Source organism: Diadema antillarum, unplaced genomic scaffold, assembly GCF_040938485.1.
Source record: "Diadema antillarum isolate AM-2024a unplaced genomic scaffold, OU_Dant_1.0 scf00000197, whole genome shotgun sequence".
NCBI lineage: Eukaryota > Metazoa > Echinodermata > Echinoidea > Diadematoida > Diadematidae > Diadema > Diadema antillarum.
The window spans coordinates 1,463,027-1,751,384 of NW_027271086.1; the positions used below are offsets into that span (position 1 = coordinate 1,463,027).

Consider the following 288,358-nt stretch of genomic DNA (forward strand, 5'->3'; position numbering starts at 1 on the left):
GAAACAATCACATATTTAAGGACTTCACACAACAAGAACAATCAGGGACAGGAAAAGGGACACAGAACAAAGAAAGCAAAAGAAGAGTGTAGGAGGTCATGGGCAAGGAGCCCAACAGGTAAAGGGAGGGGGATTAAAGCGGGAGGGTTGACAGACAAAAGGCAGAGGAGGGTCAGTAATGATCCTGAGGACCAAGGGGGCAACCAATGGAGGAAAGGGATGAATAGGGGGCAACATCAAACAAGATAAGGAATTACAACAGAGAGATAAAGAAAGGAAAAGAGTGAAATAGCAACAGCAAGGGGAAGGGGGGGGGGGCTGCGATGAGGAAACAGCAATTAAGCCCTGAAAAGGTGCACCAAGAGGCGGCAACATAATGAAAGTGGTCGAGAGTCAATCAAAAAAATAATCAAACATATACATCAAAGTATATATACACAAAAAGGGTGATAATAACAGCAACAATAGTGATAATGATATTGATAAAAGAAATTAGAATAAAAAGGGGCTGTACAGTACTGGTTGGGGTGGGCATTCATGTTTTTTACATTCCTAAGTGAGATAATGAGAAACCTCTTATGAAATATGAAAAAGCATGTAATTCTAAGAAGGATTCAACGCTTATTAGATGAAAATTGTTTTTTTTTTGAGATATCCAAAAAAGTGATAATAATAAAAGACTACAAGCCACGCTTTTTGTTAGGATCTCTTTGTTTCACCTTGTTTTTGGATATCTCAGCCATTTCAAAACCAATTTTCATCAAATAAACTTTTGATACCCCTTAGAATTGCATGCTCTTTGACATCTCATAGAGTGGTTTCTGAATATCTCGCAAAACGTTAAAAGCTAAATCCTCACCTCGACCAGAACTGTACACACCCTTTAAAGCACATAAGAAAAAAAAAAGGGGTATAAAATCCAAGGGAGAGAAAATGTATGTGTTGAAAAGCAGACATAAATGGGCATAGTAAACACAATGATCATTAGGGCACAATAGTGATTAAAATTGTGATAATTATATACTCTCAAATTGTGCAAGGACAATCGTAATCATAATGATTAAAACAGCACCAGAAATGACAGTAGCTTTAAAAAAAAACCCAGCTAAAACAATAACACACTTTTTGCTCCATCTACCGGGTACTCAGGCCCTATCTCTTATCTAGCCCAAGAATGACTATGAATGGGTACGCGTGATGTGCCAAAATATTATGCAGAATTTTCCAAAATAAAACCCTAGTTCAAGAACATCATGTAAGGAAAGAAGTGTAAAAAATCAACATATTCTCAATTTTCTAGCATAATGAAAGAGCTATTTCAAGAGTTACCTCTTTCAGAAAACAGGGGGAATAATCCATTACCCATCATAGAGTAACATTCTGTCTTTATAGGGACATTATGTTACATTCCCGTCATAGGGATATGGTACATAATGTTACATTCGTCCGTCGAGGGAATGTGTAGGCCTACTTTGCAATATAAGAAAATTAATGAAATCTTGTTTCAAATCTGTCAAACAAAACACTTATAAACATATATCATTCATTTTCTTTTAAATATCATCGTTTTTCATACGTGGCGTCAGAAATTGTAATAGTCTTCTAATCCAACGATGGCTTAGTGCACCGAAACTTAATAATAGGCCTAATAATGATGATGATGATGATGATGATGATAATGATAGCAATAATAATAATAATAATAATAATAATAATAATAATAATAACAATAATAATAAGTATTATTATCATCATTATTATCATCATCATCATCATCATAATCATTACATGTATTTTTTTGTTATTACTATTATAACTTTTGAACAGCTTGTCCGATTTCCTCAACCCGACATTTTTTCTATTAATTGCTGCATTCACTCAATCCACATGTATTATTTAACCATAATCGTAAACCAACTTATACTCTATAAAACAAAGTATTCATCACATATTGTTATGATAAGCCCTACAGGCCTATATGGCTCATATAGCGTCGCCTGACTCTAAAACCAAATTCGAAGTTACCTGATGCCAAACCAATGTCAAATCATTACAAGATTTGAACTCATTCTCTACGGTATAGCAATTAAAGCTTCTTCTTTTTTTTTAGCTTTACTTCATTGCATTACAGGAAGGAAATGAGGGAAATTTAGACGTCGAAACCAAACGTCCGTACCAGACATCAAACGACTTCCGCCTCCGTTTTAACAAAGAGAATTTAAGCTCTGGAATTTATTTTTGTAAAATGCCTCGGCATATAACAGAGAATTTGTTTATTTTGACAAGTAGGACTACGACTTGCCAGGTAAAGGAAATTTTGACAGTATACACAGTTGTCCTTTAACTGATATTTTGAAACTTACTATATTTGTTGATATACAGATACATGTACTATATATATAAATTATATTCATACATTATCATGAAGAGTGTGCTTCCAAAAGGCGCTAAATCCATCATTTTTTTTCAGTGGATTTAGCTCCTTTTGGAAACAAGCTCTTCATAAATACACGAATACTGAGTACATGTATAATATAATATTTATGTCAATATAATATACATAAAGTTGTTTGTCGTCTATCTTACTAACACACATATCTTCATCACTCATATACAAGGTGATAGGATCCAAGGAAATAACCACATATTGACGTCTGAATGGCTTTTCTCATTTTATAAAGTGATTTGTTTAATTTCCTGTCTGTTTCGTCCCTGCTTTCGTTCTTTTCCTTGACATAGTCTTTTTTAAAATTATTTTTCTAATTATTTTGTCTGACGCCAGGATATCAAAATTTTCATACATTGACTCCTTAACGGATCTTGAGATGCCCTCACTTTCTAGAGTAATTCACAAATTTTACAAGCTATGCTTTCCTTTTAGAGTCTTTTCCATGTAGAGTTACAAATTAAGATTGTATCGCTTATCCTTCTTGTTTATTTATCCAAACCAAAGTTGATATCATGATTATATTGTGTTCATGTTTTGTTGAAACTTACGTGATTCAAAGTTCCTTAAAATATTATGTACTCATGACATGTAAGCGTTGTATACTTTGTATTACTTATTATGGAAATAAAATCATTTTGAATTGAATTGAATTGAATAGTCCTTAAATAGCAGTGAAAGAACATTAGGGATACAGTTACCCATACTCATTCATAATGTTTCAGCGGAAATGGCAGAATGTACAGAAAGAACATTCAATGTTCTTTATTTATCATTCCGAATTGCGTTTATACAAATTATTTGTATAAACGCAATTCAGAATGATAAATAAAAACAGTTTTTGAGCAAACTTCAGTCTATCATTTTGGTCATAATACACTGAAAACTAACATTTTTGTTAGTCCGTCCTGCTGGACTAGCATAAAAGCTAGTCCGTCCTGCTGGACTAACATGCTGGACTAGCGAGAGGTTTGATTGAGGAGGATGACTTTTTTCAGTTACAGTTTGTTCATCCGAAGGTTCGTTAATCCGAAATGAAATAAGGTTCGTAATTCCGTGGTCATAGTATACGGGCCACAACCTCCACATTTTCAAAACAGGTATGAGTCATGCTGCCCACGAGTCATACAACCCATGAGTGATGTAATAAGTGTCGGACTCGTGGGTCTTTTTTTTTTTTTTTTTTTTTTTTTTTTTTTTTTGCTTAGAGTCGGACTCATGGACCTTTGCCTGGTTGCCTGATGTCGCACCAGTTTTTTCCAACGTTTGCTAATCCGGAAAAGAAATAAGGTTCATAATTCCGAAGATGTTTGTATTTTTGTATTTATTTCAGCATAAGATCAACGTAACAAGAAATCACAAAAGATAATCAAACAGTTTAAACTGGACTAAGTATCGTAATATAGTATATGGATTGCCTTGCTCAGCTGTGCCTCGGAAATTAGTACACACCTTGTTTTCATATTCAGATTGACGAACCTGACAAACCTTCGGAATAATCATAATGGCCACTAAATGTTGGAACAATTAACGAACGCGATTTCATTTTCGGATTAATTCATTTATTTGACATTTATTAACAAACATCCAGGTAAAGGGAATTTTGCCTTTGTGCGGAATAACGTACCTTATTTCATTTTTGTAGTAACGACAAGTCGGAACGGTATTTTATTATTAATTTCATTCCTTTTCCAAATTTCGAACACAGGACGGGATGCCAAGCATGTTATTCTGCAGGCGCTGTAACGAAGTGTTATAGACGAATTACAGAAGAAATGCACTACAAAAGTTTATCAATTTCATAAGAAAGTGAAAAAAAAAGCCCGGCAGAACAGTGAAAAAATGATCAAAATCGGATGAGAAATAAGAAAGTTATAAACTCGACCAGTCGTTGCGAATAATCTAATCAGCAAGTCGATGATGTCATGCTCTCACTATCTCTTCATTTCATACACAAAAACGACAAAAATCTCATTTTCAGCTGTATATAGATAAACAATGTCTCAAAACCATTAAAAATTATAATATGAAAAAAAAAAGAATATTACCTCTGATGTATCTTGTATGGGTATATGCTTTAACCTGTACTAGCTGAATACATATAGGCCTTTATATATATATATATATACATATATAAAATGACATATATATATATATATATATATATATGAAGAGTTTGTTCGCAAAAACCGATAAGTCCATATTTGCCAAGTGGAGATATTTGCGATTAAAGGTCAAGAAAAATAAAGAGAATAATAAGAAAATTTTTGCTTCTTTTGACCATAACTTCAAAAATGTACCTTTATATGTAATGACCAATATATCATTTAAAAGGTATTATTTTGTACTTTATGACAGAGACCGCACTTCAAAATCTTCAAAAATGGACTTATCGGTTTTTGCGAACAAACTCTTCACACACACACGCACACACACACATATATATATGTATATATATATATATATATATATGATATATATAAATTCCTGAATTCATTATAGAAAACATGAAAAATATCGTCAGGGCATGACATCATCAGCTCATTCATTTCAATATGTATAGAAGGATTGGTCAAGAGATATTTTCCGAAAAGAAAAAACGTGAAATTTCAAAATGTTCTATCTTTCGTATTCAATTCCTATCTGATTTTTGTTATTTTTGAAAAGTTCTGAAGGGCACTTTTCTCTCTTTTATGGAGTTTGTATATTTCTGGGGTGGATTTCCTCTTCAATGATACTCTGGAATCAAGAGTCCACTTATTATATATATATATATATATATATATATGAAGAGTTTGTTTGCAAAAACCGATAAGTCCATATTTGCCAAATGGAGATATTTGCGATTAAAGGTCAAGAAAAATAAAGAGAATAATAAGAAAATTTTTGCTTCTTTTGACCATAACTTCAAAAATGTACCTTTATATGTAATGACCAATATATCATTTAAAAGGTATTATATTTTGTACTTTATGACAGAGACCGCACTTCAAAATCTTCAAAAATGGACTTATCGGTTTTTGCGAACAAACTCTTCACACACACACACACACACACACACACACACACATATATATATATATATATATATATATATATGATATATATAAATTCCTGAATTCATTATAGAAAACATGAAAAATATCGTCAGGGCATGACATCATCAGCTCATTCATTTCAATATGTATAGAAGGATTGGTCAAGAAATATTTTCCGAAAAGAAAAAACGTGAAATTTCAAAATGTTCTATCTTTCGTATTCAATTCCTATCTGATTTTTGTTAAATCTTTAAAAGTTCTGAAGGGCACTTTTTTTCTCTTTTATGGAGTTTGTATATTTCTGGGGTGGATTTCCTCTTCAATGATACTCTGGAATCAAGAGTCCACTTATTATATATATATATATATATATATATGAAGAGTTTGTTTGCAAACACCGATAAGTCCATATTTGCCAAATGGAGATATTTGCGATTAAATGTCAAGAAAAATATAGAGAATAATAAGAAAATTTTTGCTTCTTTTGACCATAACTTCAAAAATGTACCTTTATATGTAGTGACCAATATATCATTTAAAAGGTATTATTTTGTACTTTATGACAGAGACCGTACTTCAAAATCTTCAAAAATGGACTTATTGGTTTTTGCAAACAAACTCTTCATATATATATATATATATATATATATACTATATATATATATATATATATATATATATATATATATATATATTTATGATTTAACACATTGGTCCAGTCTTGAGAGGATGAGTGATCTCACAGCATTACAAGTGGTTTGATCAAAACAAACGGAGCCTAGATAATTCATATTCCTCAAGAAAACACTCCGCCAGTCTTTATCAATAATGTGTTGAAAGAATACAGAACCCAAGTTCATGATTGATTCTGATGGACAACTGAACAGAATGTGTACCATACTCAAGTGTTAAATCTCCCAGTTTTTCTACACTACAGTGATTAAATTCTCTCACACAAAGATCTCAGTATCAATCTCTACCCCTCTTCACAGGCACACACACACACTTATTGTTTTTGTCAATCTTTGAATTATTTTTCTTTTGTTTATGCATATAAACAATAATTTACAAATCAGTTAATTGCAAGATAATATAAATCTCATTATGACACACATACATACTCACACAAAGCAAAGCAAAGGACAAAAACACGCAAAAACAGAACAAAACAAGACAAAACAAAACAGCAAACGCTACTTACCAGCTAGACCACAGTTACACGGATAGCCTACCCAATCACCACCACCTGTTGCTGCTAGCTCGAGAGGACGCTCTTTGTGTATCACCGTTCTCCTATCCGATTCAACGGAGTGGGACGGTGCGATTGCAGCCCTGTTTTCACCCGTACTGTGTGGGTGGACAATTTTCTTTGTTTTGAGGCATCTGGCAGACCAAGTGATTGACATGTTGACGTTCCCACTATTGTCACTCAGCTGTCCAGTCATACAACTGAACGATCCGCTGCTGCAACCAAGCCCGTAAGTAGAATATGCCTTGATTTGCTATTTATTCTTTCACTGACAATCAAGTTGAAAATGTAGTGATTCTATGAAAGTTGCTTCATCTCTTTTCACTACTTGAAAACTGTTCCAGCGGACACAAACACTCTTTTTGTAAGTCAATTCTGTTGGGTGCACTCGCGAAGCTACCCTTCTCCAGATCGTAGCCGCCGCTTCTCTCGCTGTGAGCAGTGGAGGAGGACGTACAGCCCTGCTCCCTTCGGAGCAGTAACTGCCGTTTCGCACAACCACAAAGCAAGCGCGACTAGCCGAGCAGAACTTGCTCGCTTATCCTTCGTTGTCCCGATACTTTCAGAGTCGATGTGATTCGGTATAAATTCCCACATCATGCTGTGTACAAACCTGGAAATTAGAGCTTAACGTCTTCAAATGTTGGTAAAAGCTCTTGCTTCACATGAACGGACGGCCAGTCATACGTAAAATCCAGCTACAAATTTGGAGCTGTTGTGCTTATTATGACATAATGACATGAGATCGACTGTGCAGTTCACTGTGTTTTTATTTTCATCTACTGTCACAGTTAACTGTTGTGTTTTTACAGTAGTTTCCACAATGAGATTTTGGTCATTATTTATGGGGAGAATGTCTAGTTTTAAAGTGGAGATACGTGATAATCATGGGATTTGACATCACGCTATTAGAGATCAGCTAATTCTGAGCAGTAGGTTCAAAGTAGTGTGTGTTCTGTTGGAGCTATGATTCTTAAATGAAAATTGATTGTTAACATGAAGTGATTGTCACTAATATTGTCTTGAGAATTCAACACACAATGTTTTTATAGATGCCGTGGTTTCAGTCTTCATTGAGAGAATGTATTAAGTATAGCAGTCATATAGAGAATGGCTTAAGAGAATATTGATTAGATGGTATATCAAATGACAAACAGTTGTGATTATAGCAGTGATAATCATGATAATTTGATTCTTACAAATGCATATTACCGTAAATAGTCTATGTGTGTATATATACAAACAAAAAAAAATGTTTACAACATTCATATAACAGTGAAATAATCAACACTCATCAAAAAGATGAGTTCACAGCATAGATTACTAATACCATTACTAAGAGACTGAATTAGATTAATATCTGTAATACAAGTATCTGTAGGACTTGTGTTCAGAAAGAATGTTCCATAAAAAGTTTTTTTTTTCTGAAATCTCTACCACCAAATATTTTGGATTTCATGCATATTTCATAGATGGTGGTTTTTTTTTTACTTTGAACACACCACCACAGTTTGACCAGGCCAATATTGTGCTACTACGTGTAGTATTATCCATCCATGGGCCAATTATATTAAGTTATCGAGAAAAAAAAGAGGAAAAAGCATTGAATGTTTTGAGATTATTTAATTGTGAAAAGATGATCAAAGTTATATCAAAAGCAAGGAAAGAGTCGATACGATTATTGATATGCAAATAGTGAATTGATGATTATCCCCTCACAACTTGCTATAGGCCTACAATGTAAGTTCATATACAATTTTGAAATTTTCAGTTTTACAGTCAATTGCAGTTCTACCGCAGTCTCAAAGCCTGAAATATCATTAGAACTGACCATTTTTGTGAAGTTATTCAGCCAGGAATAACATCAAGTTTTACACTTCAATAATAGTAGTATTGAATTTCCATCATCATTATCCATGATTATTATTTTTTTAAACGATCAATGGAAAATTGTCTTGTGATGACATCATCAGCTCACTTATTTGCATTGAGGATTTACATTCATATCAACTGTTAGTACAAGAATGGTTCTGCAGAAAGTAGCAAAACTTTACAGATTTTTAACTTTTCAATTTTTATCTGATATTGATGAAAATTTCACTTTTGCACTGATACTAACCTAAAGGGATGTTATACATGTAGTATTGGTTGAGGTGAGAATTCAGCTTAATTAACACAACTTTTTGCGACATATTTAGAAACCACTTTACAAAATGTTAAAAAGCCTACAATTCTAGAAGAGGCATTAAAAGTTTGTTTGATGAAAATCGGTTTTAAAATGGCTGAGATATCCAGAAACAAGGTAAAACAAAGCAATCCTAATGAAAGGCCATCCCACCTTTTATTTGGAATGCTTTGCTTAAATGGATATCTCAGCCATTTCAAAACCGATTTTCATCAGATAAACTCTGAATTCCTCTTAGAATTAAAAATATGTTTTTTTCGTATTTCATAAGAGGTTTCTCACTATCTAAAAAATCAGCCTATAAAAAAAAAGTTAGAAACCTGAAACTCCATCTCAATTGGAGCTGTACTATTTCTTTAAAATTGGACTGGAATTCCTCTTTAAATATAAAATACAAATGGTACAAGAACAGTACCTGTTGCTTTACTGTCATGTGCCTTTTAATACAATTAAAAAGAAAAGTTGCTGTTACCTTGAGTCTTTGTCAAGTTGCACTTGACCAGTTCAATACCTGTTGGACAGATGACTGATTTTCCATTGTTCACATTTACCTTGCATTATTTGCTGTACATGTCTATAAAATTTTGATACACAGTTCAACCATTGCTGGGGGGGGGGGGGGAGCTTGTTAAACTTGAGTACCATATGAATAAAGTTTTGATCTGTGCTTGGAAATGTTCTGTGTTGGGTTTTTCATTTTATGTTGAAGATTTTGATCTGTGCTTGGAAGTGTTATACAGTGTAACAGTGTTGGGGTTTTCATTGTATGTTGAAGATTTTATACTGCATTTATACATTTTGCTAGTAAATCATTGACAATCCATGTTCAACTTTTTAGAGCCTGTACAATATGTTGTAATTGAACATCATTGGATTTTGGACAGGTTATGATCCTTTTACACTGTACATTGTGAAGTAACATATTACTGAGTTTAAGCTGAATATCAAATTTAGGTACATGTATACACCACCCCCTCCCCCCCCCCCCCCCCCATGTTGATTTACATACATGTATGAAATATTAATATGTCAACAGCGGTAATTTCTACAATTAATCCAATAAAAAAGAGCTATAACGAGAGACTTTGATAGTAACATACAGTACATAAATCTTCTCATAACCATATACTATCTGTCCTAGCTTGAACTGGAACAATTATACAAATTGATAGACCTTATACAGTATGTACATGCAAATTCATAGAAGAATTTTTCTATACTGTATTGATGAACATGTTTTGCACATCATTCGTACATTGTTTTGTCATTCAGGTTTGAAGTAAAATTGGTGTTTTTCCCACATACATTGTAATATACGGTGGAACCTAGTGAGTGTCAAGATTGATATCACTAGAGTCTCATCTGTTCTGATGTATAATGAACCTTGTTCTGAAAGGAGAATCCTCATACAACAGTTGAAAATGACATACAGGACAGTTGTACAATAGTCTCCTGGAGTCCCTGACATTGTACACTGCATTGTTGTATTTCCTGGTAATGGAAACCCAGTACATTGTATGTGTTCTCAGAAAGAAAGAACTCTTTTTTTTTTTGTAATTGCTGTGACTAAGTGGGTGTATTGGGAAAGTATTAAGTGTGTACAGTCAACTGTCGTTTCCTCACCACTAAAGCAATGCTGCCCGACAATGAATGTGATTTGATGTGAAAACCAGAATGCCACAAAACTTTTATCAATCTTGCAAAAACAGCAGAATGAACAACATGATCAAAGAAATATTATTCAGCTACAAACAAACTCTTCAGCCATGGGCTTTTTTTTTCTTTCACCTTTTTCTTTGTGACTGTGGCTTAGATGACTGAGATTATCTGATGCAATCATATCATGGACCCTGATCCTAGAAAAACAAAAAACAAAACAGAAAAGGGTTGAAAAGTTAAGGTACTGTCAAGAATGAAGGGAACTGGCGGAGATCAAGTGTTTATTATAACAACGTAGTTTGGGGAAGTAAACTGCATTTCTGTTATGAAAGAATGGATTCAACATCAAAGACGTCATTTGGGGGCCAAACTGTGGCAAAAGTTTAACTGTGTCATAGACAAAGGGGAGGGCGATAGAAGAGTATTGAACTTTATAGAGAATTTTACTCTGGAGAATTCATCACAGCACTGGTATTTCCACTTAACTTCCCGTTAACTTCCTTTTGTTGATTGCTCCTTTGAAAGTTTGGTGGAAAATGCCATTTTAATGTGTCATTTCAAAGTCTAAAATATTTTCTTATGTATATTGGGGTACATGTGTACATGTGAAGCTGCATCATCATTGATCAGTGTTAGATTATATTTTTTAGTACCTACCAGTATTGGCAGCAGTATAAATTGTAGCTGTAGCTATTATAGTTCCTCACACTTTAGACAGTGTCATCATTATGATCATCATTTTTATCATCACTGATGTCATTATCAGTGGATGAAATAGCAATGAATAATGAAAATTAAAAATTCACACTTTTTTTATTTTGAAAAGTAGACCTGTAATCACGCAGTCATCATGAAGCAGATAATAATTTAGTTATTCTAGTGATCTCCCAACTTGAATAAATTTTGATACTTTTTGGTGAGATGCCAAATAATTTCTAAAGTCAAAATTTTGCAGATACAATTTTATTGTATGGCAAGATTTGATATTATGTTAAAAAGCACCAAAAATAAAAGCAAGCAAGTCTCCATTGTGCAAAAGCAAAACAAAGCAAAACAAAACCAAGCAAACATGTGTTTCTGGATATAGACATAAATTGATTGGCAAACTGGAGGCTTGCTCACTTTTATTTTTGTTGTTTCTTATTTTCAAAATCTATCAGTAAATTCATCAATCTTTTTATGTTTTGTGCATTTTAATTGAAACAGCAAGACTGGGGCTAAAACTCAGTGAAGATTTAAGTGCATTTAAGATAATGTAGAGTATTGCAAAGTGAAAAGAAAGTAATGCACTTTGATGTTGTATTTCTGTGTTTTTCATTTGATCTCAATTCATGTCACACTTTCACACTGTCATTCACTTTGTACACTGAGTTATTCTGAAACATACTGTCCATGGCTTTGTTGTCCAATGAGTCATGGATGTGCAATTTCTGCTCCACTTAAAGGACAAGTCCACCTTCATATACAATGTACATAAGGATTGAGAGAATGCAGCAATATTAGTAGAACACATCAGTGAAAGTTTGAGGAAAATTGGACAATCCGTTCAAAAGTTACGAATATTTTAAGTATCTGCGCAGTCACTGCTGGAAGAGAAGACTACTACAGTGTATGATGTCACATGCGTACAACTATATAAGGAAAATAAAAAGAGAATTTCACAAAACTTTACTTTTTGAATAAAGTGTACAGTTCTTCGACTTGCTACTGACGTATGTTAAGGGTAATATTATTCCCCCTGACTTCTGAAAGAGAGAAGTCGAGTGTTCTTTTGTTATGGGAGAAAAATGGAAATTTGTTGAATTTTCTTTATTCTTTCTTTATATGGTTGTACTCATGTGACATCACAAGCCTTAGTCTTTTCATCCAGCCATGACTGAGCAGAAACTTCAAAAATTCATAACTTTTTTACAACGGATTGTCCGATTTTGCTCAAACTCTCACTGATGTGCTCTACAATATTGCTGCATTCACTCAACCCACATGTCTATGAAGGTGAACTTGTCCTTTAAAAAAAAAAGAGAGAAAAAAGTGGAACAAATATATGAAGGTGTCTGTTTCCTGTGTACATTTAACACTCACAGATTTTTCTAGTAATCCTCCCTTTAAAACTCTTTAAAGTGTTGTTGTAAAATAAGGAAATTCATTGAGGGTTGTTTTTTTTTTTCAATATATTAACAACTTTCCCACGTTGGTACAGGAAATGCAATTCGGGTACAAACAGTGAAAGTGATATTGTAAATTGACAAGGCTTTTACATTAAAAAATCCACAAAAATGTGTTTTATTGTACTTCAGGAGGTTTACTACTGTATGTTACAAGCTGTATTTCTGCTAAATATCAAAATAGTTGTTTATTTGTCATGTGTTATAACATTAGTTTTAACAATCAATTATTCCTTTGTATAATACTTTGGTATGATGATAGTGCTCTATCACAAGAAAAGCACAGAGTCTGAATCACTGAGACTAGAATTAAAAGGGGCTTCTCTTTTAGTAAGTTTGCAGATTTTACACTTCTGGCTCTTTTGACTGACTGCAATTGCATGACCTTAACTTGACATTTCTGTTCAGGATACGATGGTTTTCCTTTTGTTCTGATGTCTCTTGTATTCCAACATTTGTTTTATCGTGACACTGTGGTGGAAACCGGAAATGGCACAAGGCTTCTTTTCAAGCCACCTAAATGGGTTTAGAGCTTGTAGTGTGTGCCCTGACATTTTGAAACTGGGGTAAGGAATCCACCTTACTCATCTATTAATTGGTCAGACATGGAAAGGGTTTGTTTGCGGTAGTTTGTGTGGTCACAATATAATGTGGAGTCAGTTGCAGTTCACATTTGTGCATTTATGGTGATCTATAATGAAGAGTGACAAAACTTCTTAGTACATCTGTAAGTTGCAGTAGGCCTACAGGTGTACATATGAGATTTGAGATCATACTTTGTACCACACACCACACACCACAACACTATACCACACACATGCACACACACAAAATGAGGTGATATTCACACTCACAGCATGTGGCCTAAAAAAATCTAGAAGTACTTCTCCCAGCTAGAAATGTATGGTTGCATTAATTTCTAATATTACAGTACCGTTCGACCTCGATTATCTGGCCTCCTTTTATCTGGAAATCTCTATTATCTGGACGCGTTCACGCAGAGAAAGACTTTTTTTCATCAAAAACTTGAAGAAAAAAAAACAGTGACTTTAAACTCATTAAAATTTCTACAAAGCTCACACAATTTACCTGCAACATTCCTGCCAGAACTAACATAAATTCACACCACATTATCATCGTAAAAGTACATAAGCAGTCATGATCTATAAATTCACCATAAGAACATGGATGGAAAACTTGTCAGTACAGTAAATCATGGCGCAGTTGAGGCCATATCGCGATCGGTCATTGAGAATGCTAACAGAATGTATAATAACATTGTGTCTCCCATATCCGGCCAATTCGCTTAAATCCAGATGAGCGCCGGTCCCGACATGGCCGGATAATCGAGGTCGAACTGTACCAAAGTGTGATACAGGCTGTATCATAGCCATTCATCACTGTGGAGGCTTGTTCTAAACAACCTCACCTTCAGACCCAAATATGAACACATATTTTTACTTTTAAACCATGCTTGCACCAGGTTCCAAGCTATAACAAAATACTGTGACATCATCACTCCAGCGTTACACTGTTATATCTTTCTGTTTGCAGTTCTAAGTTAATATGCAAAATAAATGGAAAATATACCCTGAATGGTTACAGCACAATGTATTTATGAATTTGTGAGTACAAATGTATATGTGCATAACTGCCTAAGAGAACGATTTATATCAATTTTAAAAAGAGTGTCCTTCTATCCAATCTTCAAGTAGTTTCTAGGGCCTACTTTGTAAGAAATGGAGGAACTGGAAGATATGCAACCCCCCCCCCCCCCCACATAACTGTTTATATTTTAACCAATCAAGGCATGATAATGCCAAATAGCAAGTGACAGGTTTATAACTATAAATGTAAAAAGTGGTTGATATCATTATTTATCCAGTGATCAGAACGTAGTCATATTTCTCATTCACAAGAGTTCACCATAACTTCACACTTCTGTCCTCAGCAGAGAAGAAGACGAAAAGTACATTTGCAAACACAGTATTTTTGTCTAACATTAATGTCATACATGTAAGTTGTAATGTAATTTTTTTTTTTGGTGGTGTGTCATCATTTTTGTGTGGAACAAAGAAAATGTACATTATTTGTTTAGATGTTGACACTGCTCTTTCCTGGGCTAGATCTGTTACAGCTGTTTCATATCTTTTACTCCTGAGACATAAAACAGGGGCCCCTTTCTTCATCCATTTTAATCCAGAACACCACAGGTGCAAATCATAGGGCAGTGAACTCTTGTTAATTGTACAAAACTCTTTGGGACCAGTGAATCATTATGTTAAATATAAAAAGTTTTTTGAAGTTTCTATCATATCATGGTTTTGAAAACCAGAAAATTGCAATGTAGATATTCACTTTGGGCCTAAAAAAAAAGTTTTGTGTTTAGATACTACATACATGTGTAAAACATGTTGTCTGTGTCCTTTAAATAGAATTGTCTACCTCAAATTACAAGAACGAAACTGACTCACAGGTAAATTCATGATTCAGGCAAATTTTCTCCAGAAACTACACGTATACTCTTACAGTAGAGGGCCCTACATGAAGGTCTACAATGTACTGAGAATCAATTGAAAATTGTTGGAATAGAGTATAAAGATGGTTTGGGCCATTGTAACCCCTTTGAAAACACACTGCCCTTTGTCAAGTTTGGTTCTTCTTTATGAATTTGCCCGTTAGTTTGTGTGTGGTATTTTGTATACATACGACTGTATTCATTACCTTGTTATGCCCAGAGTACGAGTGTACAGTGTCCCCCTCTCAATATCTCACATGCTTTCAAGAACTGCAATGATTGTACTTCCTCTTTATACATCATGTAACTCTGACTGAATTGTTTCATGTTTTAAGGAAAAGAAGGAGAAGGAAAAAAATGAGAGACGTTTAATTTTGACTGTTAAAATCAATTAAATTCCTTGTCTTCACTGTTGGCTGCTGAAATATAAAATTGCTAAATCCCAACTACAATATGTTTCTAGAGTATGAAATTTTGATTTTGTCAAGCAAGTTTGTTATACAATGTGAAATATTCATTTCTAATACTCAGTTTGGATCTATGGTCCCATGTAGTATTGTACCTTTTAGATCGCTCTCAAAAGATACTGGGTATTTTCACAGTGCCCTCTTGTTGAATTCATTTTGGGATATTTTTGTTTCTATGCTGTATTCAATGAATTTCCAGTATCATCAATGTTACTCCCAAATACAAATATTAGAGCATCTCTTAAAGATTACCTGCATTGTAAATATTGATGCTTTAAGTCTTTAACTCATCTCTGATATAATACTTGCAAGTGTTTTGCTAACTGTTGAAACTATTGTAGAACTAACCAAGTCACTCTTTGTATGCATTAATGTCTCTAAGTTGTTAACCTTCCTATTGTAAATCTTTCAATTTACAGAAGTCCTGATGACATTACATTAATGTGAGATTAACTGGAACATCAACTTGAGTGGAACCCTTTCTCCAGGTCAGAGAGACTTGCCATCATGGCCAGGATAACAGACAGAGAACTGATCACCAGTCTGCTGCTCCTTGGCCACGTGGCTGCAGTGATTGGTCAGCTGGTGACCGTCAACCAGGGGCTGGAGGTTGCCATTGGTCGGCACGTCTACCTGAACCGCAGCGTGCTGGCCTTCGAGCCGGTGACAGAGGGCCAACAGTGCAAAGTCGAGGTGGCACTGAATGAGGCATATTTCCAGAGAGTTGGCATCCTTCAACCAGAGGTAAATCACTACCTCTTGTTTTTGAGCTGTGGACATTATTATTGACAGCAAATTAATGAGAGTTCAAGGTTGGGTGCAAGGTGATGTAAGTAAAGCCCATGATCCATTTAAATAGTCAATATATTTCACTTTCTTGGTCTAAATATTAACAATTTAAATTTCAGTTTGTGACAGGGAGAATAAGGCAACACTTGCAATGGGCGTTAATTGGGACTGACAGTTTTCGTCATTATATCAAAAAAATTTTATGTAACAGCAGGGAATTTTGCTCTTTTGACTTTGGTGATATTAAACAATTTTTAACCTAAATTATTGCTTCCTAAAGTGCTTAACCGTGTTTGTAGTGCTGGGAGCACCATGTATTTTACTTTATTAGGTGCATACTCAACTTTCAGGTTTTCCTTGACTTGGCTTTTTAGTTTTGCTTCACAACAGTTATATGAATATATTCAAATAGTATATATTAAAGTCATAATATTGCAACCCATCAGCCCTATGCCTTTCTTAGTAAGATAATATTCAGCAGTGTGATAATACATCTTATCTTTTCTTACAGGTGTTTGATTGTGATTACCCCCCTGAGACTGTTACCTACACACATTCGGGAATACCTCTGCTGGATCAGGATACCATCAAGTTAAGGGTGTACAAGTTCACAGAGACGGACACAGTTCACGAGACAGTGTATGTAACCGTAAACATTACCCAGGACCCCTACCATGTTGTGAGGCCAGTACAGGCTCTGCCCGTGGAACGCTTCTTTGGTACGTCTGATCTCATTGACCGGACGGTGGTTGACTTTGATTACGAGCGCTGGAGGAATGTCTCCTGCACTGTGCAGATCAACACGGTGACAAGTGGTTTCCCGAAGTATGGCGAGCTTACCAGGGGTTACGGGTCAGAGAAGGAGCAGGTGCAGGCACTGACCGCCGACTGCCACGAGTTCATGATGGGAATGGTGCGCTATGAGCATCTGGTTCCGCCGACGCCCAACATTGACTTCATCCCCATGACACTGATTATCAATGACCCCATGATGATTGATGGGATGTTCGAAGAGCGGTACTACCTCCCTGTTGACCTCCAAGAAGCCTTTCCAAATCAGAATCCTGTTGGGTCCATGATGAGCATGTATGTGATGGAGGCGGACCAGTTCATCCTAACCACCATCACCCCGTCGGTGATCTCTGGTAGTGATGATGAAACGGAGAACGAGGATCTCATCTTCTACATCAGCCAGCCCTTTGGCCCGGACGAGGGCTACATAGTCAACCTGGACGACCACACTCACCCGATAGAATCCTTTACCCAGTACGATCTGTCCAGACTCAACATCGCCTACAAACCTCCTACCGTCAGTTCACCAGAGAGGCGGGTGTTCACAGTGGAATTTACCGTCTATGATGCCTATTTTGCACCTAGCAACCCCATCAACTTGCTGGTGTCAGTGAGATCCACTGAGACAAATGCTCCCAGGGTGTCAGTGAACACAGGCCTCACCATGCTGGAAGGGCAGTCAAGGACAATCAGGCCAACCAATTTTCAGTTGGTTGACAATGACAACCTTATATTCGTCAGGGCAAAAGTGGTTGGCGGTCTTCGACATGGAAGGCTGTATGTCAATGGACGCCCAGCCATTATGTTTTCTGCTGCGAACATCAATGCAAATTCTGTTGTATATGAGCACGACGACAGTGACACACTCAGAGACAGCATTGAATTGAGAATCACAGATGGTAGGCACAGTATCAGGACGACTATTCCAATCAACATACTTCCCAAGGATGATAGTCCACCTTACCTGATCAACAACATTCAATTTGAACTCAAAGAAGGCAGGTCTGTCCGCATCCATCGAATGATGCTGATGGCCTCCGACTTGGATTCCAGCGATGATTACATTGTCTTCAGAATCACCCAACCGCCGCATGCCGGTGAGCTGCTGAAAAAATTCTCGGAGGATACGTACGGCTACCCGGTATCAGAATTCACACAACGAGACCTCTTCCGTGGACTTATCTACTACCACCACCTTGGCCAGGAGATCTTTGACGATTCCTTTGAGTTCATCCTGCTCGATAACCAAATCCCTCCCAATGAATCACCAACACAGGTGGTCATGATCAAGGTTGCTCCAGTTCATGACTTGCCACCCACCAGAGTTCCTGGCTCGTCGCAGTCTTTGGTTGTCAGGGAAACGGATATAGGGTACATCACCCGAGACCACCTCCACTTCACTGATGCAGAATCATCTGAGGAGCGACTGCGCTTCACCATCACCACTCCTCCGTACTCAGTGGAGAGCTTCAGCCTGACAAATGCCGGGAGAGTGTTCTCCACAGCGGGCATGGTCTCTCCATCCAAACACCCAAGTAACCAGGCCCTTAGATCCTTCACACAAGGCGAGATCAACCAACGTACCATCGCGTACATGCCCCCAATGAAAGAGATTGGGCCCAACTCCAGACGGATAGGGTTCGTCTTTTCCGTCACCGATCCCTATGGCAACATCGTCCTTGGGGAATTCTTCAACATCACCATCCTCCCTGTCAACAACCAAGAACCAGTCATCTACTTCAGTGACCTCCTCGTCAAGGAAGGTCGATCCTTGACCTTTGACACCATTCAGTTCTCTGTGTCGGACATGGACACCAACGCCGAGGAACTGGTGGTGAGCATCGTCCAGCTGCCTCTGCGTGGTCAAGTTTTCCTCGGGGGAGTGAACATGACTGTTGGAAACCACTTCACCATGGCTGACGTTGCAGCAGGTAGGGTCAGGTAAGGCCTGCAGTGTAAGGTCTAGCTTCTCCTCAAGTGCACTAAATACTTGACAAAATACTATGAACCAGCACTTCATATTGCAAACTTCATGATAGCACTATCAAACATTAAAAAAAAAAAAATTCTTATCTTAACTTTCATGAGTGTCTGTGTCAGGACCATTATAAGAGGAGATTGATACAAGAATGATATAGGAAAGAACCTCTTTTCATTTCTTACCTAAGAATTCACCAGGATAAATGTGTTTTGTCATACTTTGTGGCCACTCCAGCTGTAAAAATTTAGGGTGATGTACATGTAAGATGCATTGCTTGGCTGAATGCAATTGATTTACGCTGTACATGAGTTTTAGTGGAGAAAAAAGGAAATACACATGTATGCTATATCTTTGACATGATAGGTAGATGAAAAGGAAATACATATGTATGCTATATCTTTGACATGATAGGTAGATATATGATGTCTATTTAAAGTGAAAGCAGATCACAATAAGGAACTGTGTCTCTTCTTGGCCTCTTGCTTGGCAGTATTACAATTGATGTTAAATGAAGTAAAAATAAGGAAAATGTCTTCTCATTTAATCCTTCAATCTTGACCTGCTCATGTAAATGAATATCATATTTATATCTCTTTGATCACATTCAGTTATGTCAGTGATGGATCGGAAGCTACAGCTGACGAGTTTGTTATCAGTGTGTCTGATGGTGTTCACACAGTTACAGAGACAGTTCACCTGACAATTGTGCCTGTCAACGATGAAATACCGGCCCTGCTCACGGGCCTCGAATCCGAACTGACAATCCCAGAGGGAGGGAGTGTCACCATCGGAGCAGACATCCTCTCTGCCACAGACCCTGACACCAATGACATGCTGCTCCACTACATCGTGGTGATGCACCCCCTGAGGGGAGTCTTGCTGCGAGATGGCGTCATTGTGAATCGATTCTCACAGGGGGATGTGATCAGGGGGAAGATCCAGTACCAGCACACGGGTGGGGAGACTGGAATCAGAAACATCCAGGACGTGATCACACTGCTGGTGTCGGACAAAAGTGTGCCATCCAACCCCAATCTGCCGGTCAAAGATGTCATTATAAATATTACCCCAACTGATAACAAACCTCCGAGAATCGTTTTTGGCAACCCCTTTTTTGTAGATGAAGGAGGGAAGACAACTTTCACGCTTGATGTCCTTAGTGCAGTTGATCGTGATTCCACATCGGACCGGATCCGCTTTGTCATCACCCGCCAACCAGAATGGGGTTTTGTTGAGAATATTCTCCCTTCTCCAGGCTTTGAGAAAAGTAATGCTGGTAAACCCATCTCTTTCTTCACCTTCCAAGACATTGCTGATGGCAATGTTAACTATGTGCAGTCAAGGTTTGAAGGGCTGGAACCCAGCGGGGATTCCCTCATGTTGTATGTAACCGATGGGGAACACTCCTCACCCAATGTGACGTTCATGATCAACATCAATCCACAGAATGACGAGGCCCCAACCCTGTTTGTTCGTAACTTCACAGTTTATGAAGGCTCATTCTTCAAGATCAGGACAGACACCATTACCGCAAACGATCTGGACATCCCCATGGACATGTTGATGTTTTCGATCATTCGAGCTCCAGAGCATGGCATCATTATAAACAGGGTCCCCCCTCTTCCACAGTCTCCCAGGCCAGTCTTTGATTTCAATCTAAATCAGCTCTTAAACACCCTGTCCCTGGCCTACGTTCACGATGGTTCTGAGTCAACGAGCGATAAGTTTGTTGTGCGTGTTACAGACGGGAAACACTCCATTCGCAAAATGATTAATATTACTATCATCCCAGTCAACGATGAAGCTCCTGTAATCATAAAAAATGCTGGAATTAAGATAAGCATCAGGGAGAGTCGCCTCATCTCCCCTGTTATTCTGCGCAGTGAGGATGAGGACACGCCCGATGATCACCTCATCTACACTCTGAATTCCTTGCCTCGGAGAGGTACCCTTCAACGGAAAGTTAACGATGACACTTGGGAAGACATCACTGCTGTCCTCACAAACTTCACCCAGGAGGATCTCAATCAGAACCTGATCCGATACCTTCATTCCGCTGCCCTGGGCTCAAAGGGCATTGACCGTTTCCACTTCTCTGTTAGCGATGGCGTGCGTTCCACTGGCAAGCAGAATTTCAGGATTAGGATTGAAAACACAAAGCGAGAACCTCTCGTGATCACCAACAATGGACTTCAGCTAGAGGAAGGACAAGTTGTTGTCATTCCGCCCACGCTCCTCTCTGCCAATGACAACAGCGGAGAGCTTGCGGATATCGTTTTCCGTGTACTGTCATCTCCGACACAGGGCCACTTGGAAGACATAGCCCGTCCAAACATCCCCCTGACGTCCTTCACACAGATGGACGTTTTGGGTCGCAGGATCATTTACAGACATCTCAGGACAGATCGGGTGCAGAATGACCAGTTCACGTTCAGCATCACGAATGGTTACGAACTGCGCAATGACACCTTCCACATTGTGGTCATTCCAGTTGATGATCAACTGCCCATACTGATGGTCAACGAACCGCTGACCGTGGCCCAGAATGGCTTTCAGATCGTGTCACTCTCCCAGCTGCAGGCAATGGATCCAGACACTGACTCCTCCAGTATCTCATTCGTCATCACCCAGGCCCCTCAATTTGGCACCCTGCTCATCGGAGGTCTTCCAGTCGAGAGAAGTTTCACTCAGAGGGACATCGAAAACTATGATGTTTCCTACAGACATGATTTTGGGCAGGCAGAGAGAGATGAGTTCTTCTTCGTCGTCGACGATGGCACCAACACTGGATTTGTGGTCAATGGGGTGTCTCGCTACGAGCCAGTGTCCTTCCGAATCCAAGTCAACGTCGTTGACAGGGATCCTCCGGAAGTACTCATGAATGTTGGCCCGACCAAGATGCAGACAATTCTAGACCAGATGGGGTTCATCTTCTCAAACATGAACCTCCATGCAGTTGATGAATGCCCACCGGATGGTATCAGCTACTCCTTGACTAAAGACCCGATGTTTGGTCATCTAGAATATGTGGGCAGCAGGGAGCGGATAATGGGCCAGTTTTCGCAGAGCGACGTTGACAACAAGAGGGTCATGTATGTGATGAGGGAGAACGTGAAGGCAGCCAATGACAGCTTCATCTTTGACGTGTGGGATTGCCATGGAAACAGCTTGAGGAATCAAAGGTAAGATAGGAATAATGTGTGTATTATTAAACAAGTAGCTGAGACATTAGGCCTCTTATCAAATTGTGCGTATAGGAGTAGTGATTTGGGGCAAGATTTGTACTAGATTTTACTACTCTTTTTATCTTTTTATCAAACCAATGTTCAAGCTTCTGGACAACCCCCCCCCCCCTGAACTTTTTGGATTTTATGCTGATTACTTTATTCAGTTAATATTTTTTGAATGGTGGATAAGCAAAAGACCTTGTTCAGGCTCCTTCTCTTCATTGTGCATATAATGCTGCCACATGGTCTATTGCACCTGAAATGTGGTTAGATAGGTTACGATAATTTCATTGAAAGACAGTTGAAATGAATGTGACTGAGTAAATTTTGTCCAAAAATCATAAAGGCATATAAGGTCTTCTTTGGAATGAGTGCAAATCCTCTGATTGTCTTACCAGGAAGGCAAGAGCTTGTTTAGCACTGATAGATTAAACTAGTCCTATGTAATTACAAACCCCTTTTCTGTCTTGTTGAATTGCATATTATTATGTGTATGTCTGTCTCTCAGGTTTTCTATGCACTGGGCGGTGGTCATGTTTTCTCGTCCCCAGTACATGGTGTGTGAGACGGACGGCACTCTCCCCATCCATGTCATCCGCGTCGGGAATCAGCTCCTCTCCTCCTTCGTCACCGTGGAGGTGGAGGACATGACGGCCCGTGCCGGCCAGGACTACATCCCCAGCCGCGCCCGCCTGCTCCAGATGGATCCGACCATCTCCACGGCGACGTGGAACGTGCAGCTGCTGCCCGACGAGCTTGAGGAGACGCGGGAGCGGTTCAGAGTGACGCTGGTGGATCCGGTCAACGCCGTTCTCGGACAGTACAGCCGAGTGACTGTGGTTATCAAGGATGCCAAAAATGGTAAGGCTGGTAATTGGCATATCTGTTTCGTGCCATCAACTTAGTTGGTTTTTATATACAGTATAATATGTTGAACACTATGAAAATGAATATTAGAATCAGGACATGGATGGAAACCTTGACTTTTTAACTTTATACCACTCTTTCAAACAAACAACGAAGCATGCATGCGTGAGTGAAACGATACAGTAAAATGTAATTCGATGATAACTATTGCTAAAGTGGTGAAACCTATAAGCAGGCACTACATGCATGGTGACCTTATATGAGTAACCTTGTGCAGTTATAGACCCAAAGTACCTCTGATTATTGTCTGTACTGAACAGTGCAGAAAAAGATCATAACCAAAGTTCATATCTTAATAGACCATGTGAACATTACACACCGAGAAATGCACACACGTACACAGTTATTCAGTGACATCCAAGTGTATTTTTGTGCTATGATTCATGGAGCTTGTAGGAATTTAGCTCACAACATTCAAGCGCAGACGGCTTGAGGAGAATTCCTTCATGATTTAGGAGAATTCCTTCCTGATGTTTGCCAAATCTCTCTTTTCCTTTGTGACTTTCCTGTCTTACTCTGAGATCCAGCTGCTCAGCGTGGCTCTCCTTTCTTTCTTGCCCTCTGTATTCCTTTGATTTAAAGGGATGGTACAGTATTGGTGGAGATGAGATTGGGCTTTTAACTTTTTGCGAGATACCAAGAAAACACTTATGATATAGTACAGAGCATACCATTTTAAGAGGAATTCAAAGTTTATTTGATGAAAATTGGGTTTGGAATGACGGAAACATCCAATAACAAAGTAAAACAAAGCGATTGTAATAAAGTGTGGGTCCCACACTTTATTAGAATCGCTCTTTTTTTGGATATCTCAGCCATTTCAAAACCAATTTTCATAAAATAAACGTTGAATTCCTCATAGAATTACATGCTCTTTCATTTTTCATAAGAGGTTTCTCATTACTTCACCAAAAATGTTAGAAACCTGAAATTAGGTCTCAACCAAAACTGTATGATCCCTTTAACCCTCCCTATGCCAATGAGTCAAATGTGTACAAATTTCTCCCACAAACCTATGGACAGGATGTAATGTGGGACAAAGAGGGTTAATTGCATTTCCATTGTAAAGCTTCTGAGCAATGCTGAGTGCATTTGTCTACAGTTCATATTTTCTCTTCCATTAGTAGAACACACGATGACCATTAGACTGAAGAATTCTTGAAAGATTTGTTATAAAGCCTTTAGATACTCAGCTGAGAATTGTGCATATGTATTTTGATTTGAGCAGTCAGTCGTTGTTGTCAAACAGGTGCAGACAGTGCTTGTATGAAAACTACGACATGTACTGATTGTTGGATAGAACCTTGAAGTCACTTCCCCCTCCCCCAACTTGGTTCAATTCTTCATGCTCTTTGTTGCAAGAAAGATCTTCAAGATAGAAAAAAGTGTGTTTTTGAATTCCTCTTATTTTCCACTTGACCAGGTGTATGCAAGGGCACGTCCATACCAAACACCCGAGAAGAAACACCTGGCTGTTGTGTTGATCAACCAGACATGGCTGGAGGTCACCATGTTCCTATGCCAGACTTCCCCCCATCTCAACCTGGTGGCTCAGCTCCTGGTGCTGGAACATCCATCAACCCAGGGCCACTCGACCCCCTGAATCCCGGACCAGGACCGGTAGACCCCCAAAATCCAGGTCCGGGCAATCCATTCGTTCCGGGCGTGTTCGACCCCAACTTTGACGCGGACGGCTTGATCGGGGGTGATCCTGCGGTCAACGATGGCCCGCCCATCCACATTGAGGGTCTTCCAGTGGTTGAGCACCAGTCCTTTGACCCCTACGCTGCAGAAACCTGGTATCAGTATCCCTATGGTGTGGGCTACGATGGCACTGATGGCACCCAGCAGGGTGGGCGTGGTCCGTATCCCGGCAACCCAGGGGATCCCTATGTCTCGCAGGGTGTCATGGTAGACCCTCTCCCGGGACAGACCTGCTGCGAAGATACAGTTTTGGCATCTATACCAGGCCAAACGTGCTGTGAGCAGCTTCTCATACCCCTGGATGAAGACGGACTGCCAGTTCTTGATGCGAACCCAAATCAGCCGTTGCAAAATCCCGACCCGGCCCAGTACGACAGCTCCAATCCCTTCGGCTTCCAGCAAGGGAATCCATATCCCCCTGGAAGGCCAGCCTCGGCAAGCAATCCTCAACAACCAGTGCCAGACACTCCCTTCGGCCAGGTCTACGTCCCCAGGAACCCGGGGAGCTCTCCGTCTCAGGCAGGGGAAGACTCCAACCCCGATGGGCATGTTGGCACCGAGGATGTAAGGCTTTACCACGCTACGGTGGGGGGTGTTGTACCTGTCGTCGTCAGTCGGCCAGGAGAAGTGGATGAGAATCGACCACCCCAGGTTTATTTGAAATCTTGAGTTATTGAAGTTCAGCATTTTCTTTCCCTTGATCATGTTGTATGAAAGTATATAAAATGAAAAAAGTATGAACAATATTCACCAAACTTCAGGACAAATTTTATGCATGCAGGAGAGATGTCTTCCTTGTTTCCATAAACCTCAACTTTGATGGTTTAAGTGATATCCTACAAAAAGGACAGTAAAGATTTACGTTAAGTAGGGCAAGAAAAAAATATGAAATTCATGAAATCTTTTCAATTTTAAATGTTTTCATGAATAGCAAGTTCTCCAGATCCCACCACACAAAGTTTTCACTCCACATTTCCTTTTGTATTGAATGAATTCCAAAAAGTGATCACTTGGTCACATCCTCTACAGCAACTTGTTTGCTATGAATGAGCAATGATTGTTTGTAGTCCTTGAAAAGGGGAGTTATAGTTGCTGAATTAATGCTCCTCTATGATATATTGTATTCTCTGTGATGCAATGTAATTTGAGAGTTGTGAGGCAAGACATATCATGCAGTAATATGCATATTGCAATGTAATCAAACACTTTACATATGATGCTATTGGATGTCATAACTTTAACAAAAAAGTTGTATTTTCGTGAATGTTTTACTATTCTGCTTGTTGAAGTTTTTATCTACTCTTCAAAGTCTGGAACATGCAGTGATATTTCATTTTAAGCAGATTTCTGCAGCAAATATTCCAAAGTGAGCATTGACAGCTGAAAACTATTTGATTGTTTTTACTGATGGTAACAGACAGAGAATTATTCTGTGTTCTGTAGACAGATGTGGCCAACGTCTTCGTGCCCAGTGTGGTGAGAGGTGTCCAGCGACAGAATGGGCCGCCCTCAGGAGGTGGTTCATCAGGACGAGACCCTCTGAGGCAGATTCCTCTGGGTCAGGGAAACACTCAAGGTGGTCCTAGACAACAGGTACGCTGCTCTGTTGTTTGTTTGTTTGATGTTGTTGGGTTTTTTTTTGAGAGAAGTTGTGCAACTGTTTGTGTTTTCATTTTGTGAATTAGAATAATTCTCACTGTTGTCAAGTCTATGCATACAATTGTATGTGCAGTCATCATTTCAATTTGTGACAGGATAAGATTTTTCAGCTCCACATTGATTGTTACTCCTTTCCTAGATGATCACAGTCATTTAATTAAATTGCTCCCTTTTGAAATGAGTCAGAAAGCTGCCTCTGCACGTGGCAAAAGAAAGGCCATGGAGGCTTGTGAAGCAACCAAAATTCACATTTTGATTATAGCGGTGACAGAGATGAGATAGAACAAAGCAGTTATGAAAACAATGAATGCCTGAGATGGTCATTTCTTTTCATACCCTCAAAACATTTAACAATCCTCATAATGAAGGATGGATGACAGCAATGTTTGTATTGTCACTGCTTCATGTACATATATACCTGGGATCACTCTTCATTGCTATCACTCTTCCCAACCATCTCAACCCACCGCCAGGCCCCGCCCATAGCCTCCTCCCTGGTACCCTTCCCCTGCACCCCATCCAACGTGGGGGAGATTCGGCAGGACACCCACAACGGCCTCATCATCAAGTGCGACGGCAGCAACTGGGTGCCCTTTGACCTGGCAGAGCTCATTCGCGGGGCCTCGGTGTACGACGACGGACAATGTGAACGAGGTGGGCACAAGAAGTTGGTCATTTGATTTGGAGATCCACATCTACCAAAGTCTGAAATAACAATTCCAAACTTCCAAGTTCCATTCATTCAAATATATGAAAGTACATAAATCTTTGAAATTGAAATTGATTAGACAGCAAAATCGTATCGTAAGGCTCTCATAAAAGCAATAACATGTCCATGGGGACTATTTGTAACAGATTTGCTTAATTTGCTTGATCATTAGATGCATGTCAAAGCATTGAAGTTTAATGAGTATTTAAAAAATGGTGACAATAAATGTTTATTATTATTATAACCAGTATGAAATGTTTGTTTGGGAGCATACATGCATCTACCATACATTTGTACATCCACTTGTCCACCAACCTGAAGCAAATAAAACTCACTGTCCAGCAAGTAATATGAATAGATACTTGCTCGTTCAAAGTTTGGGTGCATTATCCAAATATGTTTTTGGGCAGTCATGAGAAATGTGTTGTATAATGCGCTGCTGGCAGGCAAAATTACAAGTGCACACATGCACGTTTATGTAAACACAAATATGTACATATTAAAGAGGTATATCAATGGGAGAGTTAAATATATACAGCATGTAAGTATACCCAGTAAACAGACAAATTGACAGTTCAGTTGATAACAAGATACAAAGACAGTTGTATCAGTAGAAAGGTGTATAAAGATATATGAATGGAGAGATATGGAGATATATGGATAGATAAGTAGATTGATGAATAGATAGAATGATAGATGGATGGAAAGACAGATAGACAAAGAGATAAGAGAGAGATATGTAGCAGTATGTTGTATTTACTGTGACCAAGTGTCATGCAGTGAGTATTGGCAGACTTATTGTACACTGTAATGTGTCCATTCATGTTCAACCTGCTCGCTTCGTCTGTGTACGTGACCTTCCACCGTGTCGTGCCGGCTTCAGGATGGAGCTACCACAACAGCCGCTGCTTCCTGATCTCCAGACAGCCGCAGACGTGGAACGAAGCCCAGAGAATCTGCAGAGAGAGGTTCGCAGGAAAAAAAAAAATGATTTGCCGGCATATCCTCCCATTCCTACGTTTACAGGAAAAAAACGCATGCAAATGGTTGAAGGGCGAAGTGTGTCATCGGAAGGCATTCAATATATGAACCTAGCTGGCACTCATTTAGTACCAGAAGTGTGCAAATTCTGTAGTGCTCTGATGTATGCACGTGATATGTTTATATATGTTTTATGTGTGTGTTTGTATATACAGCACAACACAATACAAATTTGTTTCGGTAATTGATGACCTGTTAGGGGTACATTGTCAGTAACATCGCAAAGCATTTGAAAGAAAATTCCACAACAACAAAAAAGGTGAATAACGCCAGAACAATGTCATGAAAAAAAAAGATAGGAAAAGAAAAAAAAAAGACCACTTTCCTTTGAAAAGGAAAGCCTGTCATATGGTCAGTTCATTTGATAAGTGTTCATCCCCCCCCCCCCAAAAAAAAAAAAAATAGATGGGCCGTAGACATGATTTCATACATTTGCATGAAAGGGTATAGGCTCCCTAGTAATTGGTCTTTGATGCAATTCTGTAAAAGCAAGAAATGTTCGTGGGATATTTTTGTGAATTTCCACTGGCATTCAATACGTATAGTGTGGGCAAGAGCTTTTGCGTGCATAATAGTTTTGCGAATCTTGGCTCTTGGGCGACTTGGGGAATTTAAATTTCACCCAAAATATCATGATTTACAGTACTGTCTTGATGTGAGTTGATATGATTCACACACATTCCACAAAGGAATGATCAAGATAGTAGACAGCTGTTTGAGATCGTAGACAGCTGTGTGAGATGAGCTTTAACGGGGTGACACATCAAGTATCCGGAAGATGGGTCTCGTGGAATCTGTCAGTACTTACCTTTGGCCTTTCACCCGTGACCCTTTGACAGGTACAATAGCAACCTTGCCAGCATCCTATCCAAGAGAGAACTGAAGTGGCTGGGTGATTTGCTGAATGGGGAAGTGGCGTGGATCGGTGAGTCATCGATTTGATAGTGAAAGTCTGCTTCAAAGGCAAAGCCATACATTTTTTTTTTGTATTCAACCATTCATGCTACAGAAATGACACCAAATTAGAACGTTCTCCCCCTTGCGTCACCCAAGCGAAATAAAATGGGTTTATGCTGCCCAATTTAGCACTCTGTCAAAGATGGAAAAAGTCATTTTAGTGTCTTGTGACCTGAAAGTATTGAAGTTCATCCCATATCAGTGATATATTCTTGTTTGTATGTTTAGATGAAAGGTGATGTTATTTCCTTTTTATACTTCTTTTCATCTCTTTTGTATGATGATTTTTTTTATTTCTTTTTTTTTGTCTTCCTCATAATGTGTGTATGTATTTCAATTCTTTGCCAGTTTAAAGGAACTGTACAGTTCTGGTTGAGGTGAGGATTTAGCTTTTAACGTTTTGCGAGATATTCAGAAAGCACTCTATGAGATATCAAAGAGCATGCAATATTAAGGGGTATCAAAAGTTTATTTAATGAAAATTGGTTTCGAAATGGCTGAGATATCCAAAAACAAGGTGAAACAAAGAGATCCTAATAAAAGGCGTGGCCTGTCACCTTTTATCATTATCACTTTTTTGATATCTCAGCCATTTGAAAACCAATTTTCATCAAATAAACGTTGAATCCTTCTTAAAATTACATGCTCTTTCATATTTCACAAGAGGATTCTCATTATCTCACTTAGGAATGTTATAAACCTGAATCCCCACCTCAACCAGTACTGTTCAGTCCCTTTAAGTTTATACAGTCAATCATGTAGGCTTTTATAGCATAGGAAGAGAGATTAACTTTCAGTGTAAGTGGACTGGAGTCATTCAAACAGAACAAAAATTCCTTGTTGATGGCCTAGAGGTCTTAAAACTCAGTTACTGTTTGTTTGTTGTTAGTTTTTGGGCAGCACCCTAGCAGTAGAATCTATGTGTTTGGTTGTAAACAAGACTTGAAAGTTCATAGTTACAATGAATTCTTGCATCAAGTTGTTTTTATTGCAACTGACTGACAAATTGCCCTTTGTCGATGCCCTTCATTGCTACATGTGATAAGGATTATAACCAGCACTGGCTATCTGGCTTAAGCTGGGTGGTCTAGTGGATACAACACCTGTCCAGTAATCAGGAGATTATTGGTTCAAATTAAACCCAAGTATGTATGCCCCATGATTTTTATCATGGCTACTACTAAGACACTGAAAAGTTGGTGCTTATTTACATCAATGAATGGCAATTTGCCTGTCAGTTGCAAAAAAGACTCAGCGGATCTCTTGTGAATACGTAAGCATGAAATCCAATTTTACTCCGCGTTTCAGGTCTGAACGACAAGCAGACGGAAGAGACGTGGGAGTGGGTGTCTGGAGACCCCATCACCTTCACCCGCTGGTCCCAGTCCTCCCGCATCTCCAACCACGCCAGCCGCTACGACTGCACCTACATGACGGCCCGGCTGCGCTGGATGGACCGAGACTGCGATGCGACCACCAGGAGCTTTGTCTGCATGAAGAACGCCATGTAGGACGGCCGATCAGTACCTCATGAATACCAGCATTTTTCCACCCTTCTATTCGCTTAAAGGGATCGTATAGTTTTGGTTGAGACCTAATTTCAGGTTTCTAACATTTTTTGGGTGAGATAATGAGAAACCTCCTATGAAATATGAAAGAGCATGTAATTCCGTGAGGAATTCAACGTTTATTTGATGAAAATTGGTTTTGAAATGGCTGAGATATCCAAAACAGAACGATTCTTATAAAGTGTGGGGCCCACCTTTTATTACAATCGCTTTGTTTTACCTTGTTTTTGGATGTCTCAGTCATTCCAAACCCAATTTTCATCAAATAAACTTTGAATTCCTCTTAAAATGGTATGCTCTGTACTATTTCATAAGTGTTTTCTTGGTATCTCGCAAAAAGTTAAAAGCCCAATTCTCATCTCCACCAATACTGTACCTTCCCTTTAACTCTGTCGCTACCATGGACAGCCTCTGTATACATAAAGTCAGTGGGGTCTTTGAGATGGTGGCGGGGAGAGGGTTAGACTGATGGTGGGGGAAGATTGTCCTACCTTTCCAGTAACCATTTTTGGGCCTCACAAGAGTGCCTACTTTGGGGCTTCTTTGAAATCTAAACTGACTATATAATAGCTGGTGGGAGAGGTGTACATGCATGTACATAGCGGTTGATACATTATCACTGTGTCTACTGTATGTCTGTCTGTGTTATGTTAGCAGCGTTTGAGTTCATGTGGGCAGCTCAAGGGCTGGGAATAATTTATAAAATGTCCCATTCAGGAAAGCCACATTTCAAAACAGGATGTGTTTCTGCTCTCCCACGGTCTTTGTGGTAATATGGATTGAAGGCTAATGGGAACTAATTGAATGTATATCATGAAGAATAATATAAACATTCACGATAGTTTTTTTAATGGATTTATTTTTTTTCCAATTCATTTTGGGCCATATGTCTGTTTTCTAATTTGAACATGTCAACTTATTAGACATGTATGTACCTTCATGTTTTCCTCTTCCTTACGGGGGCCTTTGTGCCAGTGAAATATTTGAGATGTACTGTATCGTCTGTTTGGTACAAATTATGAAGTGATGATGGAATGATGAGACCATGTGATGTGAACAGTGCATTATTGTCATTGTTTTTCCTTATTTTTTTCTCATTCTACATAAAAACAGTGAGTTCGAAGGCATTCTTACAATAATGTAAGTGAAGTGGAGTCAAAAGAAGCCTGAGCTTTCAATCCTAACAGAATCTTCATCAGAGGTAAAATGACAAAACATACCGGTACAGGGTAAGCAGACACACATAACCTAACAGACTATACACATCATGCGCTGTCTGGGAGGGGCTAGGGACACAGAACAAAGAAAACAAAAGGGTAGGTTAGATGTCAAAGGCAAGGAGCCCAGCAGGTGGGGGAAGGGAAGAGATTACAGCAAAGGGGTGAACAAACAAAAAGGAGAGGTAGGGCCAATAATGACCCTGAGGATCATGGATGGGCGATCTGTGAAGGATAAAAGATGAATAGGGAGGCAACATCAAACAAGATCAGGATCAACACAAAGTTGAAGGATAGGGAAAGAAGAAATAACACCAACAAGAGTGAGGAGGGGGGGGGGGCATTCAAGTGTAAAGCCCTAAAACTGATGTACAAAGGTGTGGCAAAAACAATAAATAAAAATGAAAGCAAACACAGATGTAATGTAATATAACCTTTCTGCTGTTAATACTGCATTGGCAAAGAAAAATGATGGATAAAATGTAATGGTAGTAAATGAACACTTCATTGCCTCATGTTCACATAGAAACTTGTTGCTGGAGTGTATGCATGCTTTTTTGCATTCAGACAAGCTGTCATGGGAGCAGTGTTAACTCAGTGCAGACTAGACCCCGAGTATACTAAAGGCAAGTGTCTATGGGAAGTGTATATCATAGCAAAAGCAGCTCATCCTCAGTGGGTCAAGGTTCAAATGTTGCTTACATACACATTTAGAGCTATTTTTGTGCTATTGTCTGTGATGTGAACCTCTCCACATAATACAAGGAGTTTAACCCTTCTGCTAAAAGCTGTCACATATTTTCTGCACTCTTTCTCACTGTAATGTCACATGCATTGTTACTTTCTTGTCAGAAATGGAATCTGCACGGGAAGCAGCTAAGAAAATTTGCACATGTGACACATGCATTTGGAGTGAATTATGTTGGAGAGAGGGACACAATTTCAGGTCAAATATGTCAAGCTGTTTGTGTTGTGAAATATGGAACCATCGAGTGTGAAATGGTTAACGACAAAAATGTGTGATATCCCTATGGGAGAGTGATTTGTAAGCCATTACATATTGGCATGAGGTTTCATGGGACATTATTGTGAGTTTTTTGTAATACTAAAAGACATATGCATACATCTGTACTTCAAAGCAGGTTTCAATTTCTTATCCATTTCATCTCAACTGATGAGTTAAAAGTGTGTGTTCTCTTTTTTATTCATGTAAATTTCTTTTCAGTTTGGAACAGAATATCAATACAGCGCACTCCCGTTACAACGAACACGGTTATAACGAAATTTCATTATAAAGAAGTAAGTTTTCTGGTCCCAAAATTATCACCATTAAAGTCTGTGGTACAATATTCGCTTATAACGAACACGGTTATAGCGAAATTTCCATTATAACGAAGTCTTTTCCGAGCGCCACAGACAAAGAAAAACAAAAGAAATGTGCTCCGTTATAACGAAATGCGAATTGCTTTCGAAACTACGTAGCGGAACAAGCATTTATAGCGTCTCTGCATAGGTCAACGCTTCACACCACTGTGTGTTCGCTCCTTGTGTCACACAGTTTCTGAGGGGAACTTGCGTTTATTATTGTAATACAGTTATCCCATCACATTTCACATACAGTCTGTAGCTTTCCAGAGTATGATGAGTATTCAGCAAACATAATATGATATATATACGTGGTTCCTTGTTTTTGTTATATATTGTATTTGTTCGGTTATAACGAAATTTCGTTATAACGAAAGAAAACTGCTGGTCCCGAGCATTTCGTTATAATGGGAGTGCACTGTATGATAGCAACATGTAAATTCATTTAGCCACTCCTCTTATTGGTGCAAGAGCTATGCTATCTCTTTGTGGTTACATTTGAGGTAAAAGGATCCCGCAACGGTACAAACCTAGCCCTTCTTTCAGTGATGATCTGTGCTTTTAATTTTCTTTCCAAGTTACTTGATAATCAAATTTGATATGATCTGTCTTCAACATTGTGGTACATTTTAAGTCACAGTGTTCATGATACAGTGTTCAACATTTTCAGTTTCATTTTATGATCAGGGTATGGGAGAGGGACAAAATGTAAATATTTTACCATTACAACCAGCCCCCCCCCCCCCCAAAAAAAAGGAACTGAAATTCAGAAAAAAAAGAAGAAAAGAATTGGAAGTTAGAATTACAAAAGAAAGGTAATTGCAGAGCAGAGAATTGAGAAGAGGCAGTTGCTACTGTTGGGTGGCACAGGAATAGTGCGAAACGCAAACTATGGTGCTATACTACCAAAAGGGCTGATTTTGTTCACGTATCCATGTAGACAATCATTTTTTTATCTTTTCTTCTCAGCATATCTGTGGACAGAACTATTTGAGCGAATAGTGTTATTTAAGAGCTATTAAAGTTTGTATCATAACCCATATTTATGCCATGTATAAGTAAGTCACATGCATGTATGATGTTTACTCTATCAGTGGCTGAAAAACTTTTTTGTATTTCATACAGCAAATTGATATTGGTGCTATGTATGTATGTATTTTTGCAAAATTACACTTGATAGTATTGACGAAATCTTACCCAAAGGGCAAAAAGCAGAAAGAAAGAAATTCTGTAGCAGAGTTCTTAATGGAATACCATTCCTTCTACCTGTGATGCCTTTATATACCAAACTACTGTTTTGGAGACATTGACTATATGTCATAGAACATATGCAAATATATAAACATTCTAGATAACAATGCTTGATGTCATTATTGTATTAATCAAGCAAAGATGTACATTTCTATTGTATACGTGTGAAGTTACACAATAGCAGGTGCTGATTGGAACTCAGTATTAACTCTTTTTTATATTTTAACCTCTGAAATCTTAACATTTGTAAGGGTGTATATATACGGTATATGATTACTGTGTATGCCATATATTTCGCGAGTCTAAATTTTTGCGAATCGGGAATTCCTGACAATTTCGCGAGTGGTTAAATTCGCGATTGCGGAGTCCTGTACTGAACGGAGAAATGTACATGCGTACGTCACATCCACATCGGGATCAGAGTCAATATTTTCGCGCGTCTTTAGTTTCGCGAATAGCACCTGACTCGCGAAATTCGCAAAAATAAACACCTTGCGAAATATTCGGCGTATACAGTATTCTTCTACTTTATTTTTGATACACAAAGTGATTGTACTGACTTAGATGTGACATGTCTTTTATAGCCAGTGTGTCTGTGTACGACCATGCATAGTAATTCTGTGGTCCAACCATCATCCTACGATTTTTCATGCCTCCTGCACATGGTTGGCATAACATACTTTACTTGCTGACATTTTCACCATGGCTTTATGTCAGGAATTTTGCAAGTACAAAAGTAGGCTCTTAGTATTGAACAAAAATAAAATTCTGAAATTGATTATTGAGAAAAATGAAAACAAAAATTTGCCCTACACATCAGAACACTAGCCATGGCATATCTACATGTAGTTTGGTGCCACAATATACCGAAGAAAAGGAAATTTTCGCGTAACCAGACAGAAACTAGTGCAAAAATAAAAGCATGCGAATAGTTTTGCGTGCCATATGTTCCAATAGTTGATGTCTTGATTCCACAGAATTAAAAACACGCAAAACTCTTCTTACCCAGCCGAGCGCGAAAAAATTAGTCGCGCAAAAAATACCCACTTTTACCCACTTTTACAGTATGTGCTGAAGGTGAATGCTTCTTGCTATCAGGCCCCCTTCTCAAATCTTTGGACTACACGTACTGGTACTTTTTTTTTTTTTTCGTAGAGATTTGATCTCATGTCAAGCGATGTTTTAACAAAATGGTTTCTTTTAGAAGTCAAAACTCTCTTTTGAAGGTCGATGTCATGTTGTGTTTAGCAATCATCATGATGATAATGAGAAGACTGCAAAGCGCAAAATTAAAAACTCGCAAACAATGTCCAATCGACTGCCATTCGAGAAAATATCAGTTTATACAGCACTTGCTTTCTCATGCTGACAAACAAATTACAGATGTCCTAGTGTTCAATGAAGCAAACCTCACATTGTGTGTTAAATACATACATATATGCCAGCAGTGAGTAATATGCTCTATTTTGCAGGTGTTTTCTGCGAGAAAAAAATATGAGACAATCTTTTTCTTCTTCAATTTTTTTTTTTTCACATTCGAGGGCTGCTGTCGTAACCATTGCTGGCTGAAGTAGACATACAACCCAAACTCTTAATAAACAAGAGCCAAGTCTTGACTTATAGTAAAAAAAAGAAAAATATATATGTATGTATGTACGTATGTATATTTAATACACGCACATACAACGCATACATTTTCAGTTGTATCGTGAGATAGCTTGAGACACTGACTGCAGAACCTTACACCATAAAAGTATGACAGGACAGTAGTGTGTGAATTTGTTACGGCTTGAATTTTATTACTCCATGAAACACTACAGTGTACAGTGTATAATTTTTTTTTTGTCCCTTTTGTATGTATGTTTGTTTGTTTGAAGGTGTGTATGACGCAAAGCAAATTTATTTCAGATAAACATCAGTTTTCTTTTTTTCCTCAATAATTCACATATATACGTACATGATATACATCACAAAGTAATATTGTCATCGAGACATCATAATTCATTAGCACATTTTGAGTCGACGAGAACATGAGTGATCTTGTGAGTGTGAGCTTGAATTTTTTTTTTTTTTTTTTTGCCTAACCTTCCACACTGACCGACTCCAAGAACTTTCTGCTGTGCCAAAAACAAAGTCTGTACACAGTACACAAGCATCATTTTCTTTCATTCCTTCTCCTGAAACAAAAACAACAACAAACAAACGTATGTCTGTTTCTGCGAGTGTTACAAATTACTCATAAAAGTCCTGCCTCCGTAAAACATAGAAAGCACCTGCTGAAAAGGTGGGGCAAGTCACAAATTAAAGAGTACATGCCAACATTTAAAAAACAAGAGACATTATGAATATAAATGTAAACATACATGTATGTGCATATATAAATATATATATATGCACACAAATGTATAAATAGATGCATGTAAAATAAAAGAAATATGTGTGTTATCCTCGCATACTTAAAGAGTTCTGCTGATTTTGATATTATTATTATTATTATTATTTATCTGGCTTTCAGTCACAAATATCAGTATTACATTATTCAAAATCAAAACATACAATGGAGAGTTATGGGTGCACCAGGTTGGGCAGCCCGGGTCTGGAAAGAGCCAACTAAACGACTTGGGCCTTATGTGATAATCATACCACGGTGAATCACAGATAATCATTGCTGAAAGCCGACTGGCAGTCGGTTACGTTTCTGGATTTTAAACTCGGTTTGACTGGTGGTACAGTACGTATGACGATGGACTGTGAAGTGTGTAGGAAGTGGGAGCAAGAAAGCATATACTCTAGTACCAAGGAACAAATTGTAAACTGTATAAGCTGTTATTTTTGCGAGGGTTAAATTTTTGTGAATTTCTCAAATCACAGTTGGACCGTGAATTTAACGACACACGAAAATGTCTACACGTGCTTGGGTGATAGTGCATTCAAGTTAGCGTCGCCATCAATCCACGAAAACAACATCTCGCGAAAATGTCAATGACCTCCTCATGCGTGAAAATATCTGTACGCGCAAATAACAGCGTATACAGTGTACTGTAAATCCGTGCGCATAATATTTTGCGAATTGGGAATTGTAAGAAATTCTGCGAGTGCCTTAACTTCATGGTAAAAGACAGTCGGTGATGGAATGGGAAAATAAGTTTTATCCCTTTTGAAGTAGAGAAATAAGCACTTTCCAACTTGGTGATGATTACAGTATATTGCATTTGTATTATGGGGGGGGGGGGGGGAACAATTTTTTTTTGTAGTTGACTCACAGAATATAGAACCATCACAAAATATATGGGGTATACAGTAGATGAGGTTGAACATGCCTTGCCCTATATCATTATACATGTATGCCTACATGAGAAACAGTGCACAGGTACAAACACTACATTTCTCCCTGAGAAAGTTTTAGTCAAGGGGAACTGCTACATTAGATAGATAGATAGATAGATAGATAGATAGATAGATAGATAGATAGATAGATAGATAGATAGATAGATAGATAGACAGACAGATAGATAGATAGATAGATAGATAGATAGATAGACAGACAGATAGACAGACAGACAGATAGAGAGATAGAGAGATAGATAGATAGATAGATAAATAGATAGATAGATAGATAGACAGACAAATAGAGATTGGTCGTTGGATAGAGAGATAGATTGATAAAGAGAAACAGAGACAGAGAAAGAAGGGTAAATTACTGTAGAAAGAGAAAACTCTGAACTACCGGGAACAGTCAAAGTGCATATATGGTGGCATACATTTTCCTTTGAAATTAAGGACATTGATTTGGAACAATTTGGACATCTGCACATCTTTGATATCTAAAGCACAACACTGACCCATCCTTTTGCACTTCTTATACAGAATTTTATTTTTTCCTTATCTTTTTTAACGTTCTGACGTGAGATTTTCATGGCTAGAAATTCATGATGGAACTACCCTTTTCAAAAGACTACGGCCATCCATATTATAAACTTCCCCGATAATACAATCTACAGACCATCTACCACGCAATTTAAGATGACATATTCTTGTGCATGAAAATTTTGTGTACCAGAACGAACGAGAGTAGTTAACGTGTACAATCTCATTTGAAGAAGCCACTACAGTGTATTAAAAGGGATATCTGTAGCATAGTAGTCATTTAATATTTGCAAAAGCAATACCAAATATGTAACTTCACTTCTTCACAAGTTGATCAGGAGTAGTGCTTATACCACTCGCATTTCCAAGGAACGTTTGCTGTGATGCTCGATACTCAGGGGTGACAATTTTGGCAAGTCTTGCATACATCATTCATTGCAGACATATGCAATCCTAACATTTTCTGTGTACCATTATCGTATACGAGTCTGTAGCAAGAATTGAAATTTCTTGTATGGTAAGAATGACTGCTGAAATCACATCTTTGACTTCCACATTGTGAAAAAAAGAAAGAAAATACTACGCACTGAACTGCAAATACAGACATTTCTTTTTGTTGTACCACAGTTGCCGAGAATAAATTACATGCGATTAGTGATTGCATTTAAAAATGTAATACACAATCTCAGTTGTCGTCTTGGATTTGTTTCAATGGAATGCTAATCTATGTTTGGTACTTGTGGAGCTGAATGTGTCTTTCGAACGTGCCGAAAGGCTCTACTGGATGAAAGTGTGGGGGACATGTTACATCTCTGTAAGGTTCTGTTGAAAAGCGACGTGAATTAGGAAATAGATTGATGACACGAAAGGCAGGAGTTGATTTATTAATTTTTTCACATTGAACGAGGAATTCACCATTCTGCCATCCACCAGAATGCATACAGATGGTGTACAAATGAAGAGATTAGACATCACATGCAGCTACTGATGAAGACACAGACACTCTCGAGGGACCACACACTCCACTGGTGTGTCGACCTCAAAAATTACCAACAACCATTTCAAATTGATTGGCATTAGCACATACATGCACAATGTCTCGACTCTGGAGCGTGAATGGTTTCGACGTTACACAAGCTGCAGTGATGCACTGCAACCAAATTAGAACATTACACACTTTAGATATTCGGCACTCCTCAAAATGATCTCCACTCTCTTAAACGATGCGCTCCTCGAGTTAAATAAAATATACAATTCTGAGCAAGTAAAATCTTGAGGTATGCTATATCAACAATTCTTTTTTTCTCTTTCATTCTTTTTTTAAACTTAACTAAATCTTGGCATGAAAATGGTAATGGTGGGCAACATGGTTTTAAAACATCTCTCTTTCTCACACACACAATCACACACACAACTGATATTTCCACCTGTACAGTGAAATAATACTGTACATCCACGAAAAATATCATTAGCCTGGTTAACGAATAGCAACCAAGGCGTGCGAGATGGGCAACCGCGAGATCAATAAAAAGGTAAAAATGCCATGATTTGATACCAAAATTCTGGGATATCTTGTACAGATCTAAGACTAAAAAAGTACGCAAAGACAAAAGTTGAAGTTGAACTTCTCAACTCTGATCTACTAGACTGTACTGCCTTCGTCCGAGGCGGACAAGGGTGAAAAAGTTAGGTGTAACCGTGAAAGTTTGACAAAAAGTATTGCAAACAACAAAAGTCTGTACATAAAACTTTACAAAATGAAACAAAAAAATATAGATATATATATATTTGTATTAAGTATATATTTTATCTGTGCAGTCCGAGAGAGTAAATTAACATAATGCGCTACATGATGATATTGCTGTCGAGGACACACAAATTATCTACAGTAACTGAAAAGTCCATTAAGTTGTGTTAAAAGAAAACATCCTACACATATAAAGTTCTGTAACAGACAAGAAAATAAGCATACTGTCTTCCACGTGTAAGAGTGTGGAAATGGTTTACTCCCCAGAAAAATTAGCAGCTGCGTGCACCCTTTTCTGCAAACAAGTACAACGTTGTACATCAATGCATAATATCATCATATCATGAAATTCCAGCAAGCCTGGAAAAAAAAAGAGAGAAAACAACGACCAACAAATGACAAACAAACATAAGAAACATAATGTTAACTAATCCATTTACCATCTCTTTGCATCTTTGCACATAGACTAACACATAATACACATGACACCCACACACAAGCACAAACACAAACACACAGATAAACATACATCTTTCTCCATGTTCATTCACAACATACTGTATAACCAAACAGAACGGCAGTAGTTTCATGAGGGGGAAAAAAAAAAGGATACTATAAGAACATTACAGAATTCTAAAGCTTGACAAGTTTTCAAACAGCATTCATATTCCCCAAAAGGTCAAACAACCACAAATATGCAAATTATGAGGTGGTGATGTCATCTCTTCCAAAGTCTCCCACTAGCCTTCACCCAAGTCTTCACTGAATTTTTCCATGTTTGAATGGATATTAAAAAGAAAAATGAATTGTATTACGGCATCACACCACTCTACAGATGTCCTTTAACTTTGCATCAATAACTTTGCAGGGGAGAAGTGATCAATGCTAAAGCTATTTACCAACCTATGATTCCTTTTTTAAATCATTTCTTTTTTCCCCAAACAAACCAGTTGGTGGGATAGTGGTGGTAGCATCACCTCATGAAATTTGCATATACGTTCGATTTGAAAAAAAAAAAAAAGCATTGCTGTGTGAAAACATTCCTTTTACGATTCCTGTAGTTTTCTTACTTCATACCTGATTTTGACCAAAAAAAAAAAAATCCTGTTATTTTCACAAAGCTTTATCTATGACACCCAACATCTTAACTTCAAAATGCACTGTAAAAAAAAAAAAAAAATGAAAAAAAAAATTGTGTACTGGTGGCTAAAGAACATACTGGTAACCTACTGAATCTATAAAAGTATTGAAAGTTCTTGTTATGAAAGTCCTTTTAATGCATGACAACCGACAGTTGTTATGAAAACAACCAGTAGTTTAACAATCAGCAGTTGTTACGACAACCATCAATTGTTATGGCAGAATATTACAGCCAAATATTGGCCAGCCTGTACATGTGTGATACTTCAAAACTGACTTGAACAGAATTCAAAATTTGACTTGGCAGTCATGTTTACTTACACTAATGCCATTTCTTTTTCTTATAAAATGATAAGAATAGCATGGGGGGCTAAACAAAAAAACAAAACCTGCCAGTGTTATTGTTGTGAACTGACACGTGACCAATATTTGTTTTTCTGCCTTTTAGAAGGCAAAAATGGAAACTAGAGGCCGGGCTCCTTTAATAAAACTAGCAACTCTGATGATTGAAGGTCATCTGTGAACAAATTGTTGCGAACGGTACAGAATTTGATGAACGAAGAATGATAGAAATTCATGTCAAAGAACAATTCTCGAATGCAATTGATACTGTTGATTTGTAACATCTGACTAACCTTCTCCAAAACACAGAAAAAAAAAGGGAAACAAAAATGGCATCAAATTTGCAAAACTAGGACCTTAGTTGCTCCTGCAATATTGCATGAAATTTGACACACACACATGCACACACACACACAAGCAAACAAACAAACAAACAAACACAAACTACTCTTTCACCAGACATAAACTTAATATGGACAAAAATTTGTGAGCTACAAGGGCATGGCTCTATAGCTTGCAGGAGAACACACATGCACATGTCCAATCAAAGCGAAATGAACACATGTGTACACGAGTCATTTTTGCATATACGGTTAAGTAAACACGTCCTACACCTTCACCGGCCGCCTGGGCACCAGAAACAAGACTTACGTACTCACGGACACACTTTGTTCGTGGCTAAGCTGAATGTATATAGTACAATATCCTCATTTGTACAGGTCTGAAGCAATGCGAGGCAAAATCTAACTCTCTTCTTCTCAAATTACAGTACGCAGTACGTGTAGATCTCACAAAGAAGAGAAATTGACACAGACAAAAATATTTTCATTCAAATAACAATGAAAATGTTTTCATTGTTACATTTACATTACATTTTTTTTTTTGAACCTCCAACTCTTCATGAAGAGCCTGGCTCAAACATCTTGACACTACACACTGTCTCACAGACAATCAATAAAAATTTGTCTTGACACCATTCGAAGGAGTCGGTTTCAAAAAAACAGAAAGAGTTGCTTATTGCACATTAACGATTCAATGTTTGTTGGCACATTTTCTTCTCGTGGAGGAAAAAACAAACAGACCAACAAACCAGCAGAATCAGACACATTCAACACGACAAACATTTTCCCCCGCAGTGTCTCTGTACACGACATTGGTGATTAGCACATCGAGGAATTTTTCTGTTTCGTTTTCCCGCTTCAAAAACTTGGCTCTCTTGGCGAATGTCACATGATTGGCTGAGGTCATCAAGGGATCAAAGGTCAGGGAATTGGGGGGGGGGGGGGAATCAAGGGTCACAGGTCAGAGGTAAAGGGGGAGGGGTCGGGGCTGGACTTATATCAGGAACCTGAGGAGCTGGATGGACTATCACTACTCTCTTCCAGACCCAGGATCCTCTCTGCCTCGTGGTGGAGCTGGGGTGGGGGAAGACAGAGACAAGAAAAAGAAGGAGAAATCATAACTTAAAGGACAAATTCAACCAAACAGCTGAGGTGTTGTATAAAACAAACTGTGTATGGTCATGAGATTTAGCACTCAGTGAAAGGTGAGAGACTCTACAACGCTGACTAACTGACTAGAGCGCCTCATCTTTCATCTCATGCAAAATCTGTTCCATTACACCTGTGACCATTCACTCTTTGTTTTCTAGTGGGCATTGACATTCACATATCTTAACACCAAGTACCCTGTGGCGTTGATAAGGAGATCAGGTAGATACCGTAAAAGCAAACAAGAAAATTGTCAAAAATGCAAAGTCAATGTTCCAACCTGCCCTGACCAATTACAACTTAAGTGTTGGGCAAGTAAATATGAATGGCCACTGGCCCGTTTAACCCATTGTGGATTAGTCCCAAGTATACTTTGGCAGGTGTCAGCAAAATCAGCTCGTCCTCAACAGGTTTATGTATGGGGCTGTTGCAAAAATGCCAAGTCACAAAAGTGGGACAAACATTTCTTTTTATACATTTATTTACTCTCTGATTGTTGTTCGACCCACCAAACAAAGAAGCCAATGTTTAGTTTACTGTCAATTGGTCAAGCCCATCGAAATCAAGAAAGCGCCAGACCAGCTACATGTATTTACTAGGAGTCTGTTTGGTTGACGCAGCAAATGTCTCACCTCGTGAAAGTGGACGTCCTGGAACAGCTCCTGGATGAATCGCCTCGCAGACAGCCGGTAGCTGCTGGTGGCTAGCAGGTTGGCCACGTCGGAGAACAGGCACGTCCTCTCAAAAGCTCGTGGGAACTTTTCCCGTAACCTGTAACAGATGTAAGAAAAGACAATGGACATTAAAAAAAAGTGAGATATGAATACCAGATAACATGGGATGGAAAACAAATTCTATGTGGCAATCACTAGAATATGTAAACTTGTAAGTTAAAATTTTCATGAAACCAATCTACTACACAATTCATCACTTTAATACACGTACATGTATTTTGAAGAATCAGATGCATGAGAATATGATGCTATAAAGTACACATGTACATTGTATATGATATACTAACTATGTGATGCTTTATAATACAAATGAATACCGAACACACTGTATATACATAGTCAGCATTAAAGAGAGGCTTGAAGGAATGGATTACATTTTTTTTTAGTCTTTTGACAAATAAGGGACACCAGAAAGTTGAAGTGACTAAGTGTATTGTACATATTTGTCTAGGATCTATCCATGCAAAATATTATCAAAAATCTGTCTAATTCAATCCATGTAAATATCACCATTTACGTTGGTGTTTGCGTGCAGTATCCTTCAGACATCCATTGCTTATTTTCATCCCTTCCAAGTGATGACCTTCATAAGGTTTGCACTTTCAAATGTTCCGTGCTCCCAATATCAGGGCCATCAACATACTCACGCAGAAGCAAAAAATAATCAGGGAGTTATTCGCGGGTGATTTGCATCTCAGTGGGCAAAAGAGGACCAAAATCAGGGGCTCATTGATATATTCTTTTTGTGACATGAAGAGAAATTAAAGTTTTCAGGGAGCCACCTGAAGGATCGGGGTAGACTTGGCAGCTCCTCCTCTGGCAACAACACTTACCCTAGCAACCCCTCCTCCTGAGCCTTGATGCCCACGGAGCTGCTCATCTTGATGACGAGGCGGATGACCTCCCGCCGGATCAGCTCCCGCCCCCGCAGGGTGTCGTCCCGCATCCGCACCACCTCCTGGCTGCCCTGCGAGAGGCTGGTCTCTGTGCTGCCCACGCTGGTCGGCGTGTTGTTCTCCATGCTGCTCCCAAACGGGTTGTTGGCGCTGGCCGAGCTGTTGCCGCGGGAACGCATCAGCAGGGGTTGGATGGGCTCCACCGGCTGGAAGATGACCAGGGAGGATGGGTCATCCAGGTGCGGTCCAGAGCCAGTATCGCCTACGCGGACAAAATGCATGGGGACATCGGCGCATAAAACAGAGGTTATCAAAACAAGTTGATAACTGTAAATAAAATAAAAGAAGAGGCCATTTAATTTACAGATGTAGGTCTATGCACTACTTACCGCCATGAAAACTTGTCTTAGAGTAATATCTTATGCTTGACATTTCTGTAAGAAGTACACCCATCCTAAGGTTGTCTCATACAGTATACCTGTTATATTGTCCGATGTGTTTATCTTCGTGGGCCAACTCACATTCATGAAATTAACATGTGAAACTACTCTGACCGCGCCTGGGAGATTATGTTTCTGCCAGCATGGGTGGCTTTTTTTTTGGGGGGGGGGGGCGTGGGTTGCCTGCCTGTCTGTTGTCCATGTTACTCTAAAACTGATGGCCAGATTTTGGTGACATTTCCAGGATAGATCTGTGGTGGTAAAAGGAACAAGTGACTACCAGGTAGTTTTAGGTGGTGGTCCAGATCATAATCTATATCCAGAACATTTTTCTTAAAGGATGCTTGCAAAGTTTAATGGCATCAGTGACCCTACTGCTTTGGCGGAGGTTTGTGATCTGCAAGTGTGTAGTATTTTTGTATTATTGGATCATCTAGCTGAAGCTTGTCAAGGGTCCCTCACCTTCGGTACTGCCCATGGACCTGGTCCTGACTTTGGTGCAGGCCAGGCAGTGTTCTGGGCAGTGCATGTTGTTGTCAGGGTTCTCCTGGGTTGCTGCCGCAGCCGCCACCACCACCTCCTTCAGCTGCCCCTCCCCCAGGGGGGCTATCTCCTCCTCCTCCTCGCCGTCCTCCCCCTTGGACATCGTGGAATAGCCCTCCTCCCTCCTCTGGTGGGCCTGGGTCCCTGTGTGCTGGTGGGCCACTCCACTCTGCTCCGGGGGGTGCGGGCCTGTGGTGCTGCCTGGGAGGGACGCCGAGACGAGTTGGCTGGTGGGGGCAGCCCCGGCGGCGCTGCTGGTCGAGGTTGAGCCGGAATCCGGGCTGTAGACCTGGACTTGAGGTATGTGAATGTCGGACAAGACTCCCGGGGACACCGCCTGACTCGTGTGGTCGCTGTGTCCACCTTTGTATTGGTTCTCGTCGGACTGAAAAATCAACACAGGAGGCATGTATGTTGAATAGGTACTGCTCCTATGAAGGCATGCAAACAGAATACTTACTGTAAAACAAGGAATGTTTGTGTGCATTTTAATTTTGCGGATTTCGCGAGAGCCAAGATTCCTAAAATTAAAATGCAAGCGAAAGTTCTTGTCTACACTTTATGCATTGTAAGCCAGTGGCAATTTGCGAAAATTTCATGCCGTGAAAAAGGCCATCAGCTCCAATACGCGAAAATTTGATGCCACGAATACATCATGTTTTCAAGTACACTCTGACATGAGTGTATGTAACACTTTGAAAGCAATCAGAAAGGACTTTACACAAAAGTAAAACACTGCAAGATGCCAGCAAAGTGATATCCTGGTTTTTATATTTATTGAAAAAGAAAAAAGAAAAACATCACCAAAGATACTTTCAGTACAGTTGAACCTCTGTTATCTGGCCTCCCTTTATCCGGATCTCTCTATTATACGGACGCAATCTCGCCGTGATTTTTTTTTAAATAATTACGGGAGGAAAGGGGGATTCCCAACTCCTTGAGAACTCCTATACAAACACACATGAATTACATATTACTTCCAACATGATTAACATACATTACATCAAATTTCCTTCCAAATTGCTTACCTTCAGACATTTTAACATCCCCAAACATCCCCAAATGTAACAATGAACAGGTTGCAGTATACACATTACTACAATGTGGTACTACAATGGGCTACATCAGTACATGTGTATGTATGTACAAGTATAAAGCATTGAGTCTCCCGTATCCGGCCAAATCCCTTATCCGGATGAGCCCCGGTCCCGACTTGTCCGGATACGAGAGGTTCAACTGTATATAGGTTTGATAGAGAATACTGATTGAATCACCATGTTTCCTTTTGGCATATTTTGCAATCATATGTCATATCAGAACCATTGTCACTATTATCACCATCATCGTCATCATTATCATTGTTATTCTTATCATAATCATCATCAATCCCATCAGTATCTCACACTAGGGCAGATGAGAGCGGAAGCTGAACGCTTGCAAAATCATTCAAGCAATGCAAAATATTGCCAGCTACAATGTACCTGATTTTGCAGCGTTAAAGACTTACATGGAATATGAGGGTGACGTCCACGGGCAGACAGAGGCCGATGAACTCCATCTTGGAGCTGGTTGAGGTGCTTGGATGGAGCGACTTCATCGAGGGGGCCTTAGATAAGACACTCGCCCTCTCCAGGCAGCTCATGCTCACACTCCTACAAATGTGCCGAGGGGAATAATAGTTAAAGGGATCGTACAGCTTTGGTTGAGACCTAACCTCAGGTTTCTAACATTTTTGGGTGAGATAATGAGAAACCTCTTATGAAATATGAAAGAGCATGTAAATCCACGAGGAATTCAATGTTTATTTGATGAAAATTGGTTTTGAAATGGCAGAGATATCCAAATCAGAGCAATCCTAATAAAAGAAGGGACCCACCTTTTATTACGATCGCTTTGTTTTACTTTGTTTTTGGATGTCTCAGCCATTCCAAAACCAATTTTCATCAAATAAATGTTGAATTCCTCTTAGAATGGTATGCTCTGTACTTTTTTACGAGTGGTTTCTCGGTATCTCGCAAAAAGTTAAAAGCCAAATCCTCATCTCCACCAATACTATACTATCCCTGTAACCAATGTCAATGACCTTTCTTTTTTTTCTTAAAAGTCCGACCTTGGATTATCTGACCATCATTTATCCGGATTTCTCTATCATTCACACATCTTCACGTAGTGAAGATGCAAAACAAGTGATTTCAAACCAATTCAAAGTCCTACAAAACTCTCAAAATCTACCTTTGATATTAAAAACAAAAATATGTTATGAATTTAATACACGAAATGTTTCAATCTCCTTAAAATCCGAACTACAATTTTACAATTTTAACCCTAAAGGGGCCGGGCTTTTTTGGCTATGCTCAGACCGGGGGGGGGGGAAATTAATTAAGTAACTAATTAAGTAATTATGCAAATTAAGCTCAAGATCATATATTAGCCTAATTAAAAGCATTGAGAGTCTAATTTTTGATCTGTAAATCTGTTTTAGCATATTCAACAATTGTACATCACAAAAACTTCCACAATTCATTTCAATTCTTATGTATTTTATTGTTTTCAGAATTTCTTATGTATTTCTTTGTTTTTCAACTTTTGTTTTTCCTTTGTTTTTTCCTTGGAAATTGTAACTGACCACTTTTCTACCATAATTAGCACAAAACTAATCAATGAAAGTGATTAATTGTAAAAAAAAATCAGGTTTTTATGACTTTCATGACAGAGCACTGTTTTCCATAGGAAATGTACACAAAATCACAAATTTTTGCCTGTCTTGGGGTGACATTCCGTTACAAAAATGAGCGTGGCTTCGCAAAAGTATGCGCCCTTGGGTTGGACACGAACCAACAATCTTCTGATTAGCAGACAGGTGTCTTATCCACTAGACTACTGAACTCCCACTGACAGCCAGTGCTGGTTCGAATCCTTAATATCAATGCCAGTTGTGTGGCGCTTGAACCACACCCTCACATGAGCCCCTTTAGTAGACAATGTTTGCCACCCCCCCCCCCCCTTTTCCAAACTTTCCTCCACTGCCTAAGAATATCTGCTGCTTTTGTGTTCATCTTCCAAGACTTTTCACTCTTGATGTTTCCGGCACATTTTAACAACATATTTGAAGAAATCAGTAGGAGTAAAATTACTATAACAAATTGCACATACATCAAAATAGGCACACGGGCCTTTTTCTCTGTGTACAGCAATACTTAAAGGGGATGGCTAGTAACCGATCAGTGGGAATCAGTGGGAATGCTGAGGGATGATTGTTCCAATCTTTGTGGGATTCATTTAAGAGTACATTATATATACTGTTGTGTGAAAATTATTTGCTTCAGAACGGTCTCATATTCAAGTAATGTGCAGATTAATGCCCCGTCACTGACCAGGGACGCTTACCTGAAAGCATTAAACTGCACATTACTTGAATATGAGACCATTCTAAAGCAAATAATTTTCACACAAGAATAGATACATGATGTACTCTTAAATGAATCCCACAAGGATTGGAACAATCATCCCTCAGCATTCCCATTGATTCCCACTGATCAGTTACTAGCCATCCCCTTTAAACTTCAAACTTGATATGAAGTCTAATAATCATTTGTGTGTTCATTATTCTATTTGTGGTGATATTTTCAGTCAATAAAATAGCTACACTGTAGTATAATATATTAGGAAATAAAAAGAACACTGTAAGTGCATGGGAAAAGATAAACAGATGGTAAAAAGAAAGAACAAAGCTTTAAAATATATGACAATATGTTTGCTACTAATCCAGTCACGACCAACTACAAAGCTATTGTGGATATTCAAATGATGAACATGAACAGATATGAAATGTAGTAATATATTGCATAAAATGCACAAAAGAATGCATACTACACAAAACAACATTCATAAGAAATAGATAAAATGTAATATTGCAAAATCATTTCATGCACTTAAACTATAACCCATTGAGGACGAGTCCCAAGTATACTCGCACAAATGTCTATGGGAAATGCTTGTTGTAGCAAAATCAGCCCGTCCTCAACGGGTTAAGTGGCAATAAATGAGGGTGCAAATTTTCAGGCTCAGAAACCCATCATGCACATTTTGACGTACATATGACCTACTATTGTAATTTTACTCTTGTACCACACAGATCCAACTGATAACCAGTTGAGAACCAACTTAGAACCAATCCCACAAGTCTGAAACACCTCTTACAATGATACAACACAACAAGAAGAAGTACAATAAACAAAATATGACAAAAGATATCTTTCCACTTACTCCACCATTCCTGACGTCTTCCTGAACCTTGGGTCTCCTTGGTTCCCAAAAGAAGACGCCCTCCGCATCAAACTGTCTGCCTCTCCCTGACTCAACTGTCTGTGCTGGAGCTTCAGGGCTTTCAGGGTGGCATAGCCGTGGGCATCTCTCGCGGACGTGAAAGCCGCATTGGTCTCAAAGAGATTGGAATACGAGCTGAGGTTGGGGGAGAGTGTCTTGGATATCCTGCGCACGAAGCTGGGAGTCCTTTTCAGGTTGTGCCGCTTTCGCAGCGTGTCCGAGGAGTGGATGCTCTTGACAGTGTGCGAGCTCGTGACGGTGTTGACACTAGACATGGACGACTCCACCGGCGGGCTGGAGGGATTGGAATGCATCGACCCCACGCCGCTGGTCTGCGAGGTGTCCGTGGCGAAGCTCTCGCTGCGGCTCTTGGACCCCATGCTGCTGTTGCCGCTCTCGTTGCTGTCGCAGCGCCGCTTGAGGCTGTGGCTGCGGTCGCGGGACTGCGCCCGCGAGCGCTCGTGCACCTCCTGGTTGAAGCGCACCCCCTCGCCGCCCCCTTTGTCTTTGCACGTCCGTGAGCTCGCGTCGCTATTGCTGCGCAGTTTCGTGATGACCGAATCAAACGGAGGGGGCTCGTCGTCGTCCTGCCCCTCGATCATTGGCATGGTTTGGGCCCGCCTCAGAAGCGGCGTCCGCGACACGCGGTCCAAAACCGTCCTCATGCCATCGGTCACCTCCGTGATGCCGGGCAGCTGCTCTGTGGCGGAGTTCACCCTATCCCGCTTGCTGAGTCGCGCCAGCGGACTCGGCGAGGGGGCCCTCTCCTCGTTACTCATTGGGATCTTCCCGTCAACACCGGTATTCACATCCCCCGTGACCTCCAGGAAAAAATTTGGCGCCGCTCCCATGGTCATCGGGCTCTGCACGGGACTGGGCTCTCCCGCAAAGAACTTGACGTTGGGGTCGATCTTTGGGCCGGCGTCTCCCGGCGTCTTGGGACTGTCCATGCTGTAGGAGCTAAAGTTGTGGAGACTGACTGGGGAGGACAGCTCACGGTGATTGTGGTTGTACTCCTCCGTCACCGGCAGTGTCACCGTGCTGATGTCACGGTCCTCCTGGACGGGGAAGTAGTCTCCGCGGCAGTGACGGATGCTCTCCCAACCTAGGGAGCTAAGGATGTCTGCACCTTGTCTTGTCTTACTGATCAGTCCCAGCACATAGAAACATGTCCTGTTAACATGACAGAGGAACAACAACAGATCTTACAGCTCATAATCTCACTGGCAAAGCAAATCACAAAATGTCATTCAAGGTGATAGTGCATGATATTTCTCAAATCATGACTTTCGCAACACTGTTGTAAAGAGACTAAATTTGATGGAATGGAGAAAAAGGTTACATCCCTTTCCAAGAAGCAAATTTCAGTGGTTTCCTTCCTTGGCGATGATTCATGCATTGCATTAATGATACCACAGGAAACATTTTAGTGTGTTGATGCATCTGATAACATCACTTGACTTGAGGAATTTGCGAAGTATGCATTGCACACAGCAGTCAGCACAAACTTGTATACAGCATGTCATACAGTCCTTGCAACCAACCACTGCCAAAAAACCTACATGACCTGTTAAAGTACAGTCTGACTAATACAATGTACATTGTATTTCGTCACCCGCCTTGCAGAAGGGCCCTAGCATGATTTTTCGACCACATAATTGAATTTTGGTTTGTGACATGATTCAACAGAGCTTGAAAGCTCTTTTCTATCATGTAATCATCAATGATTTGTAATTTTTCGAGTGCGCAGGCCTTAGGGCTCTTCTGGCAGTCAGGCAACAATCATTTTTGTCTTTTACCAACGTACCCTCTGATTGAGAAGACCTCGCACTCCTCAGCGAGTCTCAACATGTCCGGAATGATCCCTTCCTGCTGCAGCAGCCTCAGGCCCCACGTTGTGCTTCCTGTGTGACCCTGGGACATGGGATGGACAGACAAATGGACACAGAAAACAGTAGCAAATTGAGAGACATACTCATACTGTAAAACACGTTATAAAATGGGTTCAAGAATGTAGCCAATTGGAAGCGCTGAAATGAGTCACGTGTGCTTGTATTAATTTCTCACTAACATACACGGCCGACGTCACAATGTTTGCACTAGCGGTGCGCACTCAATCAGTTGTTACAAGTGCGTCGCACGCTACTATACGCGCTGTCAATCCTGTAAACAACTTCTAGTTCGGGCTGCCGGCCGGCCTTTCTTGTGTGCATTACATGTGTGGCGTACGTATACTCTTATACGTACAGTACTTATGTGCAGGATTTCCGAGTGCGACGTGCGTAAATGTTTGGGACGAACATCTTCGGACATCTTGATCCACAAAGGTACGTGAAAAATGCTGTTAGTTTTCGACCCATTTTATATAACAAATGATGCACAGGATTATTTTGTGGCGTTAGTGGAGATGCAGCTCACTCTCGGGTATTTACAATGTAGTGCATGTTTCACAATTGTAAATACCCTCGACTGCGCTACATCTCCACTAACGCACTCTATCCTGTGCATCATTTGTATAATATTTTCGCAGCATGAAATTTTTGCGAATGGGGGCCGACAGCCTTATTCACAGCATGAATTTTTTGTGACAACAACAATACACACAAAGCATACACAATATGAACATACACAAACACATACAGCCACAGATGTACACACATGGAAAAGTAGATATTTTCATTCGAAGGAAAATTCCACACATACAGCATGCTAGATCAAATTTCAGAGAAAAATATTCTGCATCAAAAAACATGTCTACCCAGTACTTCTTTTGCATGACGACAAAATCAAACTTAATATAAGGAGAACATACAAGTTGGCAATTCTGTTGTATCTGCCTAATTTCTCTGCCTACAGCGCTAAAAGCTTCATAATCTCATGCTCAACATGAAGTCTGTATTAAGCAAGACTGCCTTTTCGTTTTGACTCACCACTGCCCACAGCGCCGCCTTCAAGTTGAGGATGTTGTCCATGCTGTCCACATCACTGAACCGAATCACTTCGCACATCTCGGGTATGTGATTCTGAGAGAAATATATAAAACAAACATATAATAAACACACATCGAGCAGAATTACCTCGCTAACAATGTGTGTACATCAAAGATAATGTGACATCCAAATTAGCACATCTGTGTTCATGTTGGAAGGCTCTTTCAAAAGTTTGCATGAGATGATAGTTAACACTCGGATAAATGAAGCAGTATTCATCCTCAGGAGTTGTAGATAGACATACTTTACAATTTATCATGCTGCAGAAGAAACACTGACCTTCCACTTATGCATGCACGATGTACATTGTATGTGCATAAAAGGGCATTACACAAAATAGCAATTGGTACCTATGCTTCTTCTTCTTTATCTTCTTCATAGGGCACAATGTGCCTCATTGATACTGTATGCGCTATAATTTTCGCATACATAAATTTTCGCGAATTGCCGCTGTCACACATTTTCGCGAGTGGTTAAATTCGCGATTGGGGGACCAGAGAAAATATGAAGTGGCAAAGAAAGTGTGAATTTTCAACTTACTAGCAAATAAGAATGATACTAGTTATACACTGCATGAAAAAAACTTACCAAAGTCTGCGAACTAGTAAGATAGAATTCAACATTTTTGAAGTGGTTAAGTCCATCGCGCTAGATTTCTGACGAGTGGTCCCCTTGCGATAATGGATTGGCTCTCTACAGTATTCGTAAGTAGACGTGGACGTGCGTGAACAAGCTTAGCCAGTATGGTCTGTTCGGTAAGCCGTGACATGGTATTCTAGTACTGAAATGTTCGTATCATCAAGGTAAGGGATTCATTTTGGAAGGTAATATTTTCGCGTGTTGTTAATTTCGCGACTAGCTCCCGACTCGCGAAATTCGCGAAAATAAAACCCCCGCGAAATATATGGCGTATACAGTATTTTTCGCCGACTATTGCTCGTCACCTGGGGGCGTATCATGAGGGGTCAACATTATTCGCTTGTTTCTGGCGTGGGTACACGATGTATGTGGGGCAGACCACTCCATCGGGTTAGCACCCTGCTCTTTGCAAGGAGGTGAAGTGGGATCTTTTATGTGCGTCAGTTATGACTCCACCACACACATCCTTTATCTAATGTCCTATCTGAGGGAAAGAGTGTTTTGCCTTTTGCTAGTGGGGAGGGCATGATAACACACAACACTGCTCAACTAGACTCATTGGGCCTGGATTCCGAGACATTTGACTGCAAGGCAGACACACTATGGTAGACTGAACCATATCATTGCCCTTTTCAGTATCTATGTCATAATACATATCTTAAAGGCTTCTACTTGTAATCGACAAGGTTATTAAGGAAACAGAAGGGAAAAATCTCTATGTTTTTCGACTCAGAATGGGTAATTTTTTATTTTTTATTTTTTCATTTTTTCATTTTTCATTTTTTTTTCAACATAGGCCAAACATTGGACACTACTATACACTTTACATATGATGATCACTGCACTCTTTCAAAGTACAAGTGTAAGTGCAATGAACTTACTAGCCATCTCAACTTTCCACACATAATGATTCAGGTCTTCACCTCTGTAAGATACACATAAATACGCAATGGATTTAACTCCAGGGGGCAGTCTCACCTGCTTCTCTATAAGCTCGCAGCCGCCACGGTGCCTGACCAGCTGGCCGTACAGGTGGACGGGAACGTACACGTCCTTCTTGTGCCGCCTCTCGTCCTTCGACCGGCGCGTGAAGCCGCCCGAGGGACTGGGACGGTGGTAGCACGTGAACGCCTCGTTGATTTCGGTCTCTACCAGCGTCACGTACTTGCGGTTGAAGTACGTGAACCAGCGCTCGAGCTCGTGGGCGACGTAGTTGACGTCGTGAAGGTACTTGAAGCCCTTGGTGGTGGACATGAACCTGCAAGAAAGCAATCTCTGAGTAAGTCTTGTCATCTTCCGGAAAAGAATGAAAAAAAAAATGAAAATAACTACAAGCATGATGCAGAGAGTGCAACACTCAATGAGGTCATAATATGCCTAAAATAACTGAAGCAAGCAGTTACTAGACAACCTACACATATCTTAATTTTGTTCCACACTCCAGTGACAGTACTTTTCACACTCTGGTGACCACTAATGACTTTATTCATAATCTTTCCTCAATGAATCCGTTAGCCTCCTCTAAGACCTCTTTGTTTTCAATTTCCTGGTAGGTCCATCCTTGGAATCAGTCTTCACGCTTACTCATCATGAGCTGGATCATGACAAAGTGCTATGTTTAGAGATAATTCTTATAAGACTCATTTTTGTCAGTCCTCGTGTCTCATTATATGAATTGTATCACTGTAAACATGAATAATTTTGCAGTTGGGAAAATATTTTTGAGAATTTTGCACAATATACAGTAATACCAACACGAAAAATGAATATGTGCAGGCTTTTGTAAAATGTCAATAAACCCTATCACTGGTGCTTGATCAACAAAAAGCAAATTCAAAAATATGCTAAAATCATCTTCCTCCATCAAGCATGAAAAATACTTGTGTAAACATTTTTACCTTTCACAGCATGTGCTAGAGCTTGAAAAAAAAAAAGAGGGAAAATCAACTGTTGTCACGACTACTGTACCTTGTGAGGAGGAGGGCGCCCTTGTCCCCCATGTGCAGCAGCGGGGGCCTCATGTGCACCAGGCTGTGGAGGTTGGCGTCGTCCTCGCACGCCTCGTCCAGCACGTCAATGGCCAGCGAGCTGATGGCCCGCGACTTGTCGTTCAGCTGCGTGATGAGCAGCTCCATGCCCCACGTGTGGAAGAACGGGGCCTGGGCCCGCAGCAGCACCCGCAGGTGGTTGGTGGCGTACAGCCGCATCGACTGGAAGGCAAAGGGTTGTGGGTGGGGAAAGAATCATTGATAAGATGCATGCGGATCCAATCAAACACTAGAGCAAAATCAGATGCACCATGTTAACCCGTTGAGGACGAGTCCCGAGTATACTCGGGCAAGCGACTATGGGAAATACGTGTTGTAGCAAAATCAAACCGTCCTCAACAAGTTAAGGTACAATACACATTGGTGTACCCATTGTTCTTGCATGCCCCTTGAAGCTCTGCATGACAAAATTAAAAAATATGGCTCCCAAAGTCATTTACGTATAGCTCTAATTGATTGCAAAATTGTGAGCACACTTAGCAACAAATGGGCATTCAAGAAAAGTTTTTATCTTTGCGACTAGTTAAAAATAAAAAACACTGGTAATGCTACATGGGCATTTCTTCTGTCATGACACCAACTCCTGCATTCCTTGACAATTTTGTATTCAGAAAACAAGATGGAAATTTTGGTTTTGCATGATACTGTTATCCCATCAAATGTACTTGAATAGCAATATACAGCTTATTGCAATTCTCTGTACCGCCAATGCGCAGAAACCTTCTACGCACGCTCAAGAGCCCTGTCACAGGTATGCACGTGGGATTCCTCGGTGCCATTGTCGCTTTCGGTTGTCTTGTGTGTGTCGCAGTTCCCATACGATTAAATGGAGTTATTTGCCTGCGTTTCCATTGTCACTCCTTATTTTTCTCGGCTATTATTCAGCTTTGAAGGAGCTGAAAACTTCTAAATTTTACTGACTTGCGGTAACCTAGAGTCATGGTTCACTATTGCAAGGCTTCAATGTGTTGGTCACATGATGGAAAGCGAAGAAATCTTCAACAGAAAATCCCCCTGGATAAAGACAGAACATGACCTGAGTGCATATGCAGCCAAAACTGGGGCAAGTTTGTCCCCTGAGCTATCCGATAATGCATCTGAAATGCTGCTTTGCGCACGGCACCTAGGTATTGGTGATACCAAGAATTCCCCCGCCATGCAAAATTGAACTGTACGGCACGTAGACAAAGATGACAAATAAATCAATCTCCTAAGTAGTTTCTTCATACAATGTTCTGTCTGATGCTCATTTTTTGTTTCATTACTATCTACTGCCACTACACTGGAGTCCTCCAAATAGCACTACTGGTCACTCTCTGAACACTACACTACACTCTCTGAAGGACTTCTTTCCTCAGTCCTATTCATAGCCCTATATGTTGGGCATATTTTGTGATTGCTCTCCTCTGTGAGGGGCCTGCAACACAACATCTCGATATCTCTATGACGACGATGGCACCCACCTCTGCTGCTCCGGCCAGCATCTTGCTGAGCACCGTCCTGGCCAAGCCATCCCGTTTGTAGTCCAGACAGGTTAGGACCAGCTTCTGTAGGGTCTCATGGTGTGGCATGGAACATACATCCAGGAGGCTGGAAAATACAGGGCAAGAGAGGGAGGGTGACGTGTTATTACTTTTAACCCTTTCCGTACCAGGGACCATTGACAGTGCGTACAAGGCTATGGGCCTTTCTGTGGTAAATGGCACTCAGAATACATTATAAAGGATTAATGCGGTCGCAAAGTTTGACTAACATAACAAATTGTGGTTTGCTGCAAAATCTATCGAAACAAAAACAGATAGTCAGAAGCATCATACAGTACTGTATACAGAGATTTATGACAACCCATGTGCTATGCACTGTAACACAGTGGTATGAAAAAGCATAGTGACTCCTCATCACTAGTCACGACTCAAAAAGCTGACCACACCTCTGGCAACCCTGAATCTAGGTAAGGGGGAGAGGGGGGACTTACTACTGGAAGACCCCGGCCTTCTCCAGAATCTTCTCCCCCTCGTGTGTCTGGGAGAGTTTGCCCACCAGGAGGAAATAGTCCTGGCTTAGTGTTGTCTGGATGCTGGCGGGACTGAAAACGGCCTGGGGCGGGAGCTCGTTGCGCGGCGCCATGCTGATCTCCAGCAGACAGTCACCGATGTCCACCGCCAGCTCCATCAGCAGCTTCTCCGCATCAGCCTGATGAGGTTCAGAGAGGTTTACCGTCAGTATGTGGGTTGTCATTGTTGCCATCATTTTAATTATCATCCTCATCCTCCTCTTCATCATCATCATCATCATCATCACAATCTCATCATCATTACCAGCATCACCAGCATCACCATCATCACCATCATCATCACCATCATCAGTGTCATCATTATCAACATCACAATTATCATCATCACAATTGTCATCAACACCATCATCACCGTTGTCGTCTTCATCATCATCATCATCTCTGTCACTATCATCACTACCATAATCATTAAGAACACCACCACCACCACCGCAATTTCTATCATTCATGCTATCTCTTAACACTGAAAGTGTAACTGCCACTTCAGTCTCCATCAAATGTGATACTATTTCATTGCCAACCGCCATTAGCATAATGCAGTAACATTTGTCAACATTACATCTTAACCTTTGCCATCATGAGTGGAGGTGACTCAACAAATTTCATCAACCTCAATATCTTTACCATCATCATCATCATTACCACTACTACATATAACAGTTTCACTTTCATCTGTAATCGTTGTTATTTGGCCATCATCACTAATATCATATTTACATGTACGTACCATTATCACCTTCGTCATCACCATCACCTTTACCACCACCAACATCACCGCCATCACCACCCTCATACTAACCATAATTACCACTATCATATCGCACACTCTGATTTTATGCAAGGACTCAAAATACATGTAGGTGAAACGGGTCAAACTAGTCAATCTTAAGTTTTTATATATTTTCTGAAAGAGCAATTCTTATTCTAAAATTTGGGATCATAAAACGATCAGAAAATTGTGTCTTTAGCAGTTTTTCTAGAACATTTTTTTTTTTTTGCAAAATAATGTGATTAGGTGTGTCTTAGAGGCCCCTTTTCATTTTAATATAAACCTTTTAATACACACTCTTCGCTTTCAACTCTAATACCTTTTGAAAGGAAAATGCTACTGCTTTGAAGCTTGGTATTGGTCAGTGATAGAATGTGTTAATAAGGCATGCTCAATTTCAGCCTAATCTGATAATCCCTTCATTGTTGTTCCTACCGAGTTTTACATCCTGTTTTTTGTCCCATTCACTGAACAGAGCACGGCTTTAGAAATAAAGGGCTTTAATAGACCCTAAACATCAGAGACTCTTTTCTCAGTACACACTTTCCCAGAGTGTGTGCTTTCTTTCCAATAATGAGATAGGTAATAGGAGAGTCCACTTGAACTGAGCTATACATCATTTTAAAGCTTTAAGTCTGCACTTTCAGAATATGCCCTTTAACACTAAAAATTCCATGTCTGGCGACTCTTTGTCGGTTTTGTGGTGCAGGGTGACATATTAATCCTCGCTACCAACCCCACTATCACCATCACAATCACCACCACTTCCATAATGCTCACCACCGTCACCATCACCACCACTAAATACTACTCTTACTAGCATTACAATCTTACTACATGTACCACCATTATCATCACCACCATCCTACTCACCATCAACATGGCAACTGTACAACACCAAAGCATTGTTGACGTGACCACCGCCAAATTAAAATTTGCAAATACTCAGACATTTCTCTCTGATATTTTGGCATTATGCACAGAAGAAATCCAAAGGATAGCTCAAGATTGATGAGCTAGACTAGTCTCACTCATTATCTCTTGGATTAATTGTCTCTAACCCCTATAGGAAACATACCCAACCATGATAGCACGCTTCAACTGTCGACATGGTAACCATTTGACATGAAAATCGACAGGGCAAATTCTGTGTCCCGTCTGATACCGAAATCAAATTGTGTCATACCTCGTCGCAGTTGAGAAGGAAGTTGAGTAGTTGGCAGCCGATGATGGTGTAGGTCTGGAGTTCGCTGGTCCGCCCCACTTCACGGCCAAGACTGATCACAGAGTACTGCTTGCTCATCGGCTTGTAGAACTCCACCAGGCGACGGAAAAATCTGGGGGGTGCAAATGTTTAGAAAATATGTATAAGATGATATTCTCATGTCAACATGATATCAGTGCTACTTTAATTTGCAAATACAAAGACCAAAATATTTGTATAAATGAGTTTGGAGGATGTATACTATTTGGTCACTTCATGTACATTTTCATATTTACTTCATTGTATTACATGTATCTTATTCTTCTTTTTTCACTTGCTTCTGCAAATGATGATTGCTACTTTGTAATAAACTTACACTGTATATTATTTGGATGTTGAAATAAATGAAATCACATAAAATAATGATCAAGGCAACCACAACAGAAACAGGAGCAAAGATGAAGAAAACATAAAATCTATCGGAAAACAAGTGTCATTATATTCTGCCATAATCAATGCAATGTTTTGGCTACAATAGCACTCTATATAAGTAAATGTGATAAGTTCGGATCCATAATTCCTAATTCCTGCCTGATTATTATTACTGTCAGATTATTACTGTCAGAATGTTTCTTTGGTAGCACAGCCCATGGTTTAGAGAGGGTAAGTCATGAATAACTGAATATGGAGTGTTCACACTAACAAATTTGTCCAATAACTCAACCAAATGGGAGCAGTGCTTCAATAAATCATGGGAAAGCTCCTCCAGTTGGCAGTATCTTTCTACAGTTTCAGTTTGATGTGCATTTGGCAGCATATCTATAACCATCATTATTTCCACTCAGCAACGGCGAAAACGAAACAAATTTGCGGTAATTCCACAAGAGGGAGGTGTCGGCAACTTGAAACCAATCCCAGAGTATAATTCTTCTGGCAGAGAGACTTGGTTTCTTCATAAGGAGAGTAAAGTGGGATGTGCCAAAGTAGAAAATAGCCCTATATGACTCATGGTGAACATATGGCATTAGAATTGTGGGTTTGTAATGTTCATGTAGGAAATTACTCAGACCCTTAAAAGCAACTGAAAGACTTCTGATAATGAATGTAGAATCCAAGAGAATCTAAACTTTGAGATGACGCACCACCATTGCAAATCTTGGAGGTAATTCCATCTGATTTTGACTCAGACTATCTTATCCGACGGCCAAATGGCACCAGAAGCATAAGAAGCAATAAAAAACGATTGCATCCTTGAGAGTGTTTACAATGACGAGCTGCCAGCTTCCTGGGCAACAGATGGAGACGACAGGACTAGATATGCTGGCAGAATAGATTCAAAACAAGATTAGAATGAATGTGCATAGGTCAGATTACTATCGCCGTTGTGAAGAAAAAAAAACTAGAAACAAAAATCTGCACAAGGAAGAACACACCTCAATGTCGACAGAAATGCCAGTAAACAGGGTGGTGAGAGAGAAGAATAGGAAGATGAGAAAACGGATACTGATTGGTAAGACACTGATAGAGTCACATAATGTCCAACACACCTGTTGATGTTGGCATCCTCAAACTTCTTCAGGTTGGCCCCGCCCTTCTGCAGAGGGATGAGTGTGGGAAGAGAGGGTTGGTTGGAAATGAAGAAAACAAATAAACCATCACTAGTTTGCATAGTACAAACATGCTGCTTTGGGATTCAATCAAAGAGCAAACACTATTCATTGGGTGATTTCAAGTTCGGTGCTAGTGCTAGTGCTAGTGCTATCTCAGCACTAGCACCGGCGATAAAACCGAACTTGAAATCACGTCGGTGTTGGGAGTTGACCTCAAAAATTATGACGTATTTCCGGTTGCTGGTGCTGGGCTCGGTGTTGAATGTCGTCTGCTGAACCGAGCTCCGCCGTCTGTGTTAGCGATTTACGTGCTTTTTCCCTATTGACTAACACTAGCCCCTGGGGATTATCATTTTCTTCATTTCAAGTTCGGTGCTGGTGTTAGCGTTGCCATGCGAGACCCGTATTCGCTTCCATAAGAGATGCACGTTTTACGTGCAAAGTCTATGCCAATGCAATGATCGCATACGTAAAGAACACAAACACTCCAGACATGGCCATAGAAATCTGAGCCTGGGAGCAAAATAAAGATAATTGTGTTTTAAAGAAGGGATGAAATTTGTGGCATTTTAATCGGTCTTCTTCGTTACGTGTCTAAAACTAAGCAGTTTTGGCTACATCTTTTTATATTTGACTTTAACTATGCGCCATCACTTTTTTCGTCGCGCAATTCCCGCGGAGCTCGCGGTGCTGTGATTCCAACACCTAGTGCTGGTGATCGATAATTTTGATCGGTATCGCCTCGTTAATCTGACCGTCGGTACGGGAGGTCGATTTAAGGCTGTTATTTGGGGGCTAGCACTAGCACCAAACTTGAAATCACCCATTATATTCTTATGTACACATTTATATTTCTTGGTCTTACACCAAAACATGTTGAAGACATAGATCAAGAGAAAAGTATGTTCACAAGCTTATCACAGTGTTTGTGTAACCTGGAAAAACTTGTCACTAGGGGAACACTATTCCACGGAGCTTCTCCTTAGCTTAGTGGGTATACATCCATGGTCATCTAATGTTCTGGTTTGCATCATGGTCTACCATCGTCTATTAAAAGAGATTAATGCTTGAGACTTTCATGTTCATCACATCACAACATGTGTTTATAGAGGCCACTTATTGTATGATCCCGAAAGTGTTTAAGGGAAATATCTTTCATTCAAGAGAGAGGGCACAATGATGTAACAGACATTTGAGTACACCACATCATATCTTATATGGCTGATCTCACAAACTAGCAAAATCAGGACTTACATGTAAGTCATACAAATTTTTGACCCCAAAAGATTCCTAACAACAAAAATGACACAAATGCTTGTGGGACACAAATTACATCAGCAAGAAATGTTATTCTAAAACACAAGCTTTGTCGTCATAGCCTCATTGCACAAATAAAACATGTATCTACTGTTCAGTATCTTATTTCATACAGTTGAAAAAGATGCACAAAGTTTTATAAAGATATTTCTGGTGGTTTGACGCAACTACGAAGGGGGCTGTTCCATTAAAATGTCCTTCTTTGCTTAATAGCAGACTACTCCCCCCCCCCCCCCAATAAACCAACCCCTACAGAAACATGATTGCCCAATGAAAGATGCAGCATGACATTTCACGAAATATTTTATGGTTCTAGGTTTTCTCTGCTGGGGAATGGGAACACACATTGGTCCCAATCGGACTCCTGGTTCCTGGTCTACCCTACCTTGATGGCCGCCCCGATCAGTTCCCAGTTCCAGACTTTGTGGTCCTTGGTCGTCAGAACCAGCGTCTCTTTGATCATGGTCTGCACCGCTGAATCCTCGTTCTCCTATCAAAGGGAAATCGGGTGGGAGAACTTCAAAATAGAGATAAATCTCCCCAACAGCAAGAAAAAAAAATTGCTAACATACTGTATGTACACAATTGTATGTATCATATGTACATTGTACATACTTTAATACAAGTGTAAGTACACGTATGTTTGTGTATGTATGCATGCATGTACATTGATATGTACTGTTGTATGTGTGATGAATGCTAGTTTGTCTTTATGAAAGTATAAACTTATCTATTTTTAATCAATCATTTTATCCAATCAATTATTAATACACATGTATATCATCATAATTATTCCTAACAAAAGCATAACCAAGACTCCCCAGGGTCTTGCATACATGCTGAATTACTGCCACCACCACTGGTGTCATAACACCATTGCTATCATACCACCATTGGTGTCACACACCGTTGGTGTCATAACCACCATTGATGTTGTACCATCACTGGCATCATGCCATCATTGGTATCATGTACATGTACCACTATTAAAATTGGTGTCATACTGCCAATGGTATCATACACCATTGGTGTCATGTCACCATTGGTGTTATGTCACCATTGATGTCATACCACCATTGGTGTCATACCACCACTGGTGTCATACCATCACCGGTGTCATATCACCATTGGTGTCATGTCACCATTGATGTCATACCACCACTGGTGTCATACCATCACCGGTGTCATATCACCATTGGTGTCATGTCACCATTGATGTCATACCACCATTGGTGTCATACTACCACTGGTGTCATACCATCACTGGTGTCATATCATGCTTGGTATCATGGGCACACTGTATATGTCTGTAAAAATCTTCACTCACATTGCTACAGTACAACTGTGTGTGTATTGTGGAAGGCAATGGAGTATCGCTACTTCCCATTTCTCTGATGTTATCAAGAGCAGCAATCTCGCTGAAATATTGAAATCCAATACCGTATATTATACTACCATGATTGCGTTCTGCCCAATGACCTTTGCCTATCATTATCATCACCATCATCATCATCATCATCATCATCATCATCATCACCTCAGCCATTATCACGTCAATTCAACTTCTATGATATTTATTACAATAATCTCCAATGATTGATGGAGAGCCAGGCACAGGTCTAGTCTACAAAATTGAATGAATACAATGTTCCAGGTTTTCTTGTACAGTAGCAGAATGTAAATGAGCAGTTAAAGACCAGGGTACTAACACAGATATGGGCGTGTGGGACTACTATAATTAATCTGTCTTTTTGTTTGCATGTAAGATCTATTCTACAATGTACTCTTATGAATGGCACGCATGCTTGACACATGTTTTTACATGTGTTCTATCTTCATCATTACACACACAATGAAGATTGGATACATTTTTGAAGGTGATTTGAGCAAACAATAATCAGGTTTTGTTACGGCAAATGCATTCTTTTCCCCCCTGATTGCTGATTTCTGTGTAATTTTACCCAAGTATCCATTTAATATCACTCAATATGCTAGCCCAGATCAGTTCTCTTTCTTTCTCTCTCTGTTTCACGTGTACATGTATGCTAATTTATGATGACCTACAGTACTTTTGGTGAACTGTCTACAGTTAGTACACAAACCTACCCTGCCAAACAGTAAACTACATTGTACCAGGACACCATTCCACACTCATTTAATCCAAATGCATTCAACTTTGATGTAAAAAAAAAAAAAGTATCTTTAAATGAAAGTGTACTACAACAAAGGGTCTCATGACCATGAACTGCAAATGCACAGCAAGATCTCTGCAATGTGTCTTTTGACAAATTCATCACTCAAACTCCCGAAAGACGTCCACCTCCTGAAAATCTCAATTTCCCCGCAGCTTCAGCAAAGCAAGCATGTTTTGATTTGTGGGCCAAATCCACCCAAGAGTCTTGTGCAGCGATGTGAAGTATAGGTTAATATGAGTCGTGTGTCAATGAGAAAGCTCATTTTTTGAAGTTAGCACAGCATCATATTCTCTCAGACCCATGCATACAATTTGGCGTATGTGAGCATAATAGCACACTTTCCGGCACGTTAGCAATGAACGATTATACAGGAGTGTTGAGGATATAATGAAAGCGGACTAAATTTCATGCGAGGAGAAGCAAGCAATGAGCTAATGTTGAGCAAGCATGCATACAGTATTCAGAGAGAGGAAAAATATCTGCAATGCACTGCAAACATAGTAACATAAGATGTGCTCAGTCATAAATTCTCAAGCAAAGCAAAAATACAACACACTATCATACCACAACTCATCAACCCCAATATATCATGAAACCACATAGAAGAATTATCACAAAACTGGGTGTAAATTGGATTTGATATTTTTTTGTCTTTCCTCCACACTTGATAAAAACCAGCCCCCTTGAAATCATCAAACAAACAAACAAACAAAAATCACACAAATAAAAAGCCAGAAGAAAAGAAAAAATCATATTGTAAAAGTTAGCACAGAAATAACTAGTTCTTGATAAGTTATATGAAAACCTGAACATGAAGGGGAAGGGGAAAAAATATATGACTTATTGAGTTCTCTGAGATATTTCTCTGAGGAGCTTCTCTTGTATCGCTGGATGCAGTCTCCAAGTTGAATGGGTTTTGTTTGCTTTTTGTTTGTTTGTTTGTTTGTTTGTTTGTTTTCATGCTTGAGAGAGTTGCTAGCATAGCCATTTCAGAAAAGGACATTTTTCACTGAATGTACAGTGAAACACACACGACGGAGTTGCTGCAGCCATTTAAAATAAATCGAAAAATAGATAAATATAGATAATGTGGTTAATTGCAAGTGTGACAGCAAAACATGAATTTCAGCACGAAATAAGAATTAAAGCATTTGGAAACGTTCGGGGAGGTAATCTGTTTTGCTTATTTCATTTGTTTTTGCTTGTTTGGGTTTTGCTTGGGGGTTTTTTCGGGGTAGAGGGGCAATTTTGAATTTTGAGATTGCCATGAATATAGTAAATGATAGATGCGAATGAGAATATTTCATGTTGCTTTTATAGTGACAAGAAAATGATACCATACAATGTGCACATATAAATAATTATTGGTTCTTTTTTTAATCCTCTGGCGAAACCAAAATAAGGCCACATCACTTTGGCAGGGGCCCAGTTTATCTGAATTGCATACGGGGCAGGTAAGAAAAACAAAACTGGGAGTCAGGAAAAACAAAACTGGAAGTCAGATTACAGAATATATTGTATTCAAAGTATGAGTGTAGACTATGAAAGACATTTTTGAACTGGAGGAAGAGAAAAAAAAAATGATAGTCCACAGCAAATCGTAATGAAAAACAAATTGAGAGAGAAAAATAAAAACGCCTGTGCTACGGCTACGTTATTTTAATACATTTGATGTACGGTCTCGGGCGTGCTCCTAGTGACCACACGTCCCCGACTATATGATTTTAGATGTTTAGTTGTCACGCAAAGTTTCAACAGACCTGAGTCGACCGATTGGTAATCTTGTCCCAAGACGCAGACACGCCCAAAGCCGAAGAGAAAGACCTGCTTCTTGACTTAAATGCGTCATTGAATTCGGAAGAGAAACAATTTGAATAAGGCTTGTTAGGTTTCCCGCAAACCCATAGGGGAGTAACGTTCCTTGCGCGTCGAGAACGAGTCATTCAGGTATGTACGCAAGTCGTTCACAAACATTTCATACACAACACAACTCAACTCTACGTTCCGAAAAAGCATACAGTATAAACAGAGCTCCAGGGGGTACATTCTGAGAAAAACTACATACAGGAAAAAAATAAATAAATAAAAGTACATTGTATCTTAAAAGGGTATACTTGTTGTAATATCTAGAACAAGTAAGAAGTGACAATCAATCTGTTAGTATGCAAAACGACAACACAGATAGTAAGTGCTTTAACTTGGAGTCGCATGCATATTGAAAAAAAAAAAGGCGTGCATGTTAGTCGTTCTGCCACACGAAGTGCGCCATTCACATCGCCTTCGATTAATGGTAATGATGTTGTTTGTAATTGACTATTATTTCATTGGATTGTTTCCCATTCACGCATGAATGAATCCTGGCAAATGACTACAGAGCAAGGGGTGGGGGGGGGGGGGGTGATGAGACAGGAACCTGATGTAAGTTAACACGGATAGGGTACTTTGATGAACCATTTGTTTGTTTTATGACAGGTACGTGTTCAAAGCGTGAAGTAACCACCCGACTTGGGGACTCAATACACGAGGGCTACCCGAGCAACAAAACACCGACTACCACTACAGCAACAAAAGTAGCCACAGCTATGATGTAACAAATGGGAGGGGGCTTGGCATATCATACACATACTGTTGTTGCTGCAGTTATTCAGCACGAGAGCAAATTCAGATTTAAAAAATTGCTTGGAAATAGATCAAATATGATTGCACTGCTCCGAAAAAGTAAAAATCAAGTTTGAAAGGGGAGAAAAATCTTCAGAAAAGTGAGTAACAAACCAGTCATCAAGGCTGAATATTCTTCAAAATTGCTATTAGTTTGGTTTTAAACCAATTTGTGAGATGTATTTCCACAAATGGGTACAGAATAAAGAAAAACATTCAAATGAACATGTTACCTTTAGGGCAAGTCCAAGATAACGCGCACGTTACGTATGGGACATTCAGAGACTTTTATGACCTGAAAAATAGTGTTAATGGCCTTTGATCATATTGAACTTCATCATGGTGATTGATATCTAGAAGAAGTATAATCATGTAAAAAATTGGAAAAAATGACCTTGACAATTATATTCTAGAAGAGAAAATATGTGCCGTTACGTATGGGACCAGAAAAATTTTGTTTTTTTGAACATTTTTTTCAACCTCAAAACTCTCTGAAAGTATATCATTCTACAACTTGTAACTCACTGTGATGAAAGTCACAACACTCAAGATTATCACAGGTAAGTTTCATGTCATTAGGCAAAAAGCTCTAATGACAGGTTCTAATCAAAGACAGACATGACGTGTTACGTATGGGACAGTTACGTATGGGACAGTTTGTCCCCCATTCATTTAGTGTGTGAAGAACCATGTTTATGGGTATTTTGCATAATTATTGAAGTAAAATCAGTTGAAACTACTCAAATACCGATCCAGATTGTCAAGGAAACAATATTCCCCAAATATTCACCATCATAATCATATTCAATCATATTTTTATATTTTCATGACCAACCTGGGTATGCATGCCCTTTGTCCCCCATTCGTTTAGTGTGTGGGGAACCATGTTTATGGGTATTTTGCAAAATAATTTTGCAAAATACCCATAAACAAATTTTTGCGTAATTATTGAGGTGGAATCAGTTGAAATTACTCAAATACTGATCCAGATTGACAAGGGAACAATATTCCCCAGATATTTACCATCATAATCACATTCAATCATATTCTATATTTTTTGTGACCAACCTGAGTATGTATGCCCTATTTTTATCAGGATAGTTACTACTGAAAAAATTGAATAGTTTAATAAAGTGTTTACTTCCATTGATGAAGGGCAGTTTGCCATTTAGTTTCAATGAAAAACAACTTGACACAAGAAATATTAAGTTTAATAAATAAGCAATACCTGCTGCGTGGAACCCCAGTGATCGAGGAGATATATGATGGCCGTCTAGCAGTCAGGTCATTGATTCGAGTCACACCTCAGTATGTATTGTATACCCATGAATTTTGTTGTGGCTACTACTGAAAACTGAATAAGGACAATTTGTGTATCACTTGCAATAAAAAAAAAATCATTTTACTTTTTATTTTTTTTCTATATATATCACAACCATTTCAAATTGGATCTCCATCACATAAACTTTGAATTCCTCTAGTCTTAGGATTTTATGCTCTTAAGTAATTCAGTAATTGGTTTCCAATCATCTCTTTAAATGTTGAAAACTGAATCCCCATTTCTACAAAAAACTATACCATCCCTTTAATGTTGATTTTTCATTGTGTATTTTGCCATTTTCCCCTCCCCCTTTCTGAAAATTGTTCAGTCAAGTTCATGTATTGTTTCAAGTGTCTATAACTCAAAAAGTAGCTACAATGTTGGGATGCTTTCTTCAGGATGATAGACCATTTGTGTACTGAGAGACCTTCCCAGCTTGCTACATGCATTCACATGCAATATGTATGAGGATGTCCCATACGTAACGCATTTTTCCCATACGTAACATTATTTTAATGCCTAATAAAAAATATTTCTTTTACTTTTTTTTTCTTTTTTCTCTGGTATTTGATTTCTCTAAACAATAAATTAGAACTTTCCAAAAGGGCATTAAAATAACCATAGCAATTTCAGAAAAAACCTAAAAAAATGACCTCATTTTGTTACGTATGGGACATCTCATGATAGGACACGAGCTAATTTGCATAATCATTTGCATAATCCCTAAATTTTCATACAAAGTTAAACTATGTGATGAACTTCTTATGTCCACATATTAATCAAATATCATTTGCTTTCCTTTGAATTAATATGAATTTTTATAAATGTCCCATACGTAACGCTGTGTTTCACATTTATGCAAATGAAGCCCTTGAAATTTGCATAAATTTACATAATATCATTTTTTCCTCCATGGAAATCAAAACTTCAACTCATAAGCTTCAAAATGATACCAAACATGTCAACATTGAGCATAGATGAAATTTTGCCTTCTGAGGGGACCTTATCTTGGACTTGCCCTTTAATAAATCTGCCGCAGCCAGCGTACAAAACATTCCACAAGGAAGTGACCCAGAATATTTTGATTCATCTCTATACTTGAGTTATGGGCATACAATCTCGAAAACTCGATTACCAACAGTATGCTCAAAGTGGACATTCAAAATTTGAATCTAAAACTACATCATGACAAGGGAACACTACCTAGAAAACGCACAATCCTTCTACAAACTACATCAAATACATTGTATGTGATACAACTGTCACATTTTCAACAATGAACACAATAAAGCAGATATCCTAGAACTGAACAGACAAAAATGTGTGTGATTTAAAGGCTTTGATGTTCAGTAAGTCTGTTCCTCAATGACCATAATCTGACTAAGTTTACAATATATGCCCCCTGTTGCTTCTTGGTTAATGTTTGTTTATATCCCACAGGTTAAAACTTCACCTTAAAAGAAACAAGTTCAGAATGAAAAGAAAGGAAAAAAAAAACATGTAGGAAGCTGGCAAAATTGATCGATGAAGAATGAACCCAATAACCTCTGTGCAATGATTAAAGCGCTGATAAAGCTCACAGCAAGTCTATGAATTGGCAATCTGTTCAGAAAAGCATACTCACACACTGAATCACAGAATACTATATACGCCACATATTTTACAGGCTTTTTATTTCTGCAAATTTTGCAAGTCGGGTGCTATTCACAAATTTTACATCACGCAAGGGTAATAACTTTGATCCCAACGTGAATGCAACATGCATGCATCCACTTCTTTGGCACTACTGTATTCCACGATTGTGATTTCAACCACTCGTGAAATTGTCAGGAAGTCCCGACTCTTGAAAAATTGGACTGGCTAAACATATGGCGTATACAGTACTCTTTCATGTCTTCTTCTCTATCTCTCCTTCTCTCTCTCTCTTTCTTCCCCTTTCTCTCTCTCTCTCTCTCGCTTACCCTAGACACGACGGGTGTGTCTCTGCTCTTGTCGGCGACGACTCGTTGATGCGTGACGAACATGTCTGTGTTGCTGAGGATATGGTCCAGGTAGAGGCTGCACGGGATGAAGCCGCGCTTCTTCAGCTCGTGGTGGCGCTCCAGGTTTGTGACGGCCGCGCTCGCACGACTTAGGAAAAACGGTAAGGAATGAGACGCTGACATTCTGGTATTACAATTCATATAAATACATCTATAGTAAGTAGCTGCAGCGGCAGTCGTGAAATAGTAGTACTGGTAGTGGAAGTAGTAGACTCAGTAGTAGTAGTAGTAGTAGTAGTAGTAGTAGTAGTAGTAACAACAGTACATGTACTTGTGGTAGTAATAGCAGAAGCAGTAGTTGTTGTGGTAGACGAACTAGTAGAAGTGGAAGTAATGGTAGTGGTAGCAGCAGTACTAGTTGTAGCAGTAGCAGCAACAGCAGCAACAGTGCTAGACCTAGTAGATGGAAATGTAGTCGTGCTGCTGGCAGCTGAAATAGTAGAGGCAATTGAAGTAGTAATGGTAATAGAAGTAGCAGCGACAGTGGTGAATAGTAGTAGTACTTAGTAGTACATGTAGTAGTACTAGTAGTAGTAGTAGTAGTAGTACTAGTAGTAGTAGTAGTAGTAGTAGTAGTAGTAGTACTAGTAGTAGTACTAGTAGTAGTAGTAGCAGTAGTAGTAGCACTAGTAGTAGTACTAGTAGTAGTAGTAGCAGCAGTAGTAGTAGTAGTACTAGTAGTAGTAGTAGTAGTACTAGTAGTACTACTACTAGTAGTAGTAGTAGTAGTACTAGTAGTAGTAGTACTAAGAGTAGTAGTACTAGTAGTAGTACTAGTAGTACTAGTAGTAGTAGTAGTAGTAGTAGTAGTAGTGGTAGAAGAAGTATTAGAACTATCAGTTGTAGTGGTAGAAGAAGCAGCAGTTGTCTAAGTTATGGTGGCGGCAGCAGTTGGAAAGTAGGACATAGATTGTCGGCTGCTACTAAAAAGCATCTACATAATATATCAATGAATAGCAAAGAACAAAAAGGCACTGCTGCTATACACTACATGTACATTCTGTAGGAACTTATGTCTTTCTGCTTCTTAAAATAATGATATGACCCTGAAATTTCTCTCACTGACAGAACTGCATGAGGGAAATAAAAAGTTTAAGAGGGGTATTAACATCATAACTGGACATGCAGAGACTACTTCTACCAATGGGTGTGGTCATAATACCTCAATACAGTTGCATGCATGCATCGTGGGAAAGCATGTTACACTTTTTGTGTCAAAGCTTGGACCTCTTCTCTCCCTCCCCCTTCCTCACCATGGGGTGTGGCAGATTGCTTGCCCATAAATTGCCAATATCCCGTTATCACTACAAATGCTGGTAATTCAGTCACGACAGCAATGATGCCCAAATGAAATTGCCAATCTACAATTGTATTACACAAATGAGTTCTTTTCAATTGAAATGGTTAGAGGATATGAAAAAAAAAGGATGCTCTAAACACAGTTGATCCTCTTAGGGTTCTGAGAGGGGTGCTAGAAGTATATCGTCGCTGGGGCGACAAGACCTCGTATCTACAAAATGTTGAATGTTCAGAAGAGCAAAAAACATGGCAGCCAAAGCACTATATCATATTGGATAGCCAAAGCACTATATCATATGGGATAGCCTTTCCTTTGACATGCCGTGGTAACTTCATTTTTTTTGGGTAAAACAGCTAGGGTTTGGACAGGACATCACTTAAATGATTATCTAACCGTTAATCCAAAAATGTCATTTTCACCAAAATTTGAGAGACAAGGTCTTGTCGCCCCAGTGACGACATGTAAGAACAGAAAGAGAGAAAGAGAGGGAAAGATGGAGACAGACATACATACATACACACAGACAGACAGACAGAGAGACAGACCGACAGATGAACAGAATGAACATACTTTCTCTGCAGCAGGGGTACGTCAAACGATGCGGCGAGGGTCATGAGCGTCGGCAGGCAGTGGTGGTGCTGTTCACACTCTGGGGGCAAGATCTTGTCTGCCTGTGAGTCAAATCCCCCCCAAAAAGAAAGAAAGAATACAATTATCAAATACGTTTCACTCCACCTGCTCCCTAGCTAAAGTCTGAGTAAACTGGTTCCTAAGATTTTTTTTTTTTTTTTTAATGGCAGAATTTATTCATATCTTTATAAAACAAAAGTGAGAATGCTGGACAGAAAATGAAATTGACTTTACCATTTTTTTTCCCCACTGGGATATTTATAATTCTACATCAAACATATATTCATATGAACACATAATACATCATAATATTTCAAATAAAATACTTTGAAAAACAACCAACAGAATATCATGACTCAGATCATCATATAATACATATCAAGAAAGCAGGTGTCTAAACAGACACCATTTTTTCTGAAACTATTGCAACTTATGATTATTTCTTGCAATAAATTTTTCTTTATCATAACATTCCCTTATACTATCTTTACATAAATCAAAACGAGGTATTATTCTTTTTATTTTACAAACATAAATTTCATATCTTACAAGCATAGTAATACAATTCAATGCGGAATTGTTAATACCCCAAAAACCAAATAATTTATTTTCTGTTGGAAATGTTATTTCTAACCCCGCGTTAGCATTAATCCATTCTCTTACTTCAACCCTCAATCTATCAACACATTGACACTTGACTTTACCATGATTATCATGTAATCTTCAAAAAAAAAATAATCCAAACTTTTCTGATTCATTTTTGCTCATACAAGTATAATCCTACAAAACAATTTGGTGTTTTGGTACCTTCAATTATATTCTGCCTGTTTTTACCCTGTTTGTATCTGCCACGCTGCCATTCCGAGTTGCTCCAGAAATACAAAAGTTACCACATTAAACATTGTTATGTGAGCTCACAGGCCCATTTGGGCTAATGCACTCATTGATGTGAAGCTTACCATGTACAGTAATTCCCCAAGCAGAATGGTGGCTTGGATGGACAAATTCTCGTTGTCGGATGTTACCACTTCCACCAGACTCTGCCAATGGGAGAACAATAAGGGAAAAAAAATGAATGGTCATAAAAAGAGAGGGTCACTTACCATCCTATACTGATCAAATCATTGCATGCAACTTAAAATGATGATTGTTCCTCCTCCCCGTATACAAAAAACAAACAAACAAACCAACAAACAAAAAACATCCCCAAAAACTGTGAAAAATTCTTCAAACAACAAAAACATTAATTGAGCAGCCTGGCTGTCAAGAATGATCAACCATCAACCCTGTATCAGGAGCTTCCATCTTGTAGCTGGGCACGGTGCATCATATTCAAACTTGTGCTCATTTGCATAGATGACCGACCCAATTTGCTTGACCAAACAAAAGTCCGTTTGGTAAGGCGTGACAGATTTTATCTCACGAGCGTTCGCCCGCGTCCGGCATGCCTTCTTATCTGTTAAGTAGCCAGCTTGGCACGAGCTTGGCATGCGCCCATGCCGTCCGCGTTCCGGGAACGCCAGCTTAAAAGTCTTTTGTTTAGTGCCTTTGTTTCGAACACAATAGCGTCAACTTCACTGCACCCAATCGACCACGAAGCCATCGCTCCATGTAGCCAGCGTTCGGGAACGCCCGGATTAAGTCTTCCCTTTGTCTTGTGCTTAACACTTACACAGTTGATTTCATGGAAGCTTAAAAAAACGGACAAACTAGCAAACAAATGAAACACGAAAGGCATTGCACTATTACGCGTTAGTAACGCTGTGATTACCTTAATTTGCGTCGATGAGAGGCGTAATCAAGAAGTATCTGAAATAGTATCCGAAATATAGTATTTGTTCCCCTTACATGAGCGTGAGACCACTCTTGTAAGCAGCTTCTCAGGTGAAGCAAAATGTGTGTAATGAAGTGACAAGTGTATAAGAAAAACATTCACAATAGCTAGGTAGATTGACGGAAACTTGACACCCATGGCCGTGCCAGCCAGGCAACAAGCTGGTGGAAATTTCCAGGAACTTCAAAGCAGGTTTGCCGCCAGGCAAAAACCGCAGGGTAAAGGAATTTGCGTACGCGCTGAATGGGTCGTAAACATCGTGTCAATTGCATGGGGCCTGGGAGGGAAGAGGGGCTATGTATAGTACATGTATTAGTAACCCTGTGCTGTGTGATACGTGCATGCTGTTGGAGACACGTGCTGTAGTTGGCGAGAGCTAGCTGATGAGAGCTCCCTGCACCTGAAACCAAGGAGGTACCAGGCGAGCTCGCCTAGTACCTCCTTCCTGAAACCAGGGAGGTACATACACATCTGGCTCTGCTGAAACTATGGAGCTTTAGTACAGTAAACCTCGACATTGCTTAAGTCGACACGATAAAAAAGTCCCGATTTTTGTCTTGTTATTCCTTGAAAATTTCTTCGTCTTAGTCGACATTTATAAGTCCACAACTCGCGTAAGTCGACCTGATTTTTTAGTGCCAACTGAGCTGAAATACGTGTTTATTCCCTCGTCTAAGTCGACATAATTTTTCGCTCAAAATCTTATCGCCATTCTCTTAAAAAAGAATAAATTGTTTTCCCGCTCTGATTCGCTGCATTTCTAATCGGTAATTCCCTAGTGTATGGCGTGGTAGCGTTCGCGCCATGCGTCCATATTGTCTTGTACGCCAGAAATGAAAGGGCATACATTCATTTACATTGGAGAATTACATGTAGTTGGCTACCCAAAGCAGTTCACTTTCCCCCTTTTCTGCTCGTTATTCTCAAAACGCAAAAACTTTGTACACATAAAGGTCCTAGCAGAAAATCATTATCAGAACATGAAATACACGTGTAGGTGTTTCTGTTTATCCGAATATTCTAACGTTAATTATTCCGAAGCGTTAATAGAAACCTGGGCCCGTTTTTAGAAAATTAATCAAATGCAACTACATGTAATTAAATGCAGCTGAAAATTAAATGCAGGTGTATCAAATCACGAGCAACTTTGCACATAAACGCAAGTGCGTTGCTGCCAAAAGGCTTGCGTTTGATATAGTATGAAACTAGAAAATAGTTGTATGAACCTGAAACTCAATTGCGTTGAAACGCAACTCTAAAAATCAAATGAAGTCCATCAATCACGCGCAACGCTGTATTCAAACGCAAGAGCGTTGCAGGGAAGACTTGAGGTTTTCGTAAGAAACTATAGAGAAACTGCGTTTAAAAGCATCTCTTAACATCTACGGAGGTGCGTTATTGTTGAAAAGTCTTGCATTATTTTGTTTGTTTTTTCGTATGCAAAATTAAAAATTAAACGCAGCTCTGAAAATCAAATGCAATTGTAAGTCCATGTCATCACGCGGAACGCTGAATAGACTTGCGTTTGATATACGAAACTTGAAAATTGTAGGGAACTTCTTTAAAACTCAGTTGCGTTTCAACGCGATTCTAAAAATCCAATGCAAGTCCATCAAATCACACGCGACGCTGTATTTAAACGCAAGAGCATTGCAGAAAAGACATACTTTTTGTACGAAATTATAAGAAACTGCGTTTAAACGCATCTCTAAACATCTACGGAAGTGAGTTATTGTTGAAAAGACCTGCATTATTTTTTACTTCTTACGCAAAATTAAGAATTAAACGCAACCCCCAAAATCAAATGCAAGTCCATCAAACACGGAACGCTGAAAAGACTTGCATTTCATAATCATCCGACACTAGAAAATTGTAAGAAACTTAAACTCAATTGCGTTTAAACACTAATTCTAATAGTCAAATGCAAGTCCATCAAATCACAAGCAACGCTGTATCTAAAACGCAAGAGCGTTGCAGAAAAGACTTGCGGTTTTTGTACGAAACTAAAAACTGCGTTTAAACGCATAAAAACTATAAACCGAAGCGTGTTATTGTTGAAAAGACTTGAATCATTTTTTATTTCGTAACGGAACTTTCGCCATGATTGAACTTAGTCTGCACTAGCAGGGGAAAGACATCGCAACATTAACACGTTTCAAACTACCGAAACGCATCGTGCTTCACGAAATGTCGATGAAAAAAATAGTAGCAAATTATTGTTACTGTAGTTCGCTATTCCGAAGGTTTAAATCTCAGTCCAAAGTTAAATAAGTTCGACGATGGAAAGATGTTTATCTTTACGAAGGTTAGTAATCCGAAAGATGTCGTTTCCGGATTAACAATTTTTCTTGTTTTTATTTCAGACTGGCCCGCGCCGTACATCACAGAGCGGTAATGTTGCGAATCGGAGCGCGAGAACAATTCATTTTCAGAGTATGGCAATAGAAATGTAAGCAAAACAAATAAAAATATGGCGACTTAGGGAAGGAAAATCACACATCCTCTTTCAACTCAGTCGGCACTGAAAAATTATCTCGACAGAATCATACGAATTCACACGCATATCTTCACAGCAACGCACTTCAATTTAAATCGCAAATTTGCATGCACTTTGGGGAATATGCGTTTGTTTTTTTCATATCAAATTTAAAACGTACAGTGTCTAGAAACGGGTCCATGTTTCGGATCCCGCTCTTTCAAAAGCTCTCAAGATTTTTGTGTTTTGTGCATTGCCGTTACTAACTTCGCGTATATGTGCTTCTTTCGCAATAAAACTCGAATTAAGATGTACACAGCGATAGAGGCTCAGCTCAGTAGATACTTGCCTCCAGTGACAATATTCTTGTGTACAACAAAAGAGTTTGTGAGCCCATTAGCGCAATGTCTATTCATACCTATACCTGGTGCCCGATCGATACTTTCATTGTTTGATGGCACATGGTATTGTAGTTGACCATGGAAAGGGGATACTGTCATAATAGGCCTACAGCTTGACTGTTTCCGCACAGGAGGAATGAATACCAACCTGTCCATTCTCAAGTCGACCTGCAAAGAGAATCTCGCTTTTGAGCATTTCAGGCTCTTGGAGAATTATGGGAGGAACGGGTTAAGAAAACTCATTTAAACTATGAATGTAATTATCCCTCTTCCCTGGTTATGTAATGGGCTGTTTAGAGCTCATCAGTGAAGATTGAAAGTAAGCCTACTTTTTGCAAAGCGTATTATAATGACAACTTGTGCAACAATAATTAACCTGGCTATTTGTTAACTGGCAAAATGTAATGTTTGGGCTTATTTTCTTATAGGTCAGCAAGACGATATGCGGATTCCGTAAAGTTCTGGGTAAAACCTAATGTCCTGAGAGAAGACTTACTAATTTACCCGCGCTTGGAACGGATAAGTCTACCGACTCTCACCAGGAAAAATTTCTCCAGTACTACATACAGTGCTAGCCGTATATAGTGTATGATAGGTTATCTTTATAACAGGCGGGAAGGACGGTGCATCTTCTACAAATGATTTGTCTCTCGTGGAAGAAAACCCGTCTCCTTGCGTGAATTTTAGCTCCTTAATGCCTTAATCTTATTATATTTTGTTAGGATATAATTATATTCCACTGCTTGAAACGCAGTGAAGGGGGGGGGGGGGGGGTCATAAAGCTGTTCGTAAAGATACGAACGACTTACGAGTGACTGATGATAAGTTCTTGTGCTGAATTATGGAAATTCTGATAAGTATAGCACATCAGAACTGATCACCAGTCGCTCGTAAGTTGTTCGTAACTGTACAAACAGATTTATTAAACGCCCCCCCCCCCCCCGTAACACAATAATGTGATACTAGAAAGCTTTAATGTCATGCTGAGTTAAGTAACCAAGTCAGTGGTACTTCATATTTTATGCAGTGTTTCAAAGTGACAGATTATGAGAACGACTGCTGTATTGTTTCGTTTAGGGAAAGAATCAGGTTGTGAGCTTGAACGGAAACAGAACCTGAATTTTAAGAGATTGTCATGGTTTTGTTTGTTTACTTGTTCGTTCGTTTGTTTGGTTGTTCGTTTGTTTTTGCTTTTTAGAAAGTGAACTACTGACAATAGCGTACAAATATTCGTATTTAAGGTTTAAAGGGATGTGGAATTGGATTATGTAAAGCTAAAAGCCGCGTTTACACATGTTCACGGCAACCACGGCAGTCACATTTCAGGCCATCACGGACAAAATGGGACGGACGTGAAACAACGCTGTGAGACGAGATAGGCAAATGTGACAGGCCGTGATTGCCGTGGATGCCGTGTCACATTCTTAAACTGTTAAAAAAAATTGCCACGGCAGTCCCGGTGCTAATGAGGAATTTTGTATGCCTTGATAAAATGGGATGAATGCAATGAAACACGACGGCACGTAATAGACCCTAACAAAACTTGGAGGCGGTCCGCAGCGGGACGGGACGGAAAATATTGATAGTCTATAGCCTGATCAGACGCCGTGAGAACAGCGTGTGATAGCTATAGAAGTTCGCCGGGGCGAGGACTGGAACGATCCGAACAAGACTTAGAATGCGAAGGTGGGGGGGGGGGGGGGGGGAACAGGAGAATGTCTCAACTGCATATACTAGTATACCCACAGCGCACTGCATCTCAGGCAAATACAACGTGGCCGCCAGGAACATGGTGTAAACGTAGCTTTAGAGTCTGTAGAATCCACATTTATATCTATAGGCATAACTAAAACTTGATTTCTCGTGACTCTGACACACTTTGACAGACTTTGACAGATTTCTGTGCACAACATGTACATGTAATATTCAATTCCACACACATACACACACACACAAAAGATCTTCGACCTCCTAGACCATTCTCCCGCCCATCATTCTCTCTCTGCATCTTTTTCTGTTGTTATTTTGTTCCACCTATGGGGATGTATTCTATGTTCGGCAATAATAGTGCGTTTCATCGTGTTTTGTTTTGTTTTGTTTTATTTCATTTTTAGATTTAGATCGGAAAAGCAATATAGACGGGAGGTAAAATTCTTGAAGCAACTATACAGTTTCAATTTTTAGTTTGACATCGTTCTTATATTTTGATGTTCGTTGCACCTGTAAGGTTCTTGTAATGCGAAAGTTAAATAAGATTCGCTATAATATTCTCGAAAATTCCCTCTGCCGTATTGATATTCGTTAATGTGAAAAATAAATACGATTCATTAATCCGAAACCGCACGAATTTTGTGATTCTAAGGGTGCATTTATCGGGATATTAAATTAATTACGTTACTCTGAAAACGAATAACACAACTTGTTCCTTTTAATTTCTGGGATTAACAAAACATCAGAAAGCAGAGCTTATTTAATTTTCGGATTTTAAGTCTGGCATTGGGGGTTAGTAGTTCGGAAAATAAGTATGGAAAATCTTTGAGGCAAGAAAATAATTTGAATTCCTATTATGGCATCGTTATTTCCTTTGCCTTATGTTCATTATTCCGAAAGAAGAATAAGGTTCGTAAATCCGATGGTTCTTTTTGCTGAACCCGCAAAACACGCAAATTTGATATGCCTTATGTAATGTGTTAATCCAAAATTGTATTAGGGCTCGTTAATACCATTTGTGGCATTATTCCGAAGGTTCGTAAATGTGAGAATGAATTACGTGCATGGTACGAAACTTATGTCATTTTTGGCTAAAAGAAAATTAAAAACGCCGAATCTTTTCCTGTGACGGGAATATATGGGTTTATTTCTGAACGTGACATCGTTTACTTCTTTGCACGATATTCATCATTCCGGGAAAAAAAAAATATTCAGATGGTTCATTCATCCGAAAATGGAAAAAAAAGGTGGGTCGTTTATCTGTAAAGAAATTATCATATTCGTGGTAAGAAACTTCGTTTTCGTATCAGCTATATAACGTCCGAAATTTCGAAACTTATATAAAAAAGAAAAGCGAACCTTCAGCATAATAACAAACTTTAGCGAATCGTAACAGTTTTTTTTTTTTATCAATCGAGCAGTGTGGAATACAAATCCGACATTTGTTTTAGCATGGTATTGAGCAGAATGTTACTGCTATTCACTTCCAAAAGTAAAAGCAATTATCTGACATTTATTCTGGCATCTTCTGGAGCCGAATGTGATTGCTATTTACTTTCGAAAGTAAAGCAAATATCCGACATTTATTTAATCACCATACGGAATTGAATATTACTCTGATTAATTTCCGAACGTCAAAGGAAACATTCGACATTTATTTTAGCATCTTCCGGAGCTGAATGTTATTGCTATTTACTTTCGAACATAAAAGCAAACATCAGAAAATTTTATCATCATACAGAGTTTATCATTATTATTCATTTCTGAACGTCAAAGCAAACATTCGACAATTATTTCACCATCTTCCGGAGCCGAATGAAAGGCAAAATCAATTATCTGACATTAATTTAAGCACCGTACGGAGCTGACTCTTTCCGTTATTAATTTCCCAAAGTATAAGCAAACATCCGACATTTATTTTAGTATCATACGGAGTCGAATATTACCGTTATTCATTTCCAAAATTAAGAGTAAACATCTGACTTCTATTTTAGCATCTTACGGAGCCGATTGTTACCGCTGTTCATTTTCGAAAGTAAAGGCAAACATCCGACTTTTTTGGTGGCCCGATCGTACCAAAATCTTCATTTCTGAAATTTCGGTGGCCCGACGCGCGTTTTTGGTGGCCCCGTAAGTGTCGAGCCTTGACTAATGTCATCGAAAAGTAAACCAGAATGCAACTTCTCGCTTGTGAATTATTGCTTGTGAATAATCGCAAAACTTTGGCAAAACTTTTGGAATACCAATCCTGTTCATGACGCTTGGAAACTGCGAGTCGTGAGAATTTTGCGAACTCGTGCAATGTTACTCCGTAGCGTATGCGAGCATGTGGAGTCGCAATCGTTTAACTGTCTGAAGTGCGCGATTTCTCTCACTCGTTTTTGCCACGCGATTTATTTTAACTTGCAAGAACGATGTGGAATTCTGGCGTCCACCGTGAATTGTGCACTTGCCGGCGCAAATTGTTCTTTTCAAAGGTGAAGCCGTGCGCGGAAAGCACGTGGTTGGGATAATCCTTGCGTTCCTAAAGCGGAGAGGAACGCCATGAATGCGACTTGTGAGCAAGCCCGTTCTGTTGCGTCCAAGGAACGCCCTCATTAGGCTGATGAATAGAGGGATTAAACCCCCCATTCTGCACGCAGGAGGAATAGGGGCGTCCCCTAACAAAAGGAGGAACGCGAGCATTCCCCACGCGGCCGAACGCTCGCTATATTAAATCTGTCACGCCTAAAACAAAAGGGGGAGAAGGTGGTGGGGATGGGATGGAGATTGGGTTGAAGATCCCATTCCACTCTTTAGCCGCAGTCACACTGACAAAACATCACCAAGTTTCAGTTCTTGAAGGTCAAGTTCTCAAAGTTTTGACAGTGTGACCGCAAACTTCCCAAAAACTTCTCAAAAACTTCTTGTAATTAACTTCCCACTCTAACAAAGCAAATTTCCTGAACCCCCCCCCCCCCAAATCTTCTCGAAGTTAGTGCAGTCTAGACACACACAACTGAAACTTTGCAAACTTTTTCATGTGACCAGTCCACCACCTGTTTGCAGGCTGTGCCTCAATAGAACTTAATCATTGGGATGTACACGTCTGCATTATTAAATCACAGTCATTAGCTGTCAGACGGCGTGATTTTTTTCTATGCTATGCTTGTGCACCAGTGATCCAAACTTTGAGAAAAGAAACTTTGACAAGTTTGGCCGCCAGTGTGGATGGACGAGCAAACTTCACAATATTTTGCCAGAGTGACAGAAGCTTTAGAGACTGCAGAAGTCCTGAGCTACGACGTGTAGACCTCACCTCCAGGAGTCCAGCGTTGATGAAGGCTAGGAGCAGTAGGGCCAGGTGGTTCTCGGTCAGGTTGGGCCTCGTCACGGCCCGGTTGGGCAGTAAGTCCATGGCCTCGGCCACGATGAACCCTTCCTGCAGTGACCAGCTGGATTTCATTTGGCAAGAGTCTTGTTGTCCGGATGAACGTGGAGATGAAAAAACAATAACGGAACCAAAAAGGGGGGAAAAATCAAAACAGATTTCAGCATGTTTGCTTGCCTTCACTATGCCACTAATAATAAGGAAGCTGTTATCATTTGGCAATAGGATCAAAACAGAACAGTCCACAAAAATATAATTCACCCCACTAACCGCTCCCCCCCCCCCCCACAGCAAATGAAACATACATATATATATATATATATATATATATATATGTGTGTGTGTGTGTGTGTGTGTGTGTATGCAGCACTTTTTTACTTTTCTATGCCCTTGGAAACACAGCAAAATGTGTTATACAGTACACATAAAATATATACCACTGATAAACTTCCATTATTAAGACTGTCACTTGTGGAATTATTTCATATTTTGAAGCCTAACATGTGAAAATCTCTGTCGCTGGACACCTATAATGTATATTCATAACACTTATGTGAAATGCTGGAAAATAACACTGAAACTACATTCTAATTAGACTGTTTACATTTCCCCAATACTCCATCAAAATGTCCAGTGTTCATAAAAACACAATATGTTGCCAACTTATGAATTGATAATTAAACAGTTTGAAGGTTTTTGATAATTTTGCATGCAAAAAAAGAAGAAGCATGTGATCAAAACAGGATTAAAGGAAAACATACATTTTGTTTTTATCTCATGAATGCTACAATATGTTAACAATGGGCTGTAAGAATATTAATACAGATAATATAACAAACCCATGAAAATGTGTTCTCGGGACTTGATCAGTTCAAAGATATCTTCAGAAAGCTTACCTATGCTTTGAAGGGCTTCTGGAAAGCTGCTTGTCCAATCAGGAATTGGCAAATAGAAAATGTCATAAAGTACTTCTAGGAGGTATCTCTGTAAAGGTGACGTAGAAATAAAGACAGAGAGAGAAAAAAAAAACAAAAACAAAATATTATAATGACAAGTTGTCAAGAAGCATTCAATTCCTCTCACATCACTTGATTTGACATATATGTTAAACACCTTACGTCAAAGAAGATACATGTGATGGGTATTTTTATTGGTCCATTATTTGTACATATTGCTGAAACAGTTAAAAAACAGATAGACAAATATTATGGCATGGAGTGAAGTATATGAGACTAGTAGATTATTAAAAAGTAGCATCCAGTGTATACAATTCTCACTTATCATGTACATGTAGCAAGAATTGTGCACAGCTACTCAAAAACAAGAGGATTTTTCGTGAAAAGATTTGTTTCACAAGTAAGTGTGAATGGGGAAACAAGATTAGAAATCCTTGAAAATGATTGCATTCACTTTTCATAGAGAACTGTTGTATGGTCTTTATCAGCTTGACGTCAGAGAAGGCCCTTAAGTCTTTGACGTATAACATGAAGAATTTCAATTACCGTTGGTATGTGACAAACAGGCATGACATGGGCAAACTCACTCAGGAAGCATCTGTGAAACTGGTGTTTATACAGTTTTGCATGGTCTCTAACTCTCTCCTTTTCTTGGTTGCTCTTTCTCTTTGTGTGTGTGTGTGTGTGTGTGTGTGTCCCCTCTATATTGGTTTCTCTTTCTGTTTCTCTCTCTCTCTGTGTCTCTCTCTCTACCTTTATCTTTCTATGTCTATCTGTTTCTCTCTCACTCTCTCTGTCTATCTCTCTCTCTCTCTATCTATCTATCTATCTAATTATATCTATCTATCTACCTATCTATTCATCTATCTATCTATCTACCTATCTATCTATCCATCTATCTACCTATCTATCTATTTATCTATCTATCTATCTATCTTATCTATGTATTTATTTATCTATCTATCTATCTATCTATCTATCTATCCATCTGTCCATCTATCTATCCATCTATCTATCCATCTATCCATCTATCTATCCATCTATCTATCCATCTATCTATCTATCCATCTATCTATCTATCTATCCATCTATCTATCTATCTATCTATCCATCTATCTATCTATCTATCTATCTATTTATCTATCTTTCTATCTATCTATCTATCTATCTATCTATCTATCTATCTATCTACACTATCTATCTATCTATATGGGCATTTCCACAGTAAAAGGGTACATTTCAGGGATGTCGCTTCATTTTCTGTTTCTAAAGTGCATTACCCCCAATACAATACCAATTCTTTATTTAAACAGTTTTATAATGAGAGATAATTTTGCCCAGAATTGCTTCAAAGAAGCAAAGGTATTCAAATTTTTGCTAAAATGAAAAATTTGGGGGTAACGTACGTAAATGCTGGACAGAGCGCTGTGTATGTACTAACATACATGTACAAGGTCAAATAATGAATGTTTATTGAAAATTAAACTGAATGGCCTAATATTGATTAGAAAAGATAATAACAGCACTCAAATTCTGTTGAACCCTGTGTTTTATAGCATTTCTAGACTTAGTGATGAACATATGTAACATGGACAGACAAGACTGTCACATTTTTGTCTGTTCATGTTACATATGTCCACGTCACAGTGCCTTTGACAGTTTCAGCAAAGGACGATACATTTTCCTCTGCCGCGTGGAAGATGAGATGGACAAATGACCAGAGATGACCGGGGGATGGGGTGGAGGAGACTTACTCTGTTTTCGTCGTTGTGGACGCAGAGAATTCCGAGGAGGGACTGGAGACCTGTAGCATCTGACCTGCAGAGTCGAATCATACCTGGTGAGAGAAAGAGAAGAGAACAGACCATCCGTTACATGTCACTCCAGTACTCCGCATCCTAGGCCCATTATATACGAGACCATGCATCACAAAACCTATCAAAACATCTGACACATGAAGAGGAAGGAGAGTCTTTTCAAAGTTTTTAATAAATAAATCTGCCATATTTTCCCTCTCTCTTGCTATTCTGCTTTATTCATGAGGCCCACATATGTGTAAGTGTGTAAGTACCTGAAACCCCGACAAAACTTCTTCTTTTTTTTGTCACCATGCAGCAGTACCTCTGATAATCATGACTGCAGTATGCATAATGAGCAAATACCATTCAGCCAAAGTTTCAGGATAATCTGATGATCTCTTCAAAGTGGATGTTGCATGGAGTTTAAATCCTTGTCTCCATATTTTTTTTTTACAGACTTTTATAACTTCAATATTTATTTTTTATCTGTCAAACATAGCAGAGAACTAAATTTCTACTTTCTTTTGTAACGCAGAAGAAAAATCCAGTTTGAGTGAGTTATATGTCACCCTAAAATAGAAATTATCTCGTCTTTCAATTCATGAATCCTATTTTCAAATACTGTAAAAGTGGATATTTTCGCGTGACTAATTTTTCGCACTTGGCCGGGTCGGAAGAGTTTCGCGTGTTTTTAATTCCGCGGAATCAAGACATCACGCACAGGCACATATGGCAAGCAAAAATATTTGCGTGCTTTTATTTTCGCGCTAGTTTCTGGTTGCGTGAAATGCGCGAAAATATGAACACCGCGAAAATTTCCACTTTTACAGTAATACAAACATATTGCACTGATGTTCATTAAGAGCTGTCATCCATCACACATACATTGTAATTATGCAAAATATAGTGTTATTGGTTTAAAAGTCAAATACAGGTTCATGATGAGATAAAGCATGTATCAGATAATGGTCAATAATAGGTAATCTTTCCCAAGGGTAGAGGAATCTTGAAAATGTTCACTCGTGGGATAACTTTTTGTTGTTGATGTGGGTAAGCAGTGCACGATTAAATCAAGGCACGCCATTGGGTACGGACTGCGCATGTGAGGTGCAAACGAGCTGCATGTACATTTGTCCGTGGCCAGCCAGTGGAGCACTTGTTGGTGATGCTGCAAAAACGGCTACTCCAAAAATTCAAGTTGAGGTAACAGTGTATGTGTTAACTCCCCAAAGTACTCTGACTAATAATATCTAACAGAGCATATGGTGACTTTTGTTTAATTGGGAATGTACAGACTGTTCTAACCTCAGGGTTTGAAATGCTTTTTTCGGGGAGGGGAAGATTTTAAAATAAAAAACCCTTGATGAACTTACGACCTTCCTCAAAAGCAGACCAAACCCTTATGACAGATTATTCTGTAATTCCCTCCCATACTAGTCATCATTCCCACAATGCCGTTAGTCAGACACATTAGTTGAAATGCAGGAGCGCCTTATCTTTGGGCCTGCGTCATGTACACGACATGTACTCATCATCTTGAATCCTGACCATTCCATGTACTATGCATGTTCCCTCTCCATGAAACAGACTTTATCATTTTGTGTGACGCACTCACACAGAGAAACTCAAAATGTACAAAATACATTGTATCACTGAAACCATGTCATATATCCTTCATGATTTGAATATGAAACTCTTTTCAGATCTGATTGCCTGCAGCTGCTACACTCAACTATTTAGGATGGTCTATACAATATTTCACAAAGCAGGAGACGACTTTGCTCACATTGATATAGCAAAGGTTTCATCCAACAAGAACACACGGCCCTGTTTCATAAAGCTGTTCGTAAAGTTACGAACAGCTTACGAGCGACTGGTGATCAGTTCTGATGTGCCATACACTATTGTACTTATCAGAATTTTCAGAATTCAGCACAAGAACTGATCACCAGTCGCTCGTAAGTTGTTCGTAACTTTACGAGCAGCTTTATGAAACACCCGGACAGAATATGGGCTAACCTTCATTCAGTATATCAGAATAAAAGTTGAAACTTTTGTGAGATAATTTTTTTTTTTTTTTTTGCACCGAGCCAAATATTGTGAGGTTCACTGGTATAAAACTTGCAACTGAAAGATACTTTGTGCATGACTTGACATCTCCCAAAGATATCACTGAGTTACTGTGCTACAACTGTGCTTCAGTAGAGCATGAAATCCACTAAATTTCAACACCATGAAATACTACATGTTTGCTACAAACATCTTCATAATGGATGTCACTTAGTTTGATCTTGTCACAATGCATTGATCCAAGCCCTCTTGTGTGTGTTTTCTGATTTTTCCCGTTTGGGTCATTACAACAGTCACAGTCATTTCCATTATTATAGAAGAAAGTAACAACCAAGGAAGCGAGTCAGATTTCGCGGCAACGGGGAGGGAGACGCTTCAGAGTGTACCATATCACCTCAACGTTCCCGAACAGCCTCCCTCTTTGCCGACTCAGAGTTGAGGTTTCGGGAGTCACCACTGACTAACGCCGGGATGAGCTATAAATACTGTCACTGCCCGGCGTTTCGTGTAAAGCGCAATTTTAAGGTCTGACCGGGGTGCGGATTTCAGGGGCTAGCTACATATATGACGTCACCCCACCAAAATGCAGGCACGTTTCACTGCTGTGCAGAATACCCTGGTCAAGTCGACCACAGCTATCTTCCACAATTCTAGTTGACATGATTCAAACGCTTAGTCATTATTCTTGTCTTTTCTTTTCAGTGGAATGACTGGAAATTTGTTAGGGGTCTGTATAAACAGGTGGTCTTTAAAGATAGGTAACCACTAAAAGCAGGTTTGAGTGTACAGTGTATATCATCTTCAACTTGAAGGTATCTGCAAGCTTTGACACGGCATCAGTACGATCTCATGCACTTCATGGCATTGCTCTATTTTCTACTTCCACAGCTACACCTTTGATAATACAAACACTGTAAATTGCTTGCAATACTGGAATAAGATAATGATGATAATGACGATAAAATCGTTTGTTGAACACAGAAATTACATCTACATTATGTACTTATTCTACTACACTGCTAGAGCTCCTTTATACTTTTTTTTGCTGCACTATACAAAATGATTTAATTACAAATATCACATGTAGTGGATAACAAATCCATAAAAAAGATATCAAATTGCTATATCAAATGTATATCAAATCCATAAAACATTGATCTACTGTACGATTAAAAGTAAAGCAAAATGACAGAAAAAATAAATAAATGACATAGCCTTATTCTAATGACCTATTGACTTTTCTAATCAATGTGTTTTGATTAAATACAGAATGATCTGAGAATGTGGCTTTGGAATACATTGCACATGCTGTTCTAAACACAAAGAAATGGGGAGGGGGGGGGGGATGCTTGATCTACAGTTAGGGTGACAAGATCTGGGGCATTTTCTGATGACTGCAATAATTCATGCATCAGCGATCAACCGATATACCTTCGGAGCATTATTATTATCGCCATGGTAACTGTGGGTAATTGGAATGGGCCCCTGATGTCCCTCATGATGCCATAAGAAGACATACAAAATGTAATACGAAAAGCAGAAATCAAAACAAAAGTAGAGGGAGGGAGATTATATAATATACAGATATTTCGGGCATTGTTGATATCATTAATCTCCCCAGGGATCTTAACTAGATGCTATAACCGAAAGCAGTGCACTCCAAGAGTTGCAGCATAGAGTTGAGATCCCAAGGGGGAATAAGATCAACATTGCTCCCTAATAAAAGCAGTCAATATCTGTTTTATATACCAAATATAATGGGGGAAAAATGTTACATTTATCTGAATATCACATGTGAGCATGTAGTTACCACTCCTGGCTGGCATGCCATTGGCTTGATGACATCGCTCAGTCAAGGTGGAGGAGGGGGAACCCCCTCGCTTGGCTCCTGGCTCACTTCACTAGTTGGCTCAGTTTCACTGGCACTGGCCCAGCAGAGAGCATGGGCTTCACCCCCCCCCCCCCCCATCCTTGCCTTGCTACAAGACTACGGGAAATTACTCTATCAACCAATACACTGTACAAAGTCAAACAAAAGCATCAGCTTACAAAGAGACGAATGATGTTCATATGATATGCTCAATATGTAGAGATGATGGGTATATCTGTGTGTCTGCAACCTTAAGTGGATATAATTTACAGAAATAGGCTTGACTTGAGACCAGAGTTTGTAGAGAATGTCACTTTGGTAGGAGGGGAGGGGGGGGGGGGCATACCAAATGGGCTGCCTTTAATTAAGGAAAGGCTGGTAATATGCCAAGGACAGACCATTAGCAGTCAATTGGACTGTCCAGTGTACTGCAAATCAAGGTCAGCACTGCCTCAAAGATATTGTACGGTGTTGCTTCAATATAAAACTTACAGGCATTATAATGATTTAATCCATGACGCAAGTGGAATAGATTGAATACCTCCCACTAACTGCGGTATAGTTTCATATTCTCGTAAACTATTCTTTCAGACATATGCACTTGAAAACATTTAGCAATGATACATGAAGGTAAGGTTTCAACCAAGGTTTCCCAGACCCACTCTGGACTAGACCACTTGTATTATACTCCAGTTTGTCATCTTGATCTGAAGAGATTTACAGAGACTCCAACTCTCCCGCTTTCGATGGGAGATCTCCCGCCGAAAGCCCATTTTTGCAAAATCTCCTGTTCTCCCGCTTGAGATTTAATTTCTCCCGCCCTGGCTCTGTGTCTCCCGTTGGAAAGGATTTCTTACTTATTGCCATCGTATGTTGAAAAATAAGCCTTAGATAGCACGAGAGAGCATCTAGAACCCTAGACCCCGGCCCTTAGACCCTTAGAATCTCCCATTTGCTAGGGGTTTCAGGTGGGAGAATCTCCAGATCAGAAGGTGCTTGGGGTTGGAGTCTCTGGATTTAGAATCATACGCTCAACTGTCTTTTCCTCATGTGATGACTTTGGGACAAAATAAAATCCAACAGCTGTGATATCAAAACGTCTCTCTCTCTGTTAAACAACCACAGTTTGTTTCAACTTGCTTGATATGATGATAATGAGAAAAGAATCGATAATGTTTGATGGTTGGCATGACAGTAGGCGTTTTCACATCAGCCCAATGTTTCGAAATAGCGTGCTATTTTCTGACTTTCCCGATAGCGAAATAGCGCGCTATTTGATAATATGAACACAAATTAGCGCGCTATCTGTATCGCTCTGATCGAGAAAATTTCTCGAGTCCAACCCGGGAAATTTCTGAAATAGCGGGATAGTAGCGCGCTGTTTGATAATGTGAAAACGACTCCAGAAATTAGCGTGATGCATCCCATCATGCCTAGCGTGTTTGACCCGATCGATCGAGGCAAACTGCACACAAATCATGAGGAATTTTTGAGAGGGCACACACATTACTGATGCTGTTTGCACATACTCAGCTGTCGAATTAGCTCGACAAAAATTCGGGCCGATTCTCTTCGGGCTGATGTGAATAAGAAATGAAATAGCGAGCTAACTCGCAATCGCAAAAAATTTCTCGAGCTTGGATTTTTAATGGGCTGATGTGAAAACGCCTAGTGATGTTACTATCATACCAATCAAATTGTAAAACACAAGCAGCCTATTTTTCATTTACAGTCCTGTTGCACAAGTCTGATCCTACACAGGACAGACAAAAATACACAATGCTGTGCAATGAGAAACTTCTTGAAGCAATCACACTTTGAGAATACTAATACAAAACTCCTCATCACAAGCTACCTGCACAATTTCTTTAAAAAGAAATAAAACACAAATTTCAGCTAATGTCTACATAGTCTGGAATCTCAACCTTTTTTTAGGAGCTCAGAAACAGATGGGGGTAAGGCATGATGAAAAAAAGAGACAAAATTTGTTTCACTTTGCAAATTTTTCATTGAATATTCAGCATATTGCTTAAAGCATTTGGGTCAAATATACCATTTCTTGACTTGACAGCAGTGACAATTTGAAGGCAATGTCAGTGAAATCATGGAGCATAGCACTTTTGAGGTAGTATATTAAATTTTGCGGAATATGATACATACTTTTTGAGACTTTAACTCATGGTGGGCAGTTAGCAAAGAATGGAGCAGCATAAAGAGCTTCAATAGACGGGTCTACTAACTGTAATATTCAAATTCTATGCATCTCTATACCACAGAATTGTTCCTGACAATAGAAACTCTGCCTCACGACTGCTTGACACGGGAAAACCTAATGCATGCAGACTGGATTCCAAGCACTGAAATGCATTTGGTACGTGCACGCTGACGGAATATTAGATACTGGTAAGCTGGATATTGTTGTTGTTGCTGTTGTTGTTATTGTTGTTGCTGCTGCTGCAGAAAAAAGTCTGAATTCACTCTATCTGTATTGACCATGGTCTTGACATATTTTGAGCTCTCTTGACAAAAGAGTCCTCTTTCAGGAAAAGTGAAGTTCGTTGGTATTTCACAAGATTTCTTAGTTTCCAAAGAGCACATTCCTCAACTTGCTACTGACATTATACATTAAAGGTAGTATTATTTCCCTGCCTTCTGAAGGAGGAGGAGTTATGTCCAGTGCTCTTCCACTATGACAGAAAAAAAAAATATTCTCCTTAACTGTATTGTATCAAATATTTTCCCATTACTGTGGCAGACATGCAACAAATTCCTCAAGCCTTCTTACTCAGTGTTAACAGTATGTGGATTTAACCAAAATTAATCATTTTAATTGGACTGTCATATTATCCTCAAATTGTACTAAAATCCTCTATCAATATTTCTCCATTCATTGAAATCAGAGAAACCATATTTGGGGTAAATCTTCCTTCGAGTGTGGGCACTTTGGCATGACCCAGACTTCCACTTCTGAGAAAGATATGAAGTTAGCAATCATTTCATTCACAAAATGAATATTGGGTTTTTTGTTTTTTCATTCAAGTGACCCAATTTTGTATAATCAAGAGTTCACTCTTTCAGGTACTTACATAATAGCATGACAGAAAGGCTTACAATGTACCTTGAGAGACAGAAGTGATATAACATCAACCACGGTCATATTTCACCAAAACGTCTCTGATCCGCTCTTATAATTTCATGTCTTTATATTCGATATCACGATTTCTTGTTTGAGTGGTAATAGTACCCCATAAAAATATTGACAGGATTCACAGTAAAAAAAAAAAAAAACGAAGGAAAAATACAGGCGAAAAAATAACATGTGCATGGATTTACAACTTACATAAACTTGCACAACAGGAAATATATTATATGGCGTGAAATAAAGAAATGAAATGAATATCGTTGACGCAGGAATGAACTTCAATAAAAATCCAGGTTGTGTAACAAGAGTATTGTGCTGCCGTCTCTCTATTACAGCATCACCCAGGAACCATTTGTGGTGCCTGTTGCAGTTTAACAGCTTTTTATTGATATGGCCTTGGTCTATCACCTTACATATTATTTTGCTCTATCCATTTTGTTTTTAACTACTTCTCAGAATCGTAAGTTGAGCAGTTGCATGTGACTGCAGCAAAGCTGGTTTGACACGTGCAGTACTTTACAAACTCCAATAATGTCTGCGAGGCAATGTTTATCACTTTTATTTTTCTACTGTTAATTGATGTTGTTTTGTTTTGTTTTGTTTTAAGGCTGCTGTCTACCTTTGCTATGCTTTCCAGTGGATGTGGTGCTGTGTATAGTAGAAGGATCAGCAGGTGAGATGCACCCATATGATAGGGACTGTGACATCAGAGCTTCTGCCACAACCAGAAGATGCGCCTTTATAAAACATTGGATTGTGTGGCGTGGTGTAGTGTAGTGTGTTTAATACGAATAATTGCATTTGGTTATTTGAAGAATGTTGTCAAATTTTACAACAGACTGCATCACACACTTCAGATTCTCTAATCCCCATTTGGCTACAAGAGCAGACTCATACTTTTTGAAATTGCTCCAGACATTTTCGCCGATGTTGTGGATTCTTCTCAGTTTCATCACCATGACGACGGAACAATGATATTTCTCTCGAAAATGTCATGTTCATGAATCCACTGACCTAACACCATTTTTTTTCCACAGGAAAACTATTTTTTTTTTGAAAACGTCTTCTAAGCCCCCATCCCACTTTCAGATCACATAAAAGTGAATGAAATGCAAAAATCCCTTTCTTACATTCAAAAATCCCTTTCTACGTGTACATTCACGGAGTAATAATGTCCCTTCATTGTGTGGGATACATTGTATCATAAAAAGCCTGGCATTGTACAATGTACATTCACTCATGTAATATTGTATAACGATAATGGCACTGACCTCCTACACTCACATTGTACTATACAATTCTGTAGCTTCTACCTTTACCAAATGCAATCTCCTTTCATCATACGACTACGTGCTCATTAGCACATTTTCTCACCAGTACCAGTGATCTTTTATGATGATGATAGCGGCATATCCAACCACAGATTCCACCTATACAAGCAACAACATCCTTTCTCTCTGCAACATAAACAGTGGCACCCTTTCACATGTGTAATATTGCATGATGGAATTGTCATACAATGGGATCCCTAAACCAACTTTAGCCTTCGAGTGGAATACAACACATCAAGCTAATCAAGGTTATATCGTATACTCCTTTATATTATTCTCTGTTTACATACACATCACACACACACACGCACACACACACACACACACGCACATACACACACAAATAAGCTACTTGTTTGTGGGAAGTTTATAATTTGATTTGTTTTCCTCACTTGCACGCATAAGGCTATTTAAGGTCATATATGACGAAGGTAATTATACTGAGTAACACACACTGGAAATAAAGGATACTGGTCATGTGTCATCAATGGACAAGTGTGAGCTTTATATAGATACTTGGCACATAATAAATTAAATAAGTATGAAATAGGGCAATTGGTAATCTTAGAGGTTTGAAAAAAGTATGGGGTTGGACAGGTATAGCAACTGGTATTTAAACAACACTTTTCAGTGTGGGGGGGGGGGATGATTAATCTAGAGATACACTGTAAACTAGCCTGGCACAAATGGTTTCAAACACTGATGATCAGAATTTGAAAAAAACATATGCCCCAGCACAGTGTCATATGGAAAGTCACACAAATGCCAAGCAATTTGGGCAGTAACCCATACAAATCTTGGAGTAATCTAATACTGCAGATCGTCCTTTCCTCATCTTACTGTCAACACTAAATTTTACCAAACATTCTACAAGGGTGAAAGATTAGAAAAGAAAAGAATAACTTCTATGCATTTCAGTCGTTACTCAGCTAAGATCACAACATTGCAGCTTATTTCACATACTTCTTTAATGTGCGCATGTGTCCATTTTAGAGCAAAAATGTTCAGTGTCTGCAGGCGTATGGAAACTACGTTCTGCCTTTAAAATATCAATTTCGTTAATGCTATGATGTGCAAGATTTGGGGAAGATTTCTGGTTATCTGGATCAGCCTGCATCGAATGGGGATGCATAAAATATGAACACGTCAGTAAATGGGTTAATTCCCATCATCAAAAGACTAGATATTGTATGACCTGGAGCTGGACTATACCGGTCTACAAAGGAAAAATTGATGAACATCACGGACATCTTTCTCGTTGCTGTGCCGACCATCCTTGTGAGTTTTTTGCGGATGAATTAAAAAGGTGTAGAAACAAACAGCAACAGTTCCTGGGTGGCTGATGTCTCCTGACTCACCATCAGATGCCCACACATAAACATTTTTCAATTAGAGTCCCCCCCCCCCCCCCCCCCCGACAAACTATAATACAGTATGCGTACCCCAATTTTTTTATGACCCCTTCCCCTTCACTACCCACAGATGCATATCACTACCCGTTTAATACCACTGTACAACTGCTACATATTAAAACTGTTAAAGTCACACACATACACACACACACACACACACACACACACATACATACACACACATACACGCACAAAAAACTTTTCTGACAGAATTTTAATGTTTTAACTCTCTATCCCTTCCCTACACAATGTACAATGTAGCTATGACTTGTCTCACTAATACATCACGTCCTGGAGGAATATTGTTCTCAAAACTATCATTTTGTCATCAAATAGGCACATTTGCACTTCACACACTGCTTACTGCATATCAGTTTGAAGAGGATTAGATGGAACTTACAGCTAAATTTATAAATCTGAACAAAATCAGAAAGAAGTTTTTCAAAATTTGCTCATTTAGGAGAAGCACAAGGAAGCTGAATCTTCAGGATGTTGTCATCCCCTTCCCATCCCCTTTCTCTCTCTCTCTTTCTGCCCCCCATCTCCCTCCCCCCCCCCCCATCCCTCCACACACACACACACATTATCCTATGCACAGTTTTGCCCAAATTAATCACTTCCACCCCCCAGGTCAGGAAGCCCTGGCTTGCCCGTGGCTCCGGCTATGGCTCCGGGCAGCGCGATGGCGAAGCGGTCCACTGCCACTGAGTCACGCCACCCAAACAAACAAACAAATTAAAGGGACACACCTGAGACCAAGAGACACAGACACAGACACACACACAGACACAGACACACACAAGGGGGGGGGGGGAGAAGAAGCCCCATTTCCTGATACAATCAAATCTTTAAAGTGGACACGCACGCGACGGCTCTGCACGACTTCACAGCACCAAGGCCAGTCACAGGACTTCCCTGCCACTGCACAGGGAGTGACTAGTGTGATACCAAAAATTGGCCTACTAAACGTAACTCTAAGTTATTCTTTCCCTTCCGATGAACTGCATCACACATCATCTACAATAGAAAAACAAGAATGCACTGTTCCACTATTCCATGGTGACTAGTTTGACGACACAAATAAAAAGGATGATTTATATGTACAAAGTAAAACCATGATTTTACTTTCTCCTTGCTTTTACCATCGTGTAGCACTTTTTTTTAAAACCCTTTTAAAGAATTAAAAGTTTCATACCAAATTAAAAGGAATATCAAAGGTAAATAAAAATGAGGACTCTTATATTGTTCCATATATCCATGAATGGATGTATTACGTACATTCCTACATCCAACCTTTCATGTTTCATGTTGATATGTGGTAATACCAACAGGACTTATTAGTATTTCAGCTTTTGATATTTTTTTGTGGCAAATATTGGGAGTTTGAGAGTTCATTCAATCATTCATGTTTGTTCACTCATTCATTCATTCAGTCATTCATTTATTCATTCAGCCCACCACTTTTCACCATGTCACAGCCTGTGACTGGTGAAGATCCCCGTCACATGATCTTGCTACGCACGAAACTCTAAAATGCGTCGCATTCCTTCTATCTTACCACCACATGGCCATCGGTCAAGAGCGGCCATGGTAACAGACCAACTACACGAGTCACTTCGCCGTGTCTCCCCCTCCCCCCGCCCCCGCCCCCTTCCTTCTCCACTGCCCTGCGTTCTGCTATCTCGAAATGGCATGCGCACACAGCCTTACGTCATCAAATCATGAGACCAGAAGTGCGACAGACTCTACATCATCAATCCGCCGTCCTCCCCCCGACCCCTATCACCATTTGGCCAGTCCCAAAGGATCCACTTCAAGTAAGTGATATTACAAACTCGAACATCAGCCCTCGACACAAATCTAGTGTCGCCAGAGAATCATAAAAGTGCACCAAAAGTCAAGTACAAAGTCCATAAAGCTTATAATACTCTGGTTTTCACCCAAGTACAACAAAAAAATAAATAAAAACTCAAACAAACCATTAAAAAATTGCATGTTTAAGAAAGACCTGAAATACAAGTGTGCACATGCTCACATGAATGACAAAAGTACCTATGGCAATAAAGCCCTCATTTTTTTTTATTTTTTTTTTTTTGGGGGGGGGGAGGTAGGAGAAGCTGTACCATCAAAGCAAAGAGTATCTAGCACCTTATGAGTTTTATGTGAAAGTAATACATTCCAAATCAACTGACTGTCATTCGTTTTTTTTTTTTTCTCCCAAGAGAGGGATAATGCTGCTTTTATATCCTTGCTACAGAGTTGAAGGTATTGAAACAAAGCAGCTCCGATAAAAGGAGTGTGCATGACATACTTCACTCAACTTAATTATTGACTGTTGGACAACGGCCAAGCCACTATTCCACCTTTAATGACCGTGATTCAATGATCGTGACGCTCGCCGTGAGCGGCCCTCAGACAAAATAAGGTGGATGACAGAGCGCTGGCTCGCGGCTTTATCTTTGTCTATGACGCCGAGTCATGCGGCCGGCCGGAGACAAAACGATGCGTATCTGTGACCTTTTGACAGCATTTTGTCTTACACTCCAATCTTGGCATGACTTTTGAAGCTTGGGCAGAAATATATACAAAAACATTCAGTAGTACGTTACATTCATACAGTGTAGTGCTACGATACAGGGTGTGTAATTCCGTTTTGAATACATTTTGATATCTATGCAAAGCAGCACACCTTTTAACATTTCATTTTTATCATGGTACTCGTATGCGTACGAGAGCGGACACAACCATTGATACAACCTAAATTTGATATACACTATAGTACAGGGAAGGAAGAGAATTGAAGAGAGAAAAGGAGAGAAAGACAGAGAGAGAGAGAAGGAATCATATAAAGGTGGGTAATCATTTCTTCTCCCTGTATGTCCTGGTAGCTATAGAATGTTGGGAGATTGTAGCATTGAGCTTAGAAGTCGATGTCATAAGGGAGAGAGAGAGAAGAAAATCGATCATCTGGCCAGAATGTATTGGACATACAACGTATAATCAGCCTTCAAATGAGTACCATCTAAAGATATCCTACACTGCGGTGCGCTCATGTCAGCTCCACACCACAAAACATGAGTGACCAAGCTTGAATCACAGGTATGACAACAACATTACAGAAGAAAGGAAACTGGGGGGGGGGGGGGGGTGGAGAGAAGGGAGAGAGAGAGTAAAATATCTCCAGGCAATGAAAATGAATGTGACTGAAAAGTACATGCAAAATTCTCCCCTTTCTGTCAGGAAAACAACACGACGAAAGATTATTTGGAGATGCTGTTCTCGAAAAGCTATTCGGACACCAAGCATCTTCTGCGCATGATATACCTCGGGGAAAATTCAGATACAGCTTCATGCACGAGAGCGGCGATGACTGCTTCTCTTAATAGATAATAAGATCTCAAGGAGGCCTTGTCCCTGGGGACCTTGGAAGCCGCAGGGGTAAGCACTCTTCGAACGCAAGGGGTAAGCACCCTTCGAATGCAGGGTGTCAGCAAAGGGGATCTGAGAAGTGACTACCGTGGTCTAGAAAGGTTTTTTTTTTCTGTTGCTCCTGTCTTCTTCCTCTTTTCTTGTCTCTTTAACTGCATTTGCACACAGGAATTATCAAGTTTTGTATTGCAAGGCAAAAAAACCAAAAAAACTTTGTCACCGTTCACACCCAGCAAAAAACAACAACAACAACAACAAATCGTTTGGCAGAATATGCACACCTAAACAATAAAAAACAGGAGTATCACCCTGAGAACCTGAGGGTGCAGACCAAGTGTGGCAACTTGCATTATGGGATAAAAAAAAAAAAAAAAAATGATGGTTTCTTTGCATACCCTTTACACATGCAATGCAAGCAAATTACCGTGAGAGTTTCTGAAAAGAAAAAAAAATCATGTTGGACCCATTTAACAGATGAGTTAACCTTTGTTTTGTGTGTGTCCAAGCATAAGAAGTAAATGGTTTTCGCACTGCGTTGCAAAAAATCACTTTTCAAAAATCACTAAATTCTGGGTATGTGTGAACGTGACTTATATATAAGCCTGATGTACTCTTGCTCTTGGGAGCTGAACTGATCTAGTCATTAGTCATGATTCTTCATGCGTGAGCTCAAGGATTCCGATTCATGCGAAAAGGGCTTAATCGGTATAAAAGGAACTGCAGCCTATTACAGACTTCTCGGGATAAGATAAACAAATAAAAATAAAAGTACCATGAAACATAATGCAAATCTGCGCTCTTCTCTTCTGCTCATGCAAAATAATCTGAAAGACTGCCATCTGACTCCCATCCACCCCCCTCCCCCAGAAAAAAAGACATGACAGAAGTAGTGGTATCTGTTTAGTTATGCCCCTCCCGGTTCTAAACCGACATTACAGGGTGCCATGCCATTCAGACTTTGACCAGATTTATAATCTCCTGTCAGTCCTATGAGCTGACAGGTACAACATTCCAACACGTCTTCTTCTCTCTTTTCAAAATTACAATGTTGGAACACTTTGCACATACACGTGCACATGGTATATTTTCTGATTTGGATGAATCCTTTAAATTCTGTGCTCATATACTGTGTATCTGCTACACTTAATATTTCATGGAGCTTTCCTTTTGGGCCAATCTAGGTCTAAATAAATCCAAAGTAGTCTCCTCTTGAAATAAGATTTTCACTTCTGAGCCTGCGGTGCCGCTTGATGCATTGGGATTGAAAAACGGATTGCAAAGACGGATTGTAAAGACACTAATATTAAAGTTTAGAGTCATTGTTTATTTGTTTTGTTTTGTACTTTCTCTTTTGTTTTGTTTAGCAAATATTGCTCTTTTTTTTATTGTGTTGAAGCACTTTGAGTTTGTATAGAAAAGGCGCTATAAAAATATTGGTTATTAATATGACTCTTAAAACCTTGTCTGACAACAACAAAGAAATAATCGTGCAATGACAATAATTCCTGATTTTTTTGCAATCAAGCAAGCAACTACTACCCTTGTGAATGAATATCATCAGATAGCTATATAATTCTCTCTCCCTCTCTCTTTCTCTATATCTCCGTCTGTCTGCCTGGCACTTGTCCACTCATCTACAAGAGGCTACAAACAACACTGTACTTGACTTGCAGTGGACACGTGAGAAGACCACCATTAATACTGGGGTTTTAGATCATACAGACAGGGAGGGGGGAGGGGGTAGAGAGGAGAAGGGGTAGGGGAGTGGAAGGGGTGGATAAGTGAGGGGAAAGGGGAAGGGTCTTGCTAGCTGATAGCAGTAGCATCAGTGCACAATACTCATCTTGCTGTCAAAAACAGACATGATGTCATCCGGTCCTTAACATCGGAAGGGATTTGCTGTCTAAGTAGGCGTCCTACATACGTCCAGACTTCAACAATGTCAGTTGTTAAGAGGATTTGGCCCATACAGTATTTTCAGTCACAATGTACTGTACGTGTCTCCGGTGCACACAAACACATTTTTTTTTTCCTTCAGCAATGACAGAACCAAATCCTGCAAAGGTCATTACACATGAAAGCTACAAAGCGTTCACATTCATTCACCCTACTTGACATAAAGTACCTCCCACCAACGGACTGAATCGTTCGCCCCAGTTGAGTACTCACCTGGCCATGATCTCAGTAGAGTAATGATGGCCATGCGGCTTGCCTGGTATAGCGCCTCCTTCTCACTGCACATTGAGTGGAAATGGTTAAAAAATGTGAACAATGACAAGAGTAAGTATGGTGTGCTAAATTATGGTAATAATTACATACGAAGAAAACAGTGCTGATTGATGTCATGCAATGTCAGTAAAGGAACAAGGCAAAGAAATAAATTATAAGATCTGAAATAGAAAATTCATTTTCAGATATCATATTTGCAAAAATTCATACATGTATGAAGACAATTAGAGTTTCCAGCAGCTTAAACAGTTGTGAAGAGTTAATACAAAGCGCATAGAATAGTATTACAAGCTACGGTGTAAGTACAGCTAATACATTTACACAACAGTGGGGGTGGGGGGGGGGGGGGGTAGAAGAAGGCATATGATCCATGAATGGCAAGATGCAAAGCAGAGCGACATATTCTTCCTTCGGTACGATAGATTTTATGGCTATGCTAAACCAAATTCTGAATATGATATGTGTACTGTCAATCTAACAAGTGGATTAGGGAACTCCTCCATTTAAAAACCTTTTTTTGTTGGGGGTTGGTGGTTACACTCTTATGGCTTCCTACAAGTTTCCACATTAACTTAAAGGTGCTACAACTAAACAAGGGCAATATTAAGAGGGAATGTGTGATCTCAAATGGACAGAGAGATTCTCACACTCTCAATGTCAGGTGTTCAAGCAAAATTAGTCAGATGAGGTATAACTAATCATGACTGCATTGTATAAACTTCATAAAATAATCTCAAATTGGTTAGATCACAGAGCATGGGTACACAGCTACCCACTATTGATGCATGAGTGTCCTGGCTACACCCCAAATAATGTCCAGGTTTGGGGTGTCCCAGAGCACAAATAGAGTATCTTGACAAGCCACATCCCAGCTTTGCTGCGGGGAGAACAGTAGCATGATGGAAAAGAAAGGAAAGAGAGACAGAAATACAGATAGATAGACAGACAGACAGACAGACAGACAGACAGACAGACAGACAGACAGACAGACAGACAGACAGACAGAAACAGAGAAGGAGGAGGGGCAAAGGGGGGGGGGGGGGGGGGGGGGGAGGGTACCTTACCTGGCTTGAGATTCTGGGGATTCCCCGGTGTGTCTGTAGTTGAAGTCTGTGTAGGGAGCTATTACTTGCTGTATGGAGTAAAAAAAAAGAGAAAGAGATGTGGAGTCATGAACCAAACTCAATACTGGTTATGGTCCTCATGAGTATCAAAAACTATTCTACAGACTAGACTGTAATGTGAAATTAAAGATTAATGCTCACACCTGTAGACAGAGGCAAAGTATTGCGCATTTGTTGCTGACATCAAGAAATATGAACAGCTTTACTTATCACATTTTCAACCACAAACATTCTTCTCTTTAACTCCTACATGTAGCAACCACAGCAGACCACTATATGTAAAGCTGGAGTGTTTGGGAACATCAACAAAGAATGCTTGGTAACAATCCTACAAAAAACATTGTTATGTTATGCAGGATCGACCAGTAGCATCCACCGTGGGTGGGGATACAATGTACAGTAGGATTGCTCATGATTACACTGTATTTCACATTACTATTTAATCATGTTTTATGAATGACAGCAATATTTGCACACATTTGATCACAGAAAAAATTCATTCAAACATATTAGAAAAAACTATGAACAACATATTAAAGTTGTATCAATTGATTTACTCAATGTAACCAATTCAGCAATTAATTCATACAGGGAAGAGGGTTACAGTACAGGAGATGTACGAATGCATTACTTACTGGAAAGGAATGATTTATGAACACCCTCCAAGTTGCATTATATGTGGTGGTGATTGACAGGACTAATTTCTGACCTCTAACTGCGTACAACTTTCATACACTTTGCAAGATTTCATGGAAACTGTTACTACCCTGTTTCTTGAACTTCATTGTTCGAATTTTGCATCGTCAAATGTCAACTTAAACACAGCATGCAGCTTCCCTTTAGCACTGTCTATTTCACAGTCAATTGCCGCCATCGAATTAGATAGTCGGAATTCCGAGAAGAGGCGTATTCTTCTCCGTAGGCCCAACAGACGATGACGGGGAAATGGAACAGTGTTCCCCATCACTCACCTCGAGGTCGACCTTGAAGCGGATGAAGCGGCGGCTGGCGGGGTGGTTGAGGAGATGGAGCAGCGTGAGCATGACGGCCTCGTTGATCCGCAGCAGCTGCATGTCCAGGATGTTCCGCACGAGGGCGCCCAAGCCTCGGGCAGCAGCGAAGGCAGCGGGGTTCAGCACGGCTATGGGTGGAAGAGACGACAGTCGCAAGGAGAAGGGAGAAATAGAATACATGAGAGGGTTAACTATCACTGTTTCACGGACAGTAGACAGTGTGTATAATGCTACATGGTTTTTGGTGCCAATCAGCACTGAAAGCACACAAAGGGTCATTATATTAGTTCTCACTTTCAGCGACCCGAGTAAAAACACAAAATCCCCATAGATCTTTTCCGCAGCAAATTACAATGCATGTTACCGTTTGGTATTTTCCTGGCCAGATCTGCGGCCAGATCTGCATCCAATTTACTCTGCAGAATGCAAGTCAAGAAAACTTTGTGGACTATTCTAACTCTTTGTTTCATTTTCAATACCTATAACTCATACGTACTGGGGTGGTATTCTGAAACTGTTTTATCTCTGTTTTAAAGTCTGTTGTGACAAATTGATATTCCGAACACTGTTTTAACTCTGTTGTAACTTCTGTTCTAGCTGTGTTTTATCTTGCGCTCTCTTTGCCTGCACATACCATTGTCAGTTTGTGCACACACCACAGAAGAGCTCTTGTGAAAATGCGCATAGTTAAAGCAAGGTGCATTTTAAAAAAGAGAGCAATCTTATTGGTTAAAATGTCTTTGTTGCTACTTCTAACAACATTTCCTATTGGATATGATTAATGCCGTGGGTGTGGTTTTCACAACTTAGAACACTGTTAAAACAGTTCTCAGAATACCAATTTACATCTGCTTCAGCGGTGTTGTAACTAGCAGACTTACAACAGAAGTTACAACAGAGTTAAAACAGTGTTCAGAATACCACCCTTGTACTTCATTCACAATATACATGGCACACATGAACAGGATATTGTCCTACATTATGAACTACAACTCTCTGTCAAAGCTATTGGAAATGTACAGTTTGTATACATAGACATGTAAATATCCTGCACATAATAAGAGTCTCCTTCTCAATGAGCAATAATGACAAATTGAAAGCAAGTATGATCAAACACTGACAGAGTTTGATCTTTTTCCATTGTTTCCCTACTTGAATAAATGGCCACAATACAGTACCTATCAACATCTTTAGCCATAAAAAAAGAACAGTATATCATATTTTCTTTCATCTTACATTGTATTTTTCCCTCTCTGCTCTATGTTTGTTTGTTTTTCTTCCTTCCAAAGAAATAGTTTGATGAAAGTGAGATTTATAAACATCATTATGAGCACATCAGTGAGTTTATCAAGTTCTAGTCAAGCAGGCAATAGGTGACTATAGGCGCGGTCAGACTGACAAAAGATCGAGAAGTTAAAGATCGCGAAGTCTTCCCGATCTTTTGTCGTGCGGTCACACTGGTAGCCAAACTTCTTGATCTTTGGATCGAGAAGTTTGGGTCATCGGTGCGCACGCGCAATAAAGAAGAAAGAGCCCTCCGTCTGATGGCTAAGTTATTGTGACGTAACAATGCATATCTGTACATGACAATGGCCTCGCGCTTCGGAGACACTACCCGCAAGCAGGTGGTGGACTGGCCACGTGACAAAGATCGCGAAGTTTCAGTTTTTCGCGGTCACACTGGCAATAGATTGAGAAGTTTGGAGGGGGAGGGGAAAAAATCCCTAGTTGATGTGGGAAGTTTCGCGAGAAGTTTTGGGGGAAGTTTCGTGGGAAGTTTGCGGTCACACTGGCAAAACTTCGAGATCTTAAAGATCGCGATTTTAAACTTCTCGATCTTTTGCCAGTCTGACCGCGCCTTATAGGGGAGATCTCACAATTTCTCACTGACCTGATTTACATGTGACCACAAACCTATTAAAACTGTGCTCAGTGTCATGGTTGTACATGTTTATCCATGACAATGCAAGAGAGTGCATGTGTAAACACTTGCATACCATAACACACTGTAACATGCGGCGAGGCCCAACATCTTCTCTGAATCATCCTAATGTACAAAGTCACGCTCTCTAGCTACACGTAGATGCAGCAAACTCCGTGCCTCGCTTCACCCCCGTATCTTGCCCTCAAATTTGGTCCTGCATCATACCTATCAGGACCATGCACGCATCAGAGCCCCCTGGACCGCCGAAAGGCATGCGCCGGTTAATGGCAGGAAAGACACCTAATTAAAGCTAATTACACAATCTGCTCCCCCTTGTTCGGAGCAATCTGCGACGGGGACCGATTTGGCATGTGGTTGATTAATTACGAAATATTTGATGGCTGCAAGCATGGGTTGACCAGAACTCAGTTGAATTTTATCTTAAAGGAACACCTTAGTTTAGAAAATGGATTCAGTAATGCTCTGCAGACAATCTTATTCTACTCACATCATCAATGTACCCTAGTAATAATGATAATAATTCAATATTATCTGTTGAATGAAGAAATTATTTGATATCCAGATGATCTTTATCCTATGCGCTGCAAGAGCTCCTCAATGCCACTTTGCTACACTGTCCAAAATAATTCACATAAAAAGATATCAGATTAAAAAAAAATAACATAAATAAATCTAACTGTACTAATTTGGTCAACAGAATGAATAAATAAACAACAAGAAAATAACCTTTAGTAAAAAAAAATGATATCAATCTGCCTTTTAATACAAAACACAAAGGAAAAGAACTTTCATGACAGCAAATCTGATGGTGAAAACATAAGATAGAGAACAAATATAATCAGAATGTCATCTACATGTAATCTTCATTATCTGGAAAATGATAAGAGCTTGATGTCTCAGTAAAGAAAAGATTAAATGGAGATTGACACAGAGAGACAGACAGACATGACAAGAAGACACAGTACAACTTACTAGCCTCTCTCCCAATGATAATTTGTCTTTTAAAGGCATAATTTTACCATTTGCAAATGAAACAAAAACCCAGCATTAGTGCTTCAAAATAGTTCTAAAATGTGAGTTAGAATTAGAAACCACCGAAGTAAATATGTGATTCAGTACAATCAATGTTAATTATTGTTAAATATACAAAATATGAACAATAGATATAATCAAATGTTTCCAGACTAAACCATCAACAGTTATGGTTTATTGAGAAAAAGAGTGATATCTTCTTATATTTTAGGATTTATTGCAAAATTTTTATATGGTAGGAGGATGTTTTGTGATACGACTGACCTACAACATAGGCATCCAATGTGATATCTTGAACATTTTATAAATCACTGCTCCTAAAGGTAAACAGGACCTTTAACAGGATTACAATTACTGTATTTCCATACCTCTATTGGATCTCTTTCCCTCAAAGATTTACTTTGCATGAATGACTGAAATTTGCTACAGCCACACCCAGTATTTACCCATTCAAAAGCACTGAGAGTAGAGAATGTGTTCCCCAATGGACCGACAAATGTTATCATACTCCCATCATCACTGTTGTCATGGCAACTTGGCATGAAGCGAATGTACCGGCAGTACTGCAGCTCCTCAAAAAAGGAACATTTCAACAGCTTGACGTTATTCTTAGAATACTTTCTCTGCAATGGGCTGCGAAAAAAAATCAAATCAAAACATCTTGTTTTTGGTTACAAGAGCCAACATGTACTTTCTCAGCCTTTTATAATTAGTAGCTATTAAAGCTCAAAATAACCTCTTGACACATACATGTACTCAGAAGAAAAGCTGGGCACAAATAACACGAATGAAGAGCAAACTTCCAATCTTGGTGGGGATATGGGCATTAAAGTTTTACTATGGAGGTGCCGCTCATTAGAAAGCAAAAACAAGGTAACCCCTGCATCCTGGCCTCCTAAAATGCCTTTCCGACAGTTTCTCAAAATACACTGTAGCGCACTCATGACACACTTTTTTTTCAGATGGTTATCGCTGTCACTCCCGTAGGCTCGTTCACATACACGGCAAAAGTTGTTTTCTTTCTTGATGTACATGTACCTATACGATGCTTCTGTTTTTAAAGATGTATAACCAGTGGTTTCTTGGAGACTAACTTCATGTATCACAGATGGTGCACTTTCAACACTTATCCGTTCGACCCCATTGTGCACCGCCGAGTGCTCACAATCAGGAAAGACCTGAAGTAAGGGGATCTCAATCATTGTGTTTAGTGAACAGCACTCTCTCAACAATGAACAAACTCATTCCTCAAGAAGCAAAGGATATCTACAGCTTGCCAGAATGCATGCGAAAAGAAAAAAAAAGTGATGCAGTGCCATCTTTCACACTTGGAGAGGGATCTTTTGGACCATTTTTGCACACCTGTTCTTTAATAGTAGATAGCATCATGCATTCGACCGTCATCCGAAACCTTTATTTCATGACGTAAAATTGTAGGTTTGAATGGGCTTTGCATCATGAGATTGTGAAAGACTGTTTGGCCTGCTTTCCAATAGTAACGTGATACCGTTTGCGAATACAAGCACCATAATGATCTGTTTACAATACAGGTGCAGGTTGAGCAATGTATTTCTTTCTTTTTTTTCCGCTCCTTATGCAAATGACCTTGTGTCTTGCCCAAGCCAGGAATCTGTTCAGAGCACTACACGTACATATGCAACTTTGTAGCCATGGTTGCATGATTCATTTTAATCTTGTAACTGTGCCATCCATTAATGTTTACTACAGCTCACGAAATCATAAACACAGATTACATGTACAGTCATAAAAGAATATCATTTTTCACAAATTAGATCAACTGAGAATAATTAAAAAGATAATTTGAACAGTTTCAGAAATGCCTCTAGCATTCCTTTCACTTTTAAAACACTTGGCCAGATATTGTACGGTGAGCATGCTTCAAACACTACAAATGAAAAACGAAACCTTTTTATTTGATAGCAGACGTGGTCTTATTCATGAATAACACAACATCTACAAATGCATATTCTGCAAAAAAATGCCAGACTATTTCACTTATTTTTGCTCCCATGCTCTTATTTCTTCAATCAAGCATCAGAGCCAAGAAAAATTGCATCATTTGAATACTACCCATGAGTATGAAATTGTTACATCATGAAATCACATCCCAATTTGTTGGCTTTTTGTTGTGACCTGCTGCCACCACAGCATCATCATATATTTTTCTGTAGATTCATCAATATGTGCAGTTCCCATGATATCTACAAGTAGAAGAAAAATGAATGTTGTATGAGCATAGATTGTACACCAATTTGATATTGAATTTCTCACAAATCCTACTCTGTCCCACCTGAACAGCCCCACCCCCTTCAATGGCCAGGCTATTCATCACACCATGAAAAGGGTGCAGGAAATGGTGTGCGGTCTTTCAGTCTATGAGCAATAACCACTGGGCTGCCGTTATTATTGTCATTTAATAATTATAACTCTCCGGATGATGATGAAGGGGTGTCATCTATTTCTGGAGTAATGCGATTTCCCCCCACCCCTACCCCCTTTTTACCAGCACTTGCATGCCTCCCCCCCCCCCCTCCCCATGGCTAGCTATCTCCTCCCTTTTGCATATACAATATTTAATGTAGCAGGAAACATGTGTACTAAATAGGAGAGAGAGAGAGGGCAAGAAAGCAAGAGAGACTACATGTGCGTGTGTGTATGAGTGAGTGTGTTTGTGTGTTTACATGAACTAGCCCCATGACGGGGAAGTCACTAAATTTAGAGTGCCGTGGCCGCCGAAAATAGAAAAGCGGGGTCTTGAATTGGCCAGCTGGGCTCATGTCCACAGTTGTGCTGGGCTGCGGAGACTATGTTTTATTCCTATCTCTGTCTCCCCTGGCACCGGATGCCAAGCCACATGGTACCAGCAGCAAGTTTTAATCTCCTTGCAACATTCATTTCATAATTCCTTCCTTCCGAAGAAAGGGACAGATTTCTGAGCAGGCATCACGAGGCCGACACAAATTACCGAGGGAGGTAAAAAAAAAAAAAAAAAATCACTTTGTGTTTCGCTGGCCATTTCAGAGAGTCATATTTCAAAGTATACATCGATATGCTTTTCCACAACCTTAAGACATGCGGCTTGTGCCTACTGCAAAGGTTGAGGAATCTGCCGCCTCTGTATGTTGAGCTTTGTCAAAGCAAGTCATTTGATCTAAAAAATGGCACTTCATAAATCAGCACTGACGCACTGAGATTGTGCTATCTGTGTGCGGTATACCTTGCACACCGACTTGAAATCGATGCAAGAAAAGCAAAGGGCTTCCGACTCCGACAAAGCTCCACAAGACACAAGCACTAGATGTGCTTTCATTTGAGAAATACACAGTACCCCCACGCTGATTTTGCTCCATCAGACAAATAGAGAGATGTTGCGTCGAGCTTCGATTTTTCAATGTTAGTCCTTAATGGCTAAATTCAATACGATCTAATGCAGGCTAAGAACCTCAAGGATCAAGCATCTATAGATCATCATCTAAAGATTGAATATCAAAGCCATTATAGTTCCTGTCTGTCGACAAAAGAGACGGTTAGTATTACTTCCCTTCCTTTGAAACAGGTCCAGAGTGGCAGATTTACTACCGGTACACCTATGTCTACATGAACACAATGCTTTTTATGGAGTCATGCACAACTGATGTATCATTTGCTATCCCAAAATTCTGCAATTCCCCCCCCCCCCATCTCATGATATGGGGGGGGGGGGGGGAGGGGATAGCCTAATTTTATGACTTTGCTTTCTTTTCTTTTCCCGCAATTGACATTTTAATCGACTTCGACCCTTCCTCCTCTAGGAATCAGGAGCTAAAGCGGATGATTTCGCAGACTTGTCGCTGCTCTTGGGAGACACGACAGTTACTCACATGTAAACTCTGTCAACTCTGTAACGACTATCACTGAAGACCTGCCAACAGCCAATACCAGTAATAATCCCAAGACCAATTTCTTTTGCTTCGTAGAAACGGTTTCCAAGCTGAAACATCATTTTTTCAAAATTCCTGTTATTGTAGTCTTGGCAGTCTGTCACACTGTCATGTCTTCAGCTTTCCAGAGCGCCCTCCCCAATGGCAACAAAATGGTTAACCATGTCTTATCATTATGTCATAAGCAATACTACAATAAAAGAGCCATTCCATAACAAAATGTCATGCAAGTCCAACATAATCCTTTTTTGCTCATCACAAACCATTACGTCAGTGCTTTATGTGTATCAAAATGAATTAAATCTACGTTCCATTGAACACTTCGGCCCAGTTCGCTATTATGGGGTTTTCTGTAAAAGGTCATGGGTCATGTTGGAAGATCACATTTCTATAATTTGCCAGATGCTGGATGCAACTTGGCATCAGCCTTGCTTACGTTCACTTCGATTGGATCACAAAATATCTGACCTTGGCTGCAAGTCACAAAAACGATGACACATACAATTTTGAAAACAAAACAAAACAAAACAAAGCAAAATCTTATTACCTATTCACCCAGATTTTGGATCATTTGCTGAAACCGACACAAAAGAAAAACAGAAGCTTTTCTGGATCATGGCCGCACACAAAACGTTACGACACAGCGACTAAAACCTTTACGAGTTTTTAATCCTCTCGTTCAAGCTGATACCCTCCTTTTGCAACAGTAATATCCTTCAGAAACTTTGTGTCGTAATGTGTACCCTGCTTCCACATACATGTTGCCTTGAAATGCGTATTTATTGGCTCTTTTCGACTTACAACAACCATTCATTCAGAATTTTTTTTTGGAGGCCGTCCTTGGTAGGAGAATGCAGGGCTGCAAACATTCACCGACTGAAATCAGGGAGACTCCACAGAGCAATCGCGGAGAAACTTGCTTTTAATTATAATTCATGCATTTCACATGGCAAAACACTTCCAGATTCAGGGAGATTTAAAAGTGCACCAATACCCTGAGTATTATGTTTGCTGTAGTTGTAAAATATACTTGAGACATGCCCTCTGCAAAATATTTTTTTTTTCTCACGCCGATTTTCATTTCTTTTTCTTTTTTTTTTTTTGGGGGGGGGGGGTGTAAATGTAAATTTTAGAGAGTTAACAGAAACAAAATCGACTTCAAATAGACTAGTGGATCACCCAATGCTTTTGATTGAACCATCGCGATATCGATACTTTTTCCAAACTACAATTGTACGTCTTGAACAATCATGATATAATGCAATGCGTACACGAGATCAGCTAACCGATCAACATGGAATCCTGATATTATTAGTAAAAATGTATGCATATAGCTTGAACACGCACACATCAGTACCGGCGCTCATGGAGCAGAACGTGCAGAGGTATTTTGACAATACTCACCAAGTTCACACAGTGTGGCCACGCAGGCATTCCTCATCCGATCTCGCTCCTTCTCCCCGTTGTTGCTAATGGCGACGAGCACATGGACCAGCGACAGTGGGCAGTATGCTGGCGCTACTGTCAGTATCTGAAGAATGCAGGGTGGCATAAAATGAGATAGAACAAAGGCACTTTTAAAAAACAAAAAGATGTGAGAAAAATGGAGGCCTGACAGACAAAAGTATTTTATATGTCGAGAATTCAGGACTTATATCTCTCTAATAAATCTGTACTTACCCAGCAACATCCTTCTTGAAAATATTCCTAAATCCCTATGTTGTAATGCTCTATTAACTGATTCAGGATATCAAATGTAGTTTGATAATCTGTATTACACCTTCTCTTTGTGAACCCCCCCCCCCCCTCCCCCCACAATTACAATAAAAGGGGCTGGGTGGGGGGAATGTGCATGAATTATTGTGATAAGAGGGAACCATATAATGCCATGTGCTACAATGAGAAATCAATCCTTCTTTTGTTTTTTTTTCCTTTTGATTAAAAGCCTTTGTTATATTAACTGGGTAGGATGCCATGAGGTACAGTAACTGTATTTCCCTTCCAGGACTCTGAGGGAAAAAAAACCAGAAGATATATATCGCCCTCAGAGCTTTCTAGCTTGTTTGCTTGTTTGTTGGTTTATTTTGTGACATTCCATTGCGATGCTACCCCAATGAACATAAACTTGAGATTAAGTACAAAACTTTAATTTGAAATTTTATAAATGCAAATGATGCACTACATATATATGCTGTGGACTTACGTTACCACTGGGTAGAATGGAAACTACGTCAAATACTTACGTGAACAATTGTTGGAAACATGACATGGAAAAAAAAAACCTTTAATTTGTTTAAACGACAATGTCAACAAACAAGAACGGAAGGTAATACTGCAGAATCACGGGCAGAGCTTCATGTAGTATGTATAACCTTGCTTTGATTCAGAACATGAAATCCACAGTCACCTGGATTTCTAGTAAGGCCACACAGCAAATGAATTCAACTCAAATTCAACTTGCTGTGAGTTTTATACTTATAACACCAGTGACAAAAATCTAAATGATGCTGTACACAAAAATCAGGATATTTCACTATGAATATATCAAATAAACAAGAAATTTCATGGTGGAATTTCAAGAGAAGCAGTGCGCAAAGAGAGGAACATACACTTTATATGTCAATGTACAGTGTAAATGTTAACATTGATCTAAAAAAAAGAAAACAAAGAAGAAACATAGAAATCATAATGGTAAATCCAAAGTGACAAGAATTTCAACAGCATGAAAGATGAACAAAACAAAAAAAGCCATAGGGGAAAAAACCCCTAATAACAACGTGCACAGCTTCATTATGACACTATCAACAATCAGTTCACTTCATATAGCGAACTGCTTTGATTTTCCTTTCAACTGACATCACCTAAGTAGAAATTTCACATGATTTCATGTGCCTTACCTTTAAAGTCCTAATAAAATGAACTATTCCACAAATGAATAGTAAAAAAAAAAAAAAATGTAGGCTGCAAAAAAAAAACAAATCTAAAACAAAACATTTTCACATTGCACTTAACACCCACTTAGGGTGGGCGGAGCCACTATCGATACTTTGTAGTATCTTGCTTTGCTCCTGAAGTGTTTTGGTGTTATTTAAAAGTAGCCTGGGCTGTCTCAGCAAAGTTCATGGGCAAAATGGGTCAAATCTAAACATGACTACCTGCCAGGTGTGTGATCTACAAATGTATAGTACACCAAGAACTGCATGGACAAAATGGCGGGATGTTGATCATGATCTGAATACCAACATTTTTTTTATGCTTATTCAGACAGAGAGAAATATCCCACTAATTGCCGATCGCGACAATTCATCAACCAAACTGCGCATGCCTGAATTCTACCGAAATGATGGCCCTTGCCTGTGTGTTCATGTGATGTTCAGATGTGTGTTTTGGAATAATGGGATGACATATTATATCTCAAGATAATTTGCACAAGCTTTCACTCGCCACGATGCAAATCACTGTGCTACTTCTCCAATCATCCTCACCGGGCACCTTTACCCTGCATACACATACAATGTATCTCATCTGTACCCATATACTTACAGCTGTGCTGTGAACTTTTGAGTTTAATTCTGCATAGATTCTGGGGGGTGTTTCATAAAGCTGTTCGTAAAGTTACGAACGACTTACGAGTGACTGGTGATCAGTTACTGTGCTGAATTATGAAAATTCTGATAAGCATAGCACATCAGAACTGATCACCAGTCGCTGGTAAGTTTGTTCGAATCTTTACGAACAGCTTTATGAAACAGGGCCCTGGTTGAAAGTTTCTACTGTTTACAAATTAGTCTGCAAGAAGCAGTAGCCCTTCATAAAGTAAAGGATTTACTGAAAAATGGTGAATGGTTTCGGAGCAGTTGATTTGTAATAAAACAGTTGAGAATCTGGTGAACATGATGCAACCGAAACTTTATCTTCTGAAACAGCTTTATATATTTGTACAACTATGGAAGGGATGTGAGCAGCACCAAGACATACTGGCACTGTTTAGTGAGTCTGCAATATTTATTTTTGGCAGCTGCAACGTCCTGCTCGTAATTAACCAGTGTCTAGTTTTCATTCCACACGAACCATTGTCACAGTGAACTGTGACGTGGAATTCGAGGAAGAAATCGTGTACCATCCCCACACAAATCCCCTCCCATATGTGTTTGTCGAGTAGTTTCAATCTCGGGAAAACATGCAAGGGTGGGGGGGGGGGGGGATGAAATAAATGGGTCAACAGATCCTCTACTTTGAGTTCACTGCCAGGTTAATGTTATTAATGTCATCATACCATTCCAGAGTCCACAATAAAACTGATGCTACATCGTGAGTTGTTTGATACCCCATTTTAATACAGGAGTGCTCCTGAAGCATTCAAAACTCTGTACACAATACAATGCAATCAGATCATTTATATCGCGCTCTTACACAGTCAATGACTGGTTTCACAGCACTTCACAACAAAATTCAGTCACAGATTAGCATTAAAGTCTTAAGATTCTTCTTGAAGACATCACAGAATGGGGAAATGTGGAAAAACCATGGTAGATGTATGAACAGATAATCGAGCCCTGAAGCATTCTAAAAAGTTATGCCCCTCTGGAGGCTAGGTTCAGGAGCGCTCCTGAAGCACTCTAAAACTTTGTATCGGTCATCACCAACATTTAGAGTGCTCTGGAAGTGGTATGCAGCACTCTGCTGTGCATACATTTTACATGTTAGAACTTCTTGCACACATGTAGGTCATTGTGACAAGAATCACACGTACTGTAGGGCTCACACGGGTAAATAATTCCCCAAAGAGACGTGTGTTAAAATTCAAATTTCAAAAAATTCTGTAAAATAGCTGGGAGAAATGAGGTGTTTCATCTTCACTAACCTGGATAAGTGAGATATACCCTTTCATCCATCAAATTTCCAGGGTGGGTTTTTCGGCTCAAATTCTGTCCAAGGGTCCGCAAAGCCGGACTACGAGTTCTTTTCACTCAAAAAATCACCTTTTTTCTGTACATGCAGCCAATGAAATATAGTCCCCTCAAATTCCATCAGAAAAGCTTTCATCTTCCAACCAAAATGCAGTTTGTAGAGGAATTCATACTCAATATCTGCAGCCATTCAGTTTTACGCCAAACTGCATTAATGATTTTTTATTAATTTTTTTCTTCATTTATTTTGGTATCTTTGGTACGAATTTGTGAAGGAGTCTGGGACATTCCATTTTATTTACAGGTGTGAGCCCTGTAATGTCCCTCTCGCCACTATGTTTGTGGTCCTGGCTAACAGTGATTTTCAGGTATGAACAATCTCAGGGGACCATAAGTCAAGGTGCTTCAGGAGCGCTCCCGTGCCCAACTTAGACCTAAAACATTTACCCCCACCTATGCGACAATTCCAAGAGTTGCCACACCTGCTTTCATCTGCACAGAGTTCAGGGTGAAACTAGGAAAACAACAGCATAGATCTGGGGCAGCATGTGATACGGTAAATACAGTAGCCCTCATGGACTTGCTTGGAAATAAGTTTCAGATTTGAGACAAGTGTCAAGATAAAAAGAGAGAGAGAGAGAATGTCTTTGCCATTGCTATGATCACGATACATTACAGTTGTTGGGTGGATGGGTGTATGGGGGGGGGGGGTGGTACATTATGTAGTAGATAGCTAGGCTTAAACTGCCCACTACAAACTCTGAGAAACAGTAATTTTTTCATAGCCTATTTCTTCATAACAATGTATGATGGGGACCACATATAACACAGTCATCTATCAGAAAGGCAGTCATCCTAAGGTTCCTGTATAAAGGCAAGAACATCTGTACACTTTTGTATCAGACAGGAAGCAAATGGGTGTACAATGTATTTCCCAACAAAGATAAATTCCATATCTGGACCCGAACCCGAGTCTGGACTGAGCAATGTTGTGTGTAAGCATACCGTCCCCTCTAGCAAGAGGCAAAACACTCTGTCCCTCGGATAGGACATAAAATGGAGGTCCCGTGTATGAGAGAGTAACAACTCATGCACGTAAAAGATCCCGCTTCATTCATTCATCGCAAAGAGCGGGGCGTTTAACCCGGTGAAGCGGTCCCACCTCACACCCAACTGGACCCCATGGAAGACCAGCTTAACGTAGCTGAATATGGGCTATCCAGCCATCTTCTCAGATGGAAATGAACAAGCAATATCTCTATTTCCTCATCTATCTTGCTCATTCATTTGTACTCATTCATTTGTACACCCATGTAATTTGTCACATGAACTTTACAACACTAATGTCTGGTATGTGGCTCAAACGTCAAGTACAGGCTGTATGTCACAACCTCATTTTTACAGTTTTGTCACACTTATGTACTCTTGTTTATCACAATTTGTTCAAATATTTGTTGTACCTTTGTTGCCACTGTCTTCGTTTCATTCGAATTACCATGCAACATGACAATCAAAATGAGTTTATCATAATCTATTATGATAGTAATGATGCTAGTTCATAATGAAATTAATATCATTGTTATCATATCGATAATAATGATAAAAATAGATAAAGGAAAAAGACAAGACAAAAAATTAAATAATGATAGTGATTATAGAAACAATATCATTGAAAGCGATCAAGAATTGAGAACAATGATGAAACGTGACTGACCAGCTCAAAACCCACAAAAAGTAGGGCAAAATGAATTTCCACTTTTCTACATCATAGCTGAAAAGAGTATTAAAGGGGTAGTACAGTTTTGGTGGAGATGAGAATTGGGTTTTTAACTTTTTGCGAGATACCAAGAAAACACTTACGATATAGTACAGAACATACCGTTTTAAGAGGAATTCAAAGTTCATTTGACGAAAATCGGGTTTGGAATGACTGAAACATCAAAAAACAAAGTAAAACAAAGCGACCGTAATAAAGTGTGGGTCCCACACTTTATTACAATCGCTCTTTTTTGATATCTCAGCCATTTCAAAACCAATTTTCATCAAATAAACGTTGAATTCCTCAAAGAATTACATGCTCTTTCACATTTTATAAGAGGTTTCTCATTATCTTACCAAAGAATGTTAGAAACCTGAAATTAGGTCTCAACCATAACTGTGCAATCCCTTTAAGCTATAAGCTATTAAATGATATGCAACTTGTTGAAATTGGAGTATTCTTGCCCATTCAAAAAATCATTGAAATAAGGGAGAGTTACGAGGTGCAGTTTCATAGAAAATGGGAGAAAAGTAGATTTGAAGATTAGTGTCACTCAGGCGTGCTGTGGAGAAGTATCAATGGAAGCATGATCTATTGCACAGTGAAAGCAGTACTTGTCAAAAAAGAAAAAAAAAATACTGTCTAGAAAAAAACTGCTAATATACGAATCTAAATTTGAGTGTTGTTTTAAGCCACCAAATTTTGACAGTAGGCAGAGAAAATATTACTCTCCAAGATGAGACAAACTTAAAAGATTTGAATTGGTCAACACAAGTGACATATTTTGGCCCATTACAGAGAATCCTAATCTGCAACTTTTAGTGGGTTTTGAGCTGGGTAGCCCAGGGTTCGAAATTGGCGATGGTCCGCTGGCCATTGGTCACCCAAAGTCACGTCGGACTAGTTAAAAATCATAAAATTCTGAAGTTACTAGTCCGTCTGGCTAGCCAAAATATTGCGTCAGTGTAAAAATTGATTCTAAGTAGTCCGCCTGGCTAGTTAAAAAAAAGTTAAGTGTGACCCCTGTAGCCACAAATGATTCTATCCCTCTTTCTGTAGTTTCAAGCATTAAAAGTGGGAAAAGAATGGAGAAAGTTTTTTTTTATTTTCCCTTCACGATTCGATTTGAACTCACCCGCCGGATGAATCGCAGCGCCTGGATGCGCTCCACGTCGTTCTGCTGGCAGATGTCCAGGGAGCGGACCAGGAGGCGGTCCACGTGTAGCGCCACCATCGCCTGCACCGCCGACTCATCCTGGATCAGGTGGCGCAAGGCCCGCACCCCGGCCCCGCGCACCTCCTTGGACGGGTGCACCAGTGCCAGCCGCAAACTATTTTGAGGGTGAGAAATTGGGAGAAGGAGTGGAGGAGTTTTAGATCATATTCAAAAATATCGTTACATAGTGATATGAATTGTTTACAAGAGCTCTATGAGAGGTACTGTTTTAGCACTATTTGCTCAAAATTGGAGACTTCAATTTAATAGCAAAATTTACAAGAAAACCTGGGACTTTAAATAATTATCTCATATGTTAAAGGCCTTTATAGAATATGTTTGTGTGTGTGTGTTGTGCTTATGTGTGTGTTAAGAAAAAGGGAGAAAGATGAATTTCATTACCATGAGTCAGAGTAACGTTTGGCAAGTACTTCTCTCATCGACTGCATCAAGTTCATGTGATTTACATCTTTTTACAGACTCAAGTTATGGATCACAAGATATAGAAATAGATGATACATTTAAATTGTTCATTAAAAAAATATATATACATCTTAATATAATATTCCAGACTAATGATTGCATAGTCAACTGACAAATATTTCCCATTTAAAACTGTTGTTTGCCAAGTTGGCCCAAGAGTTTAAAGATGGTGGAGCAATATCCTACAAGTATACTCAGTATTTTCATTTTGACAAATGACAAGTTATTTCCACCAAACATAGCTGGTGCAATAGTACCATCAACAACCAAAACAATTACAATTGTACTTATGTGAGATATAAGCTACAACTGAAAAATGAGAATCAAGGAACATATCAAAGTACTCTCAGCAACATTTATCCCCCTTATACCACAGTTCACTAGAGGACATCACACTGAGTTCACACCAATGTTCTTATCAATAGACATTAACTACAACATAAAATCTTCATCAAGTTGGCAAATAGGACTTCACTCCTACATTAAACCACCCCAAGCTCTGCAGAGACTATGGATTGAAAATCCAAAGATCAACTACAAAGGGCTTGGATCAGTGGCAAGTACAAATTATAATGTTTGTCTGTATTCCAATAAGAGTGACATGCCACCTTATTGTATAAAAACAGAAGTCAACTCCAATGATTAGAGAAGAATCAACTAACAAAACAAGAAATGCAGGATTTTTGTTAAAAACCAGATAAAGAAAAATAGACAGCCATAAAATTGTAGAGTTTTTTTTAATGTTTTCATGAATCATGAATGTGTTTGCATTGTGCAGTTAAAGGGAAATGCACAGTTTACACAATCACTTCTATGCAGCAGTGACAAAACAGGGATTATATTGTTTTAAGAAGTCACACACCTGTGCTACAACTTTATCTTCTGTAAGAATCTCTCTGAAGATGACATTCCAACTAATTATAAAAATCCATTATATAGTTCAGTGAAAGAACAGCACATGCATTCAAGAAAAAACACACAATTACAATGTAAGACCAACTGAAGAAACCTCTCAAATGTCAATTACTGTAGCTACACACAGATGAATGCAAAACAACAAGACTCTCAGCCCAAATGAACACCTAGAATAGCAACAAAACCAAAAACAAACTCTGGGAAGAGAAAACAACCGATGTATGATATACATTGTGCATATTCCACAGGATTCAAAGAGGAGAAAAAAACAACAACAACTGCTTCCAGCCAGATGGAATGTCAAGACTTCGTATGTAAAGTGCTGAAGGAATGCAATGAACAAGACAACAACACGCATTGATTGATCGATCACAGGAATGCCAGTAACCCACCACATGATGCTATTTATACACACACACATTTACACAAACATAAACACATGCATACAGTGTGGTTGATTGTCCCACCAAGAATACACCTGTTCCAAAAAGGCAACATCCTGTCTCTCTTTTGTCTTCAATTCTCCAACCGCTTTGTTATTCCTCCCTCAGAATGCTACTTAAAATGTCATACCACACCTTGTTCAAAAGAGTACATTTAAAAGGATGGTATAGTATTGGTAAAGATGAGGATTGGGCTATTAACTTTTTGCAAGATATCACAAAACCACTTGTGAAATAGTACAGAGCATACAATTCTAAGAGGAATTCAAAGTTTATTTGATGAAAATCGGTCTTAGAATGGCTGAGACATCCAAAAACAAGGTAAAACAATGCGATCATAATAAAAGGTGGGTCCAACTTTTTTATTAGAATTGCTCTATATTGGGCATCTCAGCCATTTCAAAACCAATTTTAATCAAACAAACATTGAATTTCTCTTGGAATTACATGTTCTTTCATATGTCCTAAGAAGTTTCTCATTATCTCACCCAAAAATCTTAGAAACCTGAAGTTAAGTCTCAACAAAAACTACTGTATTCGCCGAATATCTCGCAAGGTTTTTATTTTCACGAATTTCGCGAGTCAGCTGCTATTCGCGAAATTAAAGACACGCGAAAATATTGACTCTAATGCCGATATGAACGTGACGTATGCGTATACATTTCTCAATTCAGTACAGGACTCCACGATCGCGAATTTAACCACTCGCGAAATTGTCGGGAAGTCCCGATTCACGAAAATTTAAACTTGCGAAATATAGGGCATATACAGTATATGTGACCGTGCATCACAAAACAAACAAAAAGTCGCACGCACTGATTTTGTGTGAGGACTGAAAATAGGTGAACTGGGTCAGCCTAGCCAATCTTGACTTTTTCTGAAAGAGAAAGTCTTCATCTGCAGTATGCCAAAATTTGGGATCATAAAACGAACAGGAAAGTGTGCTTTTTAGCAGTTTATCTCGAACGCTTTTTAAAGAATAGTGTGATTAGATGTGTCTTTAGAGTCCCCTTTTCATTTCTTGAAAAACCATGTACACACTTTTAATTTTCAACTCAAATAACTTTAGAAAGGATGATGCTGCTGCTTTGAAAGTTGGCATTAAGCATGGACAGAATGTGTCAATAAAGCATGCTCAATTTCAACTTAATCTGATAATCCCTTCATTGTTGTTACTCCAGTGGTTTAAATCCTGATTTTTTGTCCCATTCATTGCACAGCTAGCATGGCTTGGTAAAGATTAAAGGGATAGTACAGTATTGGTGGAGATGAAAATTGGGCTTTTAACTTTTTGTGAGATACCAAGAAAACCTTTATGAAATAGTACAGAGCATACCATTTTAAGAGGAATTCAAAGTTTATTTGAAGAAAATCAGGTTTGGAATGACTGAAACATCCAAAAACAAAGTAAAACAAAGCAACCATAATAAAGTGTGGGTCCCACACTTTATTGGAATCGCTCTGTTTTGGATATCTCAGCCATTTCAATACCAATTTTCATCAAATAAAAGTTGAATTCCTCATGGAATGACATGCTCTTTCATATTTCATAGGAGGTTTCTCATTATCTCACCAAAAAATGTTAGAAACCTGAAATTACGTCTCAACCAGAACTATACGATCCCTTTAAGTGGTTGAATAGACCCTGTGCTTCAGAGCCTCTTTTCTCAGTTCACACTTTCCAGAGTGTGTGCTTTCTTTCCAATATTTAGATAGGTTAGGAGAGTCCATATGATTTGAGTTATACATCATTTTAAAGCTTAAAGTCTGCTCTTTCAGAATATGCTCTTAACTAAAAATCCATGTCTGGCAACTTTTTGTTGGTTTTGTGATGCAGGGTCACATATGATCCCATTAAAGGTCGTATATCCCCTTTTCACACATCACAAAATTTTGCATGGTTAAAGAATAATGTATTCTAACATCATGCATACAATTTTACAGTAATACATCTCAAAGTCTTAAACAAGAAAGGAAAAACTAAAAAACCAAATGTCATTTAAGAATATGCTCCCCTTTTGTACCAAGAATAACAGTAAAAATTTTCAAGGTCCGAATACATTCACTAGAAATCTTAAGTATTATTACACTCGCAATCATAAAGAATTTTCCAGATTTACTGCGAGGAATAGTCTTAATTTTGTACCTTCCTGTACAATGAATACACCAGCTCATGAAAGGAATCTCAATTTTCAGGTTGCAAAAGGGACGACATACTTTAAAGTGTTACATCTCGCCATGGTCCAGTTTACAAAAGATTTAAAGACAAACCATTTTTTTCAAGGCAGAGAAAAGAAGTTTTTATGAAAATTGGATCTATAATAAGAAAATTCTGGACTTTTAAACTGTCTTTCTTCTATTAACCTGTTGAGGACAAGCTGATTTAGCTTTAACACGCATTTACCATAGAGAGCTGCCCAATTTATACTCGGGACTAGTTTTCAACAAGTTTAAACAGTGATTTTAATTGCAGCCACATATTCATATTCGGTGAGGTGATGTTGTACATTTGTGTAAGTGTCACATCAGTCTTCTATTGGCCTTGTATGATACACAAATTTAATATAATTAATATAAATAAATATAAATAAATAATATTTAATATAATATCCACACAAAGCAATTTTCATTTATTCATTCATCAAACTTTTGTAGAGTTGCAATAACCCATTAAAGAGCGATGACATTTAATAGGGGGATACAGTAGTAGCTTAGAAATATTCCACACACAAAACAAACAAACAAACAAACAAACAAACAAACATGATTTTTGTGCAAAAGTCTTTATTTTGACACTTCCAACAATATCACAATCCCCACACTTTTGAACACAGTGTACTTGTATTATACTTGCAGCAATCAACAACTTGTTTTTTCTTTCACCATGTGCCAACAACTGCCTGTTATTACTGACCTCTAATGACCTGTGTAGAGCACTGCATGCCAACGATGTCTAATCGCTGCGGAACCACCCTCTTCTTATTCTCCGGTGAGAGAATTTCCAACAACTAACCACATTGTTTTCAGAGTGCACATGGCATTCACATGGAAAGCTTGGGATGAAGGGGGGGGGGGGGGAAGAAGCATCCCTCCCCCTTCATATTTGTACAATTCAAACAAAGTTTATGTCCATAGCTTGGGTCTTCATATCCGCTCGCACTTCCTGCACATTAAAGCCCTCAACTCTAATCCAGTGTGCTTCATTCACTGGTGCTGAATGGGAAGGCATAGATTATTAAAGAGGACAACCAGCTAAAAAGAAAAACTCAGAATTAAACAGACATACACATACACACACACACACACACACATGTGCAGCTGTTTTCAAGCATGTGTCGTCAAGCAAAGGCACGGTCGAGGACATTCAATTCTACGGGTTCTGAAACAAGTCTCGTATCTCCGTCAATCACACCCTCAATTCCTGGAATCACCACCAACCAGTCAAAATCCTCAAACTCCAACCTACTGTACATGGTAGTTGTATGGTTGACTCGACGTTACTGTACAAAACAATACTGGATATTCTGCATGGTACAATTTGTACATGTACACTGTATGAGAGCCTCTAGCTGTATCTTCTCAACTTACATACTTATGTGTGTAGCCTTGACTAAAAGTACACTGACACAACACATTCTAGAGTTGTGAATGGGCCAGCTACTGGCCAGGACTACTATGCAATAAAAAATCAAGATTCTGATGGCCTTGTATTGTAAAACAAACAAACAAACAAACACAAAAATAAAAAAAAACAGAAAAACAAATCTGCATCTTCTAAAAGAATCAACAAGTGTTTTGTCTGTTCCCACAATTCATGAAGCTCTAGCTGTCTTTATGTGAGAGGAAAAATTCTTGCAATTTCACTGGCTTCCCATGGCATTGCAATCTTTCCTGTTTGTATTATATTAGAGGTTTTACCATCTGCAATGCTCTTCAACCACAGCGACAAAATGAGAACAAAGTATAATCATTTTTCAAGGGAAAAGTTAGCAATTTTTGCTGCGTATACATAATGTACATTGCATTTCTATCAGTGTCAGGGAAGGCAATCATTTGGGGAATTGTTGACTTCCAAGAATATCGGCTGAAAATATAACAATGCTACTTGGCATACACTATAAAAATCATAATGACAACAACCATAATGATGAAAGAATAAGGTAATACTCTACTGTCTCATGAAGCCAGGTGAATATGATAATGATTCACAACGTTTTGACAGTGAAATCTGCTGGCCTTTGTCTAGCAAAACCATAATGATTTCAATTACAGTGATAATGGCACTAATAATGATTACAATGTCACTCGAAACAGTACACTAAAAGTCATGATTTCACGCAGTGTACAGCAACAAACGTTTTGAGTAACTGGTAAATCCAAACAATGTCATCCTGTGTTTCTGTCGATCCCAACATCGCTCACATGGCCATCATATGGTAGGGACAAAAGTGTCAATCCATTCCACAAAGTGTCAGCAAAAACATCCTCTATAAAAAGGCCCCACTTCGAATGACACAAACGGTCATGCAGAGTTACAAATGTACGGACCGCCGAAATAGTTTGACCGATTGGCCGGTCATCACTGACCTGGGATTGATAGATAGTCTGGTCTGCGATTGTCCCCTTGTCACCGGGGTTTGATCAGGTACAACCACTTCCTAGAGGAAACAATCGCCTTGACAAAGTGCATTGAGATAAACGGGTTTGTTGATGGCCATACTGCTGCGTATTGCTGCATACACCTTGTACATGAACCACTGTGCTAGGTGCGGCCAGGGAGGTGGAAGAAATCTCTCTTCCACCTCCCTGGTGTACAGCAAACCCACTTCAGTAGTTAGATTGAAATACTTTTGAGCCTGCAGTCATCTTTTTTTTTTTATCACTTTTTTTTTTTTTCATTGCACATCTTTGCACAAACTTTTCTTACAGTGATTTGTACACATGATTACCTCGAACTGCTACAAGACTGGCTACAAGTTTCCTGAGAAAAAGAAAAATGTGTACGGTATATCTCATTACAACTCTGTGCCCTTGAGAAAATATCATCATCTGGGCATTCATAACAGAATACCTACAGTTATAGATTTTTCATCTCCAAGACAGTGCTCTTTCATTGGTACTTGGTAGTCCTTGTGACAACTTCAGTGACATCTGACCACTTAATATTATCCTTGTAAAAATCTAAAGTAAACATATTAACCTGCTCGTGCTAAATTGACATTTAATGGGCAACCCTCCTACAGTATATAACTCAACTACACATGAATTAACAACTTCTAAGTAGTATATCTACTCTTTTATTTTTGTATGGTACGCAACAGAAATTAATTTATTGTGAACAAGCCCAAGTTGGCAGGTATTTAATAGAAAGAGATATGGAAATATACAAAGTGCATAAAAAATACTATAAAGTAAGGTATTTTCACACCATCAAATCTTCACGAATTGAAGCCGGCATCCTTTTTCGCTGCATGAAATTTTTGTGAATTATCACTGGCATTCAACACATATAAAGTAGACAGGAACTTTCGCATGCATTTAAATTTTGTGAGTCTTGGTTCTCGCGAAATTTGCAAAATTAGAATGCACACAAAAATTCCTTGTTTTACAGTATTATCACGAGAGCTGATGAAAAAGGGATATACTGTAAAACGAGGAATGTGCGCATGCATTTTAATTTCATGAATTTCGCGAGAGCCAAGCTTCGCGACATTAAAATGCACACTAAAGATCTCATGCATTGAATGTTAGACGCAACTAGCGAAAATTTCATGCTGTGAATATGGCCGTTGGCTCCCATTTGCGAAAATTGCATGCCACGAAAATATCGTGTTTTACAGTATACTGTAAAACGAGGAATGTTCGCATGCATTTTAATTTTGCGAGCACCAAGATTCACAAAATTAAAATGCACTCGAAAGTTCTTGTCTACACTATGTGCATTGAATGCCAGTGGCAGTTCGCGAAAATTTCATGCCGCAAAAAAGGCCGTCGGCTCCAATTCGCAAAAAATTCATGCCGCGAATATATCATGATTGACAGTATAGGAAGTAAAGGAGAGAGACAGAGAGATAGAGAGAGAGTGTAAAAGACAGAAACAGACTAAAAGAGAAATATGATTTGACAGGAGATGGCTGATATAAAGGATGCACGTAGCCACTTCATTAATTTTTGCATAAATACCACAGGATCAGGTGCATTTTTGACCAACATCTACTTTCCGTTTTACCCACGCTGCCAGCCAAAGAAAGACACTGGGTGACCACTGGCTATTATTAGCATACCGTCCGTCGGCGCTCACCGCATCTCCAATTTATCATCGTATCGTGACGCATTCCCGCTCTATCGCATTCGATCTCTCACCCGCGACGACGGCGGAAGACCATACATATATAGGCCAATATATGGGTTGTCATAACATGCTGTAAACACCGTTGACAAGACAGTGCAAGGCAACCTGGGATAGGTGTCCAATGTATCAGCGACCATAACCGAAGGTCAAATATGCCACAGCTTTTTCAAACTTTTCACATTTGGTTTTGGACGTCAGAGTCAACCTTTGCAAGTTACCATTTCTACCTTCTGACGGGGAATAATTTTGTTTGCCAACCACACTGCACATGATCTTTTTATGGTCAAACAAGATCATTAACCTTTGACATTTGGGCTCAAAAACATATTTTGAAGAAAATAGTAGAAATGCTTGGTCACAAACATCAGTAGAAACCGTTAGTCACAAACACATGATGTTCTACAGTCTACAGATAGACTGTGTGGGTTGAAGGTGGAAATGCATACTTGTACAACCATTGTAATTGGAAGTTCATCAACACACAATGTCACAAGAAATTACAGGTATGGTAGGCAGTTGCAATGTTGCCACTAACGAATCATTTCTTCCAGGAGCAGAGTCACCCTCTGATATTAAACAGGAGTTGAGACGACAACATTACCAATCAGCACAGGAGAGCTTTAATAGAGAACATACACGTAAGGAAATCACTAATTCACTGTATCAAAACAAAGTAAAAGAAAGATCAATTATAATTTTGTATGCCATACATACACACAAAGTTCATCAATAAAGATACTGATATGCTTGAATGACAAATACAGTGGGCCATTATACCAATATCCCGCATGAAAAGCACCGCACATCGCCACTGATAGCAAACATCTTGAGTCGCCCGTTAAAAGTTGCCAATTTGCAGCATGGCCACTCAAGTGAGACTGTCCCCATCCTCAAAAAAAAAAAGGTCATGTGTGAATAGAATACATGTCACGAAAACGTCTCAAGCAATATTAAAACAAGAGACCCGCGGGTCTAGCGCTCACCTGAGTATCGCAAGTTCATCTTTCACGCAGTCACTAATCTAAATTATTCACAGCTCTACCAAAATTTGACCAGGCATTCTCAAGTAGAAGATGAAAATGTACAATAAGGGCCCAATTTTTTAAAGATTCCTTAATTTGGGAATATTGGGGCCCTCTGGGGCCCTCTGGGTGGGGTGAGATCCTGACCCCCTAGGGATGCTACCTGCCAAGTTTGATGAAAATCCATCATGAGGTTTTCAGGAAGAAGATGAAAATGTACAATTCAGGCCCCCATTTGGACCTTCCCAACCAACCCCCAACCCCCCCCCTGCCCCCAAGAGGGGCGCCCCTGGATCTCCTATGAACAAACTTGAAACTACAGTCATTAATGTACTCACTCATAGTATTACCTCAGCTCTATAACTTTTGATTCTAGAGAAGATTTTTCAAGATTCCTTCATTTGGGGGGTTTGGGCCCCCCCCCCCCCCCCCTGGGGGCCCCCTGGGTGGGGCATGGTGCCCATTTTAACAAATTGAGTTCCTAACCCCCTAGGCATGCTACCTGCCAAGTTTGGTGAAAATGGGTCATGGGGTTCTCAAGAAGAAGATGAAAATGTACAATTTAGGCCCCATTAGAACCCCTCCCCACCCCCTCCCCTGGGTCCCAAGGGGGGCACCCCTGATTCTGCCATGAACAAACTTGAAACTACAGTCATCAATGTACTAACTCAGAGTATTAACTTAGCTCTATCACTTCTGGTTCTAGAGAAGAAGATTTTTACAGATTCCTTAATTTTGGGGGGTTTGGGCCCCCCTGGGGGCCCCCTGGGTGGGGCATGGTGCCCATTTTAACAAATTGAGTTCCTAACCCCCTAGGGATGCTACCTGCCAAGTTTGATGAAAATCGGTCTTGGGGTTTTCAAGAAGAAGATGAAAATGTAAAAAGTTTACGCACGACGGACGACGCACGACGCACGACGCACGACGCACGACGGACGCCGGACGAAGGGCGATCGCAATAGCTCACTTGAGCCTTTGGTTCAGGTGAGCTAACAAAAACACAGGGTGAAACAGTGTGGATGGCATGGGTAGAACATGTGAAATGTGTGCCTCCATAATGAAAGGACAGAGTAAAACGTATATAATTTATGCTGTATAAAAGTCAAATATTACAGTATCCTCTGCACTATACAGCGCTGCTCTTTGCGTCATGGAGTGAAACATGAGCTGTGTCAAATCTCTGAATTATTCACGGAGTCCTCTCTGTTCTTTCAAAAAAAAAATATTGTGGAAATCAGATCAAACAAGAGGCATGCGACCGAAATCTATGAATATATAATGCCCTTAATCACTTGAACAGGATTAAAATTATGCATTGCATGAGGGCATTGAATGTTCTACCACACAAATCAGAATCAGACAGTTCTGTAAAATATCTCATGTACCAGCATTTGACAAGAACGTAGAGGAAGCTTGCAAACATGCCAACATAGAAGAAAATCTGAGATCAGATTTCTAATCTTATATAAAGTGTCCTTCAATTTTTCAGATTCAATGTACATGTTGAATGTTTTTCTTTGTCCAAAATTTACCTCCTTTCAGTAACTCTTATTTTTCTGTATCAAATAGATGTGGTATTGATAAATACAGCAAAACAGAATACAAAGGGCACCCCTCAGTATGGGAGGAAAAGAATCAATGATCGAACCTTTTCCTCAATGTTTTACTGCCACACACCTTTTTGACCTTTGAGGCATTATTGGGCCCATTCAACAGTCTGATAAGACAAAGCAAAAATACCATTATCACTGCCAAACAGTTTTAGGATAACATGCCTCCTCCCCAACCCCTCCCTCCCCAAAAAAATGTATCAGGAACGAAAGTACTTTCACCGTTATTGTTTGGTTCTTACTCAGCATTGCTGATAAAGTGATGATGCGTTGTGGTTTGGTTATCAGTTCTTTCAGCCACATGTATCTATTCCTGTCAGCCCATCCCACTTTAATCTTCTCGGAACCACCACCTGAATATCTCATTGATAAAGTATGCATGAAGCTGGCCATCAGTAATATACCCCCTGTTCAGACGCAAGTCAGCTTATACCAAAAGTCGATAAAGAAACAACGTATAAAGAATCATGGTATAGCCGACAGACCATTCAGACGATAATTTTGACCATTCTGGAAAAACATCGTATAGATGTGCAGTTTCTCACTGCACATGTTGTTATGGTCATGAGTGACAGGCATAAGGTCACATTTCATTCTCGCTCCCATTAAGCCCCGCCCAGTTATACCGTACCATGGTCGCCATATGTTCAGACGCACAATGGACACGATGGAATGCTGATTCGTTATCGAGTTCTAGTTTGAAACGATGCTCTGGCCGTCGTTTCGCTATACGTCGTTTTGCTATACGTCATTTTGTTAGTCAGCGTTCAGACATATAAATTCATCGTACAGCTACAACGTTTTGGTATAGCTATACCGTTCTAGTATAAATTTTTTGCGTCTGAACACCCTGGAAAGAACTTGGTGATCCGACAACCTTGCCTCCAAAATCCAGGCTCTCTATCACATCAGTCTCAGTGATAAGCAGAATCTATTTGTGTGATTCTATGTCAGTACAACCATTATATCAATTCCAGTGCTGCCTATAAATCTTTTATAATACCTGCAGGCACACAATGATGAAAGTGCCTATATTCTACATTGAAGAAAACATCTAGCAAAGTGGAGGTGGAACACAATCCAGAGCTATTCACAGAAGAAAGACAGATTTCCAAGAAAAATTACACAATTTTGTAGCCAGAAGCGAGTTCATATCATCCTTTCCTGCAGTTACTCATGTTCTATTCATAGACCACATAATCAAAATGAGTTCCGGTAATAGTGGAAATTGTTTGTGCATTTTGTGCGATGTGAAATATGGCACAGAAACAAAAGCGCAGGAATCTTCTGCTTGCTATACTCTGTAGTACGAATTAAATACTATTTTGATATTTTGATTCAGCAAAATTAGCACAAGCAAAATTCATCTTTACTTGGCCGAGGGCAAAAAAAAAAAAATAATACTCTGAATGCAAACATTTCCACTTGTACAGTAAAATCTTGTGATAAGTTCTGCTGCGGGTAATGTTGCTGGTGCAGTTTTTATGCAGATCGATTTGACTTTTCATAGGAAGCACAATATCTGGAAAGATTAGAATGGGAGGGAGGGAGGAGTGAGGGAGAGAGGGGGAAAGATTCTACAGACTTGAATGAGATGACGTCTCACAGGTGAGGCTGGCCGAGGGTTTGGAAGGAGGACGTAGCCACGATGCACTTACATTCATGATGCTAATGACTTGCACGACGGGACTCCCTCACACTCTAGCGCTCTTTTCTCTATCTCGTTCCCTCGCTCTCTCTCTCTCTCTTCTTTCACTATTCATCTCCCTCCCTCTCTCTGTCTATCTCTCTATCTTCTGAAGATATGACTCATCCCGTGGTAGTCGGACTCCAGTCGATGTCCAAACACCGCTGAATGAAAGACTCCTTCTTGAAATGGGGGATGGGGAAACAGAATGGCAGTGGAACGTAGGAAGGGGATGGAGATGGGGAGAAAAGAGAAAGAAGGTAAAAGGAGGGAAAGGAAGAAAGAAGAAAGGAGATGGGAGAAATTGGGAGTGGATTTTAGGAGGGGGATGGGGAACATTTGGAAGTGGAAAAGGAGAAGGAGAAGGGTTATGAGAGCTTTACATGGGAAAGGAGGATTGGAAAAGGGAAAAGAAGTGCTTAAAAAAAGGAGAAGGGGTTAGGGCTGTCCTCAAGGAGGAAGAAGGAAGGGGTAGTGGAAGCAGGGAGGTGGAATCTCTTCCCATCTCCCTGGTGAAAGCAAATGATCGAGGAAAGGGCAGAGATAAGGGGAGTAGGGAAAGGGGATGGGTGGAGGGTGGAGGATGACAAGGAAAACAGTAGGACTTGAGGAAGGAGAGGATGGGGAAGGAAGGAGAGAAAACAAAAGGAAGGAGGAGGGGATAGAAGGGAAAGGAGGAAGGAGAGAAGGGAAAACAGAAAATGTGCCTGCCAAGAGTCACCATTATCACAGTGATGCATGCTGAGGCAAGAGTTTGCTGCCAGAGCACGGCAGATGATGCGTAATCTGCTCCTTCATGAATTTATCAGCAGAACAACATGGCGTGTACATACATGTACTGCTCGGTACCTCTGATGCAGGAGCTTTTAATACTCCGCTGTGAATCAAGCCGGTGCCGCATCACGTGAAAAGGAGCAAAATGAGGGGTACATGGGGGACCTCCAGACAAGACATTTGCCTTGCAACATTCAGTGTTTCATGCATGGGCTCTGCAGGCTGATGTTGAATTATGCAGTGGGGACAGGGCAGGGCATGGGGAACGCATACGAGCTGATGTCGAGAATACGCGGCGGTGGAGTGCATGCATGAAAGACAGAAAAAAAAAAAATCCATCTCTGTCGGACACGGCCCAGGTCTAGTAAGAAAGGCCTTTGTTCCTTTGGCGCTTCCCCCCTCATTATCTCGCCAACCTCCCCGTCAATTCAGGAGCTTGTGTGGATGAATTAGTGGCCGTACGTGGAGGAAGGCAAATCATAGTGCAGAGCACTATGCGATGATACCACCGAGGCTAGGTGGATGAAATGCCAGAAGGCATCCCTCCACCAATTAAAGAGTACAGATGCTCCTAACTCCACTAGGAGTGTGGATGCGCAGGGTCTCCACTTTCACCTGTCCCCATTTTTACATAATTCAGCATTTTATCTCTGTGAATTCAAATCTAACTCATACCTTTACAATCAGCACTTGGCTCCTGAAAACCAGCAAGCTTGCCGCTGCCTTGCTAGACATAGCAAGGTGATTCAAGGGTATTTCCAAGTATTAAAATTATATCTACAAGTAGCAGGTATGTGGGATACAAGTAGCTTATCATCCAGTCCTCAAGAAGTACAAAAAAAGATACACACATCTTTAATATCTTTATGACAATTATTGTAAACTAACCTTCTTTCATATTAAATAATTAAAGGCAATATTAATCAGTTGGATTCCTCACAGTCTTAAGACTGTGATTTGTGTGTTATCTAAAACAAACATTCTGCTGACCTTTTCCCTACAATCATTCTTATGCCAATAGGAGGAATGGAATAAGACTGAGTCAGAAATGTGGGTGGGGGGGGGGGGGTGTCAGTAGGAAGAGGGTGGTAGAAGAGCGCATTAAACTCCACTTATTTCTCTGGAGGGTTACATTAAACACTAGATTCAACACCTGTACAGGATACATCCTTTTATCTCTTGCACAGTTTGGGTTTCCCCTTGGTTTTTCTGCCATGAGACAGGAGAAACAAGAGGTACATGTATTTCTTGTATTCTTCTTTTTTTTTTCTTTTTGAATTACATCTTTTGCTCCTGATGCAGCACTGGTTGCCATGGGAGGAGACGCTTGGCAATCTGCCAGGAAATTGCCGCGGGCCAACTCGAACGCGGGAACTGGGTGAGGAAATTGCTCTAAATACTAAAACTCAAATGAATGCATGGAACATTGCCTCGATCAATCATGTCTGCAAGAAGAAAAAAAGATGAACTGGTGGCCCCTCAATCACATCACACCCACTGGAAAAATTTAAGAAGCCTGACGATTCGCACATCTTGAAGCTGTTCCATCTTTCTCTGGACTGGTCCATGCATTATTAATTATTTTGACACAACTTCTGGTGGTTAAGAATTTTACGAGAGGACCAGATTTTAGCTGTACTATTTTCAGATTCTCAAAAGAGCTATGAATTTTAGGATTTATCATGCAGTGATATATCTCAAGTGTCCTGTTTGGTTTTAGACTGAATGAAGTCCTATGACTGCAGGCTATTACACTGCCATACCTCAAGTCATGCTCACTTTTATGGCTTGTTGAAATTGCTCTGAACTCTTCATCAAAACTTATGCCAAAGAACAATTTGTACAAATTTTGATAGTTGACGCTTGGCATCCCACATATTCCATCCATGTATAAGAACTGTTACCAGAGGGGGAACACCTGTACATAGGTGAATCTCTAAACCTTTTCAATACACAATGTAGCTCCTTCTTCATTAAGTACTGTGTGCTTGAATATAGATCTATGTACGGTATGTGTACATATTCTATCTAATGACAGTGATGATGATGATGATTACTAGTACACCAATACAGAGCATTTGTGCACAAAAGACATTTTATTTCCTTGTAGAACATTTTTTTTTTTATTATACACAATATTATTAAAACATACTTGTTTTGTTTCCTCCTTAAAATTCAAATTCATAATGCATTGTTGCCAAGCAACAACAGGGCTCAATAGGACAAGATTGCGGATAAAATTGTCCATCGTGTTTTCAAATTTCAAACTCTGAACAATGGACTATGTACCAACACAATGGTTTCAAGGCTGTCCACACACAGCAATGTTTACAGAACACTGGTGTACACATTATCTAAAAATATTGTTTTAAAAAATATCAAATTGTGTGTGTGTGTGTGGATATACATGACACACATTCATTTAAACACACAGGAGGAGACAGACTAGTCTACATGTGGCACAGACTTCTACGGCAAATAACCAGACAAAAGTCACTCTGTTCATATCAGCACAAGATAGCACACAGTCCCCCTCCAAATGTCTGTTTCCTTCTGGTAATTTTACATGCCTAGCACTGTCACCACCAAACTCAAAATGAATTACTGTAAAGTCTGGAGGGGCATTTCATGAAGCCTGTTGTTTGATTTTTTTTTTGACAAATTTGCTCTCAGCCAATCAAATTCAAGGACTTCAGTAGCTGAAAACAGTTTGTCAGAAAAAATATATATATCTGCCAAAATGCTTTGGACATGAAATGCCCCCTGCTTACTAGTGCAATTTAAAGGCTGACTGAAAAGAAGAACTGACAGAAAAAAAAAGTACCAGTTATATACAGTTATATCCAGATTCTCTTGGATATGTAAGACCACTTTACACACTGAAAGCAGTCACAGCTTGGTATCAAAAAGCTACTGTGAGCAACTTTGCTCTCCAAAAATACTTCAACAAGGAAGCGCTACTCAAGGAAGAAAATGTACTCAATGAGACGCATAAACAGCAACTCGGTGAGGGTTGAGGAAAAACTGAACATGGAACGATAATATTGTTGCCAACAGGTATTCAGTGGGGCATTTTGCCAGACAAATCAAATGTTCTACAATTCTCAGTACTCATCCACTGAATTCTGCGTTTCCACAAATACAGAGTTCCTCGCTGATTTTGTTCACAATATATTACATATCATCATTGTACTATATGTCTTCACAATAACCCCAAAAACCACTCAAATTTTTTATCACCTGCTTAAAAAAAAATCATAATTTTCTTGATTTGTTTTACTCAGAGGATTTCAGTCATGTAAAACAAGAAAGAACAATGTAATATTACAGCCACAAACTTTTACAACTTTCTATTATGAAAATACTCTATCTCTGTCTGAATTCCAAACTGTCTTAATTTTCTTTTCATTCATCCTCCTCTGCTTTTTCTCAAAAGTTAACTTGATAGTACTCATCTCTTCGAACATTTGTGTGTCAGTTTGTATGTGTGTCTGTCTGTCTGTGTAATGTCTGTATGTGTGTGTGTATGTGCACACAGAGTCAAGCAGATAACACACAATCCCATGTATGCACATGAGTCAAGCAGTCTGTATATCACATGCACTTTTCACATTTGATACCAACTTATGTCTGAGTGTGATCATAAAGGCTGGATACAACGGGGAAAATAGTCACACTTTATACTCACCAGCACACGATTTCTGCAATGGAATATCCAAACTGGTCAAAATTTGGGACATGATTGATGAGCTGAAAGAACAAGGAGATAAAATCAAAGACACGCGTTTAGGACACATTGACCACGATATCATGAAGAACAGGTTTTGGTGTAGAGCATACTCTGAAAAGCATCTAGAAGAATATCATAATTGTAGCAACATGTGCACTAAGAACATGCTCTATAGTACTTTAAACAACACAATTATGCACAAATACAACGTATGCTTTGTGTCAGTGATATCATGGGAAAACACATGCCCTGTTTTGAGTAACCTTAATAGATAAAGCAATATCAAACAGGCAAATTATTTCAAAATTGGATACAATACAGATACATGAAGAAAGCTTTAAAATGTTCCAAGTTTCCCATTTCATCAGAGCATTGATAGCAATCACAGTCACATGTGCACAAGTTGGAAAGGGTGACAGTGTCATGACCTACTAACAGCTCGGCTGACTCGACCTTTCCAAGAAGTGCTGGCAATACAAAAAAAAATTCTTGCAAAAGCATTTGTGACAGAAAAAAAAAACAAGTCTCTGTGATCATGACAAACAGCATGAGCTTTTCAAAGTCATACATCCACAAATCTGTTTACAAAATTGTAGATAATGCAAGACATTTTCTGGATACTTTTTGTCTACAAGTGGATAAAGATACAGAAAAGTTCTTTTAATTTGTTTGTTGTGTTTTGTTTCATTTGGTAAAGGTCACAACTTTAAAGAGTTTTACATTGTACTGAATGCAGTGGCACCAGTACTGGTATGAGCGGAGCGGAGGCAGGATCCCACTGGGGCCAGACTTCCAAAGTCTTTTAATCAAACGCTTCCTCCTCCTGTCTGGAGCCAGAGGGGGGAAATCATCTTCCCTGCTGAAAGTCAAGGACGAGATCTGGAAATTCTGTCCAGACCAACACCTGTGGCAGGTGGCATTGCAATCATCGTAACCCCCTCTGGACCGGTCCCAGTTGGGTTGGAGGGGGGTAAAGCCAGAGGCCGGGGTACAGAGGATAGGGGGATGAGGTGTTAGCAAAAGGAAGATCGCCATGGAAACTAATCCAGTCTGCACCCATCTGTCACAGAGCTGAAATCGCAACTTCCAGCACAAATGGCTCCCGACCAGAGAGGTTAACAAGGACCAGGAGCACAGGGAGGGGTAGAGGGACAGGAACGGGCGGGGGATGGGGTCACATTTTGGAAACTCTTCTTCAGCCTCTCAAATATCACCTGTCACAAAAGTTGGCTGAAAATGTCATCAAAATCATGACTACTGCATCTGTGGGGAAATCACTTGAGAACAGGAGATGGTGCAATAGAGTTTCATAATTTACAGGTAAAAAGAGGAGGGGGGTACTGAGGAAAATCCTTCTTTATTGACAATACTTCTCTCCAATTGCCAAAAGCATGACTGCGAGCAAGGAGAAATGGGGGCTGGGGGAGGTTGATGCTTGGGAAGTTGATGCTTGGAGTGAGATGCTCCATGGATTACCAGGAAAGTTCAAGAGGAGTACACCAAGGCAGAGACACTTTGACACGAAGGCAGAAACATTTAATGTGACATTTAATGTTAATATTAAATGTATGCATGCATACAAACACCTACTAACATGAGGAAGTGTGTTTTAAATGGTGTCACAGTTTGTACACTGGCATGGTTTGGAAAGATATTGGTGGAAACCGATCAAAGGGAACTGTACACCACTGCACCAATGTGAGGGAACTTCACACTTTACATGAGGTAACTTGCTTGAAATCAACATTTCTGGAAACATGTTTCTACTCATGAATGTTTGAATATGAACAATCCATGCAGATATTATTGAGTCTTCTCGCTGACCACACCCTGAAATCAACATTCCATACTACTAATTCTTTACTACAGCTGTGCAACAAACCCCAGTGGCGTGTCAATCAAACACACAACCCTTGGTATGCTTTGCAAGTACCGTTCAATGAGATGTACAGATGTACATGACATGGCACTGTTGAATGTAAAGGCCAAGCTTAGTCTCACCTTTGCAAATGTGTTTCAGTGGTCAAACTATTTGGACTTGAAATGCATCCCCAGAATCAAGTGTACATTGTACAACAATTGTAGCTATTCTAACTGGAAAGCTCCTGTGGAGTGTGACTCACCAAACATAATTGAAGAATCAGGTTTGGGAGAGAAACATGATTGCAAGGACTCTGTTTGCAGACAAAAACTCAATTAGCGTGAAGCGTGTTTGTAAACAGGATTACAAACGAGTTCTTCTGTGCGTCTGACACCCTCCTTGATGAAGTGACAATTAGCCCACTGGAAGACTCGACACAGAATGATCTAGCTACCTTCTACATGTAGTCTACAAAGGAAAACCAGATACTATACATTGTACTTCCTATACAGACTAGCTTTAATTGAGCTTTCCATGTTCAGGGGTGTAGTTTACACAATAACAGGGTACACACTCTAACTCTGCATACTGTAAAACCAGAAATATTCACTGCATGAAATTTTCACCAATTGCCACTGGCATTCAATGCATATAGTACTACAGACAAGAAATTTTGTGTGCATTTTCATTACACGAATCTTGGCTCCTCGCGAAATTCACAAAAATTTTATGCATGCAAAAAATTCCGGTTTTACAGTATATCACAAAAAATACCCTTTAACAATACACATTACCAGATGACTTCTTCAAGAAACTCTGAACCTCTGTATCTTTAATGTACATGTACATTTCATTGATACCAGAGGGTGAATACCATGAGCTAATGATTAAGGTTTATAATTTACCTAAACAGAGAGGGAGGAAAAAAAATATATAGTTGGATGACTTGCTCATGTAGACCATTTTGTGCAGTGATGTATTAACAAGGAGGGGCAGTGTGGTTTAATTGCTATGAGGTCTGTTTTAAGGACATGAGAATGCCTCATACTGAGTGGCGTGTGTCGGCCATTTCTGCACAAAAGCAAACATTCCCAGTCTGCTCCGTGCAGTGATAGGGAGGCGGACTTTCCTCCGCCGACTACAAGCTTGGCTGTCGTGCCGCGATGCGCCGTGTCATCCCCTAAATGTCACAGTGGGGGTCGTGTGCGGAATGGCAGCGATCGTTTTGACCACTGCAACCACAAAACATTAATGTTTCTTGTTTAAAGAGTACCGTATCAGTATCATCATGAGCATGCATCACCTTTTCAAAGGAATGGTTGGCTCCTTTGTACCACTGTAAAGCCAACAAAAGGGCGTTGTAAAGAATTAATCTCTCTGTACAGAAGGCCAATTATTCTCATCATAGCAAGAGATGAAAATGAATGACTTGCTTTCTCGGTATTATATCAGAATCAATCATACTGGTATCTGAACCCTTGAATGAATAATAACCCCATTTATATTAAGGAACTCAAGGGGGAAATTGCAATCTATTTTCTTGTTATATATTCTCAAGGTGACCACTTATTCACGTAATGACGCTGGGAAAAATTAATGGCTTTGTTTACTACAGTAGCATCTAATTCAATGAGTTTAGACTGGCTACCAATAGACATTGCATCAGTATAGAGACTGAAAGATAAGTCAAGTATCACGCTTTCACGTCACATGGTCCCTTTCCCAAAGATGAATAAAATGTTTTCAACGATCAGATATTGAAAAATTTTCATTAGGTTGCATTTTACTCAACCAAGAAAAAAACCATACATATTTTTTAGAATCAAAAGTGGGTATAAATGAACAGAAAAGTCAGCATCACTGTCAAACACAGTGCTAATATTAAGGTTGTAAAGTGAATACCAATCTTTTGTACATCTACACATTCTATTACATTTTATTGAGGAAAGAGGGCAATACAAGTACATGTATATGCTGCACTTACTTTGCATGACATCATAATGAAACATACTTCAAAGAAGTACAGGTCGATCTATTTTGATATTCCACTGAAATTTGAACCATATCAACTGACAAGAAAATGTTGTCATGAATACACAGGGAAAGGTTTGTTTTATGTTTATTATGATCATGTGATATTTTTTGAGATATTAACATTCAGAGCTTTTGTTCTTCAAGCAAATTTGCATTCTGATTTTTTAGCATCCTCTGGACATTCTTGTAAAAACTTCTACATAATTAACATGCGCACATGAAATTTGGGCTTTTTAATGCATGGAACAAAAAAAGACTTGTTTGTTTCCTACATTAATAGACATGCTCAAAGTTAAGGAAAAAAGAGAAGAAATTAATATATTTCCATGCAATATTTTGAGAGAAAAACAAGTTATAAGAAGGGAATGCAGAAATAAAATCAAACAGAAATCTAAACAAATATCTCAAGGAGATGATGGTAGAAATATATGTGGTATAGTCACGAGAGTGATTACATTCTGAGAATAATTTTTACACAAAAATTTCAACTTCTTTCATTTCCATACATGTCTTCTTTAAGCAGACCTGTCTGCAAGCCCAAAGCCACAAAGCAGGGGAGTTCACTTCCAAAGTCTGTCAAGAGCCCTGTTAGGATAAACAAGGCGGTCCGTGCCAAGTATGTTTTGGAAGCAATACAGAGAGAGAAAGAATTACAGAGAGCGGCACTCCAATGCGGAATATTCCCATTGGGGGTAGACTTGGCCCACATTGCCAAGGTCACAACACTGTGAGTCAGTGACCACAATGTGTGGTGGAAATAAAGGGATGAGAGAGTGTGAGAGAGGGAGAGAGACGGGGAGAGAGGCAGAGAGGGAGAGAGAGGGTGAGAGAGGTTGATGTCACCAGAAGCAAGATTTTAAAGCCCACATGAGGTTGTGGCCCAGTTTGCCCCTCCCCCGTTAAAAACAAAACAAAATACAACAAAAAACAAATCAATCACACACATTGCAAGAATTGTGCTGGTAAGCACAATTCTGTTGTCTATCGCTAGGTGTACACATTGTACTTTCTACTGATATATATATCCATGGAGAGTTATAATACTTGAATACAAAGATAGATCCTATACATTTATAATTTTATGTTTGGGTACAAAAATAGATAGAGTGATAGATGGATGGATAACATATCTAGATATTTCTTTCAGCATTCTTCAATCATACATCTCTGTTTAATCCATTGGCTTCTTTCCAGGGCACTACAATGTTCAAGCCTCCAAGTACTTTTTAATCTTCTGTTTTGCTGATGTTTTTTTGGTGAAACTTGTCATCAATTTTTCCCCTATGAAATCACCTGTAACACTCTACATCTCCTTAATTTCAATATTTCATGCCTGAAACTTGTGACAAAAAAGAGAGAAAAACATTTTGTCAACTATTGCAACTTCTGTACTCAAAAGTGAACAGATGGAAAAAACAAAAGGCATTTTATCTAATGCACCTCTAACATCTGCTGTCAACTTTGCTGCTGACGTTGAATACATGACAAAGTCATACTGCCTTGTCAGTCGCAAACACAGTACATTTTTCAATTTTTTACAATCAAAATAATTGCTGTCACATTCTCACACGTGTGCATTCCACTTTATATGTTGCACACAGAATGTAACTCTGGTCACTTCAACATGTCTCAGAGGCTAAACACAAAGCTTCTTTCCTCGCTCTTGTCCCATTTTCTATTCTTATTTTCTCCTTTCTTTCTTTCTTTTCTTTCTTTTTTTCTCAAACAAAGGGCATCATGCGTGACTTCCTTGAGCTCTTTATCTGCATTGGTTGGCATTCCTACAGAGATCTTGGGGAGACTATGATACAAGCCACACTACATTTGAGTTCCACAGAAACTTGTTTCATAGCAAACATTGCAGTGCTGTAAAAAGCCCAGGCCTTTCAAAGGCACCATTTGATATTCTGGTGACTCAAATGTCAAAAGTTACGAAATTTTGCTGAGTGAATCGTACGGTGACATTCAGACGAGGAAAAACAACAACAACAACAACTTCAAGACAATAAAGTGTTTTTTTTATTGTGCTGCCAATATCAGGGAATGTATGAAAACACATTAAAATGTATTTTGCCAAGGTGGTAACTACTTCCAAATTGGTTTATTACATTACAGCTGTACATTGTTATTGTACACTACAGCTGCACAGTCACTCCCTTTGAGCCACAATTACTCAGTGTACTGTATCACATGATGATAAAACTACACCACGGTAGCTCCCACTCTGGGAATAGAAAGAATGTATTTTAGTCCATGATTCTGCCAGGAACTGCTGTTTCGTTGTTTGATATTCATTGCCATGGTACTAAACACACTTCATAATGTGCCGCTGAGGAGCTTGGGAGAGTGTCGCATCATTTTGCGCCGTGTATGATGTGCACGGCATGAGTCAGTTGGTACCAGGAGCAGCATGGATGCGGGGAGGATGAGAGTAAACACTGCATCTGAGATGCGGGCAGCATCATCGCACCTGTCTCTAGCCACTAGTCTTTGGGTTCAGACCCCCTTTGGCAGTTTGACCTGCATCGAGACGCAGGACCACTAAACTTTAAAAAAAAAAAATGCCATTGGCATTGCGCACTAATGTAGGTCACCAGAAGAAAAGGCAGAGTTTCGACTGCAATTCGACTGCAAGTCCAACTGAGTCAACGACGGGAAACCCCACACCATTTGCATTCAAATGAAATGTTATAACCACAAATCATGAACACAGATGCCAGCAACATAACATAAAATTTCTTTGAAGATTGGCAGCACAGCTCTGAGATATCGTAATTAGTATCTCATTTTAGCTCGATTAATCAGTGTATTTTCGATGTTACGTGTTTACTGTCCAATCATCGTGTCCTTGTGGTTTGATTAAAAACAAGTATTGTATGACATGATCAGATTACTAAGTTGAGGACCACTATGAAACGAATGCATTCATTATCGAGATTAAATCATGCTAAAAGTATTCACTAAAAGCCCTCCCCTTCATCCTTCATTTATGCAATGATATGATCTCTCGAATTTATATCAGCCTCACTTTTTTTTTCTCTCTCTTCTTTCCTTCTTCACATAGTCTCTTACATACAGTTGTACTTGATGTGTGTACACCTCTCCCTCCCCCTCCCCCTCTCCCTCTCCCTCCCCTCCCCCTCTCCCTCTCCCTCCCCCTCTCCCTCCCCCTCCCCCTCCTTCTTCCCCACCCCTCCCCTTCCCATCTTCTGCTCTCTTCCAAGTAGACAATCATGTTTCATGCATATTTTTCCGTCAATGCCTTTTCCCCCTCCATCTCTCTCCATATATGGGTACAACACTGTTAAATATATTTCTACTCCTACCACTTCCTCTCACCCCCCCCCCCCCCATCTCTCTCTCTCCCTCTCTTTCTCCCCTCTCATTTCAAAGGACCATTGCCAACCACACATTTCTAAAGATGAGTGGAGGTGGAGGTGGAGGAGGGGGAGAGAGAGCAAGAAAAAATATATTACATCCATGGACTGTGGAAATGCGAGATTAGCCCTGGCTAAACACAATAATTTATTCATTAATATGTGATGACTCCACCAAGCCAGCCAGGGAGGGTTAGTGTTTACGTCTGGCTCTGGCTCGCGTTTTTTTTCGCCGGACGACGATGGAGCGGGCTGGATGAGCTACCTGCATCCTTCCGCTTTGTCTCAAGGAGGAACGGGGGCGTGATTATGCATACGCTCTATCAAATCTTTACACTTTCCCCTTTTCCGCGGCGCTGCAGCAGCGCTTGGCCGCCCCTTATATGCAGTGCATGTTGCAGGAAGGGGGAAAGTCTTGTGAATATGGCGACTCGTTGTCGCCAGATATGACGACCTGGGATACATCCTCGAGCACATTATGGGCGTAATAATGCACCCTTTTGAGGGCAAATAAAATACCATAACTTGTCAACATGCATTTGAAAGATGTTCAAGGGCTCGAGTATTAAAGATTGAGGGATGGAAAGGCTTTTACACAGGGAGTCGCCCATAACTTCTTGTGAATGCGTGACTGTGCGGAGTTGCATCATAAAAGATTTCATGGTTGATAAAAAAAAAAAAGGGACATCTTCTGTAGACAAAAGGTCTGGAAGCTACTAACAAAACACACATGTCAGTATGTGGGACTGAATGGAAGATAAACGGGAGCGCAAGACAAGAAGCACGAGAACATGTGTAAATGTACAACATGTACGTGCGTTGTAGCTCTACATTTGCTCTCAAACCCCTAGGCTCTCTTCATTGTTTCTATTAGACTTTGTTTGTTTCACAGACTTAACAAAGCCTGTTTTATGGTACATGTACATCCGTAGCCTGCCTTGAATGTGACAAGGCTGAAACACTAGGGAATATTGCAACATTTGATTTTTGTTTGTCTTCCCTTCCTTTTTTGGGGTGGGGTGGGGGAGGGGGGGCGTAGGGAGGGAGGAAGAGGAAAGGGGGATGACTTTCCAAAATGGTACCCAATATATAGACCTGTTCAGTTTGGTTGCTGTTGTTTAGTGGGTCTAGGGCAATTAATTATCCCCTGGGCAACTACTGCCCAGGACCCTTCCCCTTCCCCTAACCCTAACCCTAAACCTAATCCTAACCCTAATCTAAACTCTAACCCTAAACCTAGAACCATACCGTAATCTTTACTCTAACCTTACCACTAACCAGTATTTAGCCGGGGGGGGGGGGGGGGGGGGGGGTAATTGCCACGATACAGTTGTTACTAGCCATTACGGGAGGGGGGAGGGGGCTTTAGAATGCCAAACAATAGTTGATTTATGCACTGACATAGCAATGCACCAAACTCATTGTTTAACCCATAGAAACATCTTTTCTTCTTTGGAAGTTCCCCAGTTATGGCCAATATAAGTTGCAGCATTTTACAACCAAATATGTCTATGTGTCTTCCATGAAATTCAAGAGAAATTCTGTTGACATTTTCACTGCTTTTCGCTATGAAAGATGAGGCATTTTGATATGATAGAAACTTGCATTTTAAAATGAGCCATGCTTGTGCCCAAGGCCCTCATGCCAATGAACATTTTTGGTTGATAATTTTTTTTTTTTGTTTCTCCTCCTTGAAATTCTAAATGTCTGCTGGGAAGAGTTAAGGCCTTTAAGGCTAGCTGTTCTCATTTTGCTCAATCCTAGAGCCCAGTACGAGGCTTCGGCGCGGCACGTGTCGAATGCCAGATCAATCTGCCGCTTTGTTTGGAAAATTATGCGCTCGTACAGTATGTTCCTCATGTTTGCGTGAGTCATCGTCAAGCTCGCATACTACGGGAGTGGATAGCACGGGCTGACATTCTCATGACCTGCTCTCGTACACAGCCTGTTCCCCTGGTAGATACAAATCATGTTGTTTGCACAGCAAATTTGTTAGTGTTAGTTATACGTCTCTCTTTCTTTACATGCGTGTAATATATTTGATTTCAATTCCTCTATGCCGATCTCCCTTCCCCCTCCCAACCCTCTCTCTAAACCCACTACTCATAATCATTATCCATAATATACCATTTTTCGAGGACCAAACAGTGTACTGTACAGTATGTCCCCAAAAAAATTACAACAACATTTTCGCATTGATAACACCCAATATGATTAAACTGTCTAAATGCTACTTCAGGGTCTTAAAATATAACATCTTAACTCTATTTTGCAGAAAACCCCATTAAATTTGGTTAATCGGTCACAGAGAAATGTGGAATGTTATGAAGCATGTCATGAGTCTGATTCTTCCAAGTTTAAGCACTTCGATGCTTTTGTGTGTGAATACAATAGACAGAACTTGGAGGGAAGAGATTCTTGACATCCTGTACAAAAATTCCTCATTTCTCTTTGACCACTGAAGCAAATTGAATGGGGTTTTCTTTATTAAAGATGTGGGCAATGAGTTATAGTTTCATGCCCACAATTTGGATTTGGATTGATTCACTACTTTTTAAAGATATCACTGTGGAGGGTTCCGTTGTAATTTTTTTTTTTTTTTTTTTTTTTTTTGGGGGGGGGACATACGGTACTCTGCCTTTCATGTTTATGGAATCTGCAGCTGACACACTGACTATGACACACTGAATTTTGGACTTCCATTCCCCATATGCGTGCAACATCTGCTTTTGGAAGATTACATGTTTACGCCAGTTGCACTGCATGTTATTGCAAAATCACGTCAGTGTTCCACACTCAGCGAGGGAAGTTAAATGTAACAAATACGTGCACAATGATTAAAGTCTACCCAAACATGCACAATGGCATATTAGCTTTCATATGAGACAGTGGATTCTTTTTTTTTTATTATTTCCATGGCAACAGTGACTGGTCTGCAGCTGTTTTGGGCTGCCATGGTTACCAGATCTATATTCAACATTCCACACCAAAAAACGCAACACAAGTATTTTTTACTCTTCCAAGAGAAGTAGCATAGCAGAAAGCTGAAAAGAGGTTTTATCATCAAAATTTGAAAGGGCTGTATAAATCTCTGTGGCATAGTTGTGTTTCTACGAGTGACTGTGTATGTATGTGTTTGTGTGTGTGCGTGTGTGTGTGTATGTCTGATCTGTGTATTTGCAGCAGTTTTCTGCATTTTTATTTGATGGAATGATAGAGTTACAAATAGCTACAGTGTACAGTCGTGTACGTGTACGCTGCATCAGAAAAGCAGTGTCATTAACCAGCCATTACTACAAAATCACTTCAGAAAAATTTGCATCAAAAGTCTTGTAATCCATTCCAAACACTCTTTAAGATTTAATTAACTCTAGTGCAATGTTGTAGGAACACATTTGAGATGAAAATGCACTGATGCAAGCAGTACCTTAAAGGGACTGTACAGTACTGGTTGGGGTAGGGATTCATGTTTTGAACATTCCTAAGTGAGATAATGAAAAGCATCTTATGAAATATGAAAGAGCATGTAATTTTAAGAAGGATTCAACGTTTATTTGATGAAAATTGGTTTTCAAATGGCTGAGATATCCAAAAAAGTGCTAATAATAAAAGGCGACATGCCCCAACTTTATTAGTATCTCTTTGTTTCACCATGTTTTTGGATATCTCAGCCATTTCAAAACCGATTTTCATCGAATAAACTTTTGATACCCCTTAGAACTGCATGCTCTTTGACATCTCATAGAGTGGTTTCTTAATATCTCGCAAAACGTTAAAAGCTAAATTTTCACCTCGACCAGAACTGTACACACCCTTTAATGTCATATTTGAATCAGCAGTAAAGTATCACTAGGCTTTACAATAGAATACTATAGCACTTGTAATTTTTATGAGCTGGCTGGACTGCCAGAGAACAGTGCAGTAAAACTGGTTCTGTGTTTTGTTTTGACCTCTGCCAAGGATATTATGTTGTTGTTGTTTTTGTTTTGTTTTTGCATTGGTTTGTTCATTTGTTTGTTTAATCGTTTGTTTGTCTGTCTGTCTGTCTGTCTGTCTGTTTGCAAAATAACTCATGAGGTCAGGTATGGATTTCAATGAAACCTACAGGAAACGTTGACAATGACACAAGGAAGAGATGATTAAATGTTGGTAGTGATCCTGATGACCATCTGGATACCAGGATACCAGAGTGCTTTTCTAGTTTTGTATTTTGTTATTCTTCTCTGGCAGGGCATTTAGTTCTTCACATAGATTTCTAGCTACATTTCCTCCTCCCCTACACTTCTCCTTCAAACATATTTTAGAGCTAGCACTTGCTTGTTGGCTTGTTTGTGCATTCATTCATTTTTAGCTATGCTTTTCTGGAATTTACAGGCAAATACTTTTCTTAGCAGTACCGACCCACCTGATCAGCCTATTTTGGAACTTTCCCATACAGGGACACCTGAATTAGCTTTTGTTACACTTTTGCCCAATACACTGTATACACATCAGAATTATAAATGTGTTTGGCACACATGATGGCTTTTATACCATTTTTTAATTATTTATTTCTTCTTCTTTTTTTTTTTTGCTGTTTTTATGGCTTCAGTCTTTGTGACTAAGAATTTATAAATCCATTTCAAAATAAACCATTTGGAACAAAATCAGCCGAGCTTTCTGAAGGAGTCTTCTTTCGTATCACAACTCTAACTGGAATTCATGATACACCCTACATTTCAGGAAATTTCTCTTCCCCCATTCCCCCTCCAAAGAAACAAAACAAAAACAAAATAAAGCACCAAAACAAACAAATCTCTTTTTAAGCAACTATATTGAACGCAAGGCCTTTAAGAGCTAACTGGCAGATCCCATCAACTCTATAAATAGACACATTTTTGGCATCCAATGTTTTTACCTCATCCATGACTGTGCAATTACGATAAAATTTGAGCTAAATTAGCTACATTATATTAAGAGGCAATTACACATGGGCTCTGTCATCTCATCATTGTACTATCTAGAGCAGATGAGAAGACAACTCCATGACTACCCCTACCCCCCCCCCCTCCATTAAAAAAAAAAAAAAGAAGAGAAAAGAGCAAAACAAAGACCTGATTTACCCACCCCATGCTATACGATTAAATGGTTTGCATCAACACTACATCACTTTCTCTTCCTTGTCATCTGGTGTGCACCAACTCAAATCTTTACACAGCATGACTAGATCTCCTCAGAAGACTTAAAGCAAGTTGTAACATTTTAAACACATTGCTGGATCATACCACACATACTTTATAGTGTTCCACATAGCAGAGGACTTGAGTGTAGTACAAGGTGAAATCACTACATCTTTTAATCTTTTGTGATTAAATGCAGTGAAACTAGTCAAATTTTGCTTTGTGTTCAGACCTCAATATCCTGCAATTCTCTTTTTTTATATCTTTTTATGTAAAAAAAAAAAAAAAAAATGCTCCAATCTCTTTAATGTACAATGCATGCCATAGTACCAAAAAAAAAAAAAATATGCACAAGTTATAAAACAAGGAATAACTTTGAGACACACAGGGTCATTGACCTGGCATTAATCTGCATTTTAAAAGAAATAAAAAAAATGCCTGTATGCACTCTTTGGGGAAATAATATGACACTCGATATATGATGAACGAAAAACCATCTCACACAAGATGTACAGAATGTTTCATAGCTTTCCATCAAATTGCAACATTTCCTACATCCTCAAGTGATGTACTGTGTATATTTCAGTGCGGATTCTCCTCCCATCTCCCCAAGCTTTCGCATTTATACATGCCATTACATGTCAACGATGTGGAAGAGGAAGTATGTACATTAACAACAGACTTGTGCGGCCAATAAACACAGCACATTGTGTTTTTGTTTTTCACAGCTGCTCGGCACACAGACATTTTCTGGGGGGTTTTCCTCTCAAACACAATTTCTGGTTCCCGTTTTTGATATGGAGCTTTAGCAGAACTTTGCAGGCATGAGCAAAGGCGTAGGGTGCGTTTTTCAACTCACTTCTGGTGCAGAATTAAGGTTTCCAAACAACTTTCAGGGAGTTTTAGGCAGTTGATAAATTTATGCCAAGCTGTTTTGATTATGAGGTTTGAATGCATTTCCAAAACTCTAAAAAAAAGTGCAACGACAAACACATTTGGGCCAGAAACGTATTTCAGTAAAGTTGATAAACACAGTCATTTTGAAATATGTTAATAACTTGGACCTGCCCAGGCTAACCACACCAACTGCACATCTGCGCTCCTCAGGTCACATTACTCAATGGAGCAGTGTACATGTACATGAAGTGACAAGCCTCCAGTTTTTCGCATGTGTGGACACAAAAAAATCTCATAAATTAGCATGATCACCATTGCAATGCTAAATCCCAAGAAATCTTGTGTTTATTTCTGAATTAGCTAATTCGCCCCGCAGTGACTGTGTGAACACTTGACCAAATAATCTCTGTTTTACATCCCATTTTTCAAAGCGCACATCACAACAGTGTGTGCACCACACCACTGTGATGCGCAAGAACAATAGATTTATTGATCTGCAATTAGCGGGCTATTCCTGCCCCTGTGAACGCTTGCAAAAAATCTAGAGATTTGCAGCGTGATCATCATCCCGCTATTTCTGACCATGTGAACGCTTGCAAAAAGTCTCAAGATTTGGAGCACAATCGTCATCCCACTATTTGCACAAATGAATGTGGCTATCTATACATAACGTCTGTGAAACCATGTGAGTTTTATCAATTAGCACCATCCTTGGAACATTTTGCCTGAATCATCTTTATATGGTCACTGCAGGAATCCGTGGCATTTAGATGGTATGTGTAGAATGTACGAGTGAGTACATCAAACACGTCCAATCTCACAACATCGATGAGGCAGAATGTGAGGAATTTTATGAGGAAATGGAATCTTGGGCTGATGCAGAGAGTGCACACTCATACACCCTGTAAATTTCAAGTTAATAAAGGAGACCTCTGGATGATTTTCAGACTTTTACATTTGAACAACTATAACTAAGTTTCAAACTTTCAGGCTGGCTGGTAGTGCAGTATCTATGTTTTTAAAACCAGTCACTGTTATCTGGGCATTTGTGCACAGAATATCTTATGCCATGGACTCTGGTGTAAGACATTTCACTGCACAACAATTCAAGCCTCCAGTATCAAAATGGAAAATGCAAGACTTTGACTAGCAGCTTTCTAATTCTTAGTGCATGTAGACCTCAGCCTTTGTAGCAATCAATCACATTTCCATAGGCTATAAAAAGAGTAACAAAAAAGCATGATAACCCTTTGGGGAATAAGTAGTGGGATGGATGAACTGTTGCGATTCCATATAGCCAAAATAAAACAAAAGAAGAAGAAAAGAAATGCCATATCAATCAGGATACTCAGACAAGATCAGCTGAGAGCTGTATGTAATGATGTGTGTGCATTACGTCGCTGGGGTGATAAGACCTTGTATCTGCAATTTTGGTGAAAATGACTTTTTTGGATTATTGGTCAAATAATGGGTTAAGTGATGTCCTGTCCAAATCCCAACTGTCTTACTCCAAAAATGAAGCCACCACGGCATGCCAAAGGAACGGCTATCCCATTCGCCACAGTGCTTTGGCCGCCATGTTTTTTGGCTTTCCTGAACATTGGACATTTTGTAGATACGAGGTCTTATTGCCCCAGCGACGATTAGTGTAAACTGAAAATGAAATGTTGATTGTTCAGAAGTGTGTACGCATGTTTAGCACTGGGAAGTAATACCCAGCAATGTCACTTAGTAGAGAATCTAAACTAGAAACCGGTTAACCATCCGAGTGCCACGATCCGCTACATGTTTCCACACTGCCCGACCTGACGCGACTCGACAGTTTCCATCTTAGCTTTTCTCGAATCGATTCTCAATCTCGCCCGTGATGGCGAGCCAGACTGGGCGTGATGTTTGCAGTCTGCGGCTGCGACTGCCAATCCGTCAAGTGGGCAGAGTGGAGCTTTGAGTGTTTTCCCGCTCATGTCCTCCTCATGTTTCTTCTCTTTATACTCCACAAAAGTAATATATTGTTTTGAAAGTGAGAAAGATGACATTACAAAAAGGGGGAAAGACCTCCACTGTACACTTGACAGGACATTAAGAAATAACAGTCACGCACGCATACAAAACTCTTCGGAAACAATACTCGCTATAGAGCCCTTAAATAGGCCATTACGTGGTTTTCAGAACCATCAAGACAACGGCCACTTAAAATGCATCCTCCTCATCGAGTCGGGATACCAAGCCTATTACTAGGACAACCACTTCCCAAACTGCCAAGTAGACTGTGCAAGAGGAGAATGGCATATGGTAGAGAGTCAGAGAGTTGAAGTTTAAACATCTAGATGTCCCCTTCTACTCACTGAAGAATGCAGCAAACTTTGCGCCCACACACACACACTTCTGGGGAACCACAGGCAGTCCACGTGTTAAAGGGTTAAATTCTTTGTGTCACATGAAACACACTTTGTGCACTGCAGTTTCCATGGACGTGACTGGATCGACAAAATCATTCCTGCCATGTACCACCACTGTACCGCTCGCTTGCACATTAGCGTACCTGTTGCACTCAGACACCTACCTTTACAAAGTTGTTGAGATGTCCAAGTTTCTTCCCTTTCGTCAGGCCACTCTGTCGGCACAGACTTCTCAAGATATCGTGAATATTGTCCCGGGGGGCTGTGGACGGGAAAATGAAAAAAGGTCACAAATTCGAAATATTAACATCTTCTGAGGCAGGTTCATATCAAAACAATGCTCAAATTGAAACAGGTGTGGATACCGTACTTTTAATGTACCATGGTACATGTATCTTTGCAACAAGTCCAAATTAATGTTCATCGCAGTATAGAGGGAGGGATTTCCCTTTAAGATGTCATGCATTGGTTAAGATGTCATGCATTTCCCTTTAAGATGTCATGCAATGCAAAATTGTGGCAGTGGTAACATCCTTGAATGACTGGCTCCTGAATTGAAAATCAAACATTTAAAAGTCAGGCATCAGCCAATCAGAAATGAGTATTCACAGACTTACGTTTGATTTTCTGACTTAATGTTTGCTCTCAACTTTTAGCCAATGGGGCCCAGGTATGGTACAAGAATCAGAGCAACTCTCACAAGCCTTGTTCTATTGCAGCTTGTTTTGTTTTGTTTTGTTTTAAGTGTGTTATATGGATGGTCGCCTTTATGTTCCTTTGGTTGTATTGGGTCCATTTGATGTCTGGCCATGTACAGTAGTACAGTAAAACTATGTAGAGTACTAAGTGATTCCATCCCTTTAATATGACAATTCAAAAATAGTAGGCAAGTCTGCCGATTTGCAACAATTCTCTGATAGAAAAAACAAAAAGACCAAAAAAAATTGTGCTGTTAAAAATGACTTCCATAACATTGTCCCAATACCATGGTACGGATGTCAGCACTTCTTTTTGCTAGATTGTGTTCAGTAAGTTTTGTTTTAATATTTGCTGACTACAATGTATGTGCAGACAGCAGCCATAGAAAAGTCAAACCACACTTTGTATTACATAAGGAGAAGCATGCAGACCACAATGAGGTCATAATGATGTCATGGGTCCAAATATCACACCATTTACCGCCGCCTCGTTTGTGCCAGCCAACCGCAAGCGCGCCATAAATAGATAGGCCTTCACCCAGCTACTACGTTTGAACGGGACTGCGTATCCATGCGCCCCGAGATCTTCACAACCGGCGAAGGACGGGGATTATCACAGCCGAAATCTCTCTGGGCAAGAACTGTTCTATTTTAGTGGGGGTGGTGGGGGGGGGGGGGAAGGGGGGTTCTGTTTACTTGCTGTGATAAGGAACTCCGGCGCTGTATGCCCGCTTGTATGTGATATATATACAGTACACTCAAGACCTTGTGATTAGTCGGCAATATCTGTCGCAATGCCGGTCTGTCGGCTGCGTCGAACCACAGGATGATGCTAATAACTCACATATAATATTTCTGGGTATTAGATTACCAATCAACCTTGTCCGCTATAATTAATAACACAGTAATAAGTAATTTTTCATAATTCATCTATCTGACGGTCTGCACTATCAGCTATGTAGTATCATTCCCCATTATATATTTCCAGCATTTAGTACTTCTAATACTATAATGGCTGCCCAGTGGTGTGCCAGTGTGCAATATACAGTGTACATCTGTAGGATGCTGTACATCTGTAGGATGCTGTACAGCAGAATACAAGTGCCTATCCACATACAACCTTGTACACAAACTGGTTTTCTTGAGAACATTTGCTCTTGTTTTATACATAGTTCTCTTGTTTATTTCAAAGCCATCCTAGCTAGCCACCTACTTTCATTTAAAACACTGTAAAGGGGGGAAAAAAATCCATGGATTTCTTGTTAAAGGACAGGTTCACCTTCATAAACATAAGGATTGAGAAAATGCTGCAATATAAGTAGAACACATCAGTGAAAGTTTGAGGAAAATTGGACAATCGATGCAAAAGTTATGAATTTTTAAAATTTTTGTGTTGGAACCGCTGGATGAGGAGACTACTGCAGCTTGTGAGTCATATGCGTACAACAGTATAAAGAAAATGTAAAGAAAATTCAACATATTTTCACTTTTTTCGCATAATAAAAGACCACTTGACTTGTCTCTTTCTAAAGGCAGGGGGAATAATATTACCCATAACATATGTCGGTAACGAGTCAAGGGAATGTGTACTTTTTTCAAAAGATGAAATTTTGTGAAATTCTCTTTATATTTTCCTTATATTGTTGTACGCATGTGACATCTGAGTTATTCATACACTGCAGTAGTCTTCTCATCCAGCGGTTACTGCACAAAAACTTCAAAAATTCATAACTTTTGAACGGATTGTCCGATTTTCCTCAAACTTTCAATGATGTGTTCTATTAATATTGCTACAATCGCTCAATCCTTATCTTTATGAAGGTGAACTTGTCCTTTAAGTGAAGAAGATGCATTGATCTACAAATAAGCAGCTTGTAGTCGGGTGATACTGTACATCTGTACATCCACTCTGACTTTAAAATTCCATGTTTTCCTAACATCATAAAGGTCAGATGGCATTAGACGGAATCCATGGTAACCATGGCAACCACTGAGACACGTTTTTCTGGACCTAAGTCTCACTCTATTTTTTCATCTCAAAAAATGTAAAAGGAGGACATCATAACCTTTGAAAAGAGACTTGACGAACGGCTTTCATAAAAATAAGCAAGTCATGTACACGTACATAGCATTATGAGGCATGTACAATGTACAGCATTAGGAGCATAGGAACTACAATGCAAGCGTATGTTTATTACAACGTATATAGTGTGCAAATGTGCCAAATGGGTTTAATTATTGAGAAGGGGGTGACATATATGTAAACATTTTTTTTTTCCGGAGTAGAGGAGACTTTATTCAGCTGCATGTACCTTTTTTTTATTACACTTAAATGTCACATTTTGCATAAAAATCTGTGGACTTTAAAGCTGTACATATGAAAAAGCATGTCCTACTTCTCCACAAATAAAAAAGCTGCCCACTGGATTATTACTGCATTGTGATACTAGCTTTTCAGCCAAATGAAAATCTATCTGATACATCTCATCAGAGCCGACACTGTGTGTATACGATGCTTCCCCTCCCCCCCCCCCCCAATCCATTTATCGAACAAACTTTTGTGGGATGCCGACAATCCGTGGGTGTCTGGGGAGACGATCTCCATTACGCCAAAGCGCCGAGGGAACCACTGCAAAACCTCCCACTCGCAGCAGGCTATTAATGCTAAACTTCACTTGGCAACGCCCTCTCGGCAAGAGAGAGTGAGGTACGGAGAAAAAAAAAGAATAATGATGGCGTCTTTTGTCAGTCTCATTACCCGCCACTTTGCGAAAATCGTGACCTTTCGTGCACGAAGACGGCACAATCGCACTGGGAAGGTGCATGTGATGTATACTGGTAATTCAAGTTAATATTCACAGGGAAAAACCAGGCAGACTTGTGAGCTCTGCATAACAGGATAGCATAGTGCACAAAGAAATATGCATTTAATTTGAATAAGTTAGTAATAAGGTCTTCTCGTGTTTGAAGGGTTAAGATACATTGTACACAGCCAACTTCACACAGTTAGTGTGTCTCCTACCATTTTCGTTTCATCCGAAAATATTGTTAGACTTCACTATCAAACCTAAGAACGTATTTGAGTCTACATTAAAGGACTCCAAGCACACTTTGAAGAAGAAACCGACGGAATGTAACAAACAGCTACTTTGCATGGAAAAATGGGGTGAATTATCAAATTTGCAAACATTTTAAACACAATGAATACCTGAAGATCAGATATGTACAGAAGGTAGTGTAGACAATTTTTCCTTCACACATTTTTTTTTTTTTTTTTTTTTTGGGGGGGGGGGGGAGATATGACAGTGGGTCTCGTGGCAATATCTATGCTCACTACATTGAGGACATGCTTTCCAAATGGCACTGGGAGTGGGAAATACTTGTATCATTCTCTTCAATTGTCACGACATTGTACTTCAGACACCAAAGTGGATTACTGTCATTTCTGGAAGCTACTACCTACTGTACAGAGAGCAAAGTTCAGCCCGCAAATCCATAAAGATCTTGACAAATAATTGTAAATTCCTCACAATGGTTGTTTCTTCAGTTAAACACGGCAAGCCCTTCTCCTGCTGTATCTGGTTCGAAATTAGCGATGGTCCGCTGGCCATTGGCCAACCAAAATCATGTCGGACTAGATAAAAATCATAAAATTCTGAAGTTACTAGCCCGTCTGGCTAGCCAAAATATTGCTTCAGTGCCAAAATTGATTCTACAAGTAGTCCGCCTGGCTAGTTAAAAAAAAAGTTAAGTGCGACCCCATTCTTTCATACTAAGATGATCATCAGGTTGCAGTGGAAAAAAAAAACAAGGAATAAGAAGATTTTATCTCAATTTACAGTTGTCATATTTGACCAAATCCATTAATGTATTTTACCTTTTTTAAGTCTGCTTTACACATAGGCAAAGTGATATGCTTATCTGCCTAATAAAAAAAAATAAACAAAAATACTCAATTTTAGTACATAATTTTGTTTGAATGTGTTCATGTGCATCATCCAATTGAAATGTCACAACGTAAATTTCTGGAAATATCCAACGAAAATGTCCTAATGGAGGATTATGAAATTATTGACATTATACTTACTTGTATAATTGATGAAACAACTTTTACATACCGATGTGGTGTTTGACTATTCTCTAGCTCCTTGGCAGTCCCCCAAAGATGTCTGACGGACTGCTGGCATTTCAATGCTCAAACAACAAGTCCTCAACATTTTATATCACTCAGATTTTTGAACGATCCCATTATCACCAACACTTAATGTATGATACCAGCAATGCAATACTCTATTCCCTAGAGAAATGAAGTAGCTTTCACACAAATGGATATGGCATGTGTTTTAACAGTGTAGGAATTGATTGGGCACCTTCTGAGATGTAGAAGGTACTGAGTGGGGTATTAAACAAATACAGAGATAATGATAAGATCCAGGCAAAGAAATACACACAAATTACACAAACTCATGCCTCATGCAACATGCATATAATTTTTAGACAACTGTACATTACATTGTTTATGATGTACAATGTACAATGTACTGTATGTACCCTACTGTTGCTGTGGGTGGTTCAGTGATTTTCACAAGGGGCAGAATGCAGCAACAAGTAGGCATGTTACGGACTACAGAGTTAATCTCTTCATTTAACACATTTTAAACAGTTTTCCATCTAAAAACTGTCTCTATTCCCATAGTGCAACACTCTTCTTAGAAGCGCAAGGACTAATTCTAATACAAACTGGCACCAGACACAAACAGACAAAAATGGACTTGCAATACTGAAGCTGTACAAACGCTTATAATATGAACACTTCCTGTTTTGAGTTGGTATCAAAAGATTATGGTATTCAGAGAACATTTCGGTTCAAATGCAATACGGCAGCAGTTATTATTCTGTTAACTACTACACATACAATTGTAAGGAAGTGTACGCCTTAGAAAAAAAAAATCTCAAAATAGAGCTTTGCACACTACATGATGTACTTGGGTTTCAAGGTTAAACATTCACCAGAGCATATAAGCATACAATTTTGGAAACTACACTGCAAAGCCTGACTCAGTTTGAAAAGACATCTTGCCAACGCACTCTTGTGCTGTTAACAATGTTTGTACCTTTAAGAAAATATTGTGCATGTTTCACTACACAAAGCAGGCTTGTTTTTCTTGTGTGTATAAATGTGTGTGCCTATGTATGTGTGTGGGTGTGTGTGGGTGTATGTTTGTTGTTCGATCTGGTAGAACATTTTTGGAATGTCATTGGTATTTGCCCATGTTCTTCTGCCTTTGTGTGTTTTTTCTTCTTGCCTACACTACAAGCACATTAGGCGTTTTCACATCAGCCCGATAAAAATCCAAGCTCGAGATATTTTTCGCGATCGCAAATTAGCGTGCTATTTCATTTCCTATTCAAATCAGCCCGAAAATTATCAAATAGCGCGCTAGTTCGCATTGATTATCCTGCTATTTTGGAAATTTCCCGAGTTGGACTCAAGAAATTTTCTCGATCAATTATCGCGCTAATTCGTATTCACATTATCAAATATCTATTTCGTGATCAGGTTAATTTCCCAAGTAAGAAAATAGCGCGCTATTTCGAAACATGGTTGATGTGAAAACGCCTAATGTCTGTAAACATCCTTGTGTACAAATGTACGTAAATCCAATGTGCACAATGCTTCAATCATATATAAAACTTGTGTGCTAGTGTATCATATTCTCATGATGTTTCTAATTTATCTTCTGTTGTTGTTTTTTTAATTGTACACGCAGCTCATTATATCACTAACAAATACGTTGAGCAAAACAATGACTAATGACTTCTGCTATATATCAATGGTACATTTCAGGGAAATGTGTATGACTAATGCACCATCAAAAAAATAATAATCACAATAAAATAAGTTACAAATCCACTAGGGAATTAAACTGGTAGGCATGTGGCGAGAGCTAGGCTTCCCTATGCAGTATGCTGGACACACCTCCAGGGCAGTCATGTGCCACTGTTGAATAATACTCCTCTTCTAGCAATGTCATTGCCCTACAAAACTGCCATTTCTCCCAGACAAGACTTAAAAGCACAAAACCGCAAAAAAAAAAAAAAAAACACACACATTAATCACAGCAATCTACCAATAATTACTTCTGTACCTGTACATGTACACCACAGACTGGACACCCATATTGATCACTGTTTCACACAAACATGGCAGACTTTTTAAAGGGAGAGTGAATACACTTTGTTTTTAAATGTTTTTTGAGGGAGGACTGACTTAAATACAGCCAGGAAAATACTGCCATGTACTGTAGCAACATTCAAAATCACATAAATGTTTTAAGTACAGCGTACACAAACTTTGTGTGCCATCTAAGATGAACACTTCAAATAGTTAAACTGCTGATCAGCACACCTCACTGTCAGGAGTAAGCCACTGTACACACAGCTGGCTTTAATAAGGAAAGGCTGGATTTCAAAATGTCACCCACATCATTTCAAAAGTAAAAGTTCTTGTCAGAATGTGACGTTTTATGGCATCTTCTGTCTGTCGCACGAATCCCATAAACACGAGCATAAAGTCTGCAATAAGCTGTTCAGGTTTACTTCTGGTCATTTCCTTTCAAAAACTTGGCGCGGAAGAGCATTGCAACAATTCATTCTTTGGCCAGGTGAAATAACACATCAAAATGACTGTGGTGAGTGAGGCCACATTTTTATAGATATGCTGGTAATTGATGTTTTTGATAAATTTACAAATTTACTCATAACTGAACCATGGCAAATCCAAACTGCTCACACTGAGTTGCAACTTGTGTGTGGGTGTGGGTGTGTGTTCAAGGTTGTATGCAGATATTTCAAATGTTTTATTCCAACTTTGCCCCTCTATTGGATTCATTCATGGGAATCTCCATGGTCAGTCATTCAGAATGAAATTTAGCCAAGTCCTCTCTCTCTCTCTCAAAAAAAAAAGGAAACAAAACAAAACAATGCAAAATAATGCAAAACAAATAAAACCAAAAAAAAAAAATATTTGCTAAGCTATACCTAGAGCTCTTTTGTAGCTTTTGCAAGCAAACACTTTAATTTTATCTTTACACAAAAAAAAAAGTTGCTGTGGATCAAGGCTGCACCATTCAGGGACACTACAACAATTGTACAAGTACCTGTTATTTAGGACAATAAGATTAAAATTCAAAAAAAAAGAAAAAGAAAACAAATAAAATAAAAGAACCTTAAGTTCAGTGTAGCAGAGAGAGAATGAATGGACTGGGTCTATTCTTTTACTCGCTGACACAAAGTTCCAGCAGAGGAACTCTCTGTATTGCCCATTTAAACAATGTATACTGGGCATAAGTTTGTTCCTCAAGGCCCGTTTTAACAGATCCCTTCAATACACAGTTACTGCGGCAACCGCCAGGTAATCTGTTTTACCCTAACTGTTCAAAAAACACCCCCCCCCCAAGAAAAAAAGAAAATGTCGCACGGACGTAGTTGCAGTAACTTTTGCCAAATTCTGCTCTAACCAGCTATGGTAATTACAATGTACCTCAACATTACCCCAACATTACCCAGACAACCATTCTGTTAAAAAACGCTCCTGCAGTAACATTCCTCTGATGCACTCCGCATGCATGTGCAATCTTCCAAACAGAATGACACACCGCTCGCTCGCCGATCACATGTGTGGTTTGCAACCAAACCCCCTTTGCGCATGAACGGGTAGGTTGTTATGGAAACCTACATAGTGGTTTTTCGGTACGTGTCTAAAACAGTACCCTCACTCTCTGACAGCAGTTGTGATCATGCGCGAAACGAGGAATTCTGTTATCCGGACATTTTGGTGGGAATTAAGCTTAAGGTCTGTTAAAAAGAGGTTTTACATAGCAGCTTCAAAAAATTTTAGAAATTGTTTTGCGCTCATTACATATTAACCCTTTCTGCACTCAAAGCACATAAGGGGTCAAAGGGCATCAAGGCATATGTACATTTTATGAACTACCTACATGACGTATTTTGATCCATGTCAAGCTTATTAGTATGACAATAGTCTTCTACTGTAAATCACATTGCAAAGCTGTTTCAGGTGTGTGTATAAAAATTATCACTTAGCAATCACTGATAAAAAACAACAACATAATTGCAGTCAAAAAGTTGCCTCAACTTATTATGTGTGTAGAACACAGTCTGTCAAAATATTAATCAAAATCTGGAATCCTCTTTAAAAAAAACTGAAACAATATTGGAATTCCACCTCAATTCCTACCATCTAAACCGAACAAGCTCCTACGACTGTCCTGACAGATCATATCCACATAGCAAATTTGATGAAACAATATTTGATATCTCACATCACTGTGTAAACACTAAAATATGACTGTATGACTTTCTTCACTTTACTATTGACCTCCTTACTGTGTTGAATTATTACTTATACCTGATAAAATGTGGGTGTCCCTTCTCGAACTTTGTACCACGGTTGATGAATATTACACTCTACAGACAACTCTCATACATATCACACTAAACAAATAGGAATGATAAGTAAAATGAAGACAGATTAATGGATGACCCAGAAATCTACTGCCCCCTTTGAAGGATGATGCATGGAAAGTTGGTTTCTGCATTCATGCGTTACAGAATGCTCCAACTGCACAACTGCATTTTATTAGCCATATATTTTGCAAGCATACTATTTTGTAATCAAGTCTTGGCAGACAATTTAACAAGCGGCTGATTCAACTAACCACACCAACAGAATAAAGAGGTATTATTTCTACTCAATAGAAAATTTTAACACATTAAAGGCACTATTTACCATTGGGAGCAGTGATTTAAAAAATGTTTGAGGTATCACATTTGACGCAGATGTGCAGGTCAGTTGTATCACAAAACATCCTACCTTGTAAAAATTTTGCAATAAAGCCTAAAATATAAGGAGATATCACTGTTTTTCCCTATAAACCATAACTGTAGATGGCTTAGTCTAGAAACACTTTTATTGTAACTATTGTTTACATTTTGTATACTGTATTTAACAATTCTTAACATTTATTATACTGATTCAAATTTTTACATTGTTTCTATCCCTAACTCACATTTTAGAACTATTATTTTGAAGCACTAAAGCTGGGTTTTTGTTTAATGTGCAAATGGTAAACTATGCCTTTAAATTTCTGCAACGATATCATGACTTGTCATCGAACTGAACAAATATCAGTCAACATGTTGAATTCACTAAAAGTGATAGTTCTAAACTTCATGGCATGGGCTGTATATAGCAACTGCTACCTGTGGCAATGCAATCTGTGATGAAACTGAATTATGCAAACAACCATTTCTCAGTTTTATTTTTTTCTTTGAAAGCACCGAAAGCAAAGACTCCTAGAACGTGACCAAGTCTCAAAGCAAATGACAGAGATAGGGGTACCAGGTATAGTATGTGGGGCAAGGTACTAACGCCTACCCTTTTTAGAATTGGAAAAATTGACAACAGAAATATGATCATTAAATTCTAGTCCTGCAGCCAAACACTTTGTTTTCCCTTTCATTCCTTCTTTTTCATTTCTCAGGAAGTCACATGATTTGTAACCTAGGCACGTCTACATGCTTACAGAAAAACGATGAAGCCCTGCAATTTCTATTTCTGGTACATGTAGTTACGGAGAATTAGCGTCAATATATCCATCATATGGCTTTTGACACTTCAGCATCTTACTGAGTATGGCGTACAAATAGAAACTTCTACATGTATTTAGCATTATGGACACCAATAACATTTTACCACATCAATTCAAACTGACATTAAAAAGTCATTTCATGACATTAAAAGGTTAAGAGTCAAGTGAAAGGGGAAAGAAAGAATGTACCCACAAGAGGAAGCTATTCGTGAACACAAAAAGTGTCGATACACACAAATCAGTAGTGACAGGTGGCAGTATTACGACTGCTGGAATGGCAGCACATGATACATTAGAAGGTCCACATGTACAAAGTGTATGCAATGCACTATAATCTCATTTCAGCAACTTTCCAACACTTAAACACGTGTACGTGAAGAAGCCCAATGCAATGCAATACCAACATTCAATCAAACCAAGTTTGTTACTCCAGTGTGTTCAAGCCCGTGAATCAATGTTTGCTGTTTGTTCAAATGATTGTGTTTTATCAAAAGAGCCCTTGACTAACAAGTGATTTTCTCCTTTTTTTGAAATACTTTTGGAGTTCCTGTTTGGGCTACAAGTAAAATTCATGTTCGGGCAAATGATCCGCAACAATTTGAAAATCTGCTTGCTCAACTGGGCATGTGGTAAAAAAAAGAAGAACATGTTATGTAGCACCCTGCTATTTCATTAATAAAGGGGAACAGTAGAATAAACTGGACTAAACTGGACTACTTTGCATAACCTCAAAGAAACAACCTGCTGACCGTGTAGGGCCTACATGTGTATTACCCGTAGCCTCAGAACTTTATAGCTGACTGCAGCACTGGACATTGTATTCATCCAATGGCCAAAGTTCAAATTGCATTGATGCCACAGGGTGGTGTCGCAGAGTACTACCGTTTCTATTGTTATCGTGCCACCATCCCTGTCAAATGTGAAAGACAAGAGGCCCGTTCACACACAAGGGAAAAAGTGCGATTTAAAAATCGATTTTCTTATCGCGATCAAATTTTCGAAATTTTTTCGTGTGTGGACAGAAAAATCTCACTAATTACCGCGATCCTTATCGCGATCCAACTCGCACTATTAGTGCGATTTTTCAGAATAATCGCGATTATTTTGCTTGTTTACAAAATCGAGTCTCTTTGAATCGCGCGCGCACGAAACTCTATTGGGACTGCGGGGTGAGTCTTCGGTCATGCGAGTTTCGCGCATGCGCGATTTGGCCACTGATCGTTCTTTCCTTGCTGCGAAGTGCGATTTTACCCTGTGTATGAACGGTCGAAAAAAAAAATCGAAATTTGGATCGCGATTGTAATTTCGATTTCCGTTGTGTGTGAACGGGCCTTGGGTCAACATGTTTGGTTTTATAGATGACTGCCCTCATTCAAACACCCTCCAGATCTTTCCTTTTTATAACTTTGCTATTTATTGGGGATGCCAATATGCAGGCTTGTCTAAGTTTAATATTCTGTTGAGGTGGGGGTGGGGTGTGGGAGATGTTTGCTTTTTTTTTATGAGGCAGTTAAAGGATGCCACGCCACCTTGCTCAATGTGATTAGGAACTCTGTCCATCTAGACACCTATAAACTTGAAAAGAGATGTCGTGTAAATGTAAAATGTATTCTGTGAGATATGGATTCCAGTCTTGTCAATTCATGGATGAGGGAAAGAAGGGGAAAAGGGGAGGGGGGGGGGGGGGGCAAGGGGGGGGGGAGGGGAGAAATTGCAATAGGGACGAAATAACACATGCACTGTAGTGGAAATCTATTCCTAGAGCCGACCGACCACGGACACTGGAGGGGGTTGAATCGAGAGCAAGTGCCGAGTGCTGTGGAGGAAGTGGCGATCTATATTTAGTCCAGTGACCTGAATCTCTCATGCGGTGGGGGCAGGACTGCTTGGCCTTGTACCATCTTCGGCAGTCTGTGCCTTTTGTGCTGTGGCTAGCCGGCTTGGGCTGGTATTAATCATTCAGTCCCAGGACCGGGTTGGTCAGCTGTAAATTACGTTGCAAATTGCTCTATCTTGTCCCCGCTTTTGCTCCAAGGACGGCGCAAACAGCAGCGCAGCAAAGTACAGTGAAGCGAAGCACATCTCCCAATTAGTATTTTAAATGTGGCCGGGGAGCATGTGAGCAATTGCAGGAAAGTCCTTAAGGAGGGGGATAGGAAACAATGCCCAGGGTCAATTTGCCAGAGCGGAAAATAAGGCATTGTTTGACCAGAAAGTCCAGGGGCATCTGTTTTGGTTAAAACAATGACCACGTAATTGGCACACCATCAGAAAGAATATTCACTCTTTCACTCGGCCACGATTAGAGAGCATTCAACAAAAGGCAGAGGAGTTTGAGAATGACAAAAGTCTACTTACATGTAAATCCCAACCCTCATATTTTGTCTACCACAATAAATAATCACTCTTCCACTTTGACCATCCCTGGCGGCGTTGTATAACCATTTTGAATGACTACCGAGTTTAAAGCAGAGGAGAAACAAGAATCAGCTTAATTGTAGGCCGTGTGGGGGTTGATGCTTGTAATTACAGTGATGCCCTTCTTCTGGATAGCTAGGTAAACCAGGAGTCCCCTAAACACATATTTTCTAATTGGAGGAAGGAAAAAAAAAATGGAGATACTAACTGGTAGTGGTTTATTATCAGTACCCAAGGTTGTGACACACAACTGGCATGTCCTCCATGTTCTAAAAATGGAAGGGGGTGGGTAGGTAACAGTTAAAGAAGGAATTTCTAATAACAGCTCTAAGCCTTTCTGTAAAGAAGGCACATTAAAGTTATGCATACAGCATAAACACAAGAAAGCTGTAACATATAGGCGTATAATGATATAATGATCCATGATTCAGTGGACTATACCATATTGTTAATTCTTAATTGTAAACAGAAACACTGAGGGTTACAGTAACATATCCAGCTTAATATCACTTTGAATGCTTCATTGGAAGACAGTGGATAATATGTAGCTTTCTGATCTAATCATGAGATAATAGAAATGAACACATAAATCAATCAATCAATCAATCAATCAATCAATCAATGGCACAAGAGCCTGCATACAGCATGGAAGAAAAGGCATCCCCATTCTTGTTTGTGATGAAACAAGCTCACATATGAAGAAGTTCACTGTAACAAAAGAAGCTAATCGCTACCAGATTAAAGGGCACAATGGAAGATATATCTAGATAGCTTAAAGTGATCGTATAGTTTTGGTTGAGACCTAATTTCAGGTTTCTAACATTTTTTGGTGAGATAATGAGAAACCTCTTATGAAATATGAAAGAGCATGTAATTCCATGAGGAATTCAACGTTTATTTGATGAAAATGGGTTTTGAAATGGCTGAGATATCCAAAACAGAGTGATTCTAATAAGTGTGGGACCCACACTTTATTACGATCGCTTTGTTTTACTTTGTTTTTGGATGTTTCAGTCATTCCAAACCCGATTTTCATCAAATAAACTTTGAATTCCTCTTAAAATGGTATGCTCTGTACTATTCCATAAGTGTTTTCTTGGTATCTCGCAGAAAGTTAAAAGTCCAATTCTCATCTCCACCAATACTGTACTATCCCTTTAATACTCACAGGCCATACTCATATCATAGACCATCCAAAAATATCAATTCTAAATAGTGATACTGCAGGGCCTCTAACCACAGACAACTAATAAGCATTATCTTTTCAGGAGTGTTGCTGTTCAATCACTTGAACCAATGTGGTACATTTGCATGAAGTACAAAGGTATTGAATCTCTTTCGAGCAATAGAAAGAATGTGAGTTCACTTCAATACAGTACAACGGAATCACAATTGTACATAATGAGAAGCAGTACAAAGTTTGTGTAGGGATTTATTTTGAACCTTTTATACTTATAGCAGTGTACCCTCCCTTCTGCCATTAGATGTACCAGTAACCACCCCTCTATACACCAATGCATCAGCCCACATCGCATACTGTATATATTCGCATCCACACATACAATACATCCATGCACCCCAATCCATTTTATCTCTTCTTCTGGTGGTCTCGGATCTTATCTTTAGACTTTGCATTTAGACGTCTGTACAGTAGTATGTACAATTATGTCGGAAATACTATACAACTTGTACATGGCACACAATCACCTGATATGTACAGTGTACTGTATACATTCTACACATACTAGTTATGTTTGACAGTACAGAGCAAATGGGTAACAAATTGTGTGCCCCCCTCCCAAAACAAACTACAGTAGGTTTCAGTCTGTAATTACCACCTCAAAGTTCTGCTTTTCATAAATATGTTTGCAATTATTACTTCTACCAAAACTAAGTTACATTCTAGCAGGCATATGTTCATTTATTTGTTTAATGAATAGCAATACAGAACACAGTGGTCAGAACCTCAAACAGTTTACGAGTTATGAGTATTCACTATTAGACATAGGTATAAATACTATAGATATTGATGACATTTCCTGGAGGTTTGTAGTAAATTGCACTCTCCGTCATGTAAATAACAGTATAACTTTCTAATTGCATCTTTCTCATAAAAAGTGTAATACAGCTACACAAGGTCCAGAACTGTGTTGGGGTCTAGCCGACACAAGTACAAGCACTAGCACCAGCAGTAGATCTACTCACACACGTAGGGTCATAGTATTGAAGTAGAGGGTCTAACAGACTCTATGTTGTAGATGCCCATCAATCCAAATCTAACCATTACAAAGTTACAGTGTGTAATGCATTAAATATGTTATCATACTAGTACAGCGTCAGTGAGTGTACTACCGGGTAAATTCCCAACACAAAAAAGAGATACAGCTACAAACAGGGCATACATGTACAACAAACGTCAAAGAAAGAGAAATTCACCACATATTATGTTTTAGACATCTAGTAGTATGAATATGATGGGAAGTTGTGTTTCTGGACACTTAAGTTTGCGCGTGAAAACTTATCTATTTTACATAGAATATGTACCCTTCTTTACCCCAAAGACTTGATATACTAGACTCCTCATAATATACTAGACAACATACTCTGAAAACGGCATGAGAATTAACCTGCTAAATCGTTGGATTTTCCCCTTCAGAGTGACTCCATGTACGAATGTATCGAAGAAAGTTGTGCACGCGTTGATTTTGCACGGGAAATATATGGGGAGCACGTGTGCACGGTGTTTTCTTATGCCTCATTCTCGCCGTACGATTGACGCTATCGAATATTCGATCGAACTAGCCTAATGACATGTGTGTAAAGATGTTCTAAATAACCCGTAATGCGTAACACCTGCTTGTGAGACTTTCATTTCTGATATAGCCTATCGGCAGCGAAAACGACAGCAGGCCTCGAATTACCCGGGAGGCAAAAGGCAATTTGCCGCAATGCCCTATCTACTTGCCGCAATGCCTCTCTCAAAATTACCATGCTTGCTGCAACTTTTCCTTGCTGCCCTTAAAAAATTTTGAGAGAGAGTGCCCCTAAAACCAAAAATTGCCTGTCCCTAAAACTGGCAAAATTCAAGGCCTGCGACACGCATCGCAGCCAGCGGGAGGTATCAATTACATACATTAGCAAGAAAATGTTTTTTACTTAGTTGAGAAAATGAAAGAATTATCATATTTTATGAAATTATGAGACAGTTAATTACATTTTTGCGTCGCATCTTGTAGATCTATCCATGAGAATTCCATTCCCAGGGTCGGTTTTATTCCTGGGTGCGTCATTCTCATTACAGACGCACTTACAATACGCGTCTGGTCCCACAACCTGTCCGGTCCCACAACGCTTGGTCATACTAGTGTAGTAGTAGGGATAAAGTAGGGTACAGTGGGCGTAGGCCGGTACTGCGGTAGGGCCTATAAATAATAATTAACGCCCTATCAATTAATCAACCAAATTATTATCATAAAAATGCAGACAAGCAGTCTAGTTATTATTTGACTCAAATGTGGCTAGACACTTTTTACATTATTGATTACTGCCTCTTCAGTGGTGTCTGTCAAAAGTTATGGGCGCTAGCCCCAGAGTAAAGATCTAATGTTAGTCATATGGGGCACGTTCACTCAACCACACAGCTCGCCGACTGGGCTCTTGCAGCCGTAAACACGTCCATTGACTAGAACTCTACGTGAATTGAGCAAGCGGATGCCAGATGCATTGCGATCCAATGCCAAGCCTGAGCCAGGCCGGTAGATCTCTACCGTACAGCAAAATCGCACTCCAAAAAGCTCTTACCTCGATTTAAATCCAGTGGTACATCCGAATCTCCACTATCATGGCGGCCTGTAGTATCGAGAAAAAAAGAAGGAAATACCTTAAGAAACTCTTTCTCCTTCATTGGATACGTGAAATTCTCTAAGAAGACCGAAAATTTAGGCTTACCTTTCGATCGTCGTAAGCTCCGTCCTCTGTACATGGTGGCCGCCATGATTAGCTACCCCTTGCTCATGCGCAGTTTATCCATACCGGTACCGTACCGGTGTAGTGTGTGTCTGTGTGTTGTGTATATTACCACAATGGCGAACTCGTTGAGGATGTAGGTCTTCATCGACGAGAAAAATGAATAAGGTTAATGAACTGTGGAAACGCCCATGGCCTGACGTGCGTAAGGAAAACAGCTGATCGCGGGAAATAAATTAGCTTCAACTTATCATAATGACAATGAAGTATAAAACACACTTCATTTTTAGAAAACTTTTCTTTCCATTAAAATGTTAAACGAGCTCAGCTTCATACCGAAAAGGGATAAAAAAAATAGAAGTCTCAAATCTTTTCATGCGTGTACTTGATACGATCCTTAGTCAACATTTCTGGACGCCTGTTATTCCAGAAACGCAACAGAGGTAGGTAGTGGCAATTATGTAGGCAGGTTATTCTGACAAAAAAAACGAAAAAACGTGACACAAATAACGGCGTTCTTTTCCTTATAACTGCATCATCATGGCTGTCCATAGTTCTGCCTTTGCAAATACCATTTCTCATTCCCTTCCTTGATTATTGGTATCAATCTTCTCAGGAGATAGCCTCCGGCTTAAACGTTAACAAATAGAAACACAATTTGCGTATTTCTACAAGTTATTTCTCCTATTATTAGAGGCTCATTATAACTCTGGAAACTTGCGCTGCTATCTTTACTATTACTTTGTGCCTATGCATGCATTTTGTCGATCATGGTTTCTCTTCTTTTTCTCCTCCTCCTCCTCCTTCTTCGATCTTCTCGTCTTCCTTCTTTCATCATCATCTTAAATATCATCACTATCATTATCATTAAAGTAGTAAGAGTGGAAGCAAAACAAAAACAGTAGTTTCTGATATAAGCCTTATTGCAAAAATAGACCTTGTGCGCTTGTTGCAGCAGCATAGTAATAAATTTAATGAAAGGTTACTTAGCGCCATATCTACTGAAGTGCTAAAAGCGCGTAATAGAAGCAAACTTGGAAAATAATACAGATAGGGAACTATTCGCAACAAACAATGTGAAATGAAACAACTACTTACATGTAATTTTAAAGTGATGTGTTCTTAATTTCGCCTTAAATACACCAAGATTGTGTTTTTTAATAGTTGTAATATTTACAGCAGGAACAGCAGTATAGCGGTGTTGATATGACAAGCAGTAGTAATAGTGGTAGTAGCAGTAGTATTCGTGTGTGGTATCATTATTTTCACGAGACTGTCTGGTTTGTTTGAGTGTGTGTGGTTTTTTAAGATTTTTCTGTTTGTTGGTTGTGCATGGCCAAGCTCCAATTTACAGCCCGATGAGGCACGTCAGAGTTTGACATGTTTCTGACCATAGAGGGCGACTAACATCGAAAGGGTTCGGGTCTCATGCGCGGCTGCCCGTACGCCAGCCTATTGTGAACAATAATGTCGTTCATGATAATTAATAGTCTTAGCCATGGCCATCGATCTACTCCTGCACAATTTTAGTACTTCCCCTTCTGCTCAATGATATTTGATCCGATTTACACCACCCCCCCCCCCCGGCCCCGACATGCAGTCTTAGATTTGCATGAGTTAGAAGTTGGGCTGAAATACCCGCATGCTGAGAGGGTGTCGATAAGGATAGATGTAATGCCCTGCAAGTTCTCTGAATTATTACTTTTAAGTCTTCTCTAACTTCATACGAAGGCATTGTGCAATGGCAATGTTACGAACGTCTGTTCCAACCTTTCCTCCCTCGTTCAGCCCCATTTGAAGTGTTAAGGTGTGCAAGTTTTCAGTCGAAATAGTTTCATGGATTTTCTTTAATGCGCCTGCAGACAAATGCAACAACAATAACAAAACAGAGTTGGCACAAGCTGCATTTCATTGTGAAGTTAGATAAGCTTTTCCTGACACGCGTCATCACGGTAAATGAAGCTTTCAGTCGAAAATAGGATATTTCCAGCAAAAACAAAGGTATGCTTTTCGAACAGTGATGATATCTGATTGATGATTGCATACGTAATTGCATTTGAGCAGATGAAACACTAGTTATATCGCTTTCTTGACACCATTACTTATCGTGAATACAATGAGTTCTGTGTCCATGAAGTCTTTGAGAATTTCATGACGCCGAAGGAAACAAGCTGACACGAAAATAAATGAATATTGGTGTTCATTTATGCATGTTCTATCAATGGAAACCTCATCCATTAATCTACCCATCCCATCAAATTCATCATCGTATACAACATGACCAAAAAGCCGAAGTTGCCAATTTAGCAAGTTCATCAAGTGAAGGTTTAAATTTTTGAAAGCACATAGCGGAAAATAACCCCATGGAATATATCTTTACTCAGTGTTGTATTTCAATGATACCCCTTTCTTGAAATAATTTCGTAATAAAGAATCAAAATTAGGACCAATCATTCGGGTTGTGTGTCTGTTTTACTTTGAAATAAATGTAAAAACAAAATGTTTTTAAATCACCTTCTTCTTATACGTGCGACATTAGTCACATATATGTTTAAAAAAAAAATGAAGACAACGGATTACTTACCAATCGAGCCTCAAAACGTAAAACGAACGACGCCCCCTGCGTTGACTGCACGCATAATTAGATTTATGCGAAATAAACACAGAACTCTCCACAGAGTTCTGTGGGAATAAAGATACGTCGCATTGCGGCGTTGCAGCTGTCGTGCCAAAATTAACGATTCCATATAGTACAGTTGAAAGAGAAAAATCGATGGGGAAGACATTCCTTGTATTTTCTAAATGATAGCAACTTTTTCAGAGGTTTGAAATAAATAAAATGAGAATCTTATCATCTCAGTGTTTTGAACGTTGACATGAATGAAATACACGCAAACATCCTCGCCCATTTTCAGCCTGTATATCTCCCATGCTCATGCGTTTTGAATGTCATTACTTCGTTTTGTATACTCGTGTCAAAGAATTAGGTCGAAGTGCGCCAAGGGACACGTCAACGTTTTGTTAGGTACTCAGGGTGCGCAAGGGATACCGCTTCGCTTTTTCGTGTCTGGTGGTGAACCATCAAGATTTCCGAAAGGCCAAACAAAAATTATTATAGCAGTCGTAGTGGCGTGTTTGTCGAGTCGCCACGAATATTTGCTGTTTGCGTCCTACCTCGAGACATGCTCGAGCCTGCATGATACTGTTTGATTTGGGGTGTGTGTGGGGGGGTGGGGGGATGTTCTTCTCACATATTATAATTTTTTTTTTACTATAATACATCGAGTAGATACTCGACTATCATTATACTAGTCTCGTGCACCCAGCGACGCCTGTACAAGACAAATCCCCTTTATGCAATATTCAAGCAATGAAGAAGTTAAATAAAAAAATATCCTCATTGATACAACAGGAGTGTTATCGACGTCAACATCTGCATTCTGACACAAAGGTTAATCATAGATAAAAGAATGTTGGCCCCGTTTACCGCAAAAACTTTCCAGAAAACAGAATTTTGTTAGTAATTATATTACGCCTGCAAGCTGTCATCATTTGAAAAGAAAAGTTTTAAAAAAAGCAAGAACAAAATCACAACAGTGACTCCTTTATTTTATGGTGCCATTTCGATAAAGAGACCGCTATAAAACTTAGCAAATATCTGTACACTGTCCAGCAGCTTTACACACTTGAGTGAATGGTATTTCACGATGTGCAGAGATCTGATCAGAGCATCCATTGAGGGGAAATGTTTTATTCGTCACAGGGGAAATGGCAGTGCAAAATTAATTACAACAAAGACACATGCACACAATACATGTAATCATTCTTTTGCACACAATACATGTAATCATTCTTTTGATAGAAATTAATGAATTCTTATTGGAATATATTTTTCATTTTCTATTATTACTAATATTATTTTCCTTCTTTTTTTCTTTTGCTCGTGAACCTATTATTCGAGGTAGACAGTTTTCTTCAAAGAACATGTTTATCCTCATTATTCCGTTTGGAGAAAATTACACAATCTTATAGGTTGGCGATAGTTCACGCATTCGATGAACCAAACAGTAGGCGTATCTTCATGTTTACCATTCTCCCGATCCCAGCAGAACAATGGTGGTCTGGGAGTTCAGACCATCTTATATCCTATTTCTTCCTCCATTCTTTCCTTCCTGAATTTATTCCTTCCTTCCTTCATTAATTCATTTATTCATTCATTTATTTATTCATTCATTCATTCATTCATTCATTCATTCATTCATTCATTCTTTCATTCATTCATTCATTCATTCATTCATACATTCTCTCTCTATACCGGGTGTCCCAAAAAAAGCGGAACGGTGGATTTTCAGTACCTTGCGTTCTAAAAGTGATGTATTTCGCAGAAGACAATGATACCAAAATCATTAAATTTGGTTCAGTATTTTTCATTCTACGCCAATTTCTGTATATGCAGTCATTTTCAATTTTTGGCGACTTATGAGATAATAATTTGAGCGCGAAACGCGTTCCATATGGTGAATTGTGTGAGCTCGTTGATCCATGTCAACAAAAGATAACGCTTTGATATTGGGCGCGCGCACACACACACACACACACACACTTGTTTTTTTCCTGGCCCGTGCCCAGTGTGAAAGCTGTGTCTTTTGTTGACATGGATCACCGAGCTTACACAATGTTCACCGTATGGATCGCGAGTCGCACTCAAATTATTATCTCATAAGTCGCAAAAATCCGGCGAAATTTGACAATTACTGCATTTTCAGAAATTGGCGTAGAATAAAAAGTACTGAACCAAATTTAATGATTTTGATATCATTGTCTTCTGCGGAAGATGTTCTTCCTAATGATGTCAAAAAATATATCACTTTTAGAACACAAAGTACTGAAAATCCACCGTTCCGCTTTTTTTGGGACACCCGGTATAATTGCCCCTTCCCAATGTCTCTTGTTGCTTGTTCTGTAATACGTCTTTGTTTCAACGATTGTTTGTGTGCCTCTGTGTGTGTGTGTGTGTGTGTGTGTGCGCGCGCGCGCGCGTGTGCGTGCACTTCTGTGTGCTTCAGACCGCTACTTTATTTATTTGTGTATTCATTTACTTGTTAATTTATTTATTAATTTATTTTTTTCTGTTGTAAGTTCAATTTATTGAGTTGCCCATTGCACATCTCTATAAGTATACCAGTTTGTCTTTTTCGTTGGTCTCTCTTTTCCAATAAAAACAATTATTTTGAAGAAATAGTTTTATAATGTATGTTAATGTACTGTTGTATATTACAGGTTTCTTTTTGCAATTGTCTCGGAAAAAGGATAATGTGATATTGGAAATACTGATTTTGATTTGGATTGACTTGAATGTATCATTCCCTTTTATTCACTCTCGGGAAAGTGGCGCTGGAGAGTGGTGCTTTCATATTTCTTCGGGCATTCAAAATGTGTGTTTAGGAATGCGTCCTTTGCTAATACCATCATTTATAATCCAAAACCACCCCTTCTTTGATGGGTATACTTACCCCGCCTTGCGTCATCAACGAAGAAAAATAGGGAAACTTAATCCGATCCTAGAAAATGTATGACTGAAAGAAGCAATAGACGAAGGTTTTACTTACCTTTTTCTCTGTTGCCAAAGAAAATGATGTGCATGTATTGTGTTTTTTTTTTTTTGGAAAATGAAATAAAACTTTGAATTAGATTGAATAGACGAAGTTCGCTGATTGATTGCAGAAGGAGATGATACTGACAACACATCAATGACGGTTGTGGCAAAAAAAAATGGGTTAAATGACTATTTGAACAAGATATATTGAAACGAAAAATGGCTCAGTGTGAGCAAATATACACTACACTGTATACAGCTTCAAAGTGGCCTTCTTTGTGGGTAGAGCCTAATAAAAATGTATATATATATATACATATATATATATATATATATATATAAAATATATATATAATATATATATATATATGTATGTGTGTGTGTGTGTGTGCGTGTGTGTGTGTGTATACAATATCAAATCTGTACTTTGAGGCACATAATCTTAATATATATCTTTTTTAGCGTTGATGAGGCAGACGGGGGTAAGTGCGACGGAATCTAGTTTGTGCATTAGATTTGATGTAGTCACCATATCTGGACAATGTTTATATACCTGTATAATTATGGAGGCAAGAAACGGAGCAAACAGATGTTGTTGTTGTTATTTCTTACTATTTCTGTCTTCAGATAAAATATACACAATTTGCAAGAAAATATACAGTATGAAGATATGGGCGATTGCCGGTTTAGCCATATCTGCAAAATACAACTCTTCTTTCATAGATGTTGTGAATGTGCGAACATTATTATATAAACTTGGAGAACAACAATTGGTCAGTGTTCCCTTATAATCACAAACGAAGCGATTGGGGTAAAGAAGCACTTTTGATTGCTGATTAATTCATTTTTTCATCATCTTATCATTTCATCGTTTTATTTTCATCATTTTATCTAACATGCTGAACTGCAATGTTTACATCGGTTCGTATCTAAACAGAACGACAACAATAAGAAATACAGAACATGATTTTAACTTATTCTCTTCACTCACGTCGAGTACAACAACAAAACATTGGGGTTTTGTGACAAAATAGACTAAAACACACACAAAAAAAAGATTACAAAAAGGTTACAGACATTTAATGTTATTTTCGCCTTCTGTTGTATTATGGCGGAAATGAAAACTGGGCGCGAGTAGCACATGCAAGCCATGGAAGAATAACGAGGTTTACTGTTTTTACGATAATGACGTTATCAAATTTCCCAAACTTTCAGAGCAACTTAGAAACTGGGCATTATTATACGAATGTCAAAACGAAGGTTAAGTAACTATGTATGATATAAAACGCTATACAAACATTAGCAATCATATCGACGAATGTAACTATAAGACGGTCTATTTTCACTGCTCACCAGTAACTCGAATGGTGTATAAAACGGCAACACCAGAACTATATTAACAACACAAGTAAAAAGGGAAAAGGAATTAAAAGGTGTCTTGAAGAAGACTAATGAACTTGTACGCATGCGCTAAGGAGTGCAAACAAAACGACAAATAGAATTACTAGCATGATGCTACCGCCGAGAGCGCCGTGAGGCCGTACAGGTGTGTACGTTGTACAAAACCTTCCAGCGGATTGAGCATCTAGTCAGAGATTGAGTGAAGTGTGTTGCGAGCAGGCAAGCAACTAGAGAGGAACGACATCAGCTTCGGAGGTCTGTCAAACGCTCACAGTCATCATCGTTTTTGTGTGAGAGCACATTGCGTGTGTCACGTACTCGACGCAGATTTCGATTACGACGTCGATTGGGACAACGACGACGGAGAGACCCGACATCATGAAGCTTGTCATCCTGGCCCTGCTGGCCTTGGCGGTCGGCATTGATGCCCAGAGTAAGTCAACCATCTCAAAGTTTTTAAACAACTCTCCATTTCAATCATAATACTTATGTAAAGCACTGAAAGCACTAAAGCACTATGTAAATATTAAGCTCTTATGTAAAGCACTGATGTCTACAGATGGTGAATCTGGTCACCAAGAAGTGTAATGATTTCTTATCTTTTCGAAATTCATGGTCAGAAAAGTTCATATGCCGCCAAACTCGACTTTATTAATTCTTATTGTTTTTCCGGTACATTCTTTACTTTCTTTAAACCTCTTGTTTTCCAAAAGTAATATTTCGGTCAGCTGTGCTATGTATTCAATCACCTATTACTAGCACCCATTGATACGGAAGACAAGGTATAATAATTAAATGCATGTACAATTTTTTTTCTTTTTTTACTCTTCAATTTTATTCGTTTGTGTATCTGTTCATTCATAATCATGTCTATTACATGTGAAGATGCAATTTATGGAATTTCCATCGAACGAAAACTCAAGATGTATTACGTAAGTTAGGTCAGAGAGAGAGAGAGAGATAGATGTGGGAGTGAGGAAAATGAAATAAAAAGACAAGTGTGTTTCCTTGATCACGTTGTAACTAAATTGCCTTCAATCTCCGTTGTACGGCAGTACTCAACCGTGGAATTTCATCAACAACATCCTTTTCCGTGTTTATAAGAAACGAAAGATTCCTTGCCGAAAGCAGGAGCCTGAAAATATACCGCATATCGCAAAGACACTGTACAATATACTCGATATTACGCCAAATAAAATTGGTTATCTGATACTATACATAGCAAACTGGACAAAACTGGAATCTGCTCGATACTCATTTTATCGATTACTTCACATCAATATTACCTATACTAAGTACATGAAAAAAAGGAACACTTACATATCCTATATAGAGACAGTACACTATTTATACACAGACTGGACATGCTAGGATGTAATCGTCTCTTCAACATGATCATGGACTTCTTTCTTCCAGGCATCGGAAGCCGCGGTGGATGAATATAAATGAATGAATTAGCCATAAACTGTAAAATAAGAAAAACAAGTAGTAATTTTGTGCGATGTTCAAGTTTATGTAATGGAAAAGTTGGACATGCAATTCCATACCATATTAGGCATTTGCTGAGACTATAGAGTAGCAGCACTTACGACGCAATATAAACCAGTGTCGGATCCAGAGGGGGCGCACCGGGCGCGGGCCCCCTCTTTATTTTTTGTTAAAACGAAATTCCTGGATTCGCCCCTGTAAACCATTTACATAATAATGATTATCAGGAAGTGTGACGGTCTCCTGCCAGTTCATAGTCTTTCTTCAAAATAATCTGAGGAGCTCTTTTTAGTCTTTTTGCTGTTTTTATTTCTAGTTTTGTCTTTGGAAGATAGATTCTGCACCGCAGCAGTAGTATGAAAGGAAGTCCCTCAAACACCTATTGATTTCAGGCTATACGTGACGGCAATTTGATCTCAAATTTGGCTCTTGCTTTCAGGGGCTGCACTTTATCTTGAATCTAGGAGCGCTCGTTTGGGACATTTCGAGAACTGCTTGCCCAAACAACGTGAATTGATACAAAGTTTATACATCACGTACCCACATGCACACAAGCTTTATTGCAATACGTATAGCAATAATTGATCTTTCATAATTAGGTAATTTGGATCACGCACACTCATTCCCGAGTATTAAATTTGCGTAGGGATACGTCAAAGTACACTGGCAGTCTTAAACGAAACTGGAACTTGTTTAAGATAATCACCTTAATGTTTCAATTCAAAGGACATGTTTACCATTGGGAGCAGTGATTTAAAAACTGTTCATGCATATGTGTAGGTCAGTTGTTACTGTCACAAAGCATCCTCCCAAATAAAATGTTTGTAATGAAGCCTAAAATATAAGGAGATATCACTATTTTTCTTATCAAACCACAATTGTAGACGGTTTAGTCTGGAAAACATTTTATTATAACTATTGTTCACATTTTGTATATTTAACAATACTTAAGATCGATTATACTGGTTCAAATTTGTACATTGGTTGTTTCTATCCCTAACTCACATTTTAGAACTATATTTTGAAGCACTAAAGCTGGATTTTTGTTTCATTTGCAAATGGTAAGTTATGCCTTTAAATTCGCTACTCCATCAACCAGGGACATCACGTTGATAGGCACTAAAGTAGGCAAACAGGCCAATTAAATGCAAAGATAGGTGATTAGCAAACACTTATTTTTATGCTGCTGAAGATAAGATTAAGAAAAAGAGCCTCTTGAAACCTGAGTTATGGGAGACCATTGATCTTTGTTCTCTGTATCTTGTTAAAGGAAAAGACAGGTTATCAAACAAACTGGGTTGTCCTTGTTTATGATTGAGGGCGAGATATATCATTCCATGATTATTGATAATAAATATCGAACTTTGCTCAATTATCTAATTATAGCTAACTTTATTGATATGCGTTGTAAAGATAAATTCCAAATTATATGAGAGAGAAAACGTATTATAAGTTAATACGCGTTCATCTATTATGTTATCCCATAATCAGATCTTTACTTTGATGGAATAGTGAAATCTTCATCCAGTTATATCTACTGAATCTAGTAAAATACTTCAGTAAGTACATTAGAATATCACAAAAATGTATCCTTGTTTGATTATTCAGTACCTTTAACCTTCTTAACTATACCGAATCTAGAGTTTCATATCAAAGTTGATAAATCTTTGAAACTCTCGAGCAACTTATTCAATGCCAAATATCAAAGTTCCTCCATGTACTTGATGAAATATTGCAATAGAGAATATAGAATGCGAGCTGCGCAAATGACACACGGAAATTTAACAACAATCCCAGACATAGCTCATGTCCAAAGTTTGTGATCGGGGGGGGGGGGGGGGGTGGTTCAACAATATGGTCTGCGCCAATATGGTCTGTTGTCAGCGCGGACTATGTCGGTAAAATCCTTGGTTTTGATTGGTTGAGACGCTCTTGTCACTGACTGATACTATGATAATTGTCAGTGACTGACAATTTGTCAGCGCTGACAACTTTCGTGAAACGGTCCCCAGATTTATAATGATGGAACAAGGTGGCCGATCTGAGCCATGGCTATTATTTAAAGTGTGGCGATATCACGGAATACAATATTTACAGTACCGAAGTACAGTTTGCCGTCTACTCCCAGTCCGAGTCGCACAATAGGGTCTCGTGTTTAAGGAGAAGAAAAATGGAGCATATCATTATTTTGAAGGGACAACTCCCTCCTTTGGTCAATATTTGCAAAATTATAAACAGAGATATAAGACGTTGTGTTACGCGGTGGAAATCTCATGAACTTTGACCTCAATTATCTTCAACATTGGTCCATAGAGCAAAAGTGGGACCATCACAATAAAGGCGACCAGTATTGCAGTACCGCCCCTTTTTGCAGTCCATCATAGCGATCATCGTCAAAATCATCACATCCTCCTCATCATCATCATCGTCCTCATCTTTTTTTCCTTTCCTTCTTCTTCTTCTGTTTCTTCTTTTTCTGTATCTTCTTCTTCTTCTTCCTCTCCTTCCTCTTCCTCTTCCTCCTCCTCCTCATCATCATCTTCATTTTCATGATCCCCACTTTCACTATTTTTTTTTCGTCACCATGCACCACCATTCACCGTCGTCGTCGTCGTTGTGACAATCTCCATTGCCAGTCCTCATCGTCCCCATCATCATTATCACCATGCATCAACATCGTTTGTAGCCAATATTAATGTAGTTGTTGTTTTTTTGTGAACAAGAACAAAAATTAGAGAACAACAGTAATATTTAGGGTCCACCTTGCTTTGCAACACACAAAAGAAAAAGAAGTGGCATTTGCGTAACAACGCGAACTGTGTGGAGGACAATTTACACGATGTGCAAAAACTAACATAATCAGTCGTAATTTGACTAAAATGATAAAGAAAGACATACACTGAAATATGTAGGTATGCAATCATGCAAGCCCAACTTCAAAAACACCATATTGTTCACAGTATAACTATATATATGAAAAAAGAAGAAGTAAAATAGAGAAAAATCTAGGAAAAATAAGTGCCCAATTACGCGTACCCTCAACCCGAGATCAATTCGAAATAGAATATTATCATGCCCTAAAATAAAGCTGTATAAGATGGGTCATGTGCCGGTCATGTATCTGTGTGATTGCTGTCTGATCATGGTATTTACTTTGTAAACGGTTTCAAAAGTCCATTAAGTAAGGTTAGGTAAAATGATTAAAAAAATCATGGGAAAAGCTGTTCATGATAGATAATGTGTCATAAAGTTCTTAGTAAATAATCATTGGGGGTATATTGATGTCAGAATCCGTTCATGTTTACGTAACTTGCAATGAAGACCTATGGCACAAGCGACCTTCTGTTCATCATGCTACCTCAAAATGCCCCACCCACTTTCGAACATTTCACCCCATGATATTGGTGTACGCATCATTCTCAGGAACACCCCCATACAGTGAGTGCAAAAGCATACCTTAGCAGAGCCTCTGGAACAGTTACTCACTTGCATTTCATTTCCTTATTTTCACCTTGTGTAATATTCCTTTGGGAATCAATGATCTGCGTGGAGGGCGATTTACATAATGTGTAAAAAATTATATATTCAGGATGTAATTTGATTAAAATGATAAATAAAGACATACACGGATATATAGGTAAGTATGTAATCATGCAAACACAGCTTTAAAAACACCATTTTGTTGACAGTATTAAAAACAAAGAAAACATAGAGAAAATCAAGGAAACATAAGTGCCCAATTGCACGTACCCTCAACCCAAGATCAATTTCGAATAAAATAGCATCATGCCCTAAAATAAAGTTGTGTCAGATGGGTCATGTGCCGGTCGTGTATCTGTGTGATTGCTGATATTTACTTTGTGAAAGGGTCCAAAATTCCCTTAAGTAAGGTAAGGTAAAGTAATAAAAAAAAAATCATGGGAAAAGCTGTTCATGATAGATAATGTGTCATAAAGTTCTAAGTAAAAAATCATTTGGGGTATATTGGTGTCAGAATCAGTTCATGTTCACGTATCATTATTAAGGCACAAACGGCCCTCCGTACATCATGTTGCCTCAAAATGCCCCGCCCACTTTCGAACATTTCACCCCATATTGGTGTACGTATCATTGATTTCTCAGGAACACCCCAATAAGTGCAAAAGCATCGCTCTTAGCAGAGTCACTGAAACAGTTACTCATTTGCATTTCATTTCTTTATTTTCATCTTGTGTGATCTTCCTTTGGAAATAAATTAATCTTCCTTCGTTTCACTCATGGCTATTCGAGTACTCGGTCGTTTCAAAGATGACCCCTTTCTCGAGAAGTTACGCTTTCGTAACGAAAGCTTAACCGGGATTGTCAAGAACAAATTTACAGATCCTCACGTGGGTGCTCATTTCCACATAGCTATGCTGATCAGAGCTCGTTCAACAAAAAAAGTTTTGTAATCTAGAGTTCAGTGCAAACAACGCGCTCTTTATTCGTGTCGAGTGCACAATACCGTAAAGAGCAAAATGCATGAACTGAAAGTCTTAATGTTTAATACTCTTTTCTCTGGAAAAGTCACCCCTGGACCAACGGAGAATGGGAGATTTTGATCAAATTTGAGTTTGCCCCATTGTTAGAGGGAGAAAGACAGAGTGTGCAAATACCAGTCTGGACCACTTTGAGATCGTTTTGATATGCTGAAATCACGCGATCAAGTCGTGTTCTTTTTCTCTTTTCCTTTCATTCCCCCCCCCCCCCCCCACGAGAAAAGCTCTGAAACTTTCTTGGTTATAAAGCGAGGGAGGGAGGGGCGGGATGGCATATTCAATGCACTTTGGTGCAATCTGCATCGGAGCAAGGCTTTTGAGATGTTCACGAAATTCAAACACAAAATTTGTAATATCAACACCAAAGTCCTGGCTGTAATATCTAATTTAATTTAGTTTCATTTCATTTATATCATTTATTTGTTTCCATGTCCAAATGATACCGAACAACTGCGAAATAAATCTTCTTTTTTTTTAATTGAGACGACCAGACGGCAACATAGTTTCTTGGTTTAGCCGTGTTGTCAAAATACGAAGTTGTTTTGTGTATTTTTGTTGTTTCGTCGATAGTCTTCACACCTCGATCATCTCGATTAGAGTATGGGCTTTCCAGAAGCCTCTTGTTGACAATATGGCAGACTATAATCCCCCTTTTCTTATCGTTTTCACAAGGCAATTTCACCGGTTTCAAACGATCCCTACCACTACGGTACTTATAGGCTGTGATGAAGTTTCTTTTCGTCAATTAAATGTTAAATTTAGAAAAGAAAGAATGGATTATTTTCTTTGAAGTCATTTGTGGGCCAACTTGATCTTCCCCTCAAGTTCAATACATTCGACAATCGAAGTTTTCTTGTAAAAAATTTAAACTCTCATTTTGTGGCAGTGTAAGAGCCCAGATCAGAGTTGTACTCAACACAACTGCTCGAGGCATTGGTCAAAAATATAAACATAAAGGGCTTATAGTCAATATGTGATATGTCAAAATGTGATGAAATATAAGGTTCTAGAAGTCAGGTAGCAAGAATAAGGAAAACACGAATGATAATGAAACTTGAAAAGCTTGTGCTCATGACAATCATACCTAGTTTCGACGACTTAACAATTTCCCAACTCACTCGGGTCTATCTTCCTAATTTCCAATTTTTAAGAGAAAAAAAGGAGGAGAAAGAAAAAAAAGAGAGACTGGGAGAAACAGAGAGAGAGAGAGAGAGAGAAAGAGACAGTTAGGAATAATAGAAGAGAAGAAAGCTAGAGAGAGAAAACACACATACACATGCACGCACACACACAGAGCAGACCAGAAAGACTAAATACAATCACGATGATTATGATAATTCTGCCTCCACAAACAATACGGAAAACATGGTGAAACCATGCAGCTAGCATCGACATGCAGGCGACCAAGTTGCCCAATTTCGATTTTCGTTTGAAAATTGTGAAGTAGAAAATCTCGGTTAGGTTTCTCTTTACACAATATCCAGACTCCTTCAGCAGCTATCTTTTTAAAATTCTAATAAAAAGTAAACGGCTTCTTTTTACTTTTTCTTCTTCCTTTTTTCGGTAATCAAATCAAAAGCAATCATATTCAACTCTACTCTCGCTCTCTCTCTCTCGTTCTGTCTCTCTCTCTCTCTCTCTCTCTCTCTCTCTCTATATATATATATATATATATATATATATATATATATATATATATATCTGTCTATCTAATCTTTCTTTTTATCTATCTTTATATCTATATAGATATCTGTTTTTTCCTTCCTTTGAAATGGGAAGACTGAAAATCTCTGAAAATATTAACAGGGCCTACTGTATGCTAAAAACACAATACTGTTTCAATGCACTGTGCTGAATGTGCGATCAAATTTCTTTTATCAAAATATACGACGTGGAAGAAACATAATCCATGGCATGAAATTGGTTTCTTGCTATTATTTCGTCTCGAGCAGACAATGTTTTGCATGTACGGTGTTTTCTACACCTTTCGATTGTGTAGTGACTAGGTTGTGGTGCAGCCAGGCCGTGCATACGATATTTCTCGCCGGTCATTTCACGGCGGTTGGCGCGAACTCTGCACTGGCGTGTATCCAGTAACTGTGTTAGCAAGGGCCCCTGGAAGTTCGCCCAGGTTTAGGTTACGTCGATGGCACTTGGTTACGAAATTATGCTTGCTACTGGTTAACTTATCCTCCTCCCTAATCTCCGGCTATTAAACGACCGTTGTCAAAGATGGCCTGTCGTTAATGGACAAAGCACGGAGGTAGTGCTTCAAGTTTATGGGCCTGTTGTGCTTTTTGTTTCTCCTCCTCGATGTTTATTATTCTTATCGTCTCTATTTATAAGAACTTTGCCCTGCTTCAAGGGCCTCTGATCGGTGGTGCTATCAAGCTAATCAATTAACGATGGAAAATAAGAACTAGACACACCTTAGATATCTATGGGTTCTGCTTTCCAACGATAACATAAGAAACTCTTTTACACCAAAAGCGTCTACTGAAGATATCAATACCTTTGTTTTCATGTATTTATTATTTATCAATTTATTTGGTCCAATATACAAATATATATGTATATATTATATACATTTATTCATCATGTTAATATTATTCAATTATGATTTGGTTCATTCATGTTTGTAACATCATATTTATCTATTTATCTATCTAGCTACTTAAGTATATATTAATTGATTAATATTAAATAGCTATATATACTGAAAGGAATGTTGTTGATAGGGATTGTTGTCATGTTTTTGTCCTTTTATCTTCTTTCTAGCTTGCGATTTCAGTACTGGCCTGAGCCAAGAAGAGGTAAGACGATGTGGCTACATTATTGTTATTGGCACAACAGGCTACGTTTTGTTGAAAATTATTATTATTGATATCAATGATAACATCGTCATCATCATCATTGTCATCATCATTATTATATTGATATGCAAGAACATTTGATGAGTAAATGCATGTACGTCTCCACTTTTTACGAGTTGATTATTGTCTCACCAAAAAAAAAGTCGATCACCGGATCAGATTGTAAGAATGAAGAAAAAGGAATTGAGTAAGAAAAGGGAATATTAGCACTTTCTTGAGATGATACTAACTCTGCTCAAGGCAATGTTAGTATGCTTTATGCCAATAACTCCTCACTTACCATTTTCTTTTTTAAAAAAACGAGTATTGCCTGAAACATTTGAAAATCATCCCTTTGAAATCGACGGAGAGGGCGCTGCAGGAGGAATGAAAACAAAAAAAAAATTATCCGAAATGTGTTTCTATCTATATTATTATGATTAAAATAGGCGGTGGTAAAGTTACCGACGTGTCTGGCGACATTCCAGAGGAATGACGAACTATGACCCACTAGAGGTGCTTGATAAAGTACATAGTGTCACTATGAACATTTTGTTTTCGTCAAGTTGATGGTCCTGATTGTGTCATGCTACTGTGTTATGTCATTGCAGCCATAACATACTTTCTCTTGCTCCCCACGAAATAGAAAATAATAAAGATGTCCTCAGTTTTCTGAATTTCAAATACACTGTAGTTTTTTTTTTCTCTCTCTCTCTGCAATAAAAATTCTGGCATAGTTTTTGTTCTGTTTTGTTCTTTATCACAGTGCGCCGAATACACCGACATGGGTGCTATCTACGTTTATTTCCCTGATAAAGAAGGAGTAAGTCTGCGCCATCACAGAGAAAACACAGTGTGACTGCTACTACTACATTTACTATTCCATCTACTACTACTACTACTACTACTACTACTACTACTAATAATAATAATGATGGTAATATGAATAATTATTATAATGATGATGATAATGTATATGATATTCATAATGATAAACAGTTATGAAAATAAATTTCCTTGCGATATGTATATATATATATATATATACATATATATAATTATATATATAATATATAATATATATATATATATATATAAATATAAATATATATATATATATATATATATATATATATATATATATATATATATATGAGTACATGAATATAAGAACCACCCAAGTCCATGGAAGACCATTTCGAGTAAACTAAAAAAGAAACTTCATATCTTTTTTATTTGTCCAATAATATTCTATTTAACTGTGATGGGAAGGCAACATTGTATATACAAATTAGAACATGTATTATTATGACAATTAACATTTACATTAATTGTGGAGAGGCCATCTTGTGTGGTGGACTTGGGTCGTTCTTTGATTCATATGGACTTGGGTCGTTCTTTGATTCATATACATGATATTCTGCTATAGAGATGACAGAAGGATGAGAGAGGGCGCTATCATAATGGAATGTAAGAATGACCCTAGTCCTTCATTCTTACATTGATATAAAATTTAACTCATTCATTTCAGGCACTTCCGGGGGTAATTAGGATTTATCATTTATACACAAGATGAGTCCATGCATAAGCTACAATTTCCCATGTCAAACTGAATTTGGCCAAAAATTGGACTTGGGTCGTTCTTATATTCAGGTCTTCACACACACACATATATATATATATATATATATATATATATATATATATATATATATATATATATATATATATATATAATATATATAATGCATATGCATACATGTGTGTGTGTGTTCCAGCCAGCGATACCTTATGAACAAAGCAACTACGTTAGCATGTTGATTTGGTACAAATTTCTTCCTTATTATACTTACTTCCTGTTGTATAACAGGCTCCACTAAATTCAGCAGAAATGGACCAGTTCAAGGCGGCCATGGCTAACATTTCCAACGAATACGTTATCCTTGAAGTCGAGTGAGTATACCCATCTCTCTCTCTCTCTCTCTCTAACATATATATATATATATATATATATATATATATATATATATATATATATAATGGTATTATTATCCGCGTGTTGGAATAAGAGCATAAAGACGATGAAGACAAACAAGTTGACATAATGCATTAGAATCCAACTTCATTTATTTGTAGACCAAATTTTCGACCCTTGCACGGATCTGTTACCCTGAGGAAGATCTGTGCAAGGGTCGAAAATTTGGTTTACAAATAAATGAAGTTGGATTCTAATGCATTATGTCAACTTGTTTGTCTTCATCGTCTATATATATACACATACATATATAATTGTATACGAAGAGTTTTATTGCAAAATGAGCTAAGCGGCATTCTTAAACATTTAAAAGGAAGTCCATCATCAGATTGGGCAAAATCAAACCTTTCCAGTAGTAGGCCCCTACCTCACTTGTCACATAACAAGGAATATTTTAGGTTCAGGGCATTGTATAGTCGGCAATTTACTTACCGAAAACATGATTTATATGTTACGAACAACGAATGAAGTGTTGTTATGCGATCCCCGGCACAATACAAGGAAAAAATATAAGAAAAATCTGTTAATTACGGTACTTCCATTGGCGGCTTGCTGTCAAAATTAACAACATGTACAAAACCGATGTTGGATTGCGTCACAGACCCGAGGACATTGTAGTCGTCGCGCATGGCAACAATGAAGAGACCGGCCAGACCCTGTTGCAGTTCTTCGTCCTCAACCCTTCGGGCTCGACGGTGATGCCGGTGGCCTTCCGCAGCCAGGAGCTGTACCTCGTCATCCAGCTCAACAACGTGGATGTCGACAAGATGGCTGGCCAGGAGGTGAATGCCCAGGCGCCGCCATCCAGCTACCCGCTGGCCGTCCCTGCCTGGGGCATCGCCATCATGGGCTATGCCGGGCTCGTTCTCCTCATCTACTGCGCTATGGTACTCACAGCTGACTGGCGCAGGTAAGGGGATTTTACAGCATTAGCTTGTCCATAACTCTGCACATCTACAAGATTTTCACATAAATTTTCACAACATTATTCAAAAGAAAACATACCATCATCGAAAATGAAATACATCGTAAATGTATCTCCTAGGCTTTATATAGGGTGCTATGGCATACTAGTAAGGGATAAGACTCCCGATTCCCGATCGGAGGACCCGAGTTGGATTCCCGCTCAGTGCTTATGTCCTTGGACAAGATGTTTTACCTGCAATGTCCCTCTCGACCCAGGTGTATAAATATGGGTACCTGGCAACGCTAGTGTAATAATAATAGCAGGGCCCTCTGGTAGGGTAGTAGCAACACTGATGAGACTACCCTGGACAAAAAAGACCTCATCATCATTATCATTATCATATCACTAATACCGTTATGACATTAATCTTATAATAAGTATCTCCCCTCCATCTCTAGAGAGCGGGCTCGAGAGTTCGAAGAGAAGCTGGAGAAACAGTACTACGAGTCCAACAATGCGAACGGTGTCGACACAATGGGCAAGGAGATTCAGATGAGCAAGATGAACGGCAACAAATACGAGGTGGTGACCGAGACCAAGCCAAAGATGACTTCGACCGCCGTGCAGACTCCACGCCACGTCGCCGTGCAGGTACGTCAACGACGCCAGGGTGTTACTTGACATGATGTGATTGACGTGTTTAACTTGTTTGAGTGTTTCCTTATTGTTTTCTGATGTGATTTCTTGGATTCAGCTATTCTGAAACCGTTGTTAGTTGAACGCAAGTGTGCAGTGACAGACCAAATCCAATGATGTCCATTTTATTTATAGCAATTAGTTCGTTGTGAGTTTATTATCTGTAGTGCGTCGTTGTCTTATCAACATTATCACATTAAGGGTATGCACACAATCATAATCATTATGCATAATGGCTGGGTGGGATTATGTTCCTGTGATGTTAGCCCATGAGAGGACGATACATGGGATTAACGTTCCTTTGATGTTCGCTCATGCGAGGAAAGAGAGAGAAATATTGCTTTATTCTGGTCATCAAAACAAAAATGGTATACATCGTGACCCAAAGGCTAAATTGTGTGCCATGTACATGTAGATACAAAACGATACATTACACATTAATATGCAGTGAACATAACACACACAGGTCTAGGCTACAATACAATACAATACAATGCAATACAATTCTAGTTTGAAATGCGAGTTTAAATTAAAGAATAGTCGGACATGGCGTTGCGAATGAAAATTGAATTTAGTAAAAATGTGGTATGAAAAATATAAAGCTTGTGATAAAATCATGAATCATAATCAGGACTCAGCTACATTATAATCATGTTTGTATGATATGATTGTAACAGTATATCTAGCATCAAACGATTTTTCATGTAACTGTGAAATGTTCCAAATGCGAACAAGATAACCATGTATAGCATGCCTCATCCGTGATTTTTCCATAGGTCGATCCCGGCGATATCGGAATCACTGCCCTGAAGCAGAACGTCGTCGAAGCGGTCATCGAGAACGGATACTCCTCCATCGATCCGCCTCCACCGCCGGCTGAAGCACCCCCGCCAGAACTCAGCCACGACTACGACAGCGTTGACCCACCTCCTTCCTACTCGGGCGGCAGTACCAGCAACGATACCGATCAGCTCGTGGGCGACGCCGGCAAGGACGCGGAAGACACTACGGGGGCTGACGCGGCTGCGGCCATAGATGGCGCTGTTAACGAAGCGTTCGTGGGTGACGGCGGAGATCCAGAACCTTCATCGGGCCCTTCGACAAGCCTTTAGCATGGAAAGGGTTAATTCGGCCTCATTTTTACGTGCCTGACCATATGACATCGTCCAGACTTAGACCAATGCAATCTTGACCAGCGTTTAAAGCATTTTGTCCGGCAGGGGAAGATCTAAATTACCTACAAAAATAATCATAATTTCTGAAAACAAAATAGGAGAAATCAACATAAGAAGCGTTCACTGGTGTTCATGACTACAACAGTTTGCTATCATTCTTAGAATCAAAACTTGAGTGGAAAATGCTGATACTGTTTTGAACAAATTGGCAAATTGCAATTAGACCTGTTACTGGTGTTTTGTTTTGGCATAGTTTATAGGGTGAGCAATGATATAATCTCCCCATGCTTATGTTTGTTGCTGTTGGTTTTTTTTTTCATTATTATTGTTATCAATATCATTTATCATTGTTGCTCAGAACTGATAAAAGCCTAGCCATATATTTTAGCTCAAAATTCTGTGAAGACGTTCAGATCTACCGAAGATGAGACAAGAATTGAAAGGGTGGGGCATGGGTTAGGGGTGGTTAAGGTAACCTGAAGAACCTTGAGAAAAACAAAGAAACAGACAAACAAAAAAGTACAAACACAAACCAACAGAGTCAAATTTACCTTTCATCCCATCATCACCCAAGACATTATGACGCGGGATTATTTTAGTACCTGTGCCAAAATTTCGGTACCCACACTAATAGTGAGGCTCAGCTGTCTTTATTTCCCCCCTCTGTCAATCCATATGAAGAGTTTGTTCGCAAAAACGAAGATTTTGAAGTACGGTTTCTGTCATAAAGTACAAAATAATCCCTTTTAAATGATATATTGGTCACTACATATAGATGTACATTTTTGAAGTTATGGTCAAAAGAAGCAAAAATTTTCTTATCATTCTCTTTATTTTTCTTGACATTTATTCGCAAATATCTTCATTTGTCAAATATGGACTTATCAGATTTTCTGCGAACAAACTCTTCATATCTCTACAGCAGAGATGCCATTTAAATTTTCTCCTTGCGGCTGTTTGGTTTTGGTTTTATTGTTGTTGTTTTCTTGAATTAACTACCAGTCCCTATGAATTATAATTAAGCAAATCTTTTTAGGAGGGTGTCATCTTAAGAACACCAAAAAAGTAGAATAATAACTCGGGTACACTTCTATTGCTGCACTAAATCAGATCATTTTAAAGTCTTAGTGCTTGGATTTGTTGTTGTTGTTGTTGTTTTAAAGGAAGAAAGAAGAGATAGAGAAAAATGGGGTCCTATAGAAATAATTTACCCAAGACAACACTAACATATACCAAAACATAAATCTTAGAGATATAAACAAGAACATTAGGTATACAAGAATATTAGATAAACAAGAATATTAGATATACCAAGTCTCCACAAGGGAGCTCATATCGTCTCCACGTTTGGATTGGATTTACCATACTACCCAAGGCATTCGAAAAGCAACAGCAGGCTAAAAAACATATTAAAATCAATCTGCTGTAGCTAAACAAACAAATAAATAAAGATACATTGTATAAGTACGAAATTTAAAAAAAAAATACACAGTTATGGTAAGTGGCGAAATTCTTGTTGCTCATTTTCCTAGATTACCAAACTTCTTATGAGAGGGTATGCTTACAAAATTTAATAGGACATTGTATTGGCAATACCTACAAGATGAGGCAGCTCAACCGCACTCTGAAGTGAAGAGCGCCATCTCTTGATATAATTTGGCTAATGCTATCCAAACACTATTTGGGCAGCTTGCAGCATGATGATAAATGCGAAGAATAGAATTAATGAAATGATGCTTAATAATCAGTATGATTAAACAAGATGATTCAGTTTCACTCATCTAATGTTCATCAAGAAGCCACAAGTCCCATGCCCATTAAAACTTTGTCCTCAGAAAGTATAAACATATACGTATTCTGTAATGCCTCACTTTTTCATGTCCATGCTGGCACCTAGCTCGCTCTGGTAGTGTTCAATTCCCTTTCTCGACTATGATTTTACACAGCTTTGTGCGCTAGTGTGTAGGTGAATGTTCTCCATTAAATTCCCCCATTCCATTTTGAGTAAATCTGACAATAATGAAAAAGTCATTCTGAAAGCATGAATGAGAAGTAGGAAGATTTTCTATTACAGATGAGTGATAAAATACCATCAAGCAGCTGATTTTCATCGTGACGATTGACACGTAAAACACTGCCTTGGAGCTTTCATCATAGAAGAAAGGTATTGAGCTGTATTCAAGAGAACATTACACTAATGTCCCTCAACGTAGAGCATTGCGACATAAAAACTTCAGTGAAATGCCTATTGCACTTAGTTCATGATCATGCAAACATACTTGCACAATCAATATCAGTGGCAGTCTGGATCAACTTCATCTGAAATAATCGAGACATTTGTATTCCTGAAACATATATTCAGAGCTTGGTTGGAAATCAAGCATACATGTAGCTGTGTGTATGAAAAGGTCCTGAATGTCGTCCAAACACATTGGACAGTCATAACTTTGTTGGTCCCTTGTTGACGTCAATGTGCCAATCATTGCCCCCATTTGTGATAATAAAATACAAATAGAAATTTAAAGCAAGTTGTCATCTTCTCTGAGATTTTGTACTTATTCTTGTCATCTTTGGTGATCTCTAATTGAATATTATATAGACCATTAAAAAGGCTTTGGCATCTTATGCCTAAGAAAGAACCAGAACAAGATTAAAATGTAGCATTATGGCAGACCAGGGGGCCTGTTACATAAAACTTTTACCTGAGTAAAAACTAAGGTTGAGTTTGAACAGAATTTTTGTTGTGTAAAGTCAATGGCGGAATCATACTACATTTTACCTTGATTTTTCAGTTCTTACCAGAGTTTTCCCTAGGGTAAATGTTTTATGCGACAGGCCCCTGGTGTTTCATATACTTCATGTTGTTGGTCATCTTTAGGAGTACCATATGACATGATTTCTTGAATGCACAGATGATGTGAGAGTACATGGAGTGCTGAAAAAGAGAACAGAGTGAGGTAGAATCAATGAGATGGGTTACAGGGATGGTATAGTTTTGGTTGAGATGGGACTTCACGTTTCCAACTTTTTTTTGTGTGTGAGATAATGAGAAACTTATGAAATAAGACAGAGCATACAATTCTTAGAGGAAAACAAAGTTTATTTGTTTTGAAATGACTGAGATATCCAAAAATGCAGAGGTCCTAAATACCAATTTTCATTAAAAAAAACCCCTTTAATTCCTTAGCATTGCATGCTCTTTCATATGTCATGAGAGGTTTCACATTATCTCACAAAAAAGTTTTAAACCTAAAGCCCCATCTCACCAAAACTATGCCATCCCTATACAGAAGAAAGGAGAAGGGAGGGAGAGGATTGATGGGGCTAGACAGCAACATGTAGAAGACTTTTGTTTTATTAAGAAATAAATACATAAATACATTCCTGTTAATTTGAGATATTTCCAATTGAAGCTGTTAAAAAAACAGGAAAATAGTACGAAAATATTGGATATTTTTAATCGTAACTTCAAGAATATTCCTTGTTATGTTTCAAGAGGGGTATCATGGGAAAGGTTTTGTTTTACTCTATAATCTAATAGTTGATGGACTTAACTTCAAAAAAAAAAAAATGGCACTTAACCCATTTTGCAATCAAACTTTTTTTTCTGTCTATCTATATATCTATTAATCTATCTATCTATTTATCTATCTATCCAATCTATCTATCTATCTATCTATCTATCTATCTATCTATCTATCTATCTATCAATATCTCTATCTACCTCTCTATCTTATCTATCCATCTATCTATCTATCTATCTATCTATCTATCTATCTATCTATCTATCTATCTATCTATCTATCTACCTACCTATCTATAACTCTATCTACCTCTCTATCTATCTTATCTATCTATCTATCTATCTATCTATCTATCTATCTATCTATCTATCTATCTATCTATCTATCTATCTACCTACCTATCTATAACTCTATCTACCTCTCTATCTATCTTATCTATCTATCTATCTATCTATCTATCTATCTATCTATCTATCTATCTATCTATCTATCTATCTAATCTATCTATCTACTAGTATCTATCTATTTATCTATCTATCTACCTACATACACACACACACACACACACATATTTTGGACATTCACAGGTGTGGTCCACGCCAAGACATGAATACATTTAAACCTGGATTAAAAAAAGAAAAAAAAAAAACAACCCAAAACTTGCGAGTTTGACAAGTAGCCTATGAGAAGAATGTTTGTGGTGGTAAACGACATCATCATGTGCTATCTAAAAAGAAAAAAAACACAAAAAAACAAAACAAAAAAAAAATTGCTTGACTGCATTTACTGTACATGCTCAGTAGCGGAGATGGGCAAATTAAAGATACATGTACTGTGTTTTAGTTGACTTGTTGGGTTGCAAGAATATTTTCAAGGTCTTGTTTGGTAATAAATGATGAGTACTCACACAAACACTGTACAGCAATATTCCTTCTAGACTACACACACCTGTAAACATAAACGAATCCAGAAATCAACGGTTCTCTTACATGGAGTAGGTTTATTCATTTTCAGTATTGACACATCATTTACACTTGGTTTTGAAGACAGAAAAAAGAAGAATATGATAAAAAAGATATTGGTTCAAAGAGACATATTTGTATTCTACTCCTGTTGCTGAAAAACTCTTCCACAATTCTCCATATCTACGTGAGTCAGATTCTTCGTACGGACCATAATCTTACATAAAGATTAAACTTTTAATACTTTGCATCAAAAGATGTATAGTTTCACAAAAGTTGTTGCATGCAAACACAACACAAGTTTCAAGCCATGTTTACATATTTTTCCTAAACAAGATAACCATTACAATGATATTTGCCTTCTACACATGTGAAGAACACATCTTCAATGTTTTCGCAACTTGTGTTTAGAGATACACGTTTTTATTGCACTTACATGCACTACAAGACAGATATTACCCAACTGCCAAGTTAATACCACACTTTTCTAAAACATGATTTGTGTGGTTAATATACCAAACATTTCAAAGACTATTACTATTTAGCCAGAAGTGAGATTTTCTCATATTTACCCGCATAAAACATTCAAAACTTAACAATCTTTAGCGAGACAAATAGCATAAAGCTTTAAGTTCAACTTTTCAAGTTTAACTTTCCGACATTTGAACAGCAGCCATCATAAAACATTCAAAACTGAATTTTCTTTCTGTGAGACATTTAGCATTAAGCTTCAAGTTCTAGCCTATGATCAATATCAATGTAAAGATTTTGTTTGTTTGTTGTTGTGACTGCTACTGGCCATATCTAGGGTAAGTTCATCAATTCATGTGCCTCGTGAGGTTTCCAGGGTTGCCAAAATTTACATATCATGGTCCGGAAGGTCCCACAGAGGAATCTGGGAGATACTCGCATGTTTCATGTGCCTCAATAACTTTAAAGTGAGAGTAGCATTCCAAAAAACCAGGAAGGCTATAATATTCCCTTGTGAGGACCTGAATGGGTATTGAATTCTTAATGGAGCCTCACACAGAACCATGGCAACTTGGCAACCTCGGCGCTCATCACCTTCTTGGCTTTCTTCACAGTTCGATATTTGATGACTAATATCTAATAGGACCCTGTGCCTATGGGAGGGGAAGTTATGTCTCAAAACCTTATATGATATTGGCTGGTCTTGATGGGGACACCAAAATGCATTGCCTTTTCCAAGACAAAAGATGGAACAAAAACTCCTGAAATATCATGGATCCAGCAAAGGCAATACAATTCTGTTGTTCTTTCTAGCTGATAGTAGCAATATTCTTTATATGTATTGAGTTATGATCACTGAATATTAGAATTTTATCATATTTTTCATTCTTCAGTCACATATTTTGATACATCATGCATTATGACAGTGATTTTTTATGCAAGCATTGTCAATACAGAGACATGTTTACAACTTTACCTTCAAAACATAGTAAGCATATATTCACATCCTTCATACAAAATATTTCTTTTCATTAGATGACTACATTGTATATCCATACCAACACAAGTGATACAAGCTTTCACACTAGGAAGTACAATTCATGACAGTAAACAAACAAGTAAGCAAACAAACAAACCGATGTTCCTCTTTGATGTATCTAATTATAAGAGATGGAAAAGGCAAAAAAAGAGAGAAAAAAAATCATATACAACTTGATCACCAGATAATCTGCATGACACATTCAGTTATTTCACGGCTGGAACAAATCACAATTCTAACCATAACTGGGCCCTGTTCACTTCTCCATCTGAGTTGCTTTCCTGCCTCTTTTACTCTCTGTCCACAGCCACGAAATGATCGCGACATCTCTCAATCTCAGTTTTCCTTTAAGACCTACACCTACTTCTGGCAGACTTGTAAAACTGACATTGGCCTTGATCAACAAGAAGCACCAATAAAAGAACATCTACAGTCACAGATGCCCCTTGAATTGAATCATCCTTATTTTGACCCTTTTTTTTTTTAAACAAAGGAAATAAGTTGATGAAGGATTGTACAGGCACAATATGCCTTGGCCATTCATCAGTGTGAGGTCCATGTTGGATACAAGCACAGTAAAATGCACAAACTTTGTTTTCTGTCTTAAAGGCGGAGTAGCGATGGATTATTAGCATCCATGGTTGGAGGAGTCTCTTGGTTTTGCCTTAAAACATAACCCATTCCAACTCCAAACTCCAAAGCAGATGATGATGATGCGTTGTCATGGGTTACGAACAGGTGAGGAGGAAAATGCTGGATGACACTGCTTGTGAAGTTTTCCTGGATACCAATGATCCTCTCCCATCAAGGATGATGTGTTGTCATGGGAACTGGGGGAGAAAATGCTGGATGACACTGCTTATGAAGTTCTCCCGGGTACCGATGATGCTCTCACCGTCACAGATGATGCGTTGTCATGGGTAACGGGTGAGGAGAAAAACACTGGATGACAAAGCTCATGAAGCTCTCCCGAATTCCAACGATGCTCTCACCACTACGGATGAAGATTGGTTAGAGAAGCCGAACACTGCCAGGAGAGGAGATGCTCCCCAACATTGATGATGCGTTGACATGGATGGATGATGCCAGTGATGTTGCGGGGATGGTGCTGGTGATGATGCGGAAAAGGTGCTTGTGATGTTGCGGTCATGGTCAAGATCTGCTATTACTAAAGATGAACTACTTGAGATACTACCAGATGGGTGTCGGGTTATCGCTGCTCCAGCGATTTGTCTCGCGCGATGACAGAGTCGTCAAATTTGATCATGTACGTCGTGCCCTTGTGCCAGTGGGCAGTAACTTTGGCCGGCTGCATATTGGGAGACAAAGAGGATCAGGGAGCAACATGAAAACTCAAATTAATTAATTGTCACAGTTTCTCTTCATATCATGAGATCAATTCAAAATCAACAACCTTTGGGCTAGTAACGATATTATTCTCTGCAAGCTTTAACACCTTCAAAGATATGACATGTAAAAAATGGCTAAAGATACTTCATTCATCCTTTGCAAAATTTAAGCGCAATCTGCCTTCTGTGTTAGTACAGGTGGGAAAAGATCATTCAATCAATGGTCGACATTTCATCTTATAAAATAGCTTGGTGGTGCACGTATCTAAGGCTGCGTTTATCTAAAAACTTTCTGAGGCAGAATCACGATCCTAAACGCGTTTGAGGCATTTTTACGTGTTTTCAAACGTGTTTAGAAACGCCGTTTTGAAACGCCTTTCACAGGGCATTTTGAAACACGTTTGAGACCACGATCGCCGTTCTGTGAGTAGAAAACGCAATGCCGTTTTGAAATGCGTTTATATCTCAAGGTCAAATCCCAGCTGTTTCCGATTGTGTTTTCTACCCATTATTTGTGTGTGACTGAGGAGGCACGTTTGGTGGTACACAGTTGACCTTTATTTCCCGGGTCAAACGGTGCAAAGCAGCTGCGCAGTGACACCACTCGAATCGCGACTGTATGATGGTTAGATAAACACGGCTCCCCGAGAATCGCGTTTCAAACCATGTTTGCAAACATCGTTCCAAACACGTTTTGAAACATGATTCTCTCTCTCAAGTTAGATAAACGCAGCCTAAATAACAAGCAAAGATCCAGTTCACTTATTTTGAAGAAAACAGGCTACACTTTAAATGATTAACAAGGAAGATTCTTGTCCATTCTCAATCATCTGTGGAAGTGAAATTGAAATGTGATAATGAAGACTTGTTGAACACTGCAGACATTGAAATGAGCCCGCACAGCTTCCGATCTGTGGGATAACTAAAACCATTACCAAAATAGTATATCAGTAGCTCAATTGATTAGATTTTAGTCTTTTTCCATCATTTCCTTGTCCAAACCTCATGAGTACATTACGTTATTTATCATTGTCTTCTTCCATGCAACAAAATCAAAACTTTCTATATTTTATTTTTTCCTTTAGGCCTATTTCAAAAACTATGCTCTGCCCATTTAAGACTTCATGTATGCATATTTGGACAGAAATGCAGTGTCTTTAAAAACCTTAAAAGAATTAAAAAAAAAAGATAAAATGTATTAATTTCTATCAATACATGATACTTTGTTAGTTTAATGTTTGTGGGGCCACACACTAAATATTTATCAGTCTGTGTAAGTGTGAATATTTTGCTAATGGGCAACCTGGGGAATAACTGGAAAGAAAAAGAACAAATAAACTTCTGAGCTACAAAAAGAATAAGAAGTGTGGGAGACACGTCCCCTAAACGTCCCCATCCGGCCCCCAATCAGAATGGTCTGACAGCTAGTGGGGTGAAATGTATGTAAACTACACCCACGAGAATGAGTTTTATCAAAATATTGTCTCTTTATACCTCTTTGCCAATATTCTATTTATTTGTGTTGTTTTTTACACTGATATCGAAAAACACAAGAAACATACAAACTATTATCAAATAAAAAGGGGGAATCCCCCCCCCCCCCCCCAAGGAACACCCAAACATAAGTACCTACAATGTGCAATTAAGAAGTCACACACTGACCCATATCACACTGTTAGCCCACCCTGGGTCGTGAAACTGTTGGGAATACAATGTATTCAGCTCAAGTGTGGCATGCCAAATGACCTGATCATTGACAGAGATACAACTCCAGAGGGAGCTATAGTGGCTAGACAGACTCTTTTTTTTCCTCCCTCTTTCTATCTCTTGTTGACTGACTCCAACATCACACACATCACATCCAATAAACCTCAGTGCAATATTTAGCTTTGTTTATTTTCTCTTTATTTTCTATTTTCTGGATGAATCAACCCCAAAGAGAAAAATTGATTTTGTGGAGAGTAGGTGAACACAAACCAACAGGTCACACAACATGTGAGGGAAATCACACCAAGTGTATCATTATGACAAGATTTATGATTTTTGATTTAACAGTTTTTGAAACAAAGCTCAAGATAAGAAATTCACGTCAGGTTTCAAAAAGCCTCGAGGCTGCGCCTCTCGGTCTCGCGATCACCTGTTCTCTCGCAGTTAGTCTCTTTTTCAGTCACAAGGCCTTGCCAAAAGGCTATGATTGCCCTGGAGCACGGGGACAGTCAACATAGCCGTGTGGACGATCAGATGTAAAAAATATAAGATTTTTGGTGACTGTCACTTTGACACAGGGTCCCCTGTGAATGCGGGGCCTGTTGATATAACTCCATGAAAACACAACAGGTTATACGAACAAGCAAACAAACAAACATAATATGAACATAATATAAACTATTACTATCATCTTTAGCAAGGGGGGTACAGTGCGGTATAAACAGGTGCTAAAACCCTGTAAACCCTGGGCCCTGTAACAACAGCTTGAATACAGATCTCCCATGCAGAACGACCTGGTCATACTGACTGCACTTATGAAATGAAATTTAGTCTGGCTGCCTTATCAAAGTGACAGGTTGTCTCCATGCACAGCTAACCAGAAACAGTGTATCTATTTGTTTGTTTGTTCATTTGTTCAAAAATACACGGCATCCACCCATAGCCTCTTCATTTCTTTCAATTCCTCAATGGTGTATGATATGACGAACTGGACTTTTGGTTGACAAAAGGTTAAGTAAACATGCAAGCGTCGGCAAAAGAAGTCGGGTATGACGATGCCAAAATGCAATTCAGGTATCCTCTTCATTTCTTTTCTTTTAATATTTACTTGTTCACTGACCTGTGTTGATGTGTTGTTTTCATTTATCTATCAACTTGTTAATCCCTGCATCTGTCTAAACTTGTTTCTTTTTTTTTTAGATCAAGCTATTCATTCATCTATTAGTCCATTTCTTTCAATCTTGTTCACTGTTTCAGAGAATTACACGCAAGTGCAGACAAGTTATCCATGGTCGAATGTGTTGACTCTGTCAGAATTCAAATACAGAGGATACGCAGCATTGCAAATGATGCACTGATGAGATGCATATTTCATTTCACTGCAGATTAAACAGCACATAAACTGATAAAAAACCGAAAACAAGGTATAAGTTATCAAGAGGAGAGTATACGTATATATGTATAGGTGTATGTGTTGTGCATTATGTTTCCATGTTGTGAGTGATATTTGTGTGTGGGGAAAAAAAAAACTACAACAGACCTCAGCAGAATCATATGGGCACACTTTGGCAAACCTAATGAAAAACCACCTACACATTTGCAGCTCGAAAGCGATACATACTTGGGGACATACACACTGTAACAAGTTTTCCTGTTCCTTGATACAGTGTCAACGGCCCTCACTGAGGCTCTCTTGTCTGCACGTATCCCATTTCCCAACCAACCATCCCCAACCCCCCCCCCCCCCCAACACATTCACCAGCTAAATATCCCTCCAATTTTCTGCCCAAAATACTAAATTTGCAGAAAAAAAATTCACAGATTTGACCTGAAATTGAACTCTTTCTTGCAAATGAAAAAAAAAAAGAGACAGCAACAATATACAGAATATCTCTTCATCTTTTCCCTCCCTAATAACCAATTGTGGCAATATGTTTTGACAGAAGAAAATGAAAGTCCCCACTAGCCGCCATCGTGTACACACATGACCTTTTCAAACAAGCACTGGTGGCTGCAGGGAACACTGGAAAGAAAATGTACGCTTTGATGATATTATTCCGCTGGGATCTAGTGCCAACCTCAGTCATCCTTCTATGATGAAGATCTCATCTCCTAGATCCAGGCCCAAGACCCAAGATGGCCCTGCCCACCCCCTTCCCCCTTCCCCAAATTCTACAAGCTTATTAGATGAAAGTGCCAGTAACTGCAGCCATTTTTTTTTTATTCCTCTCTTTTCCCCTAACCTCCTAATTTCAACTAAACTATTACAAAATAGCAACATATCCATGCCAAAACCAGAATTTGTTGAATCAAATTGAAAAGTGAACAAGCAAAGGATTTTGTGGTAAGACGAGTTGCTCTCTTGGGTACTGTCTATAGCAAATATTTTGCTGAGTGTTTATTTTAGGAAATTGCGTGACTCGATTCATGTACGAGAAAATAATATTGTCTAAAATGAGGGAAATGCAAAGTATATTGCCTCCAAGGTGAAAAAGTTGCTAATGTTCCTTTTGAGATGGTATGATGATACATTCTTATTTTGTCACTGTTGTTCTCATAACATAAATTCAATTAATATTTTTAGAAGTAAAACCACAGTCTTTCTTTCAGGACCTCTGAGCAGAGTCTGAGAAAAAAAAAATCCTCTTGATAATTTCATGACAGTGAGTGAAAGACCTTGTTCCACTTAGATAAGACACATAAAAGACCCTGCATCTTTTGTTTATTTTACACGCTTTATTCTTTTTTATTTTTAACCCTATAAAGCCCAAGGGGGGCACATTGTGCCCCCCTACCATATTTTCATTTGCCGCTCCTACACCCTTTACCCGATTTCAACCAAATTTGGTGACTTTTCCTAAAATCTTATTGTGAACATTTTGATATATAATTTAGGTACGTGCGATATTCCTGGTTGCCATGGCAACCATAAACTGACAACCATGTTGGTCAGATTTTGTATGATTTTCTGTTTCAATTTCAGTTAACAATATAATTATGGATGAAATGAGGGTTTTCTTGGCTGTAATTTGCTGAAGGACCGAAATGTGAAGTAATTATGGTTGAGAATTACCCTGAAATGGTCTTCTTATTATTTCCTTTATTTTTTATATGACATAGGCATCAAACAATAGATATAATAGAAATAATTGAAAATACAGCATATTTCAAAGATTACCTTTTTATTTTGTGTTATCTTCACACAAGCTTTGCCTGTAATATAATTTTTTTATCATAATATCAATCTGCAAACCCAAATTTTCAATATTTTGGAAATATGAAATGTGATACCAATATATGTACCCATTCAAAGCAATACATTATAGGTTTCATATATTTCTTTATATTGTAATGAATTGCGCCCCCACATGTTGACCTTGAGAAATTTCAACCATAACAAATAGTGAAGGGTGACTTGCTCTTCCTTCTTAGTAAATATGAAAATGATTGATATAAAATAAAAACATATATACTGGGGATAAAGAAATAGAAAGAAAAAAAACATGATTTTAGCGTATTTCCTATGTATTTCTTTATATTTTGGGAAATAGCGCCCTCAGTGGGTGACCTTGAGAAATTTCAAATGTTGGATCATGTAGAGCATGAGTTGCTCTACCCATGTGCCAAATATGACGGTCATACATCATATAATAAAGAAGTTATGTAGGGGGGCACAATGTGCCCCCCCCCCCCCCCCCCCTTGGGCCTGGAAGGGGTCAAAATAGCTTGGGCTTTATAGGGTTAATACATGTGTCTATGGAGAATCATAATACAGGAGTGAAACCAGTGATGCTCACTGGGTTGGCTTGTATGGAAGAGCGCCACCTAGTGTTCACTTATTTAGAGCATATTCAACAAGTCCTCTTCATTTAAAAAAATGCATCGCACACTGTGACTGAGCATCAGCATCCAACCAGGGAGGTGGAAGAGAGACATCTCTCCATCTTTTCAACCTCCCTGATCCAACCAAAACTACAGCCCAACACAAAAAATGTGGACAAGCAGCGTGTACAGTACAGAAACATGCCTACTGAGCCGACAGTGGTGCATGCAATGGGGCTGTCAGAAAGAAACTAGCTCGCACTGTGTCACTGTCATTTTCCCCCCATTCATTCACAATCCGCTACATGAAGCACGTTACAGACATGGAATCCATGCAAAAACTAATTGGGGGAGGAGGGGGGGGGGGAGGAGGGGGTGGGGAAAGGGGATAAGAACTGCAAAAGAACTTACCCTAGTCATTCCAAAAGACATATAAAAGGGTTGTAAATTGTTCCTTTTTGTACATCTCCCTCCCCCCCCAAAAAAAAAGAGAGAATAAAAACAACTTTGGAATCTATTGCCCCCCTCAATAGCAAATAAGTCATCCAATTTATTGTTAAGGCATTTAGAATTCTCTTCATTTCAGTAATGCTATATAACAGTTTACACGGTTATTTTTGTCTACTTGTGTATGTTGATGTAAATTCATAATGCCTGATATATTGTCGTTTAAAAAAAGCTCTTTATACCCTCTGGAAATAAGGGCACTATACAAATGTCAAGTGTATGTATGTAATCATGTCTTTAAAATGCACTTCTGAATGTGATATGATGTGAACTACAAGTGGTAAGACATAAAAATGAATCTTAATTATAGCATCCATTACAAGTCTTTCATCATTTGGCTCAGATGTGTACTGTTCTGCTGTCTAAATCTTACCGCATTCCCATTAAAGTCGGACGATCCAGACCCCTAATGGTACGTTATTTTGTAAAACTCCTCCGAACGAACGAACAAAATTTGTGTATATAATGCAATGCCAGACTGCAGTGCTATATCCATAAACGTGTGGGACAATGCTGCCACTGAGACACGTGTGTGTGTTTGTGTGTGTGTGTGTGTGTGTACGTATCATACACAAACATTGTGACCGCGAGCTGCGATGATTGGAGGAGAGAGGCCAGAAGACGCGTGGCTCTTTTGGCCTCTCTTCATGCGCATGCGCACTGTGAGTGTGCTTCCATTTGGAAGCTCACGTGGCTCGGACAGCCATTTTGGGTCACATGATTTTGAGCTGCAGTGTGTGTTTGCTGACCCATTGAGCCAGCGCTATTCTCATTCGGTGTCACGACATTTGAACAGAATGGGGGGAGGCAGCGTGTTGCGCTCATCTCCGTGCCGCGCAAACCACTCGCCACGATTATAAGGCTTTAAAAGGAATAGAAAAGGAAAATTTTTTTCTTTGCAACACAATTTCCTTGTGATACACAAACCTATTTTCATCTCATCAAGTGTAATACTCAAGGTTATTCTCAATTTCAAGCCAAGATTTCGCCCATCCCGTAATTTCTTAAAGTATCTCTCATTTTTATTTGTGCTCCCAAAACATATAGTGTGCTAGGCTCATAAACATGTGATCTTTTGTTGCCAACAAAAACGTGTCGTGCCAACTAAAAGGTTATACCATTTTGGCAAGTTTGGGGTTATAAGGGAATAGAACTGTTCAACATCACTCTAGTTTTGTAGCAATAAATCAACGTGGCTGGCTTATGGAGGGAAAAAAGGGAAGGTAAAAAAAAAAAAAATCCATCACTTTCGGATGGCCATATCTCTGGGTGCGATCATTTTCAGATCCACGGACAGTGTGCCATAAATTCACGCTCGCTTTGGGAGAATGAGGGAGACATAACAGGGGGAGAGCAATGGAGCGAAACCCTGCTATGCGTTACGAAACTCTAATCACACAACTCCAGAGTACTCGCATCCTCGGAGGTTCTCCCCTCAGCATCAACCAGGGAGTCGTTTTACGAGAACAACAGGGGGCAACATTTACTGCATTCCTGCATGGTCTCCAGACGCGACGACCCAACATTTGTCATAATTTTTGTTTTTTAAATCCGTGAAGGATTATTCCTTTTGTTTTCATTTTCTTTTGATTTTCAAGGAAAGGGGGTCATAAGAATTAGAACATGCAACAGCGACTATTATTATCTCCATTAAATGCAAAACATTACCACATTAATGTGGAACTTTTAAATTGGTCTCTTGAGCTAAAGAGCTCAAGGTGAGGTGTCATGTGGGGTGTGTTGGGATTTAATAAAATGCTGCATGGAGTCGAAAAAAGAAATGATGGATGGGAAAAGGAAAAAAGAATAAACACCTGAAAAAAACAACAACAAAAGCCCAACCCAAGATAGAGGACACAACGATTACATCACGCTTGCATTGTAAGAGACAAACAGAGGCTGATTAATCCGTTGAAGGCGAGTGCTGAGCATACTCGCGCAGGTGTCTATGGGGAATGCATGTCGTCAGCAAAATCAATCTATCCTAAACAGTTTAATTTGTCTGAAATCATTGTCAGAAGCATGAAATTGATTCCACGCTTCAGCAGGCAAGGGCTGACAGAGCGAGAAATCAATCTTGAGGTGTCAGTGGGTTAAAGGAGAATGAAACTCAAATATATATTCAGATCGAGGGAATGAAGCAATATTAACCCGTTAACGACGAGCTGATTTTGCTACAACAGGCATTTCCCATAGACACTTGCCCGAGTATCCTCAGGCCTAGTCTACAATGGGTTAATTAGTACAACACATCAGTCAAGTTTGAGGAAATCGAACAATTCTTGCAAAATTATGAATTTTCAAAGTTTCAGTGTAGTCACTGCTGGCTGAGAAGACTGCAACATTTTGTGACATCATACAAGGACAACGATTTAAAGAAAATAGTAATGTAAAGAAAATCTAACTCTCTAGCATAATAGAAGAGCACTTGAATGACCTCTTTCAGAAAGTAGGGGGAATAATATCACCCTCGACATATGTCTGTCCCAAGTTGAGGGAATGTGCACTTAAAAATGAAATTTTGTGGAAATCTCTTTTTCTTTATATCATCGTCTTGCAGTGATGTCATGAACTGTAGTAGTCTTCCAATCAAGTAATGACGACAATGAAACTTTAAAAATTCATACATTTTTCAAACAGATTGCTGATTTTCTTCACTGATGTGTTCTACTAATATTGCTGCATTCACTCAATCCAAATGTATATATTCTGGTTTCTTGTCCCTTTAAAGTCAACTTTACCCTAGGTGGCATCAATTATTTAACATTTGTAGCTCAGCAATGCAACATTCCATTATTCTCTCCATTTGCGACCAAACTCACAAGACCCCCATTCAAAGGCAGTGGTGTGGGCAGGAGAATACTTGGCTATTAATGGATGTTTGTGGTTCCACTTCAACAGTTCATGTCACATGGAATTTGCAGTCACATGACAATTCTGGTCACATGATATGAATGACAAGTCAGGTGACAGACATGTGGGTATGAGAATCACTTGATTAAACCTGATACAATAGCCAAAACCTTTATGGAGTTTTATGCACAATCATAATTGCAGAACAGCTGGCGAAGGCTTGAGAGTTTTGGGAATCACTAAAACAGATATTTGAAAAGTTTACTTTTTCTTGCGGTCATAGAAAATGAAAAAAAAAAAATGCACAACATTCATGCAAGAAGGTCTGAACAACGAAACTAAAGCAAAACCAATAGTTTTGCAATCTAGTTTAATGAATGAACAGATAATAATGATTTGAACTGAAAATATAACCACACAATGACATTAGACTCTACAGGTATTTTCACGAACACAAAAACTATTTAACAAAACAGGACGGACTTGAAATTTTAGCCATAATGAATACATTTGCTTCAGTTTAAATCATCAGTTTTTATTTCTCCTAAACAAATCCCTATTGAAAAACTATGCTGTGTCTTCAAACCTCATTCTTGTACTTGATGGAATATAGTTACAAATGTGTGTGGTTATAACAGAAAAAAAACAAGGAAAAGTAGAAATTACGCGGTGCGTGATATATGTCCCCGCCGGAAGTAGCATTTAGTAGCAAAATGTACAATATAGGTCAAAAATAAAGGTCAAAGGTCAAAATTCTGTGTAGAAGTTTTGAAGCCCTCACCTAGTGCCATCACATAAAGCAAACGGAATCGAAATCGGGTTAGAAATGGCGAAGGAGTAGCATTTTGTAGCCAATGTACAATATAGGTCAAAAATCAAGGTCAAAGGTCAAAGAAGTCAAAGGTCAAAATTCTGTGTAGAAGTTTTGAAGCCCTCACCTAGTGCCATCACATATAAAAGCAAACGGAATCGAAATCGGGTTAGAAATGGCGAAGGAGTAGCATTTTGTATCCAATGTACATTATAGGTCAAAAATCAAGGTCAAAGGTCAAAGAAGTCAAAGATCAAAATTCTGTGTAGAAGTTTTGAAGCCCTCACCTAGTGCCATCACATAAAGCAAACGGAATCGAAATCGGGTTAGAAATGGCGAAGGAGTAGCATTTTGTAGCCAATGTACAATATAGGTAAAAAATCAAGGTCAAAGGTCAAAGAAGTCAAAGGTCAAAATTCTGTGTAAAAGTTTTGAAGCCCTCACCTAGTGCCATCACATAAAGCAAACGGAATCGAAATCGGGTTAGAAATGGTGAAGGCGTAGCATTTTGAATCAAAATGTACAATATAGGTCAAAGGTCAAGGTCAAAGGTCACAACTGAAATTCTATGTAGAAGTTTCAAAGCTCCCATCTAGTGCTATCATATAAAGCAAACAGAATCAAAATTGGCTCATAAATGACAGAGAAGTAGCAAATTGAACATTTTGATCACACACAGACGCACACACAGACGGACGGACGGACACACGGACATACACACGTACGGAGCCCGTTTCATAGTCCCCTGCTCGAACTCGCTTGGCAGGGACAAAAAGTAATAACAAGAGACCCGCGGGTCTAGCGCTCACCTGAGTATCGCAAGTTCACCTTTCACGCAGTCACTAATCTAAATTATTCACAGCTCTACCAAAATTTGACCAGGCATTCTGAAGTAGAAGATGAAAATGTACAATAAGGGCCCAAATTTTTAAAGATTCCTTAATTTGGGGGATTGGGGGCCCCCTGGGCCCTCTGGGTGGGGCATGGTGCCCATTTTGATAAATTGAGATCCTGACCCCCTAAGGATGCTACCTGCCAAGTTTGACGAAAATCTATCATGAGGTTTTCAGGAAGAAGATGACAATGTACGATTCAGGCCCCCATTTGGACCTTCCTAACCAACCCCCCACCCCCACCCCCCCCCACCCCTGCCCCCAAGAGGGGCACCCCTGGATCTCCTATGAACAAACTCGAAACTACAGTCATTAATGTACTCACTCATAGTATTATCTTAGCTGTATAACTTCTGATTCTAGAGAAAATTTTTAACGATTCCTTCATTTGGGGGGTTTGGGCCCCCCTGGGGGCCCCCTGGGTGGGACATGGTGCCCATTTTAACAAATTGAGATCCTAACCCCTTAGGGATGCTACCTGCCAAGTTTGGTGAAAATGGGTCATGGGGTTCTAAAAAAGAAGATAAAAATGTACAATTTAGGCCCCATTAGGACCCCTCCTCACCTCCCTCCCCTGGGTCCCAAGGGGCGCACCCCTGATTCTGCCATGAACAAACTTGAAACTGCAGTCATCAATGTACTAACTCATAGTATTAACTTAGCTCCATCACTTCTGGTTCTAGAGAAGAAGATTTTTAAAGATTCCTTAATTTTGGGGGATTTGGGCCCCCTGGGGGTCCCCTGGGGGCCCCCTGGGTGGGGCATGGTGCCCATTTTAACAAATTGAGTTCCTAACCCCCTAGGGATGCTACCTGCCAAGTTTGGTGAAAATGGGTCATGGGGTTCTCAAGAAGAAGATGAAAATGTACAATTTAGGCCCCATTAGAACCCCTCCCCACCCCCCTCCCCTGGGTCCCAAGGGGGGCATCCCTGATTCTGCCATGAACAAACTTGAAACTACAGTCATCAATGAACTAACTCATAGTATTAACTTAGCTCTATCACTTCTGGTTCTAGAGAAGAAGATTTTTAAAGATTCCTTAAATTTGGGGGGTTTGGGCCCCCCTGGGGGCCCCCTGGGTGGGTCATGGTGCCCATTTTAACAAATTGAGTTCCTAACCCCCTAGGGATGCTACCTGCCAAGTTTGATGAAAATCGGTCTTGGGGTTTTCAAGAAGAAGATGAAAATGTAAAAAGTTTACGCACGACGGACGACGGACGACGGACGACGCACGACGCACGACGCACGACGCACGACGGACGCCGGACGAAGGGCGATCGCAATAGCTCACTTGAGCCTTTGGCTCAGGTGAGCTAAAAATGCAACAAAAAATGATACTTACAAAGCTGCATCCATTCAGAATGGCTTCAATGATGCCAGCAGTGAAAGCTGCACAGTTTAAACTTCCTGCATAAAAAAAAAAAAGATGGAAAGAGAGAGAGAGAGAGAATCCTTTAATGAACATTCTGAAATTTCGCAAATTGCTACTGGCATTCAATGCATATAGTGTAGACAAGAAATTTTGCGTGCATTTTCATTTTGTGAATCTTGGCTCTTGCAAAATTCACAAAATTATAATGCTCACAAACACTTCTGGTTTTACAGTTCCAATAGAACTTGTAGCCAAGCTGGCTGAGGTATTAGTCTATAAAGACACTAACGCAAACACAACAGCATACAGAGAATTTTATACACAAACAAAAAATAAACTGCAAATCAGATGAAAACAAAACAAAACAAAACACCATGACCAAGCACAAATTTGATCCCACACACCGTACAGACAGACAAACAAACAAACAAACAAACAAAAACACAGGAAGTGAGAAAATTATGTAAACCATATTCTAACAATGGCTACGTCAGAACTGGTTGGCACTAGTACATGGGGCGTGTTAAGGTTCTACCAGGTGTGTTGTTTATCTATTTCTAATTTAATTTGCTTGCCTTTGCGTGTGAGCACACGAGACAGGGAAAAAAATTGGGGTACTTACAGATAATTAAAAACAAAAACAAAAACATTATCACCTCTAATCCCAATCAACCAACAAATTTCCATGTGATGCACTTATCATTAGGCTTTGTGAGAGAATACATACTGAGTCAGCATTAGGAACATGTTTGCTCAGAAAAGTGCACTTGCCAATTTCTGAAAAGCATATAACCATGATGTTGATAATATGATAATAACCATAATCCGTTCAGTCATCAAAATTACTTTCTTATTTGAACCCTGCATGCAAACTATACATAATGGTATTCATATATTTCTTTAACCTCATGGTCTATCACAAAGATGACATATATTTTACAATTTTCATTCATATCATTGTTTTCTGCTTGTTTTAGGTAACTTTGTAATATTCACTTTCAGATAAATGTATACATTGTATGTACGCTGTTGTAACTGTCTGAATACCATAAATATTTGTTGTAAGTTACTGATTCCTTTTATTTAATTACTAAAAGTGCGGTGAACTTTACCTGCCGCCAGTGATGGAGTAGAAATTGACCCCCTTGGCACCAATGCCATATAAAAACGAATTATATCTTTTGCCCAAAAGTTGCCAGCAGTAAGTGACCGAGTTCATTAGCTTAAAGGTCAAATATCACTTTTGCTGATGTCACAAAATTTTGCATGGTTGAAGAATGATGTAATCCCAGTGCTGTGTATGAAATCTTATGGTAATGCACCATAGCTCCCCCCCCCCCCCAAAAAAAAAGAAAGAAAGACGAGAAATGAAAACTAACAACGTATATCTCAAGAATATGATACCCTTTTGTACTGAGAATGATGGTTGGATTTTTTTTTTTTTGGGGGGGGGTTCAAATGAATTCACTGGAAATCTGTATTGTTTCCCCTTCCATTATAAATCAGGATGCAGTTTTATCATTCCAAGGAAAGATCCAAATGAATTATCAACCTCTACAATATGTCAGTGCATGAAAGGAATCTAATTTTCAGGGTTGCAAAAGCAACTCACAAACTGTAAAAATACAAGATACAATATGGCTGACGGCCTCTTCCACCTGCACCTTAAGACACAATAATGTATGTCCTTCTATATTCATGTTTTTAAAGTACTCTTTAAGTAATCTACGAAATCTCATGCTTACTTTGATGAGAATGTTCTTGCTTTGTCATGATGATTTCATTTGAGCAAGCGAAGAACTAAAACGAACTGAGTCTGAAACTGAAAGGTGTGTGTGAAAGTTTTCCCTTCCTTCGCTGCTGAGAATTTCTAAGAGTCATCGTAGAACCCAGAGAAACTGTGTGGCTGGCCCAAAGATGATGGTACATACAATGTACACGTATGTAGTAGTCCAGGCTAGGCTCCTTAGAAAGTGCACCTAACCTTGTTTTTTTATATAAATACAATGTTTTTTGATGGTTTCTTGTCAATTCGAGGGTGCTGATTCCAAATCCGATTGATGCCACTCGCGTAACCTTGAGCATTTTCGGCAAAACGCAAAAATCCGAAATGGCCGCCAGATATGTTAATTTGGGCATGATAATCCCAGTTATGTCAATTTTATGACAAATTATTCCATCAAAGTTTTTTACATTTTTGTTCCTTGAGTAATTCTACTTGCACATGCAAGAAATTGACAAGAAACCATCAAAAAACAAAAACAAAAAACATTGTATATATCAAAAAACAAGGTTGGGTGCCTTCTAGCCTAGACTATAGTTTGTTCCAACAAAGGAACCTACACATGTACAGGTGATAAACATCAGGGTGACATATCAGAGTGTTACTGTGGCCTTAACGTAGAGGGGGAAACCTTTTCTTTTATCTCACTTTCTTCTTTTGTTGGTCCCAGTCACATTACTTTGAGGCCTTTCCCCCTCTCCCTCTCCCCCCCCCCCCCAATTCCATTGCCCCAGAGCCTGAAACCACAAAACCACACCGCAATATTATTTTGACAGCAGAATGCTCAATATTTTCAAATTCAGGTGCTACTTAGAAAGGAAAACACACTAGGTCCAAGGGGGCTTCTCACAGAATTATGCAGCCCCCAATCTGAACTTAGCCCCTTTGCCTTTTCATGCTTCACAACGTTGGCCAGAAGCAACCAGTAGAATTAGGTGATCCGAGTATCCTTCGGATCACCTTCTGTATCTGTACTGATTCTTTGTTATTTCTCCGCAAAAGTTGTGCAGAGGTAATCTCGGAAAGTCCTCTTCCTATCAATGTCAAAATCATACCATACATGTATCATGTCCCAAAGACGATCCTCCTAATAAAATCATAGTGATTAGTCGACCGTGACGTCACTATGACGTCATTATATGAAAACACATTTTCATTCATATCTCATTAATGGAATAGAATTTTGCAATGAAATCTACGTCAAATACATTTCAAATTATGCGCATTTTACTCATATTCTCAAAATTCATATTTTCTCTTAAAACGTGCGCGTACGCGCGCGTTGAAATATTTGTATGCTCCAATCGAGCTCAAATTTTTTTTGCACACGTTTCAGACCATTTGGAGCATTTTTTGAAAAATTGAAAAAATTGGACGGACGCGTACGCGCGCGCACATATTCGCACACACAGCTCATATGCAATAAAAATTTCCCGTTTTTTTACACTTATCGGATGCCTAAAATGTCAAGGAATATTTCTACCAAGTTTCAAGTCAATCCGACTCAATATGACGTCATACGGGCCCGTCAAAGTTGAAATTCCGCGCGCGCGTCAATGGGGATACACAGTGCAACTATGCCAAAAAACCGCCAATTTTAAATCGGATTTTACTCGTCAGGATGGACGGTGACCCCCCATTTTCTTTACATATTCTGAAAGGTGATGAGTTGTACATGTCATTTCATGGGCTGGCTATGCTGATAAAATGATGAAAAGATGTCAAATTTCTTAATAAAGTAAAAAAAGTAAATTTTCAAAATGACGTCATCAAATTTCAAGTTTACTCGAGCGTATCTCACTGATCCTTTGCCAATTTTCACCCACATTTCAATATGTTGTCGCTTATGAAATGCTTTTTCATAAATGTAATTACGCAATTTTGATTTGATGACGACATCACCTCAAAAAAATGGATTGAAGGTAACCTTGTCAAATTTGACCAGTTTACGTGTAATCTCTATGGGAGTGCAATTTTTATGGAAATGAAAATTGACATGACTATCTTTATCGAGCACTAGCTCACTTATGCTTCGGTGAATTTCTCTAAGATTTTAATATGTTGTAGCTGAGATGTAGAGCTATCGTAACTGTGCCCTTCGTTTTTTCATACGTTGTCGGGATGACGTGAAAAAACTTGGTTGAAATTAAAGTTTATCTTCGATGTATTGAAATATTTCTTTCTTTTTGCAACTTTCTTTGCAATAACTCAAGAAAAACAGCCCCTATCACCTTCATATTTTGCACATGTTTAGTTCGTGTCACGAACATTATTTCATAAAATTACAACTACTTGATCAGACGCCATCTTGGGTATGTAAATTAGGGTCAAAAGTCATAGATGTTTCATCCTGTATCTTGGTGAATACATGTCTTATCTTTCCCATATTTTGCACACGTAAAGACCATGTTACAGGGATCATTTCATAAAATAACCACTTTTAGCTCAGATGCCATCTTGTCTGTGCAAAGTGGGGTCAAATGTCATATGTACTTCTTTTTCTATCTTTGCTATGACGTGTTATCTCTATGGGAGGGAATTTTTTAGATGTGAAAATTGACATGACTCTCTTTATCGAGCACTATCTTACTTATGCTTCGGTGAATTTCTCTCAGATTTTAATATGTTGTAGCTGAGACTTTGCAGTATCAGGACTCGAATAATTGATAAAAAAAAAGATCGGATCACCTTAATTTGTCAGTGATGACAAATTACAATCTCTAGTTCCAGGTAATTGTTTTGTCTCTAAAGATGGCAAAGAAGATGTATAGAAATGACAGTATAGCAGAATCATCTCCATCATAAAGAATGTATGTTTTGTTTTGTTTTGTTGTTTTTTTGCAATTACTCTGACAATGGTGCATGAGATATGAGGCTGCATATCTATGACCAAACCCATCTCGTTTTTGTTTTAGCTTGCTTGAAATGGTGATGAGAAAATTATTGGCAATGGACCGTTTCTGTCATTTATTACAAATTATGGATTTTTCCCCCCTACAGACTAGTAATGAAGCATCTTATTTACCTGCTTCCCTCCCATTAAGTCCCATAGGCAGGAATTCACTTAGATGTTGCTAGGTAGGGCAAGCCTCTGACAAGCTTTGTGGTTATTAAGGGCAACTTTTGTGAACAAAGCTTGCATAAAATCTGAATACATTACAGATCGGGACTGGTCTATTGGGCATGCCCCGGATCACAACCCCTGAAAAGGCAACATTTGGTGCTCTGCATATTTCTGTCTACCTCACAAAATGCACAGAAGTTCTCATCACTTGTTTGAAATTTTTATCACCAGTTTTGCACAAACATTGTGTTGCACCTCGCAGATCATAATAAAAGATATTGTAGTATAAAATGCCACTGAAACAAATCATAATATCTAACTGCATTTAGGTAGAAATTATGTTACATTTGTATACATAAGCCTCAGTTTATTCTACTTTATCTTTATATTCCAACAATGTCTGCAATTTCCTTCCATAACATACACTGCAATAAAACTTCAAATTTTCATTCTGATTAAAATAATAAATATAGACCTCATTTCAAAGCAAAAATATACATTTACTTCCACTAACTTGACTACCATTAATCTGTAATCAAGTTCTTCGACAGATCAAAAAAGATCTATGATATACCCCCCCCCCCCACAAAAAAAAAGAAAATGTAGAATTTAACAGATTCACCACATGGGATTCAATACAGCACGCCTACACCACATGCCAAGTCTCAAGGGGTGATACAATGATAAAGACCATAATCATCATTATACCACCAGAGAAGAGAGAGTCATCTATGCAAATTTAAACATCTCGTGATGATGGCGTGATGTTTGATTTGGTGTCAGTTTCTGCCGGGGCCAGGGGTGAGAAATTGGGAAGATGTTTTATGCTTTTTTCTTTTTTCTTTCTCTCTTAAGATCACACAGACTGGATAATTCCGTGGGTGTGAAGGTACACACACACACACACACACACACACACACCACGACGTACTCAGACCCTGTGTCAATACCTGCGAGCATTTAAATTCCTGACACGACCCCGGTGCCAGCGTACGTTGGCTAGGCACCGCTGAATCGTACGATACTTTAAGGCGAAAATCTGGAGAACCTGAACGACACCTCTGTTTTGCATAGAGCAAGATCGAATTAATCTGAGAGGATACCAATACCAATACGAATAATTGTGTTTTTGTATAGCGCTCTCACAAACTATCTACTTGCTTCTTTACAGGTTTAACATCACATCATCTATAGCACAGCTGCTGACAGAAGACGGCCATGATAATCACAAGAAGAAAAGCAACAAATTTAGCTGGGCCAAAATCTAACTTTTAAACAAAAATAAAAAAACAAACAAACAAACACTGAAACATATATATGTATCATTATGATAATACTACTGATGATGATCATAGTAGTAATGATAATTATGATTATAATAATATGTGACCCGCTACAACAAAAGGATCCTAAAGTCGCTGACGGGCGAGCCAATCATGGCCCAGAAAAATGCTATTTTCAGGCCTTTCCTTTGATCATTTAGCTTCGGAATTTCGGCAGATGATAGAAGATACATTAGACTACAAAATTATGTTAAAAACAGAAATCCAAACGTTTTGACAGATTTTGGTGATCTGACTTCAAACTCGATTTTCTTGGCTCACCCGTCAGCGACTTTAGGATCCTTTTGTTGTAGCGGGTCACATATGATTATGATATTCACAACAAAATAATATAATTATGATATTCAAAACAGCAAAACAATAATAATGATATTGATAATGATAACAATAATAATAAATAATCATCTATCAATCTGTACAGTGTGTATGCTACAAATGATTATTATATACCAATATTCCAAGTCCTAAATTGTGTACATGATCATAACAAAGGATCATACACACAAATACATCTATTGTAGACACACAACATTTACAATTTTGTATATCAAGTAAATTTTTCTTTTTACTGATGCATAAACACATACACACACACACACACACACACACACAAGTATATATCAATTGGTGTAAGTTTTGATTCATCCAGGTTGTGTTCAATAAAGGTACAAAATCAAATCAATTCATCTGGACTTATTGTTACACCAAATCAGATGAGCTGATGAAGCATATTAATATATCGAAATTAAACGGACAATAAGTCCAGATGAATCGATTTCATTTTGTACCTTTATTATACAGCACAAATACATCTAGGCTACATCGTATCAAGTTCAACATTCTACTGTACTAGCTTTAAAGCTTCTGTGGGGAGGGGGTGGAATAAAAACTGAAGAAGGAAAACTTGGTACTGCAGCTTTAACGGTGATGTGAATGTTCGTCCTCCAGCATCATGCATAGTAGGCTCAACTCTGCTATATCAACATCACTGACAAGCAAGTACAAAGAGATGCGCGGGAGGAGGAGGAGAAGAAAGATGATGGGGGGGGGGGAGAGGAGGAGGAGGTAACTTTCGATTCATAAGACAAGATGAGAAGAGAGAGAGAGACTGGGTTCATCTCAAGTTCATCTGTCGTCGAATGAAGAGAGACAATCCTCACTTTTATTTTGCCCCTCCTCCCCCTTCTCCTGGCCTCCTCCCTCTTTCACATTCTAGTCTTGCATGTCACTACACATCAGTCTAATGTAATGCAGAAGATGCGATACGCTCCAGCAAAAAGTAAAATAGAGCAAAAAAGAAAAAGAGAAACAAAAGAACAAAAAAAAAAGAGGGGAAGAGGGGAATAAAAAGTATCAAGATCTTCCAAGTCATTGAACCTCGATTGGAATGCAAACATTAGTTTCTTGTTTGCATTTCTCCTCTGTTCTTGTCACAGAGGGAAAACAAAACAAACAAACCCACAGATATGATACCTTTGGATTAAAAGACAAGAACTAAAAAATCCCATACACAGAGACATGAAGTGTAGCATTCCCCCCCCCCCCCCCCTTGGATCCAATCCCACTATCCCATATGTTGCCAAGTCCAAGAGAGGGGTTCTTCGAAGAAACATTCACGAAGATGACAAAAACGGACAATCGCATCGGGGAATGCACTCTTTTCCTGGACAACAACAGTCGTAATTTCACAACACCAACCAGTTTATTGCACAGAGATGATTTACAGAATTCCACGGGGATCAATTTGATTAAAAACTCGAGCGGGATTGCTGGAAAGCCGGCTAATTCACGATTCATTGCTAACAGGAGGGAAATAGCACGCCAGTTCTGCCACTTGGCAGCCGGCTTGAGAAAAGTTCACAGGTGGCGCCTTTCATCTTTTTGGAATTGCTCAAGAGTTCATTATCACACCAAGTGACCACCCCGGGAATATTATATCTACACCACGGCATCTTCCGCAGAAAAATGCCAGATCTTGGCTTCGGCCATTGATGACAACAAATGTTCTCATGGGAGCAGGGCAAAGAGGTACCCAGAGGCCTCTTTGTCAGAAACAATGTTTTGATTACTCTGTGATCAAAGGTTATGCTAGGTACAACCACCTTTCCTTTCTTGCCTAACAGTTGCCGAAGATTTATATGTTTATATATACATATGCACACATACGATTGTAGATATGGGTGTGTGTTTCTATTTATCCAAACATACACACAAAAGAATTCTATATCACTTGAACACAATGTTTAACAAAGATGAAAACATTCCCAGACTTGAGAAGAAACCCCTGAGAAAGTCATCCCTTGATAAAAATGTTTTCTGAAGCTTGTAGGAATCCCCTATATAGTGCGGATCTGCCTCCTTCAATATACAGAGTTCATCTTGTGTGTGCCTACGTGTGATAAGAAAGGAACCATCACATTTCTGGCCCTAAATAAAACACACACACACAAAAAAAAACACACACACACAAAAACATTGTCCAGCAGCAACAATGTATCTTTACAACTAGAGAAGATGTCCCCATGATGACAAAATACCCCCCACAACATACACACAAACACACATACACACACACACATACAGTGTACACGGTCTATAACAAGAGAGCAATGGTAGATGTTGCTTTGCACATAAAACATTTGTTTGAACATGCTGACATATACTCTCTTTAAGTTGGTTTATGTGTATGACCTTCAAAACATCAAATAAAAACACAAACTGGGGAGGAGAAAAAGAATAACAGCAAGGATTCCAGAAAGCCCAGAGAAAAGATTTTTATCTCCCAGTGAACAGTGATGGCTCCCTCTATGCTATTAGCACTCACGATGCTGGCTTCTTCTCCCCAAACAGAGAAAGTGGTATCGGGAGGCTCAACGTAAAGATGCGAGCATTAAAAGTGTCAAAAGTATTGTGACAGGGTGTCACCTGCATTCGGTCACCTCTCTGTCAACCGAGGCGCCCTGGGTGTCCGTCGGTCGTGGAGTGGCTAGGGGGACTCTATGATGCAGACTCAACCTAGTTTCGGGCTTGGGTTCACTTCAAGCCGGGCAAGTTTTCAAGACGACTTGCCAAAATGCATGTGTGAACAGTTAGTACAAACTTTTGAAAATTCATTAAACAGACGGGGAAAAAAATCACCACACTTTCCAAACAATGAATAAAAACAAAAGTGGATGATTCAGCAGAAGTAGAATCATTTATTCATTTTTTTAAAAAATATACTACAGGATTATTCACTTGTGTAAGATGAGAAAAATTCTTTAAAATATTGTTCAAAATCAAGTGTAGAGAAAGGGCAAATGTGAACATTCAAGTAAACCCTACATAACACAGATGAAAAGATTGTCTCAAATCTCCTCTTATTAAAAGAAATTGAATTCTGATGAAGTGATTATACTCTTTGATACATATTTACCCCCCCCCCTTTAAAAAAAAGTCACAAGTTTGTAGAAATACAACTTTTATTCAATGTTTTCATGGGGAACTTGGTCAAAGCTGCACAGAACTTCACACCGCCAAAAGTAGAGGAAATAAGTAAAATTCCATGTACAAGGTGATATAAATGATAATGATAGTGAGTATAATGACAACAATAATAGTGATGATGATGATGATGATATTGATATTGATAATAATGATGGTACAAGCAATATTGATAATAATGATTATGAGAACAAAAACAGTAATGATTATACAAAACTTTTATAACAATAGACAGGGCTGCACACTAACCCATTTTTTCTGCCGGTCAAACCTGTCTCTGTCGGACCGGTAAATGCCCCGTTTTAACATTTTTTACCGGTCTGAACAGAAAATTTACCGGTCAACAACGACAACCTAAAAAATAAACTTATTTTCTTGTTTTTTTTATGGACGTACCCCCCCCTACCCATGTACATTTTACAGATTAATATCTTTTTTTAAACTTGCATTATCTATTGCACAAGAAATAAAAAAAAAGGATAGGAAAAACTAGAATGTTTGTTTGTGAATTACAGTGCAAAATGATAATGAACAAAATTAGATTGTATCAAATGCGTTTGTGACTTTTTCTAAACATCGGCGCACGAACTTGCTGCGTAACCTGCTCTTGGTGGTCAGTTGGATTGCGACGATTTAATGAATTATTTTAGCTGTGAAATTTTCTGATGCACGCGCTCCAAGGAGTTCTTTATTTTTCTCCCGATAATCTATTCGCATTTGTGCATGCGTTCTTGAAAGGCACACGACATGCAGGGCTGAATTTGCAATCCTTTTTGCGCCTATTTCCACCTCAAATATTAGCGGGATTGTGACGATTTCATAAATTACTTCGGCTGTAATATTTTCTGATGCAAGCGCCAAAAGAGGTTGAAAATGTGTCCTTTATTCTTTCCCGATAAACTCTTCGAATTTCGTAAGTGCGTTCTTAAAAAGATGCACCACATGGCAGAATTCATGATACTTTTTGCGCCTATATCTACCTCAAATAATCAGCGGGATTGTGACGATTTCATGAATTACTTCGGCTGTAATCTTTTATGATAACGCGCCAAAATGGGTTGAAAATGTGTCCTTTATTTTTTCCCGATAAACTCTTCGAATTTCATAAGTGCATTCTTAAAAAGATGCACCACATGGCCGAATTCATGATACTTTTTGCGCCTATTTCCACCCCAAATATTAGCGGGATTGTGACGATTTCATACATTACTTCGGCTGTAATATTTTCTGATGCAAGCGCCAAAAGAGGTTGAAAATGTGTCCTTTATTTTTTCCCGATAAACTCTTCGAATTTCGTAAGTGCGTTCTTAAAAAGATGCACCACATGGCCGAATTCATGATACTTTTTGCGCCTATTTCTACCTCAAATAATCAGCGGGATTGTGACGATTTCATGAATTACTTCGGCTGTAATCTTTTATGATGTACGCGCCAAAAGGGGTTGAAAATGTGTCCTTTACTTTTTCCCGATAAACTCTTCGAATTTCGTAAGTGCATTCTTAAAGATGTTCCACACAGCCGAATTCATGATACTTTTTGCGCCTATTTCTACCTCAAATATCAGCGGAATCGTGGCGATTTCATGAATTACTTCGGATGTAACTTTTTGTGATGCACGCACCGGCTAGAATGGTTGAAAATGCGATCTTTATTTTTCTCCCCATAATCTCTTCGCATTCCGTACATGCGTGCTTGAAAGGTATATGACACGGCCGAATTCACGATCCTTTTGCGCCTATTTCTACCTCAAATATCAGCGGGATTGCGATGATTTTATGAATAACTTCGGCTGTAATCTTTTATGATAACACGCCAAAATGGGTTGAAAATGTGTCCTCTATTTTTCCTGGATAAACTCTTCGCATTTCGTAAATGCGTTCTTAAAAGATATACGACACGGCCAAAAAATCATGATTCTTTTTGCGCCTATTGTTTCCTCAAACTTCTACGGGATTGCGATGATTTCATGAATTATTATTCGGCTGTAATCTTTATGATGCACGGGCCAAAAGGGGTTGAAAATGTGTCCTTTATTTTCTCCCAATAATCTCTTCGCATTTCGTACTTGCGTATACGACACGGCCGAATTCACGATCCTTTTATCGCCTATTTCTACATTAGTGGGGCAGATATGTGAAAAAGATGCTCACATCCGGCGGAAAGAATGAAATTTTGCATATAGTGGTATTTTGAGGCGCTGATTTCAAAAATTGCCGGATCCAAGAGATCTGGCCACGGGGTCGGCCGCCATTTTGAATTCCAATATGGCCGCCGTCAAAGATCCCTATCTTCAGTTCTGAATGACATTAGCCATTGGAATTTGACATATAAAAGCATGGTGTCATGATGACTTCAATAACAGACTTATTTGATATGTCTGACAAGCTGCACGGCAGCCAATTTGAATTTTTATACATATTTGCCATGTTGGAGTGTTGAAAATCTCTATCTCGGGTTTGTAAATTAGGCTACCTGATTGAGCGCGCGTTTGTCACTGATAGAGTGCGCGCTGCTGTATTTACATTGTGACATCAGTGAAAGGTGCATTATGCTTCCTTTTTGCTGCACTTTTTGACATGCAGGTGAATGTTAGTCGTGATGTTTGTCTTCGTAGCCACATTGGGATTCAAAATAGTAGGCATTGCGTTGGTCAGACACATCACATCAGTTAATATTTTAACTCAGTATGTTAAAATACTTGTTTACACCTAATTTCATGGTCAATCACCACTTAGAAATCGAGATAGGGATTTTGAATATTTCGTCGAGGCGGCCATATTGGAATTCAAAATGGTGGACATTCAATGTTTGTCAGACACTCCAAATCAATCTGTCATCAAATTTAATGTGTCAAACGCTCATGTGTACCAAATTTTGGTGCCACAGGTCATTCAGAACTGAAGATAGGGATCTTTGAATTTGTTTATGATGGCGGCCATATTGGAATTCAAAATGGCGGCCGACCCCGTGGTCAGATCTCTTGGATCCGGCAATATTTGAAATCAGCGCCCCAAAATACCCCTATATGCAAAATTTCATACTTTCCGCCGGATGTGAGCATATCGACCAATTTTTGTTACATACCCATCTGCCCTACTACATTGAATATCAGCCGCCCTGTGGCAATTTCATGAATTACTTCAGATGTAATCTTTTGTGATGCGCGCACCAACTAGAATGGTTGAAAATGCGTTCTTTATTTTTCTCCCCATAATCTCTTCGCATTCCGTGCATGCGTTCTTGAAAGGTATACGACAGGGCCGAATTCACGATCCTTTTTGCGCCTATTTCTACCTCATATATCAGCGGGATTGCGATGATTACATGTATAACTTCGGATGCAATCTTTTATGGTACACGCGCCAAAAGTGGTTGAAAATGTGTCCTTTATTTTTCCTGGATAAACTCTTCGCATTTCGTAAATGCGTTCTTAAAAGATACACAACACGGCCAAAAATCATGATTCTTTTGCGCCTATCGTTTCCTCAAACTTCAACGGTATCGCGATGATTTTATGAATCATTATTCGGCTGTAATCTTTATGATGCACGGGCCAAAAGGGGTTGAAAATGTGTCCTGTATTTTTCACCCAATAATCACTTCGCATTGCGTACATGCCTATACGTCACGGCCGAATTCACGATTCTTTTAGCGCCTATTTCTACATCAAATATCAGCGGGATTGCGATATGTCATTAATTATTTCGGCTGTTATCTTTTGTGATACATTCACCAGAAGGGTTGAAAATACGTTCTTTATTTTTCTCCAGATAATTTCTTGGCATTTGTGCATGCGTTTTCAAAATTATACACACATGCAGGGCCAAATTCGATATTCTTTTTGCGCCTATTATTGTTTACTCAAATTCCAACAGGATTGCAAAATTTTCATGAATTACTATTCGGCTGTAATCTATATGATGCAATCGCCAAAAGGGGTGAAAATGTGTCCTTTATTTTTCTCCCGCTAATCTTTTCCCATTTCGTACATGCGTTCTTAAAAGGTATACGACACGGCCGAATTCACGATCTTTTTTGCGACTATTTCTACCTCAAATATCAGCGGGATTGTGGCGATTTCATGAATTACTTCGGATGTAATCTTTTGTAATGCACGAACCAGAAGGGTAAAAATGTGTTTTTTATTTTTCTCCCGACAATCTCGTCGCATTCGTGCATGCGTTTTTGATGAACAACACAGCATGCAGGACTGAATTTAAGATCCTTTTTGCGCCTATTATTTCCTCAAATTTCAACGGGATTGCGTTGATTTCATGAATTGTTATTCGGCTGTAATCTTTTATGATGCACTCACCAAAATGTTTCCTGTATTTTTTTTCTCCTCTTCGCATCCTCTCGCATTTCGTACATCATAAGCTTTTGAAAGATACGATGCGGCCGGTCAAATTCATGATCCTTTTTGGGACGATTTCTACCTCAAATATGTAAGCGGGACTGCCATGATTTCATGATTTTTTTTTTCTCCCTAGTATTATCTCTTCACATTTTGTGCATGCGATCTTAACAAGTTCACGGAAGGGCCGATTTCGTGATCCTTTTTTGCGCCTGTCTTCATTATGAGACCATTCTGAGCGAATGAAAATATTCATTTGTGAAATGACTGTGTAAAATGAAAATAAACGCAATCAGATCCATTTACTGTATGGCTGAATATCGAATGTGTTTTTACTTTTTCTAAAAATTGACACTAGTAAATTAGTTCTAACATAACTGCCACGCTGCAGCGAAGCCGGGATCGGATCGATCTTGCGCTAAAAATCATGAGTAAAACGACCCAGAAATGCGTGCGCTTCTATCAATGCCTCTTGTCTGGCATGACCGCCGATCGCAAGCAAACGAAAAGCAGTTACACTGTACATGCTTTGCATGTATTGCATTGCATGCAGTGCGTGAGCAGCGCCAAATGCGCAAGCTACATGTAGCGCGAATAACTGGTCGACTGCTAGTGCTCAAGACTAATCCCGTTTACTGTACAAATTGCACCGGTAGACATAAACGAAAACTTGCGTAAAACTTGTTGAACAGTGCGATATCTTGCATTCTGTTTCTCCCTGATCGGGGCTGCTCTTTTTCTTTCTACTGACCCCACCAATGTTTTTTTTTTTTTTTTTTTTACTGGTCATGTCGGACCGGTAACTTGTGGATTTCCTGAAAAGTTACCGGTCCGACAGTGACTTTTACCGGTCTTTGACCGTCGGACCGGCGCCAGTGTGCAGCCCTGCAATAGATATAAAAAGCTTTATACTCCGACTCTAAATCTTGCGTGTAAATCAATGGCAAGGACCAACACCACATATCGACAAGTTACACCGCCAAGAAACAGAAAGGGTAGACAGATTCACAGTAAGAAAGAAAAAAAACAATCACAAGTTAATGACAAGAGTGAGCTTTGCATGCTGCAGCAGCCGATAAATTTGTCACAGTTTTCGTCACGCCAGTGAAATTGAGGATAGAGGCAAGTCGGGTATAATTTGTAACGTTATCTAGTTTCTTTCAACTGAATCTACGTAGGCGCCTATCATGTTTGCCATCTATGTTTGATGATATTACACCGGTGGGATTGTTGTATGCTACTCAATAAACTTATCAGACTGATCTTCAAACACGATCATCACTGTAAAATGACAAGTTTTTGGCATCCTTGCTGAGTTGTAAATATCATTTGGCCCAATGTCAGTGTTGGAGGTCACTGAAAGGTTCAATGAATTTTGATAGAACTGACAAAAGACTGTGTAAATTCCAGTAGTTGTCTTGTTAAACAAGGGACCCAGTGGGTCTAGCGCTCACCTGAGTAATTGCAAGTTTACCTTCCATGCATTCTTGCAGACTGTTACCTCAGAAGAACATGACACACTCAACCCAAGTTTATAGCAAATTTGGAAATGCACTTTCAAAAAGAAGGTCAAAATGTGAAAACTGGTCCCAAACTGGTCCCCAACTTGGTCCCAGCCCAAAGGACCCCCCTCCGATCTGCAATGAAGCACTACAAAGTACACTCACCAATGTATTCAGCATTGACTGTATCATTTCTGGATTTCTGGTTCTACAAAACCTGGGGGAGGGGGGTGGGGAGGATTCCCCCTGACATGCATGGTGCCCATTGAAACAAATATATCTTATCGTATGGCAAGTTTGGTGAAAATTTAAGTACGCATTTTTTAAGAAGATGAGATGAAAGAGTAAAAATTGGTCCCTAATTTTGTAATGGTACCGCCAAAGGGGCCACCACGCTCACTGTATAATCTCTTCCCACTCCCCCATGGGACCAACTAATATCAAGGCAATGTTTTCATGGCCAATAGCAGCAAGAAAATTCACGTATTTCCCCAAGACTTTAGTCCTGCAGCAAAGCTTTTGTTTGTTTGTGCTCACATGACCACAGAGGTGAAATGTTCCGTAGTTATGTCTTTCCTGTTGTTTCCTCAACAGCTTCATCCTTTCCTCCGTTCCCATTTCCTTGCAAATCTGACATGACAGGAGAATTTCACGTAGTCTAGACCTATCCCCCCTCAAGAGTACATTCAGCCCGTCTCAAATGGCCATCGCATAACATACTCTGGAGGAATATAAAAACAAAAGCCAAAAACATGCCACCCCTTCGTAAACTTTCCTATTCACACTCCCCGCGTTCACATTAGTCCCCGCGACACAGGGAAAGTCCCGAGCTGTGAACGCTCGCTGGGACTTGTCCCCTCGTCCCCGCCAAGCAAGTTGGGGTACGGGGACAAGATTTGGAGGGGAGAGTGACCTTGGGGCGAAATTGATAGCATCCAGCTGTGGTCATCAAATGCGCGCATGCGCTATGCCTGGTTTCAAGTGGCAGAGCTCGCCCCAAGCCCCAATTGCCCCCACAGCTCGGGGACAGATGAGATAACAGTGTGGATGGTCAGTCGTAAAAAAGATAAGATCTCTTGTGGCTGTCCCCGTGTCGTGGGGACTAATGTGAACGCGGGGACAGAGGTGTCGTCCTGCAAACACTGCCAGCATTGCAGGCTGCTCCAGAAACGACCTGCAAATGTAAGGGGACATTTGACGTGCGAGTCTCAGTTTCGACAGATGGACAACAAGGAATCCCCTCCGCCCACTCTGCAAAGTTTATGTAGCTTTGGGGTTTTGTAGTAGTCCCACACAACTTGATGCTGACATCCAGAGCAATGTTTGTTTGTTTTTGTTTTTTTCCATCAAGTGACATCTACACGTGATCATATGGAGCTGCTGTGGCACCGCAGATATGCCAACAGACTATCGAACTTGAGGTCCACTGGTTCAAATCCCCTGGCTGCAGCAGTTGTGCCCCTACATGTAGGCCAGGCACTTTATCCTGATTGCCCAGTCACTTGGATTGGACTGAAAGCTGTGTGGTCCCGCGGCGGCTCACTTGCAAGCATACATTGCTTCCTCAGATCGTAATTCAAATTTGACTCAGAATAGATGATGTTCAGTTCAGCTCAGTTCGATTTCTGCATTTTTTCCTTGAAAATCATGCAATGATTGAACAGTACATAAAGGTCGATGAAAAATTCACAGCATTCATTGATCTGAACTCAATGTTTTAGAAGACTAGAAGACTTAGAAGGGAAATTTGGGACCTAGACCTTTTTAAAGTTAGTCTGACAAGAAAGAATGAGGAATAATGCCTCCGGCACCACTTCGTGGCGGAGGCATAAAAATTTATAAGCACAACATGGAAAAATTTGATCAAATTGGATAAAAATTAAGGAAGCTAGGAAATTGTGAAGTTTCACTATTCTTTTTTACAAAACTCTTCTTGAACAGTCAGGATGTAAATATGCAAATGAGTGAGTCGGTGATACCAACCCCTGATAACTTGCTTTATGCACGTACTTTGTATACAAAGCCTTGAAATATACAGTATTTTGTTCAAAAGCATTTAAAACCTACAATGACTCAAACATTCCCTCTAAAAAAAAACACAGCAAAATGATTAACATACAAAAACATGCAGAAATACATATATGAAGTTTCATTGTAAATTTTGGAGGTTTTGATCGGAATAAAATCCAGTTCCCTTCAGCGCTATCAAGTAAATATGACAGAGAGAGAGAGAGAGAGGGAGAGAGATATAAAAGAGTAAAGAAGACTCACACACCCTACATAAAAATAAAGAAAAAGAGGGGAAAAGCTTGGGCCTCATTAATACCGGTAAACCGATTCACCTCATCGCTCATGTGGTACCACTGATATACTATGATCCACAAAAAGCAGAATGCCTGGAATTTCTGGGAATTAAATAACATCGAAAAAAAGGCTGTATCATGGCAGAACCTATTTTGTTCTTTATTTCTTGCTTCCTATAATTGTTTATCCTTTATGGGGGGGGGGGGGGTGGGGTGGGGTGGTTTGCCTCCCAAGCAGAGCCAGAGCAGTTAATTGTTCATTAAATTAGGCCTGAGCATCGGTGCAAGCTGAAAGCAGACTGGCACACCTGCTGCAAGAATGCTTTCGTAAGGATGTTTGTTGTCTTGTTTTGACGAACAAAAAGAAAGCAATCCACGAGCCATTTCCGCAAGAGATGTGGCACCAAATTTGTGACTCCCGATCCTTGACGGCATCACCACGGCAACAGGCAAATTGCATCATAGCTGACTGGCCATGATGGCACTTACCCATGGCGACACTGCTTGCACATCAGGGATCTGCCAAAAATATTGATGAAAACCTACAATGTGGGTTCCACTGCTTTTTCACCATTATGTCCTCAAAGTGAAACTTATTTTCTTTGTTCTAGCATCAAATCTATTATTACTATCTTCTTCTTTTTTTGAGAGCAGAATGATCAGAATGAGCAGAAACACACTCTACTGACTTAGAATTTCTTTGAGGGAGGATTTAAAGACAAAATGCAGTATCAGAAAAAGAACAGAGCAAAGACATTCGCTTCTTGCCAGCATAAACCTCTCTTCGAGCTTAGTTTCACCCTTAAAAATAATCCACTGTCATTTTAGTTTCTTTTATTTACTGTATACTGGCAGGAACTTATAATCACTCACTTGCAGCCAACATGGCCCACCCTATTTCACACCCCACTGTAGAAAAACACACAAAAGGAAAGTTTATGTGAAGTTAGTGTGTACAAAGCAAAACCGTCAAACTATTCAGTCGAGATGTGAATCAAGTGTCTCGCACACCCTAAACCGGTCACATTTGTTTTGACCTTGGCTAAGCGCCCGATGGAGAAATCTTGTGAGTTGAACCCTCTCAGCTCTCCAACTTATATATCATCGGTCCCCCGTGACATCGTAAAAATGTGAATTTACGAGCCGTACCCGACAACTCGCTGCACGTGCGCTCCCAATCACATGACAGAATTCTGCATCAGAGACAATACTATACCAGTGACTCTCAGTTCGGTTAGAAGCAGTCATAAGTGAGTCAGGAACATTGCATTATATTGCCATAGTATATATAAACTACATGACGGTTATGAGGTGTTGTGCTATGAATATGTTCAAGAAGCACTGTTGTTTGAATAACAGATTCAAATGGCTACAATGTGGGCCTACATAGAGGAAGGTAGACAATATTATGAATTGTTACATATCTAGGGGCCATGGAAAGGGGGGAGGGGGTTGGGGGGGTTGAGTAATGGAAGGAAAAGATAAACTTTATCGATATACCTCACACACTGGGCTTGTGACTTCAGGGGTGGGGCTTGCAAATACAAACAAAATATATAGGCTTTTGTCTAAGATTATTCTATTAAAACAATCAGAACGTGGCATAGTTGGTGATATATTGCAAAATATACTGTAAAACGAGGAATGTTCGCGTGCATTTTAATTTCGTGAATTTCGTGAGCGCAAAGATTCGCGAAATTAAAATGCCACGAAAGATCTTGTCTTCACTATATGCATTGAATGCCAGTGGCAATTCGTGAAAATTTAATGCCACAAAAAAGGTTGTCAGCTCCAATTCGCGAAAATTTCATGCCGCGAATATATCATGTTTTACAGTATGTCATTCAATGTTGACTTCTCCTAGCACCAATCAGTGCGAATATTTAATCAGCAGAAATTTTGGAGATGTTTAGCCAAAGACACACTCTACTAGTAATTGAAAATTGACTTATGATAAACACACGATAGTGGACATTTTAGCTGTGGCTTGGCACGCGCAGCCAAAGATTACTGGGGGGGGGGGGGGGAATTGAAGAATAGTAAGGAAGGTATGTTGTTTACAATCATCAACAGGAAATCTACACACTGAGTGACCACAGACAAGAAAAAAAGGGGGGGGGGTCGAGATGGGAGGTGATAATTGAATCACATTTACTTCTGGCACAAAGCCAGGTGCAGCAATCCGATTCACGAATGCGTCAAATCAACCTGCTAGACTTCCTCCCAGACTGCGTGCTATTCATGGGTAGATGACCATGGAATTTTGCGTCAAACCACATGACACATCAATGGCCCTCCATTTTTTTTTCTTCTTTTTACAATCTCTCTCCTTATCTCATCTTAATCTCATCCGAAAACAGCAAAAAATAACCACCGCCTGTTACCGGCAGGAAACAGAACCGACGGCTGAATGATGACATTCAATGAAATGATTATTGCAGTCATTACGTAATATCCCCTCGCACACTGGCCGCATTGTTTTGATCCATCTACAATTCTCCACGCTCAAAGTAACAACCGCACTGGCTCAATTTCCTCACGCCTTCAACCTTGATGCCTCTGTTCTAATTACATCAAACACTTCGTAGGGTAGTGGCTGGTCGGTTGCCCACAGCCACATAGGAAGGCCAAACTCACAAGCGACAACATGCATTCCATCTAAAGTAAACAGGAAAGAGTAAAAATAAAGAAACATACGCACATCCAAGAAACACACACACACAAAATCTGACATATATTTCAGTGACCTTTCTTTTGCCAACTTCACATCTGAAAAGTTAGTCGAATCTCTATTTTTCTTCCTCAAAAGTGCCAAAACAAACTTGCAACATTGCACACTAACTCAAAATAGGAAGGGTTATTAAAATTAGAGAAACAAGAGGACAAATTCCACCTGCTTTTTTCTAATGGTACATGAAAAGAGAGTAACATTTGTCCTTGCCATATAATACTCCCATGCAAATGCTCAATCTAATGATGTAAGCGATGCCAGTTATGTAATCTTGAAATGATGCTGGGATCTCTTCATAGCGAACTACCGTATCTTCCCCTCTAATTCATCACGGCTTGGTCACTCCCTAACTATACAGTATGAGCTCACTGAAGCGTCTTGGGTGCTATTGCCTTAAAGGCAATGAGGGGCTAGAAAACATGGTTTTGTTTTACATGGCTGTGTTTTGCGGTTTACAGTTTGCTATGAATGGCAGTCATGGAGCATAGTTTCGAAACACACTGTGGAGGTGCAATTAAAAGTAAATAAAAACTGCAGTGTTTCACTAGAAACAAGTTTTTGAAAGTCTTATTGGATGCAAATGTGATTGCAAAGATGGTTTAACTTGTTGAAGACGAGTCCCGAGTATACTCGAGCAGGTGTCAATGGGAAATGCGTGATGTAGCAAAATCAATCCGTCCTCAACAGGTTAAATGACGTCACAACTGTGCACAGCCTGTTTGACCTAATTGCCAAAGGGACAAGCTGTGTACAATGAGATATGCAATGGTACAATATGAGTGCTAGCAGGCCAGAATCACATATGGAAGAAACTATTATAAACGCTCTTCTGCCAAACCCTCATTCAAAACCATGTTTCAAACCACATTTCAAAACAGTGTTTCTCCATAATTATATACATATTGTATGCAAAATCTTGTAAAAGCAGCCCTAGACACTCATTGCACTCACACATTCACTGCATATCATGTACTATTGTTCAATCTTATGTAAGTGTGACAAAGCTAATCTAATAAAATCCTAACAGATATCAGGATCGAGGCATGTGCTAGACTTCTGACAGACAGACACCTGCGTCACAATACTAGCTTGCCAAAAATCACCTGGGCTCGTCCTTCCTGTTGTTTTCCCGAACCAACACGACTCGCTCTCTATAATTTCCTGAACTTCCCCCTAAACTGTGACCAAACTCACGCATCCACAAATCTTCGTTCTGGCTTTGACAGGGTATTACTGACATGTAACAGATACACCTCGTTACTTCACACCATTTCAGGCAATTGGCCAATATGCAAGATGGAAATATTGGAAATGTTGATTCTGACATTTCCGTACTAAATGGTGTATGAAACATTGACAACAGCAAAAGCCAAAAAGAGGATGGAACAAACAATTGCAATTATGCATCTCTACTGATGAGTCCATTTTAATTTGTTTTGTTTCGTTTTTTGAAAAAAGAGTCTTTAATCATTAAAAGTATTAGAGTATATCTAATTACTTCTGAGCCTGGAAGATAGTTTGCCAAGTTTCTCCCTGAAGTTGCATTGATTAGATCATTCATATTCTGATCATGCATCATAATGTTGTAAGAAAAGAAATCACATACATTTCCATTGATTGTCATGAAGACAATGGAAATGAACATATTGATTTTATGCTAAAATAACTCCTGGTTGTCACTGAAATGACATTAATTCCTACTAGGGTGATGTTCTGACCAGGTGTTGGAAATGAACATTTAGACAAGGAAATACCTTCTTGTGTACGAAGTACTGATTTTATCAGGGTGTTGCCTATTGTCCCTCAAAACAACATGTTTTTCTCAATGTTAACAAATAAAACAAAGATATCAAAAAGAGAACAAAAAATGGACAGTATTGATTTTCTCAGGGTGTTGCCTACTGTCCCTCAAAAACATGTTTTTCTCAATGTTAAAAATAGAACAAAGATATAAAAAAAGAACAAAGAATTGGACTGGACAAAGAAGAATGTACTTTACACCTTGCACCTGACTTTTTTATTGCATAATCCCATTCAATCTAATTAGAATGCCCGGAGGAAGTACTGTACAAGCCTGTTTGCGGTTTGGTTTGTGAGGAAGAATCTTTGATTGCTGCATCTGGTGAAGATTACCCTCCGTGCACATAGTTAAAATGGGCTAATAACAAACAACAACCAAGTGAATGGGTCTGTCCATGTGGGGGCAGATATTTCTTCATGTTTCATATGGTGACCACAGATGATCCTCTTCCTTTGGTAACAAACACTCTCTGGTGATAAATAAGCACTGTGTCATGACAGGGCGAGGCATACTAAACACCTCTCTTCCCACTTGTCTGTCTGGGGAAAATGAGACAAAAATCAACTTATAAAAAGTAATAATAATAATAATAAATGATAAAAAAAAAATAGGCAAGGTCTGAGACAGTTAGCATTAAAGAAACAAAAAAAAGAAAAAAAAAACAGGCAAGGTCTGAAACAGTAAGCAAGCATTAAAGGTTATAAAATGCATGCACCTTGTTGAAACTTCCTGAGTTCCTTGTTCAGAATGATAAGGTGTCAGTCAAGACTAACCTAGATGTCCTGTACGAGATGAAAAAAACCCTTGGTAGTTTTAACCCGTTGAGGACGGGCTGATTTTGCTACAACATGCATTTCCCATGGACACATGCACAAGTATACTCGGGACTCGTCCTCAACGGGTTAAGAAGTCAGGTTCTTGTCTAAAAGAGGGATAGAGGTGAATTTCAGCAGGAGGGTAACAGCTGCTACCAGTTGAGCACTAAAGAGGCTTCCCTGGGTAAAATAAAACTGCACCATTTTTGTGTTTCTTGTGTGTTTCCTCAGTAGCCACTATTGCTTTGTTGATGCTGCTGCTGCTGACAATGACAATGATGCTGATGATGACAATGACGATGATGATGATGATAATGATATTGATATCAATAAAGTTGATGATAATGACAATGACAGGGGCGGATCCAGGGAGGACAGCAACCGGCGCACGCACCCCCCCCCCTTTATTTTTTGTTGAAACAAAAGAAATAAAAAGAAAAAAATGGGGGGAGGGGTGCGTGCGCCCCCCCCCCCCTTTATTTTTGTAAAAACGCCCCCTCTTTACGGAATTCCTGGATCCGCCCCTGCAATGATGTTGTTGAGGATAATGATGATGACATTGATGACTTATGATAATGATGTGGATAATGATAATGATCTGTTCTCATTGTCACCATCATCATCATCATCATCATCATCATCAACGCTACTTTAATAGTCACTTTATGCAGCATTAACAATCTCTGCAGCAAACTGACTATAGTATTGGAGAGCTCGAATGTACATATTGTAGCAGGTTTGACATTGTAACCTTATCTAGGCCTGATGTGGAAGTAGTAGAATGATGGTGCTAATCCGTAACAAAATGACATTCAACGCTATGTTAATGCTGATGCTAATGAATAGAGCACAAACCAAATGCACAGAATTATAGATGTTTCATTGAAACTAGCCACAAACCTAAGAACGCGAAAGAGAACTTTGAAGTTCTATACGCCTTCACGAAACACGGATAGCCTCTTGTTGCATATCTGAAAAGTGTACTAAAGTGAAGCAGGATAATCTTGATATGAACCTTTGATGGAACTATATTTACGATAAGTGGGAACTTAATGATAACAAATAGCATTTATACAATGCTTAATACATGCATTTCTGAGCACATTAATATGATATGGCACTATTTTAATGTTTGCGTCTCTTCATCAAAATTGCCTTAAATTGACAGCAAAATGAAGTCTCATTATCCTAAGCTTCGACAAAAAGAGAGAGAAAAAAATCCCACACACACTTCAGAATCCCAGATAACAAGGATTGATTCTGGAGTTCCTTCTACACATACTATTTGTCTTCAAAGCCTTGAAGAAGACTAGCAACAGCACCACATTCTGACAACCTCACTTCCAGGAAACTGCCAAGGCGCCTCAAGACATTAGCCTAAAACAAGTGGGTCATGTCTTAATTTGTTCCAATATATTTTGACCCAAAACAAACAAGACTGTGGACATAACCTTCCACAGTCAGGGGAAAACAAAAACCCAAAGACAAGAATATACGATGGAATGCTCGCTTTTGATGGACAAAAGGCGCAAAACAGCGTTCATGTTTTCTTTGCAAATATCTCCCCTCCCTCTCACTTTTTCTGCATTGACACATTACCAGTCACAGGGAGTTATGTTTATTTGGCTGAATCATTCTTGAGTTAGTCCTGATACACACACACACACACACATACACACATACACACACACACACACACACACACACACACACACACACACACAAACATGCACACAGACATACACGTGACTCGTAAGTAGGCCAGGTCATACCCTCTCCTCTCAGACAATATTTTCAATACACCGGGAAAGTGCAAACTATCACTAATGGTACCATGAGAAAGTGATGGAAAAAACAGAGAAAAAGACAAAAAATGGTGCCAAAAACAAGAGGTAAAAAGCATACAAAGATGAAAAAAAAAAGTGACAAAGAAAGAACAACTTTCCAACTTCCAAAGCCCTTAAAACTATAGACAAAAGATGCAGCATGATTTTGAAATATTATGAGACATTTTCATTAATTAAGTCCTAATTTAGGAAAAATATGATTTGATTTTATTGTTCCACATCTCCACATAAATATAATGATAAAATAGATAGTATATAAGACAAGATATAACATCGTAATTAAGAGAAAAGACATGCTCGATTCTTTTTTTAAATGTCAGTAAAGAGCCTTCTCACAAAGCAGTAACCAACACACAGAACACCTTGCTGATTGCTAAGACAGAAAAGGAGCATACTCATGCAATCATGATTTTTCATATTCAAAGACCTTATTCAGACACTACGTGTTCCAGCGAGATATCTCTACTTTTCTTTGGTATCATCTGATGGCTACTCTTCCGAAGCAAAAGTCAGTTTAATCTCCTTAAAGTGTACCAGATAGATATTTCCAAAGTATTGCCATCTAATTAAAAAACAAAACAAAACAAAACAAAAAGTCGGACATGAGGCAACAGATAGACCTACTATTACAGTTTCTATGCCCCCAAAAAAAGAAAATAGAAATTAACGAACCAACAGCTACGAAGGCAGGCAAGCAAAATGAAACGAAAAGTACATCATAAAACAAAGAGAAATACGAGAGACAGACAAATCGAAAGAGGGGCATGAAGCACAGAGAACAAAAATGTGGACGAAAGGTGGGATGGGAATGTAGTAGTTATGTAGTGTTGATATGGCCACTGTCATCGGTTACTCCAGCTTTGTGAAGCGGGGAATGTGGTTCAGATCTCCGCGGGGAAAAATTTCGACACTGCCAGCCTCAGGATTACGGTTGTTATCAAATCAAATATCCATGGCAACGGCAAACTTTTCCCTCCAAATTCTTTCCACAGTAATCCACCAAAACCGCGACTCACGGTGCACACACTTCCATTTTGTTCCTCCCACAACACTCTCTCCCAGCCTTGGTCCCCGAGCCTGCTCTCCCAAAACAAGGGACTTACTCCAAAAACAACACGGATACATTTCACGCCGCTCATCGCCTCCATTCACGAACGTCGGCAGGGCCAACGCCCCTTCCCCCTCCCTTCTACGTTTATCCCAGGTAAACATTCCCGGCACGCTCCCTACTCGTAGTTATGTCTGCGATGCGACCGGCACTCGCCAGTCAAAATATTGCCTTTGAAACGGTTTCAAGAAAACCCCTTGAACAGAGAGGAAGCTACACAGTTTAAAGGTACAATCCTTCGTTTCAGAATCATCCCATTGTGTGTGTGTGTTAGTGATTTTCTGTAGATTTTATACAAGAGCATCCCCAGGAAAGCATGTGTTTAACATTTTACAACAAACATGGTTTAGCGGCAGAAATTGAAATTTATCACCACTATGAAAAATGATGCATCAATCTAATGTATGGTCCACACAATGATACAACACCATAGAGGTGTAGAGGTATAGTGGACTGGACTTTCATCGAGTGGGTCCTGGGTTGGAACCGTGCCATGGAACTTATGACCTTAATGAGCAAGAAACTTACAATTCTACAATGGTACTTGCCACCCAGGAGCATAGATAGGTACCAGGTTTGAAGCTGGATATCACTTTAGTTTGTTTGGCATGTTTGTGCCTGATAAAGTGGCAGCTTGGTTTGAACTCTCCCCAGAGAGTGCGGTCAGTGCACTGTAAGTGCTGGCTAGACTCCAGTATCAGAGGTACGTAATGATGCCTTTTGAGCATTGCAGCATGGTGGAAAAGTACTCTGTATTAATCAAATCTGTAGTCATTACCATTACTATTATCATGGCATTATGCAAGCATTGATTACTACCCAGAGCAATCATAACTTTGTGAATTTGCTCTCCCCGACCTGATAAAATAACAAATGGATGTTCAAAGCAATTCTACTGTGTAATGCTGTAGATACCAAATCACTAAATACACTAATGATGCAGCTGAATGCGTGTCAAGCAATCCATACTGTTGAAAGGCCTAATGTCAACAAAATTATCATAGAACTGAAAAGCTGCATGATTTGTTCTTTAGAATATTGCAAATTTTGTGCATCTTATCCAAAGCAATCTCTTTTCATTTCCACAATGCCCAACCTTGGCTAGCCTGGTATAGCAACCACTCAAGTGTGTGGAATGCATTCTGAAACTCCCTAAAAATCAGGAACTGCAAACTTGCGTGATTGATATCAATCACTGAAGCAGGTGTAAAGAACAAACATCACTTTAAAAGGTTTTTAACTTATCATACAGCCCATCTAGTAGTGACAGCAAATATGTGACCGTGCACCTCAAAACGAACATAAAGTCGCACACACTGATTTTGCGTGAGGACAGAAAATAAGTGAAATGGGTCAACCTAGCCGAACTTGACTTTTCCATATTTTCTGAAAGAGCGGGTCTTCTTTTACATTATGCTAAAATTTGGTATCATAAAACGGGCAGGAAAGTGTTTTTTTAGCAGTTTATCTCGAACATGTTTGGTAGAATAGTGTGATTAGGTGTGTCTTTAGAATCCCTTTTTCATTTCTGAAAAACCTTGTCCACACTCTTCACTTTCAACTCTAATAACTTTTGAAAGGATAGTGCTACTGCTTTGAAAGTTGGCATTAATTATGGACAGAATGTGTTAATGAGGCATGCTTAATTTCAGTTTAATCTGATAATCCCTTCATTGTTGTTACTCTGATGGTTTACTTCCTGTTTTTTGTCCCATTCATCGCACAGCCAGCACGGTTTGGTAAAGATTAAGCGCTTGAATAGACACTGTACTTCAGAGCCTCTTTTCTCAGTTCACACTTTTCCTGAGTTTGTGCTTTCTTTCCAATATTTAGATAGGTTAGGAGAGTCCATTTGATTTGAGTTATACATCATTTTAAAGCTTAAAGTCTGCTCTTTCAGAATATGGTCTTAATTCAAAATTAATGTCTGGCGACTTCTTGTTTGTTTTGAGGTGCAGGGTCACATATTATACCACTATACAATACAATTACAATGTCTGAAAGATATGTCTTTCACCACATCTTAATATACATTGTAGTTGTTGTTCAGTTAGACTGACTTCAGCCATAGATTCATATACTTATATGCTTTGTAATTGTATATGGGGGATGGATTCTTTTTGTTGTTATAGATTTTGTAGGGTTGGTCATGCATATACGTGTGTGTGTGTGTGGGGGGGGGGGCTTTATGACGAGCTGGTAATCTCAAAATATTGAAGATGGTTTTTGTTGTTGACTGGCATCTCAACTGTACATCTTAATTGTTTTTTGTTTTTGTTCCTGTGCATTCCCAATAGCATGCTATGTATATGTTTTTTGAGAGATGCACAGACTTGTGGAAGAACAGCCTTTGGCTGAAGCAAGTGTCCTTGTAGAAATAAAATAAGTAACTAGAAAAGCACTCCAAAAGCGCAGACCTCCGCCAAGCAGTTACTTTCCACTAATGATCTTGCTCTTCCACAGAGATAAGTGATTTTCACCCACTGGAAAATCGCCCGATTTCCCCATATAGAAGCCTTTGTTACGTCATAAACCTCAGATGCGCAGCACGCCTCTCCCCAGCAGAAACTAGAGCACGCACTTTAGTGCGCGCATGCAAACCTCAAATACGGCCAGCCTTAACTCCCAAGTTCATTGACCCTACCTGCCAAAATATCAAAATCCTTCATATATTCCCCCAAAATTCTCGGATCACTACCAAAAGTTAATCGTTTGTTACTCGTGTCATTCTCAACCTTTCCTGCAAGTTTCATCCCAATCCATTAACTACTTTTTGAGTTATTTTGCAGACGGACAAACGAACGAACGAACGAACAAACCAACGGTAACGAAGACATAACCTCCTCCCTTGGCGGAGGTAATTAATCAACCTACTGCTGATGGAAACCAAGTATGCCACATTAATATGTACACTATATAATATAAACCTTTATGCAGCACAATATTTCGAAAGCAATGGGTTACATTCATGTTACATACAATGAGTCTGTTTTCCATTTACAGGACCAGAGATAAGTGCTGTACCAGGGACCCCGGACAGTCTGTGTGTACAATGCTATGGAGGTATCTAAGCTATCATATATTGACATCCATAGCATTCAACGGGTTGAAGTAGTAGGCCTTCATCTTTATACCTGATGGCAGACTGTACTTTTCATGATAGATGAAGAAGTGGGTCAACCTGTAAAGTTCATTGTATGTTCTTGCACTCAGTAACATTGTGATCTATTTATGTGTTCCAGAGTAGGGTGACATAATCAAATACAAATCTCATAGCTTTCACATCACATAAGTTCTTTTTTCCATTGTCAGAGTTGTTCACAGCACCCTTAGGGAAGCCTTAATGATATATCACACATTTCCTAACAGAGTGAAGGTCAAATAAATCAAGACTTTCTGTTTCCACGAGGAGTTTGACAAGAGATGAAACGAGAAAGACACAATGTTACTTGCAAAAAAAAAAAAGAAAGAGGTAAAAATGGAATGATGTACTGTGACGGTCCCTGGGAAGACCAAAGATGAAGGAGAGACCACAATCCACACAACAACAACAACAACAATGAAGTATCACAATATCATGAAAATATGTATTTTATACACCATAAAATCTATGTCATATCAAGCTGACAGAGTCATAAATATAAGCAGCACCCAAACACTTGTGCCTGATCAATCACGCTTTAAGAAAAAAGAAAAAGAAATGGAGGCATAAAAACTTTCTATTTTTTGCTTATAATCTGTCTGTCTGTCTGTCTGTCTGTCTGTCTGTCTGTCTGTCTCTTCCTTGGTAGACATTTTACCTTGACATTGTTTTAGTAAGAAGGCTTTTTTTTGGGGGGGGGGGGAAGGGAGAGTGAGGCACTCATCACAACCCAAACAAAACAAATGGATCTTGGCACAAGTTGACTGGGTTATCTGGTGGCAACTTATAAACTCCGTCAAAGGTGTGCAAGGTTTCAGCACGTTTCAAATAAAAGTGGGAGGAAAAGGCAAGTCTTGGATCTTAAGCCCTTTTTACACTTGTGTTTCTTAACCCCATATTTTCTCTGACCCAGGACTATCGTTTATCCCGTACCAATTGTTTCAGCTTTTTACACTCGCCAATAAATCCCGCACTAAGCTCTTCTCCTGGGCTAAAGAGAAAACTGACCTTTTTACACACGTATTTCTTAGTCCCGTACTTTCCAAACCACATGAATATTCATGATTATGCTGTGCAATGTACAAGTACACGCACGCACCGGCAGCACTTGATTACCTCGTTTCTGATTGGTCAGTGGGGTCGGACTTCATCACTGTCGCTTAGCCCCGGATTATTTCTTCGTTCTGTTTATACTCACTTGCTTGGCACCGCAATTGCGGTGCTAACCCTGCTTTTTTGCAGGGCCAGATAGTACGGGATTATCAGTGGGGCTAGCCCACTTTAGCTAAAACAAGAGTAAACAGAAAGTGGGCTAAGGAAAGTCCGGTACCAACGGTGGGGCTAAGGCCCCCCCCCCCCCCCCCCTTAGCCCCACCATAATTGGTACGGGACTAAGCAAAAATTTGCAAGTGTAAAAAGCCCTTTTGTATTTTGTTCAGCAATTTTCTTTTGTCCTTTTCCTCACCATGCTTGTTTTTAAAACTTCAGTAAAACATTTGGGAGAACAACTCATTACAAAGAACAAAGGGCAATGCATTATATCTGATGAATGAACTGCATCAGAGGAAGACATATAAAACCTCTTTGGATGAGATTCTCGAATTCTAATTCCCCCAACCCCACCAGGTTCTTGCGGATGGTGGATATCATGACAAAAAAGTGTATGGACTATAAGTCTTTGTGAAAACTAATGTCCATACCGAAATTGTGATTATATGTTCCACTTAGACATATCATTATTGTAAGACACAAGCCAGTAGAGATGCAAATATAGATTTTAACACTACTGTACTTCGACTTCTTCTGTAGATGCCCAATATAGTTACGGCACATTTTCCTATCAAACAATTATTCAAAACAGTAGTTGATGAAAAAGGATACAAAAGATTCCTTTGCCCTGCACTGAACAATAAGCCATAATTTTGCTTTTCTAATAACCATTTCTCTCACACTAAAATTTGCAATGTGTCTAGTTATCTCAAAAATAGATTTCTGGTTGTCTTAATGATTGTACCATGGTATATACCGAATATTTCTCAAGATTTTTATCTTCTCAAATTTCTCTTGTCGGGTGCCATATTAAATCTGATCCCGATATGAACGTGATGTGCATGCATACACTTCTGCGTCTGTTACTGCACTACACAATCAAGAATTTAACCACTTGCGACTTTTTTTTTTTCGAAGTCCTGATTTGCAAAAAAAAAATTGGACTTGCTAGATATGTAGCATATGTATATAGAGTATGTTGTCTTCCCCCCCCCCCCCCCCCATGATGAATATATGGGTGATATTAATACAAGGAGCTATTACTACTAATAAAAGGGCACTCACCCCTGTGGAAAGAGGTTGACAGATTTCAACATTCTCTGCAAGATTTGACAAAACAAGTCCAGACAGACAGACAGAGACACACACACAAACACTTTGTGTACACACGCATGCATACTTGCAATATAGAACTCTGCTTTTTTATTTGTGTTTATCAACACCCTCCAATTCACTTTCCGGTAATTAGGTATTATCAGATATTCATTACATCTCATCATCCGTTAATGGTTTGATACGGTCGTTAGCTTCGCTGACAAAACTCCGCCGGATTAAAAGTGCCCGCTTAAGACGGAAGTGGGCGTGGAAGAAGAATCAAAATAAATCGACGGCCACAGAGGCATGTCCACACTTTGAATGGCCATGGAAAAGCGTGCGGGTTTACTGGACATTTGGCATGCATGGAATGGACCTTCACATACAGTATATGCTTCTTTCTTTCTTTTTCTTTTTTGTTGTTGTCAGAACAGCTTTTGTTGATGCAATCGATGCTATGATTGCTTAATGTCTTTTTTTTTTTCCTTCTCATATACAGGTGAGTTCAACCCCCGGAAGATTATTTCTGCTTGGCTGGCAGACGGATCGTGGAGTGAGAGTCGAGCAAACAGCCCAAGTCTGTGTTTTCTTTTGGCGGCCCACGTAGTGCTTCATCGTCTCATCAGTGATGTCCATTCAGCAACCTTCAATTACTGTCCCTTTTAGTTCTTTTGTGGCCCTTTTTTAATTTCCTCCCATGCCGTCTGGGAGAAAAAAAACAACAACAACAGCTTACAGACAGATGAATGCTTATGCTTGTGTGTCTTGTGCATGGCTATATTAGTTTTTTTTTGTAATGTGTGCTTCTTGTACAACTATCATTCATCTCTATTTGAGAAACACACAAAGAAACTTTAATTTACACCAAGAGAAGTCACACCGATTTCTCCTCGAGCACTCTGACGAAAAAGAAAGAGAAGAAAAACTGCCTTCATAGAACCATTAACTGCTGTTGACTTCCATCGATGGAACAAAATTGGTTGTTTGCTATCTGTTTGCTTTCCTTAGCTTCCTATGCTACATTCATTGTACATGCACTGGGTTTCATCAAGGTACTTAACCCATACACTCTCGCAAACACAATTGAGCAAGATCATTCATAAGAATTAATGGCAAAAAGGAAAAAGCCAAAAAAAAAAATGCATGTAAAAGATGAAACTAATACAGTACCTATTGAACTTGCAGCCATTATAATTTATGGCAACTACTGATTACTAACAACTCAATCAATTCAGACATCGGTAACATCATTATCAATATGGGCCCCATTTCACAAAAAATTGTTATCAATAACCAAGTTTCGATAGTTGTTATAAGTTATTGAAATCCTTGCATCTGATTGGCTGAGAGCAAATTTGACACCGAAATGTGGCAGTTGTTACTGATAACAAGTTTTATGAAATGGGACCCAGATGATGATTGCTTGCTATCATCGGTACGACTGTACAGCTTTCGTTATCATTGTCATCACCATATCACCCTTGTTAAAGAAATGAAAATAGAACCAGTAACATTGAGTGTTTGTGATGTTTCCAACAATTAAATACAGGAAGAGAAGCATGTGGGACTGAATAAGACAATACATCAAATGACACTTGAAACAAAAGACATATCGTCAGCTGAGAACTAGAAGGGCGCTAGTGCATTCTAAGATTTGAGCATACTTCAAAACAAAACAATCAATTTCCATGACATAAAAAGTTTACTTCACCAAAGTGGGTAGATTTATAAGCATTGTTCCAAATACTGGGTAAAATAGTGCCATTGTGGTTTTGATTTGTAAAATTTTACTGAAAATGAAAATAATTCAAACTTGATACAATAATGTACAGATCAAGTTCTACAACATGATACCAATAACTCAATACCCCTTCCCCCAAAAATTGTGATAGTGCCCTGGTTCTCAGCGGACAAGAATAAGTAACCCCCCCCCCCAAAAAAAAAAAATAATAAGTCACATAGTTGAAGGAGTGTTTCACATTGCCTTTAAAGGACAAGTTCACCTTCATAAACATAAGGATTGAGAGAATGCAAAAATATTAGTAGAACACATCAGTGAAAGTTTGAGGAAAATTGGACAATCGATGCAAAAGTTATGAATTTTTAAAATTTTTGTGTTGGAACCGCTGGATGAGGAGACTACTACAGCTTGTGAGTCATATGCGTACAACAGTATAAAGAAAATGTAAAAGAAAATTCAACATATTTTCACTTTTTTCGCATAATAAAAGAGCTCTTGACTTGCCTCTTTCTAAAGGCAGGGGGAATAATATTGCCCATAACATTTGTCGGTAACGAGTCAGGGGAATGTGTATTTTTTTCAAAAGATGGAATTTTGTGAAATTCTCTTTATATTTTCCTTATATTGTTGTACGCAAGTTATTCATACACTGCAGTAGTCTTCTCATCCAGCGGTTGCTGCACAAAAATTTTAAAAATTCTTAACTTTTGAACGGATTGTCTGATTTTCCTCAAACTTTCAATGATGTGTTCTACTAATATTGCTACATTCTCTCAATCCTTATGTTTATAAAAGGTGAACTTGTCCTTTAATGTCATATCATGATGACCTTCACGACCCTTTGACTCCCCCCCCCCCCCCCACACACATACACACACACTGAACAAACCAATAAGATTGAGGGCGACATTGCCTCTCACAACCGTCCCTGCCGAGCAATATCCACGACTGAACAATGATGGCTTTTCAAAATTAGCCAAGATCCACGCTGGATTTACAGAGATAATTCAGTGATAAAGCAATGCAAACATGCCTCTTTCCTCTCACAGACAGAAAGAGAAACAGAAAAAAAAGATCATCAAAAGCAGTCGAATCTTGTCAAAGGGAAGTGATTCTGTGGCCAATCGAGCGAAACATTTATTTTCGGCAGGAAGTCATTGGATTCTGCCTTTATGCCATCGACTGTTGACTCCGCTAATCCAGCGCTTCTCCTTTTTGGTTCGTATTCCGGAGCCAGACCCTGGAGGCGAGACCCCCGAGAGCACTTTGTGCCCCGTGCAGGTGGTTCATGTGCAGGTCGGAGAAGATTTTGTATTATGCCTATTTCTCTTCGGTGCCTACCGATGCCAAACAAGGGGGGTGGGGGAGTGGGTGATGGCACATCATACGACATTAGATGGGATTTAAGATGAGAACGGCTCATAATGGGGTAGAGTAAAGCGATGATCTGATGTTTGCCCAACCGTCTCTTGGAATGTAATGGTCAAGAATTTACAACTTCATCAACCTGTGGATTCGTTGTAAAAGAAAAAGCATATCATATTGATCATCATGATAAGAAAAAAAAAAATAAAGTGAGTGAAATGATAAATAATACCACATGCCACTAAGCACCTCTGTTTGTGTGTGTAAAAAGAAGAGTTTTGACATACACATATCTACCTAATTGTAATACATATAAATAGGCTCTATCTATCTTTTTTTCTCTCTCTCTAAATATAGTAAACAGAGAGAAAAAGTGATAAATAAAGAGATTAGGGAGGAGTGAGAGACATGGGTGATTTAAAATTTGCAAGAGATAGAAAACTAGAGTAAACATTGTATATGTGCACACTGGTATGTACAAGTATGTAGGGCCTATATATTCATGTAGGGCCTATATATTTACGTCTACATGCGTGAATATGATTATGTATGCATTAGAAATGTCATTACCACTGATATCACCAGGGTGGCATTTCAAGAAGCGCTTTTGTCGGATATTTTTCTGACAAACTGTTACAAGCTACTGAAATCCTTGCATCTGATTGGCTGAGAGCATTTTGTCCGACAACTTTGTCTGACAAAATGCTTCATGAAATGCCCCCCAGGACTCTCAAAACATTATCAATATGATATCATCTTCATCATCATTCTAATCATCTTCATCACCAATGCAATTCCTAAGTTATGTCCAGCAGTCAGTGGTGGTTATAAAGGTATATAGTGTGATTCTGGGGAGACTTACCCCCTGTTCAGACGCAAGCCAGTTTATACCAAAACTCGATAAAGAAACGACGTATAAAGAATCATGGTATAGCCGACACACCGTTCAGATGCTAATTTCGACCATTCCAGAAAAAAAAAAGTTGTATAGATGTGCAGTTTCTCACTACCATACACTGAATACTACAGCCAGTGCATGCGAACACATCACATGCGCACAAATTTCAAATCCATCAACGGATAAGATGTTTGTGTGCGCATGCGCTGGCCGTAGTAGTCAGTGTAGTAGCTCTCCCAAGGTCCTCTCGACCGAGTCACATTCAGTCATCAATTCGAAAAGAAAGGGACTATTGGCAGAACCAAACGTTTTTCGAAGCCTGTTTTCAATACTTCAATTTAATTGGTAAGTCTTCAAATCGAAGAAATTTTTGGATTTTAAGTTGCCATTTACCCGCGATACTAATTCTGTCATGATCCTGAATGCTACAATGCGAAGCCCCATTACGCTATGCGTATGGGGCAGCTGGTCACAGTTAGCTATGCGTACAATGGGCTGCACGCTGCTGGTCGCAGTCAGTGGTTTCGTACAATATTTATCGACGCCGTACGGCGACGGCTCTGGTACGAAACCATTATTGCATGATTACTAAGACATGAGAGCACTTTGGGGCGAGTAATTCTCACAGACAACGTACTTTAACGTGAAACACAAACCAAGACAAGGAAATTCAGGGAAACTTTTGAGGTACCAAAACTTTTTATTATCTTTAAGTCCCGCCCAGTTATACCGTTCTATGGTTGCCATACGTTCAGACGCACAATGGACACGTTGGAATGCTGATTTGTTATCAAGTTCTAGCATGAAACGATGCTCTGAACGTCGTTTTGCTATTTGTCGTTTCGTTTGTCAGCGTTCAGACGTATAAATTCATCATATAGTTATACCATTTTGGTATAGCAATACCGTTCTAGTATAAATTTTTTCTGTCTGAACACCCTGTTAAAGAACTGGTTTGGCTTGGAGAATAATAATAAGAATAGTTCAGTGCTGTCAGCTGTGGCAGTGGAGGTCACTGCCCTGGCTCAACAGTCGACATCTCCTCACTAACTCTGTCAGCACCATCGGCAACTATGCTTCCTAGAATGCCCATGCTATTTCAAGTAAGTGACCATGAGGGGGTTAAGGATGCGTTAAAGGTCATTATGTCCCCGTCGCAAAGTCACAATGTTTTGCATGGTTGAAGAATGACGTCTATCAACATCTTGTATGAAATCCTACAGCAATACACCTCAGGGTTTTTAAAGTAGAAAATTAATACCAGCCCCATGTCACTTGGAGATATGCTCCCTTTTAGCACCGAGAATGGTTGGAATTTTTGGGGTTCAGAATATATTCATTGGAAATCCATAACATTGTTTCCCCTTCCATCATACAAGAAGTTTCCCATTTTATCATTCTGAAGAAAGGCCTGAATTACCTACCTCTGCAATATACCAGCTCATGAAAGGAATCTAATATTCAGGGTTGCAAAAGGAACACATGGACTTCAAGGCTACACATCTGTGCTGGCAGCTTAGAGGTCATTGCCCTCTTTCACGGGCAGTTTGAGAAATTCTGTTTTGTAGACTGTAATTTTTGTCGTCGTATTGCTGCAAGAATTTATCATACCCATAGTATATCAAGTGCTTGGCATGTGAGCGAGGGCAATGGCACATGAAGTACATGTACATATACTCATGAGATGTTTTGGTGAAATATAGGTATCTCTATATGCAAGCGCACAATGAAGAATAATACAGTTACCTCAACAAGTAGGTCATACTTTGGGGAGGGGGCGGGTGCAAAAGCGCAGTAAAAGTTTGAGGAAAGGGATGGATGAATGGCAAACTCAAGAGCTGTTTGAATGTTAGTACATACTGAGAGTGATCAATAGAGATCTGACAACAACAACAACAACAACAACAAAAATCCATTTTACAACTCTGGCATCAGGGAAGAACATTTCTTAACCTTGGATTTTTTTTCCCTTCTTCTATGACATTAAATGTCACCAAATTTTATGGTTTTGAGCGGGGGGAACTTTCCCCCACGTGAATCTGCACACACGTGATCCCCAAAACTCCACTTTACATTCGGATAGGGACATTTAGTGTCCTGTGTAATGATAGACTTTGCACACACACACACACAAAAATGTACCTACATCCCTTCCTCCCGAGGTGCATTATACACTGAGCCAACGAGAGCGAGCGAGAGATCAACAATAGCTGGGGTCAAGAAACTTGAGGGGGACACGACCCTGGATATTGGGGGGGGGGGGGGTAAGGAAGAGAAGATGGGTCCACCATCACTGATCTAATTAGTGTCATCACCAAATTTTAGTCTGTCCTTCCGTCACCATGCTATTCTTCCTCCTTATTCTTTTTCTTGTTTTCTCACATTAGGAAGAAGAGATTTAAAAAAAAGGGGAAGAAGAAATGAAAACGGGAAAAAGAAGTCAAAAGAAGACTCACTTTCAAAAGGTGGAGGTGAGACCAGAAAAGTATCCTCGTGATAAAAGAGTCAAAAGACAACCGGGATGAATGCCCCTTCACAGCATACAGGGCCTTATTGTTCCCCTGGAGGAGAGGGAAGGGTGATGGACAGTGCATCCTTTCTTTGCCCGACGAAATGAAAGAAGAGAAAGAAATTAAATGACATGGCCTTTTTAATTGACAAAGGAGAAAAAAGGCAAAGACAAGAATAAGAGCGGCAAGAGATAAGAATGAATGAAAACTTTTGAGCGAAAACAAGGGGAGGATTAGACACACACACAGAGAATGACCTTTGAGTTTACCCCTTACCCCAGACGCATTCAGAAATTCACAAACTCCCCTTTAATATTGTTCTCTGCTATCTGGCGTGTACATTGAACATCACAGACAAGCATTTGTCTCGCTTTTAATGCATCTGCGCCCATCGATGTCGTTTTGTGGCCCCTTCTACGGCTGCACATTTCAGATTTCATATCTTCTAGGACTTCTCCCATCATTGGAAATCCTTCTTTCATTGCTGACACATTTTCATCCTCTGTTACTACTGGCTTTTAGTCAAGCACAAGACTTGTTTTTAGTATTTTCTCCTTTTATTTTCATGCTCAATTTTAGAGCAATTTTGAGATCCTTACTAAAAAAAAAAAACTCTCCTCACAGTCAACATGTTTGGCAAACCAATGAACACGTACTGGGTCATTCCTCGCAATAATGCAGTCACATCATTGTGAAAGAAATTCTTCTTTTCCCTTTATCGACAGACAAACAAACAGCATTCTGCAACTTTTATGAATTCAGAAAATATCTTCTGATAGCGGGAAGCACACCAAAGGATGATTTTCCTGTAATAATACACCATTAAATGGCATATGAGAATTTGGAGGTGAAAAAAAAAACTGTTTTGTTGCTTTTCTCAAAGTTTTTTTTAAAAAACATTCTTGTGCAAATATTACAGCAGATGCTCCTTCATTGTTACTACTACTACTACTCCTACCACTACTACTACTACTACTACTACTACTAGTACTACTACTACTACTACTACTACTACTACTACTACTATAGACTACTACTACTACTACTACTACTACTACAAACTACTACTACTACTACTACTACTACTATTCCTACTACTACTACTACTACTACTACTAGAGTTTTTGTTTTTTTAAATTTTTTTTAGATGCGGTATTAGTGCAGTTTAAAATAAAACAGTATAATGAATATTTCCTTCTTTCCCTCCCCCCCCCCAAAAAAAAAAAAAAAAAAATCAAAGTCTGCAATCATGGAAACATACTGTATTGCTGCCATTGTGCTATCAACTCTGTCAAACCCAAACTCGATCTTGGGAAACAGAATCTCTTAAATACTGTTTGAGTTGTCTCAAATGTCTTCACGTATCTTTCAATACATTACGATCAGTGATTTATGAAAACAGAAATATATCATCTCTGCAACCTATATATCTCTATTTTGCTTAATAATGTCATATAATACAACAACCCTCCATGGAAAAGAAAAGAAAAATACATAAGTAAAGCATAGTGAAAGTTCTTCCATTCTGCATGAAAACAGAAGATAGAAGAATGGTGAAAGGTTACACATTCGCATCTCTTGAAAAGGAGACCGATACCCCGGTCGCCACCTAATGCGGTAGGTCGAATATGCTCCCGAGAATGGGAACAGAGGGCGGTTTTGTCCGCCTAAGCCCAAAGACAAACACGGCGAACAACGGCATCACGAGTGAGATGCTCCCCTTCGCTTTGTTGAGGAAATGAAAGGGTAGCACTCTCATTCGGCGCAAAGAAGCCGGCCTATATTGTATCATTACGGGTTGCCGTACAAACGATACTTTCCTCCATAATGTCTTTGGGGACAACATCCCCCGAGGGGAGGGGGGGGGGGGATGGAAGAGAAAGAAAGGAAAGGATGAAAGCAAAATCCAATCACGTCACGCTTCTTCATGCAACTCCCGACAAAGTTGGCAAATACGGGAGACAAGACGCATTGAGGATTTGCGCACAAAGCCGGCTTTGTTGTCCCAACTTTTGGGTCACTTGTGCCACAAAGAAAGTTAGCTTTGCATTATCATCGGAAAGTCCTGAATCCCCCTCCAATTCCCAAAGATTGCCCCCACCTCAATGCAGACACCTAATTGATTGGTTTGGTTTTCTTCTCCGCTCCTACCCTGATTTCTGTCACCATGATCTCCTTACTCTTTCACAAGCAGGTGGCTCGAAAGTGGAGTCTTGAAATGCGTTTTGAAACCATCTTTTTTCTTTTCCTTTTTTTTTTCCTTTGGTCTCAACGTCCTTACAAAATCCTTAAGGATACTTTACCAAGCACTAACCAGAAGGGAAACACATGAAGAGTTTCGCTGCAAAATGGGCTAAGCACCATTCTTAAACATATCTTAAAGTAAGTCCATCATCAGACAGAGCGAAAGCAAAACCTCTCCAGTAATATCTCACTTGCAACTTAACAAAATAAAGATTTTTACAAAACATTCTTTGGTAAAGGTCTTGAATTGATGGCCACAAGAAAGTATATAAAGGTTGGGCATGATCAGACACTTGTACATGAATGAAATTGGTGGAATTTGGAATTGAGGAATTTCTCTCATATGTCGTCAAAATGGCATCTCAAAATGATCAAAATACAGTTTCACGATTGATATCATAACAATTATAATCACATATGTGTATACATACAAAAACATCTACCATAGAAGACACTCGTGATGCAAAATTGCAAAAAAGAAAATACACATTCTACTGCCTCTGCTACTGTTGGCATTGTTGGTAACTGTTTGTTTGTTTGTAGCAATGTTACTCAAAATGTCACATTTTGATATGGATTTTGATAAAAATTTTAGGTCAGATCCACTGTGGTAAAGCGAACAGGTGATACATTTTTGATGATCTGGATCATAATCCGCATCTGGATCTGGATCTGGACACAGGATTTCTTTTAAAGCATGCAACAACAACAAAAAAACATGAGAAAAGAAAAAAATCCACAAAAAGTGAAGCCGATAGCCATGACATCCTCCACAACTCTTCCCAATAATGGTTGCAGATTATAGCATTGAAAACCTGATCACAATTTCCCACCAACCATAATTTCTCACGGAGAACTCTCACGCCATCCATCCGACACAAATTGGTCATTTTGTTCTGATCTTGACCCTCTGGCAAATTGGCCACTAAAAACACGATGGGGGCAACAGAAATACTATCAACAATTTGTAGCAATAAAAGGGACAATAATGTACACTAATTTGGGGTACCTATTTTCTCCCATCAGACATAATAAACAGATACCATTGATGTGCCACAGAAATGGTGGTCATTCATCACCAAGCTCATTTTCATTTTTCAGATGACTTGATGTACATGTATACATATAATGACACCGAAAAAAACCAAAAAGAAAACCAGAAGAAACACACACAAGTCATTCAAGGAAAAAGAGACATTGAAGGCGATGACCGAAAACCTCTCACAACACAACTGTATGCCCCATTTGGGGGCAGGGAAGGAAGGTAGTCTGTGTACACTTCGGGATAATAGCATTTTATCTGCTCAACTTACAAACACATGATTTGTAGCCTCTGTGAGCATACAATAAAACAACAACAATAAAAACACTTCATTTGACGCAATTCAAATGGTCCTTCTAAATTGGATCACGCAGAGATATATGCAAATGTTCTGAACCTCTTTCAATGCATCTTGATGATACAATCATATGGACAAAAATAAATGTTGTTTCCTTTTTCAATTTCGAGTCTTTTTTCTATATGTTTGGGTATTTTATGTAATGAAACAGTACTTGGAAAGAAATTTTCTGGAGTACAATATACAGTGTACATTGCATATCCTGAATAATTCATCAGGCAGAAGATGAGAACACACTAGAAACTGCAAGCAGAAACAGACCTTACATAATTACTATTAGGCACATTCACACAGCCACCAAAAGTCGTGATTATTTGGGTTTTTTTGTATTATTTGATTATTTATGTTGGGAGATAAAGCTAGTGTGAATGGTCCTAAGAAACACATTTTCAGCGAGGGATCATGCACAATACATGGGCAACTTGCAGTGTGAGGGTGTGAAAAGGTTCTCATGAGTATGTGTGCATATTTGGGTGTGAGTGTGTGTCAATGAGCATGTGTGTTCAAAGATACAGGAGATAAAATTACAGCAATGTCTCAGCTCTGATACTGTAAACATGGAACTTGCGGTGTGGAAATTTTTGCGCATTTCGTGCAACTTAGAGCAAATATAAAAGCAGCGAATATTTCTGCTCGCTGTATGTAGGCCTACCACTTCGTTATGTCTTCATTCCGCAGAATCAAAACATGCGAAATTCATCTCACTTGGCAAAGCGCGAAAAATCACTCGCGCAAAAATATCCATCTTTACAGTACAGCAACTTAGCAAATACTCCACATGATATTGAATGGTACGATGAGTTTCTGTCCAGCACGTGATTTGTCCGACACGTGATTGCAATCTCAAAGAAAAGATAGTGACGCATTATTTTTTTTTCTTTCAAGCGACTGCTCAAACTTGAACAAGTGTACATAAATTCCTCACTTTTAGCGGGGTATAACACATGCACATGCACACACATACACGGACACACACAAACAAACAATGAAAAATACATTCTGCAGGAATCTAAAAGCAAAACAATAATCAATCTGACAATTCAACCACATCTCTCTTTTTCAGTTCTGACAGTGTGCGGCACTGCCACTACAATGACAAGACAGATTTCAATGATGTGTGGTTATGAGAGTAGAATGTGAAGAGGAGGATTAGTAGAAAGTACATAGATGAAATAAGTAGACATAGGCTGCGTTTATCTAAAAATTTTCTGAGGCAGAATCACGATCCTAAACGCGTTTGAAGCATTTTCAGGGGTTAGATAAACGCAACCGTGGTTTCAAACGCGTTTAGGAACGCCGTTTTGAAATGCCTCTCAAAGGGCGTTCTGTGAGTAGATAAACGCAATGCCGTTTTGAAACGCGTTTATTTCTCAAGGTCAAATCCCAGCTGTTTCCGGTTGTGCTCTCTGCCCATTATTTGTGTGTGACTGATGAGGCAGGTTTGGTGGTATGAAGTTGACCTTTACTTCCCGGGTCAGACGGCGCAAAGCAGCTGCGCGGTGACACCACTGGAATCGCGTTTCAAACCACGTTTACAAACACCGTTGCAAACGCGTTTGGAAACGTGATTCTCCCCTCAAGTAAGATAAACGCAGCCTGCCAGGAATGTTGCAAGTAACAGGAAGAGAAAACATGAACATTCTTCTGGGGTTGTCGCAAGCTGTTGGGCAATTCTTAGGGGTCCTGCAACAACCAGAACAAAATTGTTTGTCAACAATCAATTTAAAAGCAAGAGCAATCTGTTTGTTTATTTTATTGTTTGTAGTTTTTTTTTATTCATTTGACTGCGGTGAAAGAAAACACTGAACACGGTTTCATAGATTGTTTGGTGGATGTAAACATGCAGGCACAGTCTCACGGGCAATGAATGCTTGCTACGTTCATATCAGCTCAAAATTTGTCCACAATTCATCACAATCTTTGGTGGTTCTCACTAATAAAAGCAATTATACCAGGTACAGACTTCTACCTGATTTCTGCAAACAAAGCTGATCACTGATTTCTTTTTGTCTATTCTCATGCTACCATTGAAACTGCTAGCTTGTATAAATCATTCACCATGCCCTATGAAGAGAATGGATTCCGGGGCCAAGAACACAAAATATATTTGATACTGAAGTCAAAACCAAATCATGATAAAACTTGGGACAATCTTCAGATTTACACACAGTTTTTTCAAATAATAGAGATTCAAAAACAACCAAAAGAACACATTAATCTACCCCGCAACCCAAAAATAATATAAAAATGAGCATTTACACAAAAATTCTTCTGAATCACTTCTGAAGTGAAAACAGGTGGTAGCTACCAGCAATATTGCAATGGCTTTACTGTGCCAAACTCATGTAACCTTCATTCCTCAAAAACACTAGTAAGAAAACTTTTATGAAGACTTTAAATTTACTGGACGAGTCCTTCATTACCCATACACAAATCGGAAATTAATGGATTTTTTTTTTTTTTTTAAATTCTGAAACTGCCTAAGAATTTCCAGAGACATTTGAAGACAGATATCATGACACAATACACAACTTGTGATAATCAGATTAACTCTGGAGAAACTTTGGAGAAAAACTTTCTGGAGGAAAAAACAAACAACAACAATCTGCTTACAGAGGAGGCCCATTTGTTTCCAAGAACCAAAGCTAAACATACAGTTGTAGCTGGCAGGAAAAAATATCCCAAACACCACATTACCCTTCCAACGAATCCATTATTTAAGGGCATAATCAAATACTTTAACCACTTTAACAGACAAGGTTCCATCTTCGCCCAGGTAATCCAGTGGAATAGCCTCCCCTCTCTTCTTTCTTTTATTTTTCAAGGAAAAGAATTTCAGAGGACAGTTGATATTGAAGTCACTATTATTCATCATCGTACAAACAACTTTTTCTTTTTCAGTATATAAAGAAGATTGACCAAGTGTTTAGGGAATATCCCTTTTTGGTAGGATGTATCAGAGTGAAGCATTCACAACAAAACAGGAATAATTCTTTTCAAAGACACTTATTATTTCTCAAGACTTCCACAGGAACAAAAGAACAGGAAACAAAAGGGACCGGAAAAGTAAAAAAAAATGAAGAAATTTTAAAAAAGAAAAGGATCTGAAAAGCAAAGAAGAAACCACTGTATACACCATGTGCACATGATACATTTTTTTTTTCTTTTTTGGAACACTGAAATAATATCCAAAACTAACCTTGATTCATTTTTGGTTCCCACCCTATGATTATGAATTTAGACATCAAACGCCGGCCCGAAGGCTGGACGGTATTGATGGAAACTCATACAAACAAGATTTTAATAGAGGTACTGATTTAAAGTCATACAGTTGTAGGGCATAATAACTCTCCATGCACAAAAAGTCAATCTGAACCCTGCTCATTATATAAACTACTTTGTCATTGCTAATTATCTGGTCAGACGCTAAACTTTTGGTGATATAATCTTCGAATGAAAAGGAAATGGCCCTACTAAGTCTTATGCGGATCACTGTGGGGCCTTGGGTGGAAACTAATTAACGGCCCATCACACGATTGTAAGTATGCGAACACACCAACCATGGTCACAATGTAACATTTCCCTTTCAGTACAAAATAAAATAACTTTTTCTTTTCTTTCATCTCAAGTTGACTGAAAGATGGCAAAGTAAATATCACAATTGAAATTAAAAGGACATGATCAATTCCTTCAACTGAATGATTGTTAAAAGTTTTAACCAATTTCTCCTACATTTTACATCGTTAAAGGGGGTATCTCACTGATTGACGAATGTTTGCTAATGTAGTGAATCCTTGCAAATTTTAGGTTTTGTCAGGGTTTGTAATCAGTTGCGATCAAATTCGCAAACAGTTTTTCATGTCGCAAAGAAATTTTGAACATGTTCAAACTCTCTTTACGACAAATTGCAACATGGAAAACATCTCGACGGAAGAATTTCATGAATTTGAACATGGAAAACTGTTTGCGACAATGAAAAGTGTTTGTGAGTTTGATTGCAACTCTTTATGAACCATGGACGAAACCTACGTATGTAAAATCACATTCATAAGCTTTCGCTGCTCAGTGAGATACCCCCTCATGCAATTGTTCTCCATGGGAGAAAGATGAATGCGCTGAAATGTCATTCACCTTTACATGGGACACAAAGAACTGTATCTACATGTAGCCTTTGCAAAGCCACCAGTCAGCATATCACAAACTCAGATCGTCCTTTATTCGACTATCACGTGAGGCAAAATTTCAAAGGTATAGCTGGTAGGACCATTAAGTTACCTTATACTGACAAATTGGCTTTGATATTGAGCAACCATACCCCCCCCCCCCCCCCCCCGCACACACACACACACACACACACATTAAAGGGATGGCACAGTATTGGTGGAGATGAGGATTGGGCTTTTAACTTTTGGCAAGATACCAAGAAATCACTTTTGAAATAGTACAGAGCATGCCATTCTGAGAGAAATTCAAAGATTATTTGATGAAGATTGGTTTTTGAATGGCTGAGATATCCAAAAACAAGGTAAAACAAAGTGATCATAATAAAAAGTGGGTCCCACCTTTTATTAGGTATGCTCTGTTTTGGATAATTCAGCCATTTCAAACCCAATTTTCATCAAATAAACATTGAAATCCTTTTGGAATTACACACTCTTTCACATAACATATTAAGAGGTTTCTCATCATCTCAACAAAACATGTTAGAAACCTGAAGTTGGGTCTCAACCAAAACTATGCAATCCCTTTAACATAATTTACATTCAAATAGGTGATGAATTGTCATCTGTCCACTGTGTAACTCCTATGGGGTAGCATCTAGCATGGAGCTACTAAACTGTAGCTCCATGGTAGCATCATGTTGGATTACTGTAAAACATGATATATTCACGGCATAAAATTTTCGCGAATTGGAGCCAACGGCCCTTTTCGTGGCATGAAAATTTCATGAATTGCCACTGGCGTTCAATGCATATAGTGTAGTCAGGAACTTTCGAGGGCATTTTAATTTCGCGAATCTTGGCGCTTGCGAAATTCGGGAAATTCAAATGCATGTGAACATTCCTCGTTTTACAGTAGCTGGAAGAAGTGGATAAGTGAGCTATCAGGATGTTGCTCTATATCATATGATCATTAATTTCTTCAGCTTTCAGCCAGCTTGACATACATTGTATATACCGGGTATGTCAAGAGACCTGTGATACAGACACACTAGCTGAAACATAAATCTGAAAAAATAAAAATATATATAGCCTACATACATGTATATATGCAGACATGTGTGCATACATGCATTTATGTTTGCATATGATATACATTGTACATATCTGTGTGTGCATTTGTGATATGTGTACCTGTGTCTGTCTGTGATTAGATGAAAGAATTGATAAGTTCAATCTCAAGGAAAGTAGCTCTACCTTGGTAAAACATTAGTCAATGAAATAAAAGAAATAGTGTATGAATGTATGTCAAATGCTACAGTCTAACAATCATTTTTTTTTTTCTGGTCTGATTTCCTTTGTTTATTCAATGAGGTGCCAGTCACCCTGAGATAAAAGACAAAGTGTTCATTTTCTCTTTTGTGAGGTGTCAAAACTTCATATTACAACCCTGAATTGAATGCTAGGAAACAATTACAGGGTGACTCACTCTCCGTAGCTCAGGTGAGCTCACTTCTGTTATATTAAACCCATGTGCACAAACTAGATTGAGTGAGTGGGTTTTGACTGTTTCCTTATTGACGTTATAAAATTGGTGCTTGTTTCTGCTTTGTTTTTTAACAATGACTTTTGTTCATTTGCAATCACTTTTATTTTCTAGGCTAGAGGAAGGAGTGTACATTGAAGTACATTTACAAGGCAAAGTCATGTATTCAAAGTAAAAATGCGATAGATAACACATGACCGCGTATCACACAGCCCACAAAACTTTACATGCATTGTATTTCCAGAACTCATGAAAATTTTATCAAACATTTTCCATCATTTATGTAGGATTGGATAAGAACATTGAATTTAAAGGACTTAATTAAATATGATATCATTTCAACACTTAGAATCTCCTCGGTATTTTGAATGATCCCAGCAATGCAGTACGTTGACTGTTAACTCAATCGAGACAATGACATGGCACTGGAGAATTATCATTTGAAATGAATTTGACTTCCTAAAATGAAAAGCCATTCTGTTACATTTTGCTGAAATAAAAATACCAAAACCATCAACAATGACTTGATTTTTTTTTTTTAAATCTCATGAACACAATTTCAGCACTTCACATCAAGAAGAGGTCTTTCTCTGACAATTGGTGCAAAAACCCACAAGCAATTCAATGATTAGTCAATCGTAAAAAATTAAAAATTTACAAAAATCTAAGTTTCTGCAGTTCACATCAAGGTTGCCACTTCTATGCTTCACACACATTCTCTGAAGTAATATCATCAACTGAATGGAGGTGTGGTAGATTAAAAAAAGAGGGGAGGGGATTAAAAAATGGTGACTTTTCAAAGAGGAGAACAGACTACCACAGTCAGTTTGAATAACCTTCAACAGAGACCATGAATGATTCATCACCAATATCCCATCTAAACCAATCTCGGAGACCCTTTGAAACCAGCCAGATGGTCTACGCCCCACTTCTTTTTCTTGGAAAACTATCGTCAGAGGAGGTGATGCTCTTTCTGTCCAGCCTTGGCTGTTGACCTTGAGGTCTCTCTGTTTTTCACCTTGAGGTCTCTCTGGTTTAGGATGTGGGGAAAGATTTCACTCAGTACCGACCACCTCTCTTCCACTGTCCAGACAAACCAATAACCATCATACTCTTGGGATAAATGGGGGGAGGGGTGGGGAGGGGATGGGGGAACAAAAAGATCATCTGGTAAGATGCCCTGCTGCTGTCTGGTATTGTAACAACTTTTGTGGGCAATTTCAGCTTGCGTAGTCATAAAAGAGAAGAGAGCTGCCTGCTTGCAGTGATACATTCACGCTACCTGAATCACCGGATGCGAGATGGGGTGTAGAAGAAAAGATTGCTTTACATTTCTCCATGATTCATTCCTCGCATACCAGTCCTGTAGCCACAACATGAAATACAAAAACCCACAAGCATTTCACCATACTGCACCACACTTCTACAAATCTCAAATAAAGATACAGGTCATCTCTCTTTTTTTTAATCAAATATTTTGCACATTTGCTCACTTGTACTGCTGGGAGCAGATGTGTTTGACAAAAGACACAAACACACACACACACACACACACATATTGTAACCATTGAAATGGTGCACTACATTGCAGCAAATTAATATTGGTTACTGTCGCAACTGGGTTTGTAAGTTACACTGTACTTTGTTATACTGACTGCCTCCGTGCTACGATTGTTATCAATCTTACCATTACATACAGTACACTCTTTTCTAGTAGGTACCATGACACTTTGACTACATTAGCCATAGTCATTGATATTCATTGTCATTTTCTTCCCTTTTTCATTTGGCATGACAATCCCTTCTTCATTTTGCAAGGAAAGGACTAACTACAAATAAACACTGTAACTTGTTTTTTAAGGGACCATTTAAAATGAATTCACTAATGAAACTTCTATTACCAACATACACTTTCCATATGATACTTTAAAGATGTTTTGGATGAAGGACATTACATTGTCTTCTGACATAACAGCAACCATATTCACTCTTTTTAAAGGGACAATCTAAATCAATTCACTTGCAAAAGTCCTATCCCCAACATATACATGTACTTTCCATTAACACTTTAAAGATGTTTTGAAGGGGAATTACTTTACTTTTTCTCTTTAAGAATAATATTTGTAATGACTCTTACAGATCCTCAAGGACAACAAGAGTGTCATCCCTGATAGACATGCATGAAAGATGATTCATTTTTCGGGGTTTGTGCACCACTAAACTGGAACTTCTCAAATGACATCAAACTTTAAGAGCAAAGCGACTACATTCCTATGAAAGCTGCTGTATCACATGACCATTTTTATCTTCAATGCATACAAACCACTTTCAACACTTTCTTGACATTTCAGGGGGGTTTGCTCACCTCATTGTTTCATTGATTGTTGCAAAAATTAAAGGCATTATTTACCATTTGCAGATGAAACAAAAACCCAGCTTTAGCACTTCAATATAGTACTAGAATGTGAGTTAGGGATAGAAACAATCAATGTAAAAATGTTAATCATTACAATTAATTTTGAATATGGTTAAATATGCAAAATGTGAATAGTTAAAATGCTTTTTTTTTTGTATAACCATATAAAGTTATAGTATATTGAGAAAAATAGTGATATCTCCTTACATTTTATGTTTTATTGCAAAATTTTTATATGGTATTGGTAGGATGTTTTGTGGTACAACTGACCTACACATATGCATCAAATGTGATAACTTGGACATTTTTTTAAATCACTGCTCCATTGCAGTGGTAAACAGTACAATGTAACTTTAACTCTGTGTGAAGACCTTGACTGTCCCTTTAAGGCTGGAAATAGACTCTAGCCCACCCCAATCGTGTCTGGCAATCTTCCTGATAAGAGAACTCCTGCACTAGTTTGCACCCTTGTGGGGAAAACGTATTTGTCTTTATTCTTCCTCCGCACAATTATTTTTACAGATGTTTCCACATGGAACTGTTATTTCCTATGTACATATTTTCCAAAAAAGAAAAAAAAAATGTTGGGCATCTTTTTGTTTTTGTTGACCACCTTTTTGTTGTTGTTGATGACTATTAGCCTTCATTAGAACGCATATCATGATTTGGCATCCTTGGCATTCAACTCGTGTAAAGATTGCAATAACTGATAAGGGCCCACAAAAACACACAAAAAAATGAATGAGGGAGGCGGAGGAGGCTCTACCTTTATCAATACATCTTTCATACTACAATCAAACTGTACTCAAAAGTTCATGCTACTCGTCTTTTCGCACTTCTCGAAGGGTATTGCACTGTATATACACAGTACGTATTTTCATGAGTTAACGAGAGGACAAGGTCATTTCGACATGCATAAAGGAACGAATATGCCACACCGTTTGCAACCTATGATCCTGCATATATAAGCCACAAAAAACAGCAGCAAAATGCCTTCCTTTGGAATTTGAGTCCAACTGAACCCAATATGGCAGAATCTTGAGAAACATGGAGGAACTTGGATTCCATTACGCTATAAATCAATCAACTTCAATCAATGTAGCGCTGCCAAAGACATAATGACAAACATGTCTCTTTTGAAATACCTAAACATATTTCAAACTTGGCATAGATGATAGAAAGCTCACAAAAAGTTTGCAGGGGGGGGGGGGGCGTCGAGAGCCCATATGGGCAGTATTAGTATTGATTACTAGCACTGAACACCCTGTGGTTCAGGAACATCACCAAGTTATAATCAAAATATTACAGCATCTGAATGTTGCGTGTGAATAACGTGGGCTATATAAAGTCATCATGCGCTGTGCCGGGATTATCCAGTAAGGTTCCAATTAATGGTTTGTTTGGTCCCTGTATTACTACTTCACATATCGTGCACAACAAGGCCTCTGAGAATGACTGCTCTTGAAGTTTTGCCAAAGAGTCTTCTCTTTCGCATCCCCCCACCATATATCTACCAATTCCACTATGATTGTTTATGATACTCCCACCCCCTCCCCCATAATCATCAAGTCCACTTTGCATGCTTGCAATTATGACTGATGTTCCTGTATTGTCAAAACATGTGAAACTTTGAATTTCATCAACTTCTTTTAACCCGTTGAGGACGGACTGATTTTGCCATAACAGGCTTTTCCCATAGACATCTGCCTGAGTATACTCGGGACTCGTCCTCAACGGGTAAAACATGTTTTTGATTCTAGTTATCAAAACTTGCTTTATATCTTGGTCAGGTCTCTATGTGTGACATTTTATACTCCAGTTATAAATATCGATTGGAAGTTGAAGTGGTGTTCATCCCCTTCCCCTCCCCCCCCCCCCCACAAAAAAAAAGCAAAAACAAAACTACAACAGAACAAAACAAAACAAAAAAGATAACAAAACAAAACTGGCCACTACATAAAAACAACTACATTTCTTGAGAAACAGAAGGCCATTAAACCCGACAGATTCCATACAGCGTCAAATAATGTCCTTCATGTTCTCATCTCTGCATATGAAAAATTAAAGGATCAGTTTGAAAAACAAGTGGCTAAAACTATTCCATTCTGTCTGGTTTGAGTATAACGGTTGGGGAGCCAGCACATGGGACTGGGTCTATGGGATGTGACTAAGCTGTGGATCACACTCTTGGCCATAATCTCCTCGACACCACAGCGAATCTCTGGAGGTGTGTGACTGAGCCTTGTGGTTCCACATTGCTAATCCACAGCAAGAAAGAAAAAGGGAAAAAATGAGGATGCTTTCACATCTGTATCTTCACAAGTCTTTGGCTTTCACATCTGTATCTTCACACGTCTTTGGCACTCACATCAACAGCTAGAGATCCCTCCCCTGCAGTGATGGAACATAAACTAATCAGGGCTTTCTTTGAAAGAGGTGTGTGAGATCTTTCTTTGAAAGTAGTGTGTGAGAATGCCTTGACATTTAACCTCTTGTTTTACTTTAAATCTCACTTTGAGTCAATTGAGCTATGAGATTGAACACTGACTTTCCTATATTTCTATTGGATGATTAAAACTGAATTTAATTGAATTGAGTTAATTTGAACTGAAGCCTTGATTTGAACCTTTAATCTCCTTTAAAGGCATAATTTACCATTTGCAGATGAAATAATAACCCAGCATTAGTGCTTCAAAATAGTTCTAAAATGTGAGTTAGGGGTAGAAACAACCAATGTAAAAATTTGAATCAGTATAATCAATGTTAAATATTGTTAAATATACAAAATGTGAACAGTAGTTATAATAAAAAAATTTCCATACTAAACTGTCTACAGTTACGGTTTATTGAGAAAAATAATGATATCTCCTTATATTTTGGGTTTTATTGTGAAATTTTTATACGGCAGGATGTTTTGTGATACAACAGACCTTCACATATACATCAAATGTCATATCTTGAACATTTTTTAAATCACTCCTCCCAAAGGTAAACAGGACCTTTAATAGATGTGTTGCCAATATATAAATTCTTAGCAATCTACAATAAGTGGTAGAGAGGCTATTGAAAATTCTGCAACCGACATTAACAATGGTTTATGACCAAAATGAGGCTGAAAGGAAAAGCAAAGTTTTTATTCTACCACATAAAATACAAGCAACGAATTGATTCTAATTCTATGAAAAGGCAGAGCATCACACCATAACAATGTGGTTTCTCGGACTTACAGCTTGAATGTATTGCGGCAGCTTTCTTGTACGCAAATGAAACCGCAGTACTACAAAAGAGTATTCAAAACATTCGAGACAAGCCGGGAGAGGATCATTGCGGTAATATTCCTGAAGAAATAGATGTAAACAAGACTCATGCATCTTTGGCACGCCATCACAATATCTAGGGTAGTGGTCTAAAGATGAATGAATCCTTTTTTTTTTCTCCCCAGAAATCTTCTAGAGATGTACAGACCTCTTGTTCCTCCGATCAGATGAGAAATTGGGGGGGGGGGGGGGAGAGGGGTGTTGATGTGAGTGGCTCATGTAATATGTGATCAAAATGAGGTCAGGCTTGTAATGATGATTATTGATAAAATGTAATGAATAAGACTCGGTAATTGGCCATGGTGATTTCCGACGCCTAACGAGAAGGAACCGGTAGCTGTCATGATGGGCGAACTCTTGAACCCAATTCCTGCCGTCACCACCCCTGCAGTCATTTTTAGCATGTATGACAGATTTAGAGTCCATGCATGATATAGAAGTGAACTGCAGCACATAGATTTGGAAAATGGGAGTTTCACCATGAAAACATTTTCTCCTTTTCCATGCAGCTATGGCATACATGCTGAATCCAATGATCTTTTTCAAAATCATTCGCAAGAAAGACAGATTTTTGAATTTGGGTATGATGGCAAATTGAGATGACGTACAAACTTGTAGATCTCTTCACTGACCACAAGCACCTGCCATAATCTTGGAAGTCATGAAATATCGCACGAGTTTGACATCATAAAATCAAACATTTTCGCATGCATGACATTTTGGGGAATTTCACAAGGAGCCAAGATATGTGAAAGTAAAATGCATGCAAAGTGTTTGTCTACACAATGCACTGAATGCCACTGGTGGTTCGCAAATGTTTCTGGTTTATACGGAATCATTTATGACATTGAGGACCATATCAGAGAGCAAATTGAAGAGGATCCAAGTAAATACATCATAGGGAAAGTGTGTTCAGCCAGTCAGACTTTAGTCAGGATTCGGCTGCGTTCAGACTGACGGTCGTTATGAGCAGAGAGCAAGAAAACATCTTACACAATCTATACCACACAACATTAATTTCAGGCAGCAGTCTGTTTCATCGGCAACCTCAAACCATTTCTCAGTAATCTCGTGCTGAGTGTGAACAGATGTAATCTTGTGCTGAGTGTGAACAGACGTAATCTCGTGCTGAGTGTGAACAGACATACACATACAGTAGATCGGTAATGGCGACAGAAGACACTCTTTACTTGTACTAAGGGTGATTTTTTTTCTTTTTTTTACAGAATTGTTTTTATGTTTGAGTGTTTGTTTTATTCAAATCTCTACCCTCATCTCAATATAAAAATCTTGTACAGGTGTGGGAGCACTAAAATGCAGACTTAGAAAGTGCAGTTCAATATAAGTAGGTTCACAAGGTTATAAAGCATATGTTTCTATTGTCATGAACATAGTCATGATGCAAAAGAAGTTCCTGGAAAACATGAGACCTTCCTTTGATCCTCTGAACATCATTATACACATAAATCAAAACCACATCAAGGAAATCTCGTGAAAATAGGAAAACGAAATGTGCCTTATGTAGGAAAATTATCATGCTTGCACAAGGCTGACAACACACATTAGACACGCGATGCTGTGCAAAGTTTATCTTGTCTTCACAAATATTTGATTTTCAGTATTATGCTACCTACTTTAAATGTGGGGGTTTCTTCACATTAATGCGGTAACAGAAAATAACCCAATAAGAAGGCACCTCAAAATTTTGTTCCCAGTGAAAAATGGTGCAGAGCTTGAATCTTCCACTAAAAAAAAATTGTGTCTCAGTAATCTCATGCTGAGTGTGAATACAAGTAAATCTGCTACGGTGACAAAAGACACATTAAACTTGTATTGTTTGTTTCCAGACTTGTTTTAACGCTGTTGGCAAGTTTTTTTATTTTAAAATCATGAACCCTCCCTTTAAACCACTGTACATCACTATACACAAAAACTAGAACCACACAAGGATATCTGGTAACAAAAGGAAACGAAATAAGCTTTATGCAAGAAAATTATCACGCTTGTACAATGTTGACAACGCTGAGTACACAAGAGATGCTGTGCAAAGTTTATTTTGTCTCTACAAATATTGGATCTTCAATATTTTGTTACCTGCTGTAAATGTGGGGTTCTTCACATTAATGCTGTAACAGACAATTGGGAGTTGCCTTATTATTTCTGCATCATGTGTCCTCCCTTTAAACTGCTCAACATCAAAAATTAAAACCTTACTTAAGGATATCTGGTGACAATAGGAAAACAAAATGCACTTATGCCGGAAAATTATCTCACTCGTACAGTAACGTACATTGTACAAGGCTGACAAGGCTGACAAATCCTTGAAATGATGTACTTTTCTACAAGAGCTCTCTGCTGAGCTGAATTGATTGGTTTGCCACTGATGTATTCCAACTAATGGATAGCAATGCTACTTTATACTGAATTTTACACAATAGTCATTGTTAGGAACAAATACATGTATGCTCTATTCAAAAAATATGCATAAAATTTGAGTCTGTCACAACCACTGTCCAATTTCTTTATTGGACTATCCATGAATTTTATGATATATTCAAACAAAATGTACAAACGTTTTATCCCGAAGACTCAGCCCGTGACTACTGTAAAGCAAGATATTTTCGCGGCATGAAATTTTTGTGAATTGGAGCCAACGGTCTGTTTCGCAGCATGAAATTTTTTGGAATTGCCACTGGCATTCGATGCATGTTGTCTAGAAGAACGTTCGAGTGCATTTTGGTTTTGCGAATCTTGGCTCTCGCAAAATTCACGAAATCGAAATGCACACAAACATTTCTGGTTTTACATTAATTCTCATTTGATTCATGCAATAACATTCTCTCACCTAAAAATCATTAAAATTAAAAATTGCACACATCAGCTTCTGCTCAGTCAGTCAATTCTCCAGTGAAATTTTTCAAGGTTGTCATGGATACTTTGGATACTTTTTGTGATGGGACATTGCACTGAAGTTGAATGGCATCATTAAGGTAGTGTAAAACAAGGAATGTTAGCGTGCATTTTAATTTCGCAAATTTCGCGAGTGCCAACATTCACGAAATTAAAATGCACGCAAAAGTTCTTGCCTACACAATATGCATAGGACGTCAGTGGCAAATCATGAAAATTTCATGCCGCGAGAAAGGTCGTCGGCTTCAATTCGCGAAATTTTCATGCTGCGAATATACTGTGTTTTACAGTACCGTAAAGTTCCGTGTATTAGACGCACAATTTTTTCGTCGGAAAACACTGAAAATCGGGGGTGTGTCGTATACACGGGTACAGTCGAATCACGGAAAAAAAAATCTGTCATGTACACCCAATTTTATAAGGTCAACTTGGGGCCATGTAAGCCCATCGACGTTTGGAAGGTAAGCAATCACTAAAACTTACGGATAAATGAGCGATCTTTCAATCTGGACACGCACAAAAGCTGCAAATACGGGATAAACTTACATCGGCCTTGTGCAGTAACTAACAATCTGGCCTTAGTCTAATAGACAACGGCTGTAACAGCACTGCTACCGATGTATCAGTCTACCATACTAAGCTACCAACAGCCAACCTAGTAGCTGAAATACGCGATGTACAGGTATCATTACTAAATTACCAATACCGTAAAACTTATCAATGTACTAGTATCAATATGGCCATAGACAAAAGCTGTTAAATACGGAGTAGGACCGACACTGTCACCGTGATATGAACGATGTGTGAAGCATGCATGCATATCCATGGCATTCGTTTGCTCTTCACGAGGCCAGGTAGGATAGCATAGCTACACTGTAGCTAGCTAGCTAGCTAGCAAGCCTTTTGCAAAGGCAGGAGCTGCAGAGAGGCTCTTGCAATGGACTCGCGCGCACACAGCGATCGGATCGGAGCGCGCTTGCCCGTTGCGCGCTGTGTGTGCAAGTCCATTGCTCTCTGTGTGCGTGTGCTGAAATTATAGCGAGCTGCCTTTTGCAAAAGGCTAGCACTGTGCATACAAGCATGGTACAAGAGACACACATGTTACTGGTAATCCCTCCGGGCAAAACAACAGTGAGTGTAATTACCGTACGCACCGTACGTCTCGCCGTACGATCCCTCTGCTACACTTGTTGATGTTTTTCTTATTTTTCGTAATGAACCTTCCAGTCTGACATGCGTCAATATGCGAGACACCCTCTGCTATATGATAGCAAAGATCGTACTGTACACTCATGACTATGAGTACGATATGATACATGTACCACGATTGAAAGGCAAAACAATAGCAAGTGAGTACCAGCACAAGTCTCGCAGGTTTGCGTCTTCCATATTTTGCCAATGTCCGATGAATACCGTTAAAGGAAAGTATAAAAGGAAACAAAAAATAGAGCAAATACATGCTGCATTCTAGGGAAATTTTGAGCTGAAATGATATGTATGCCACACGCAATATTTGCGTGGAAATTTTGTGTTGTTTTTTTTTTATTTTAGGTCCAAAAGTAGGGGTGCGTCTTATACACGGGTGCGTCTTATACACGGAACTTTACGGTAGTTTCTTTTACTCTTCTTGTTTTCTCCCCTTTTAGGACCAACTAGAGGTAGAGTCAACTAGGAAATCCTTTTTGTGGATTCTAAAGTGACAAACTGTGTTTGTAGAGGTGGGGTGGGGAGGAGGGGCCATTTTCACAACGTCCCTGCAAATTTGCACCGACATCACATTTTCACACCAAAGCTGTTGATACACGCCACACTTGGCGGTACATTGCAAACATGGTCTCCCGTCTCGAAAGCTAACCCGTGGAAGTCACGAACGTGTCTTTGCACGGCTCCGGTAATGTTCCCGTCAGCCGCGTCACCTCATCAAACATAAACATGGCCTTTCGTATGCTGTTTCTTCAGTGCTCTGTCAGCACCCATTACAAACATTCACATTCTGCTGCCTGAATCATCATGTCGTAGTTTAATCAGTCTGAACACACATGATCTTATAACTGTCAATATTGCTCATGTATCAATTTGTGTAGGAAGCATATTAAACATACACAAAACATCCATTTATGAGCTTCTGACCACATTTTTCTGCCCTTGATCCAATATGAATGTTTTTGTAACATTGTACAGGGTGTAGTTGAGAAGTTTCTTTACAACCAAGCAATGTTTTTTGTGTTTTGATGGCTTTCCTAATTATTTACATTGCATATACCCTAAGATATTAAAACAGAAATAAGATTTTGACATTGGGAAAAGAAACTGGAGAAAGGGAAAATTTCAAAACATTCTGACAAAAATCACACCTTGTACATAATGCATTGCTCTTGAAGTTAATATAAAAGGATGTAATGAGTAAGACTATCTGCCTTCTGATGTTTCTAAACTATTACAGTGATCCAAATTCTTTATTTCATGTACATGTGCTGAAATCGCTTACAGCGATTTGAGTGTGAAGACAAAAAAGAAATAAAGAATCACCACTGCAGAGCTGGAAAAGAGAACTTCATATAATACAGTACTCTTCATATCTAATGCACACAATTTAAAATCAACACAGTTGTTTGGTATTTAAATACCTACCATGTATGATGCTATCATTTATCTATTAATCTACTTTGTAATTCTATCAGCCACTTTTGAATACTCATCTATTTTAATACTACCAAGGTATCTATCAATCTATCATCAGTTTACATGCATCTATTCGGATCTATCTATCTATCTATCAATCAAACCATACAGGCCTATTCATCTGTTTGTTATTCTACATACTGTCAAACGAGGAATGTTTGCATGCATTTTAATTTTGTGAATTGCACGAGAGCCAAGATTTGCGAAATTAAAATGCACATGAAAGTTCTTGTCTACACTATACATATTGAATGTTAGAGGCAACTCGTGAAAATTTCATGCCGCGAAAAAGGCCATCAGCTCCAATTCGCGAAAATTTAAAGCCATGAAAATATCAGGTTTTACAGTATCTAGGCCCATCTACTGGTCTACAATTTATCCAATTACCTGTCAGTATATAAACGGTATCTTTATGTACAATTTTGATTGAGTGATAGAAATAAAGAGAAGGATGGGGGAACAGGGTGGAACAGAAAAAAAAAAGAGAGATATCTCTGCAATTGTATTTCAAGTGAGTCTGTTTGCTGAGACTAGAGTTAAAAAAAAGAAAAAACCCCTGGAAGATCCGAGGTGAAAAGAAAGGAAGCTGACCTACTGCCAAGGAGGCAAATTTAACAACTTTTTGGATGAGCGCTGATAGAGACTTGGTCGCGTCAGACGACCACCAACCTCCCTCCTTGGCACCTCCCGCTTCTTTTGTCGGCGCGAGAGAGACAACGGAACGAACGAAGAAAGAAGTCTCATTGTAGAGCAAATAGACGGAGTGGTGTATTCTTTTTCTGCTTACGAAGTGCATTTATAGTGTGTGTGTGTGTGTGTGTGCTCAGACAGACAAGCAATCAAGGGCAATGGAGACAGTTTATTGAATAATATTAAAAAAATGACAAAAGCTCCCCTTGGATGAATATAACTTCTCTAAGACTATCTCTTTCTCTCCCCCTCTTTCTACATGTATATTATATCTCTCCTTCTATCTATCTCTCTTTCTCTCATCTTATTTTTGCAACATATCTGTACTTTTCATTCTTTTTCCTTCTTCATCCCTTTCATGTATTTCCATATATCTGTCTCTATCTACTGATATCTTTTCTTTTGTTTTTCTTTTGATCAACCTTTCTCCCTTGGATTTGCTGCTATCATCCTCTGTTTTTATGATCATCATCATCATTATCATGTATAGGATCATACTTATCCTCTTTATCATCACCATAACTACATCTATTATTTTACTGCTGTTACTGTACTATGACGATGACGATGACAATGACGATGAGTACTGCTGCTGCTGCTACTATAGGGCTTTTTACACTTGTAAATTTTTGCTTAGTCCCGTACCAACGGTGGGGCTAAGGGGGGGGGGGGGGGGGCCTTAGCCCCACCGTTGGTACAGGACTATCATTAGCCCACTTTCTGTTTACACTCGTTTTTGCCAAAGTGGGCTAGCCCCCACCGATAATCCCGTACTATCTGGCCCTGCAAAATAGCAGGGTTAGCACAATTGCGGTGCCAAGCAAGTGAGTGTAAACAGAACGAAAAAATAATCCGGGGCTAAGCGACGGAGACGAAGTCCGACCCCACTGACCAATCAGAACGAGGTAATCAAGTGCTGCCTGTGCGTGCGTGTACGTGTACAGTGCACAGCGTAATTATGAATATTCATGGTGGTTTGGAAAGTACCGGACTAAGAAATACGAGTGTAAAAAGGTCAATTTTCTCCTTAGCCCCGGACAAGAGCTTAGTACGGGACTAATTGGCGAGAAACACAAGTGTAAAAAGGGCTTATGACTACTACTATGACGACTACTGCTACTACTACTACTACTACTACTACTACTACTACTACTACTACTACTACTACTACTACTAAGACTACAACTTTATTTATGACCATTAGAACAAATAAAGAGAGGAATATATTGCAAGCCCCCCCCCCCCCCCCCCCCCCCCCCCGGCTATATAGGAAGAAAGTCGAATCTGTTGTATGGATGCTACAATATCATATCTGAGAGTGATATGGATCAGAACCTATCATACCTGTGTCCCACAAAGTTGTGAGTATGTTGGGCAAAGATTTACAAGTAAGGACTCTCAGGCCTAGAACCTTCAAACTCCTTTGCTTCCGATATTCCACTTGTTGTACAAACCAAAAGCCCTACCCCCTTTTTTTATGTATTGTGTGTATTTCTTCCAAGAATTGCTTTGGGCAGGAGGAACATTATTTGCTGTCCTAGACTATTTGATATTCTCACATGGTTTAACACATGTTTCATGGGTATAGCATATCAAACACAAAAATACTTTTTTCCTTCTTCTTTTTCTTCTTGTTCTTATTTTTTACTTCAACCACAAACAGTACAATAACCCTGAGTGACTATCAGCCCACAAGTGATATCTATGTATAGATAACATGCAAATTCACTTGGGCAAGGCAAGTGAACCAGTCCGGTCACTCTAAAAGTTTGAACGTATGCATGATTACTTTCCACTTTTCTCATATATCAACACAGCATACAGAAAACTCCCTGTTTGATCCAAAACAACCTGCTGCAGATTTTCTCTTTTATTTTGCAATGGTCTTTGAAAAATACCTTACCTTCCATGAACATAAAGATATAAAGCTCTTTAAGTAATATCTCTCATCATACACCTGATGAGAGATTTTTTGTCTTTCTGTGATGAATTAAATTACTTCTTGAAGGTTTAGTAAGTTAAAGAGGGTGATTTTTATATTTTTCTCTCTTTTTTTGGGGGGGGGGGGGGAAGACCTTCAAATGAGAGGAAACACTATCAGTGAGCAAAGAGAAAACTTGAAGTGGCATGTTATGTGTCTATTTCTTTGTTACCTGTTCTTTAACAAGCTACACACATCTCTCTCACACATATTCCTTGAGATGAAATGATATTTGAAACCCCTTAAATACTTGCATCTGTTTACAGTATAAAGGTGAAATTAATGCAGCAGTGGTTAAACAGTCCATCTGCTGAAGAGGAAGTTTGATTTAAACCTCTCAAATACCATGCCTTTTCAGTTTATTTTCTGCCAAAAATTACATACACTATGAAAAGATAGGACTTGTGACACACCACAACTGTACAAATCTGTTGTATCACGACTTGAAAATATGAACTTTGCATCACCCCAGGGGTACAATTAATGCTCTTCTAAGCGCCCCTCTTTCTATTTGATTGGCGACTGTTGATATAGGTAATGGGGGTTGAAAGTTGTGATTGCTTTGTACCAGACATCAAAGTCATTCTTTAGTCTACGTTTTCGCTCCCCCCAGGTTGGCATCAATACCCGGTGACTCCAGTTGGGACCTTTGTCTGCACCCCCCTCCACTGCCTCCTTTTTGTTCTCAAGGGTCATAATGACCATTTGACATTGATCTTTGCAGACTTTACCGATGAACGATGCAGGTCAGAGGGACGGGGAGAGGAGCAGAACATAAGGACTGTACGACAGTGTGAAGAGTTCGTGACCTACAAATATCGCTTTCCATTCAATCCCATCCCCGGCTCACATCTCTTGCGCTCCTTCCTTTTGTGCGTGTGTCAACGATTCATTGAAGGGCATTGTCCATTTCGGAAGTGATATATCCCCCAAGACTACTTTTGGGAACCGACGTGCGAAATCTCTCGCCCGACTTGCTCTCCCCAGCGGACCCCACAGGAGTGCAGAGTTTGGGCATTGTGCTCTTCCCATTCTCTATTTAACAACAAATCCAAGCCGCGCGAAGTCAACCGTGAAGTGTGCCCGGGCTGGTATCGGTGTGCCGCCACCCGGCTTTCCCGGGACTTTTCCCGCCCCATCCGTCTGTTTGCTCTGTCGATGGAGAGGATGGTGTGTCATGCCCCACAAGGCAAAAACCTTTCTCTACAGCCTTAAAGGTGTCAGCCTTCCCCTGTTTTTTTTATAAGCCCATCCCAATTTCCCACGGCCGTCATCCATAGATCCGAATAAACTCAGACTGTATACACGTACTGCATTCATCAAGTGTCAAATCTTATATGGAACTGCCTCTCAGAGTCAGCAATTGCAGCGACCAGACGAAGAGCAGAATTATATCTTCCATTTACCCATCCCCCTTTTTTATTCACACTTGAAAATGAAGACGGGACAGCTGTCCATCAACTAGGGATTAACTTGTCTGATGCTTGACATCACTCATTGATGATGTGCACTTTTGGCATCATTTGGCACTAATATCAAATATACAATATCGTTAAACGAATTTCAAATGTAAAGCGATGGTGGCCATCTTGAAAATGGCCGCCATTTTGTCACAGGTCGAATCAGAGATGTTACATGGACCATAAAATGACTGATGTAATGCGATTCATAATACAAAGGAAAACATTCCCATCCCTAAAATTGATTTAACCTACAATATCAAAGAATTTCAAATAAGAGATAGCAGCCATCTTAAAAATGGCCGCCATTCTTGTTACAGGTTGAAATTGCAATGGCCCTATACATTATATGTAAAAATCACCAATGAGGCATAGCCTACCTGCAGACCAATTTCTATGCTTGCTTCCCCATCACACAATTCTTCAAATTTTTTCTCCTATCTGCAGTACTATGTTATGCTCCACATACTGGTCATCAGTGGAGATGCTGAGGTCTAGTGGATTACACCCTTTGTTGTTAATAGGAAGGTCCAGGGTTCAGAGCCATGCCCTGGAACCTGCAGCCTTGAGCTCTATCCATTTACACTCCTCTCTAGTCAAGTGTGTGAATGGGGTATCTGGTATAGGAAGATGAATGCTGTCTTGGTTGAATTACAGATAGAAATTGGTTGGAAATAGTTTCAACCAAGTGGGATGAGTTACTCATTCCATAAACATTCAAATTTTTCTTGTTTTGGTTTGATTCATTTCCTGCAATAATACTGCATAAAGAATCTTTCAAAAGAGGGAAAACAGATGCATGGAATAATGTGTAGATGGACTCAATAGGAAACACAGGTGACGTTAAAGACCTAACGTGTAATTTCACTGGCGTACTTCGCCTCACATTCTCCGCATTAAGTACTGTACAATCTCCGGCAGAATGCACCTTTAAGTCCCAAATGCAAGGGTCTCCCGGACGACATAGATACTGATACAAAGATACGTACAGATAGCAGGTACAAATCTTTAAAAAAAACACACACTCTGGCTCTTGCGGTCGGGCTGAACAAAAGGGGTTCACAACTCCCATGTGGGATTGCCCCCTTTTGTCAAGTTGAATGTGATACTTCAGAGTGAATCATCATCGATCGGCAGTGAGCCGTGATGCGCGAAGAGACCTCCACCTCTCACGGACGAGCAAGGTACCTGCCAGTCTCCTCGACGCTTTGGATTCCCATTTTGTAAACTTTCAAGGTGTTTTTTTTTTTCCCCGTTCCAACTACCTCTTCTCTCTCGCTGTTGCTTTCTCTTATCTAGGCCAGCCGCAGAATACATTTCCTGGCCGTGATCCCGAGCAGTGGAACCAGTCGAGTGGCGCGGAACCGTTTGTTCGAATATAACATGGCTCCATCTCTTGCTCCGGCAAAGATCCACCCGACTGTCTGTCAACAGTGTTGGGCAGTGCACGTTCGAGAGTATGTCAACTGCGGTCAAAAAACTTTATTGGCATGACCACTGGAAGACAGGTGGAATATTTGGGGGGGGGGGGTGGGGGTAGTTGTGATATTTATTGTGTTTTATCAATTGAGAATCAGGTGTATCACTTTTTGACAGTTGAATTTACATACAGCAACATTGCATGTATGGATTTTAAAAGTATTCCTCCACAGGACTGAACTACAAACTGCTTGAACAATGATCCAACTTTGCTAACTTACGTCACGAGCTTCACGGTTCGCAAGCCACTGTGAAATGGAGGCCACGAGATATTTGCCGACAAGCCTCAGATCTCAGCTTATCCTTGAGACTGGTACTTGCTTTGGACTGCTAGTGGCTGACTCTCAAATTTAACACTTTGGGTGCAAACGTTCTTTTAACCGACTGACTCCACAGCCGCTTCCCATAGCTTTAATCTTATACGCACTGAAGCAGACCAACTGAGGCGCGGCAAGGTGACAGTCACACACAAATGACAGTGTCAAGGAGTAACGAAGATGGTGTCATTGCGGGTGGACGGTCCTGGCCTGACTACACCTGCGCGGATTGACAGCCTGATCATGCAGGCAGATGTACCTCACTGTCAATTCAAACAAAACCACAGCAAGGCTATTATAACCCGTTGAGGATGGACTGATCTTGTTACAACACGTATTTCCCATAAAAACCTGCCTGAGTATACTCGGGGCTCGTCCTCAACGGGTTAAAGTTAATATGCACACACCTTGCAGGTGATTTGGCAATTGGAAAGTGACATTGTTCCCCCTTGCATTGTGAGCAACTTGGTATTAACTCTCTGAATCCCTAAATGCAAGATCCTATGTGCAGATGCTTCTCAGCCATGGATCACTACTAGCAGAAAACTACGATTACCATGGTACATGTTAAAGCGAGGCTACAAAAACCTCGGTGAACACAACCAGATATTCATTATCATTATTTAACTACTACTAAACTTAACCCATTGTGGATGAGCTGATATTGCAATAACACATGTTTCCCATATACACCTGCCCGGGGATACTTTGGACTAGTTTGCACCGAGTAAATGAACGAAGCAAAAGATTAGTGCATTGGAACAACTGGGTTGCAATGTGTCTGGGCTGCCAAGATTCCACATTTCAAAATCAAGGAGATCCAAAAAAAGTTTTAGGGGGACATAACTTGTTTGCTACAGTATATTCATCCTGATGGGCAAGACTAACTTTTGTCAGGAGATATCATTTCATTTTGTGAGGAGTCTCTGCAGCTCTGAAGGGCTCACCAGTCACTGGTGGGTGAATGTCACTTTCGCAAGAACCTTCACCCCACCGCAGAAACGGGTGCGGAGCACACCAGAAGAGTCGGCAAATTTGCACAGTTCAAACCATTGTGGCTGACGCAGAATTTCTGATGCGGAGAAACCCTATACGACCTTCACGTCAGCCACAACGTCACACATGATAATCTCTCAAGCGAATGTCACAACTGGCATTACTGTGTGAAATTATGTCATGCAGAACTACACATCAATTATCTATTTATATAGTAAACAAATATGCCACCTCTAATGTCAAGCTCTAACATGTATGTACACTTTTGTATGAATATAAGTATCGGATACAATTATTGTATCTCATACAAAATAAACAATGTATGTACTGAGTATGTGTTTGAGCATCTGCATTGAGCATTTTATACATATATGGGTTATGTCATTTGATCGGTGCTGATATAAACTGGCAGCGAGATAGCTCCGTAGGTAGCGTATCCGCCTTTCAATCAAATGGCTAGCATTTGAGCAAAGGTTCAAACCTGGATGAGTCTTACTGAGCAATGTTGTGTGTTTATCATGCTGTCCCCCCTCGTACAGGCAACCCACTCTGTCCCTCAGAGGTCCCATGTGTGAGAGAGTCACTAACACCGAATCTAAATGCCCCATTCATTCATCGTTACATTCATGGTAGGGGCACTGTGGCATAGTGGATAAGACTCCCAACTCCAAATCGGAGGATCCGAGTTCGAATCCAGTCCTGTGTTTACGTCCTTGGACAAGATGTTTTACCTACTTTGTTCCTCTTGACCCAGGTGTATAAATGGGTACCTGGCAACGCTAGGGTAATAATAATGGCAGGGCCCTCTGGTAGAGCAGTGGCAACGCTGAAGGGGCTACCCTGGATAAAGAAGACCTTATTATCATCATCATCAAGAGCAGGGTGTATGATCCAGTGATGTGAGTCCATCCCAAGTACTCACAACTGCACCCCATGGAAGACCAGCTCATGCAAACTGACTACGGGCTATCCAGCCACCTTCTCTAGAAGGGAAAATTACACAAGCAAACACCCTATGAATATACTGGTCAGTCATATCATATTTTTACAGAGTCCCATAGATGAAGCAAATAATGAACAGAACAAAAAAAGCAGACAACTGTTTGTAATTTTTTAATGGATATCATTGTAACTGCAGCAGTTTCACCAACCCTGAACAGAAGAATTAACCCGTTCAGGACGGACTGATTTTGCTACAACACGCATTTCCCATAGACACCTGCCCGAGTATACTCCGGGCTCGTCCTCAATGGGTCAACAGTGTGGGAGTCGAGCCCTACAGTACTTGCATATATGTGGACGACCCTCTTCACAAAATTGTTTCATCTTCTTCGATGCCTGATGTAGATGGCGTAATATGTTCCCATTGACTCTGTGCGCTTGAGGCTACATAGTCAAAAGCTCACCTGTTCTGGTTACATTGCCATGAGCAATTGTCAAGGACGAAAACTGCGTAATTGATTATCGCGCTACATCAACATTCTTCTTTTATATCAAATGTCCCGGTACAAGAGTATCTGAGATACGAAAAAGTGATAGGGCGATGAAGGGTGAGTGTGTACACAATCGCTTTTACCCTTTATTGTGTGCAGAGTAAACAAATCATCCGCAAGCACCAAAAACATATTTACCCAGTAGTGCATCTTCACAACTAGGATAAAAGGACAAATTTCACAAAATGACACCCATAAAACTCTGATGAATCTGATAAGATTGCGCTCTGCCTCTGTGTGATTGATTACTGATAGGGTCTATTAGCTGTCACACAAGAGATACTACCATAGTGTGCCGATTGGAGAGGGGTGGGGGGGGGGGGGCAATTGTCCACAACAATAGCACATTGTCAACCTGTTTTTCTACTATACTATTAAAGTCTGTGATTTCACATATTTAAGAGAAGAACAAAAAACACACAAACAAAAACCAACAAACTATAACGTCACAGTTGTTAAAGCTTAATCCATTGAGGACGGACTGATTTTGTACAACAAGCATTTCCCATAAAGACACCTGCCTGAGTATTCTCGGGACTGGTCTTCAACGAGTTAACTTTTCCTCAGACAATAATATAAATTCAAAACGACCCACAAATTTCAGCAAAATTACCTAACCTGAAGTAATTTGGTTGCTGCTTAGTCCATTTATCCCTTTGCCTTCAAGGATTTGATACGGTTTGCAGTAAAGACCAGGTGCCAAGGCTATCATCCTCACTGGACATTCTTTACTGAAACATTTAATGAGTGGATATTATTTTCAAAATCACAGTGACCTTCCACTTTGACCTTTCACCTTCCATCACTAAAGCTTCACGGAAATGACTATCCATATATTTTTACTCTAGTTGTTACCAAAACTCAAACTCTTCCACTTTCAGCAAGAGATTGTCCACTTGAGGCTATTTCACAAAGTCTCCCCCTCTTCCGCTTTTAAAGGCATTATTTACCATTTGCAGATGAAAGAAAAACCCAGCTTTAGTGCTTCAAACTAGTATCAAAAGGTGAGTTAGGGCTAGAAACAACTATTGTAAAAATTTGAATCAGTATAATCAATGTTTAGCATTGTTAAATATACAAAATGTGAACAATAGACACAATAAAAATGTTTCTAGACTAACCCGTTTACAGTTATTGTTTAGTGGGAGAATAGTGATATCTCCTCATATTTTATGTTTTATTACGAAATCTTTATATGGTAGGACGTTTTTTTATACAACTGACCTAGACGTATGCATCAAACATTATATCCTGAACATTCTTTAAATCACCTCTCCCAATGGTAAACTGCACCTTTAAGTGTGAATTTTCCTGCTCTAGCTGATATATTTTCTACCATTTGAAATTCAGCTTTCTCCTGTCCAAATGTGGTATAACTGTCCTTAATACATGCTCAAAAACATGGCTAAAGTAGCACTAGAGAGCATCGACACTGTATAAACCCTAGAGCTGCCAGGGACCCTACATGTACAAATGTGGGCCGTGGAAGCTCTATACCGTAACGGATGTTATGCTTTGCACTTGTGATGTGCACTTTGTACACACAACACTTTGCCAGTGTTCGCACGATCAGAGTGTCCAGTTTAGGGGTCCAGGCAGGAGAATACCCTCCAGTTTATAAGAGATGGTTGGGGTCAGAGTCTTTGCTTCCACGGAGTGTGCCTGAAATCTTACCAACCAGTACATCTTAATTTACATGTATTTCAACATAATATACTGTACCTGAGCTAGGTACTACACAAAATTCAGTAGGCATCTTTTCTTAAATTATGAAATAATGAAATGTGGGACAGATGGACAACCTGCTGGGCTGAGGCATAAAAATACAAAACACACACACATACACACACACACAAAATCTTTGATAGGAACAGACATAATAGCAATCAGCACTGCAATTAATGTTGCCATGGTATGGTAAATCATACCAAAACTATTCATGCAATGGGGCCTACAATTATGCTTGTAAAGATTGTATTGTCTGATAATCCTATCTTGATTGGGGAAGAATTGAAAAGAAGTCATTGTGTTGGTTCCTCACTGATCCAAAGCACTGACGTTTTGTTCCGACATGAATGCTGCAACTCGACTGTGGACATCACTAACACCGTGGCAATTAAAGCTATTCTGTGCTCCACCCACCTCCGACCGTCACATGCCACAACACCTATATTTCAGCTGACAATGAAGACGTTGCACAGTGCTGTCAACCATGCGCTTAAAATTGAACTACTACTGTAAAAGTGGATATTTTCGCACGATTAATTTTTCGCGTTCGGCGGGGTAAGAGGAGTTTCATGTGTTTTTAATTCCGCGGAATCAAGGCATCAACTACTGGAACATATGGGAAGCAAAAATATTCACGTGCTTTTATTTTTGCGCAAGTTTCAAGTTGCGCGAAATGTGCGAAATTTCAACACCGCGAATATTTCCACTTTTACAGTAGTACCCTACGACCCGCGCTATATGATTGAATTGGAAGCACGAGAAAATTAACACCAAAAACTCTGTATTTGTCTGCACACAAGCACATAATATGCACACACACTCAAAATTAATAATATGAACACTCACATACCTTGTATGTAAGACCATATACTGTAAAACGAGGAATATTCACATGCATTTTAATTTCGCGAATTTCACAAGCGCCATGATTCACGAAATTAAAATGCATGTGAAAGTTCTTGTCTACACTATATGCATTGCACGCCAATTGATGGCAAGTCGCGAAAATTTTATGCCGCGAATTTATCATGTTTTACAGTAATGCTCAGACACACATACAGCGATGTGAAAAATATAATGCACATTCATACTTGTCTTGTGTACAAGAGAATTCCAGTTGTCCGGTGTTCCTTTGCATTAAAATTGGTCAAGATGTGAATGTTTGCTGAGAGTTATTATCACACTTACTTCTCTACCTGAGAGAAGTACTGTGATGTTTACTTGATGAAACACTTTTGACTCTCAGGATGTCTAAACTTGCATATTTTCTTTTTCTTTGATGCAATTTTTCCTCCAAAATATTTGCTACACGGCACAAGTGCTAAATTCAAGGAGCTGAATTTGTGACCAATGCATCCCTACAAAACACCAAAACACAGTACGTACTTGTAATATGGTACTCCCTTTCTGATCACGGCTATCCAAGGACACACTTTTTGTTTGTATGTTTCTTTTTTTTTCGGGATAGGCGTATCACGATAGTCGACTTCAGCTGCAACACTCCGCTGGCAATGCATAAACTCTCGTGGGTGTCGGAACAATGGACACCGCTTCCCATCACTGTACTACATTGTAGCTGTAATTAACCTAGCAGCTATCAGGTTTACTTATGGACGTTTTCACAAGTACCGAGGGGACAGTAGGAAAAGTGACTCATGAAATACAAATCATTACACACACATGTACATGAAAATGAATGAAACAATAATGATTACAAAAATGAATGAGCTGGGAGTTCGAACTGCGCGTTTTTGAGGTTTGCATACATGTGCGCTCTTACATTTGTGCATGCTCTGCTCAGGTGATGCGTCGTGCAGCTGGAAGCTGATGATGTAAACAAAAGGCTTCCATATTGGAAATTGGACAATTTGCAGTATGTGTGTATGGTAGTATGGTAGCTGCTTGGCGGAGGTCTGTGCTCTCAGAGTGCTTTTCTAGTGGGAACTGTAATTGTAACTTGTAATTCAGCATTGCAATTTCCTTGGTCCATGAACTGGTACAAAATCAGGAGAGACTTCTAATCTAAAGGATGATAGAATTGAACTCAGGTGACAAAAAAAAAAAATCTGGGGAAACCACAAACTAAAGATTGCTGATCTGACTGATAAGATTGTTCTGTTGCGGTAGCACTTCCTACATTGTTCCTTCGTGCGAAGATAAAAATCACATTGAACATTACTAGATTGAGACGAAAAGGTGTGAACACCACTAACCTGAATACATACGCTTTGACTCCCATGAAGGTGACATGCAAACAAACATGCAATAGTTAAGATCTTATCTTTACAAGTAAAATACAATCTTTACATACTCTTACACGGTTGCACTTTAGATCTATCTTTAGTATGTTTCACTTGAATATTCACGCAGCACAGATGCGCATGAATGCTTTATCTCTGACAGAACAAACCACACAATTACAAATCGCAAAAAGAAAGAAGACTTCTCCTCAGAAGAATGACTCGCATTTTGAGAATACTGGGGTTACAATTTGTCTCAATATTGTAACAATTATACATTCCAGTTTCTTGAAGTCAATTGTCTGTTTTGATTTAGTAACTTATTGGATATCAAGCAATATTTGGCTGAAATTGCCTGAGTTGTGAACCTTCACAGCCACATGTTGTTACAAAGTGCGATATTAAATGGGTTAGTCAGATACTGGTTTAGTGATTGGCTAAACACAGTCATGTGATGGAGGCACATTGGTTATGTTCGCCCATGGGCAGAACATTTTTGTAATGTTCTGCCATGGGAAAACATTTTTACATAACAAATGACAAACGATACCAAACGAACGATCATATTTATCATGCAATCGATAGGATAAATTTGCCTATTCCATACAATGTGAAAAAGCAGATGACCGATTACCCGGTATTGTAATGCATACGAAAGTGTGATTTGAAGGACCTGCGCACAGTGAATCTGGCTCTGTGCGAGCGATTGAGTGCGTTGTGCTGGTGGTTGTCGTTGCGAATTAAAGGTAAGTTTTTTCAGATTACTTTGACTATAATATCAACCCATATCACAGATGATGGTATTTGACTAACCCACATAATATAACAGATGATGACTTTTGTTATCGGGAACATGTACCAAACGTTCCACCCTCAGGTTTGAAATGCTATTTCGGGAGGTTGTAAGTCCCTTGACTTTGTCTCGGGACTTATAACCTCCCTCAATGGTATCTCAAACCCTTCAGGTGGAACATTCCGTATGTTCCCTCCCCCACCAGTCATCATCTATATAATGTAGACTGCCAGAGTATGTTGTTAGATTGAGCTCCACCCCCCCCCCCCCCCCCACTTCCACCCTTCTTTCTGCTCACCTACCAAGCCATCATATGACCCATAAAATCATTCATTCCATTCCTCTTAACCTGCCGACTACCTGGCACTAATTCAATCGCGTGCCCTTGGGCTGACAATAAAGTTCAAAGCTAGAAAGCAACCATGCCGCAAGGGATTGTCATACTTGTCAAGAAAGCACATTGTCGGATTTGACTGCTACACACTTTAAGGGGATCAATAGTGTTCATCCATCTAAAAAGTGTGCTTTTACAAGATAGCTTTGGGGTTTCGTTTCGAAGACAAATCATGTCCATGATGTGATTACAAAATTTGACACACATTAGATCTCTACAAGGGGGGCTAGGAATCTGCAGAAGCTGAAGAGAGAAGGGTGGGGTGGAGGGAGAATCTTAAAATGAGTCACATAATACAATGTATGCCACTATGGCATGAAGTTACCTCAAAATGTCCTTTACTGACAACATTAGATATTTTTTCACTAGTATCCAAAGTAACTAGAAATGTCGCTACAGCGACTGGTTATACCCCCGCCAAACAACATTTCATAAGCTTTGGTCAAAAAACTGAGGAAGTAGTTAAATCCGCAAGATCTTTCCTTGATCTTCTGCCATTAATATGCCGTTACCATGGCAACGTACTTTCGGGTACTGTCAAAAAATGCGTCTTGCACATCTACAACCAAAGGCACACATCTGTACCAAGTTTCATGGAAATTGGGCAAAAACTGAGAAGTAGTTTGCAACACAAAATTTTCCATCATTTTGGCTCATAATATGTGAGCTGTTACCATGGCAACATGCTTTTTGTCACCGTCAAGAAATGTGTCATGCTGACCTATATCCTAAGACAAACATTCAATATGAATTCCATGAGAATTGGAAGAACACTGATGAAGCAGTTTTGCCGTGAAGCATTTTGCCCTATATTTTACCAATAACATGCCGTTACCATGGCAACGCACTTTTTGCCACTGCGGAAATATGTGTCTTGCACATTAACATATTCAGATGAACATCTGTACCTTATCTCATAAAAATTGATCAAAAACTGTGGGAGGAGTTCGCGACGCAAGATTTGTACCCATTTTTGCCCATAATATGCCGTTACCATGGCAACGTACTTTTGGGTACTGTCAAAAAATACGTCTTGCACATCTACAACCCAAGGCACACATCTGTGCCAAGTTTTATGGGAATCGGTTGAAAACTGAGGAAGTAGTTCGCGACGCAAGATTTGCAACGGACCGACCACCCGACCGCCCGACCGACCGCTCCGACCGACCGCCCGACCGCCCGACCGTCCGCTGATTCCTATATACCCCCTTCAAACTTCGTTTGGCGGGGGTATAAAAATGACATCACATTTACCACCAGATATGTGATATAGCAGAACTGTCAGAACATATCGTTGTGATCAATGACACGATTATAGAGACCGCACAGTGGAATTCAAAACTAATCATAGCACTCACAGACCTAATCCCAAAACAAACAGGGGACAAGCCTAAACCACAGCAAAAGCCAACAAAAATCCTTGCTCATGCCCAATATCATTATGATGATTATGACAGACATATTCCAAGTGTATGATGTCCTTTGTTGTCTATTAAATATTATTTCTAACTTGATGTAACCGATAGGATGATGCTACAACAAGGCACAATTGGTAATTCATAGGGTCTCATTAAATACAGTGTATTACAAAAACATAAAAACTTGAATAAATAGTCAAGGACAGAGAGGGTGAATGATAAAAGAGAAGACATGCAGACACACACACAACCATACACACATACATACATGCACACATACACACAAAATAATCAAGTAGTCTGAAACCATGTGACAAATACAGGTACACTGTTCACACATTCATACATGATACACACACAAAATAATCAAATTGTCTAAAACTGTGTGGCAAATACAGGTACAAGGTCAAAGGAAATGGTAAAGATGACCCCAGGTGGGCAAATGAACAGGAAGAGGATAACAATTCAAGGAGCACCTACCTTTGTCTTTGGGCACAGAAATGAACTTGTTGACTACCGACTCCTTCTCTATGATGTAATCTGTCCAAACGATCATAGAATGTCAAGGAAAGCTTTGCATTGAAAGCAGGACACGACAATAGACAGTCGGCAATTTTCTCTAGGCCAATGTGCACAAGGTATCATGATTCAAACGTATCCGCCAATTCTTTCAGATCACATATCGAGTCTGGAGTACAATGTTACAGTCGTTGACGAAATGCTTGCATATCTCATAGCCAACAATTCTACGGTGTAAATGAAGTTTGACCCAACTTCAGATCATCTTGAGGACAATATGCATAGGTACAACTCTGTAGGAACTTTAAAAAAAGCAAAAGGAAGAACTGAAACCTCAAAGGGGAAAATTTGATAAGATTTGATATTGCCTTTACTGTAAATTTGGCAACCTTAATGCTCACAGGTCAATTAAAGTGACAACTATCTAATGGTGAGAAGCCTCTTTAACATGCCTGATTTCATTAGTCTTGAATACAACAGGAACGATGAAAATGGTTACCATAATATTAAAGAGAAATCACAGAGATAATGATCATAATGAACAAAATATTAATATCAACAATAGTATAATCATACTTATTGTATACTACAAATTAGATAATAATGATGAACAATCAAGCTTACAATTTTGTAAAAGAGGAACACATGAACAGAGCAGCTTATTCCAAGGTCATCAGGAAAGCTTTGTTTCGACATGAAAATACTTTTATAGTACACTACCCTATTCCACGTGTCCATTTAAACATCAAGTATGAGTTGGCATTTTGCAAGTTCGCATCTTGAAGTGGGTAAGACTCTGTATCACATTTGACTGACATTTCATTCATGTAAATGATAAGTGTATGGGAGTTGCACCATTTAGTAACAATAAAGTACTATCTATTCAAGTTCAGTTTCACAACACAGTACTGCGGCTATAAGGCAAGATGGTGGGGGGGGGGGGGGGGGCTTCTAAAAGAAGCATTGTTTTACCAAAGTGAAAGGGAAGGTTTGCTTCTTTCCAACCTAAAATTCGGCAGCAGCGTCATGTAAACATTTGGACACGTGCCGCTGCATGTGATGACCAACGTTAGGCATCAAAAACCAGGGTTACTCGTATAAGACAGTCCAAGTTCCGAAGCAGAGATTTCTACAAATGCCGCGGGAGGCTTAATCCCGCGGTGGCGATTATGTTCTCTCGTTGGGCGACACACCAGCGTCACGCCATTAGGACGAAATGACCCTGAAATCTTGGATCTACTTCCTGGGACTTAATGCCCTGGAACTAAGTCTTGGTGGGCAACAATGGCTGCGGGATCATGAATGTGGTGGACCATAGACATTGTCCAAGGGATCAAATGAGTGACCACTAATCAACAATTAAGGAGAAATCTACCCCAAACATGTTTTGGACAATTTGTAGATGTGGATTACTCCCCGGTAATTGAGTGCAGAAATATTAAGAGAACATGACAGCAAAGCTTCAGGAATGTTGGACAATCCATTCAAAAGTCCCAAGTCAAGGAAGTACACAACTGTATTTGTACAGGTGTTTACTATTCTTACAAAAGTATTTACATGTTGTATTCTCTTTGTACTTTATCTTTATTCTAATATGGCCTATTTATAGGCCATTGAACAGAGATGGTACAACATTTGCCATGTAATGTGTGATAGCATACCTTACCACTACAGTGTATAATCAGACATTCAAACTGTCTTTTCAAACTTCTCATCAGCAGTAGATAGCAGGCATGGGCTGGGGTTGGGCTTGGGGTATTCCAGGTTACCTCTCAGTACCTTGACAATTTCACTGCAACATACAGTATATACACTGTAGCTGCCACGGCATGTACACTTCAGAAATACTCAGCAGATACTCGTATTTGTAAACACACACAGATTTCCATACTCCCTTTCAAGGTACAGGTGTATCATGGACATGAACACAACCTTTTGTTGTTGTTGTTCTCAGTGCATGAGAGGCCATCTTCCTAACATTTTTCAATGTCATAAATACTAATTAATGTACGTATGCAAGCAGGACTCGATGAGTTTTGATACACACTGAGTAGGAACAGAAAAGTAATAGCAATTACTATCTAGTTGTCAAAACGATAAAACCTTCCTTTCACATTTAAAGATCATCTTAACACAGATTCATAAACATTGACTATGACTTCAGTTATTGTCACTCTAACGGTGGCAGTTGAAAGACAATACAAAGCTAAATGAATGCCACAGTCACCATTAGAGGCTACACTTTAAAAAATGCATAATCATGATTGGAATGCAGTACAAACAATGTTAAAAACAAGAAACAATGTTATTGGTCTCACTTCATTTCACACATCATGGGGGGGGGGGTGAGGGGGGGGGGGCAGCTGGTGCAATGCAAAGTACACAAAGTTAAACTACAATTTAACTCATACAAGCCTACAAAGTTTTACACTTGAATTAATACCTTTATGGGGATAATTATCAGTTGTTGGTACTTATTCCAGATTAAAAAAAAAAAAATCAAGATAAACAATTTGCATTCATACTTCATTTAGACTCACAAATTAAAGGGACTCTAGAGCTCTCACAAAAGGCAGTTTCCACAGAATTCTGTGAGCAAAGAATTGGTTTTTTTTTTGGTTCTTTCTCACCTTAAGAAAAGATAGAGATATCATAGAGGTATCGGTGAGAAGACAAGCATGAGGGAATTTATAACAATTTGAATGTGGTCGACTGTTTCGTTGAGTTGTCCCACTTCGGTCTTTGACTACTGTCAAGCAAGGAATATTCACAGCATGAAATATTCGCAAATTGGAGCCAACAGCTTTTTTTTTTTTTTTTCAGAGCATGAAATTTTCATGAATTTCCACTGGCATCCAGTGCATTATAGTGTAAACAAGAACTTTCACATGCATTTTAATTTTGCCAAGCTTGGCTCTCGTGGAATTTGTGAAATTAAAATGCAGGTGAAAATTTCTGGTTTTACAGTGCTATTTGGTAGTGTGACCATGGAACATGTGCATATTTCATTAATTGTATACTAAACTATCTTAAACTTGTCTAGAAGGATAAATAGAAACTTCCTATCCCCAATATATTTTTAACCCGTTGACGGCAAGTCCCAAGTATACTTGGGCAAGTGCCTATGGGAAATGCATGTTGTAGCAAAATCTGCCCGTTCTCAACAATTTTAACAGAGATTTGAGGAAGTTTTTCTGAAAAAAAGGAGGAAAATTTGGGTGATATTTTCAGATATGCACACACATACACACACGCGTACACACACACACACACACACACACAGGATCAGTATGATCAACTCAAAGACTGAGGTGAAAACTGAAACCCCTTTTAAAGGCACACACTGGAGATACATAGAAGACATAAGGAGAACTCTTGAGATGGCCAAGAAAACTTATTCTGGACTTTAAAAAGGTCACTTGATTAACCCATTGTGTGCTTTAAGTGTTGAGAGATACAGAAAACTCCATAGCATTATATGCACCGTCTAAAGTCACTTGCACAAAAAGGCTGAAAGAGTATACTCAATGCTCATGACACTACATTTGCATTTTTTTTTTCCCAATAGCTGATTCTGGTTTCTGGAAAACCAGAATAAAGTTTCTACGATCACATGTGACCTTTAAGATCCAGCGGGAGAAACAGAGCATGGCTCGACCTTGTGTGCACTTCCGCGACAAACCATTTGTTCTTTTAATATTGCGTGAATGTGGATGCATGTATGTACATACCTTTGCATATAGCTGAGAGCTGCATGTTTGATTGACAGGTTAAGAATTTGCCACACAATTGCTGTGTAAAAACAGTCATTTGCAGCTGGTATGAAACATTTGCACCATCTGCAATTACACATCTTTCAAAGACTGTTCGTTTAAAACACAATTACAAGTGATGTGTATTGTTGGTGGCAATATGGAAAATGATCACGAGGGATATCTAAAAAACTCCAAAGACTGCAATTTACACAACGCCAAGTCCAATTTTGCTCATATATAGTTAACTAGTGATGTGTTCCTTATGTATATTCCTGCTACCAGCCAAAGGAGGCATATTGCTGGTTTTATTATCAAGCCCAGATGTACAATGGCATTGTCTTTTCCACAAATGGCTGGCAACAATATTCTTCAACTGAAAGCAAGCATCCTTTGCCCTAGGCAGCTAAAGAAAGTGCACAAATTTTTCATCATATGTAGTAGAAACACAAAAGTAAGATGAAATGACTCCAGTGTGGAGGGACCAATGACATTAGGGCTGACATCTGCTTGCCCAGAATGCCAATCTATCTTGTCTATCTTTAGCCATTTGGCAAAATCAGCAGCCAACATTTACAATGCGTAAGATCATACAATTACAATAAAAGCACACTGCTTCTAGTCACGTTTGATGAGTGTCGTATCTTGCAAAAAATGCCTCCCGACAACCCACATCAATTATCACATTACATAAAAACCACATCATAATTCCACTACCCCTCCCCCTACCCCCACCCCCCCCCCCCCCAACCACAAAGTGAATCAACTGTGTTTTCTGACAACTTAGAATTTCAATGGGAAGACATTTCTAAGGTCCTCAGGGAAGCAAGCATGCAATGCACACATTTCAAACTTGAATCAATCAAGCTGCGAGTTAGAACGAGTCAAGAACTGGTTCCACTTGAAACTTGAAACCCCAGAAGGTGGGATTTCACGGAGCACGCGAACGATTTGCGAAGAACGCGAATGGCAAAATCCAGCATTCGCAATTTGGTCTGCAAAAGATCGCCAAACGAACGTGAGGGTTCGGAAGCGTCGTCAATTGTTCGCGAATGTCGTTTTTACTTCGGCGAGAGTTTCAAAAAAGTTTGAAATTTTCTGCGAACCTTTTCCGCACACTTGGTCGTGATTTGCCCGTGAATTGTTCTCGAAAGTGTCTTTAAAGCCTCGTCATATGCGCAAGACCTTCGCAAGACACGCGCGATGTTCGCAAAATGTTCGTGAAACCCCAAACAGTCTCCGAAACTTTGGAGAATGTCTCGCGTATGTTACGCGAAATCTGCGAAGTTTTTCCGATCATTTTACGACGTAATCGCAAACTGTTCGCGTACCTTTTGAGACATTCTCGCGAACGTTTAGCGCACGTTTGGGGATGGGTATGACCTATACGTTTTCTACAAATAAAAATCGTAACATACATCTAAACATCAAACAATTATTAACAACTATAGTAACAAAAGAAATTAAAGACTAGCAAAGAGAAATAAATGTTTGATAAAAAAAATCGCAGAATACACTTAAAATTAATCTAAAATATGTAAAATTTCATTTGAACTACATGTATAGAGATTATGTGTTGGAGGAACTGCGAAAAAAGATCAAATGCTTTACTATATAGTGGAGATATATGTCCTAGGAAAAAAATGTAGGCTAGCACACGATAGAGAAATGAGAAGAAAAGAAAGGAGAAATAGAGGAAAGAAAAAAATTCAACTCAAGACAGCTTCCACCTCTCCTTGGGTACATTTTCTCCCATGATTATTGAAAATTTTTCATTGTTCGCATTTCCGTCGCGTGTTCTTCGTGTACGTAACATGCTGTACTTTAGCAATGATACACACGACATTCGCACATACGTCGTGGAAACTTCGCACAAATTTCGCAAGAATAGTTTTCGGCTTCATTATCGGAAAACATTAGGAGAAAAACTTATCCGAATTTTGAATTTTGTCATTCGCGTCCTTCGCAAATCGTTCGCGTGCTCCGTGAAATCCCACCCTTAGTCTTTTGTAGAACAGACATTCTTGGCGACTTCTATCTACGTAGATTTCGGAAATTATTGTCATTCTTGCATATCTTACACATAGGATGAGGTACCTAATTAGTTACAGAAAATTTGTCTATAGTACATTATTATTATGTAAGTTATAAAGTTTTTAATTCTTCCTGATAAAACGAAGCTTGTGTTAAAAAAGACCCAGCACACTGCGATAAAAGACGTAAAGTAGATACTAGTAAATAAACTAAAGATAAACAAAAAACAACACCACAACAAACAAAAAGATAAGAAGAGAAATTAAAAGAAAAAACACATTGGCAGAATACATAATGTGTGGATCAGGATAAAGTGTTCACTAAATTTTGACCCAGAGCGTGGTGAGGAGCTCCATTGTATCATTAAAGGACAAGTCCACCTTCCCATACATAAGGATTGAGAGAATGCAGCAATATTAGTAGAACACATCAGTGAAAGTTTGAGGAAAATTGGACAATCCGTTCAAAAGTTACGAATATTTTAAGTATCTGCGCAGTCACTGCTGGAAGAGAAGACTACTACAGTGTATGATGTCACATGCGTACAACGATA

The 288,358-nt window shown here is 39.1% G+C and overlaps 4 protein-coding genes across 4 annotated transcripts in view; 2 read left to right on the top strand and 2 right to left on the bottom strand.

The window, feature by feature from the left end:
* Positions 1-16,234: 16,234 nt before the first annotated feature.
* Positions 16,235-31,178, top strand: LOC139723712 (FRAS1-related extracellular matrix protein 1-like). The gene is made up of 10 exons (XM_071634933.1): positions 16,235-16,471; positions 17,028-19,249; positions 19,898-22,471; positions 23,025-23,377; positions 24,867-25,798; positions 26,591-26,740; positions 27,280-27,460; positions 28,399-28,483; positions 29,396-29,481; positions 30,822-31,178. The coding sequence occupies exons 1-10, from the start codon at positions 16,235-16,237 to the stop codon at positions 31,022-31,024; spliced, it is 7,023 nt and encodes a 2,340-aa protein (XP_071491034.1). The 3' UTR covers positions 31,025-31,178.
* A 10,555-nt stretch (positions 31,179-41,733) lies between these two features.
* LOC139723713 (rapamycin-insensitive companion of mTOR-like) lies at positions 41,734-167,766 on the bottom strand. The gene is made up of 32 exons (XM_071634934.1): positions 167,687-167,766; positions 167,540-167,587; positions 151,113-151,210; positions 135,180-135,241; positions 118,125-118,320; positions 111,725-111,851; positions 103,361-103,530; positions 102,330-102,397; positions 101,206-101,270; positions 85,738-85,820; positions 83,924-84,011; positions 82,956-83,113; positions 74,196-74,276; positions 73,177-73,277; positions 71,226-71,394; positions 67,046-67,120; positions 63,476-63,580; positions 61,711-61,757; positions 60,146-60,296; positions 58,092-58,309; positions 57,580-57,706; positions 56,037-56,278; positions 55,047-55,326; positions 53,370-53,462; positions 52,247-52,353; positions 50,380-51,612; positions 47,621-47,765; positions 46,178-46,498; positions 46,033-46,114; positions 45,068-45,392; positions 44,133-44,271; positions 41,734-43,425 (listed from the first exon to the last, which is right to left on the bottom strand). Exons 1-32 carry the CDS (start codon positions 167,730-167,732, stop codon positions 43,351-43,353), a joined length of 5,325 nt encoding a protein of 1,774 aa, XP_071491035.1. The 5' UTR covers positions 167,733-167,766; the 3' UTR covers positions 41,734-43,350.
* A 7,079-nt stretch (positions 167,767-174,845) lies between these two features.
* LOC139723714 (uncharacterized) lies at positions 174,846-190,227 on the top strand. The gene is made up of 7 exons (XM_071634936.1): positions 174,846-175,134; positions 183,485-183,519; positions 184,325-184,381; positions 185,429-185,511; positions 186,195-186,503; positions 186,959-187,151; positions 187,973-190,227. Exons 1-7 carry the CDS (start codon positions 175,080-175,082, stop codon positions 188,306-188,308), a joined length of 1,068 nt encoding a protein of 355 aa, XP_071491037.1. The 5' UTR covers positions 174,846-175,079; the 3' UTR covers positions 188,309-190,227.
* A 4,363-nt stretch (positions 190,228-194,590) lies between these two features.
* The window catches only part of LOC139723649 (trafficking protein particle complex subunit 5-like), a 108,027-nt gene continuing 14,259 nt past the window's right edge, over positions 194,591-288,358 (bottom strand). The window contains exons 5-7 of the mRNA XM_071634875.1: positions 281,981-282,040; positions 207,653-207,717; positions 194,591-195,676 (exon numbers count right to left, since the gene is read on the bottom strand). Coding sequence (XP_071490976.1) covers positions 195,578-195,676; positions 207,653-207,717; positions 281,981-282,040 — 224 coding nt within the window. The 3' untranslated portion in view covers positions 194,591-195,577. The remainder of the gene's footprint in view (positions 195,677-207,652; positions 207,718-281,980; positions 282,041-288,358) is intronic.

What these genes read in the sequence shown, in the direction of transcription:
- LOC139723712 (XM_071634933.1), top strand. Translation starts at nt 16,235, where the DNA reads ATGGCCAGGATAACAGACAGAGAACTGATCACCAGTCTGCTGCTCCTT. An exon ending in TTGGCATCCTTCAACCAGAG is followed by an intron (nt 16,472 to 17,027) that starts GTAAATCACTAC and finishes CTTTTCTTACAG; the next exon opens with GTGTTTGATTGTGATTACCC. An exon ending in AACAGCTTGAGGAATCAAAG is followed by an intron (nt 22,472 to 23,024) that starts GTAAGATAGGAA and finishes TCTGTCTCTCAG; the next exon opens with GTTTTCTATGCACTGGGCGG.
- LOC139723713 (XM_071634934.1), bottom strand. Translation starts at nt 167,732, where the DNA reads ATGGCGGCCACCATGTACAGAGGACGGAGCTTACGACGATCGAAAG. An exon ending in TCCCCAGAATCTCAAGCCAG is followed by an intron (nt 101,271 to 102,329) that starts GTAAGGTACCCT and finishes CTCAATGTGCAG; the next exon opens with TGAGAAGGAGGCGCTATACC. An exon ending in TCCACAACGACGAAAACAGA is followed by an intron (nt 84,012 to 85,737) that starts GTAAGTCTCCTC and finishes TCACCTTTACAG; the next exon opens with AGATACCTCCTAGAAGTACT.
- LOC139723714 (XM_071634936.1), top strand. Translation starts at nt 175,080, where the DNA reads ATGAAGCTTGTCATCCTGGCCCTGCTGGCCTTGGCGGTCGGCATTGAT. An exon ending in CTGGCCTGAGCCAAGAAGAG is followed by an intron (nt 183,520 to 184,324) that starts GTAAGACGATGT and finishes TCTTTATCACAG; the next exon opens with TGCGCCGAATACACCGACAT. An exon ending in CACGCCACGTCGCCGTGCAG is followed by an intron (nt 187,152 to 187,972) that starts GTACGTCAACGA and finishes ATTTTTCCATAG; the next exon opens with GTCGATCCCGGCGATATCGG.